Source organism: Pseudopodoces humilis, chromosome 21 (assembly GCF_049639895.1).
Source record: "Pseudopodoces humilis isolate 2021_Gansu_Grassland_sample_001 chromosome 21, ASM4963989v1, whole genome shotgun sequence".
Taxonomy (NCBI): Eukaryota; Metazoa; Chordata; class Aves; order Passeriformes; family Paridae; genus Pseudopodoces; species Pseudopodoces humilis.
In genome coordinates, this window is record NC_142220.1 from 1,157,087 (window position 1) to 1,432,793 (window position 275,707).

General features: G+C 58.1%; 8 protein-coding genes and 1 long non-coding RNA gene across 15 annotated transcripts; 6 read left to right on the top strand and 3 right to left on the bottom strand.

Annotated features, from left to right (window-relative positions):
• The first annotated feature begins 26,656 nt into the window (after positions 1 to 26,656).
• Positions 26,657 to 71,767, top strand: SDK2 (sidekick cell adhesion molecule 2). The gene is made up of 45 exons (XM_088065306.1): positions 26,657 to 26,968; positions 44,708 to 44,867; positions 52,672 to 52,778; positions 53,711 to 53,858; positions 54,531 to 54,664; positions 55,576 to 55,687; positions 55,862 to 56,052; positions 56,408 to 56,491; positions 56,561 to 56,755; positions 56,914 to 57,030; positions 57,133 to 57,300; positions 57,497 to 57,599; positions 57,788 to 57,964; positions 58,047 to 58,183; positions 58,341 to 58,488; positions 58,557 to 58,697; positions 58,773 to 58,954; positions 59,139 to 59,254; positions 59,855 to 60,050; positions 60,232 to 60,330; positions 60,628 to 60,819; positions 60,904 to 61,025; positions 61,104 to 61,213; positions 61,355 to 61,505; positions 61,612 to 61,849; positions 61,925 to 62,040; positions 62,157 to 62,346; positions 62,524 to 62,622; positions 62,822 to 63,016; positions 63,094 to 63,295; positions 63,447 to 63,550; positions 63,658 to 63,728; positions 63,830 to 63,965; positions 64,899 to 64,955; positions 65,160 to 65,261; positions 65,393 to 65,508; positions 66,774 to 66,960; positions 67,316 to 67,453; positions 67,520 to 67,681; positions 67,761 to 67,886; positions 68,540 to 68,704; positions 68,936 to 69,076; positions 69,602 to 69,740; positions 70,015 to 70,141; positions 71,324 to 71,767. Exons 1-45 carry the CDS (start codon positions 26,890 to 26,892, stop codon positions 71,678 to 71,680), a joined length of 6,537 nt encoding a protein of 2,178 aa, XP_087921432.1. The 5' UTR covers positions 26,657 to 26,889; the 3' UTR covers positions 71,681 to 71,767.
• Positions 71,768 to 77,139: 5,372 nt separating this feature from the next.
• CDC42EP4 (CDC42 effector protein 4) lies at positions 77,140 to 84,614 on the top strand. The gene is made up of 2 exons (XM_005530683.3): positions 77,140 to 77,248; positions 82,636 to 84,614. The coding sequence occupies exon 2, from the start codon at positions 82,738 to 82,740 to the stop codon at positions 83,674 to 83,676; it is 939 nt and encodes a 312-aa protein (XP_005530740.2). The 5' UTR covers positions 77,140 to 77,248; positions 82,636 to 82,737; the 3' UTR covers positions 83,677 to 84,614.
• Positions 84,615 to 86,886: 2,272 nt separating this feature from the next.
• CPSF4L (cleavage and polyadenylation specific factor 4 like) lies at positions 86,887 to 89,715 on the top strand. 2 transcript variants are annotated; one of them, XM_005530723.2, is made up of 7 exons: positions 86,887 to 87,176; positions 87,538 to 87,687; positions 87,923 to 88,018; positions 88,120 to 88,213; positions 88,456 to 88,498; positions 88,607 to 88,792; positions 89,201 to 89,715. In XM_005530723.2, the coding sequence occupies exons 1-7, from the start codon at positions 87,074 to 87,076 to the stop codon at positions 89,267 to 89,269; spliced, it is 741 nt and encodes a 246-aa protein (XP_005530780.2). In that variant the 5' UTR covers positions 86,887 to 87,073; the 3' UTR covers positions 89,270 to 89,715. The 2 variants fall into 2 exon arrangements, with proteins under 2 accessions (XP_005530780.2, XP_087921430.1); XM_088065304.1 differs by lacking the exon at positions 87,538 to 87,687.
• A 136-nt stretch (positions 89,716 to 89,851) lies between these two features.
• On the bottom strand, positions 89,852 to 92,780 carry MTNAP1 (mitochondrial nucleoid associated protein 1). 2 transcript variants are annotated; one of them, XM_014259409.2, is made up of 4 exons: positions 91,791 to 92,780; positions 91,410 to 91,517; positions 90,897 to 91,013; positions 89,852 to 90,426 (listed from the first exon to the last, which is right to left on the bottom strand). In XM_014259409.2, exons 1-4 carry the CDS (start codon positions 92,776 to 92,778, stop codon positions 90,398 to 90,400), a joined length of 1,242 nt encoding a protein of 413 aa, XP_014114884.2. In that variant the 5' UTR covers positions 92,779 to 92,780; the 3' UTR covers positions 89,852 to 90,397. The 2 variants fall into 2 exon arrangements, with proteins under 2 accessions (XP_014114884.2, XP_087921423.1); XM_088065297.1 differs by lacking the exon at positions 89,852 to 90,426 and having other exon boundaries at positions 90,435 to 91,013.
• A 1,934-nt stretch (positions 92,781 to 94,714) lies between these two features.
• Positions 94,715 to 100,640, top strand: VCF1 (VCP nuclear cofactor family member 1; the record flags this gene model as incomplete). The annotated part of the gene is made up of 3 exons (XM_005530684.3): positions 94,715 to 94,813; positions 98,502 to 98,564; positions 99,993 to 100,640. Coding segments are annotated over 3 exons (399 nt in total), but the record flags the coding sequence as incomplete, so codon positions are not given.
• Positions 100,641 to 101,155: 515 nt separating this feature from the next.
• Positions 101,156 to 109,149, bottom strand: COG1 (component of oligomeric golgi complex 1). 3 transcript variants are annotated; one of them, XM_088065290.1, is made up of 15 exons: positions 108,772 to 109,149; positions 108,352 to 108,596; positions 107,488 to 107,669; positions 107,069 to 107,239; positions 106,844 to 106,997; positions 106,467 to 106,677; positions 105,596 to 106,357; positions 105,235 to 105,381; positions 104,252 to 104,413; positions 103,883 to 104,010; positions 103,351 to 103,459; positions 102,775 to 102,884; positions 102,612 to 102,687; positions 102,221 to 102,259; positions 101,156 to 101,338 (listed from the first exon to the last, which is right to left on the bottom strand). In XM_088065290.1, the coding sequence occupies exons 1-14, from the start codon at positions 109,132 to 109,134 to the stop codon at positions 102,242 to 102,244; spliced, it is 2,838 nt and encodes a 945-aa protein (XP_087921416.1). In that variant the 5' UTR covers positions 109,135 to 109,149; the 3' UTR covers positions 101,156 to 101,338; positions 102,221 to 102,241. The 3 variants fall into 3 exon arrangements, with proteins under 3 accessions (XP_087921416.1, XP_005530781.2, XP_087921415.1); XM_005530724.3 differs by lacking the exon at positions 102,221 to 102,259; XM_088065289.1 differs by having other exon boundaries at positions 101,156 to 102,259.
• A 5,423-nt stretch (positions 109,150 to 114,572) lies between these two features.
• On the bottom strand, positions 114,573 to 116,427 carry SSTR2 (somatostatin receptor 2). The gene has a single exon (XM_005530687.3). It carries the CDS (start codon positions 116,367 to 116,369, stop codon positions 115,254 to 115,256), a length of 1,116 nt encoding a protein of 371 aa, XP_005530744.1. The 5' UTR covers positions 116,370 to 116,427; the 3' UTR covers positions 114,573 to 115,253.
• A 2,695-nt stretch (positions 116,428 to 119,122) lies between these two features.
• Positions 119,123 to 181,977, top strand: SLC39A11 (solute carrier family 39 member 11). 3 transcript variants are annotated; one of them, XM_005530688.3, is made up of 10 exons: positions 119,123 to 119,155; positions 123,304 to 123,417; positions 124,671 to 124,709; positions 128,885 to 129,043; positions 139,182 to 139,311; positions 156,412 to 156,582; positions 167,359 to 167,428; positions 178,032 to 178,130; positions 179,258 to 179,416; positions 180,698 to 181,977. In XM_005530688.3, exons 1-10 carry the CDS (start codon positions 119,147 to 119,149, stop codon positions 180,774 to 180,776), a joined length of 1,029 nt encoding a protein of 342 aa, XP_005530745.3. In that variant the 5' UTR covers positions 119,123 to 119,146; the 3' UTR covers positions 180,777 to 181,977. The 3 variants fall into 3 exon arrangements, with proteins under 3 accessions (XP_005530745.3, XP_014114910.2, XP_014114911.2); XM_014259435.2 differs by lacking the exon at positions 119,123 to 119,155 and adding an exon at positions 122,227 to 122,269; XM_014259436.2 differs by lacking the exon at positions 119,123 to 119,155 and adding an exon at positions 122,352 to 122,441.
• Positions 181,978 to 193,573: 11,596 nt separating this feature from the next.
• LOC148182685 (uncharacterized) lies at positions 193,574 to 233,001 on the top strand. Its single transcript, XR_015774339.1, has 3 exons — positions 193,574 to 193,751; positions 203,399 to 203,859; positions 232,269 to 233,001. It is a non-coding gene; the product is annotated as an uncharacterized LOC148182685 (long non-coding RNA).
• The last annotated feature ends 42,706 nt before the right edge of the window (positions 233,002 to 275,707 follow it).

Below are 275,707 nucleotides of genomic sequence, written 5' to 3' on the forward strand. Positions count from 1 at the left end.
AAGGCTCCTGAGGAATATCAAGGTTTTCCTGATTAGCGTCGCATCTGCCTTGAAGCTCTAATGAAGGGAAGTTGTGTCAGGGACAACTTTTGGGAAGAGCCGGTGGTGGTGAGGCAGCTCCTGCCGTGTGGGGATCCCTGCCCGGCCCTTCCAGCCAGGATCCATCGGGATCCTCCGGGCACTGGCACCTCCGTGCCCATCCTGGAGGTGCCCGAGGTCAGGGAGATCCATTAAACGAGGAAAAATCGTCAAAACAGCGCTCAAAGCTGCCCAGGTGCTTCCCAGCTCTTCCTGTCCCTGCACTGGGATTTCCCCTGGGTTTTGGGGGTGCGTGTGGCTGGTTTGAAATGGTTTTTGAATGGTTTGGAATGAATGAGCATTCACCCAGGGCCTGGAGAGCTGGGAGAGCTGGTTTGAAACACCTCTGGCTCCAGTTTTGGTGTTCTTGTGTGGGATGGGGATGAGGGGAGGGAGATGGAGGAGGGAGAGAGGTGGGGATGGAATGGAGAGATGGTGGAGATGTGGATGGAGGAAGGAAGGAGACAGAGGAGGGATGGAGCACAGCCTGGGACAGGATTGCTTCCAGCTCCTGCTCCTGTTCCCTGACATGTTTGAGGCTGCTCTGAGCTCAGGGGACCCTCCCCAGCTCCGAGCCCACTTACAGAGCCAGAGCAGGAGCTCAGGGCGCTGGGATGCTCCTGCCCAGCCCCTCGGGATCCCCCAAATCCTCCCTGTCCCCAGGACCCACCCGGCACATCCCGAGGCTCCGAGAGGCCGCGTGTGCAGCGCTCACACAGCCAGGGCTGATTTCCATTAAGTGCAAAGCAGAAATAAGGGGAACATCAAAGGGAAATTGGAAAGACAGAAGAAGAAGAAAAAAACAAACCCAAAAAACCCCACAAAAATAAAATAAAAAAAAAACAACCGGGGCGGAGGAACGGGAGATGGAGGAGAAGAAAGGGAAGGAGCAGCTCCGCGCCGGCGCCCGTCCTGCAAATTGGATGAGCTGCTCGGAGGTGTCCACAGGCGACCCTGCCAAATCAATTGATTTCATCTCTGGGCACAGAGGCCTTTTTTTATTTCACACCAATTTTCACGGGCAGCGTCGGATAAAAATGGCAGAGACGCCGGGAAGGGAAAGCGGCGGGGGGAGGGAAAGGATGGGGGGGACAGGAGGGACCGGCTGGTGACAAAAAGAGGCTGAGGGGAGGGAAATTCTGCTGCCAGAGCCTGCCTGGGGATGGTCTCCTGCTGTCCCCCACCGCCCACCACATCTCCAGCCCTTCCCCGCCTCCCCTGGGGACCCAGCGCTGGGCATTCGCATCCCCCTCCCCAGCTGGGACACGGGAATGAGGGCAAAGCCCCGAATCCCAGCGGTTTTCCCGAGGTGTGGTGGGAGCATCCCTGTTCCTCTCTCTCCCGCACGCAGCCAGAGACTCAGACAGAGAAAAATACCCGCTGACATCAAGGTTATGTAGTCCTGGGCTGACAAGATGGATTATCTCCCGCAATCCATCATTTCCCTGGCTCCTATTGCAGTTTTCCTTTTGCTCTTTCTCTTCCCCCTTTTTTCTTTCCTCTCCCTTTATTTTTTTTTATGAGCAGAAAACGTTTTTAGCAACCATAATAGCCACGGCTGGAGGCAGGAATGGGAATCCATCATTTATTTGGCGGGGTTGGATAATAAGTAAGCTCAGTCCTAAATCCCATGACCTTGAGAATTAAATAATAACAATAATAACACTAATGAAATCCCACGGAACTTCCCACTCACAGCAGCCCCTCTCCCGCCTTGGCAGGTGGAAAAGGACTCGGGATTATTTTTCCAGTAATGAGGGTTGTGAGAGCTCCCATGGAAACGCCGCGGATGGAGGGACGGGGGCTTTGTCCTCCCTCCCTCCCCCTGCCCTTCCCCAGCCCCCTCGGGTGGCACTGCCAGCAGCGGGGAGGCTCCGGGCTGTGGGGATGGGGCCAGTGAGACATTTCCCTCTGGAACTGCTCCGTTTTGACATTTCCCAAAGAAAATTCCCCGGCTCCTTGTCGCACACTGGCATTTTGCTTTGAAATCCGGGATCTCCAACCTGTGACAAAAACCCGGAGGTTTGGAATCAAAACGTTTTCCCTGCCTTGACGTCGCTCCCTTTCCCTGCTGCTGCACCCCCCAATCCCCCTTTTCCTCCCCTGTCCCCAGGGATTGGGGTCCCGGGGCAGCGCTGGCATCACTGGGCAGGGGCAGACCCCAAGAACCGGGCTCGCTTGATCCTCACGGGTCCCTTCCCACCGGAGCAGCTCCGTGGGGCTGTTCGCAGCCTCCCGGCACCTCCAGGGCACAGCGAGGCCAGGGCCGGACCGGCAGCGTGGAAAACCGGAGAGGGAGAGCCAGCATCGCTTAAAGATGGGGATAATTCCCGGAGCGCGGCTCTGCTGGAGCGCAGGAGGGACAGGGGTTGGTGGCACGGGACGCCCCCGGGGTGGCAGCGGTGGCACATCCCGCAGGGAATGCCTCGAGGGGCAGCTGGATGGAAAGGTGAGGGCAATTCCCGTCTTTCCCAGAGCCCAGCCCGGTGCAGGAACATTCCGGAGGGGCTGGGATGGGGACAGGAGCATGAGTGGCACAAGGGTGGCGTGGTGGCAGCACAGGGGTGGCAGTGGCAGGGTGGCTCTGGGGCCGGATGAGCTCCAGGGAACTTTCGCGGAGGAAAATGTAAATTTCGGGAATGCCGGAGTTTTCCTTCCTGCAGCGGGAGCAGCTATGGGGCACAGCCACTGCTGGGGGGTTTTTTCCATCCGCTCTCCAGGGGCGGCGTCCTCAGGGTGTCACACCAGCCCTGTGTCCCCCCGGGCTTGTGGGGGACCCTCGGCATTCCAGAGATCCGCAGCTGCTGCCGGGGGTGGCTGGACTGGCTCCTCCCGCTGCTGAAGCCATTAAAAATGTACCAAATGTGCCAAATTCATCAGGACCTTTGCACGCATCGAAGGGGCTCTGCCGGAGCACTGCGATGGAAGTGCAGCCACCGAGGCTTTGGGGCTGAGTATCCCCATTCTGGGGCTCAGCGTCCCGTCCTGGCTTGGAGAGAGACTCAGAGCCCTGGAGCGGTGCTGGGGCGCCCCAGGAGAGCCCCCAGAAGATTCCTCCAGATCCAGAGGTTTCTCTTCCCGGAGCAGGGAGCCTGGCACTTGCAGCAGCGGGGGGATCAGAGGGATTGGCCGCAGGTTTTGGGGTGCTGGGGTGGCAGCTGGACCCCCCTGGGACCATGGCTCTGTCCCCTCCCGGAGCCACCGCAGCCGCGGGGAGCCCGGAACGCTCCCCATCAATAATCCCCAGCTCCGGAGCGTTGTCACTCGCTCGGGGGCTGCAGTGACAGCGAGCCCCGGGGCTGGAGGCATCACCTCGCTCGGCTGAGCTGGCGGAGCCCCGGTGTCACCCGGGCTCACGGAGCGGGGACGGGAGCACACGCACCCGTCCTCTGCGGGGACCTGGGCTTAATTAATCTTCTGTCGAGCAGAGAAGTGGGAATGGTCCCGGAGGAAGCCGTTGAGATGATTGTGCTGGAGTGAGACAAAAGAGAACAGTTAGACTGTGACAGCTGATATTAAAATGACTACAACTCACTTCACCCCCCAGTCAATGCATTATATTCCTTATAAATAATGGGATACTCCAGGTTAACTGTCTGTTGATGCATTCCAATTGTTGATATTTAATTAGCTCTAAAATTAAAGTGCTCTTTTATTGCCCTGTCGTTAAGGCTGCCTTATTTCTAATTGATTGAGATTAAAGTGCCTCTTCTCCCTCCCTCCGGGGGCGCGGCGCTGGGGGCAGGTGTGGTGACAGCGTGTGACACCGGGAGCTGTGACAGGAGCAGAGCTCTGGGACACGTCCCCGGGCCGTGCGGTGGCTGGGCCCTGTCCCCAGCGAGGGAGGGAGTGAGGGAGGGGGACAATCTTTCCCCCAGCCCCTTCCCCACTGCAGCCGTGGGGGGACCTGGGGACATTCCCACGGCTGGATCCTGCCCCTGCAGATCCCAATTCTCACTGGGATCCCCCCAAATTCATGAGTATCTCTTTTCCCTGGCTCTTGGTGTAAATCCATCCTGGCAGCGGGCTCAGGATCCTCACCCTTGCTGCCTTTATTGAACATCACCCCAAAAACTGTTCCTGGAGCAATCCACGGAGGAATGAGGCACCAGAGCCGCAGCCTGCTCTGCCGGGCACCGCAGTGCCCAGGTGCCAGGCCAGCAGCAGCTTCCTGCTCCTCAACAACGGGAGGAATTAGGAGCCCTCTGATCACTCTGGGATCAAATTCCAGAGGCCGAGCTGGGCACCAGACGCTGCTACAAAACACCAGCAGCTCCCTCCCAGCCCAAACTGCTCTTTAAAACCCCGATGCGTGGTTTAACTGCAGCGATTTCAAGCGGGACTGTGGGAAACCCTCACCCCCACGCTGCGGGAGAACATTCCCTGCCCCCCAAATTCCGCCTCCGAAGCAGGGATCTCTTGCTGCTCCACGCATCCATCCATCACCGGAGGTGAGGGTTTTTTGGCAGGTCCGCGCTCCAAACCCAAGGAAAAACCATTGGAATGTTGTCTGCGGGTGCTCCTGGTCCTGCTCCCGCCTCATCCCGGTGCGGGATGCGGAATTTCGCGGTGCCTCTTTCATGTCAGAGCAGCGCCGAAGCGCTTGGGAGAGTTAATAATAGAATAGCAGCGGATTAAACAATGAATAATGGAGGAGGGTAATAGAGAGAATAAATAATATATTTACAGACTTGCAGTCCTGCTCCGCGGCCTGGGGCTGGCAGGGATGTCCCCGTGGCACAGCAGGGACATCCCAGCCCATGTCGGGGCTCGGCGCAGCTTGGCAAAGCCAAACTCTGCCGGAGGGTGCCAGTCCCCACCCCGGGTGACACGGGGACATAACGGGGCAGCGGCTCCCAAAGTGATGCTCCCGAGCAGGGCTTGCAGGCAGAAATCCTCTCGCTGAGCCGTCTTTTCATGCTCCCTGGCTCCTGACGAGCTCGATCTTGCTGGGCTGTAATCCCCAAACGCTTTAATGGGGGTTTGTTTTCCGAGCGGTGCCAAGGACGGCTGCTCCTCGCCCTGGGCTGGCACGGGCTCGCTGCTGGGGGACAGCGGGGTGACTCGGGGGGTCCCCCGGCTGCCAGCGGGGCAGGTGTGAGGTGCCGGAGGATGGAGATGCCCGGGATCTGCTCCCGGGCACGCTCTGCTCGCTCCCCAGCTGCTCCCGTGTCCCGGCCACCAGCTGCCGCCGGGATGTCGCTGCCGGTTGTGGCTCTCTCTGCAGCACAGGGGGGCCCCGGTGAGCAGCCCGGGCTGTGCCGGGGTCCCCCGGAGCATCCCCGGTGAGGGTCACGGTGCCCGAGCGGGGCGCAGGTGGCAGGCGGCAGAGGGAGGGTGATGATGGATGGGGCTCGGCCGGTGGCAGCGCCGGTGACACCGAGGGCTCCGCCTGATTTATCGCTCGCAGCGGTGGGCCTGGAGCTGGATAGGAGCCAGAGGCAGGGAGAGATTTCCTTGGGAGAGGGCGCGACCCCAGGGAACCACCCCAAAATATCGGGGGGGCTCTCGGGGAGGAGCTCCTTGTGCCCAGGGCTAAAACCGCTCTGAGTCCGGGATCTGGCAAAGGCCTTTGCCCCATCAAATATACCCTCAAAATATAAATATAGCCTCAAAATATAAACATACCCTCAAAATATAAATATACCCTCAAAAAATACCCCCGGGCTGGGCTCTGCTTCTCCTGCGTGTCCCCGCGTGTCCCTCCCTGGCTCCTTGTCATTAATTCACCTGTCACAGGTGAGAAATTATTGATGTGGCCATTAGGACAGCGAGGCACAGCGCCGGTGCCACCCGCACCGGGATCATCGCCACCTCTCGTCCGTGTCCTCCCCTCCGTCACCTCCCGGGACAAGTGTCCCCACCTCCCACCGCGGGTCCCTGTACCTGGGAGAGGAGGGGAAAGCACTGCGCCCTTAAAATAACACACAGCTGTTTAAGGATGTGAGATCCGTACTAAATCTCAGGGAAAAGGAGCAATTATCCTGTCAGAGAAGGTGATATAATTTTGGAGAGCTGGTTCCGCAGCTGTAATTTTTTTCCCAACCGTTTCTCCCTCAGAGGGATTTAGTGGCCAATTATCCATCAGGGAGAGGGGAGATGCTGGCTGCCAGCTCCGGGTGCCATGTGCCATGTGCTGTGTCCTGTGTGCCATGTGCCATGTGCTGTGTCCTGTGTGCCACATCCTGTGTGCCATGTGCTGTGTCCTGTGCCATGTCCTGTGTGCCATGTGCCATGTCGTGTGCCATGTGCCATGTGCCATGTGCTGCTCTGCAGGGGCTGCCCTGTGCCAGTGCAGGGTGCTGCCCTGCTGTGGCTGCTGCCTCTGTTTTGGGGACTGCTCCAGATGTGGGTGCTGGCACCGTTTTGGGCGCTGGCACTGGTTTTGGCACTGGCGCTGCTGTGGGTACTGGTTTGGCACTGCTGTGGGTACTGGTTTGGCACTGGTTTTGGCACTGGCACTGGTTTGGCACTGCTGTGGGTACCGGTTTGGCACTGGCACTGGTTTGGCACTGCTGTGGGTACCGGTTTGGCACTGGCACTGGTTTGGCACTGCTGTGGGTACCGGTTTGGCACTGGCACTGGTTTGGCACTGCTGTGGGTACTGGTTTGGCACTGGCACTGGTTTGGCACTGCTGTGGGTACCGGTTTGGCACTGGCACTGGTTCGGCACTGCTGCGGCTGCCGGTGCTGGCACGGGCAGGGGTCAGCAGGGCGAGCGCTCCCTCCGTTGGGCTGCTGGGGAACGTAATTAAGCGCAAAGTTGTCATTTTTTTAATGAAGTGCCAGCGCTGGAGTTTATAATTGCTAATGAGCCCGAATAATAATTAGCTGGTTTTTAATGAGGGCGATGATCACTGGGAGGGAGAGAGCGGCCGCGCTTTGGCCTCGTTCCCTGCCGCGCTCCTGTGCCATGTCCAGCAGCCGGGGTCACCCACCCAGCGCTGGCCGTGGCTCTGTCACCTCCGTGCCACCCCTCAGAGCAGGGTCACGGTGTCCCGGTGCCACTCTGGGGTCACGATCCCAGGAAGAGCCGTGGGAATCTGTGGATGTCTTGGAGCTGAGTGTTGAGTGTCCCCATCAGAGGGTGCCATGGCCACCAGAGGGGACCAGGACACTCCTGTCCCCCTGAGGGCCACCCTGGGGTGATGTCTGGGATCCCTCAAAGGGGATGTGGAGGGTTGGCCACCCAAACTGTCCCTGCTGGGAACACCTGGGTGCTGTGTGACCCCAAAGTGTGGCTGCAGCTGCTCCTGGGTCATCCAGTCCAGAGGGAACGCCATGAGTACCGGATCAGAGGGCAAAAATCAGCCAGCTCATTAGGTAATTGCAGGTGATTACTGTTAATGAGAGAAAGAGAGAGGTGTGAAAGGATGGGGATGTGGAGGCTGCTGGGGGATGCTGAGCTGGTTATCCCAAATGTGGAGCGTGGGACCGCTGACCACCTCAGCTCCTGCCGAGCGCCTGATCCTCACTCTGGAAAAATCTCTCTAATTGCAGCAGAAACCTTGAGAGCAGCCGATGATTGCCTCCAAAGGTTCATAAAGCAGGAAGCAAATCTGGGAGACAGCTGTGATGTTGCTTCAAAGAAAATTAAAGAAAAAAAAAAAACAGAGGGAAAAAAAGCGGGGATGGGAAAGGTAAAGGCGGCCGGGCAGCTCCGTGCTCCGTGTTTTTTCTGGAGACAAATAATTGAGCTGTGCTGGGGCACCTGCAGCACCCCCAGCACGGAGCTGCAGGGTGCCAGTGGCGTTGTTTCCTCTGGATGCTGCTGGATTCCCAGGAAAAGCGTCTAGGATGTTTCCTGGGATGGGTTTGCTGCTCTGCACGTCCCCATGCCGAGGCCAGCTCCGTTGCTGGGGTCCCCAGAGCACCGCTCAGCCCCACAGCTGCCACCCCAACCCTGAAAACCTCGCCGTGGATGTCACCCCTGCTCCACCCCGCGGGATGGGAGGAACCCGCTCCAGACAGCCCCGTTAACCCAGCGCACGCTGTTATTTCTCAAAGGTGCAATTAAATTTAATTGTCAATTACGGAGTGACAATGTGGGACCGGCACAACCCCGCCCGTCCCCCGCAGCAGGAGCGGATCCAGCTCCGGGACCCCCCCGTGCCCCCAATCCCTGATCCCCCAAGAACCAGGAGCTGCGGCTCTTCACGCTGCTCTGCTTTCTGCTTCCTCACAAGAGCTGAAATCTGACCTTTTTTAAAATACAGAGCTGCGAATCCGGAGCCGGGAGCGGCTCTGGGAGGGAGAGGTGGGACAGTGAGATGGATTCGGGGGAAGCATCGGAGGCTCCAGACAGAAGGGTGGTGTTGAGGTACCCAGCACGGGCTGCTGACAGGGATGCTCAGGGAGCATCGGGGGGATTCAGGAGCCTGTCCTGGTGTCTGTGGGATGAAGGACGGGAGGCAGAGATGGAAAAGTGCCCGTTTAAAAATCAATGGAAGTGTCACGCGCTGGGAGCGGGGCTGTGCCGGGAAATTGCAGCCGTGTGCGGCGCCGTCGCCGAGGCCCCGATAATTGTGCTTTTCTTCTCTTCCTTTCTTTCCCTTTCTCCCGCTGCGCTGCAATAATTGGGAGCTGTCGCCCGGCTCATCCGCTCGGCTCCGGGCGGCAGCGCTGCAATTATCCAGCGGCTCTGGAACGCCGCCTTCAATGGCCTCGCACGCTGCCCTCAGCCATCCCTGTCCCCTCTGTCCCTGTGCCTGTCCCCAGGACAGCCACATCCTCATCCTCAGTGCCATCCCATCCCCACCTCATCCCTTTCCAAACCCATTCCCATCTAATCCCACCACATCCCGTTCCAGCCCCATCCCCAACCCCATCCCCATCCCCACAGTATCTTCATCCCAACCCCTTTCCCATTCCTATCTCCATCTTATTCCTGTTCCCATCCTCATCCCAACCTCATACCCATTCCCATTCCCATCCCCATTCCCATTCCCATCCCCATTCCCATCCCCATTCCCATCCCATCCCATCCCATCCCATCCCATCCCATCCCATCCCATCCCATCCCATCCCATCCTCATCCCATCCTCATCCCATCCCATCCCATCCCATCCCATCCCATCCCATCCCATCCCATCCCATCCCATCCCATCCCATCCCATCCCATCCCATCCCATCCCATCCTCATCCCATCCCATCCCATCCTCATCCCATCCTCATCCCATCCCATCCCATCCTCATCCCATCCCATTCCCATCCCCATTCCCATCCCATCCCATCCCATCCTCATCCCATCCCCATCCCCATTCCCATCCCATCCCCCTTCCATCCCCACCCCAGGACATGGTTCAGCAGCTGGAGTGAATCCCAGCTCCAGGCTGCACCACGGAGGCCACAGGTCCCATCCTGACCTACTTTCCCAACAAATCCCTCTCCGTCAGCGTTCCAGAGCCAGCTCCTGCCTGGGAGCCCCGTGTGGGGCCACGACTCGCAGGAGCTTCCTGACAAACGCTCACAATAACGTAATTATGGGAGAAATAATAAATGTGTCAGTCCTGCAGGCAGGAATTCCCTGGGAGCAGGCAGCTGTGCCACCGTGGCTGCGGGCACTCCCCGTGCGTGGAATTAACTGGGAAAAACCCTCCCCAGGCCCGAGTTTGTGCATTATTGATGAAGCCCTCAGGGCAGCCATGACTTACGGGCTCTCCTGCCTTGCTTTCCCCTTGGATTCCTCCCTTGGATTGGTGGGATCCATGGCTGGATGTGGCACGATGGAGGAGAGATGGAATTTTCCACGGTGGAACACCAAGGAACAGCGTTGGGCTGGGGGCTGGTGGGCCTGGGACAGGTGTGGGGATGGGGACAGCAGTGGCTTCCCAATGAAACCCCCATCCCCAAGGTCCTCGGCTCGGCTGTGCTCCCACACAGCCCTGGCAGCCGAGGGATCTGCGTTCCCTAAAGGATTTTCTTAATTAGGAGACTTAATTAGGCTCTGTCTCCTGCACCCACTCAGCCCCACACTTCAAAGCTCTGCCCACCCCCTGTCACTGCACTGCAAGGACACCGTGGTGGCACCAGCACCACTCTGAGGAGGGGACAGGGACTCTGTCCCCAGCCCCAGGGTGGGGCTGAGCTGGGAGAAGAGGCTGGAGCTGCTCCTGCCCCTGGGATTTGTTTCTCTCTCGAGGCTGGTGCTGCGGGGATTGAGAACTTTGGTGTGGGTTTAGGATCCTCCTGAGAGGGGGATGAGCTGTCACCTTCCACCTCACGCCCAGGGTGGGTGTCTCTGCTTGGTGGCCTCGTGCCAGCATCATCCCCGGCACGTCTGGGTGAGTTTGGTTTGATTCTGGGGCTGCCCATGGGGTTGGGGATGGGCATAATGGCTGTATCTGTGCCATATCTGTGCCATATCTGTGCCATGGCCACCACACCAGTGCCATGGCCACCACACCTGTGCCATGGCCACCACACCCGTGCCATGGCCACCACACCAGTGCCATGGCCACCACACCTGTGCCATGGCCATCACACCAGTGCCATGGCCACCACACCAGTGCCATGGCCACCACACCAGTGCCATGGCCACCACACCAGTGCCATGGCCATCACACCTGTGCCATGGCCATCACACCAGTGCCATGACCACCACACCAGTGCCATGGCCACCACACCTGTGCCATGGCCACCACACCAGTGCCATGGCCACCACACCAGTGCCATGGCCATCACACCTGTGCCATGGCCACCACACCTGTGCCATGGCCACCACACCAGTGCCATGGCCACCACACCAGTGCCATGGCCACCACACCAGTGCCATGGCCACCACACCTGTGCCATGGCCACCACACCCGTGCCATGACCACCAAACCTGTGCCATGGCCACCACACCTGTGCCACAGCTGTCATGCCCCCACCCCCGAGGCAGCAGCACGTAGGCACAGGCGCATTCCCACGGCGAGGAATTGATCCCCGCTGTTCCGTTTATGAGGTGGCATAATCCCACAGAATCGTCTCCGTAATATCCCAAACTAAATCATTTCTTCTTGCCAAAAATCCAATAAAGAGCTCAGGCCTCCTCCATAGGCAGATAAAGCCCAGATTAACGGGGCTGCGGAGATCAAGGAATAAAAGAAAAAAAAGAAAAAAGAAAGAAACGAGGAGGAAACTCTGGGCAAATGAGCACGGGATGGAGAGGAGACTCCTGCCACCTTCTCCTTTCCCAAAGGCTGCTGCAGCTCAGGGTTTTATTACAAAAAGCCACCTAAGTATTACAGACTAATCCCTAAATCCCAGCCTAGTAAAATATGGAATGGATTTTGTAAATTGTGCCCTTTACAAAGCTGATTGAACTTTTTTTTTTTCCTTTTCTTCTCTTTCCCCCTCCTCCCCCAGGGGATCTTTTTTTCTTCTTGAGGACCGTGATGGCTTTTGGTGTCCATGTCCTGGCTCTGCTCTTTCTGCAGCCTGAGCCACCTGGTCCCAGTTTGGAGCTGCTGGGTGGTGGAGCAATGTGGTAGTGAGCCTGGATTATCCATTGGGATGATCCATTGGGATGGGATGGGAAAAGAGGTGTGGTGAGAGATGGGGAAGGGAAAAGGGAATGGGAATGGGCACGAGAGAGAATGGAGATGGGGAATTGGATGGGAATGGAGATAAGGATGGGAAAAGGAAAAGGGATGGCGATTTGGGATGTGCCAATGACCCTGTGGCTGGATCTATTCATCACCTGTGTTGTGGCTTGCTCCTTTCTCCATTCCATCCCCTCTGCCCGCTGGCATCCGGCCGCACCGAGGCAGGAATGAGGCTGGGAGCACCAAGCCCTGTGGAAAAAGCCCCTCCTCCTCCCCTCGGTCTTGATTTCAGGGCTTTCTGCCTTCCCTGGAGGTCCCCAGGGTGATGTGGGGCTGGTGGGGGACACAGAGGTCCCCTGGGGGCTGCTGGGTGCTGGATGGGACAAGGACAGCCACATTTCGGGGCTGGAGCCAGGGCTGGGGGAGGCTGCTGGGGTCACACAGGGACCGTGTTCTCCTTGGCTCCTCCTCGGAGCCTTGGCTGCCTGTCCAGGCAATAAATCCTGGTGTCAGCCGTGGTGGGTCAGTGTCACCTCTGCACCTCTGCAGTGTCACCAGCCCAGCCAAGCGCCCTCAGGATGCTGGGATGGTCCTTGGGGCTGTGGAACCTGGAACTGGGATTCCCTCTGGGATGAGCCCAGCATCACAGACCCTGTTTGTTCACGGGAGGGGGATAAATTTGGGCACTGCTTTTCCTCCTCTGACATGATTTCCTGATTTTTTTTTGTGTTTCTTTGTTTTTTCGTTTTGTTTTGTTTTTTTTGACTTTTTTCCTTAAATATTAAAGCAAGATGTTGCTGGAAAAACCCTCTCCCTTCCCTGTTTTTCCATCAAATTATTTTGCAGAGGAACATCTGGCAGCAGCTCACAAATGGGTTTCTCCCGCCTGTGGTGGCGGCGGTGCCGGTTCCCCACAGGGCCCGGGGCAGCTGGCAAATGCCACCTGCACCTCTGTGCCCATCACCCCGTGCCACGGGTGACACCGGGGACAGCAGGGACGGGCACCCCTCAGCATCGTGCCCCACGTAGCAAACGGGGAGCTGGGGAGAGGAGAAACATCTGCCACGTCTTTCATTTGACTCCGTTCCACCCCGAGCTGCTGTTTCCTTTGGTTTGAGGGGAACGCGGAGGCTGACGGAGACCTGGGATCAGATCCCAGCTCAGAGCAGGAGCCAAGGCTGGATCCCTGCGTGGGCTCGGATGCTGAGCAGGATTTGGGAGCGTTTTGGGGGTGATTGTGCATCAAAGCCCCCACCCCCAGCCGAGCCTGGGCTGAGCTCTCAGTGCTTCTTGCTGAGGGGCAGCCTCAGTTTCCCCCAAAAGCGAACGGCACAACCGGGAGCCATCCATCCCTTCCTTCCCTGCCACAGCCCATCCCGGCGATGCAACACCGGAATTACTGCTCGGAGCCGGTGCTGGAGGATGTTAGGTGGTAACCATGGCAACGGCCAGGTTTCTCTTTCCTTGCCCTTGCCAATCACCTTGAGATGCCACCACGTCCTGGCCACCAGCTGGGCACCTCGTGTCCCCCCACGCCGAGCTGTCCTGGTGGATGTGGCAGCAGGACACGGTGCTGGGGATCCCCACCGCGGTCCAAGGACTGGATCCAGGCATCCAGCACCCCTCAGGGATCCCCTGGCCGCGGGGGTGGAAGGAGGAGGGACCCCCACCCCGTCCCGTGCAGTGTCCCTGTGCCGGCAGCGTCCCTTCCCCGCAGCCCCGGCCGAAGGAGCCCGGCGAGGCGCTCCAAGTAACATCTGCAAGTGCTTATCCCTGCAGCCGGCCTGGCCCTTCCCGAAATAGCTCTCCGGGATGGCTGCCCATGCCAGCACTGATGTAATTTGCTTTTATTTCCCTCCCGTCTGCTCCTTCCCCGCCGAGCCACGATTCCCGTCAGGCACGCTCTGCTGCCGCAAGCCCGGCACAGCCGGGATGCTCCCAGAGCTCCCGGGTGCCACGGAGGGGCTGGGGGGGATCCCAGTGCTCCCGTGGATGTGATGCCATCGAAGGCTCCTCATGTGCCTCACAGAGCTGGGACGAGCCTCATTTCTCCAGTGTGGGGGGGAAATTAGGGAAATCCAGGTTGTCAGTGAAGGTTGGGGGACAGCAGGCGCCGAGGACAATCTTGGTGTTCCCACACCTCCAGCTGTGCCTCTGCCGCTCCAGGAGCCCTGCAGAGGGGCGATTCCCTGGTTTGTGTCTCTGGGACTGCAGGGTGTCCCTGGGATGGGCACCCTGGCCACGGGCAGCATCCCAGGGCTGGAGATGCCTTTGCTCCGCAGCTCCCGGCCCCTCTCCATGTGCGGAGGTTTAACTTGGCCACTTCCATGCAAGCGGAGACAGCCGGGCGCTGATCCAGCGTGGAGCCGGCCAGCTGGCGGCCTCCCCTCGCCTGGCTCCGGATCCAGCACAGACCTCGGGAGCAACGTGTCCGTGCAGCTCCTGCCTGCACAGCTCCATCCCATCCCATCCCACCCCATCCCATCCCATCCCACCCCATCCCATCCCATCCCATCCCATCCCATCCCATCCCATCCCATCCCATCCCATCCCATCCCATCCCATCCCATCCCATCCCATCCCATCCCATCCCATCCCATCCCATCCCATCCCATCCCATCCCATCCCATCCCATCCCATCCCATCCCATCCCATCCCATCCCATCCCATCCCATCTCATCCCCATCCCATCCCTCCCTGCCATCCCTGTGGGGTCCCACCCTGGGGTCTGACCTCTCCCTTTCACCAGAGTCATGGAGGAACAGGAATCCCAGGAAAAAATCCATGGAGACAAGACTCTTCCCCTCGGGGGATGTGTGGTGTCCTTGTCCCCTCGGCACACACGGCCTGTGCCCGCTGCCACCGCACCGCTCTGAGACTGCGGCCTCCCCGTCCTCCCCCCCTGCAGGAACACATCCTCAAATAATTGCTTCATTACGGGCTAATTACTGCAATTAGCTGAGCAGAGCTCCTGCGAGGCGAGGCACGTCCCTCCAGCCCCCAGCCCGTGGAGGAGGCACCACGCACGGCACGGGTGGACCTGTGGATGCTCCGCCTGGATCAGAGGGTTCCAGCTCGGCCCCCTCAGGGTGCTCAGTCCCTCGGGGGCTCTGACAGGAGCCCAGGGCTGGCTGTGTGGATCTGTGGCCATCTGGAGCCGCCTTGGCCACCCCCGTCCTGGCAGCAGCACTGGCATGGGACGGGCACGTGCCCGTGTCCTGTGGTGCTGGTCCCTGGCTGCTGGTGAGCTCGGGACACCTCACCTGGCACCAAGGGATTGCTGTTCCCCCGTGACCTTTTCCCATCTGCCTGGCTCCTGGCACTGCTGCAGGAGCCCCTGGTGGCTCTGTGGCTCTGCAGAGCAGGAGCAAGGCCAGGGTCACCTTCAATCCCTCTCCTGGAGCTTCTGGACACGCCAGAGATGGGGAGCAGCAGCAGCTCCAGGTCTGGGCACTCCAGAGGTCCTGGGGTGGTTCTTGCAGCACCCAGCACTGCCACCACCCAAAGCCACAGCAGGACATGGGGGGCACAGAGCCGATTGTCCCCACCTGTCCCCCAAAATGGGGAAGCTGTGAGAAGCAGGATGCACAGAGCCCTCATCCTCCCCTGTGCCCCTGGTGTTGTCACGGCTCTGGTGGCGCTGTGAGAGCCGGGAGTGCCAGGACAGCCGTGTCCCGTGCCAGCGGCCGTGCCCAGCTCTGCTGTCATTGTCACGGCTGCTCTTATGAATAAATGAAGTGCGAGCAAAGCGTCTGCCTAATGGCACGGTGACAAATGTGTACCAAAACCGGAGGGAAAAGGGAACGATTTGAGGAATTCAATTATTTAACAGAAGCTTGTTACTGCTCTTGCACCGGGGACCCTCCTCCAGCACGGCCCCGGCTGTGGTGGGGGGTGGCAGGGAGTGTCCTGGGGCGCTGTGGGGGGCGTTGGGGGCCACAGCTCCCTGGGGTTGGGGACACACAGGGTGGGAGCCCTGCAGTGGGTGGTGGCAGTGAGAGGGATTCACTGGCACCTCAGGAGATGCAGATGGACTCAAACTCTTTTGTGCTCAGCCTGATTCCTGAGGCTGCACATGGCACAGGGTGTCATCCTGCTCGCTCAGGACCTCGTGGATGCAGCCCTGGTGATGCCACGGTCTAATGTCACATGAGATGGGACTGGGACTTAAAACGGATTTAAATCAGTCCCCAGTGCCCAGGGATGTGTGTCCCCACGGACTGGCCGTGGTCACGTCAGCGTGGCACAGGGCACAAGGGGCACCAGCTGCCTGTCCCTGCTGCCTCGAGCTGGGGGCTGGAAGGGTCCATTCCTCCCTTTTGAGGTCACGGAGATCTCGAGCTCCATCCTGCACCGCAGCCAGCGCTCCCTCCCCGGGGCTGCGGGGCTGTGCCATGTCCTTGGCCGCGGGTGCCAGGAGCCGAGGCCAGCACGGATCAGTGCCCACGTCCCTCCCCAGGCAGCCGGCGGTGACGGATCCTGGCAGGGGACAGGAGCGCGTGGATGTGGGCAGGCTCTGGCAGGCGCCGCGGGCTCGGGGGGCAGCTCCCGTGCACGCCCCGCCGCTGCCTGGGGACAGCTCGCTCCGAGCTCCATATGCTGGAGGAGATGAGCTTTATCCACCTCCAGCCTCCTCTGGCAGCAGCCCAAGCTCAGGCTGGAGCCGGGATACTGAGGTCTGGCACAGCATCCCTCCATCTCTCCTTTCCCTCCCTGAGCTCCGTGCGGAGGGAGCAGACCTGGCTGAGCCCCCGTGGGACACCGGCGTCCCCTGCTTGACCCCTCGCTCACAGAATCCAACGGGAGCGTGGGACGTGCTGGGATCACCCACCGCCAGATCCTCACCAGGATCCGGCCATCCGTGCCCGGCCGCTCCTGTCAGTGACTCCAGCCCCCGGTGGTGACAGCCACCGCCCATCCCAGCGCCCAGGGGACACCGGCGAGAGCATTTCGGGCCCTTCTGCCAAAGGAGCTCCCCTCGCCTCTGCTCCAGCCCTGCCAGCAGCCTGGATCTCTCTGGAACTCTCAGCCCTGCCAGCAGCCAGAAGGAAGCTGCTGTTGGCCAGGGAGGCAGAGGCGGGCAGGGCCCGCGGGGCTGCAGGCGGTGCCACGCCGGGGAACGAGTTCCGCAGGGCGGGGGAGAGCCGCGGGCTCGGATGCCGACCCTGCTGAGCAGGACCCCGCTGCTCCTGCTGCCGAGGAGCAGGGTGCGTGCCCGGGCACCCCCTTTCCAGCACGAAGTCTACTTTCCATGGATTAGGGGCCAGCTCGGAGCCCCTCTGTCCCATCCCTCCCTCCTCGGGGTCCCTGCGGAGCCGCAGCCAGAGGGAGGCTGTTGGGAGAGGAGGAAAATCGCGGCATCAATCCCAGCGGGAGCAGGGACGGTGATTTAGGGGAGCGGTCACCGCCGGAGCTGATGATGAGCTGCGAGTCGAGGGGAGAGAAATCAGCCTGTGACACAAAGTGGCATCTGCTCGCACCGAGTCGCCCGCCCCGGGGAGAGGATAAATCCCTGTCGGCACGTTCCTGCTCTCCGCAGAGATGGATTTGGAAGGGAGGCAGAGGCTTGGGTGTGAGTTATTGGCTGAGGAGCACTTGTGCCAGCTGGCAGGGGACACCAAGGATGATGGCACTCCGGTCTGGGACATCAGGGGTGACGGGACTCTGGTGTGGGACCCTAGGGATGGCAGGATTCCATCACAGGACCTCAGGAGCCCCTGGAGATGTGGGATCTTTGCACCACGCAGTTCCTCCTCTTCCTGCCAGCCCTTCCAGCTTGTTTAACTCTCATTTCCAAGCAGGCCAAGATGAGGAAGGAGGAGGAAAAGCAGACTCTGGAGCCAGGGGCTTCATTCCTGCACATCTCTTCCCTGCGTGCCAGATGGGCAGAAGGAAATTACCCATAATTCTTTATCTGGAAGTGCTACAGTGGGGCAGAGTCACCTTCTCCTGGCGATTCCAGCTCCAGGGTGAGGGGCTGGGGACTGGGGGGTACCCCCACTCCCGGGCCTCCCATGTCCAGTCCTCTGCCTCAGAAATGGGGTCACAACCTGGGACCCTCCTCCACCCTCTCTCTCCCAAGCCACCCCTCGTCCCCGTGCCCTGTCGCTCACCTCCCCGAGCCCGACAAATGATTTACAGGGAGATGATGTACGACTCGCTAGCTCATCGAAGTTTTCCTTTAAATGAGGTTTTTTTTTTTGGAACAGCCTCACAAATCGATCCCCTGTCACCCATCCTCTGCTCCTGCCGTGGGTAGCGGCAGGGAAAGGGATCCGTGGCTCCCTGGGAGGAGCGGGGGCTCTTCCAGGAGCGTGTCCAGAGCCTCTCGGTGCACGTGTGCCGGGGCTTGTGGCACACGTGGCTGCACATCAGGATTTCGGAGTGTGCACCCTGGCTCGGGCTGTATATCTGGGTGTGCAGAGCTTTATGACAACTGAAATGGAAAAGACAATTGGATGTCAAAACCTATCCCAGGAACCCATTTATACCCACTGACTTTTATGGGATTCCCACTGATTGATTCGAGCACCACAGAACTCCCCAGAGCAGCTCCCAGCTCTCCCAGCCTCGGTTCTGTAGGGGTGGGATTGGCTCCTCTGCTTGGATCCGGCATTCCTGGGGGTGCAGCTTCTTCCCGGCTCCTTCTGGGAGAAATTCCAGATCAGGGGTGCAGCCACCTTGCCCTCCATCCCAGGAGGATGGGATGGATGGCTGAATCCTGCCCATTTTCCTTGGGAGAATCCCTCCTAAGCCTCAGTTTTCCATTCCCAGTCGCTTTTTCTCCTCTCAGAGGTGAACTTCACACTCCGCTGATGTTCTCCAAGTGACAGCCCTCCGTGGCACCAGGGCAGGGGCTGGGATGTTCCACGCTGGGGACAGTGGGACAATCCATCCCCCTGCACACACTGCCACGGCAGCTGGTGGCTCCAGGAAGCCAAAATTCCATGTGTGGACACAATTCACCACCCACAAAGCCCAGAGAGGCTCTGGAATCCTCCAGAGAACAGGACAGGAACAGAGGGCTCTGCTCACCCAAATCCTAATCAGAATTCCCCCAAACACCCTTGATTTCCACAAATCCTGACCAGACCTGCCCAATCCCCCATTTTTTCCCTTTATTCCCCCAAATCCTAAACAGGCTGCAGAAACGAAGCACTTCTGGATGGAGAGGAATGGAACGTTTCCAGTTGGAAGGGACCTACACCTCAAACTGGCCCAAGCAGAGGATGTCCAGGGAACCCGTGCCAAGCAAGGCCTTCCCTGAGCTCCCAAAAATAAAATATTTCCATGTCAGAGAGCTTTAAGAAAAGGAAATGGGAACCATAATGGGAAAGATGAGGAATAAGGAGAAGAAATTTGAATGTTAAATAGAGGAAATGTGGCACAAGGAAGGTTCTGGTGGGGGAAGGAGCGGGAAGGACGGGGAGATGTCCCCAGGGAGGGCACGACAGGGGGCTGAGCAGGTCATCGGTGTCACCAGGAGCCGTCGGTGGGCGCAGAGCTCGGCACAGCCCGCGTGTCCCGGAGGAAGGTGACGGGGAGCTCTTCCCCAGCACCCCCGGAGCCTTTGGCACGGGTGGGAGCGGCTCAGCCGCCCTCCAGCGCTCTCCTTCCCATGGCTGAGCACGCTGACCTTTCCCGGCGCTTCCCGGCTTTCCTGCTGGATGCGCTGGGAGCTGGGGGGAGGCGGCAGCCGAGCAGCCCTGGCCCCTTCCCCCTTCCCAGCACTCATCCAGCACCTCCTCACATGGATACCTCCGGGAGAGCTTGGACACAATCAGGACACGGGAATTTCAGCACAGGGACAGGCGGTGGGCGGCTGCATTGTCCCCAGTGTGTGACAGCACGGAGTGATGGTGCCGGGGGGGTGACAGGCAGAGTCCGGTCCTCCAAATCCCTGCAGAGACCGGGGGGGCACTGCCAGGACTTCCAAGGTTTGGGTTGGGAAGGTTCGGTGGAAGTTCCTGCCACGATTCCAGGGAAGGGTGTGAGGCGGTGCTGGCCGTGGGGTGCGGCTCTCGCATCGCCACGGCACCGCCGTTGTGTCACCGCTGTGTCACCACCGTGCCACCATTGCGGCCCCATTTTGTCACCGCTGCACTGCTGTGTTGGCACCATTTCATCGCCATGGTGTCACCGTTGTGTTGCCGTGGAGGACATGATCCTCCCTTTTCCATCCTCCTGTCCCTCTCCTGTCCTTCCATTCTTCTCCTGTCCCTCTCCCACCCCTCTTCTGTCCTTCTTCCATCCCTCTCCCATCTCTTTTCCATCCTTCTCCCGTTCCTCTCCCATCCCTCTCCCATCCTGCCCAGAGCGCCCCAATACACCCCAGTGTCCCCCACCCCGACGTGGCAGTTTTTTCCCCTGATACCCCAAATCCCGGTCCCTGTGGGGCTGCTCCATCCCGATCCCGAGCTGGGGAAGTCGAGGACAGCCCGGAGCGAGGCTCAGCTCCTGGAACAGCGTGTCCCGGTGTCCCGGGAAGGGCAGGCACACAGCGCTCCGTGCTCCCGCCTGTTCCCACCCCTCGGATAAAAGCGCTGCTCCTGGAATAAAGGATTTCAGAACCCGCTGTGCCTGTGTGGATAGAAACTCATTTGTTTAATAGGCAGCAGTTTGGCTTTGTCATGTTCATTTAGTTTTTAATGACGCACAGTTGTGCCAATATTGATTTTAGCTTATAGGGACTCAAAAAATTTACTATCTGGAATTATCTGAAATGTAGCTGTTTTATCCAGCGGGCAGCAAGAGGGATCTTTCCCAGCCTCGCTCCCAGCAAGGGGGTGGCAGGAATCAGCTGGGAAGGGCCCCGTGTCATCCCTGTCCCCATCTCACCCACGGTAAAGCCGGGCTGGAGCTCATCCAGGGAAACTGAGGCACCGGCGTGGTTCCCCCAAGCCTTGCCTGTGAGGCTGTGCTGGGGATCTGCTCCAGCTGTCGGGTCTTTCCCCCTGTATCCCACAGGGATGTTTGCTGAGGGAAGGAATGTGCTGGGAGAGCGGTGCCAGGGCTGGGAGCTGCCCCTCACCCCCCACCCAAACCCCGTCCTTCTCCAGTGCTCAACGAGCCAGCAGCTCTCAGGGGTGACGAGAGACAGCAGATCCCATCCGTGGCCCCTTGGAAGCAGAATTCCTCAGTGGGAGCCGGCCAGAATCCATTTCCTGAGCGTCTCCGCCCTCCCTGAGGACACGCAGGGCGATGTTCGGGGTGCGGTGACCCCAGGAACAGCCGGGGGAGCAGAGCCGAGCTGGCTGGAGCAGCGAATCCAGCAGGATGGGGACCCTCCCCTCCTGCCTGGTGCCCCCACAGCCCGATCCCAACCCAATTATGGGATCATTCACGCTGAGGTTTGGCTGCTGCTGACGAGATTGATTGAGGAGCTGGTAATTACAGGTCCCTAAAAGGCCCCTGGGGCTTTGTGGGAACACAAGTGGGGAAGGAAAAGGCTGATTTTTATGGGGGACAGGTTTGGGGAGCCCGCCAGAGCCACGTGTCCCTCTCATCGTGTCCTCACTTGTGCCCACTCCTCTCCCAGGCAGGGATCTCTCTCTGCAGCCTGAGCTCGGTGTCATCCATTATGCAGCTCTGTAAATATATTATTTACTATTTCCCCGATTTTCACTCATTATTTATCACCTGCAGGATATTTAGCCCCCAGCCAGGATCCTGCCCTGCTGGCAGGGACAGGGCTCCCCCTTCCCTCGGCAGCAGAGGAGGGAGCTGGGAAAACGCTGGGGTGGGGCTCCAGGTACCCCCTGAGCCCCGCTGGAGGATTTCAGCTGCGGGTGGGGTAAATCCCCTGCCTCAGAGCACAGCAGAGCTGGGATTACCGCCTCTGTGCAGCTCCTCTGGGATGCCCACCCTGTGCCAGGCAGGGAAATGCTGGAGCTGGCCCTTCCCAGGAGAGATGAGCCACGAGTGATTGGGGGCTGACAAGGTGGGGCTTGGGCTCTGTTGCTTTTGTAGGATTCTGCTGGCAGGAACCCCAAATTATGGGGTGTGAGAAGTGCCCGGGGTTGCTGTGGGCACCCCCAGCTCTGTGGGTGCTTCAGGTGGTGATGGCAAGGACAGGGGTGCTGGGAGAGCGAGAGCACATGGGACATCTCCTAAAAACTGATCTGGTGACCCCCCCAAGTCTTTTTGGGTCTGAATTGTCCAACAAAACCAGCTCTGCTCTGAGCTTTGGATGTGGGAATCAGGGATGGGGTCACTGCAGACGCTCTGGCTGGGTTTGAGGGGCCTCTGGCACACCCAGCCTGGCCCTGGCTGCTGGGGAAGGGGGTCAGCAGTGCAAACCTCAGCTTCTGGAAGCATGTGATTAAGTGAGAATCTTGGATGCAGCCCCCAGCAAACCTGGCTGGTCCCCAGCTGCTCTTCCCGAGGAACGCTCGGAAGGTGGCCTTTAAATGTTAAGAAATCATGTTAAAATGAGCCAGAGCCTGAGTTTAAATTTTTAATCTCCTGATTTAAAAACTCAGCCTTGAGGTCTGGGCTGTTGGTGGGGGCTGGTGCTGCTGAGTGGGTGTCTCTGTGCTGGTGGTCCTGTGGTGTGGGGTCAGCTCTGAAAATGGGGTTGCCCCTTTGCCCTCCTGCTGCTGAGAGGAGCCAGCTTTTCCCGTGGCTCATCCTGGGGCTCCTCTCGACTCTTTGCAGCCTGTAGGAAAAGGAAAACTTGGCTTTGCAGGGCAGTGGAGGAGCATTTTGGGGGGCTGGGGGTGTCCTGGTTCCATTGTTCCAGTATTAAAAATTGTTTTCCCCCCAATACCCGCAGCCTCAAAGATGCTCTGGAGGATCTGGATCTGGAGGAGGATTCACCAATGTGAGCCCCCAGTTGGGGAAGGGAGGGTCTGGAGCAGCAGGAATGGCGTTTGCCCCACCCTCAGCCCCTCTCACACCAGGATCCAGGTGAGAACCCCCAAATCCTCTTTGGTTTGGGGGGGAGAGGCCCCCCCGAGGTGGGAGCAGCTCTGGCCACGCTGCCCTGAGCTCCTGGCAAGCCTCCCGCACTGTGGGGAGGAGGATAAAAGCTTTGGATGGAGCAAAGGCGCCTGCTCTGCCCGCCTCCCTGGCTGCTGGGATTTGTGCTCTCCACCTTCCGCGGAGGGGAAGGTGAGGAGCTGTCCCGGGGTGCTCAATTAGAGCGGCTTCAGAGCAGGAGAAGGAACTTCAATGCCAGCAGCGGGGTGGGTTTGGGAGCCCGCGGTGGTGCCGCCTGTGCCAAACCCTCGTGTTTGAAGGGGAGCTGAGGGTGGTGCCCCTGGTCCCCGCATCCACCCTGGAGGGGTGGCACCCTGAACCCCCCCGTTCCAGTGGTTTGTGGATTACTTGGGCCCCTCTGAGGGGCGCAGAGGGGTGGCAGCCATGGGTGGGTCTCCCTGCAAAGCCTCTTCGTGGCTCGTTCCCAAAGCTCTCCGAGGAGGGAGCTGGATCCTGCTGGGGCAGTCCTGTCCCCAGTGCTGGTGATGCTGTTCTGCTCTTTGCCAGCTCAGAGCCCCCTCAGCACCCAGCACGGGCTTGCTGGGGGCTTGAAAGAAAACCTTAATTGGGCTGAGATGCCCCAAACAGCTGATGCTGGGACACAGCCCCAGGGCTGGGGAGAGGAGCAGCCCTGGCAGGAAGGAGAGGGCGCGCTCCTGGTGCCGCTCCTATCCTCGCTATTTTTTTATCTGATAAAAGATTTAAGATGTTTCTGTTCCCAGCTGGTTTGGAGGCTCCTTGCACAGCCAAGGGCAGCTCGGAGCCCTGCTTGATGCCCTTCAAGGAGAAGCAGCTTCAGCCCTGCCGAAAATGGGGCATTTGCCTGTGTGTGTCCTTCTCAGGGCCCAGGGAACGAGGTGGCTGTGACTCAACCCGAGCTGCAGCTCTGGGGAGAAGGGACCTGTCCTAAGCTCAGGTTTGAAGAGAGCAGTTAAACCATTGCAGAGGCTGCTCTGGCCTGCAGCACTACCCTGGATTGACTCTTCCAGCAGAGATGATGCTTCTGGAGCAAAAAGCCTCTTTCAATCTTCATTACAAAAAAAAAAAAAGGTGTTAGGGAGCCTTGCTGCAGCCAGAGCTGTCCTCCCTGTTAGAAATGTGCTGGTCTGGATCGTTCTGGCTTCTCCTCCCGCCTGTGGGAGCTTGTTACCCTGCTGTCCATGAGGCTGCCGAGCCTCCCGGATCCAATTTCTGTTCCCTGCGCCGGTGCTGACAGCCTGTGGTTACATCCACCTCCTTTCCCCTCTGCTAGCAGAGAAGGACTGAGCTCCTGGAGTCTCTCACTCACAAGCAGCGCTTCCGACCTCTCCTTGCACTTCCCAGCCCTTTCCCAGCGCAGGGAGCGTGGATGCTGCTCTCCTGCTCAAGGCACAGGGATGCTGCTGGGAGTCAGTTCCTCCTCTGAGAAAGATGAGGGATGCTGAGGACAGCTGAAGCTCTTGGCTGTTGTCCTGCAGCCTCTGGATAATGCTGATGGTCCCCAAAGCTCCTGACAACCCAGCAAAGACTTTTACATTTCAAACAAAGCCTTGATCTTTTTTTGGAACTTGCCTTGGTTTCAGACAAGAGTTTTTAATTCAAGCCCAGCGCCGTATTTTGGGCTTGACTTTGATGCGCCCTCTTCAAGCAGGAGGCAAAATAACAGCGTTCACATCCGCAAATAGCCCCGGGGCGGGTTCCTGCTGCCCGCGGCTCCGCGGCTCCGGCCCCTCCTTGCCCGGGGCTCCGGCCGCAGCTCGGGGATGCGCAGCTGCCGGTGGGGGCTGGAGACACCCGTGCAGGGGTCAGCGATGGAGAGAGGAGCTCAAAAAGCCCTTTTAGAGAAGTCTTGGAGAGGCGGTGCGGCGGGCGGTGGGCTGGGGGGATGTGCTGTCGCCATTCCTGGTGTAATTAGGAGCGGTGCTGGCCCAGGCTGTAGGCTAAGCTGGGGTTCTCAGTGCTGCTGGTGGTGGAGGGGGCCAAAACTCGTGGGAGAAGGAGAAATGCCCTGTGTGGGGCAGGGGTGACCCAGCAGCACGCGGAGGACAGAGTCTCCTACCCGGGCATCACCTGGGATGTCCCCAGGGGCACGGGTGAGTGGCAATGCGGGGCCACCCGAGCCCGCTCCGATCCCTGGGATGTGCCAGCGTTGTAGGGAGCAGCTTCGGGCTCTTCCACACGCTCCTGGAGCCAGGTGTGGCGGTACCTGCTGGAACTTGCTCCTGCTTGGAGGGATTTGGGTAGAGGAGAGCTGGCACGGGGCACGCGGGGCTGCGAAGGGGGAGCACTGATGAGAGATCCAGACTCAATCAGTCTGGGTGACCGTGGGGAACCGGGTACCTGTGCAAGTGGGTAATAAACTACTCACAGCTCGGCAAGATTAACGACAATAACCATAAATCAGTGCCGGCACCAGGGTCAGACCGGGATTTATGGCCCTGGAGACAGGAATTCCTGTTCTTCATGGAACAAAGATCCTGCAGCGGCCTGGGAGCGTGCTGGGTGTTATTGTGGCTGCAGACTGTGTGTAGGTGCCTGGGGAATGGGTCTGAACCCCCGATGGCGGCTGAGCTCACCCCTGGCAGGGCTGCCTCTCCCTTTGCTTGTTGCAGCCGGCAGCGGGAAACACCTCCCCGAGGGGTGAGCCAGGATTGCTGCCTCCCACAGCACATTGATCCCGACATCTCAGTTGAGAATGCCAGCCACGGAGCTGATTAATGCCGGGGTGGGCAAGAGCTGGGTTATTGTTCAGTCTCTCTTCAAGAGGTCGATGGGAAATTTGGCAGTAGCTCTCCAAATACGCAACGTGCACACAGGCGTTGTCCCCCCAAGGACTGTGCAGTATTTACACGTGAGTGTTACACTGCAGTGGAAATGCACACCGGGGCCCGGGCATTGTCACACGCGGCTCTGTCAATGCCTGTGGGAGAGCGTTCTCTCCGTCCCTGCCCTGGTGTGACCCCGCAGTGCCGGGGCTGGCTCCAGGCTAATCTGCTCATGCTTTCGTTTCACCCTGATCCTCGCAGGTCCCTTGGCTCAGAGGTGCCGTGTGCGCTCAGGAGGCTGATCCAGAATTCCGGATGGATATTTCCTCCTGTGCAGATGGTGCAGGTCCTTGGGTGTTAATGCTTGGTAGCAGCCGCTGAGCTGCTTTCCCCCACCTAATGCAAGGCACTGTGCTAGCAGAAAGCACAGACATCTTTGAAGGATGTGCGATCATGTTGGGAGCTCTGGGCTTGAGGAATTGCAGGATCAGGCCTGATGAGGTGGTGGGATGTCAGGGAGGTGCTGCTGGGTCATCTTTAGGGTTAAAGGTTTTGCTGGGTTTTGTTGGGTTTGTTTTCGTGAACCCTAAAACGTTTGCTTTGGTAATCCTGTGTCATTGAGTTCTGCCTTAGAGCTACCTGGGGGATGTGCTGTGTCCCCTTCGCAGGGGTCGAGCGCTGATGCTCTGAGTGCTGTCTAGGGGCCTGGGGCAGCGAGGGGTGGGTTAGGGTGGGAGCTGCAGACAGGAGCCGTTGTTTCCACAGCGGGGGCACCGGGAGCGGGGGGGGACCCGCCCGCTCCGCACGAACCGGGGGCGGCCGGTGGGGACGCGCCCGCTCCCTCCGCGGCCGCTGGGTAGCGCTCGGGGCCGCGCCGTCTCCCCGCCTCCCCGGCTCGGGCTGCCCCCGGCTCCGCCGAACCTCGCCGCCGCCGCTCACTCCGCCGCCGCACAGCGCAGGAGGAGCAGCAGCGGCCGGAGCGCCGAGAGGGGTCGGGGCGGCGCCGCTTGCCCGCCCGCCGCGCACCGCCGGCGGCTACGAGCGGGACCCCGCGCCGCCGCCCGCCGCTGCCGCACTTTCCCCCATTCCCCGCTGGGGACGATCCCCGTCTCTGTCGCCCGGAGCCGCCTAGGAGGGGATGTCCCTAGGCAAGAGCTGAGCGCTGGGGAGGGGCCGCCCCCCGCCCCCAAACTTTTCGCTTGGCCCCGGAGCGGCGGGGACCCGGCCCCCATGGAGCCCGGGCGGGCAGGAGGGGCCGGGGGCGCGGCGCCCTGCGCTTCCCGTCCCCTTCCCTGACGCGGGGCGCAGCGCTCGGGGAGGGGCTCAGCTGCCGGCTCCGCTCCGGATTTGGTGGTCCCGGCTCCGCACGTCCCCGGGGAAGCTGCCGATGGTGGAGAGCTGCCTGCGGACCGCCCCCAGCCCCACGAGGAGCCCTTCACCCCGGCGCCTTCTCCTGAGCAGCGCTGCTGCGGGGATCCCTGCGCCGGAGCCGCCCGGATTATAAAGTCGGGGAAGTTCTCCCCCCGCAACCCGCACCCCCAGCTTGTCTCGGCAGAGCCATGGCCCGGCTCCGGAGCTGGGGGCTGCTCTGCTTGGCCGTGCTCTCCCTGCACGGCCCCTCGGGAGCTGGCGGCCAAGGTAAGGGGATGCGGGGGGCGGTGGGAGATGGACCACGGAGAGATGGGGGGGTCCCCGCGCTGCACCCCTCAACCGAGCCTATTGCTACCCCGGGCTCGCTGTGCCAGCCGGGGGGCGGGAGCGAGGCGGCTCCGGAGCTCCTACCGGGGGAAGAGCAGCATCCGTGATATTCGCAAAGCCTCCCCGGAGCCAGGACTCGGGGCCCGCCGGTGCTGGGTGCAGCGCGGCGTCCGTGGTGGTTCAGGGGGACGAGCAGCATGGCTCTGCTCTGCCTCCCCCTTCCCCACAACTGCCCTCAGGCTGGGGATGGGGGGAACGTGTTGCTCTGAGCATGGGGTAGAGTCTGCTGGACCACCCTGGGGAGGGTGAGCAACTCCGAGGGGTGAGGGTCGCCCCTTCTCCCCCCACCCCCCACCCCGGGTACCCCCCGTTGTACCACAAAACCCGGGGTGCAAGTTTGGGGGATTCCCAGGGAGCAGCTCATACCCTGATGTTGGTCCCGTCGACTTCCAGCCCCTGGTACGAACTGGCAGGGGGCTGAGGGGAGCCCCTGTGGGTGTCTGGGGCTGCCACTGCACCCCAAAAACCCTTGGGGGCTGCAGGACTGACGGCCAGGCTGAGCCCCTCTCTCCTCCTCGTCCTTTGGGCTCGGGCACAGCACAGGCTGCTTTTAGCTGCTCCGCTGCTCCCCAGGGATATAAAAATAATTTGTGGCCTTTTGGGGTGCAGCTGGAGTTCAGAAAGGCCCGGGGGGACCCTGTGGTCCCCTTCCTGGCCCTGAGGGTGCCTGCGGGCCCAGACAGGAGGCTCCCGGCTGGCAGAGCTTCAGCGCGGCTGCCTCCGTCCCTGTGCTTGGACTGAGCAGATCCAGACTGGAAACGGGGGGGGCACAGCTGAGAGCAGCGCCGGGGGTCCTCACCCACGACATTTCTTGCCCTTGTTTGTGGCAGCAAGCGGAGCCAGAAGTCCCTGTGCGCTCCCGTGCTCCCGCTCCCCGAGCCTCCCCCAGCACTGCTATAATTTCTCAGTAATTAAGTTCAGAACATAACATCTAAAGCGGCAGTATATTATCCGGGCAGGCCCTGTGTGGGGAGCTCTGAAGGTCTCTTTGATTGATTCACTCCCTTGCCGAGTTTCTCTTCTCCTGGCTGGCGTCTCCGGCTGGCGGGTCCCCTGCGATCCGTTTGTTCCCTGCCTGCGGGACGGGCTCCTGGGGCCACCCCATCTCCTTCCAGTTACCCGTGGGGGCTCCGGGGGTCTCGCTGTGGGGTGGAAGGTGTGGGGCTGCCTGTACCCCAGCGCTCTGGAGGGATGGGGAAGGGGTTTCGCTCCGCTCTCCTGGAGCAGGAGCCGAGATTTGCGGCTCTGGCTCGCTGCGGCTCGTGTCACGTCCTCGCGGGCGCTGTGACATTGCTCGGTGCCCGGCCCCGGTGTGGCAGCGGCCACGAGCGAGCTGGAGGTGCCGGAGGGATCTCATTCCCAAAACCCGGCACGTGCCCGCCTCCCCTGCCGCGGGTGGCACTGGGGACGTGCCAGCGGTGTCACCTCCCTGCCGCCCTGCGCTGCGTCCCGTGGGGATGGACGGGGAGCGGGGCGATGGAGCTGGGAGCAGCCGGGCACATGGCTCCGGTTTGTCCCCCTGCGGTGGGGCACGCAGAGCTGGCAGTGAGGGCCAGCAGCGCTTTGTGCCAGGGCTATTGATTCTGGCAGCCAAGGAAAATGGGATCAATCGGGAAGGGAAGGAGGAGGCCACGGCTCGAGACCTCCCCGGCCGGGGCGCGGGGGCTGCCCGGGCACGGGGTGAGGCACTTTCATCCCCCTGCTTGGTAAAAAAAAAAATAAGCCCCTTGCTGCCCGTGCGAGAGAGGATGGAAGTTTAATTACAGCCCGTCTGCGCTGTGTAATTATTAATTATCCGTGGCAAAAAATAACTTATTGATTAGGGGCCTCGCGCTAATTACCCGGAGCCCAATGCGGAGCTGGGGGAAGGCTCAGCCGGCGGCGCTGCCCGGGTGGGAGCTGTCGCAGTGCGACCTGTACCGGGCCCGGGGGCTGTGCCAGGGCTGGGGGCACGGGCAGCCCACCCCACCGGCCCCTTGGGCTGATGAACAAGGCAATAAAGGACTCCCCAAGAGCTGGGGGGAGTCTGGGGGTCCCTCCCAGCTCACTCGTTGTAGATTTTCTGACAGCCAGAGCTGTGCTTTCCCCACATCCCATGCTGGGGGTACAGCCCGGGACCCCCCGTGCTCTCTAATGGGATTGAGGAGGCCGTGGCCAGTCCCAGGAGGGATTTGGGCAGCTTAAGGTTCCAGACGGGATTTGGGGCAGGGGCCTGCCATGGGCAGCTTCCACCAAAGAGGCTTATTAGAGGTGGCAGCAGGGGAGTTCCAGCATCTTCTGTCCCCGTGCGTGGGGCCTGGGCACATCTGCACACACGGTGGGTGGGAGGGGGGCGAGGACGAGCCCCTGCCCTTCCTGGGGACGTGATGCTGGTGCCAGCGCTTTGGTGATGGGAGCTGCTGGCTCCTCTGTGCTGGTGGCACCAGGGCAGGAGGGAACAGTTGTCCCCATCCCTGCCCAGCGCTGCCACATTCACTGGTGGCCTCGCTCAAGGCACTGGCTCAGGAAGGAGAGTGGCTTTTAGGGAGAGGAAGGGAAGATTAAAATTTGATGCTGCTTGGGAAGCCATTAGTGCCTGGGCACGGCGATGATGAAATTTTGATGACCTGATAACCGTAAGGGAGGGGGATCCGGTCCGGTCCCAGGCAGGCTGTGTCACTGTGCCTGTCCCCAAATATTTGGGGTGCCAGCTGAGGAGGAGAACAGGCAGGATGGGAGCTGCCCGTGGGATGGAAATGGGAGCTCGCACCCAGCTGCCGGCACTGGTGGGCAGGGAGAGCTGGCGGTGGCTGAGCAGCTCCTGGTGCCATCCGGGGACCAGGGTGAGTGACAACGTCGAGTGCTGCTCGTCCCTTAGTGACGGGGACTGGGCTGCGGTGGCATTTCCGCTCGGCAGGAGCACACGCAGGAGCTCCAGGAGAGCGGGAAGGAGGGAGCAGGCGGATGCTTGGCTGCTCGAGAACCTGGGAAAACGCAGATCATTAAAGCGGGAGGAGGGAGGCCGGCGGGTGCCGTGACAAGAGGTCACTCCGCCACTCCACGAGCCGTGTCCTTGTCCCCAGCCCGTGCCCGTGGCTGCTGCCTGCCTGGGGACGAGCTCCAGCCGCACACACATTACTGTAGGCCCTACACGAACTGCTTTGGGCGTGTGTTGGTGTTTGCAGCAGCAGCACGGGCAGTGCCTGGGCTGAAACGGCCCCGTGGGGCAGCTCCGTGTGGGAGCAGAACCCGCTGGGTGCTGGGCGGGTGGGCGAGCAGGGGGTGCCCTCCCCTCTGAGCCCCCCAAGCTCATTAACGAGTGGCTGGCGTGTGGCTGGGTGAGAAACGGCCGGGGAGAAATATGCTGCTGTCAGTGGTGATGTGATTGTGCTAACGAAGGGCGAGCTGAGCCCCCGCCGTGCCCGCGGTTGTGCCAGGGCTGGTGGCTCTGGTGCTCCACCCGTGCCCCCTGGCACCGGGCCCTGGACTTGCAAAGCAGCCGAGGGGATGCAGCAGCCCTGGGGAGCTGGGGTGGCTCAGGGTGGTGGCACTGGGGTGTCCTGGAGCGTGGAGCTCCTGGAGCTGCTGGAAAGGACACGGGGTCAGGATCGCTCAGATGTGGTGGTGATGCCAAGGGACCACCCTCATCCCCACGGCCTCTGCTCTGGATGAGTTCCCCCCATCCATGGAGACTCAGGATGTGTTCCCATCACTCTGCCTGGCCAGCAGGCAGGAATGTCTGGCAGCAGCTCCCTCCCTGCCATGCTGGCCGTGCTTGGCATCCCTCACACCCCCCTTGGCATCCCTCACACCCCCCTTGGCATCCCTTACACACCCCTGGCACCCCTCACACCCCCCTGGCACCCCTCACACCCCCCCTTGGCATCCCTCACACCCCCCTTGGCATCCCTCACACCCCCCTGGCATCCCTTACACACCCCCCTTGGCATCCCTCACCCCCCCCTGGCACCTCACACACCCCCCTGGCACCCCTTACACCCCCTTGGCACCCCTCACACCCCCCTTGGCACTCCTCACACCCCTCGCATGCTGGCTGTGCCGCTGGACTGGGCACTGCCCTCAGCACCCTCTGTGGGTTTGGGGATGGCTCTTGGGGGTGCATTTCCCACCCCACTGCCAGCTTTGGGGGTACATCCTGCACCCCTCTCCCAGTGCTGCCTCCCCTTGCAGCCCCTCTCCCCAGCCCGACTCCCAGCACCTGCCTGTGCCCCGGGCACACAGTGGCCCCCTTGGCGGCCCCTGCCCCACCCTCCCCTCGCCCCCAGCCCCGGGGGTGCAGGAATGCCTGCCTGGAAAGCCATGCCGGGCTCGGGTTGCCTGGGAACTGGGAAACCTGATCCCTGGGAACGGGGGCCGAGGGCAGGGGACATTCCCGGGCTGCAGCTGGTCCCCGGCCCCCTTTGTCTCCCGGCCCTGATGGGGCCCCCAGGAATGGAGGTTTGGGGCTCTCTGCTCGAGCAGGGCCATCCCTGGGGACACTGTCTGGATGCTCTGGGGTGTCACCTTCCCGTGTGGATCAGTGTCACCACCATGGGCTGGGGAAGGGGACCAAGCCCAGGTTGGACAGTGCTTGGAAAATGTCCCTGCTTGTGGCAGGGATGGGACAAGATGAGCTTGAAGCCCCTTCCAGCCCAATCCATTCCACGACTCTCTGAATCCCAGGATCAGCTGCTGCTGCTGCGTGCCAGCAGCTGGGCATCCCGGCTGGCCACAGGGATGGCACGGTGGCCATTCCAGGAATGCTGGGGTCCCCTGTGCTCCCTGCCAGCCGTCCCTGTCCGCACCACCCACCCTGACAGCCGGCAGCTCCTGAGCGTACCGGGAGCTTCCCTCCAGCCTGGGAAACTGAGGCACTGGGCGGGGACGGTGGGAAGGGGACGATGGGGCTGGCTGGTGTCCTGCTGCCTGCTGGAGCTGGGTGCAGCGGGAAGGGGACCCAGGCACACGGGAGCTGCTCCTTTGGCTCCCATCCCTCCCTCCCTGTCCGTGCCGAGGGCCCGGGCGTAGGGAAGCCTTGCTGAGTTTGACCATTAGCAGAAGAAGCCGCTGAGCTAATTTTAGCGCCGGTAGCTAATTGCTTTCTGCACTGCTGGCTGAGCCCACAACCTGCGAGTCCTCGGCTGTAACCTTGAGCCCTCCCAGCTCCGTGCACCGGGGTCCTGCCAGGGCAGGGGTTTGGGGGATCTCTGGGACATTGGGGTGTACAAAGCTGGGAGGGTAGGGGTGCCTGGCAGGGCCCTGCTGCCCGTAGCTTGGAGCGCTGTCCCTCGTGCCTGGTGTGGAACAGGGACATGTGATGTGGGAGGACTCTGGCTGAGACCACCCAGTGCTGGGTCTCCTTCAGCCTCATGAAGGGAAATGCTGGGTTTGGACCCCCTTAACTGGGAATTGTTGGATCCAGAGAGCATTTCCCCAGGGCAAGAGGCAGGCTGGGGATACACCTGCTCCCCGCTCCTGGCTGCGGGGATGGAGGAGTTCTTCCCGGGATGGCTGGAGGCACCTGTCCCCCTGTCCCCATCCTGCACATCCCCAGCTCATTGACTGGAACCTGGGGCACGGGCTGGGAGTTTCTGGGGACATTTGAGTTCCTTTGGGAGCCCGTGTCCCCCTGCAGGGAGCAATCGAGTGCTGGGTGCTGGGGGTGGCTGCCCCCATGGATCTCTGCAGGGTGGGACCCTCGGTGCTTCCCCTCCTCCTCCTCTCCTGGGCTTATCAGGGGTCAGGCTCCGAGCTCGGAGGGAGGTGACGAGGTCCTGCCTGGGTCTGGCATCCCCAGTCCATGAAGGGCTGGTTGGGGATGGAGTGGGATGTGGCCACGAGGCCGGCTCCTGGCCCAGCATGAGGCTGGGATGGATGGATGGATGGATGGATGGATGGATGGATGGATGGATGGATGGATGGATGGAGGGGGCTGGGACCAGCGGACACAAAAGCTCTGGTTTCAGCACCCCGCCTCCTGCATGCCTGAAAAACAGCTGATGGCCGTGACGGGGATGAAATGGGATTAGCTGCTGCTTCCAAAGGGAGCGCGTCCTGCCCAGCCGGACAATGCTCCCGCTGTGCCCCGCATCCCTCCACAGCCCTGCCCAGAGGGGCTCGGCGCTGTCCCCTACCCCGGCTGTCCCCGAGGGGACCTTCCGACCCTCCCGTGCTCCAGCACCGGGTGCTGCACAGACTCCCGGAGGTGCCGGAGAGCCCGGGTGGCGTTGGGTGCTGCTTCCAGCCCCGAGCAGCTCCCAGCCGAGCTGTTGGGGTGGCCGGAGCTCGGAGCTGTCCCTCCCCAAAGGGCACTGGGTGCCCCGCAGTGAAAGGGAGAAGAGAAGCTCGCTGTGGGAAGGTGCTTGGCAGGGTGGGCCCCTCTGCCCTGGCCCCCCGGTGAGTGCCGGGGGACTCGCGGGGTGTCCCGGGGCTGCCCCAGCTGCGGCGCTGCCGGGGCGTGCGGTGCCGCGCTCGCTGGAGCGAGCTGATGCTCATTTTGATAATGAGTTCTCAATGCATTCGCAAACTAATAAAATCAACTCATTAGGGTGGGATGTTTCATTCCGAGCTCTGCCGCCGTTGGGAGAGCCCTCCCCGCCGGCTGAGCACCTGGAAGCGCTCGGCACCGGCCCTGGCGGGGAGGGAGAGGATGGGCGCCTTCATCGCCTCCTTCTCTCCGCTTTCCTGGCTGGCTGGGCGGGCGGAGGGGCTGTGCAGGGCGGTGGAAGCAAAACGCGTGCGGGGAGCAGGGCACGGAGCTGCCGGAGCCCTTCCCCCGGGCTGCCGGGGGAGTCTCGCTCGCTTGGCTTCTCCCCATAAGCTTCACGTCAGGCTGGAATCGCTGGCGCGGCGTTGGCTGGAAAAGCCCCTCTGGCTGGGAGAGCCACAAGTGTGTGAATAAATGCGATGACCAGAGTTTGCTGCGCTGCCCTGGAAATTGAGGGCTGTCTGCGGGGCGGGGGGAATGCCAGGCTGCCTGTTCTCCCCCCACCCGCCAACAGGGCTGTCTGGGAGGGAAAAGCTTCGGAAAAAAAAAAGCTTTTCCAAGGAAAACTCATGTTCGCTGTCATGCTACAGCTATTTCTGTTTCAAGTGAGCAATGCAATGACTAATTAATACTTAGGGAAAAGGATGTCTGGGCAACACCCCAGTAAATGGGCGAGTGCCCGGTGCCCGCTGGCTCGGGGCCGTGCCGGGGGAGGGGGGCTCCGGCCCCCAGCGCCTTCATCCCGCCTGGCACGGGCACGGTGGGAGCTGGCACAGCCTTTTCCATCCCCCGGGGCTGGCGACTCGATTGCGTCAGTGCCCTGGGAAGGGCTGAGTGGGGTTTTTCTTGTGGTTTCTCTCTCCTGTTTTTCTTTTCCCCGCCTCGTTGGGATTCTCGGGACGAGTCTGGGAAGCGGCTGTTTGTGTTTGTCTGTCCGTCTGCTGAGCATCCTGCGGGGCCGAGGAAGGTGGGACACGGCTGTCCCCGGCAGGAGGGACATCCCGGGTGCAGCCTTGGCTCCGGCAGGGCAGGCCTGTGGTGGCTTTGCTTTCCCAGCCCTTCCTGGCCGCTGTGACCCGGCAGTTTCCACAGCGCAGGGTTGTGGTGTCCTTCCAGGAATTCCTCGAGGATCCGCTCAGCGCGTTCCGCTGGGCCAAACCCAGCCCTGAGCTGCGCTGCCCGGGGCTCGTGTGTCACTCTGTGGGGTGGGTGACAGGGGACATCCCCTGGGGTCCGGGCTCTTGGGACCTCCACCTCTCTTGGCAGCTGGGTGTGGAGCCTGCTCCTGCCCAATCCATGTGGGGAAAGCTGGGAAAGGCTGGGAAGGGCTGAGGTGGAGGGCGGGGGATGCACTTTGACCCCCTCTCCTGCCCGGGGAGCGTCCGGCTGTGGGGGTCTCGAGGGGATGTCCATCGATCCTTCCCTTCCTCAGCGCTTTGGAGCCTCTCCGGGAAAATCAGCCGCAGGATCCGGCCCCTCTAATAGCGTTGAGTCACTCTCCGGGTGTCCGTGACTCACAGCAGTGACCCAGATACGGCGGAGCTGCGTAATCGCGGGCTTCGGAGGATTTCTGCCGTCGGAAGGAGTTTGCTGGGGAAGGAATTTTGTTCAGAGCTCGTTAAACAACCCCAGCCTGGATCGGGGCTGTGTCCCCCGGGGGGACAGGCTCAGCGGGACAATGTCTGTCCGTGCCACCCGCAGCAGCTCTGGGGATGTCCCCTGGCCTGAGGCTCCTGTCCCTTGACCCCCAGGATCATCCTTTCGCTGCAGGTCCCTTCCAGCTCCTGGCAGCTCCACGCGTTTGGGTTTGGAGCTCTGGGGCCAGGATTGGGATCAGACTCCGGGGTCCGTGGGGGCTGCCCGGTGCCTCGGAGCACAAAGCTGTTCTTGTGGCTCCCCGAGCTCGGGGCTGGGCAGGCACAAGGCGGCCGTGTGTGTGTGGGACTGTTTGGGGTTTCCCGGGAGGGAAATGTTGGTTTTTCCAGCGGCAGGGATGGGCAGGCACACAGCCCCGCTCTGTTCCCAGCCCTGGGGCTCAATAAATCCCTGTTTCCCGGCCAGGGCTGCTGTTTCTCCATTGGCTCCGGGAACATTTCAAACCTCACCTTACCCACGCTGTCACCGGGGTGCACCTGGCTGTGTCCCCAGTGCAGCAGGGATGGGGACTGGGGGCTGTCCCGGGCTGGGGACCGTGGAATGCTGAGGGGATGATGCTGGCACGGCCCTGCCTCTGCTGCAGCGGGCAGAGGAGGGTCTGCCACCAGGTTTGGGACCCCTGATGGCCGGGGACGTGGGCTGGGAGCTGCTGAGGCTGGGGAAGGGATCGCCAGGACGACACTGCAGGGAAAGGTGGCTCCATCTCCAGCCCCGCTGCTGGGAGAAGGGAGATCCTGAGTTCCGTCTTGTCCCAGGGGAGCCGGGCTCGCCCCTCCCCGTGTCCCCCGTCCCTGGAGGGGTTCACCCGGCCATGGTGAGGCTGCCCATGGCCCGCTGAGCCCGCCAAGAGCCCCGGCTGTGGAAGAGGAGCTTGTTATGGAGCCATCCTGCTTTTAATTAACAAATTAAAATCCTAGTTAACAATCCAGCCCCAGGGCTGTTGGAGGCTGGGAGAAGCTGGAGCGTTTGTTATGGAAACAGCAGTTAATTAACAAATAAATAAATAAGTATGGGCCTGGAGACAGATGTGGGAGGAGGAAGGGGAGATGGCAGCGGGGTCGGGGTGTCCCACCGGCCTGGCCCGGCGGGATGCAGTGAGGGGGGAGGACATCCATCCATCCATCCGTCCATCCGTCCGTCCGTCCGTCCGTCAATCCGTCCGTTTGTCCTGGGGGCTGCCACGGTCCGGGTGGGCGTTGCCAGCTCCATTCAGAGCCACCTGAATGGCTCGTGCCGGCAGTGCCAGGACAGATCCGGCCACATTCCACGCCAGGGCCACCTTGGCTGGTCTTGGGGCTCCCGGTCTCTGCCTGGGCTTTTCCTGAGCTCCAGGAATCACCCCCCGCCCACCCCCGGCCTCTACCCCCGCCCTGACACCCAGCAAGTGCCACAACAGATCTGCAGCAGAGATGGATGAGGTGTGACACCGGCAAAAGTGCTGCGCAGCCCGCAGGTGACACCAGAGCCGAGCTGGGAAGCGCAGGAGGAGGGGACAGAGCTGGGGGGCAGAGCTCGGGGGCTGCTCCCGCATCCCTGTGCTGGCACTGCCGTGGTCCCCGTTGGTGTCACCTCTGTCCCGGCTGTGTGGAGGATCTGGGGAGTGCCGGGCGCTGCCAGGGAGGGGGTGCTGAGGCCGTGCCCCCCCCGGCCGTGCCCTGCAGTGGTCAGCTCGGATTAGGCACAAGGATGTCACCTGGAGCCCCGAGCGGTGTCTGCTGCCAGCGGGGATTGTCGCCAGGGTTGGCTGCTGGGTGCTGATGGGACCCTGCGGGGGTTTGGGGTCACTGTGCTGCTCCCCGAGGCTCTGCGGGGTCACCTGGAGCTCTCAGGGATGGCTGAGAGGGTCACCCTGGGGACACAACCCCTCTGCCAGCCCACAGCGGGGCCCTGCAGGGTTTTTGAGGGGTGAGGAACAGGCAGAGCCCACGTCCCTCCTGCGGCTTCACCTTCCCAGAGGCTTAAGGGAAGGAAATCAGTTTAAGCTCCAGCTCTGCAAATCCTGCGGTGTCACACGGGCAGGAGCCGTGCTCCGCTGAGCAGCTCCTCCAGGTTTGCATCTCCCTCAGCCTCCCCGTTAATCCAGTTACCACACCTCTGCAATCGGCTTACGGCATGTAGGGAACCCCAAATCCCCTCCGAGGGAGGCGCAGGGAGGGGGCTGGAGCTCGGGGCTCTGCCAGGTGCAGCCCGGCTCCTCACTGGGGTGGGAACGCCAGCTCCAGCTCCCCTCCTTGGCCAGCCCCCACATGTCCTTACACATGTCCTCCCCTTTATGGGAGGTGTCCCCACGTCCCCAGAGCTGGCCATGACTCAAAAAACCTTTCCCCCGTGTCAGGGAATGGCTAAAGCAGCTGCACAAGAGAGCAGGGGGTGGATGGGGATGAGCTGCCCATCTCCAGCCGTGTCCCCCCAGCCGGGCAGGAGCTGTGCCCGTGGCCAGCAGCCCCCTGGTGCCTCCCGTGCCCCTTCCCCACGGCAGAGCAGCAGCTCCCGGTGCTGTGGGCAGCTCGGTGAGGCATCGGAGCAAGGACAGATGTGATCCGGCAGCGAGGGCATGGCAGGGCACGGCTGGAGGGCGCGGGGTGCCAGTTCCTGAAGCCCCCCGGCTCTTCCTCCCTGCCATGGGCAGGACGGGCACAGCACCTGGCACCGCTCCGGGCTCTGCTGCTGGAGGTGCAGGAGAGGCTCCTGCATTCCCGAGCGCTTCCCTGCTCCACAAGGGCGCTTTTATCCCTGTGGTCCCGGTGGGATTGGAGCCGGGCAAGGGGAGTTGTCCAGGCTGCTCTGACTCGGCTGAAAACCCCCTCAGTTCCTTTCTGGGGGCTCCCACTGCCGCTCTCGGTGTCTCCTGGGCCGTGGTGCTGCGGTGGGACCCCAGCCCGAGCCCCCCGTGCCCATCTCAGGGGGCAGGGCCGCCTCTGGCGAGAAGGAAAATCACGTCCAGCAGTGTTTTCTTCATGGCAAAGGGGAGGGATGGAATCATCAGCCCCAGAAACTGCGGGGCACCGTGTCCGTGGCCCTGTCTCTGCTCTCTGGGAATTCTGAGGGATTCGGGAGCCGACACCTCAGAGGAAGGGCTGGGGAGAAGGAAAACCTGGTGGGACGGGGATGGGGGACCGGAGGGATGGCGCTCTCCAATGTTCTGCGGAAACCGGAGCACCGCGAGCTCACCGCTCCGGGGATTGACCCCCAAAAAGCCGCGCCACGGCCCCGCTGCCTTCCCACACCCCCAGCTCCGGCAGGAGGACTTCCCACCACGGCTCTCGCCACCTCGGAGCTCAGAACCCCTCCTAAATAATTCAGGAAGGCGAGTGCCGTCCGCAGGGGCTGCGGATAAACGCGGTAAATGGCTGAGAAATGGAGCGTGTCCTCCGGGAGCCACCTCCGCGCAGGGTGGCCGGGCCCCTCTCCTCCCTCCCGGCCCAGGTGGGGACTCCGGGCCCGCACAGGTACAGGAGCCGGGGAGGAGGGGACGGAGCAGAGCTGCCAAGGCCACTGGAGCATTGGGAATTGCATTTCACGGCTGGGCAAGCTGGGATACCAAGCCGGCCCAGCGCGCCGGGCGCTTGCAGAGGAGATAAGATTTGATTAAGAAGGCTGCTATTAATTTATGGCAAGTACACTCACGGCAGTGGAGAGGTTGCTTTTAATTAATAGCCAGAAGGAGAGTTTTAAAGCTCTTGGTCTCAGCTGGGGGAGAAGGGAGGGAGGGGAAAACAGGGAAGGAAGGGAACAAAGTAAGTTGGGAGGATTAATGGTCACATCTGCAATTATAAGTCTTTTTCTCAGTAAAAAGGGCAAAAAAAACCGCATCAAAAGACACGCCGTGGGTGGGGGTGTGCGGGGCAGCCGGGCTGATCCCTGGGGATGAGATGGGTGGGACTGTGCCGGGTGCCTTTGGCACCGCTCCGTGTGGGCAGAGGGGCTGCCCTGTGGCACCAACCCAGCCTGGGGGGACAGCGAGGGCCAGCTGGGTGTCCCTGCAGCTCCAGGGCCAGCTGGGTGTCCCTGTGCTCCTTCAGGGCCAGCTGGGTGTCCCTGCACTGCTCCAGAGCCAGCTGGGTGTCCCTGCATTGCTCCAGGGCCAGCTCTGCTGGGATCAGGACCGAGGGCCAGTGCTGGGATGGATCCCATGGAAGAAATTATTTAGTGTGAGGGTGGGCAGGCCCTGGCACAGGTGCCCAGAGCAGCTGTGGCTGTCCCTGGATCCCTGGCAGTGCCAGGCTGGACACTGGGGCTTGGAGCAGCCTGGGACAGTGGGAGGTGTCCCTGCCCATGGATGGGGTGGGACCGGATGGATTCTGAGGACATCCCCAACCCAAACCACTCCGGGATTCGGTGACTCTGTGACTTTGGCCGTGGTGCTGATGGCACGAGGAGGACGGAGCCGTCTTGCCCCGCTGCCACCGCTATGGGACCCCCTGGGAGGCTGCAGGGTGCGGCTCACGCTGCTCTGCACCTGCCCAGGCGGTGGGAGGAGGGCGAGCAGGACTCAGCCGAGGTTCCCAAACCACTCTGACTCATTCTTGGCTTCATCCTTGGCACCCCCAGCCCGAGCCTTGCCCCTCGGTGCCCTCCTGGCAGCAGCGTCGCGCTCCGCGGCTCCCCAGGTGCCGGCAGTGCTCTGCATTTCAATTTCGTGTTTGCTTTTTATTAAGGGGATGGAGCCGTGTCTCAGGAATGCTAATGGCTCCGGCAGCGGCGGGGAGAGCCGCTAATCCCCCCGCACCTGCCTCCCGCCACCGGGGACCGCGACAGGGCCTCACCTGGGGACACCGGGAGCAGCTGGGGCAGCGCTCCGAGCCCCCGGGGACATGGCGGTGGCTCCGTGCCCTTGGGGACACGGCTGCCACTGAATTGACCTGCTGGCTTTACCTGCGTCCACTGAAAAAAATTGATGCTTCCCCACCTGGCATCCCACAAAGCCGGGAGTGGGACTTGGCCGAGCTGCTCGGGCAGGGATTCACCTGTCCCCAGGGCCACCGTGTCCCCATCACCCCTCGGATGGCCAGGATGGGTCCCCTGGGGCCGCCTCTCCACAGCTGAGGCTGTGACCCCACCGGGGCGCTCAGGGACACCCCTGGGTGCTGTTTCTGGGGGACCCTGCTTGTTTTTTCCCCCCCTGCCCAGATGTGGGGAGGCAGCTCTGGGGAACCGCACCGTGAATATGTTCCACAAATGAATAATAAAAACAAAGGAAAATTACCCTCTTATTGAAACTCGTTTTATGAATAAAACAATTATTCTGGTAATTGAAAAAATGTGTCGTTAAATTAAATGCAGTGGTTCCTATTAAAATTTTAGTGGATTTCTTCTTCTCCTCTGTTTCTTTTTCCCCCTTTTTCCTTGCCTCCCTCCCTCCTGCCTCCGCTGGCGGCTAAAGGCTGGTAATTATAGCAGAGTGTTTCGCTTTCTCTTTATTGTTTTTTAATCTCTTCGTGCTGCGGAGCCAGCGAGAGTCTGATGCCGAGGAGATTTAGCTCCATCTCCCCGTGCTGGGGGGGCCGGGGTGGGAGCAGTGCCAGGCGGCCGTGCCACCGCTCCTGGAGGGTTGGCATCTTCCTTCCCGGGCTGGCATCGTCCTTTGCAGCCTCCGTTTTGGGTGGGGATGGGATGGGGGAGCCCTGGGAGGCTGTGGGGGGAGAAGGGACATGGCTGTGTCCCCTCTCTGTGGTCCAGGCGGGGTGTGGGCGCTTCCCAGAGCTGCACCAGCCGCGTCCTGGTGGGGCCAAAGAGGGGTTGTTGGGAAGGAGGAAGAGGATGGAGTTGCTTTCCCCGAGGTCCCTGGCGCTGGTTGGGCTCTGTCTGGTACCTGAAGCTGGGCTGGGTTCAGGACATCCCCCAGATCCCTGTCCCTTGGCGTTCCTGAATCCCGGTAATCAGCAGGAGCTGGGCTGCCGGTGGCTGAGCTGGGCAGGGATGGAGTCACTCCTGTCCCTAAGGGGAGGTGGCACCGTGCTGAGCACAAGCAGGGATGGGCACCGTGCTGTCCCCTGGACGGCGGTGCCAGGCAGGACCCGGCTGTCCCCTGGTGTCCCCAGTTCCGCTGTGGGCTTGGATCTCGTGCCCTCATCCCCACCTCGCCTCTGAGAGCGAAGGGAAAAGGAGGGGGCTGCCCCTGCGTCCCCCCCACCCCCTGCCAGCAGCTGCCAGGCACAGCCGTGCCCTTGGCAGCCATTCCGGGATTCCTCCAGGCTTAAAACTGCCCGTCCCTTCCCATCAAGAGGGATTTGGAGCCGGGGAGAGGGGAGCTTAGTTCCCAGCTCGCCCATTAGGGCCGGGAATTAGGATCCATTAGGGCTCTTTGGGGAGCCCTGCCCTACATCCGAGCCCGCTCCGGCTCTAATGCCCCGCCGGCCCTGATGTAACTAAAGTGCCGCGGCCAAGATCCTGATCCCATTAGGCGGGATTAGTGCCGTGCCAGGGCCTGGCATTAGGTTGTCACCGGCAGGGACCGTCCCTGTCGCTGTCCCCCTTCCCTTTTCGCAGCCTTTGGAATCGCATCCGGCAGCTCAGCTCAGCCCCGGGATCAGCGGTGAGGGCAGGTGGGGACAGAGGGGCTTGGTGGCACTTTCGCTTGTGGAGGGGACACTGGTGACACCGCCCGGAGTGGCAGCGGGTGGCACAGGAGCTCCGCGGTGTCCCGTGCCGCCGGCAGATGTGCAGATGTTCCCGGAGACGCCCCTCGCTGCCGACTGTGTTTGGAAAGTGATGAATTTCTGCACCAACTAATTAGCCTCTAATTAGCAAGTGGAGTGTAAACAGTCACAACAGATGGGGGAGAGGCGGAATGAGCGGTAATGACCCTTCGTTCGTGGGGGGACCAGGCTGGCATCCACCGGGAACCCTCTCCCTGGGCCCGGGGACTGGCAGCTCCCACCCATGGGAGCTCCGTGGAATTGGATTTGGTGCTGCCAGGGCCTGTCAGGGATGGTGGGAGAGCGCAGCTGTCCCCAGGGAGCAGAGCTGGGATGGCTGGTGCAGCTGGAGAGGGAAACTGAGGCCGGGGGGCGGCAGAAAGTGCTGGGGGTGAGGGGGCTGTGCTGTTCAGCATTGGGGCCCCCCACTCTCCTCCCCTCCAAAGAGCTGGTGTGGGGCATCCCCTGGGAACACCAGGAACACCCGGACTTGTCCCTGGAGGCCTCTCTGGAATCCTCGGGATTAACGAACCACGTTCCCCTCCCCGATCCCTCCTCTCCTTCAGCCACCCCTGGCACTGGGTTGGGCTCCTTGGAGAGGCTCCTGGGAGGATAAGGAGGATTCCACTCGGACTCAGTGCCACCGTCACCCCTCACAGGGGACCCCCAGGACCCCCATCCCTGCTGTGCCCTGCCGTGGTTGGGGCGGCTTGGCCTTTCAGGGGGCACGGGGGGCGCGGGGCGGCCGCTGTGACCTTCGCGGGAGGATCAGCACGGAACGATCCATGTGGAATTAGGAGCCGCCTCTCCTGCTCTGCGCCGTTTTTCACCCCTTAATGCAGAACAGATGGCTTGGGCGCTTCAAAGCGTGATGAGCCTTAGCTGCTTAAAATCAAATTAGGATGGATGCAAACGGCGGGTGGGCCCAGGGGAAGGTGCGCAGGCAGCACCCCGCTTCCCAAACACTCCCCAAATGCTCCCCAAACTCTCCCAAAGCTTCCCAAACGCTCCCCAAACACTCCCCAAATACCTCCCAAACGCTTTCCAAACGCTTCCCAAATGCTTCCAAACGCTTTCCAAACGCTCCCCAAACGCTCCCAAATGCCTCCCAAAGCTTCCCAAACGCTCCCCAAACACTCCCCAAATGCCTCCCAAACGCTTTCCAAACGCTTCCCAAATGCTTCCAAACGCTCCCCAAACACTCCCTAAATGCTCCCCAAACGCCTCCCAAATGCTCCCCAAACGCTCCCCAAGTTTCCCAAGCGCTTTCCAAATGCCTCCCAGGCACTGGGTGCTGGCTGGGTGCAGGGGGAGCACTGGGCACGCCAGTTCTCAGTCCCACTGTGCCATCGGAGTGCTCGGCTGTACGCTGGCAGCACAGCCTGGTGCTCCTGAGGGATCAGCATTCCCTGGGGACCAGCATTCCCTGGGGATCAGCCCGTTGTGCCGTGCTTGGATCCTCCCCACTGCTGCGTCGCGCCCAGCGGACCCCAGCGTGGTGCACGGCTCATTTAGCGATTTCATGCGGGAGGTGTTTGGATCCCGAGCTGCCATCTGGCTGTGCCACGTCCCCATCTGGGCACTGCCGTAATCCCAAAGTCTCCAGGGTGGCGTGGGCGAAACCCCGGCCTGGAGAGTCAAGCTCTGGTGGGGACACGTGTGGCCACCGCCGTGCACGGGTGACACAGATCCCTCATTGGGATGTTCCCGTGAGCCCTGGGGCTCCTGTGTCCCCACTCCTGGGGCTCCCGTGTCCCCTCTCCTGGGGCACCTGTGTCCCCACTCCTGGGGCTCCCACTCCGAGTGCTGCAGGGCTGCTGTGAGCTCCCCAGCCCCGGGAACACCGTGCCCATGGGTGGGGCTGGTGCCAAACCTCACAGCCGGGGCACCAAGCTGCCCCCGTGGCCCCCCGGGACACGCTGGGCTGCCACGCCCTGATGTCCCAATGTCCGGATCCATCCCGGATCTGAGGCAGGAACACCGGGATGAGTGAGGGCTGCCCCTTCCAGCCGGCACTGCTGAAGGTCGGAGAGGAAGATTAAATTACCGAGCCACAAGCTGCTCCTTCCCTTCCTAATGACTCTCCTGGCATCCAGCGCCAGGGCAAACCCGGCCTGCACAGGAGCTCCTTTGCCAGGCAGGAGGGTGTAAATCTGCTGGACATTTCCACCTGGCTGTGCAGGAGCCAGGACAGAGCAGAGGCACCCCCAGTGCAGCTCTGGGGGTGTCTCTGAGCTCCCACAAACTCCTGTCACACCGCCAGGGTGGTGGGCACTGCCTCGGGATCCACTGCACCAATTCAGCTCGAGCAGACAAGAAAGCAAAGCCCTACTCCAAAGAAAAAACCAGAGCTGTGATTGAACGTGCACTTGAAAGCTGCTGGGGAATATGAATGTGCCTTTGAAGTAAAAGGGCTTCCATTTGTTAAGCAGAAAATGGAGCTGTGTGGTTCGATTTATAGTTTTACTTAGCAAATAAAACAGGAGAGGAGTAAGTGGTTCTGCCTCGCTCCGCTCGCAGCCCCTCCACCCCTTCACCCCCCGAGTTAAAAGCTCGGAGATGCTACAAAGGGAGCCGGGAATAAAGCAAAGAAGCAGCTTAGATAAACCTGCAGCGGGCTGAGCCCTCGTGGAGGGGCTGCTGGAATGGCTCAGGGAGGGACAAGGGACAGGGAGGGGGGCTGGGTGGTTTGGCTGGGGCAGGGGATGGTGAGGTGGCCATGGGGTGATGCTGATGGAATCATGGAACACTTTGGGTTGAAAGGGACCTTAAAGATCATTTTGTTTGGGCGGTGGCGCTGAGTGTTCAGTGGGGCTGGCAGGATGGGGGCCCTGATCCCGCTCCCTCCTCTCTCCACAGACGATGTCTCCCCGTACTTCAAGACGGAGCCGGTGCGGAGCCAGGTGCACCTGGAGGGGAACAGGCTGGTGCTGACCTGCATGGCCGAGGGCAGCTGGCCCCTCGAGTTCAAGTGGCTGCACAACAGCCGGGAGCTCACCAAGTTCTCCCTGGAATACCGGTGAGTCTGGAAAGGGCGGCCAGGCAGGGGAAAGGGGCTGCCCAGGGAGGTTTGGAGTCCCCATCCCTGGAGGTGTCCAAGGAAAACTGGAGGTGGCGCTCAGAGCTCTGGGGTTGGGCACAGCTTGGACACGATGACCTTGGAGTTCTCTTCCAGCCTCAGTGACTCTGGGATTCTGAGCCTTCCCGAGCATCCCTGGCAAATCCCTCCCGTCACGCCGGTCCCAGTGCCAGGGCTGGATCCTGGGAGGCGGCAGAGGCAGCGCTTGGCAGCCCCAGAGCTGCCGGCTCTGTTTGAAGAGCAAACGGGGGGAGCTGAAGCGGGTCAACACCGGGGACGAGGTGTTTGCACAAGCGGATTAACACCTTAACACCAGGCTGAGGATCACAGCCCGCCCCTGGCTCCCTGGGAACGGTCGGGCAGGGAAGGGGCAAGGCTGGATGGTGGGAGAGTGCCCAGATCCAGCCCCGAGTGCCAACTGATCCTGGCACAGCACGACTCCAGCCCCTCAGAGATGGCCTTTAAATCAAGGCGGGCACCTCTTGTTGTCACCTCTGAGTGTGTGTGTGTGTGCGTGTGTCATCCTCTCTGTTTTAATCAATAATTCAGGTCGAGACAAGCCGTTCCCCCTTTCCAGGCATCGAATCCAAAGGCTTCGTGTTGCTGTAGCAACGCGGGGCTGCTCCGGGATGCCGGGAACGCAGAGAGAGCGGCTCGGTGATGTCGTGTGCTGTGCTGGGATCCTGGAGCCCCGGCCTTCCTTGGGGACCCTGGGGACTGTCCCCTCCTGAGCTGTGATGGCTGCAGCTCTGCAGTGCCCTGAGGCCCTGGCTGTGGGCCCTGTGGGACACCCTTGGCACGGTGTGGAAGTTCAGAGACCTGTGGAGCCCCAGAGTTCCCCCAGCTCGCTCCTGCCAGGAGTGCATCTCTTTCCCAGGCAGGAGAAAGGGCTCAGGATGCTGATCCTGGACTCTGCTGTGTACTGGGAGTGCCTTGGGGCGCCTGGGGGTCACCTCCAAACCCAGCATGGGGATTCTGACTCCTTTTCCTGGATTTCTCCTGTGTTTGACCCGTGCCTCTGTTGACCCTTCAGTAGGAAAGGGTCCAGCAGCAGTGTCTGTGCTCGGGGATGCCCGACAGCTCCACATCCCTGCATCCCAGCATCCCTGCATCCCTGCATCCCTACATCCCAGCATCCCAGCATCCCTTCATCCCTGCATCCCTGCATCCCAGCATCCCTGCATCCCTGCATCCCAGCATCCCTGCATCCCAGCATCCCAGCATCCCAGCATCCCTTCATCCCTGCATCCCTGCATCCCAGCATCCCTGCATCCCAGCATCCCAGCATCCCTGCATCCCAGCATCCCTGCATCCCTGCATCCCAGCATCCCTGCATCCCTGCATCCCAGCATCCCTGCATCCCTGCATCCCTTCATCCCTGCATCCCAGCATCCCTTCACCTCTGCATCCCTGCATCCCTGCATCCCAGCATCCCTGCATCCCAGCATCCCTGCATCCCTGCATCCCAGCATCCCTACATCCCAGCATCCCAGCATCCCTGCATCCCAGCATCCCTGCATCCCTGCATCCCTTCATCCCAGCATCCCTGCATCCCTGCATCACTTCATCCCTGCATCCCAGCATCCCTGCATCCCAGCATCCCTGCATCCCTGCATCCCTTCATCCCAGCATCCCTGCATCCCTGCATCACTTCATCCCTGCATCCCAGCATCCCTGCATCCCTTCACCTCTGCATCCCTGTATCCCTTCACCCCTGCACCCCTGCTCCAAGGTGACTCCCCTCCCCCGGAGCCCCCAGTTCCAGCATCCAGGCAGAAAGGATTAAGGAAGGAAGCGAGAAACCAAACAAACAAACACGTGGGGAAAGCCCAAACAAACCCAGCGCAGCCAAGGGAGCAGAGAAGCCGCCGTGCAAATCCCTGCTGGGCTCCCCCCGGAACCTGCCAGCGTCCCTTGGCTCTGCCCGCGGCTCCGTGGGGATTTGGAGTGTGGAGATGAGGCTTTGGCTGTCTTGCTTGGCACTGGAGGCTGCTGGTGAGAAGGCGAAGGACCAAAATTAGTTATGATGGGCAGAAATTAAATTTTAATAGAGCTGTCGGTGGCGCCGAGCCAGCCCGCTCAGGCAGTGGGAAGGTTGTAATTAAAAGTTAACGAGTTTAGAAACAGAGTAATCCTCGGAGAGGGGAGGGCTGGTGCTGCTGGCCGGGGAGGCTCGGGGATGTTCTTGGCCATGTGGGGCCGGGGATGGCTCTGGGCGCGTCGGCGCCGTGGGTGAGGGGTTTGGGGGGCACCAGTCCCTCTGGGGGGCACCAGTCCCTCCCAGCTCGGTGCTGCCGTGTGTCCCCCGGCCCAGGGACAGGAGGACGTTCCCCAGAGCCCGGCTGTGCCATGAGGGAGGCTCTGGAGAGGACAATGTGCTGCGGGGGGCTGTGTCCCGGGACTGGCCGGGCTCGGTGACATCGCCTCGTGGTTCCCAGCAAGGCCCGGTGGCCTCGCCTGGCGGTCCCCAGCCAGGTTTAGTGGCTTCACCAGGGCTGTGTCTCCAAGCATTCCATCCTCACCGCTGCTCCTCACGTCCTGTCCTGAGCAGGGAATCCCTCCGGCACCGCCGGCTGCGGTGGCCCTTGTGCGTTTGCCCCGTTTTGGGGGGCGGTGGGCTCGGCTCGCTATCCCCCTGCTCCCCTCCAGCCGCCTCGCCGGTGGTCGGAGGAGCTCACGCCGCGTTTCCAGGGAAAGAGCCGCACTCCCAGTTTGGCAGCGTTTCCATGGCGACAGCCCTTTCCTTCCCGCAGCGCTGCCGCCGCCACCGGAGCGGCTCTCGGAGCTTGCCAAGGGCCAGTGGGCAACGGGCTCGGCTTGAGCCTCGTCCCGAGCCGGGCAGGACCACGGCGGTGCCTCCGGGGGAGCTGATCCCTCCGGAGCATCCCTGAGGAGCTTCCCGGGGGATTGGGTGTGCTGAGGGACTCCGGAGGGAGCGGGGAGCAGCCTGGGGCTGTGCGCTTGTGGAATCATCCCCTCCCCGGAGCCATCCCTGGGGGCTGGGGGGGATCGGAAACCTGGCTCGGTGCGTGATCATGGACCCATCTCCCCGGAGCGTCCCTGGGAGCATCCCAGCTTGGATCCACGTGCATGCAGAGCTCTCTTCCCTCAGGAGCATCCCAGGGGATTGAGCGGGATCCCGAGGGATTGAGCAGCAGCCTGGCTCTGTGTGTGTGGAGACATCCTCCCTTGGGAGCATCCCTGGGGACTGAGGGGGGTCAGGGATCAGCCTGGCTCTGTCTGTGATCCCAGGAGCATCCCTGGTGGATGGAATGGGATCGGGGATCTGCCTTCCCCTCTCCTTGCTCCCTCCATTCCCTGCCACTGGCATGGGGTGCAGGATTCCCATGGAATCCCCTCTTTGGGGAGCCCACAGTGCCATCCTTCTGTCCCTGAGGTGTCCCTGAGGTGTCCCTGGCGTGCCCCTGGGGTGTCCCTGGGGTGTCACTGACACCACACACTCGGCTGTCCAGGCCCAGCTCTGGTTTTCCCTCTGGGATCTCTCCGGTGCTGGGCTCTCCTCGTATGAGGAATCATAACATGCAAATCAGGCAGCTCGATGTCTTTAATGAAATCCTCGGAAGGAAAGCGCTTCTCTGGTGAATTGAGGATATTTATTTCTCATACAAGAAATTTAACATGCAGATTAGTTGGGTCTGGTAATTTATCACATGAGATTGTCCTATTAAGGGCTGCATCGAGTCCTGCTGCCTTCGGAAATTACCTTACACATAGATTACCTCTGGACAGACTCCCATCCATAGGGATGCATCTTCTGGCTCCTAAATCAGCCCTCGTGTTTCTCCTCATGGCCTCCACAGCTGGTGCAGGAGTCCAGCAGCTACTGAAGGATTTCCCACCTCCTCTCAAGAGCCCAGATCAGCTTTGCTGGAGCTTGGAAAAGTGTAATTCCATCTCCAGCTCCAGCTGGCTTTGCCCCAGCTCCCCTCTGCCAAGCCGGGCTGGCACAGCTGAGCCTCCCCGTGCCACCCCATGCCAGCCCTGGGGTGGGTTTTCCAGCACGTGGTGTCTCTGATCCATCTCCATCTCCTTCCAGGAGCCTTTCTGCATGGGCTCACCGAGATTTGGGGCAGATTTGGGGATCTTTCAACCTCTGCTCGTCACTGGGCTGTTTTGGGGTGTCCCAGGAACACAACTGGACCCTGGTGTGACTTTATGGCCTAGCAAGGATCCCAAATGTTTAATGCCCGGAGCTGGTCCCCAAATTATGTAAAATACAGAGCCGGGAGCCTCTGAAAATCCCAGACCTGAGGCAAACAGGATGGATCACCCCCGGATTCCTGCTGGAATCTCAGCCCGTGCTGCTGCTCACTGGGAACCCATCCCTGCTCTGGTTGCCAGCCCAAGTGTGAAGCCCATCCCTCTGCCGTGGGGAACTAATTACCATGCGACCAGTTAATTAATGGGAGCAGAAGAACATTGGAAGGGTTGGATCCAGCAGGGCGTTCCTGGTTCTGGTGGCTCCAGCCTGGCCTGCGTCACCTTTGGCATCACCACGGGATGAGGAGCGCGGGCAGTGTGGCGTGGCTTTTCCTGGGAAAAACTTGTGCTGGGGAGGCTCCAGCCTGTCCCTGTGCCTTGTTTGGGATCGGGGGGGACGCTGGATTGTTGGCCTGAGCAGCCGTGGGCACAGCGGGGCTGGGGTGGCAGCGGGGGGAATGTCCTTGCTGGGATCATGGAGAGGCTCAGGAGGGGACAGGGAGATGCCCCCGGGGCTGGGAGCTGGCCAAGGCCGTGCTCAGCAATGCACCAAAACCCTCCGGATGCCGCAACACAGATCGAGGCTCCCTCCGTTCCCGCTCCGCAGGAAGGAGGCTGGTTAATTAATACACGGGCATTAATTATTAAACATCTCATTGTTCTGGCAGGGCCAATTGAGGCAGCGATTTACGGGGCTGCACAACTCCCGCGGCCGAGGGGAAACACTCCGGGCAGGAGGAGAGGCAGCCGCCACGTGGATGCAAACAGAGATTTTCCCGTTCCAATCGGGAGCTAATTGAGATCCAATAGCCCAGTTAAGCGGGGCTGATGGAGCTCCAGGGGGGTGCTCGCAGCCTCATCGAGCGCTGGCCCGGAGCAGGGGCCGGGACACGCGCTCGGATGCTTCGAGTCGTTAAACCTCTGCTAAGTGTGTTTTAATGCTCACTTGACATTTCATTATCCCACAGTAACTATTCAAACACACGTCCCCTCCAGAATTAATTAGTCGTTATGCGGGATATTAATCAAAGGGGATTCTGCCAGTGTGCTTCCATCCCAAATCCCATCCAGCTGTTGCTGTTACTGGGCGGCGTTGGAAGAACCTCACCGATTTCTGCACTTTTCTGGCTTTCGATTTGATGGATCAAATCCTTTGGCTGCTGCTTTTCCCGGCCTTTCTCCACCCCCTCAATCTAAGAATAATTCGGCAGCGTCAGCCCCACGTTCCTCAGCAACCCTACAAAAACAGAGGCACGGCTGGGGCTGGGGCAGGGCTGAGCCGGAGCGATGGGAACAGAGGATGGCACAGTGAGGAGCTGGGCCCTGTCCTGGGTGGATGGATGGATGGATGGATGGATGGATGGATGGATGGATGGACGGACAGGTTGTCATTCCCGGCATGCAGCCATCCATCTGTCAGACCGATCCGGTGCCAAAGCTGCCGCTGCAAACGCGCCGCTCCCCCGGCACGGGGCTGCAGCCTCGGAGCCCCCTCCTGACCCCGGGGCTGAGCGGGACGCAGCCGCTTCCTGACGGAGCAGCGCGGGTCAGCGCTCGCTGTGGAAGGGCTTTTCCCCACGGACCATGCCCTGTCAACCTCCGTCTTGGCAGAGAAGCCAAACAAACCCCTGGAACAGCGGAGTCAGCAGGCGGGGCTGTGCCAGGAGCTGCGCCAGCTTCACCTCCGTCCCGGCTGGAGCGGGGGCGGATGGACAGAGCCACCCGGCCGGGGCACCGGGATCGGTCCCAGCTGGAGGAGCTGCTTCCCTGCATGGAACAAAGGCTCTGCAACCCCTGGCCGTGAAGCTGTGGCACAAACTGGGGAGGATACATGGGGTGACATCCACCCCTCCCGCCCGCAGCACATCCCCTGTGAGGGGGTGACAGGGAGGGTGACACTGGGGGTGAAATCAATTCCCATCCCCTTCCAGCCAGGCGTGATGGGGGGAGAAAATCGAATCCTAGTGGTCTTGGATAAAAGCCTCGGTGGAAGGCGAGCGGGAGAGAACAAAGTCTGTGCTGGTTTGGTTGATGACTGCGGGCTGAGCTGCGCCGGGAATTGATTTCCTTTCTCCGGGCTATTTTCAGCTGCTGAGGTGTGTGTGGCAGTGCTGCTGCTTCAATAACTCCTCCAGCTCCCGTGTGTGGGGACCAGGCCCCTTTAATTGGATCTGCTGGAGTGTCCTGGGCTGGGGACAAGGCTCCCGGTGGAGGTGTCGTGCCCGTGGGTGCTCCCCGTGACCCGGTTTGGGTCCCTTGGGCTGTGCCAGCGCTGGTGGCTTTGCATTGTCCCTGTCCTGGAATGAGGGTCTGGAGGGGACACGGATCTGTTTGGGGACACACGTGTCCCTCTGCTTGCTGTGTGTCCGTCCAGCCGTGCGTCCATCCCCGTGCGTGTGTTCGGGAGCCACGGTGTGATTTATTAACGAGGACACGGCAAGGAGAGCGGGCCCATTATTCCTGGCGTCTGCAGCCGTTCCTGACAGCTCCGTGGAATTGAAATATCTTATTTAAAGCCTCTGGGGAGCATTTTTAAATATCAGCCGTGACACTCAAGGACTCGTTCCCAAAGGGCAGCGTCCCTCCTCCCGCGGGGACGGGTGACCCCGAGTGGGTGGGCGGCTGGGTGGGTGTCACAGCGGGATCGGTGCCGGTCCCGCCATGTCCCCCGGGCGAGGGGGGAGCCCGGTGTCCCCTGTCACCCCCTCCCGTGCGGGGAGGTGGGCGCGGGGCCCCGCTGCGCTCCCGGCACGGGCAACGCGCTCCTCAGGTCTTATGAAAGTTTAATTTACGCTCAGTTCTCAGAAGAACAAACAAAGCTCTGCCGAAAAGAGCCCGCGGCGGGTTTTAACGCAAGATTAGATTTTGGGCAAGGAGGGCTGAGCTTGCTTTATTTATTCCCTCTCTGCTTTATCTCGCAGCGCTCCTCGTCGGGGACGGCGACGCTGCAGCGCCCGCCGGGCCCCCCGAGGCTCCCCCGTCTGTTTTGAGGGGGATGAAACACGAGCTCCAGGGGTGGGCACGGCCTGGTGGCAGCAGGGTCCGACTCGGGGAGCGCGGCGATGCTCGGGGGGTGCTGGAGCGGAGATGTGGAGATTTCCTTTATCTCCTCAGCGGCTGCTGGCGCTGGCGGCTGATAAGAGCAGGCTCGGGGGTGATAAGGGGGGGCTCAGCCGGGATTCATCGGAGCCGCTCTCAGGTCCCGGCTGAGCGACACCAGCAGCGTCACTGCTCAAGACAGCGGCCGGTGGCGCTGGGTCACATCCAGCCCCCGGGCAGGTGGCGGTCACCGCCCTGTGCACGGAAACAGCTCCGGTGCGGGTGGCCGCGAGTCCCTGCGTGGCACTGAGGGACACTGGGGTGTCCCCCCGGCCAGCACGAGCATCCACGGCTGCGTATCCACATCCACCACACACCTCCAGCAGCGGCTCCTGGCACAGGAGGGTGTGCAGGACCTGCAGCCCCTCCGCGGGGCTGTGACAGTGCCACGGATGTCCCCTCAGTGCTGGTACCCCTCCCGCAGGTACATGATCACCTCGCTGGACCGCACCCACGCCGGCTTCTACCGCTGCATCGTCCGCAACCGCATGGGAGCCCTGCTGCAGCGCCAGACCGAGGTGCAGGTGGCCTGTAAGTGACCGTCCTGCTCCGTGGGGACAGCACGGGGACAGCCCCCGGAGCTGGGGGACAGCTCTGCTGTTGGTGCCACTCGTGGCCAGCACGTGCGAGCCTGCAGCATCCCTGGGCAGGGACATCGGAGTGTCCCTGGGGTGACTCTGGCAGTGACATCGGAGAGTCCCTGCGGCAATGCCAGGAGGGACGTCTGGAGCGCTGAGAATGTCCTGCGATTTAAGGAGGAGATGACAGTGCCGAGGCCAGGGATGGTGGCTCTGTCCCCCGAAGGGACCTGCCCCTCTCTGGCACCCCTTGTCTCCGGGACAGCCCCAGTTCCATCGCCTTAAACACCTCCTGAGGAGCAGTGACAAATCAGGAGGATAATGAGAAATTAATAAGGCAGCTGTGCTAACAACTAATGATAATGGCAAAGTCGTTAAAAAAGGATTCTTTACATGTTTTTAATTACAGCAATTAAGGAAGTAAATAAAAATCCCCTGTCCCACCCCCCTCTTCCATGCCCCCCCCCCGCTTCCCTTAGTCTCCCACAAGTGCTGTGTGCTCCCAGCCTGGGATTGCAGGGTGGGATGGGGCAGCTGGAGTCAGGGTCATGCTGGGATGCTCCCGGCACCGGGACACGGGATAGGGAGCGGAGCGAGGCTGGGGAGCCCCGGCACCGGGCCCTCCCTGCTGTGCCTGCAGCCTGTCTGTGGTGGGGGACACTCGGAAGGGGGTCCTGACCCAGCACAAGGGTGATGGGGCTCCAGGTCCTTCATGGGGATCCGGTGGGATCTGAGCCGCCCCAAATCCCCCACCCCGAGCCAGCCGAGGAGGGCACCGGGAGCAGCCCCATCCCCTGAGGAGCCCACCCCACAAACCCCAGACCCGGGGCTGGCTCCCTGGGCGCGTCCCCAGCCCCTGGCACGGTTCTCTCCGCTGTCCTGCAGACATGGGGAGCTTCGAGGACAGCGAGACGCAGCAAAGCGTGTCCCACGGCGAGGCGGCCGTCATCCGTGCGCCCCGCATCGCCAGCTTCCCGCAGCCCCAGGTCACCTGGTTCCGCGATGGACGGAAAATCTCCCCCAGCAGCCGCATGTGAGCACCCCCAGGATCCCCCCGGAACCCCCAGGAACCCCCCAGCATCCTGCATTTCCCCTCGTCCCCACGCTAAGGGTGTTTAACCAACACCTCGAGAGCATCGTGCTAAAACCCCGGGACACGCCCGGTGACCAATGGCTCTGTTTGCCACCAGAGAAAGGGATTCCTTAACAAAAACCGAAAACAAGAGGGAGGAAGGCTGGAGAGAGGGTGGGAGAGAGCCAAGCACGGCACACACGCGTGTGCCAGGTGTCCCCACGGAGCTGTGGCAGATCCCGGTGCTGCCGGAGTCCTGGCAGCCACAGCCTGCAGGAATTGAATTTGTAACCCCCATTATGCAGGAATTGAAGTGGTCTCCTTTCGATTTGCAAAGCGGGATTGAGGAGATAAAACTCCTTTATCTCATATTTAATGGTAAAAAAACATATTCCCCACAGCATTTTATGTTTCCAGCAGATTAGGTCGTTCCATTAAATAAAAAACGGGAAAAAAAGAGAAATCCTGGGAATCTGCACCATCCTGTGGGCTCTGCTTGGGCTCAGGGAATCCTGGGGTTGGGCAGGTGAGGGAGAGGAGGGGGTCCCGTGGGGGTGCCCCCAGGCAGGTGAGGGTGCTGGGTGGGGACTGGGGGTCCCAGCTCGATGTGACCAGCTCCCTGTGATCCCCCAGAGCCATCACGCTGGAGAACACCCTGGTCATCCTGTCCACGGTGGCCCCGGACGCGGGGCGTTACTACGTGCAGGCGGTGAATGACAAGAACGGTGACAACAAGACGAGCCAGCCCATCACCCTGAGCGTGGCCAGTGAGTGTGGGGGGCACTGCCCCCCTCCCCTGCCTCGCCCCCAGATTTCATTTGCAGTAAATCTCTTCGGAGGCTCCGGCTTCTGCTGACTTAACAGTTCAGCCGGCTCGGAATTTATTTAGGAGCTGGTGGCTGTGCTGCAGGCGCTGGTGTGTCACAGGCAGCTGCTCCAGCTGCATCCGGCCGTGCCCCGGGATGGGCTGTGGGATGGGGGGTGCGCAGAGGGGGCTGCAGTGTCACCCCATGCACACCCCACCCCTGGCCGTGCCCCCCTGTCAGCTCCCGGTGCTCTGGAGCTGCCCCTGCCTGGGGGCCACCCCTGTGGCTTCGTCCCCCCAGTCCCTTTGGGGCCTCCAGGAGCTCCGAGGCTCCCCCAGCCCATTTGGTTGGTGACAGCCCACGCCATGGGACATGCCCTGAAGTGACACCAGCCCTGTCACGCTCTCCCCCATCTCCCCTCCTGCTGCCCCACAGGGTTGGGATAGGTTATCCCTGTCTGTGGCGGGCTCTGCCTGTCTCCCATCCCCATTAATCTGTTTTTCCCGTCCCTCGGAGTCCTGGAGCTCCATAAACATCCCGGAGCCCCTGTTTATGGATTCAGCTCTATCAGCAGCTTTCGAGCCGATCACGTTTTTACAGCGCCTACATGAGGGTTTTTTATTGTTGCCATCATTTTGCTTTATGGACTCCTTGCTCCCTCCTCCCTGCTGTCACCAGCCTGGTGGCCCTGCCCGGGCGTGCTGGGGCTCCCATGGCAGGACACATCTTAGGGACACCTTGGAAGGCATCAGGTCCCTGTCACCTTTGTCTCCTCCAGGCTGAGCAGCTGGGGATTTGGGTGCCCTCCCTGGGGACACCCCAGCGTGGGCAGGGGGTGCTCATGGCTGTCCCTCTGGCCTCCTTCTTCCCAGACGTGGGTGGCCCAGCCGATCCCATCGCACCCACCATCATTGTCCCACCCAGGAACACCAGCGTGGTGGCCGGGACCTCGGAGGTGACCATGGAGTGCGTGGCCAACGCCAGGTGAGCCGTGGGGTGGGGACTGGGATGGGGATGGGGAATCTCCCCGCTGGCGCTGCCCAGCCTCGGGGCTGGCTCCCCCTAAATCTGTTCCCACCACGCTCCTGGAACCTGCGGGATGGAGGGAGGTGGGATCCTCCAGGAAAGCTGGAGCTGGCTCTTGACACGCCCCCCCAGGCCACTGATCAAGCTGCACATCATCTGGAAGAAGGACGGGGCGCCCGTGTCCAGCGGGATCAGCGACTACAGCCGCCGGCTGACCATCCTGCACCCCACCCTGAGCGACAGCGGCTTCTACGAGTGTGAGGCTGTGCTGCGCAGCAGCAGCGTCCCCGCCGTGACTGCCGGCGCCTACCTGTCCGTGCTGGGTGAGCTCCCTCCCTGTCCGTGCTGGGTGAGCTCCTTCCCTGTCCGTGCTGGGTGAGCTCCCTCCCTGTCCGTGCTGGGTGAGCTCCTTCCCTGTCCGTGCTGGGTGAGCTCCTTCCCTGTCCGTGCTGGGTGAGCTCCTTCCCTGTCCGTGCTGGGTGAGCTCCTGTCCATGGACACCTCCCTGTCCCTGCTGGATGAGCTCCTGCCCGCGAGCAGCCCAGACCACGCGTGCCATGAGCTGGGGCAGGCTCGGCCCCGGGGCTGGGATGGGAGGTGACGGGAGGGGCACTGCTCAGCCCAAGGACCCTGGAGAGAAGCTCTGTCCCCGTTCCTATTCCCTGGTTCCCTCGGCAGAGCCCCCGCAGTTCGTCAGGGAGCCGGAGAGACACATCACGGCCGAGATGGAGAAGGTGGTGGCCATCCCCTGCCAAGCCAAGGGTGAGCTGCTCCCCGGCACCCTCCGTGCGCTGCCGCCACCCCGTGCCTGACACGGCTGTACCCGTGCAGGTGTCCCCCCTCCCGAGATGGCCTGGTACAAGGACGCTGCCCTCCTGCACCTGGAGAAGCTGTCCCGCTTCCAGCTGCTGGAGGACGGCAGCCTGCAGATCAGCGGGCTGGTCCCCGATGACACCGGAATGTTTCAGTGCTTCGCCCGCAACGCGGCCGGCGAGGTGCAGACCACCACGTACCTGGCCGTGACCAGTAGGTGCCAGCCCTCCTCTGCCCTGGGAGTGGGTGATGGGTGGGATGTGCCCCTGGATCAGTCCCACAGGGGGCTCAGGGACCCCAGGAAACTCTCCTGGGTGAGGTCCAGGCCGGGAATTCAAGGGGGGGGGGCTGTGCACCTCTGTGCCCCACAGGCATCGCCCCCAACATCACGCGGGGTCCCCAGGACAGCGCGGTGATCGACGGCATGTCCGTCATCCTCAACTGCGAGACCTCGGGGGCGCCGCGCCCGGCCATCACCTGGCAGAAAGGTAAAGGGCTGGGGACAGAGCTGTCCCCCGAGAGTCGCCGTGGGGCTCGCTGAGCACAGCACCGGTGGCCGCGGCGCTGACGGGGCTCCGCCGTGTCCCCAGGGGAGCGGGTGCTGGCCAGCGGCTCCGTGCAGCTGCCGCGCTTCACCCTGCTGGAGTCGGGCAGTCTCCTGGTGGGCCCCGCGCACCTGCCCGACGCCGGCACCTACACCTGCCTGGCCACCAACTCCCGCGGCGTGGACGAGGCCTCTGCCGACCTGGTGGTGTGGGGTAAGGGACTCGCGGTGGGCCCGTGTCACCTCAGCCAGGAGAGAGGGACCCTGCCTGGCTCCCTGGGGTGGGACGGAGCTCTCCGGGGGTGGGCGCTGGGTTTGGTGGGTGCAAACGGGCACTGTCCCTGCTGCTGCCAGCTCCGGGGTTCCTTCGGTGGTGGCAGCTCCCCGGTGGTTCATTGTGTCCCCCACAGCAAGGACACGCATCACCGACCCGCCACAGGACCAGAGCGTCATCAAGGGCACCAAGGCCGTCATGAGCTGCGGGGTCACCCATGACCCCAGTGTGGATGTCAGGTGGGTGAGAAGGTTGGGGAGTCCACGGATCCCCGGCTTGCCGCCCTGGCTGCTGTCACCGCTGTCCTGAGGAGGGAGATGGGGAATCCTCCTCCTCGGCCCCGCGCTGGTGGTCCTGCAGTGCCACCTGGTGCCCTGCGACAGCTGGGGGACTGCGGGGCACAAGCGCACCTGGGTCTCCCCGGCAGGTACGTCTGGGAGAAGGACGGGGCACCGCTGGGCCCCGAGAGCGGCCCCCGGGTGCGCCTGGACGAGGTGGGCACCCTGCACATCTCCCAGACCTGGTCGGGTGACATCGGCACCTACACCTGCAAGGTGATCTCGGCCGGGGGCAACGACTCGCGCAGCGCCCACCTCCGTGTCCGGTGAGACCCCCCCTCATCCTGCCTGCTCCCCCTGCCCGGGGCTGTGCCCCTCCCTCCTTCCCTCCCTAACCCCCCTGTCCAGGCAGCTCCCCCACGCCCCCGAGAGCCCCGTGGCTGCCCTGAGCCCGCAGGAGAAACGGGCCATCAACCTCACCTGGGCCAAGCCCTTCGACGGCAACAGCCCCCTGCTCCGCTACGTCGTGGAGGTCTCCGAGAACAGTAAGCGGCTGTTCCCACCCCCCCGGGCACTGGGAGATGTCCCCAGAGTCACCCTGGTCACCTCAGGGAGCTTGGGGACCCCGGGACTCTTCAGCTGGGCAGGGGGCCCCAGTGTCCTGCAGGTCAGGTCCCCACCCTGCTGTCCCCTCCTCCTCAGATGCACCCTGGACCGTGCTGCTGGCCAGCGTGGACCCCGAGGTGACATCGGTGACAGTGCGGGGCTTGGTCCCTGCTCGCTCCTACCAGTTCCGCTTGTGTGCCATAAACGACGTGGGCAGGGGACAGTTCAGCAAGGACACGGAGAGGTGAGTCCCGGCCGGGGGTCCCGGGGGGGCTGGTGACCCTGGGTGCTCACCCTGCCCCACCCCTGCAGGGTGTCCCTGCCCGAGGAGCCGCCCTCTGCTCCCCCCCAGAACGTCATCGCCAGCGGCCGCACCAACCAGTCCATCATGATCCAGTGGCAGCCGCCCCCAGAGAGCCACCAGAACGGGGTCCTCAAGGGCTACATCATCCGGTGGGTGCCAGCCCAAGGGTCCCTAAGCTGGTGTTGGTGGGGACAGTGGCAGCTCTGACAGCTGCCGGTCCCCAGGTACTGCCTGGCCGGGCTGCCTGTGGGGTACCAGTTCAAGAACATCACCAACGCCGAGGTCAACAACCTACTCCTGGAGGATCTCATCATCTGGACCAACTACGAGATCGAGGTGGCCGCCTACAACAGCGCCGGCCTGGGGGTCTACAGCATGAAGGTGACAGAGTGGACCCTGCAGGGAGGTAGGCAGGGACGATCAGGGGTGGGCAGGGCAGGTGGGCACCCCAACATGGGAGGCAGGAGGATGGGTGTGGAGGTCCCAGGGGGACTGGGATGTGCCGGGAAGGGATGAGCCGGGGTGGGCACCCAGCTGGTGGAGGGGACCTTGTGGAGCTGTCTCTGTGAGCTGTCCCTTCATCCTGGCAGTGCCCACGGTGCCTCCAGGGAATGTGCAGGCTGAGGCCACCAACTCCACCACCATCCGCTTCACCTGGAACCCCCCCAGCCCCCAGTTCATCAACGGCATCAACCAGGGCTACAAGGTGAGGGTGATTCCCAAAAACAGAGCAGCCTGTGGGGAAAACATGGTCAACCTCCACAAACTGTCTTGGCTCCTCCTTGCGGAAATCCCAGATTTTAATTGGATCTCTCCTGACTGTTAAAATAATATTTACTGTTATTTAACACTTACATGGGCTCGGAGTCTCCCATGCTCTGTAATTAATTCCAAATTGCAATTAATTCAAATTTACATTAATGAAATTGAATTAAAACATTAAACTTGTATCTTAATCCACTCGAAAGAAGTTCGGGAATTTAATTGCCGCTGGATGAGATAACCAGCGTGAGTAGGATATTTAACATTCTTATTAAATGCCACTTAGTATTTTTGATTAGTATTTTTAGGGCCTAATTAGTGTTTAATTAAGTTGCTAGAGGCTATCTTGCACAATACCAATTAAATGCCCGGCCATCCCTCCTGGATGCGGGCAAGGGGGATCCCGTGCCGTTATCGACGGAGTTAATCACAGCTCTGTAAACAGTGCCGTTAATTGATCGTTAATCAGCACCGAATTAATAAGAGGAGGCCGGAGATGGTCACGGACATTGGGAATCTCCATGGCGGTTCCCTTCTCCCGCAGCTCATCGCCTGGGAGCCGGAGCACGAGGACGAGGCCACGGTGGTGACGGTGCGGCCCAACTTCCAGGCCAGCGTCCACGTGGGCTTCGTGGCGGGGCTGCGCAAGTTCACCGAGTACTTCACCTCGGTGCTGTGCTTCACCACGCCCGGGGACGGCCCGCGCAGCCCCCCGCAGCTGGTGCGCACCCACGAGGACGGTACGGGGAGGCTCCGACTCCCGCGGGATGGACCCTGCCCGTCCCCCCGGTTCTGTCCAGCTGCCGAGCCCCGGGATGCCCCGTCCAAGGGGAGCCCCCACCCCGCTCGCTCCTCGAGGGGGTCCCGTGGGTGCCGAGGGCTCCTGTGCTTGGGCGCTGAGTCTGGGTGTCTTTTGGGCAGTGCCTGGCCCTGTGGGACACCTCAGCTTCAGTGACATCCTGGATACATCCCTGAAGGTCAGCTGGCAGGAGCCTCTGGAGAAGAACGGGATCCTGACGGGTAAGGGAGCACCAGCAGCGGCTCCGCCATCGGTGCCTTTCCTGCCCCACAGCATCTCCCCCTTTTCCTGTCCCGTTCCCACTGTGCAGCATCTCCCCTGTGTCCCATTGCCACCCCACGGCATCACTCGCGTGTCCTTGTCCTCCCCTACAGCATCTCCCCATTGTCCTGTCTGCTTCCCACCCTGCAGCATCTCCTGCCTGTCCTGTCCCTGCACAGCCGCTGGGGTGGGTGACACGGGGGTGACACAAGGGTGACACAGGGGTGACACCGAGGTGACACGGGGGTGCATTCCAGGCTACCGGATCTCGTGGGAGGAGTACAATCGGACCAACACGCGGGTGACGCATTACCTGCCCAATGTCACCCTGGAGTACCGCGTCACCAGCCTCACCGCCCTCACCACCTACACCATCGAGGTGGCCGCCATGACCTCCAAGGGACAGGGACAGGTCTCCTCCTCTACCATCTCCTCAGGGGTCCCCCCAGGTGAGCACAGTGGTGGTTTTGGGGTGCTGTGCGCGGTGCTGGGGGCAAGCGGCCGGTGCCACCCACCCTGCCCTGTCCCCACAGAGCTCCCCGGTGCCCCCACCAACCTGGGCATCTCCAACATCGGCCCCCGCTCCGTCACCATCCAGTTTCGCCCGGGTTACGACGGCAAAACCTCCATCTCCCGCTGGCAGGTGGAGGCACAGGTATAGGGGGGCTCTGGAACAGGGGTCAGGTGGTGTTTGGGGGCAGCTGGCCCCACTCACCCCACTGCCATCCCACAGGTGGGCCAGAACGGCGAGACTGGGGCGTGGGGGCTCGTGCACCAGCTGGCCAACGAGCCCGACACCCGCTCCATGGAGGTCCCCAACCTGAAGCCCTACACCTACTACAGGCAAGTGCCAGGGCGGAGCCGCGGTGCCATCCCTGGGGGACTGGAGCCCTCTTGTCCCCCACCGCGACCTCCCCTCATTGTCCCCCCCAGGGGACCGGAGCCCCCTTGTCCCCCACCCTGACCTCCCCTCTCCTCTCTCAGTTTCCGCATGCGGCAGGTGAACATTGTGGGCACCAGCCCCCCCAGCCTGCCCTCCCGGAGGATCCAGACCCTCCAAGCCCCCCCGGACATGGCCCCTGCCAATGTCACCCTGAGGACGGCCAGCGAGACCAGCCTGTGGCTGCGCTGGATGGTGAGGGACGGCCGCGGGTCAGGGGGGTTCTGCGCCTGCATGAGCTGAAGGGGGATGGAGCTGGGGGGGCTGTGGGACACCAGGAGTGACAGCACCTGTCCCTCAGCCCCTCCTGGAGCAGGAGTACAACGGGAACCCCGACTCGGTGGGGTACAGGATCCGCTACACGCGGGCGGACGGGCGGGGGCAGCCGGCGCTCCACGTCATCCGCGACCGCGTGGAGCGGGAATTCACCATCGAGGACCTGGAGGAGTGGACGGAGTACCGGGTGCAGGTCCAGGCCTTCAACGCCATCGGCTCTGGGCCCTGGAGCCCCTCGGTGCTGGGACGCACCCGGGAGTCAGGTACCACTGCCCGCCCGGGAGTGGGCACCCACCTGGGCCAATCCGGCCACTGACCCTCTCTGTCCCCGCCTGTAGTCCCCTCCTCCGGCCCCAGCAATGTGTCGGCAGTGGCCACCTCCTCCAGCAGCCTGATGGTCCGATGGAGCGACATTCCCGAGGCTGACTGCAATGGGCTCATCCTGGGCTACAAAGTGAGCTCCTGGCCGCGGGCAGCGCAGCTTTCCCCTGCCCCCGGCTGTGCTGCCCCAGCAGCTGGTGCCCCCCAGTGCCAGCCTGGCCCAGCTGTGCCACACGGGCTGTGTTGCAGGTGCTGTACAAGGAGAAGGGCTCGGAGGTGCGCGCCCGGTTCTGGCTGGCCGAGGGCAATGCCTCCCGCAGTGCCCAGCTGGCCGGGCTGGACAAGTACACCCTGTACGAGATCCGCGTGCTGGCCTTCACCAGGATGGGCGATGGTGTCCCCAGCCGGCCTCCTGTCCTCGAGAGGACACTGGATGACGGTGGGTGACAGCAGCTGGGTGGGCTGGGGGGGTTCCCTGGGTGCCTAATCCCATCCTACCCCTGTTCTCTGGGGCGATCCCTCTCCCATTGACCAGGACACCCGGGGCTCCCGTTCCCAGGGGATGGGATCTGGCACTTCCCCCACTTCCCAGTGACTCCAGTCTCTCCCCCCGCAGTGCCTGGGCCCCCCGTGGGGCTCCTCTTTCCAGAAGTGAGGACCACCTTGGTGAGGCTCATCTGGCAGCCGCCGGCAGCACCCAACGGCATCATCCTGGGTAGGTGGGAGCATCCCGGGCACGCCGCGGGGGGATGCAGAGATCCTGTGGGAGCAGGGGTCGCCGTGGGGAGGCAGACATCCGCTCCCCGGGATCCCCTGACCATCTGGGAACCCTCAGGGGTGACGTTCCCTGCTCGGATGTCGGTCCCGGGCTGGTGTCCCCTCCCCAGCCCCAGCACTGCGCTCCCTCCCCGCAGCCTACCAGGTCAGCCACCGCCTGAACACCTCGGCGGTGACCGCGGCCGCCGTGGAGGTGCTGGAAGCCAGCGCCCGGCAGTTCACGGCCACCGGCCTCCAGCCCGAGGCCACCTACCTGTTCCGTGTCACCGCGCAGACCCGCAAGGGCTGGGGCGAGGCGGCCGAAGCCCTGGTAGTCACCACCGAGAAGAGAGGTAACGATGGGGGGCCTGGCCGGCGGCGGGGGGCTGGCGGTGTCCCCGCAGCGCTCCCAGCCCCTCGCCTCCCCCAGCCCGGCCGCAGCCCCCCGGGAAGCCGCTGGCTCAGCAGGAGGAGGTGCGGGCCCGGAGCGTGCTGCTGTCCTGGGAGCCGGGCAGCGACGGCCTCTCCCCCGTGCGCTACTACACCGTGCAGAGCCGAGAGCTGCCCGACGGGGACTGGGCTCTGCACTCCGCCCCCGTCAGCCACAACGCCACCTCCTTCGTCGTGGACAGGTGAGGGGCTGCTGGGCGATGACGCTTCGGGTGGTTTCCCCGTGCCTCAGTTTCCCCGAGTGACGAGAAGCGCTGGTACAGGGTGGGAGGGAGGAAAGATCGGGGGTGACCCGCTGGCTGCCCTGTCCCCACCGCGCTCCGCTCCCTGCAGGCTCAAACCCTTCACCTCCTACAAGTTCCGTGTGAAGGCGACGAACGACATCGGGGACAGCGAGTACAGCGAGGAGTCGGAGTCGCTCACCACCCTGCAGGCGGGTCAGCACCTCCTGGGGCAGGGCCAGCGGCCACCCCCGTGCCCAAAGGAATTCCTCCTTCGCCCTGGGCATCTCCGCAGCCTCACCACCCTCTTTCCACCCCCACAGCCCCCGAGGAGGCTCCCACCATCCTCTCCATCACTCCCCACACCACCACGTCGGTGCTCATCCGCTGGCAGGTACCGTCCCCTCTGCCCCGACCTGGCAGGTGGCACCTCGGAGTGCCAGGGAGCCCTGGGTCAGAGCAGCCTCTGAGCGCCTTCCCTGGCTCCCCTTGCAGCCCCCGGCTGAGGACAAGATCAACGGGATCCTGCTGGGGTTCCGGCTGCGCTACCGGGAGCTGGTGTACGACAGCCTGCGGGGCTTCGCCCTGCGCGGCCTCGGCCACCCCAGCGCCGGCTGGGCCGAGCTCGCCCGTGAGTCACCACGGCCCCAGCGACCCTGGGGACAGGGACTGGGGTGACCCGGGGGTGGCAGGAGGGGACCTGAGCAGCGCAGCATCCTGTGCTCCACAGCATCTCCCGGGTACCAGGGTCAGGCTGTGCCCCCTGGAGCTGTCACCAGTCATCACTAATGGACACGAAGTAGGAAATGAGGGTTCATATCACAGCAGCAGAGGTTTTATTTTCTCAGGAGGTAGAAAGTCCTTATTTCGGGGTTTTCAACCCTTTTTATGAGGTGTTCTGATACAGGTTAACCCGACTGGTGCAAGGAACAACACCTCTCTCATCCCATTGATGGGACAAGAGGAAAAACATTTCACAACATCTGTGTCATTGTTTTGAGAGCTAAAATCTTATTTACACAACAGTTTTTGAGAGACAAAAGTTACCCAAAGGACTTTCCCTTGGGAAACAGATCAGCCACCGACAGGCTGAAGCCCTCTCAGGTTCAGAAAATCTTGTCCACCACCGGTTCCCTTGTGCCACCAGCTCTGTGGTCCCCAATGTTCTCTTGTGTTGTCACTGGCTCTGTCCCACTGTGTCCCTGTAGCTGAGTTGGCTACAGATCTGAGCCAAACACGGGCTGTGTGACATCCTGCCGTGTCCAGGTGTGCTGCTGTCCTCAGCCCCTGCAGGAAACAGGGTCACATCCACTCTGGGGGTGCCAGGGACACGAGTGATGAGGGCAGAGCCCAAGACAGGACTGGCCCTGTCCCTCGTGGGGACCCCAGTGTGCAAACCCAGCTCCTGCCACTCGGGGGCTGCAGGATGGAAAGGCTTCTCGGTGCTGGGGCACCTGGGGGTGCCAGAGCCCTTCAGGGGAGCCCTGTCCCTCCCTGGGGTGGGGGGCTCAGAGGCAGGAGCCCACCCCTACCCTGCACTAACCCCTCCTGCTCTCCTGCCCAGCCGTCTATGCCGTGCACAACCTCAGCGAGGTGTCCCTCACCCAGTACGAGCTGGACAGTAAGTCATCACCCCCTGTGCCCCCCACCTCCCTCTGTGTGTCCCCCACTGCCACCCCTGTGTGTCCCCGCACTGCTGGGACCCCTCCGGCTGCTCCTTGGGGGCACCCCCTTCTTCCCAACAAGGGGGGGCTCTGCCAGGTCCCCCGGGGGGAGCGGGGCTGCCCCGGCACGGGGAGGGTCCCACTCGCCCTTTGTCCCCCAGACCTGAGCAAGCACCGGCGCTACGAGATCCGGATGAGCGTCTACAACGCCGTGGGCGAGGGACCCCCCAGCCCCCCCCAGGAGGTGTTCGTGGGGGAAGCGGGTGAGTCCTGGCAGGGCTGCCCCTCCCGGGGGCTGCAGGAGGGGGGCTCGGCTGTCCTGGAGCCCCGCACGCAGCCGAGGCAGCGCATCCCCCGCAGCGGCGCGGTGACACTGTCCCCTCCCTCGGCACAGTGCCCACCGGAGCGCCTCAGAACGTGGCTGTGCAGGCGGCCACGGCCACGCAGCTGGATGTCACCTGGGAACCGCCCCCTGTGGAGAGCCAGAACGGCGACATACAGGGCTACAAGGTACCTGCTGTCACCTGAGAGCGAGCACCCGGCCGCGGTTTGGGGACACGGGGGGCTCTGGGGAGGTGCCGAGTCCCTGGGGAACACTGGGAGTGCCTTGGGGAAGGGGCTCTGGGAAGATGCTGGAGTCCTGAGGAGATCCCGGGTGAAACATCCCGATGCCGAGCGGCGGCGGAGCAGCAGATGGCGCCGTCAGCCCTGGGATGCGGCCGGGATGCGCCGGGATAGAGCTGGGATGTGTCAGGATGCATCGGGATGCAGCCGGGATATGTTGGGATGCAGCCAGGATGTGTCGGGATGCCCCGGGACGCAGCCGGGATGTGTCGGGATGCACGGGGATAGAGCTGTGATGTGTCGGGATGTGTCGGGATGCACTGGGATAGAGCTGGGATGTGTCGGGATGTGTCGGGATGCACGGGGATAGAGCTGGGATGTGTCAGGATGCATCGGGATGCAGCCGGGATATGTTGGGATGCAGCCAGGATGTGTCGGGATGCCCCGGGACGCAGCCGGGATGTGTCGGGATGCACGGGGATAGAGCTGTGATGTGTCGGGATGTGTCGGGATGCTTCGGGATAGAGCTGGGATATGTCGTGATGCAGCCGGGATGTATCGGGATGCCCCGGGATGCACTGGGATAGAGCTGGGATGTGTCGGGATGTGTCGGGATGTGTCGGGATGCACTGGGATAGAGCTGGGATGTGTCGGGATGCAGCCGGGATGTGTCGGGATGCCCCGGGATGCAGCCGGGATGTGTCGGGATGTCCCGGGACGCAGCTGGGATGTGTCGGGATGTCCCGGGACGCAGCTGGGATGTGTCGGGATGTCCCGGGACGCAGCTGGGATGTGTCGGGATGCAGCCGGGATGACCCGGGATGCACTGGGATAAAGCTGGGATGTGTCGGGATGCAGCCAGGATGTGTCGGGATGCCCCTGCAGCATTAGGATGCAGCCGCGGTACCCAGCCCCATGCTCCAGACACTTCCTGGTCCCCATCCGTTGTGGTTCCTCCTGCTTGCCCCACCCTTCGGGAACCAGGCACGGCTCGATCACCCGGGTGATGTGAGCGGTGTCTGATGCCCAGCACCGCCTGGAGCTCTCCTGGAGGAGAGGCTGTTCCCTTCCCTCCGGAGCACCCGGAGCCGCCAGGCTGGGTCAGGGGCTCGGGAGCCCGGGCAGGGACGTTGGAGCCCAGCCGGGGGCTCGGGGAGGCTGAGCTGGGTGGGATCCGGGCCTCACTCAGCTCCCCACGGCCCTTCCCGCAGATCCACTTCTGGGAGGAGCAGCGCCAGAACGAGAGCACGCGGGTCAAGACCCTTTTCCTGCCCGAGACCGGGGTGAAGCTGAAGAACCTGACGGGCTACACCTCGTACTGGGTCAGCGTGGCCGCCTTCAACGCGGCGGGGGACGGGCCCCGCAGCCCCCCCGTGAAGGCACGGACACAGCAGGCAGGTGGGGCCCGTGGCACGGCTCCCCCAGCACCCCCGGGCTCCGTGGGGAGGTGTCTCCACGGCTCCAGGGATTCCCCCTCATCCTGCAAACCCGAGCAGAACATCCCTGGGCTCGCCCCAGCGAGTTCAATCCGAGGCTCGAGAAGGATGAAGGTCTTGGGAGGAGAGACGGGGAGTGGCAGCAGGGCTGGGGAGCAGGGGGTGTGAGTTGGTGCTCAGCAGTGGGGTGGAGGCAGGGAGAGGGGCTGGCTGGCTCTGGGGGTGTGAGTTGGTGCTCAGCAGTGGGGTGGAGGCAGGGAGAGGGGCTGGATGTCCCCTGGAGCGCTGAGCCGGCCCTGCCGCCCCGTCCCCTGCAGCCCCCAGCGCTCCCGGCTCCATCCGCTTCAGCGAGCTGACCACCACGTCAGTGAACGTGTCCTGGGAGCCACCGGCGCTGCCCAACGGGGTCCTCGAGGGCTACAGGCTGGTCTACGAGCCCTGCACGCCCGTGGATGGTGAGGGCATGGCCGGGGGGAGCAGGGAGGGCTCGGGGGGACGCAGCTCAGCCTCCGTCCCCGCAGGCGTGAGCAAGATCGTGACGGTGGACGTGAAGGGGAACAGCCCCCTGTGGATGAAGGTCAAGGACCTGGCCGAGGGTGTCACGTACCGCTTCCGAATCAGGGCCAAAACCTTCGCCTACGGGCCGGACGTGGAGGCCAACATCACCACCGGGCCCGGGGAAGGTACGGGGAGAGGGAGGAGATGGGCTGGGGGCTGGCACTGCTTTGTGCCCCCCATCTCCAGCTGCCCTCCGGTCCCCAGGTGCCCCCGGCCCCCCCGGAGAACCCTTCATCTCCCGCTATGGCTCGGCCATCACCATCCACTGGTCCAGCGGGGACCCCGGGCAAGGACCCATCACCAGATACGTCATCGAGGCTCGGCCCTCAGGTACCACAGCTCCCCATCCCCACCTCGGGGGAAACTGAGGCAGGGACAGCTGACCTGGGTTGAGGCATTAGGACCCGGTGGCTGGGGGGTTGTCCATGTGCTGATCCATGAGGGAAATGCTGAGAGGCTCCTGGAGCAGAGGCTGGGCAGAGTTAAAGGAATAAAGCAGGGATTTATTAAAAGCCCTTCCAAAGATGCACCTTGGGCAGTGCAAGAGCCCGGCTGTGGCTGCACCCAGGATGGGCCCTGGCTCAAGAGTTTCACACTTTTATGAGTTTGGGTCCGTTTCCACCTTGGGGTTAATTGTGCAGTTCAGGTGATGCTGTCCCACCCTCCCAGGCTCCTCAATTCTCTTTGAGAATTTGAGAACAGTTTTTGGGCCCGGAGCTGCAGTGGTGTCCTTGGCTGTGGGCTGGAGAAGGATTGTTGTACGTGCCTGAGCTGTGAGGAGACCCTGCTGACACTTTGTGTGGAGTTCAGGGTTACCAGCGCAGTGCAGAACCTGGGAAACACGAGAGGAAAGCTGAAGGGATCAAGTGGAGCTGATGGAAAGGGCAGAACCTGGAGGGCTGGGGGATGGAGGGACATCACCCCTTGCCCTGGGGTGTCCTGCAGGGCCAGCCCTCCCCTCCCAGCCCTGTTGTCTCTTCCAGATGAGGGGCTCTGGGACATCCTCATCAAAGACATCCCCAAGGAGGTGACTTCCTACACCTTCAGCATGGACATCCTCAAGCAGGGGGTCAGCTACGACTTCCGTGTCATTGCTGTGAATGACTATGGCTACGGGACCCCCAGCACCCCTTCCCCCTCCGTGTCAGGTGTGTTCCTGGGGGATTCCGTCCCCCTGTGCCATTGGGAGGGTCCTGGTGTCGCTCTGTTCTTGTGGCCATCACTGAACCACACTCCTGGCTCCTACAGAGTCCCAAATCCCCCTCCAGCCCTTCCCCGTGGATCCAGGCCTCACAAAGCCCCCCAAGTGACCCCTGCAGAGGGGTGTCCCCATCCAGACTGTCCCCTGTCCCCCTCTGATCCTCCCTGCTGTGCCCCAGCCCAGAAAACCAACCCGTTCTACGAGGAGTGGTGGTTCCTGGTGGTCATTGCCCTGGTGGGGCTCATCTTCATCCTCCTCCTCGTTTTCGTGCTCATCATCCGCGGGCAGAGCAAGAAATACTCCAAGAAGTCGGACTCGGGTGAGTGGGGGAGTGTGGTGGGTGGTGACAGGACCCTCCTGCCCCCGTGGGAGCCTCTTGGGGGTCTCTCCCTGTCTTTGGGCTCTGGGTGGAGTGGTGGGAGCCTCCCATCCCGCCCGCTTTGGGAGCAGCTCCCCCAGAGCCCAGCGCCACCCCAGAGCGATGCTGCGGCTTCCCGGACGCGCTGGGAGCTCGGGATGGAATGAAGGACTTGTCCCACAGACAGCTGCGGAGGCAGGGCAGCCCCGGGGGCTCGCAGAGGTCACCGGGATTAGCCAAACACAGCTCTGTTTTCTTAGCTCCATCAAGGGCTCAAATTGTGGGGAAAATCCAGACCTCCTCGTTAAGCAAACAGCCCGGAGTGGGGAGCTGGGGCAGCTGGGGCAGGGCCCGGCTGGCACCTCCTGCTGTCCCCAGGCCCCTGGTGACTCTGGAGCCAGCACAATCCCCCCGGGGCCATCCCCAGCCCCCCGAGCTGTGCTGCCTGGGGAGGGGCTGGGGGAGGCTGAGCATCCCATCCCCCAGGGAACAGCTCCAAGGCGGCCGCCCTGAGCCACGGGGAGATGGTGAGCCTGGATGAGGGCAGCTTCCCCGCCCTGGAGCTCAACAACCGCCGCCTCTCCGTCAAGAATTCCTTCTGCCGGAAGAACGGCATCTACACCCGGTAGGGACCCCTTGGCACAGCCCCCTCCCCGGGCAGGGAGAGCATTTTCGGTCACTGTGTCCATCCCTGCTCCTCCACGGGCTTGGATCCCGAGGGGGTGACCCTGCCCTGCCCAGAGCCCCCCGAAAGTCCCCGCCGGCGGGATCAGGGTTCCTGGGAAGGGGCTGGTTCGGCTGGGGGCTGTTCCCTGAGCAGAACCTGTGGCTCCGCTGGGCTCGTCCCCGCGTGGCGCAGCCCAGGGGACACACGCTGACCGCACCCGCCTGTCCCCGAGGTCCCCACCCCGGCCCAGCCCCGGCAGCCTGCACTACTCGGACGAGGACGTGACCAAGTACAACGACCTGATCCCCGCCGAGAGCAGCAGCCTGACCGAGAAACCCTCCGAGGTCTCCGACTCGCAGGTGAGCCCCGGGGCTGCGCACGGGGGGACAGGGACCTGGGGGGGGGCTGCAGGGCGCTGGGAGCCCTCCCTGAGCATCGGCCCCTTCCTCTGCCCTCCCACGTCTGGGAGCTGCGCTGCTCCTGCCCCAGCCCGCATCCCTGTGGCTCCGAGTGAAGCTGGCCCGGCCCCCGGCCCGTGCGCCGGGGATGTGACACTGTGGGAGCTCCCAGGGCTGCTGGGGACAGGGGACGGGAGCTCAGCGGGGCTGGGGGAGCTGTCCCGCTGCCCGCTCGCTGGTGGCAACATCCGCGCCTCTGCCAACTCCACAAAATGCCACCTTTGTCTTGTCCCGGGGCCACGGGCAGCTGTGGCCGGGCAGGAGCGTGGAGCCCCGGGGAGGCCACGGGACAGTCAGGGCCAGGATGGATCCTGAGAGGCTGGGAAAGGTCCTGTGGGTGCCTAGAGCCGTCCCCGAGCAGGAGGGGACCGTGCCCAGGCGCCCCCCCGGCGCTGCCCGCACCGGCTGTTTCCTTGGCAGATGCCGGCTCCTCTCCCGAGCGGGGCTCGAGTGGCTTTTGAGGAGCTGTGAAGAGCTGCGGGAGCTGGCGCTGGCGCGGGGCAGTTCCCACCGCCCTCAATGGGCCCTTTGTGCGCCGCCGGAGAAGCTGAATTCAATTACCGGCAGAGCCCAAAAACACCCTCCCCGCCAGCCCGGGGGCATCGCGGCCTCGGCAGCGCTCAGGAACCTTTTGTATGAGGTTTTATTTTGTTTTAGCAAGAGGCAGAAACCCCCCGGTGATGCTGCAGCCGTCGCAGCCTTTAAATACTTTCGGGATGCGCTGGCCAGCAATCCCAAAAGAGCGCTGGGAAAGCACCAGGAAAGCACAGGAGATCACAGGATCAATTTAGGCTGGAAAAGACCTCAGAGATCACCGACCCCAAGCTGTGCCCCATCCCCACCTCGGCACCAGCCCAGAGCCCTGAGTGCCAGAGCGCCTCCAGGGATGGGCACTCCAAACCTCCCCGGGCAGCCCCATCCCATTCCTGGCCGCCTTTTCCGTGTGGAAATTCCTCCTGCTGTCCCGAGCTCCCCGGGCACAGCTTGGGGCCGTTCTGCTGGGAGCAGAGCCCGGCCCTACAGGATTTTGGGGCTGTGGGGTGCCTTCCCCAGCTCAGCCCATCGCCCCACGCTGTTTTTCAGGGCAGTGACAGCGAGTACGAGGTGGAGCCCGGGCACCAGAAGGCGCATTCCTTTGTCAACCACTACATCAGCGACCCCACCTACTACAACTCGTGGCGGCGGCAGCAGAAGGGAATCTCCCGGGCTCAGGCTTACAGCTACACCGAGAGCGACTCGGGCGAGCCCGACCACCAGCCCCTCTCCAACAGCACCTCCACGCAGCAGGGCAGCCTGTTTCGCCCCAAAGCCAGCAGGACTCCCACCCCCCAGACCCCCGGCAACGCCCCCAGCAGCCAGCCCGGGACCCTGTACCGCCCGCCCAGCAGCCTGGCCCCCGGTTCCAGAGCCCCCATCGCTGGGTTTTCCTCTTTCGTTTGATATTTAAACAGAAGAAAAAAAGAAAACACAACCAAGGAGGGGGGGGGGGAAATTAGGAAAAAAAAGGGGAAAAAAAAGCAACGAAAGAAAAGCCCCAAGAAATTAAGAGAAAATGAAAAAGCAGCGAGGGGGAGAAGAGGAGGAGGAGGAGGAGGAGGAAGGGGAGCAGATCCAGGCTCCAGGGGTTTTCTGCCGGATGCCAAGCGCCGTCCCTGGGGCTGAGGAGCAAACCCAGGTCCCCTCCTTGGCCAAAGCTTCTGTGTCACGGACTCCTCGGACGAGGTGGGGCTGGGGGCTCGGGGGGCACCGACATCGCCCTTGGCACCCATCGGGGCTGTCCCGGACCTGCTGCTGGGCTCCGCTGGGCGCTGGGGGCTGGGCAAGGAGCTCCTGCCGTGCCAAAGCCCGGCCACAACACTCGTGGCTCCCCCAGGACGTGGGGACAAGCGGTGACACGGAGACCCCCAAACTGCGGAGGGCGGGACGAGCTCTGCTGAGCTTAAAACCTTTGGACCCCCCGCTCGGGACCCCACAGCCTTTGGGAGGAGGAGGAGGGGGAAGGATTCAAGGGGACAGTTCATTCCTCCCCTCCTGTGTGCCTGGCCCAGCACAGCCCCCCGGGAGAACCCAGGACTGAAAGCCCCGGAGAGCCTCGGTGGGGTGCAAGTGGTGCTCAACCCCCCCTGATTTTGCACCTCGGGGGCTCCGGTGAGGACTTGGAGGAGGTGACTGGAGCCCCCCCTTGGCATTTCTGGTGGTTTGGGGCTTTTTAATGGGGTTTTGTGCAGAGGCCTGAGGGCATTCGGGGGTGCTGATGCTCTGGGGGGGGTCCATGGTCCATTTTGGGGTGTCTGCACAGCACAGCCCCTGCAGTGCCTATGGGTGAGCCAGCACCAGCCCGGCAGGGCCGCGGCGCCCGGGCTGAGCCGAGGGAGATGCCAATAAACAGCCTGAGGACAAGCGTGTCCCCTCTCTGTCACCTTGCTCTGCCAGAGAAAGGAGCAGTGCCATGTGTCCGTGTGTCCTGCTGCCCCCCTGGGCTTGTGGCAGCCCTACAGCACCGGGGAAGGACCTGGGCAAGGGGTGAGAGGTGCTGGATGAGCCCAGAAGGGTGCAGGGAGCTGTGGTGGCCGTGTCCTGCACATCCCCAAGGCAGTGGGGTCTGGAGCTGCTGGGAAATGGGGCGGTGGGGCACAACACCCCACTGCCCCAGCACTGAGGGCACTGCCAGCAGCAGCCCTGGCACTGGGGACGTCTCCTGGGCTGGTTCAGCCTCCCTCTCTCGCTCTGCCCTTCAGGCCTGGCAGGAAAATCCAGGTGATGCGTTCGGGTTTCATCACCTGTCACCGGCGGGGGCTGGGGGTGGGGAGGGCTCGGTTATCGACAGCGCTGCCAAAACACCGGATCCACGCCAGGGGCTGCCAGGGCTGTGGGGTCTGCACCGTCCCTGTCCCCTGGGAGCCCCTGGGAGCCACGTCCCGGGACCCTGGGGAGGGGCAGGGGAGCGGTGTGCGTTTGGGGCTCGCTCACCCGGTGTTGCAGCTCGCCCTTGGACTGGGAGAACTGGGCTGTGGTGGTGGCCTTGCTGCAGGGCCACAGGCACCGTCTGTCCCCCGCTGGTCACGGTGTCCCCAGAGCAGCAGGCACCGCTGAGGTGACTCCTCTGACCTGCCTGGGGGCAGCGCAGCACCCAGGGGTGCCCGTCCCCCCAGCCCAGGCAGAGCGGGGAGCCCCGACACTCGTGGGGACAGTGGCGAGGGACAGAGGGGATTCTGTGCCTGGCTGGGCAGATCCCGCTGCTCGTGCACAGCCCAACTCCAGCCCCAGGCGTCCCGGCTTGTGCAAGAGGGACCTTCCTCCCAGAGGGCTGGGACACGGAGCCGTGGGGCAGAGCAGGTCTGGGGAGTCGAGCAGCACAGGTGAGTTCCCAGTGCGAGGAGCGCTCCTTGGGCAAGGGCTGCCACCGTGCAAGTGACATTCCCTGTGCCAGGGGTGCTCCCGGTGTCCCTGGGTGAGGGTGAGGGCTGTGCCAGCCCCTCGAGCAGGGAGCACCGAGCTCCCCAGACACATCTCCCACCCTGGGATGCGGGTTCCGGATCCCATCCGTGAGGGATTTGAGCGCTGGGACAAAGCAGAGCCCAGGCCCCGCTCACCTGCCCTGCCCCAGCCCGTCCCCGGCTGCCCGGGGGAGCCGGAGGGTGCAGCCACACCTGCGGCAGGTGAGCCGTGAGGTGACGCCGCCGCTGTGGCGGTGCCGGAGGCGGGAGGAGCCCTCGGAGCCCGTGGTTTCCCACGGCTGAGGAGCGGGATGCAGCGGGAAATGCCTCATCCCACCACGGCAGGGATAGAGGCTGAGCCCGGCCACCCCTCTCCCAGCTCCACTTTCCACCAGCTCTGCCCCGAACTCCCTCCCCAGCATCCCTCCAGGCAGGTGAGGGCTGCCCCTCCCCACTCCCGGTGCTCTGCAGGGCGAGCTGTCAGCACCGATCACTTCCCGAGGACCAAATCGGCCTCGACGTTTCTCCCTGGCTCGCGGTTTTCCCAAGGGCAGAGCAGCGCTGGCTGTCAGGGCTGGGAGAGCCAAAGGGGGGCACAGGGGACGTCAGACACCCCCAGATGTTGATGGGTGGATAGGGCAGCGTCGGGGCAGGAGCTGCTCCCCGCTCCAGGCGTGATGGGGAGATGCTGATGTGCCAAAAATGAGGGTTTGTGACCGACAAAGCTGACCCGAAATCTGTGATTTGTTTAATTTATTTATTTTAGAAGCAGCCCCGCAGCCTGGGCTCTCCCTGTCCTCCAGATATCTCCGGTTCCCTGCCAGCTCCTGGGACAGAGCCAAGTGTGTCACGTCCCCACCTTTCCCTGGGCCTTGGGGACAGGGACAGCCCCTGCTGCCATGCCAGGGGCCAGACGGGGCTCGGCGCATCCTCAGAGCCCCGGTGCCCCGGGCGCTGCTCCGCGCCGGGGGTGGCAGGAGAGGAGAGCGGCGGAGAGGACGGAGCCGGCTCTGTGCGCCCTGTCCCACCCTCTGGGGTCCCCGGGCCAGGGCCGGGGCTTCCCATGCAGAAGGCACACTCCAGGTGGGATCAGGGAATCACGGAATGCTTTGGGTTGGAAGGGAGTTTAAATATCAACCGGTTGCAGGCTGGAAATTCAGCTGTCCTGGGAGAGGCTGGGGTGGCTGCAGCACACGCAGGTAATGGTTTCCTGGGGGGCAGAGGGCTGGGGGAGCCATTCCCTGGCACTGCCGGCCAGGAGAGGGTTCCAGCTGGGAGAGGCTGCCTGGAGAACCTGCCCAAGGCTTGTGGTGGTGCTCACCTGGCCAAGGTGCCAGCGGGGAGGGGGCAGAGCGTCCTGCCGGGGGTCTCTGGGTACCTGCTCACCCTGGCTGAGCGCTGTGGGGAAGGGGCTGAACCCCCTGGCTCTGGGGGGTGTCTGTGGGGTTACTACCGAGGTTTCTGGCGATGGGCCCCGGGGCTTGAGAGATTTTGAGGAGGGCTGTGGGGACAGTGCTTTGTTCTGGCACCCTGGAGTGTCCGGACAGTGATCCTCAGCACGGGGGGCTCAGGGAGAGCTCCCCGCTGGCTCGGCAGCCTCGGCAGACAAAGCTGGCAGGAGCTGGCAGCAGCAGGAGGGGATGGGGCTGCCGGGAACTTCTCCCTGCTCTGCTTTTCAAAGTGCTTTTCAAGCCTTTTCTTTTTTTCTCTTCTCTGCTTTCAAAAGCTGCTGAGAAGCAGCAAAAGGAGCCGGCGATGGCTGAGGAAGGGCGGGAGCGATCCCTGCTCCAGAGCCGCCCAGCACCCCGAGCTCGCCTCCCCAGGGCCGGCTGCAGGAAAGGAAAGGGGAGGGGGCCCCTCTCTCCCAGGCAGTTTTTCAAGTCGAGTGGGTGCCTGCTCTTCCCAGCCGGAGCCAGGCCAGCCCCCGGGAGCCTTCCCGGCGGCTCCCAGCAGCCGGCTGATGTTAATCCCTCCCGACTGCGCTGTCTCAGCCATCTCCACGCTCCCATGACGGCGTCAGGTGAGGCGAGCAGCGCTGCTCCGGTGTCCCACCAGCCTCCCGGTACATGCTTTGTCTCCACGTGAGTGGGTCGAGATGCCGCTGGGGGCTGGGGTAAACCCTCCTCCTCTTCCTCACCGCACGAAAACCACTGTTGCATCCAGAGGTGGCCTCCTCTCCTCAACTGCGGGCCCGGGGCTTTGCCTCTGGCCTCAGTTTCTCCGTATGGAGAGCAGGGAAAATAAAAATTGCCAATAAAAGGGGCTGTGAAAACGGCGCCGGAGGAAGCAGCAGAGCCCAGGATGGAGACACAGGTGTGAGCAGGACGGTGCTGGACACTCGGGCTGGCGGCAGAGGCTCTGCCCTGGGTGCCAACCCCGGCATCTCCGCAGAGCCGCGCTGGCCCTCGCTGTCCGCCGGAGTTCCAGCTCCGCGCTGGCACCGCTTCCCTTCCGATGGAGGAAGTGTCAGCCCCGGATGAACCATCCCGGTGCTGCCCACCCAGAGCTGCCACAAGCGGCCCCCGACCGCTCCCTGCACCGGTGACACGAGAAACCTCCGGACCTCTGAGCGCCGTGTCCCGGCACCCGACACCCCAAGAGTGGCCAGAGCATCCCAGCACCCCGAGTGGATGGATTCCACTCGCCACCCCCCGCCTCCCTCCAGGGAGACGCCAGATTCCCAGGAATAGCAAAGAAACGCTGCATTAGGCAGGTTCGGGATAATCTCGGCTCTCCCGCCCCTTTTCTCCCACAAAGGTCTTGTCTTAATCCCCTCCAGCAGCGGCTGTGCAGCCCAGCCCAGAGCTCTCCCTTTCAGCCGGGTGTCGGTGGGGCTGGGATGATCATGGAATTCACCGCCAGTGGCCGTGGAGCCCCGCACCAGCGCCGGACACCTGGGGTGACCACGGACCCCCCGCCACCGTGTCCCGGCCACGGCCCACCCAACCCCCCCCACGGCCTGGAGGGACCCCACGGCCCAAAAGGGATCGAGCAGTGGGGCTGGCTGGGGAAGGGAGATGGGGGGATGCGGGTGCAGCCTCGTGGGTGTCGCGGTCACGAGTGGAACGGGGGCATCGCTGCTGCTCCGCGGCTGAAGCCGCCTCCTCCGGGCATCTCAGAGCGGCCCTTAATTCCCCTTAATTAATTAGCGTCGGTCACCCACCGCCACCTCAACCCTGCCGCTCTGCAAGGGGTGCGGCAGCTCCTCTCTCGGCCTGCGGGGATCCCGCCGGTGACCACGGAGGGAAGGGACCGGTGTCCCCCCACTCCCGCCGATCCCCGCATCCCTCGGGAAGGGACCGGTGTCCCCCCACCCCCGCAGGTCCCCCGGGGTTGCCGACCCCCGCTCCTGACCCCTGTCCTGTCCTGTCCCCCTCCCGCGGGCGGGGCCGGGGGTTCCACCCCCCCCCCCCACTCGGGTTTGAATGGAGGGCGTGGGACCGCCCAGTGACGTGGCGCTGTGCCATTGGTCCGGGCGGGGCGATGATGTCATCGCCGGGGGTGGGGGGGCGATCCGTTCCGGCGCGGCGCGGCCATGGACCGGCGGCGGCGGCGGGGCCCGGGCGAGCAGGTACGGGGCGGGGGGGGGACACCGGGGCTTCCGGGGGTCGCGGGGGCCCCGAGGGGCCCGGCCCCGCTTGTTCAGGTCCGGCCCGGCTCGGCTCGTCCCGGGGTGCGGGGAGCCCGCGGCGCTCAGCTCGGCTATTGTCCGGTGATCGGGCGGGGTCCCCGGCGCTGCCGCGCTCCGGTACCGGGCAGAGGGGCGGCCGGGGCCCCCCCGGTTATTCCCCGCCGGGCCGTGGGGCCGGTGCGCGGCGCGGGGGGGCGAAGGGGTTAACAGGATGCGGAGCGCTGTTTGCCCAGCGCGGGGCACCGGCCCGGCTCACCCCACCCCGCCCCAGCCGCGATCGGCTCCCGTTCGGCCGCGGCTCCGCCGAGCCCCGCGCGGGGGTGGCGGCGGCCGGAGCTGGCGGTGGTCGCGGCGGGGGCGGTGGCTGCCCGCCGCCCCCGTCTCGGGAAGGTGGATCCTCGCCGCGCTGGAGCGGGTCCAGCGGCACCCCGGGGCTGGCCGGGGCTGGGCGCAGGCGGCTGCTGAGTCAGAGCCGCCCGAAATCCCCGTCCCGCTCATATCCCGGTGGCCCTGACAGGGGTCCCGGCTGAGCGCAGCCTGCCCTCCGCCCTGCTGCCCGTCCTGGGCGGCACACGGGGGCCCCGGCGAGAGGCACTGCCCGGCTCTGGCAGCGCCGGGCACGGGACGGGCTCCCGGATCCGCTCCGGTGCCCGTAGAACTGCGGGTCCGTGGGCAGCGACCGCTCGCGGGGCGCTGGACTCGTCCCACGCCGCCCCGGTTTGACCCCGACAGCAGCAGCAGCGTGAAGTATGGATGTTTCCAAGCGCCGAATCTATGGATCAGGAAGGCTGTTTCAAGGGGAGTTGGGATCTATAGAGCAGGAGAGTTCTAAAGGGATCGTTAATGGGCTCTGGGGGGAAACTGAGGCACGGCGTGCGATGATCTCTGCACCCAGGGCAGGGCTCGCTCCCTAGCCGGGGCACGCGGTAAACAAATCTGTTTTGGACACAGCTCCCTCGGAAACCGTGGAGCGGCTCCAGCTGAGGTTTAGCACCGAGGAGGCTCAGCCAGTTTGGGTCTGGGGGTGCAGAGCGAGCCTGGCCTGAGCCCCGATCCCCGGGGCAGCCTCCCCGCTCCGTGCCCCGGGCTGAGCGGCCGCGGGGCTCCCTCCCCGGCCCCCAGCGCGTTGTGCTGACCGTGCCGGTCGCTGCCTTTGTTCGCTGGGTTTTGTCCTGAGCACAAACAGCCGCCGAGGGCCCCCCGGCTGCGGCTGCGGGCCCCGGGCAGGTAGGGAGCCGTGGCAAGTCTGCCTGCTTGCTTCCCGTCCACCCCAGCGAAACCGCAGGAATTCGGAGCCCGGCGCAGGTCGGGAGGTCTGTTCGGCCCCGGAATCCTGTCGGAGCCCGGCCAGCCCCTGTTGCGAGAGCCAGGGCCAGCGAGGAGATAACCTTTCCCCCCGGAAAAGTCCCCTCCTGGCCCTGCAGAGCCGCGGGCTGGTTCGTGGCCCCGGAGCTGGAGGATTTATGGCCCTGTGCGTGTTCTGGCGCGTCCTGCCAATAGTTCCTTGCTGAACTCTGGCTACCTCCCGGCTCTTGGCAGTCCCTCGGGGAGCACTTCTCTGCTTTTGGCACTGGCGGTGAGTTCCCAGCCTGGTGCTGATCCGTGTGCCGAGAGCTCTGGTGAGAGCCAAGCTTCTCCTCCCTCCCCGTGTGCCATCTCTCCATCCCCGGCTCTGATGCTCGCTGGCAGTGGCTTTTCCACTTCCAGAGGCTGCTCTGTGCATTCCCGGGGCTGCTCCGTGGGGTTGCTCCGTGCATCCCCAGGGTTGCTCCGTGCATCCCCAGGGTTGCTCCGTGCATCCCCAGGGTTGCTCCGTGCATCCCAGGGTTGCTCCGTGCATCCCCAGGGTTGCTCCGTGCATCCCCAGGGTTGCTCCGTGCATCCCCAGGATTGCTCCGTGCATCCCAGGATTGCTCCGTGCATCCCAGGGTTGCTCCGTGCATCCCCAGGGTTGCTCTGTGCATCCCAGGGTTGCTCCGTGCATCCCAGGGTTGCTCCGTGCATCCCCAGGGTTGCTCCGTGCATCCCCAGGGTTGCTCCGTGCATCCCCAGGGTTGCTCCGTACATGCCGGGTTGCGCTGCCGTGCCGCCCCGATGCCAGGGACAGGACCGGACCTGTCACCGCGCCGGGGTGGGGGCGGTCACTTGGGCGCCGGGGCTGCCCGCACCGACAGGACCGACTGCCCCCAGGCCCTGGGAGGACTCGCTGGGGAGCCCGGCCGAGGGTGTGACAGCGGCTGGGTCCCCTCCTGGGCCGGCGGTGGCAGGGTGTGATCCGTGCCCTGTCTCCAGCTGCTGTCTGCCAGGCTCCAACATCAAAGGATCAAAGGATCCCCGAGGGGCAGCGCACCCCAGAGCGGGGCTGAGAGCAGGCGGGGTGGCCTCCCTGTCCCGTGTGTGGGTTCTCCCTGGCCCTGGGCAGCGTGGGGGACCCGACTGGTCCAGCACAGCCCCTGCCCCAGAACCCAGCAGGGCGGGGAGAGCATCCTCTGATCTCGGGGTGCTGCCTGGGGGGCTCTGCAGAGCCGGGGAGCTCGTTTGGAGCCGGCTGGGCCGGCCAGGATGCTTTCCCAGTTTGATTTTCCCAGCCTGTAAGCGGGAAGAGCTGGGGGCAGGATGTGTGCATGGGAATGTGGCCGGACTTGGCGTTTCTCCTGTGCGCCCTCCTTCACTGGCCTCTTTCTTTGAGCCACTTTCACTCTGCTCCCCACGGGATGAGATGGAGAGGATGGAGAAGGGGGGGTCTGCACCATCAGGGCACGTGGGCCTGGCCAGGGCTGTCCCAGTTCTGTGCTGGCTGCACTGTCCTACAAGCAGACATTCATTTACAGGGACAATTGTGTCCCTGGGCACCTCAGGCTCTCACTCCTCAGAGCCCGTGGTCCCACAGGGCTGGGAGGGCAGGTGGGGAGCGGCACGGGGCTGTCAGTACAAGTTATCCCTCTTGTCCTCGACCCGTGTGCGGGTCCTGTCCCCTCCCCTTGCCCCAAAGCCCTGCTGGGGCTTGGCTCTGCTCTGGGCTCGCTGCCCCGGGATGGGCAGCGCTGCCAGGTGCCTGCGAAGTCTCTCGGGTTACCAGCAGCTTCCCCTGGTAGGTGGCTGGGAAGGCAGCGCCAGCGATGCCTCCCTGGCCTGGTTTCCTTTGTGAAAGCGCCGGCAGCGGGAATGTCACAGGATCTGCTCTCCCCGAGCGAGAGGAGAGAAAAGGGCTCTGTGTCCGGCTCCCCGGGGCCGGGCTGTGTGGGCAGTGTGTCCATCTGTCCTGCCACCGCCTCTCGGGGCGAGCTGGGAGTGAAACATCCAGGGGTGGGGGCAGATTGTGAGGAGGCTCTGTGGGCTGGGGTGTTTAGGGGAGGGGGACACGGTGCTGGTTTGGAGGACGTTGCTGGAGCACTGCTGGCCCGGCCAGGACCGCTCCAACCTCCCGGTGGCCCCTTTGCCGCAGCTTGCAAAGTATCTCACAAATGCTGAACTTGGCCCCGAAATCTAAATACAAGGGAGGGACAGTCCCCAGATGGCCTAAATCAGCAGCACGGTTGCCTGGCCCAGCTGGGGAGCTCGCCGGGAGTGTTTGTTTTATGGAAAACCAAAGGCCAGAGGAATGCTGGCCTGGAAGGAGACGTTGGAAGGGGAGAACGTTCGTGCCATGCACACGCGCCCTGCGGGAGATCCCAGAGAGGGAGCGGGGTCCAGCGAGCTGCTGATCTGTGTTGGGGTGGGCCGAGGGGGGAAGGAATTCCCCCGGCTCCTGGTTTGAGGTGTGGCTCCTTGGTGGCTTCCCCCGGCTGCTGGGGATGGATTGGGGGCTCCCCGTGTGCCATCGTCCCTCTGGGTGGCCCTGGGGGCTCAGGCTGTGCCTCCCTGGGGTGGTGGAAGGGGCTGGACAGGGTGGTGGCCGTGTGCCACCAGTGCCACTCCTGCCCTGGCACCTCGGGCCCATCCGGGAGCCGTGCACGGGAGGGTTGGGCAATGGGACTTTGCCCCAGCGTGGGGCCGGAGTCCGTCGTGCCCGGACACCGCCTGCCTGAGCTCCTGCTGCTCCTCGGGGGGACAGCGGGGTGTCACAGCCCTGCCTGAGCTCCTGCTGCTCCTCAGGGGGACAGCGGGGTGTCACAGCCCTGCCTGAGCTCCTGCTGCTCCTCCGGGGGACAGCGGGGTGTCACAGCCTGGCTGTGGGGAGGGAAGGGGGGTGGAGGGGTCCCCTCGCCGTGCTGGCACCTGTGGGGCGGCAGCTGTGGGGTGGCTCTGGGTGGTGTCCAGCCCTGGGCTATGCTGGCACCACCGCTGCCCATGGGCTGCAGGACTCGCTTCCAGCCGCACCCTGGGGCCGGCTGGGCACCGGGGGGACGCGGCCACCGCCCCACGGCTCGCTCTGAGGACACACATCCGTCCCTTCCCCGTGCGTGTCACGGGGCGCGGTGTCGCCGGCGGTGCCCACAGGGAGGAAGAGGGCGGCCACGAGCCCTTCCTCCCCGGCAGCCTCTCCCGGGACCACCTGGGGCTGCCTGGCGCCACAGCTCGCTGTCCTTGTCCCCTCCTGCGTGCCTCTGTGCTCTGGGTTGGACAGGTCGGCTGGAGGCCCCGAGGTGGCCGAGGGAAGGAGTAACGTGCCCGTTGCCATTGTGGCCAGCCAGGACCTTCGTCATTTCTGTCAGCTCTGAGTCACAGCGGTGACGATGAGCCGGAGGATGGTCATGCATGGCCTCGGCACCGAGAGTTTTGGGGGGGCTCCAGGGCAGCAGCAAAGCTGTGTCCCCACGTTCCCATCCTGCCAAGCATGAAGGGGTCCCCATGCTGGTCCCCCCCGTCCCCCTGCTCGGCTGGCGGTGCCTCCCGGGGGCTCTGCGCTCTCCTCACACACTTCCTGCCGTCTGTTTCCAATTCCTCCTGGCGTCTGCTCCTCCCTGCTTTATTCCAATTAGGGGAAAAAAAAAAAAAAATCAAAATCCCAGGCATCGTCTCAGCGTGCAGCTCGCAGAGGCTGGAGCTGCTGAGCCTCGCTCGGGAGGGCTGGGGCTGCACCAGGAGGGGACAGAGGGTGCCCCTGCTGCCCTGCGGTGCTTTTGGTGTGCCAGGGATCATCCCGAGGGATTGCTGTGCCCAGGTCTTTCTCCTGCGGTGTTCTCTGCTCCAGGGTTGGGTCTGGGGGTGTGGGGAGCTCAGGGAGATCTGAGGATGTGTCCCGTGTGGAATGATGCCCTGCGTGGAGCCGATTCCGGGGAGAGCCAAGCTGGGCACAGGGTCACGTTTTGCAGCTCGGTGGGATGAAATCCGGTGCCCGGCCACATCCTCAAAGCCTGACCGTGTCCCTCCCTCCTCTCCCCTAGGAGTGACCCATCCGTGACGCCGGTGGGATCCCGGCTGTGGAGCCCCAGCCGTGAGCAGCAGACACGGGACCCAGCGTGGCACAGCCTCCCCTGGTCGCCACCATGCCGATCCTCAAGCAGCTCGTGTCCAACTCCGCGCACTCCAAGCGCCGCTCGCGGGCTGACCTGACGGCCGAGATGATCAGCGCGCCCCTGGGGGACTTCCGCCACACCATGCACGTGGGGCGCGCCGGGGACGCTTTTGGGGACACCTCCTTCCTCACCAGCAAGGCCGGGGAGCCGGTGCCGGAGGTGGGAGAGGAGCCGGGGGCCTCCAAGCCCAGCCTGCTGTCCCGCCGCTTCCGCAGCAGCAAGCGCTCGCAGTCGGTGACGCGCGGGGACCGCAGGGACATGCTGGGCTCGCTGCGGGACTCGGCGCTCTTCGTCAAGAACGCCGTGTCCCTGCCCCAGCTCAACGAGAAGGACGTGGACAGGAGCGCGGGGCAGCTGCCCAAGAGCCTCTCCTCCAGCCCCGTGAAGAAGCTGCCCGAGGAGATGAGCCCCGAAGAGCAGCAGCGCCCGAACGGGGCGGCCGCGGGGCCGCTGAGCCCCGGCTTGGACGAGCGCGACTTCGGGGACATCACGGACCTGCCCGTGGTGGTGGCCAAGGGCGGGGCGGGCTTGAAGCACGCCGAGTCCATCATGTCCTTCCACATCGACCTGGGGCCCTCCATGCTCGGGGACGTGCTGAGCATCATGGATAAGGATCAGTGGGAGCAGGACGAAGATGCCGAGGCGGAGGAGGAGGAGGAGGAAGGGGAGGGGGAGCCTGCCCCGCCTGGCTCCCCGCTGGTGGCTGTGGCGGCCCCGCCGAGCCAGAGCCCAGCCCGTGGCGCCGGTGGCCGCAGCCCCAGGGACAGCAGTCCGGCCTCCAGCTGCACCTCGGGGCCCGAGGAGCGCAGCCCCGTCCCCCGGCCCCCGAGCCAGCGGGCAGGGCCCCCGAAACGCCCCGACAAGGAGTTCTCGTTCGCTGATGAAGACGATGATGAGATCCGGGTATAAAGGCAAGAGCCCAGCCGAGGGTCTGGTTCTCACTGCGGTTGCTTGGACACAGGGCTGAACACCCCAGCTGGTGGCACTGGGCAAGACTGGACTCCTGCCTCGTTCTCTCTCTGTGCTGCAGCAGGACAGCGCTCTGCTCCCGGGGCTGGGGGCGTTCCTGGCAGCCCCCCAACAGCTCCAGCACTTCCTGGGAGGGGGAAGCAGACTCGATTTCGGTTCTTCTGTTGGACTTTGGATACTAGCTCCTTTCTCCTGCCCCCCGGCCCGTGTAAAGCGATTTAGGATCCAACAAGACGAGCCTTTGGAGTTTTAGCCCCTTTAGTAATATATATATATTTTCCACCATGCAGTTTTTACTGTTTTCTGATTTGTACTTACCTTTCTCTACTCTCTTTTGGTCTTTACTGAGGGAAGATTTCCCATGAGGAAGAACTTGGAGCTCAGAGGTGGCCTGGGACTATGGGCAGCTCCAGCTTCCTGGGTTTCTTGGGGACTTTCTGCAGACCAGGAGCCTCCCAGTGCCGTGGCAGGTGCTTGCCTCCATCCCTCGGATGCATGGATGGATGGATGGATGATGGATGATGGATGATGGATGATGGATGGATGGATGATGGATGATGGATGGATGGATGGATGGATGGATGATGGATGATGGATGATGGATGATGGATGGATGGATGATGGATGATGGATGGATGGATGATGGATGATGGATGGATGGATGGATGGTTCCATCTCAGATGCTTGACCCTCCAACCAGCCTGGGGGTCACAGGGATGCTGATGGAAGTGTGGGTCTGTCCCCTGTGGGAGGAGCACCTGGAAGCTGCTGGAGCCAGGGAATTCCAGTGTCCCGGTGGGGCCGGGCAGTGCTGGGAGCAGGCGGAGGTTTTATACCGTGTATGTACAGATACGAGGAATAAAAGGAAATGGTAGTGACTGCTGTGGCCTGAGTTCCTGAGGGGTGACATGCAGGGGGGACCTGCTGCCCTGTGCTGCCACCAGCCCCAGCCCTGTCCTGCTGCCATCCCCGGCTGTGCTGCTGGCACCTGCCACGCCCGAGCTTTCTGTGCCCGAGGAAGCGGCAGAGCTCCTGCTGGCCGGATCTGGCTCGGGGCTGGGACCCTCGGGCCAGGCGGCTCCTGCCAAGGGCCGGCTCTGCCAGCGCTCCCCTCTGCTCCCCGCAGCCGGCCAGGGCTGGCTGTCCCTGCTCCCACGGGCTGGGGGCCAAGGGGTGCCCTGGGGGGTTCCCGGCCCCGTGGGGCTGCCGTGGCCCTGGATGATCCCGGGCAGGTCACTCCAATCCCGCAGCCAGCTTCTCACAGCTCAGCCACTGGGGAATGGGGCTCCGCCAGTGCTGGGAGTGACATTCCCTCGGATGGAGCTGGGCTGAGATGGGGCAAAGCGCCAGGAATGGCCCCACAGCCTTTCCCTGAGCACTGGCCAGGCTCTCCTCGCTGGAGAGAGGGAGTGATTTATCCCCCTAAACATCTCCCAGCTCTGGGAGGGGCTGGGTGCCCCTGTCCACCCAAATGTCGCTCCCTGGAGGAGCCAGGGGTGCGGACAAATGCTGTGCCACAGCGGGGACACAATGGGGTCCTGTCCTGTCACCCCGGGCAGGGGACATTGGGCCATTGTCTGGGACAGGGAGAACAACAGCAGCTGCAGCTGGAGGCTCTGAGCTCACCAGGCTGGCTCTGCCCTTCTCACCGTGCCCCCCTGCCCTCTGCCAGGGTCCCATGTCCCACCCCTGAGCCAATGATCCTGGTCACCGCCACCTGGGAGGTCACCAGGCTGCTGGGGGACAGCTGGCTCCTCTTGTCCCTTAGCGATGCTGTGGCTCAGAGCAGTGAGGTTTGGTCCCTGGGGTTTTCCCCCTTTGCTTCCCGGGGACGTGGGGTGGGGAGAAGCCCTGGGGTGACACTTTAGTGGCCGCCTGCCGCTGTCACTTGGCCGCCCTGATCTTTGTGACGCCTGTCAGCTCCAGGCTGGGGCTCGGCAGTGCCACACTGCCACGAGCTGATGGGGCAGAAAGTGTGTGTGAGGCTGCTGAGCACAACCGGGACACAGCCCCGCTCCACGGGACAGGGAACGGCCCGGGGACACCGCGAGGCAGCAGGGACAGGGACAGTGCCGTGTGTCCTACCGGGGAGTGACACCAGTGCCGGCCGCAGGGAGCCAGGCTGCACCCCCGGCCTCCCCAAACCCCTCGGTGGGCGTCTGTCACATCCCCGGGGTGGCACCTGGGCTGTCCCACAGGGCTGCGGGTGGGTGGTGGGTGCCCAGCACCCTGCAGCACCCAGGGGCAGCGCCCTGGCAGCGCTGCTCCAGTGCTTTGATGCCAAGTGACAGAATGGGAGCAGGGCTCCATCGGCCGTGTCAGCCCACCGCGCCCCGGGCGCCGAGCGTGGCCGCGGGAGCCGCGTGATGGAGCAGGGATGGAGAGCTGGGATAAATCCTGGGGCAGGGATGGAGAGCTGGGATAAATCCTGGGGCAGGGATGGAGAGCTGGGATGAATCCTGGGGCAGGGATGGAGAGCTGGGATGAATCCTGGGGCAGGGATGGAGAGCTGGGATGAATCCTGGGGCAGGGATGGAGAGCTGGGATAAATCCTGGGGCTCTGGGAATGCTCCGGAGCCCTGGTCATGCCCAGAATGTGCCGCTGGAGCCTGGCACCCGTGAAAGCCCCAAAGCAGGGATGGAAGGGGTTTCTGGGCAGCCCAGTAGAAGTGTCCATGCCTGGGGATGGAACAAGAAGGGTTTAAGGACCATTCCACAAGAAACCATTCTGTGATTCTGTGATTTGTTGGGATGCAAGGTGTGACCCCTTCCAGGAGCCCAGGGATGTGGGTGTGCCCTGCCAGGCCTGGGGCTGGTGCTGCTGCGCCCTGAGCGGTGCTCACAGTGCCCAGAGCACACCAAAACACACCCAGCATCCATCCCGTGCTGTTGGAATGCTCAATCCCAGCACTCTGGCCAGATTTGTCTCCATTTAAGGCCTGGAAGTGAGGGGTTAACCCAGCTCGCAGCCAGCCCCAGCCGCGTTTTCTGGAGGAGAAGCAGATGTGGGAGCGGGGAGTGAGAGGGGCTGCCTGGGGGTGAGCTCCCCAGCTGTGGCACCAGGCAATCAGGGCTGCAAATTGGGATCAGATGTGGGCAGCTTCCCCCTCTAAATGCAGCACTCCAGGGCTGCTCGGGCTGGTTCTGCTCTGCCTGGGGAGGAGAAAGAGGAGGGTATTGGAGTGCTGCTGGGTTCTGGGGTGGCTGCAGGGACCTCCGGAGCGTGGCACTCCCTTTGGAGAGAGGTGTTTTCCTTGGGGAGCTGTTCTTCCCTGCCTCTTTCCTCGCCTCCTCCCCTGCCTGTGCCGGGCTGGAGCGGGCTCTTCCCCGAGCAGGGATGATGCAGGAGCTGGTGGCTGGCGTGGAGAAGATCAGGTTTGACTCGGAGGCTGACGTGGAGGAGCTCGGAGCTCGACCCCTGCCCTTCCTGGGGGTGGACAGTAAGTTGGGGATAGGGCTGTGGGGTCTTTTGGAGTTCTCGCTGCCCTCCCACACCACCTGGGTGGTTTTATCCTGGCTCCAGGCATTCGTCCCTCAAGGATGGCAAAGCTGTCCGGGAGTGCCAGAGTCCCCAGTGTGGTCCCAGCACTGGGGGTGGCAGCTGAGGCCCTCCCCACCCTGGGGCAGAGGGGACAGGCTGTGACAGGGGTGTGCAGGGACACAGGGGACAGGCTGTGACAGGGCTGTGCAGGGACACAGGGGACAGGCTGTGACAGGGCTGTGCAGGGACACAGGGGACAGGCTGTGACAGGGGTGTGCAGGGACACAGGGGACAGGCTGGCTGTGACAGGGCTGTCCCAGGTGTCCAGGGCCACCCCCAGCCCGGCGGGGCCAAGCCCACGGTGTGCAAGCACTGGCTGCGAGGGCTCTGCAAGAGGGGCGACGGCTGCGGCTTCCTGCACGACTCGGATGCCAGCAGGATGCCCGAGTGCTGTTTGTACTCCAAGTTCGGTAGGTGCGGGGCTGGGCATCCCAGGGAGCCTCTTCCCACCCCTCTTGTGTCCCTCGGGCCTGGCCTGGAGCAAGCGGCTGGTGCCACCTCCTGACTGCGCCAAGAAGTGTCACTGTCACGCAGCCAGGGTCCCCCCAAACCTGGCAGTTCCCAGGGCACCCCAATTCCTTCCATCCAGCCCTTCCTTGAGCGATTCCCGCGTTGTCCCAAACACCCCACACCTTGCTCCGACAGGTGAGTGCAGCAACAAGGACTGTCCCTTCCTGCACCTCGATGCCACCGCCAGCACCGTGGGCTGTCCCTGGTACGACCGAGGCTTCTGCAGGCACGGTGAGCTGGGAGGGGGCAGGGGCTGGAGCCCCGGGGAGGATTCGTGGTGCCCAGTCCCGGGGTGATGCCGTGTCCCTCTGAGCGTCCCCTCTGCCTGGCAGGTCCCCTGTGCAAGTACAAGCACACCAGGAGGGTGATGTGTGCCAACTACCTGGTGGGCTTCTGCCCCGAGGGACCCAAGTGCAAATTCGTGCAGTACGTACTGGGCAGGCTGGGGGGGACTGGAACGTGGCTGGGGGGAGGAAATCCCCTCCCTGAGGTGGCTGTGACCCTTGCAGGGTCAGGGACAAGGACACAAAGGGTCTGAATTAAACAAACCCCACACCCAAGCTGTGCTGCTGGCAGCGGTGGGTGGCTAGGGGACAGCTCCAGGGCACCCCTGAGGGGCTGTGGGGGCACCTCAGGGAGTAACTGCCTGTCCTCTGTGTCCCCTCCAGCCTCAAGGCCGGGCTGATGACGAGCAGCACAGACCCAGCCAAGGTGAAGCTGTTTCCCCTGTGCCCACGGGGGTGATGCCCCAGCTGTCCCCCAACTCCTGTGGGGCAGCAGTTGCCAACTGCCCCTCCTGGCCCCTTTTTGCCCCCCCAGGAAGCTGGATATCCATGGGAGCTGGTACAGCGGGATCTGGCTGCTGCAGAGGAGATGGGAGGTGAGGATGTGCCACCCAAGGAGCCACCTCCACGTGGCACCCAGCACCTGGCAGCTCCTCTGTGGGACACCAGCCGCTGCCCCCAGAGCCCACAGAGCCTGCTGGAAGGAGGAACCTGCTCCAAGGTGAGAGATTTTGGGGAATGGGAGGGCTGGGAGCAGCGGTTTCACCTTGGAGGGGGAGGATGAGGGGCAGCAGGTGCTGTGGGGATTCCCAAAACAGCCTCTTTGACTGGAAATGTCTTTTCCCTGTGTTATTTGGCCCTTGGAGCTGGGGTGGGAACCAGCAGGGGAAGGGGTTTTGGTGAGAACCCTGGGAACAACAAATCCTTCTGGGTCAGAGGTTGGGGGAACAACAAATCCTTCTGGGTCAGAGGTTGGGGGAACAACAAATCCTTCTGGGTCAGAGGTCTGGTGTTGGAGGTCTCAGAGCTGTTTCCATGATCCCATTCCATTGGAAATGGGGTCAGAACACACGTGTGGCAGTGGCTGATCCAGCACAAACCGTTCCCAAACCATTCCCTGTGCCCCCAGAGCGGATCAGGCAGTCCCTGTGCCAGTGAGAGCGGGAGGACTCGGCTGGGAATGCTGCTGGGAGAGTGACTCCAGCGCTGCCACACCGCTCAGGGAAGGAGGACACCACGGAACACGATGGACACGGCACCGGGGCAGCGGCTGGACTAGAAAAGGCAGCAGGGTTTGGCCAGCACCAGCTCGCAGTTGGCACAGGCAGCACAGAAATCACTCCATGCCACGGCAGTCACAGCTGGCTGCTCCCCCTGGCACTGCTGGCTGTGGGCAGGCTGGGGCAGCTGCAGCATTCCCGAGGTTTTCAGGGGTGCAGGACTGGCTGGTGCCAGGATCCTGGGCACAGGGGTGAGGATGTGCTCACCCCTTGGGAAAGGGGCACACAGCACCACGTTTCACGGCACAACCCAAGCAGGAAAGGAAAATCCACACAGGTTTTTATCGCTGGTGAGAGTTTTTGGTGCAACACCTCTGTCCACAGCACTACTGCACTCTGCAGAATAAAGAGCTCAGACTTTTAATTCTTGGCTTTTTGCCCTTCGTGCCTGCAACATGACCAACCCTTTCCCAGACATGTCTGGGGATGGCAGGCTCCAACTAGCACTCCTGACTGTCCTGGTTTGTCTGCTGCAGGCACGGGTTTGCCCTCTGGGCACAACAGCTCATCCCTTGGAGTTTTCTTCCCCAGAATTAGGGCGCTGTGGCCTGAGCTGCTGCTCCAGCGCCTTCACACAGGTCCTGGCCAGCCCCACCAGTACCAGGGGTGAGTACAAACTGGGCTGGGCGAGGCACAGCTCTGAATTTAAAGGGAATGAGTCCTGGGGTTGAAGCCCACTCTGCTACAACACTCAGCTACAGCAGAATTGTCAAATTATCTCTAATGACAGCTCATGAGCTGTTGTCCCATGTCCCAGAGAAGGGATCTGGGACTCTGCAGCCTCCAGGAGCCCTCCTGGAGATCTCTCAGGGTGCCTCTAATGCTTCTTCATTTCACTACTCAAAGCTGCCTGACGCATGGAGAGGTGACCACAGGCCGTCCCTGTCACCTCCCTGCTACACCAGCTGACCTGCAACGCAGCCCCTCCTCAGCTCCAGCCCCAGCCAGGCCCCTGCTGCTGGCAATTCCTGCTGGGATCCTGGTCCTGGCTGCTCTGCAGCCTCCCAAAGAGCTCTGGCTGTTCCCTGGGTGCTGCTCCAGCTCCTTCAGTGATATTTTCGCCAGCGGTGCTGCTCTGGAAAAACGAGGAGAAAACCATTGCAGTGTCAGCAGAGGGATCTCTTTGGGGGCTCCAGCTGGGGTGAGGAGCCCAACTGCAGCTTCTCTGTTCATGTGCTGCAAGGGGGAACCACCCAAACACCAGCAAATCCCTTGCCATTTGTCAGGAAATGCAGGGAACAGGAGCTCCTGTTGGAATATCTCCTCCCTCTGCAGGCTTTTCCCAGTGCTCCTGCCACTCCTGGAGCTCTCCAGGGAAAAGCTGTGAGTCAGCAACTGCTATCAGCACTTTTGTTAACTAAATTCCTCTCCCCACCTCGGGAATCCTGCTCTCTGAGCTCTGGTATTAGTCTTGAGAGAGGAGTATTTAAATAATTTAATTATTTAAATTATTCCCGAGCTTTAATTAACAGCAACGCCAAACAGGCTTTCCAAGTGCTGCAAAAGGAAGGAGTCCTGAAACAGGAGATTCCAAGGAATTCTTACTGAGGTGCTGATAGTTCCAGCCATAGCTGAGCAGGCAGTACCCAGCCAGGAGCATGGAGATTCCAGCAGGTCCCCCCTGCCTCACGTGGATGTATTTGGCACAGTAACTTCTCCAGGCTGTTGGGAGAGAAAGGAAAGGGATAAACCAAAGGCTGGTCTTGGGGATTTGCTGTTTCCACGCAGCTTTACAAAGCTAAAATGTTGGGGGTGTTTGTTTGTTCCCAGAGGGCAGGGATAGGTGGGAAGGAGTTCCTTGTGAGGAGGGTGAGGCCCTGGCACAGAATTCCCAGAGAAGCTGTGGTTGCTCCTGGATCCCTGGAAGTGTCCAAAGCCAGGCAGGACAGGGTTTGGAGCAACCTGGGACAGTGGAAGGTGTCTGGATCATCTTTATGGTCCCTCCCAAACCATTCCATGATCTTTGCTTTGTAAAGATCTGGACTGGTTACCTGGATCAATAAAGTAAATCAGGGAAGTGGGATGGATGGATCTGCCCCAAGAGCCAGGAATTCTCACCTCTCTGCACTGCTCCCAGCAGCCCCTGGGGAGACAAGTTGCAGGTGCTGATCCAGGTGTGCAGCTCCCCCAGCCTCACCTCCATCAGGGGTCTCTCCCAGAGGGGACCTGTGGGGTGACAAGTCACAGTGGTCACAGCAGGGGAGCTGCTGTGTGGTGTGGAATTTGGGATTGGAAAAGGAGAGGGAATCACCTCTCCCACAAAGTTTGGTCTCTGTCAGCTCCAGCCTCCATGAAAACATCATCCATGAGCTTTGCAGGCTGGAGGAGGCCCAGTTAAACCTCCTTGGATTCTCCTGGATCCTTCCCTGGGCAAGCCCAGCGTGTTCCCTACCCCTCCTCTCCCATTCCAGCAAATGCCAGCAGGGAGACTTTCATTACCTTGCTGGCCCTGTGTGAAAGCACCCTGGGGTACCTCAGCAGCGATCCTCACATCCTCGTGGAAACGCTTCCCTGGCAAAATCCTCAGCCCTTCATAATCAGGATACAGCTCTGGAAACCACTCCAAGCCAGAGGCCCGGGCTGAACGGCGGGGCTGGATTTTGGGGGTGTGGAGCAGAGCCAGCTCCGGGGCTGTGCCCAGGTTCACGATGGGCTGGGAGGCTCCCTGCAGCTGCTCCCCGCTGTCCCGCGGCCTCTGCAGGCTGCTGAGCTCATTTCTGGATGTTCCCTGGCCGTGACCTCCCAAAGCCTCTGTCAGTGACAGACGGAGGAGGTTCCTGGGATGCGAAGCAGACACGGGGGGTTCAGATCCCACCCCAACTTCCAGGTGCCCCCGCTCCTCTCCCGCCGTGGATTTGTCTCTTCCCCCCCGCTGGCCCAGGTCACCGAGGCCATTTCTGCTCTCGGGGGGCTCTGCAGGTGCCTTTGTTGCCTTTAAACCGCTTTTCTGTCCCTTGGAGCTCCCGCTCCCCACGGCTCCCTGGCTCGGAGTCTCCTTGCTCTTGGATTTTTGGGCGGTTTTGCGGCGCTGCGGGTGAGGAGCGGGGCCGGGCTCCGTCCCTTCCCCGCTGCTCCCCGCTGCTCCTGCCCTGCCCCGCGGCTCCTTCTCCCGGAGCACCCTGGCGCGGTTCTTGTGGATCACCACCTTCACCCCCTTCTGCAGCTTCCCGGGCACGTCCCGCACCTCCTCGGGGTGCAGATCCAGGCTCCGGGCCACGTCCCGCACGGCGCGGGAGGCGCTGCCGGTGGCGGGGCTGGGCTGGCGGCTCCTTCCCTTGGCCGATGGCGGTGCGGGGGGCGGGCGGGCGGCTGAAGCTGGTCCCGGTTCCGGTGTCGGTGGCGGTGCTGCCCTGCAGTGCGGGAGGTGCGCGCGGAGCCGCTTGAAGGGCCGCTGGCAGTGCGGGCACAGCTCCGGCCCCGCCGCCATTACCGCGCGTACTCCCGCCCCTCACCCGGGTGACGTCACAATGGCGCAAGCGCCGTATCGCCCGCCCGCGCGGCGCTCGCTGTGACGTCACAAAGGCGCAGCCCCGCCCGCGCGGGCGCACGCCCTGACGGCACGGGGGCGAGGCGGCGGCGGCGGAAGCGGCGCTCGGGGCCGGGCAGGGCCGCCCTTCCGCCCCTCACCGCGGCCTCCGGCCCTCACCGCAGCCTCCGGCCCCTCCGCGCCGCCTTCCGCCCGCCCCGCCGCGCTCCGACCCGCCATGAGCTGCCGGCAGGCGCCGCCGAGCGAGCGGGGGGCGAGACAGAGGTGGGCGAGGGCAGCGCGGCCTGAGGGAGGGCGGGAAGGAGGGGCCGCGCTGAGGGGAGGGGGCTCGGCCGCTCGGAGCGGCCCCGGGGGCGCCGCGCGGGGAGGGCTGGGGAAGGGGAGAGCGGCCCCCCGAGCGGTGGCAGGGCTTAAAGGGGTCGGCGCGGAGGTTGGGTGCCTCCGGGAGGGCGAAGGGACGTGGGGGATGCGGAGGATTCGGGGGAGATTCTCGGCGTGCTGGGGGAGGAAGCAGAGGGATCGTGGAGTGGCTGGGAGCTGGGTGGAGGTGAGGGATTGTGGAGACAGGGAATGGGGTGAAAGCCTTTCCCATTCCAGCCCTGCCGTGGCAGGGACGCCTTCCACAGCCCAGGGTGCTCCAAGCCCTGTCCGAGCTGTCGAGGTCACTGCAGGTGTGGAGGAAAGGAAGGATCCAGAGGCAAAGGGAGGAATATCCCTTCCCCAGAGCGTGTTCCAGGACAGATGGACAGCGTTTGGTGCTGTGATCCCAGGGATGGGGAGCAGGGAGGCAGCTCCAGGCTGTAGGCGTGGGCCAAATCCTGGCAGCTGAGGCTGCTGCACAGCCTGGCTGGAAGAAAGGAGCCAGTTATAAATACCTCCCTCGAGTCTGTTTTGACTCATTCGAGCACGGATTAATTTTAGGCACACCAAAACAGCTCCATCGTGTGTTGTTTTTTGTTGTTTTTTTTTTTTTGAGGCTGATGAGATCGTGGCTGACTTGTCACGTTTGTACGGTGGGGAGAATCGTTTGATGTTTGTGTAGGAGTTCTGGGATGCTGCTGGGGATCAGCTGCTGTGGTGGTGTCACAGAATCACACAGTGGTTTGGCTTGGAAGTGACCTTCAGTGTCATCCAGGGCCACCCCCTGCCATGGGCAGGGACACCTTCCAGTGTCCCAGGGTGTTCCAAGTCTTGTCCAACCTGGTCTTTGAGGTCTTCCCTTCATCTCCTCTAATCTGGGAATATTAGCACCACCCCCACCCCATCATCCTCCTCCAGACTCTGCTTTGCCTTGATGCCTGCAAAGATTTGGATAAAAATTAGGTTAAAACCTGTACCCCAGGTGTCATGAGAGAGTGGTAAATACATCAGAAATGGAGAGGAGCTTGTTTTCCACGAGATGTTTCCTGACAAAACCTTATTTCCACAGGGGAAATGCGATTGTTTTGGAATGTGACTCCATTCCAAGCACTGTCAGAGTGGAGAGACTAAAGAGTCGTTGTGGGGTGATGTGAGAGGTGAATAATGGGAAATGTGGTCACTGCCACTCATCCCAGTGCTGTCCCCAGCCTGTCAGGTGTCACTCCGAGCCCAGGGATTATTTTTAGATGTGCAAGGCTGACAATTGTTAGATGAGTTTATTTGGAAGGATGGATTTAATGTGAGTCCCTCAAACTGATAGGAGACATCTTGTGAGTAACAGGATCCTTTCCTCTGTGCCCCAGGCAGCAGCTGAACGGGGAACGTGAGAGTCCCCGGCACCTCAGGGGTCTGGAGACATCCTGCATTCATTTATCAGGTGTTGCTGCTTTTTTGGGTGCCTGCAGAGGACAAAGCAGAAGGTAGATCAGTGAGCTGATCATTTATATTCTCCTGCAGGAAGAGGAGAAGGAATGGCAATGAAGATGATGGTCACGTTCCCCAGACCAAACGTAGCACCAGGAACACTGTCCTCCAGGACTCGTGGGACACTGAGGTGAGAGCCTTCCCAGGAAAATCCAGCCTCCTTCCATGCTGCATTTCAGCAGCAGTTGGAATATCCTGTGCATTTCTTTCATTTTTGTTTCATGGCTTTGTGTTTGAGGTCGTGAGGTTTGACTTGGTGACATCAGAGATTGAAATCAGGATTGAATCAGTTTGGAAATCAGCATTTCCAGTGAGCCTGGTTATCCCTGGCCTGAAGATTTCTGGGAAGAAATTCCAAATCCTGCTCTGCAGCACCCAGGGAAATAATTTCCTGCTGTTTCTGGTTTTGCTGTGTGGGATGAGCTGTGACCAGAGCTGGGGAGATGCTGAGGGTGGATGTGACCCTGTGCTCACTCTGCCTGACCATCAACTTTGCCTTTCCTTACAGTCAGGTGATTTTCTGTGGGAGAAAGACAAAACACATTCCAGGCAGGCCTTATCTGATGTGGAAAAAAATGCTCTCGTAGTGCTGGTCAGTTTAAGCAAGACTTGTTCACAGCTAAAACACTCAAACTCAAAACTCTTTGTGTTTTTTCTCATATTTTCCATGATTTTTTTCTGTATGTGGAATAAACTCTCTTATTTTCTTACCCCTCACCAAACAGGTGTTCCCTCTGTGCAATTTGAGATTTTTTTTTCTTAAAAAAAAAAAGAAATTGCTGATTTCCCAACTGCTGCCAGATTTCCTGAGATGTCACCTGGGTGAATCACCTGAAAATTCACTGTGAGCAACGTCCTTGTGTTGCAAAACATTCATGGAAAAGAGGGTGCAGAGCAGAGACTCCCTCTCTGAAGCTAATGAAATGAATTAAATTAATTTCTTTGAAAGTTTTGGAAATATCCTTGGCTTTTTAGAGCCTCCTGACTTTGAGGGTGGATTGTAATGAGCAATTACAGTCTGAATTATTACAGAACTAACCCAAACATTCAACTATTAATTGTACTTGGGAGAAAATATTTAGTTGCTGTGTAACTTTGAGCTCTTTTATAATCTGGAAACAGTTTCCAATGGATATTTCTACGTTTCTGTTGCGAGGGAGACTCTCTCTTAACCTGTACAAGTAGATTATGTGTTAGGACACTGCTGGAAGTGCTCTAAGAGCTGCTGTCCATCATGAAGGAATTCTCTGGGATGACAACTGCCCCGTGCTGCTGTGTTTTCAGGAGGGAGAACTTTGCATTTTGGGGTTGTGCTGGGGAGAAGCAGCCCCGGTTTGTTGCCATCTGACACTGAATCACTTGTCCAACAGGTCAAACCCCTCCGTGTGTGTAGAGTAGTTAAAGGCTAAAGCAGCTTTGTGGCGGGAGGAGGACGGATTTAGTGTGGAACAAGGGATTGAAGTAGGAGTAATGAAATTAAGGATATCAGGAAAACCCCCTGATGGTGAGTGGCAGAAGCACCTTTGCTTGTCGTGTAAACACCTGGTGTTTGGGCAGAGCCACTAAAAGCAGGACTGGCAGCGGGCTTGTGGCCACACAGGAGGGGTGGCCTCAAGCTGGCCTGGTTTCCTGCAGGGGAACAGCACGGGCAAGGTCACTGCTCAGCCTAACAGAGACACTGCTTCTTGCATGCACTTGCCTGGTGAAAGTCTGGTTTTAACACATCAAACCCTGCTGTGAGGCAGGGAGGAGCTCTCAGTGCTGAGGAACGTGGACAAAGCTCCTCAAACGGCCCCATTCTCCAGCAAACAGAATTCCCAATGTTTTCTCCTGATGAATAGAGCTTTTTCTTTTTGGGGTTTTTTTTTTTTTTTTTTTGGCTTGTTTTCTTGTTGGATCCCTGAACTGAGCATGCTCAGAAATTCAAGCCACGAGATTAAATCTGTATTATTCCAACATTTGGTTAAGGACTTCCTGTGCCAAAGGGAGAAATCCTCGTGCTCACCGTGCACAAGTGTTTCAAATTGGTGCCGCTTGGAAAGTCTCAGCCAGTTTGGAACACTTGGATTTAGTTTCCTGATATTTTGCTGTGTGCAAAGACACCTCTTGCTGGTTCAAAATCCCCACTGGTTTTGGGATATTCCCTGGGAAAGGGGGAATGGGAGCAATTTGTGACTTCCAAGAGCACGTGAGAGTCTCTTTTCATCGCAGGGCGTCTCACACCTGCTTTTTGTGAAACATTACCTAAAGTCCTGATTCCTCTGGCCTGTTTTGGTTCAGACTGGCTGTTCCCTCTTGCAGAGCGAGGCTTCTTTGAGAACACAACCTCAGGATGGCAGCTGCATTTTAAACAGGACTTGGCTTTTGGCAGGATCTCTTCCCACTTTTTTTTGTCTTGCACGTTTTGCTCTGGAGAACAAGGTGAAGGGAGGTTTTTCCTTATTGGCAGTTCAGAACTGGGCTGTTCTGTGATCCCTCACTTTGAGTCCCACTGCTTATCCAAATCACATCCAATTCCAAAGGATTTGCTGTTTTGTCCCTCTGGATTGTCCTTTCACCCAGGACAGGCAGCACCCCAGCTTTCACAGGATGGAAACAGATTCTCTTCAGTCTCCATCAGTGCTGCTTTTTGGCCAGTTGCTGTAAGGATTTGCCATTCCTGCTGCTCCTGGAGGAGCCACTCCCAGGTTACAGCCACCCTGAGGGTGACAGAAACCTCTGCTCTGGGCTCAGTCCATGGACAGGCACAGACACGGGGCTGGAGCCACAGCCAGCGTTAAACATTAGCGAGGCAGAGCCTTTGCCACGGAATTTCGCTTCCTGTTCAGCCTGTGCTCTCTTTTCCAGGAGCTCAGCTGGGTTGTTTGCCCTGTGCTTGGTTAGAAATCCATTGCTGGTTCCTCAATCAAGCCAGGAGAGGTTGGAGTGGATCCTCCAAGGGGATCCTGCTCATGGGAATGCTGAGATTCCCAGCTGTGCTCTGCAGCCTGGGGAATCACCACTGCAAACCGTTTGCTCTCATTTTCTGAGGGAAGGAAGCGAGTCTGAGTGTTCTGGCTGACCCTTTCCTTCCTGAACAACTGCTGCAAACCCAAATTTCTTGTAGTTCCTCTTTGTTCTGGCCTGGATTGAAACATCACCGGGTTCTTGGCAGGGATAAGATCTAAGTTCTTGTCCCCCAGTGTCCAGGGAAGGGCTGCTCTTCAGTTCCCACTAAAACCAGATCGTGGCTCTGTTCAACTCATCTTGGAAGATGTTGAGAGCAGCAGGGGCTGAGTGGCTCTTTCTCCAGTTCCTGTCACGAGGGATTGTCTCAGATCTGCACATTTAACAGAACATTTGTTTGTTTTAAAACTTTTAAAGTGTGATGTTAAAGGTTAAAGAGCCCAGTAAACCTTGAAGATGCCCTCTCGATAGTTAAAATATTCATAAATGTCACTGGGCTGCTTTCCTTTGCCCCTGTGAAGCTTTGTTGATGCCTGTTTTGCTGACTTGATGACTTTAAGGATTCTTTTCTTGTCTGATTGTAGTCCAAATGCGTTACAGAACGTGCACCACAGCCTGGGGACATGGTAGGTGTTCCGTGGGATGTGGGCAGTGCTGAAGGGGTGCCAGTGCTAGTGAATCTTTGCCTTAGAGAACTGGAAATCAAGAGGGTCTGACAAACCCCATCTGTCCCAGGACACGCTGCCAGCTTCACAAACCTCCCAGATGCACAAAATAATCACTACTAACAGCTGGAAAATGCCTGTTGAGATGTGAAACGTGAGCAGCAAGCGAGGCCAGGTTCTCATTTGGATTTTTACCTTGATTTGCAGAAGGTGACTGTAACGAAGCTCACTAAGGAGCGCAGACTAAAAGGAAACAAAGTGTCCTGTGCGGTGGGTTTCTCTCCGAGGCTGCTGTGACCCCTTCCAGCATCGCGTGTGACTCTTTGTGCTGCTCTGCAACAGCAGCTGCGCTGCCCAGCACCACCCCCAGCTCCTCCCTGTCCTCCCGGGGCTCTCTCCCTCTCTAGATTTAGGAAGAGGAGCTGGTTGCTCCCGTAGTTCCATCTGCGCTCCCTCGGGAATGACCCCGCTGTGTGTTTCTCTCTCCTCGCAGCCCGGGGCCCTTGGCTTGGCTTGCTGTGCTCCCACAGAGCTGAAGCATTTTTGGTGCTTAGCGAAACAAAGGAATTTGTCAGGGTTGGATGGTCAGGATCGATGGTGGATCAGAGCTGGGGGGGAGGGTTGTGTTCCACCCCAAACATCCGCAGTGCCTCCCTGGGCCCTGCAGCACTGCTGGGTGCAGTTTGTACCACTCCTGATTTACTCCAGGTGAGGCCCTTCTGGAAGTGGTGCTGACTGGTAAATCCCTGAGGGTCCTGTGAAATTTGTCCTCTTCTGCTGTGGCCACAAAGCTGTGACTTCTGTGGCTAAATTCTTACAAAAATGTCTATTTTTTTAGCTGCTGTCACTTGTATGAATCATTTATGGGGTGGCAGAGTAGCCACTTGCTGATTGACTCACCCAAATATTTGCAGATCACACAAACTAAAATATTCCATCTGGAGCTAATGGAACCTTTCCTTAGCAACCCCTGAAATGGTGTTTTCTGTCTTTGAATCCCTTATGATGATGGCAAACGCTCTTCCAGCCATTCCCATGAAATGTGGTTGTCCTAAATGCTGGCAAATGAGCCCTGGCCTCTTATTCCAATCAAATGCTGAGTTCTTTTTGCTGCATGAGGAATTCCTTGGTGCCTGTTGCTCTTTCACAGCCACGTCAAGTAAATTGGTGTGGAATTGCTATGGAACACTTCCAGTTAACCCTGCCACAGAGAACTGGGAGTACTTGATGTTAGGGTGTTCAAAGACTTAAAACTGGGTGTTGTGTGCATTTCTTTCTCACAACCTCTTGCTTTGGATGCTTCAGATCTCATTTGAGGATTGCCTTGTAGGAAAATGCTTTGCATGGTGCCTCCCTCAAACCTCTGCCCTGCCTGCCTGGGAATGTCATTTTCCAATTCTCGGATCACTGCAGCAAACTTCACTAGTGCAAACGTGGGGTTGGGGGCAGAGCTGGAGGGTTTAACTGGGAAGGATTGAAATGCTGGAACATCCTGGAGGTCACTGAACTCTGGGTGAAGGCTTTGTCCCTTCAGCTCTGTGACACTGGTGTGGGCAACAACAACCTCTCCGTGCCAAGGTGGATTTATTCAGTCCATCAGGCTGGGAATGTGGAAGGGAGGGATTTATCCTAAAGGTTTGTTTCTGTGGGGTGACGAAGAGGTGTCTGATGTTGCTGTTCACCCTCTGTGTGTCCCAGTCCTCCAGCAGTGACAGTGGGAGCAGCAGCAGCAGCAGCTGTAGCAGCAGCAGCATCAACAGCCCCGACAGAGCAGAGTCCAGCCTCAACCCCAGGATTGCAGGATCCAGCCCTGTCTCTTCCCAGCCCTTCCACGAGCAGTCTGCACTAAGCCAAGGTCCTTACTTCCACATCAACCAGATCCTGAAGGAAGCCCACTTCCACAGCCTACAGAGCCGGGGACGCCTCCCTACATGATGACCCAGCAGCTCCCTGCCTTCTGTGAAGGGACAGCACTGTGTAGATTTGATATTTCAACTTCAAAGTTTGTTAAAATGGAATTGCACAAAATTGCCTGTTGCCTTTTCAGTCTATATTTGAAATAACAGGTTAACAGGAGATTGTTTACTTGTGGTTTGCTGCACTATTGCAATGCAAAAGGGGCTTTGGAGCAATTTTTATAGGATTCTTTTTGGGGTGGTTCTAAAGTACGTGGCAAGAGGAGACTGAGGAGTCCACATGTGTGTTATAGGATTGCAAACTGTCCAATTCCAATTGACTGCCTAATCTGTTTGTTAGCAAGTTGTTGCTTTCTGTAAAGTTCTCTTAAGCGTTCCTCTTCAGTTTTATAAGTCTTTTTTTAATTTCAATAAACTAGTTAAAAAATGATTTGGCAACATAATTTTTTGAGCATTTAGAGTTAGTGAGAATAGGAGCAGCGAGTGCAGGTCCTTTAGGCCTGGGAGCTCCCACCCAGCTTGGGATGAGTTCTCTCATGAGCTTCACTGCTGCAGGACTGGAAGGGAAATGTGAAATTAGAGCCAGGACAGGTCGGGCAGGTGCTGCAGGGGCCACTCAGAGCAGAGTGGTGGTGCCTGGAGGATACAGGTGTCCTACCCTGCTCCAGCACCCCTTTCCAGCTCTGAAATGTTTTCTCTTAGTGTGTAGGTTGTTTTGGCTGGGTTTTTTTTATTTTTTTATTTTTTTTATTTCTTTAATTTGATTTCAACAATGTAAGGATAGGAGGTGAAAAAGCAGCTCCACCTCTGTTCCAGCAGCCAGGGGACAAGGACAATCCAAGCTGTGCCTGCTTGCCGTGACACGCCCTGCTCTGCCTGAGGATGGGAAGCCCTGACAATCCCGGAGGTGTCACCGCTCCTGCCAAGGGGACAGAGAGATCTCAGTGAAGACAAACACCCCGAGCAGGTTTATTGTTTGCTGCCTCACTTGGTCATGCCCGAGAGCCAGCCCAGCTTGAAGAGGGACGGTGCCGCCGCGTCCTCGTCGTCGGTGATGAGCTGCCGGAACAGGGAGCCCGGGCGCGCCGCCTCGTCCTCTCTGGGCAGCACAGCGGCTGCAGCCTGGCCCTTTGGGGACACAAAAGTGACTCTGACCACCACAGCACCCCCGGGGCTCCCTCTGTCCCCTCAGCAACACGAGCTGCCAGCCGGAGCCGCAGCCGGAGCGGTGGCGCTGCTGGGTTAGTGACAGACACGCACGGGGCCACCTCTGGGGGCTGCTGGTGGCAACAGGCACTTGGCAGATGTCACTCAATGCTCACAAAACCCCTGAACACTCATCAAAAACCTCTGAGCAGCAGGGCAGGGGCTGCTGCTCTCACAGCAAGGGATCACAGCGTAGTAGAAGCACAGCTGGTGCCCTTGCAGGAGCTTTTTTTGGAGAAGTGCAGATTTTAACCTCTCCAGAGGAGTTTTAGCATTGAAGGAGCAAGCATCTGTCAGGGATCCTGGGATGTGGCTAGCACAGGACACGGGTGTGCTGAGCACAGCACAGCAGCTGAGGGGAGTGACAGAACGAGCCAGACATCACTGCACACTTCTATGCTCTAGTCCAGGTGAGCTGTGAGAGGTAAGGAATACCTTCACTGGGAAGTTCTGGGCTTTCAAACACCCCTTCTGCTGGGTCTGGCCCTTAATGGCTCTGAGTAATGGAGAGTTGCAAATTGAACATCATCTCAAATGACACTGGTAAAAAACCAGGCTTTTGACAAGACTCAACAACTTGTCCCAGTTGCCAAGACCACAAGAGATAGACTGGGCTGGTAATAAGTAAAGGAAATATTAATTGCTGCTTCCCACAGCAGTGAGGTATTCCTTGGCTCTCACCCAGCACACAGAGCTCCATCTAAGCAGATGTTTTAAACTGGGGGAAACGGAGCAACAGAGAGATTGGCTGCTACAGCTCAGCAGCAGGAGAGCAGCAGGACACTCCTCACACAGCTGGGGTACCTGGCCAGGCCTCCTCGGGGGTTACAGGGCAGCATCCCACTGGAAAGGAGTCCAAGCATTAGCTACTGTCCTTCAGCCTTTCCTGCAGCCCTATTTAATGAGCTGTCTCTGATGCATTGCCCTCAGCCATGTAAACCCTCACTGCCTGCTCTGCCACAGAGCACTGGCCCCAAACCCACGGTTTTGGGCAAAGGGGGGGGTTTTGGAGGGTCCTGGAGAAATCCCCCCCATCCCCTGCTGTGCTGCCATAATGATTCCTTTCACTGAAAATAAAAAATCAGGTGAAATAATGTTTGGCTCTTTTCTTCTTTCCCCACAAAGTCGAGTGCTGGGGGGGACAATGAATACTGGGAAAATATTCCTATTTTTACAGTTCAATTCAAACACCAACCTGGACTCTTTCTGTGCTCCTGGCACTGGACTTGCTCTTCCGTGAGCTCGACATGCTCAGTGGCAACAGTCCAAACCTTAAGGAATGGAAGAAAGAAATGTGGGAAATGTGGGAAGCAGCTTCCCAGAGGCAGGAGAGCGCCTGGAAGAGGCGGGTGCCTCACCTGATCTGGCTGGATGCTAAGGGCAGGATGTTGTGGAGCTCCTGCGAGCTCAGAGCGCTGCCCCTGCTCGTGTACTGGTTCTCTGTCCCAGTCAGCAGGCCAAAGAGAACCTGGAAGGCACCAGAAGCTGCTTGGATTTGGGGAAGAGATGCTGGAAGACACCAGGAGCTGTTTGGATTTGGGGTTCCTGCAGAGTTGACCCCACAGTACGTGGCGAGTCCACTGGCACACCATCAGCACTGAGCTTGACCATGAAGTGTCTCCCTTCCCCCTCCTAACTCTTGTGTTTAATTGTTCCCACAGCTGAGTCCCAGACCTGTTTCAGCACTCCTTAACCCGATTAGTGTTGCACAGGCTGCAGTGAATCCTGTTAGATAAAGTTCAGCCAGCCCCACACGCGGGGCCGTGCAGCCGGCTCAGCCAGCTCCTCTTATCTGCAGCTGGCACTGAACGCTCTTCCCCCTTCCAAGGAAGTGCCCGTGCTTATCTTGAGGCATTCAACAGTTTAAAGGCACCTCCAGCTGCCCTGCTGGAGGCATTTGCAGCCCTGCTCCCTGCTCCAGCCCTGCTCCCTACCGAGGTTCTCTGCACCAGGCGGTTCAGGTTGCTGTTCAGGTGTGGGGTGAAGACATCCAGGTCGAAGGGATCGATGTGTCCCTCCAGGAAGTCGATGACCTTCTCAATGCTGCAGGCAGAGCAGAGGGCTCCTGTCAGGGGTGGCATCCTGGTGATGCCAGCTCTGAAGCAGCCAAGGATTTCCTGTCTGGGGTGACTGAGCAGAACAGGAATCACTTGGCAGAACAGCAGCTGCCCCAAGGGCTTCCAGCTCCTACAGGAACCTGCTCCCCATGGTACCCCCAAGGCTGGAGCTAACACAAGGCTTTAACTCTTGGCTGGAAGCTTAACTGCTTTAACTGCTTTCTCCAGGGGCATCCTCTGAGGGTATCCTACGGACACGAGGAGCGGGACCAGCCCACTGCCTCAGCCCCTGGCCACAGAATCCCACCCCTCCTGTGTTCTGAGGATGAGCTCGGTGTTTGTGCAGCTTGCGCTGTTTTAGAGCCCCCCAAGCACTGCTGGAGGATGTGAACCCCAGAACGTGCCATACCCAGAGTCCTGCTTGATCCTGCTGGGTTTTGTGTCCTCGCTCTTGGCTGTCAGGATGATGCTGAGGTACCTCAGGTCGTAGAGTAACTGCAGAGCTCTGCTCTGGGTCAGGGGGAAGCTGTCCGGCCTCTGCAAACGGGACAGGCAGAAATGGGGCTCCCCCTCGGCCCAAGGGGGAATATTTGAGAACACCAACCCCAAGGCACAACCAGAGTGTGAAACCTGGTGTCTGCTCCCCTTCTGCCTCAGTTCTGGGGGAGGCAGGGTGGGTGTAAGGGTGTCCCCTTCCCAGCTGGCACGGACAGGTATTTTCCGTTCCAGGAGCTGGATGTGTCCCTGCATTCCCAGCTCCCATCCCACACCCAGGTACCTTCTCCTGCTTCTGCTCCACCAGCTTTTCATAGGCAGCCAGCACCTCTGCCATGCAGCTCCTCAGCAGCTCCTGCAGCGTCACCTTGGGCAGGGTGTGCCCACCCACCCTGTTCACCTCCTGGCACAGGCTGAACAGGAGGCACTGCGCGTGCCACGAGGGCTGCGCGGGAGAACAGAGGTTATTTGCAGTTGCTCTGCACGCTCCATTCCCTCCCACATCCCTTCAGGTGGGTGGTGGGAGTGTCCCACTTCCTCAGCAGCCACAAAGCTCTGCCCCACAGCTTGTATCTCACAGGGTCTGGTTTACTGACACCCCAGATTTTGGGTTACAGCAGCTCCCAAAGTCCCAGGACTTTACCAGACACTGAGTGCAGTGAGAACTCCTTGTGCATCTTCTGCCAGCACAGACCCTGCTCAGCCTACCCACTCCCTGGGGCTGTTCCTCCCTTGTCTCCTGGGCCTCCTGAATTCTCATCCAGCTGCTTTTGCCCTCAGATAATAAAATTTACTGGATAAATTTCACTGCATTTCCATGTCCAGCCCCTCCTGTGCTGTGCAAACACAGAACTCACTCCAGGCCTGGCCCTCCTCCCTCCTGCCACCTGCTCTGTCCCTCTGAGCTCCTTCCTGTGCCACCACCACACCCTTGGGAAGCCACACGACTTCCCTGAGGATTCCACAGTCCCACTGCTCCAACTGTCCTGCAGTGCTTTCAGCTTCCATGGAATCTCTCCCCTGGGACCTCAGTGTTTAAATCAGGCCTAAGTCCTCCTCTGGCTCAGTTTTAGGGGATCTGGGCCAACCTTACTCACAGAGATAAACAGCGACAATGACCCATTTCCTTCCCCTGACCTCTGTCCTCACGAGGTGAGTATCTCAAAGAGCACCAGAGAGTGTTTGTCCTGTGCTTGTGACACCAACCACCCTCCCCAGCAGCTCAGCGAGTGCTCCTGGAGCGCCGTGCTGGGCTGTTCCTCATACCTGCACAGGCAGCCGGATCTTTGACGTCACGCTGCTCCCAGACTCGGTTTCCTCCTGGATTTCAATCTCATCCCAGTTGGTGGCCGTGGCCAGGACAGACCCAGCTGTGTCGAGCAGCAAAGTGTGGGTGAAGCACTGAACCAGACCCTGGAGCACAAAAACGAAATCCCCGATCACAGGATGGTTCTGCCAGGCCCAAAGCCAGCCAGCCCACCCTGCCTGTGACCTGCTGCATCCCTGCAGCTCCCAAAGTCAATCTTCCAGACACCATCCCACTGGAGCCACCCCTCTCTGCCCAGGGAGCCCCAGCAAGGGAACCCTTCCCCAAAACGCATCTCTGAGGAGGAAAACCGCTCCTTACTTTGGTGACAGCCGAGCTCCAGAGCTGATAAGCCAGCAGGCTCTGCTGCAGGAGCTCTGCCTTCACCCCCTGCCACTTGGCCAGCTCGGGGGACACTTCCTGGGCTTTGCCCTTGCCCAGTTTCTTGGCAGAGCGCGGCTCCTTGGGCGCCGAGGCGGCGCCGCCCGCCTGGCCCAGCACACAGCGCTGCAGGTGAGGGCACAGCTCGGGCAGGGCCTGGCACAGCCTCGCCATGAAGAGCACGGCGTTGAGCTTGGCGTCCCCAGGGGTGTCCAGCCGGCTCTGGAGCTGCTCCCGGACGCAGCCCAGGAGGTGCTGGGTGCAGGCGACGCAGCGCTCACGGAGCAGCCCCTGCACGGTGCCGGCGTCGGCGAAGCGGTCGAAGGCGGGGCGCGCCGGCACCGCCGGCTCCTTGGGGACAGAGTCGTCCCCGGGGAGGTAGGACAGGACATCCTCCAGCCTGGCCTTCAGCTTGGAGTCCAGCGTGGAGCAGAAGCTCTGCACGCACGGGGTGAGCGCCTGAGCCTTCATGGCCAGCCCGCTCCGGGCGAAGGGCCCGCGCTGCCCCACGCTGACCCACGCCGCGTCCCCGGGCAGGTCCCCGGGGCTCTCTGACCACAGGAACAGGGCCACGTTGTGTTCCAGCTGCATCTGCTTGCTCAGGGCACTGCTGCCGGCTTTCACCTCCAGTTCCTGCAAGGCTACAGCCAGCAGCTCCTTGGAGCTGCCTGAAATGGAGTCAAAGCCTTCTTTGGTCAGAGTCTGCAACAGAACCAGGAGAGAAAACGTCAATGTGCCACTTAAACACAGCCTCAGCACGCTGTGGGCTGGGTGACACAACAGCTGGGAGTGCCCACAGCACAGCACCCACCTGCAGCCTGTCCAGGAAGAGCTGCTGCAGCAGCTCCTCCCAGAAGGACACGGGCCTGTCCAGCAGGCGCCGGCACACGGCCTCCCAGTTGTGGCGGCTGGAGTCGCTGGACAGCAGCTCCCACACGGCGTCACGGATCCCTGCCAGCCCCTTCATGCTCTTCACGTACACCAGCAGGGTCCTGACCCCTGTCCTGATGTCATCACTGCACCTGGAGGTGAAGTTTCACCTCGGTGAGGGGGGCGAGGCCCTGGCACGGGTGCCCGGCTGCTGGCTGTGCTGTGCTGCCTCTGGCTGCTCAAAGGAGGGGGAAGGAAGAGGAGGATGAGGGGATGAGGAGGAAGTCAGCCAGGCTGGGATTGCCCTGGCCCACTCACATGTTGATCCACTGCTGCAGGGTCTCCCTGAGGTACTCCTGGCTGATGGGGTGTGCCAGGGTCCGCAGGGCCGGCTGGAATTCCACCACGGACTCGGGCAGGTACTTGAACCAGCTGCTCAGCTTCAGATCCTCCTCCAGCACCCCTCCTTTCCCTGGAATCCCAGTCAGGGATCAGCCCAGGATCAGCCTCCTGCCTGCACACCTGGGCAGGGGCAGGGCTCACCTGCGGGGTTCTGGCCCGTGGTGCTCTCCAGGGTGGAGAAGAGCAATCCACAGGGCAGGGCTGGGTCTGGGGCCATCCCCTCGGGCACGGTGTAGAAGAGAGCGTGGGCCTGGTACAGCGTGGTGGTGAGCAGCTCCATCAGGGAACACACCTGAGCTTTGATACCTGCACCTGCAGAGAGGTGACTTTGAGCCGAGGCAGCCCTTCAGCACAGGTCAGTGGCACCAAGAGAAGGGCTGGAGGGCAAAAGGACTCAGCCTCATGCCCCACCTGCTTCCCCATTACAGCTGGGCTTGCCCTAAGCCCTTGAGAACTGTTAAAAATTGTTCATTTATCTGTTAATTGTGCTATTTGGCAGTGTCCCTGCCACCATGAGATTCACAGGAACCACCCATCCCTGCTCCCCCCGTGGCACTGACCGTGGTGGGGCTGGTTGAGCAGCTGCTGGATGGCCAGTTTCCTGGCCAGCAGGAAGTCAGCCAGGGCCTGCCGTGGGGAGCTGTCCTCCAGCAGCATGATGGCACACAGAGCTTCTGCCACCGCCTGGTCCGAGCCCGTCCGGCAGCGCAGCAGCGCCTTGCTCTCCTGCAGGATGGTGGATCTGCCACGGGAATCAGCTGGGAGTCACTGCCTGAGCCACGCACTCGGCTGGGCTTGTGTGCTGACTGCCAAAGTGCTCCTTCTTCCAGACTGTCCCAGTCTGGAAAGTGCCAAAGTGCTCCTTTTTCCAGACTGTCATATGGATATTACAGGACCCCCGAGATGGTTTTTGTCCCAGCCTCGTGGAATGGTTTGGGTTGGAAGGGGTTTCTCTAAATCCCTGTCATTCCTGTCCCGTCACCTGATGGAATCCTCAGGATGTGCTTCCCTCACATCCCTCTTTCCCTGCCTGCCGGCCCCCAAGGGCATTCCCAGAGCTCCCGGCTTTGACACCTGCCCCAGCCCCGGGATCCTGCCTGGGGCTGTCCAGGGGCTCCAGCTGCAGCTGCCTCTTGGGACAGGTTGAGAATTCTCCCACCTTGCTGCAGCCGATTTCTGTCCTGCCTTCCCTGGGCTGCGTCTGAGCGAGTGCCTCGGGCAGGGAACGGTTTGGGCTGGGAGGGAACTTTAGGATCAAGCAGCTCCAAATCCCTAGAGCAGGCTGCCCCAAGTCTCATCCAGCTCGCGGGACGAGGCGCTGGGACACTTCCAGGGATGGGACAGCCAAAACTCCTCCGGGTAACCTGTGCCAGGACCTCACCCCCTCCTCACCCAGCCCTTCCCACGCCCCGTTCCCGGCGCACCTGAGGTGGCTGGCAGCCGCCACTTGCCGCAGCAGGATGGGGAAGCGGGCGAGGATGGGGCTGGAGCGGGCTCGGGGGGTGTCCAGCTGCAGCTGCCGGCGCAGGTGAGCCCCGAGCAGGTGGAGCCGGGCCGCGGGCAGGTAGCGGCCCCCTTCCACAGCCCCCCACACCTGCTCGGGAACCTCCAGCAGCAGCTTCAGCTGCGCCGCAGCCCCGTAAAAACTCTGCTGAGCTGGGGGGTGAACCTGCAGAGAGCACACGGGGTCACAGCGAACACAGAGCGGAGAGGAGGAGAAGGTGGGAAAAGCGGCCAGAGGGGGAGAAGGGACCAAGGAGGGAGATGGAGTGCGGGAAAAAGAATGGATAGAAGCGGGGAAGGAATGCAGGAGGGACTGTGCGGGTACCCCCGGTGCTCCTCACCGTGCCGGCGGGGCCGGGCCGGGCCGAGCCGCGCTGCAGCCCCCGCACGGCGCCCAGCAGGCGCTCGGCGCTCCGCCGCATCTCGGCGATGGTGTCGGCAGCCTCGATGAGGTCGCGGTAGCGCTCGCCCACCATCTGCCGCAGCTCCTCCCGCTTCTGCTCGATACCGGCGCGGAGCCGCCGCTCCACCGCCCGCAGCTCCGCCGCCGTGTGCGCCTCGAACAGCGCCTCGGCCTCGGCCCCGCGCGCCGCCGCACCGGCACCCACCGCACCGGCACCCACCGCACCGGCACCCACCGCACCGGCACCCACCGCACCGGCACCCACAGCGGGCCGCACCCCCGGGGCCGCCATGGCCGCCATCTCGGCACGGGAAGGGGATGGCGCTTCCGGGCGTCACCCGCGGGGCGCCGCCTCCATCTTTGTGTCGGGCACAGCCGCACCACAGCGCCGTTGTCATGGCAGCGCCTCCATCTTTGTGTCGGGCACAGCCACATCTGGGGCTCGTTGTCATGGCAGCGCCTCCATCTTTGTGTCGGGCACAGCCGCACCACAGTGCCGTTGTCATGGCAGCGCCTCCATCTTTGTGTCGGGCACAGCCGCACCACAGTGCCGTTGTCATGGCAGCGCCTCCATCTTTGTGCCGGGCAGAGCTGCGTTGCCACAGCGACACGGCCAGAGGGAGAAAACGCTGCTTTATTTATTTTACTTAGTTTGTTTATTTATTTAATTGCGTTTTCTTTTACTTCCCCGTTTCCCGGGTAACAGGTCGGGCTCCGCGGCCTGCGGGTGCCGCTGTCACTCCAGACACGATAATAAACTCTGCTCCCAGGGATGGAACGAGAGGAAAGCGCCTCAGGTAGTGCCAAGGGAAGGTCAGGGTGGACATCAGGAGGAATTTCTTCATGGAAAGGGCTGGAAGTGCCCAGGGCAGGGGTTTAAAGTGCCCAAGGAGGGATTTAAAGCTGTGTGGATGTGGCACTTGGGGACATGGTCAGTGGTGGCCTTGGCAGTGCCAAGGTTGGACTCGGTGATCTTCAGGGGGTTTCCAACCTGAACAATTCTGGGATGCTCTCCCAGGGAGGTGTCCAAGCCTGGCTCGTCTCCCTCTGCTCCCCACCCCAGCTCCAACACACACAAACAACCAGAAACTGGAGGAAAACTCTTTTATTTCCCTCCCTTCCCATCCACAGCCCGCTCCCCGTGGCACAGACCGTGGCGGTCGGGAGCCTTTGCTGCTGTGGAAAGGCTCAGTCCCACACCGAGGAACGATTTGGGCTGGGAGCAGGGACACGCCCTGGGCACGTCCTGGTCACAAGGGATCCACTGCCAGAGCACAGCTACGGGCACGGGGGATGCACGGTGCTGCTGGGGGGCCCTGCATCTGTGCACGGAGTGGAGAGACCTCACTTCACCTCCTTTGCCCTGCAGAAGTCACCTGGCAGAGTGGCAGCAGCCTCCGTGGTCCCTCCCAGCTCGGGCACGGTGCCACCAACACCCCCCGGCACACGGAGAGGGCGAGGGGGAGCCAAGGGCCCCCTGTGGGGCTGTGTCAGTGAACGGAAAACCCCTCTGGGTACACCCTATATACAATTTACACATATTTACAATCAGCCATCCCGTCCCTCCTGCCAGCCACAGCATGGGGTGGATGGATGGATGATGGATGATGGATGGATGGATGATGGATGGATGATGGATGGATGATGGATGGATGATGGATGGATGATGGATGGATGATGGATGATGGATGATGGATGGATGGATGGATGATGGATGGATGATGGATGATGGATGATGGATGGATGATGGATGGATGGATGATAGATGGATGATGGATGGATGGATGATGGATGGATGATGGATGATGGATGATGGATGGATGATGGATGGATGGATGGATGATGGATGGATGGATGATGGATGGATAATGGATGGATGGATGATGGATGGATGGATGATGGATGATGGATGGATGATGGATGGATGGATGGATGGATGGATGATGGATGGATGGATGATGGATGGATAATGGATGGATGGATGATGGATGGATGGATGATGGATGATGGATGGATGATGGATGATGGATGGATGATGGATGGATGGATGATGGATGATGGATGATGGATGGATGATGGATGATGGATGGATGATGGATGGATGGATGGATGGATGGATGGATGGATGGATGAATGGCCAGGCTTTGCATCCCTCAGTGTCTCCTGGTCAGAACACGGTTGGATGAGGATCCTCCCAGTCTGGCTCTCCTTTCCTGGCTTTCCACAGTCCAGGTCCTGGAGCAGGCAGGGAGTGGAGCTGGAATCCCTCAGGATAGGCAGGTGCCAGGCCGGGTGTCAGAGACGCCCTGGGGCTGGGAAGCAGCAGGTCCCATTCCAGACTCAGCAGCAGGAAGGACGCTTTGGGATCTGCTGTGTCCTTTGCTCGTGCCTCGCTGGTGATTCCCCCTTGGAGCGGCCGCAGGGAGGGGATGGAGACTCTCCCTGAGCAGTCTGGAATCGGCTCATTCACAGCGAGGGCTCTAAGCTTGGAGCTCTCCAGTTCTGGGAGGGAAGGGACCTCTCCGTGGAGCCTCCCATGCAGACAGGGCTCTTCCCATCGTGGCAGGGTGCGGAAGCCCCCCGGAGACACGGCAGTGCAGTTCAGGAGGAGATCATTTCAGTCCAGGGCAGCGCTGGAGCCGACACGAGCAGCTGCAGAGACGCTCCAGGAAGGCTCCAAGTCCAGCCCCAGCCTCTCCTGCCCACCCGAGCAGGATTTGGCTCTGGAGCACAGCGGGGCACTGGCCACAGTGCCCGGAGCCAGGCTGGGTCCCAGGGGGACACCAGGGGATGCCCAGGCACAGCCCTGGCTCCGCACACGAGGGCTGAGGGACAGCAGGGATGTCTCCATGGAGAGATCCCGTGGGATCAGGGAGCTCTGGGGCTGCCCCTCAGCCTCACTGGGGGAACCAGTGGTGAGGAGGAAAAGGGGAATTGCTTCCCACAGGCTTTGGGGAGGCCACACTGGGGCTGGGAGGCTCGTGGAGGAGTGACCCAGATCCCTGCTCCCGGCGTCCCGGGGAGATTGTGGCACACCCCGATCTGTGCTTCCCATCACCTCAGATTTGGAAAAACGCTCTTCCTGCCTCTCCAGGCAGGAGCTGTCACTAATCCCTGCTGCCCAGGGCCAGCCTGTGTGTGAAGCCCTTGCAGGCTCAGTCTCTTGGCTCTGCAATCACCGGCAGAGATTTCTCATCCTGCCACCAGCAGCCCTGCGAGGCTTTGCAGAGCAGATCCAATCCGAGGTCAAGTTCCCACTAAAATCAAGTGGCTGGGAAGGAAAACTTCGTTACTGGCAGCAGCAGCAGCGGTGCTGATGTTTATTAGTCAGCAATGAACAGCAGAAGGTTTTATTTTGCTGGTTTTACAGCCGCTGTTGCAGCTCCCTCCCAGCTGCACTCCAAGGCAGCACATTTTGCTTTCCTGCCCTTTTTCCTCGATGGGAAGGTGGCCAACTAGAGCCCTGGCAGCCCCCAGGAGCCGCCTCGTGTCCCTGCCCTGTCACATCCCATCCTGGTGGCTCTTTGGGATGTTGGTGGCAGCTCATTCCTCACCTGCAGCCCCGTTATCCCCATCCCAGCAGAGCCCCTGGTTCAAAGCAGGGACACAGATCACAGCTCTGAGCACCCAGAAGTGTCCCTGGCCTTGCCAGGACAAAGCTGACCTGGGCACGGGTCCTTCCCAGGGCTGGGAATTCCCAGGATTTCTGTATTTCCACATCAAAAGGGAGAGTGCTCCCAGCTGGAGGCTCCTGCTGGGGATACTCTTGGGAACAGGTGTTCTCCCCCTCATCCATCGGGATTTTGGTGGCAGGGCTTGCACGGACAAGGCTGGGATGGAGTCCCCCGCCGGCAAATCCGGCTTTGGCCTGGCTGCAGGTGAGTGCTGGGGGCTCCACACATCCCCCTCCCCACCGCTCTCCACGCAGACACCTCCTCCACGGAGTGCCCACGGCTGCACTGACGCATCGCTGCGGCTCTGCCAGCCTTATCCCAGCCCAGCTCTGCTCCCATCCTGGGCTGTGCCAGGCTCAGCTCAGCCCTGCTCCCATCCTGGGCTGTGCCAGCCTCATCCCAGCTCAGCCCTGCTCCCATCCTGGGCTGTGCCAGCCTCATCCCAGCCCATCTCTGCTCCCATCCTGGGCTGTGCCGGGCTCAGCTCAGCCCTGCTCCCATCCTGGGCTGTGCCAGCCTCATCCCAGCTCAGCCCTGCTCCCATCCTGGGCTGTGCCGGGCTCAGCTCAGCCCTGCTCCCATCCTGGGCTGTGCCAGCCTCATCCCATCCCATCCCTGCTCCCATCCTGGGCTCTGCCAGCCTCATCCCAGCTCAGCCCTGCTCCCATCCTGGGCTGTGCCAGCCCCATCCCATCCCTGCTCCCAGCCTGGGCTGTGGCAGCCCCATCCCAGTCCTGCTCCCAGCTCTCCCCAGGCAGCGTTTCACCGTGCCCTGCCTGACCTGCAGCGTCAGCAGCATCAGCTCTGAGCCCGGGCTCAGCTTCACTCGCCACACCAGGGCTGTGCCCACCGCCCAGCCAGGGCACAGGGAGGTGCCACACGAGCACTGATCGCTGTCACCGCTCCTCGGAGGGGCAGGAAAGAGTTAAAAGCAAACAATTGCTGGCATGGCTCTGCTTTGTCTTGCAGGAAATGCCTGAGCCGTGTCCCACAGAGCCAGGAGCAGGTACCCAGCCTGGCACTCAGCCCTTTTTGGGGAGCTGGCAGGATGGGATGCCCCAGGCCGGGATTTGCTGCAGGAGCTGGGCAGAGCCATGGGAGAGCTTCTGCCAGAGCTGGTGCTGAGGGAGCATCGCCTGGGGGTGCGTGGCTGAGCAGGAGGGACCCCAGGGCAGGTGGCAGCTCAGCCTCGCCTCCCACACTGGCTGTGCTGCCAGGTGAGGGCTCCGTGGCTGCTGGTGACACCGGGGTGGGCTGGGACAGCGCAGGGTGACCGAGCCCCGGCTGTTTTCTCCACCGAACCCCCCCGCGTTCCCACGGCTCAGCTCAGGAACGGGGGCTGTGAACAGATCCGGCCGCTCGGGTGCTCGGGCAGGAAACCGGCACTTCTCCCTCTCCCCTGGGCTTTCCCTGGAGCTCCCTGGAGCCCTGACCCTCAGCCCCGGGGTTCTGCTGAGCTGGCAGGGCAGACAGGGACAGGGACAGGGACAGGGACAGGGACAGGGACAGGGACAGGGACAGGGACAGGGACAGGGACAGAGCCGAGCGCTTCGGAACAGTCTTGAGAATCCAAATAGAGCGGATGTGGGGCCAGCCCTGCCACCCCTCCCACAGTGCAGGATCCAGGGGGATGGATTCCTGCTGCCTTTCCTCATACCGAGCTGCAGGGAGCCCTGAGCTCTGCTCTGCCCGCTCCCTTCGGCTCGGACAAGGGTGGGCACCGAGCCCCCGGCACCCCCGTTCCTGTTCCCGTCCTCTCCATGGGCCCTGCCTCCAGCGTGACTTGCCTGGAAGGCGCAGGGAGGAGTCACCCCAGCGATCCTCGCAGCCGTGGCCGGACAAACCCCGAGCTCAGGCGGGCGCAGGAGCCGCTGGCAGCGCCAGGTGCCCGTGCCAGGTTTCTCCAGCGAGTCACCGCTGCTCGAACGCTTCCAAGGATTTCCCAGCAGGAAGCAGAGCGCTGGTGCCGCGGGTGCCCGGAGCAGCGGTCCCGGCTGCCGGCGCACCGTGGGACCGGGAGATGCGGGCGGCGGGAGGGGCGGCGGCTGCCGGGGAGGGAAAAAGGGGGAAATTCTCCATCCGAGGAGAAAATCTGCGGGCAGGTGACGCCGCTGCAGGAGCAGGGCGAGGGCTCTGCAGCAGCGGGACACGGCAGGGCTGGAGGAGGCAGGCTGAGGTCAGAGGGGCTGCTGCGGGGGCAGAGCTGCCTCCCGCGGGGAAGTCACCCCCGTGCTGGCGTGTCCCCTCCGGGCGGGGCGGCTGCGGCAGTCACGCAGCACGGGGAGTCTGCGGGGTACGCGGCGGAGCGAGGAACATCCCAGGGAAAATGCAGTCCCAAATAATCCCGGTGTCCTCGGCAGGGAGATCCCACCAGGTCGGCGCGTCCCCTGTTGTCACACACCTGCGGCTCCTCCTGAGGTCCCCCTGCGTGTCCAGGTGCACCCACCCGCCGGCCCCGAGGGTGGCACGGGGGACCCGGCAGAGCCCCCCCGGCCCAGCCGTGCCCACGGTGGCACTTCGGTGTCCAAATGCGCCGCGCCGCCCTGAGTCGTCTTTGTTTTCCTGGCGAGGCAGCTCCTCCTGACCCGTATCCTTCCCAGCACTCAGACAGGAGCCAGCAGAGGATCCCCGAGGCCACCGGGTGCTCCCAGCCGTCCCCTCGGGTGCCATTCCTGCCCTGACCCCGCAGTGCCACCCCCGTGCTGCAGCCGGGAGCCAGCGGGGAGAGGAGGGGCCCGCTGGCCCCTCAGATGCTCGTCTGCAGGTCACCGTTGAGCAGGGTCCTCTGCGTCTCCGTGGTCTCGTTGAGCCGGGATTTGTCCTGCTTGCTGTCGCTGCGGTCGGCCTCGTCCATGCCACTGACCTTCACCAGGCACAGCACGTTCTGAAAGCTCTTCTTGAAGTTGTCGGACAGGAAGGCGTAGAGGATGGGGTTGGCACAGCTGTTGGCGTAGCTGAGGACCACCACGAAGTCGAACATGCCCTTGAGGACGGGCGTGGGCACGATCATGACGGACACGGAGGAGACGTTGAAGATGTAGAAGGGGAGCCAGCAGAAGATGAAGACGGCGACCACGATGGACACCATCCTGGTGACTTTCTTCTCCGACTTTTTCCTCTTGGAGGAGCCCACCCTGATGCCAGAGGACTTGACTTTGATGATGATGAACAGGTAGCAAAGGCAGATAATGGTGAGAGGCACCAGGAAGCCCAGGATGAAGGCGTAGATGATGAATCCCGTGTACCAGGCGCCCGACTCTCCCGGCCAGATGATGGTGCAGCTACTCCTGCCGTGGTTGTGCTGCACCCCAGCGTAAATCATGATGGGCATGATCACCAGCAGGGAGACGCCCCAAACGGCCACGTTGATCATTTTGGCTGTCCTGGGCCGCCTCCACTTGGCAGATTTGATGGGATGGACGACAGCCAGGTACCGGTCAACGCTCATAACCGTCAGGCAAAAGATGCTGGTGAACTGGTTGATGCCATCCACCGTCATGACGATCCTGCAGAGGGCTTTGCCGAAGGGCCAGTGCACCAGGGCCACCTGCATGGCCAGGAAGGGCAGCCCGAGCATGAAGAGCTCGTCTGCGATGGCCAGGTTGAGGATGTAGATGTTGGTGATGGTTTTCATCTTGGCGTAGCGGAGGATGACGTAGATGACCAGCGTGTTGCCGCACAGGCCGATGATGCACACCACGAAGTAGATGAAGGTGAGGATGGCGTTGCTGGTCAGGTCGAAGTGCTGGCCCGTGGCGTTCTGGGAGGTGTTGGTGGGCGCCTCCAGGGAGAAGTTGTCGAAGGGGGACGCCGGGGAGAACCAGAAGGCGGTGGCATTGGGAAGCTCGAACTCCAGCTCCATGGTTCTGCCGCTCCCTGGGCACTGCAGGCTCAGAGGAGCCGAGATGTCATCTTCCCTGGCTCTGGGGAGAGAGGAGAAGATTCTAGAAATCAGGGAGTAAATAGCAATGAAGGGATTCCTGCGGAGGATGTGTCCATCCTGCTCCCAAGCCCAGCGGGAGAGAGGCTCCCTGCAAGGGGTGTTCCCACCCCACCTCCCCGCGTCCCCTCCTGGAGCAGCCTGCCCGAACACACCACAGCTCCTCCTGGCTCTGCCGATCCCGGAGCCTTTACGACTCCACAAATCCAATCCGTGCGTCCCGGTGGGTGCGACTGATGCCCGGGAGCACCGAGGGAAAAAAAACCTCCTCCTCTCTCGGCCGCTGGGCGGGTGCAGCCTCTTCCCCCCCCCCCCGGCACCGGCACACCGAGCCCGGGCGGCTCCGGTGGGCGATGAACTCGCTGCGCGGAGCCCCCCCATCCCCGGTGCCGTGTGTCCGCTGCAGAGGGCACCGGGCGGTGCTGCCCCGCCGCTCCCCTGCTCCCGCCGCCCGGCCCAGCCCGGCCCGGCCCGGCCCGGCCCGGCGGGCACCGGGGAGGCTCCGGCAGCGCCGGTTCCCCGCTGAGCTCCGCTGGGTTCCGCTCCGCACGGCTCCGCACGGCTCCGCGCACCCGCTCCCGGCGCGGCCCCGCCGCTGGACCAGCGCACCGGCTGCGCCCCGCCCCGCACGGGGCGCCTCTGCGGGGCCGGGGCGGGGACAGCCCGCAGCTCCCGGAGCTGCCCACCCTGTCCTGCCCACCTTCCCCTCAATGCCCACCCTGTCCTGCCCACCTTCCCCTCACTGCCCACCCTGTCCTGCCCACCTTCCCCTCACTGCCCACCCTGTCCTGCCCACCTTCCCCTCACTGCCCACCCTGCAGTGCCCACCCTGCCCGCTCTGCACACCGACCCCGCTGCTGTCCCACCCTGCGCTGCCCACCCTGCAATGCCCACCCTGCAGTGCCCACTTTCCCCTCACTGCCCACCCTACTCTGCCCACCCTGCCTGCGTTCCCTCTCCTGCCGTGCCCACCCCGCTGTCCGGCAGCGTTTTGGGTGCAGCCGTGGCTTCTCCAGAGCCACCAGGAGATGGGCAGGGAGGTGGCAGCGTGGTGGCCACGCTGTGACCCCGCAGGAGGGTGACCCAAGAGGCTTCTGAGAGCCCCAAAGTCTCCCGGGAGCGCTGGAAATGCCTTGGCCCCAGGAGTTTGCATCTCGCCTCCACAGCCAAGCCGGGGCAGGTCCTTGCTGGTCCTCCCATCTGGGAGAGGCTGGAAGGTGATGCCGAAATATTTGGGGTCTCTGGGGACTTGTGCAGTACAGGTGGCTCCTGCCACAGCCTCTCCCTGCAGGGTAAAAACGAGAGGTTTGCGGCAGATAACCTCTGCTCTGGTTTGTTTGGGATCTTGAGAGCAATTAAATTATCTCCATTCCTGCCCCTCTTTCCATCCCTTGTCCAGGAGACAATAGAGAGCAGGAAATTAAGAGTGACTGTGAACAAAGAGCCCCGCGCTGACGCCGCTGAGTGCGGCGGGAGCTTCTCGTTTTCACTTCGCCATCCACTTCCCAAGGCGGATCTAAAGACATCAGGTCCTGGAGCAGCGGCAGAGTCGTTATCAGCCTCATTAATCTTTAGGAGGCAGGAAAAAGCTGCTTCTGCTGAAGCTGATGTGGGAATTAATGTCCCGGGAATGGAGGGAGGGGGTGAAGGAGATGCTGCCGGGAGCGAGGATCGGATCTCCGGGCTGCTGCCTTTGGGCTGTCCCGAGGAAGGGAAATCCCTGGCACCGGCCCCCCGTGCACTGGAGGAGGGAGAACAGCCCAGGAGAGGGGTTTGGTGCCTTGTGACCTCTCCAGAGCTGTTTTATCCCCTCCTGGCTGGTTCCTGTGGCCAGGAGCGATGTGCACGGAGCAGCTACTCCCAGCGCTGCCTCCTTGAGTTTCCCCTTGGAACGGGGGACGCTGCCACGTCCCTGCCTTGGGATCCTCGGCCACCAAGCCCTGGCACCGAGAGCACCCCAGGCCGGGCTGGCAGGGGCCTCTCCCGGCCTGAGAGGATCCAGAGGGCTGGAGCAGTGAGGCAGGGCGAGCACGGGGGGATCCCAGGGTGCTTCCAGCTGGCTGGAGCTGCCTGTGGAGCATCAGGGCTCCAGCCTCTCCCTGCCTTTCACTTCCACCTCATCGGGAAGCCGGGGCCAGGGAGCTGGGGGAATCCAGCCAGTTCAGCCTGGCTGAACCCAGATCTGATCTTCATTAAAAACCCCATAAAATTAATGAAACAACGGCCCGGTGGGTATTGAGGAGCTGATCTCCAACCAGGAGGAGGGCAGCAGCAGCTGGCTGAGTCAGGAAGCCATCCTTGAGCCTTTTGAGGGGATTCTTTTCATTTTTTTCCTCATTCTGCCTAGATTTGGGGCTGAATTAAAGCCTAGTGCAGAGTCTGCTCTGCGTCCCTGGGTGGTCCCTGGTTCGGAGGGATGCTGTACCAGCAGCTGGTTTGGTGCTGGCAGATAAACTCCTCTTTGTCCTTTTGCCTGGGAAGCATCCACTGCGCTGAAAAGCAATTTACTGGCAGGGCTGGAGAGAGGAGGAACACCCAGCCCCTTCCCACACAGCCGAAATAACCCCTGGGAGAGGAGCACGGGGGTTACGTGACCACAGAGAGGCTTTAAAAGCCCTTCCAAGTTTTCTGCCATTTCCATTCCCAGCCGTTCCTGGGAGTCCCTGTGGAAAACGGCGCCGTCGACCCCTGTCCTGGAAATGAGTGTTGTAAGGAGCTGGGGCTGGGATGCCAACGGAGGGGTAGGGTGAGCTGGCCTTTCTCCTGGATCCGTGGGCTGCAGGCGGGAGATCTCCGGCACTTTGCAGGAATGAGGGAGGCTGTGTTGGGCTGGGCTGTGGGGGGGTGCAGCTGCTGCTCCCCGGCTGGCAGGAGGGGGAGGATTTGCTCCTGCGTGCAGCCAGCCCGAGGATCCCTGAGGATCTGCCCTCAGAGGGACCCGGTGGCCCCAGTGGCCGTGGGGACAAGGCCAGCACAGGCAGGGATGACCGCGATGTTTCTGCCCCGGGGGCACTTGGGCTGGCGCTGCCCTTTCCCTGCCTTTTCCCTTCCCAGCTCCAGCCCCGGTGGCTCTGCTGGTTCCTGCCTGGAGGCGGCCTGGCCGCGTTTCAGGGATGCCCGGGCTGGGGGGAGGATTCGCTTTCTGCTAATTAGCCAGACAAACAGTCTGGGCCATGTCCCCGCACCCCGAGGCGCGGCAGGACCCGGCTGGTGGCTGCCAGATCTAATCGGGAGCGTCTGCAGCGCTGAAGGATGGCGAGGGAGAGGCGCCCGCGCCTTCACCTGCGCCCGCAGCAGCATCCAGAGCTGCCGGGATCCAGGGCAGCATCCACACCCAGGGATCCAGGGCAGGATCCAGAGCTGCCGGGATCCAGGGCAGGATCCAGAGCTGCCGGGATCCAGGGCAGGATCCAGAGCTGCCGGGATCCAGGGCAGGATCCAGAGCTGCCGGGATCCAGGGCAGCATCCACACCCAGGGATGCAGGGCAGCATCCCCATCCCGGGATCCAGGGCAGCATCCCCATCCTGGGATCCAGGGCAGCATCCCCATCCCGGGATTCAGAGCAGGATCCCCATCCAGGGCAGCATCCCCACCCCTCAATCCAGCGCTCTCCGCACCCCCGGGGGTCTCCCCTCCACACCCCGCTCCAGCTCCTGCTCCTTCCAGACCTCCCCACGGGCTGTTCCTCCCTCCTCTCCCTCCCTCCGCTTCTCGCCCCGCCGTTATTTGCCTCTCTAATTGGTTTATTGATCTCTGGAGGGGCCGGGGCAGCTCGTGTTCGCTGTGAATCATATCCCGGGCACTAATGAGCCTCTGGCAGCCTCGGCCCGAGATCCCGGCTGCTGCCTGCGCTCGTCCCCGCTGTGCCCGGCTCCTCGGAGGCTCCTGCGCATTAAATCGGGGCTGAGCAGGCTGGCTGTGGCAGCCGGGCTTTGTTCCAGCTGGAAATGTCGCGGCTGGTGACAGCACGCTCTGATCCGCTCCGCTCGGAGCAGCTGCTGGAGCTCCCCCAGCCCCGAGGAGGGTCCCTCGAGTCCCCCCCGAGGGCAGGGGACAGGGATGAGAGCGTCCCTTCGTGCCCTGTGACAAACAGGTGACCTTAGCCCGCGGCATGGGGCCGTGACCCCGGCTGGCCCTGGCTCTGCCCTGTCCTTGGGGACATCCTTGATGTCCTCATTGCCCGTCTCGCCGTCCAGGCTGGCCCCAGCCTGACACAGATGGATTCGGGTTGGGAAAGAGCCCGGCCGTGAGCCCAGCCTGCACGGAGGGGACACTGCAGGGACACACCGCCTGCTCCCAGGGACGTCTGCAGCCCTGCGCGGGATGTGCCTCTCTGCCCCAGACGGTTTTGTGGAAAAGAATCCCAAAGGATTTGGGTCCCGGCTGCCCCGGGGGTCCCTGGAGCTGCCCCTTGTAAGGTCTCGGTCACCTCGATGGGAGGTGGCACCGGGTTTGTGTCACTTTTGGTGTTTAAAGTGAGTTTTTGGGGCTCTGGGTCTCCTCCTTCCCTGCTGCAACAGACAGGGCCCGGGGGGGAGCTGCCAGTGCTCCTGTGCAGGGCTGTGACACTGCGGGGACACGGCTGTGACACTGCGGGGACAGGGGTGTGACACTGCGGGGACAGGGCTGTGACACTGCAGGGACACGGCTGTGACACCAGGACAGACAGGGCTGTGACACTGCAGGGACACAGCTGTGACACTGCAAGGACAGGGCTGTGACACTGCAGGGACAGGGCTGTGACACTGCAGGGACAGGGCTGTGACACTGCGGGGACAGGGCTGTGACACTGCGGGGACAGGGCTGTGACACTGCGGGGACAGGGCTGTGACACTGCAGGGACAGGGCTGTGACACTGTGGGGACAGGGCTGTGACACCAGGACAGACAGGGCTGTGACACTGCGGGGACAGGGCTGTGACACTGTGGGGACAGGGCTGTGACACTGCGGGGACAGGGCTGTGACACCAGGACAGACAGGGCTGTGACACTGCGGGGACAGGGCTGTGACACTGCAGGGACAGGGCTGTGACACTGTGGGGACAGGGCTGTGACACTGCAGGGACAGGGCTGTGACACTGCGGGGACAGGGCTGTGACACTGTGGGGACACGGCTGTGACACTGCGGGGACAGACACAGCTGTGACACTGAAGTGTCCCTGCACACAGAGGTGACACTGGGGTCGGGAGGTGGGAGTTGATTTTGCTGACGCTCCTGCATCACCGTGTCTGTCCCCAACGCCACCCACATGTCCCCAGGCAGGGCCATCGCTGCCAGCCGTGTCCCCAGGGCCAGCCCTGCCGTGTCCCCAGCTGTCCCCCGCTGTCCTCAGCCCTCCCAGCACCGCCGGCCGGGGGTCCCCGGGGTGAGCTCGGTGTGTCTGTCCCCGTGTCCCTCCCAGCTGGCACCTGCATCTGGCCCTGGCAGCTAATGAGCGCCGCCGCAATTACAGCGCCAGGCTGATTAAATACTAAATGAGGGAGGTTCCAAGCGGCCCTGACCTCTCCCAGCTGGGGCAGCGGGGGCTGATCAAAGGCTGTGTCACATAAACTCATAAAGACGTGTCCTTCTGCCACCCCCTGCTCCTTCTGGCGCGGCACAGGAGGGGACAGTGACGGTGACAGTGACAGCGCCACCTTGTCGCGCCCGCCCGCGCCGCCCGCCCGCCTCGCTTTGTGGCCGGCGCGCCAACGCCAACCGCAGAGCCGCGGGCGGCCCGCCCCCGCCGCGCTCCCATTGGCTGAGCGCCCCAGGGGGCGGGGCCAGCCCGCAGACACGTGTGCGCACCCGGAAGTGGCGGCGGGACCGGCCCGGGGCTGCGGTACGGGGAGAACTGGGACTGGGACTGGGACTGGGACTGGGACTGGGACTGGGACTGGGACTGGGACTGGGACTGGGACTGGGACTGGGACTGGGACTGGGACTGGGACTGGGACTGTTCTGGCACCGGCCACGGCCTCCAGCTGTGAGGGGGCACCGCTCCCGAGCTCCAGGTTTGCGGATTGCGGGGGTCGTGGAACCGGCCAGGGCATCTTGGGGGGGAACGCTTGGGGGGTTTGGGGGTCCTGGGATGGGTTAGAGGCTCCGAGGATCCAGGTTTGGGGAGTTCAGGGCTCCTGGGATATGTCAGGAGCTCCGGGGATCCGGGTTTGGGGGTTCAGAGCTCCTGGGACAGGCCAGGGGTTCAGGATTGCGGGGTCCGGGGGTCCTGGGGCTGGCCCTGGGGTCCGGGTTTGGGGGGTTCGGGGGTCCGGCGGCCTCAGGTGAGGGCGGTTTGGGGATCCTGGCACCGGCCGGGGGTTCCAGGTTTGGAGGATTCTGTGGTCCTGGGCCCGGGGGTGTGGAGCTGCCGGTGTAGGGTTGGGGGGGATCTGAGGGGTGCGTTTATTTCTGCTATTCCATATTCATATTTCATACTCCACTTCCATATGAATCTATAGATCCCCGTGTGTGATTTATTTACACACAAACCTGTCGGTGCAGGGATGTGTTCTCGGTTCACCCATCCCTGTTTCCCTGGCAGTGCTGCTCCCTGGGTCATTCCCAGTGCTCATTCCCTGTCGCTGGGGTCTGCTCCCCTTTCCCGAGCTGCAGGGGATGGCAGGATCTTCCACAGCAGCAAAACCGGGCTGGGGGCACAAAAAAGGGGTCTGGGCGGGGTCTGAGCCCCGAAATCCTGCTGGGGTTGTGCTGGGTCCCGGTGAGCTCGGCTTGGATTGCAGAGCCTCGCCTAAGGGGGGAGAGAGGAGTTTAGGGGGGGATGGTGGAGCTGGTTCTGATCCCTGTGCTGCAGAGGGGTTTAGGTGGGATTTGGGCTTCTCTGGCTCTTCTCCTGAGGCTGCTCCTGTCCCCTAGGTCAGCATGATCCCGGGATTTGGGCCGGTGCCGCAGGCGGTGCTGGGGACGTTGCTCACCTGGGGGCTGACGGCGGCAGGGTCAGCGCTGGTGTTCGTGTTCTCCAGTGGGCAGGTGAGCCCTGGGATGGGCTCCTGAGCCCTGGGGATCCTGTGCTGAGCCCTGGGGATCCTCTCCCGAGCCCTGGGGATCCTGTGCTGAGCCCTGGGGATCCTGTGCTGAGCCCTGGGGATCCTGTGCTGAGCCCTGGGATCCTCTCCTGAGCCCTGGGATCCTCTCCTGAGCCCTGGGATCCTGTGCTGAGCCCTGGGGATCCTCTCCCGAGCCCTGGGGATCCTCTCCCGAGCCCTGGGGATCCTGTGCTGAGCCCTGGGGATCCTGTGCTGAGCTCTGGGGATCCTGTGCTGAGCCCTGGGGATCCTGTGCTGAGCCCTGGGATCCTCTCCTGAGCCCTGGGATCCTCTCCTGAGCCCTGGGATCCTGTGCTGAGCCCTGGGATGGGCTCCCGAGCCCTGGGATCCTCTCCCGAGCCCTGGGATCCTCTCCCGAGCCCTGGGATCCTCTCCTGAGCCCTGGGATCCTCTCCCGAGCCCTGGGATCCTCTCCCGAGCCCTGGGATCCTCTCCCGAGCCCTGGGATCCTCTCCTGAGCCCTGGGATCCTCTCCCGAGCCCTGGGATCCCACAGGATCCAGACCCGAGGGCTGTGCCCTGCTCATGGCTGGGTTTGGCTGCCTGCTCCCAGCACTGAGGAGATGAAAATCCGGCTCCTTTCCCAACACACAGGAGGGGAAGGAAATCAAATTGCTGAGCCTGGGCTGTGGAATGCGCTCCTGGGGCTCTGTGCTGGGAGCAGCAGCTCCCCTGCTCTAACCTGGTTTTGCTGCCGCGTTTCCAGGGCAGGATTTGGGTCAGTCCGTGCTCAGAACGAGCAAAGTGCTGAGCTTTAAGTCATCCTGCATCCAAAATTAGAGAGCCCCCCTCGCCTGGGTGTTCCAAATTGCCCAGATGGATTTATTATTTATGCCTTGGTCTTGTGATGATTTATTCAGGGGGTGGCTGCGAAGTGAAGCTCCCTTGGGAGGGGTAAAAATCCTGCCCTGGGATGGGCAGGGGCAGCTCCCGCTGTCCCAGGCTGCTCCAAACCCATCCAGCCTGGCCTTGGGCACTGCCAGGGATCCAGGGCCAGCCCCAGCTGCTCTGGGCACCCGCCAGGTGGAATTCCTTCCCAAAATCCCACCTGACCCCGTCCTCTGGCAGTGGGAAGCCATTCCCTCTTGTCCAAAATCCCTCTCCAGCCTGGTGACCCCTCTCCCATCAGTGGTTTCACCAGGAGTTCAAGGTGTTTGTGTTTGTTTCTCTCTTCCAGAGGCGGATCCTGGATGGGAGCTTGGGCTTTGCCGCGGGGGTGAGTGCATCGTCCTCCTCCTCCTCCTCCTCCTCCTCCCCCCGCTGTGTTCTCTGCGCCTCCACGCCCGGTTTGGCTGCCCAGTGGAGTCAGAATCCCTTGGATAATTCCCCGAGGCCAGGGAAGGGCTCTGGCTCAGTCTGCTCCTGCCCTGGTTCCTCCTGGCTGAGGATGGAGGTGGCAGCAGCAGCGTCACCAGGCCCCCGAGCTGCCCACGCCTCTCTGGGGTGAAACTCCCCTCGTTCCTCGCGATTCTGAGCAGGTCCTGGAGCGATGGAGCGATGGAGATGGGCTGGGGGCTGTGCTGGGGGCTGCTGGGCCTCGCTGCCTTTGTGCTTCCCCATGGATGCTTTCAGCCCCGGGGAGGAGAGGGAAGAGAGAGCTGCAGCTGCACTGGAAATCTGGGACACGAGGCAGCTTCTCCTGAAGGAAAACCTGGAAATGTGGGGCCTGGGATTGTGTGGGGGCTTGGGAATGTGCATTGGGCAGGTGGGGCCTCATCCAGACTCCTTAAATCACCTTTGTTTTCCTCCTTGAAGACTGAATCCATCCTTCGAGTCCATTATTATTTTTTTATTATTATATTTTTTGCCCCAGCCATTCCCTGCAGGTGCTGGGGGTGTGCTCTGGAGGGAGCTGCCCCTTCCCACCTGTGCTGGGACCCCTGGGCTGTGTCCTGGCGGTGACAGGAGCTGGGTTTGCTCCCTGATTGCTCAGCCCTGGGGATCCTCGGGCTGTGTTTTCTGCAGGAACCCCAGCGGGATCAGGATTTGCTGTCCTTGCTGTGGCCACCACGTCACCCTGCCAGCAGCTCTGAGTCACCCCTGCCTGGCCCAGGTGTGGCTCAGCAAGCAGAACTCCTGCAAACATTTGCTTTTCCCTGGGCTCTCTCAGCTGGCAGCTGAGGAGGGAATTGTTCCTGGGGTGCCTGGAGGGGACAGCGAGGGATCCCCCTGAGTTTGAGTTTCCCCAGCTGGCTCTCCATCTTTTCTCTGCCTGAGAGGATTTAACAACAAATTTAAATGATTTAATTTAAGGAGCCTTTTCCTCCCCTCTTTTTCCCGGTGTTTGGTGGCTTCACAAGAAGTCCCTGGAGGAGAAATCACCTCCTGCCCCAGCCCTGTGGGGAGAGGGATGGTGGGAACTGCCCTCACCTGCGTGCTGCTGGAGCTGGGCTGGCTCTTCAGCCTCCTGCCAAACATTTCCCTGCTCTGGGAGCTGCAGAAATCCGGGATGAATTCCAAAAGTCTGTGCCACGGCTGAGGGGATGCGCAGGGGACCTCAGGGAGGGTGGCCTGGGCTGCAGAGCGTGGTTTTGGGACCCTGGGAGCTGATCTGGGCTGAGCTGGGAGCATCCTGATGGATCCTGCTGTCCCTGCCCATCCTGGCTTTGCCTTTTCCCTGCCTCAGTTCCCTCTCTGGAACTCCCAGATAATCCAGGCTTTTGCATGCAGGAGGCTCCGAGGTGATGTGTTTCCATAGAGACAAAGCTTTGCTTGCTGGGGCATCTGATGTGAAATTCTGCTTTTTCTCTTAAATCTTGATATCCTTAAATGAGATTTTTTTTTATTATTATTACTATTTTTTTTCCCAGCAGTTCCCTGTGGTGCTGCAGGGCTGGGCTCAGACACCAGCAGGAACAAACACCTGCAGCCCCATTCCCCTGCAGCTTTTCCTCTGGCTGAGCTGGAGTTTGGATTTCCAGATCAGGAAATCACCTCAACCCTCCCCAGGCACACTGGGATGGAATGTTCCCAGAAATATAATAGAAATAAATAATATAATATATAATATATATAATATATAATATATAATATATAATACATATAATATAATATATAATATATAATATATAATATATTATATATAATATATAATATATAATATATAATATATAATATATAATATATTATATATTATATAATATATAATATATTATAATACTTTATATATAATAATATAATATAAATATAATATAATATATAATAATGTATATTTATAATATATATATTATAAATATAATATAATATAGTATTATAAATATAATAGCATAGTATAACATAATATATAATATAATATATATTATATATATTATATATTGTATAGTATATTATCATATAATATTATATAATATAATAATATATTTATAATATATATAATATATATAATAAATGTAATTATTGTATAATTATTATATAATTATATTATATTAAATATAATTAATTATATATTATATATTATATATTATATATTATATATTATATATTATATATTATATATTATGTATTATGTATTATATATTATATATTATGTATTATATATTATATAAATAAAGAATATAAATATATATATAACATAAATAAATAATATAAATAAAAATAAAATCAACCAGGAATCCACAGGGCTCTGCTGAGCCTGCTCCTCATTGCTGGAGCCTTGATGAAGCCACGTGAAGAAGTTTGGCAAGGAAAGAGCCCTGCCAGTGTCTCACCTTTCCCATCCCCTTTTCCCAGATTTCTGCTCCCCGTTCTCATCCCGGGGATCCCACAGGAACCTTCCTGCTTTAATGAGGGATTGGGTGGGAGGATTTATTCTGGATTTGCAGAGGAAAGCTCCTGTGTGGGGCTGAGCTGGGGCACTGCTGCATCCCTGGGTTTGGAGGGAGCTGAGGAGAGTTTGGAGCCCAGGCTTTTGGGGATTCCTGCAGTGAATCCCTGTGGGAGGAGATGCCCAGCCCTGGGAGAGGTGTCTGGAGGGATTCCCAGCGGAGTGAGGGCACGGAGCTGGATTCGTTTCCCTTGATTGGTTTTTTTGTCCCACTGCTGCAGCCCGGGGAAGGTTTTGGGCTCCCCCAGTGCTGCTTTGGCTGATTCAGCTTAGCTGGGTTCACTTTCTGCTCCCACCCCCCTGTGTTTTCCCACTGCTGCTGGATTTGTGGCATTGGTGCCCCTTTGGAGCACAAAGGCTGTGAAAAACCCCAAATCCCCAGCAGGAGCAGGGGGTCCCTGGCTCAGTGGGGCTGGAGCGAGGGGAAGGGTGGAAAATCCTTTATTGATTTGGCTTTATTGATCCAGGGGCTTTTCCTCTTTCATTCCTGTCACCAGGGTCCTCCTCCCTGCCTGGGCCATCCCAGAGCTTCGGGATCTGTGTGAATTTGCCATTAAATGGGGTTGTTGGCAGAGCTGCTCCAGTTTTGTCTCTGGTGGGAGCTCTGGGAGCTCTGACACCGCCCTGAGCTCGCTGTTCCCGGCAATCCCGCACCCCTAAATCCCACCCGAGCTCAGGGATGGGCTGGGGGGAAGCTGAAGGCTCCTGGTGGGTCCCTTGCAGCTTGGAATGTTCTGTCAATCCATGACAACGACTCCCAGCACCTGGGTTTAGGGATTAAAGCTGGAATAAATGGCTTTTCCTTCACCTTGGGCTGGCTCAGAGCTGTGGCATCACCTCCCCTGGATCCTGTGCCTTGGGTGCTGCCAGGATCTGGAGGCTGAGCTCTGTCAGGGCTCTGTTTGCCGTGGGGAAAATGATATCTTAACATGAGCTGACAACATAATTCTCCAGAGCCTTTCCCTGTTGCCTGTGTTTCCACGTTGGGGTGTGTGGTTGTTTTTTAAAGGAGGTGGCATTTGAAATATGAGGTTTGACAGCCGTGCTTAAGCCTGACATGACAAGCCTCGTTCCTCTTACTCACAGCGAGCTCAGATTTACACAGCCCCCCAGGGACCGGTGTCTGCAGCACAGGCAGCTCCTTCCTCCCCTCCTGAGCACGGGCTGGGGATGGCAGAGGCTGCTCCGAGCCCTCGTGCTGGGCAGCAGCTCCTCCTCTGTGCCTTTGGCTGGGAGAGAGGAGGTTTGGCTTGGAAATTGGGAAGGAATTGTTCTCTGGAAGTGTCCCAGGTTGGATGGGATAGAGGAAGGTGTCCCTGCCCATGGTGGCACTGGATGAGCTTTAAGGTCTTTTCCAGCCCAAGCCATTCTGGGATTCTAAATGAATTCCCTGCAAGGGGAACTTCCTGAGAGTTGTGGGCACCTTTCCCACAGCATCCCCCTGCAGGAGCCCAGATCCTTACCTGGCATCGCTTCGCTCCTTCCCACTGGGTCCTGCTCCTGCATCCTTTGGAATTTCAGCTTCCCTTGTGTCCCCTGGGGTCTCACCACTCCCCTTCTGTCCCCAGGTCATGCTGGCAGCGTCCTACTGGTCCCTGCTGGCCCCAGCCATCGAGCTGGCCGAGGAGTCCGGCACCTTCGGAGCCTTCTCCTTCTTCCCGGTGGCTGCGGGCTTTGCCCTGGGAGCAGCGTTCGTGTACGGGGCTGACCTGCTCATGCCAGTGCTGGTGAGTGGGAATTCCAGCCTGGGAGCTCATCCCAGTGCTGCTGAGTGGGAATTCCAGCCTGGGAGCTCATCCCAGTGCTGCTGAGTGGGAATTCCAGCCTGGGAGCTCATCCCAGTGCTGCTGAGTGGGAATTCCACGTGGAGCTCGGGGAGGGGATTTTACCCCAAAATAGTGCAGCTGCTGTGTTTTCCTCCTGGAAAAGGAGCTGTCCCTGTGCTGGGGTTCATTTCCATGTGGATAACCACCCTGCCAGGGCCTGTTTGATCCAAACCCTGCTTTTCCTCCCCCTGGAGACCTTGGGAAGGGTCAGGAGAGCTGGCAGAGGGTGGTGGGGCCGTGCTCAGGAGCAGGAACAGCTCCTGGAGCTGGGCAGTGCCTTCAGGATGGGATTTTTTGGGAAGAGAGCAGAGGTCACGGGGGATGCTGTGAGGGGAACACGGGCAGAGGTTGAAGCTGAATGTGCCAAAGTGAAAAACAAAGTTTGGAGAGGCTTGAGCCATGCCTGGGCTGAATGTGGCTCTGGAGCCCTCTCCCTTCCTCGGGAGCCCAGAGCGAGGTTTTGGGAATCCCTCCCATCCCGGCTTGTGGACGCTCCTGGAGCAGCAGGAGGGAGCCTTGGAGCTGCTCAGGGATCATTCCCAGCCTGGCACAGCTCCAGGCTGGATAACAGAGACCTCTAAAAGCTTTTATGGACTCCTCATCCTGCTCCAGCAGCAGCGGGAAGGGTTTTCCAGCTGGAGCATCCCGGGGTTTGCTGGTGGCAGAGGGAGGGTTAATGATGCCGAGCAGCTGGAGCATTACATTCCTCACCAAAGGCAGATCTCATCTCTGACATCTTCATCTTGGCCTTTTCCCCGTGTTTGTTCATCCTCCAGCTGAGGAGGAGATCCTGGAGGGCAGAACCAGATCCCAGGGTTTGTTTTGCCGAATCTCCTGGCACGGAGCCTCCTGTTCAACCTGATTTTTTTCCTTAAATTAATTTTTTTTTTCCTTTTTTCCTTTCAGCTGGTGTTTGAGGAGGGTTTGGGTGCAGCTGATGGGGCTGTGTGAGCCTTTCCTAAAAAGGGTCGTGGCTCGGTGCCTTCACTGCCAAACCCAAATCCTCCGAGGGAAAGTTTACTTAAAAATTCAGAGCAGCAGGTCCCTGATGGCTCAGGAGCTATTTTGGGTCTACTGAAAGGCATAAGAACGCTGGAATTAAGTGTTATTATTCCCATCCCTCAAATCTGTCGTGCAGCTCTGCTGACTTGGCCGGGTTTTGTTGGTTTTCTGGTGTTTTGGTGTTTTCCTGCTCTGGTCTCCCCCTTCCCAGAGCAGTGTCCCAGAGGATTCCTCCAGGCCTTTGGATTCCTCCAGGCCTTTCAGGCAGTCCCTGGCTGCTTTTGCTCCTGGATTTTTGTGTGCAGGGGGAAAGTGGAAGCGTTGGGAGCGTGGTGGAGTCCCCATCCCTGCGTTGTGTGCGTGTGGCACTCGGGGACACGGGGGCCTGGTGGCACTCGGTGCTCTCAGGGGCCTTTCCCACCCTCAGTTCCCTGGGAGCTGCCCTTGTCTCAGAGCTGCCGAATTCCCAGGAGCTGTCCGGGTGTTCCTGTGGAATTCTGAGGGTTTGGGGGGTGCTTTGGCTGCTTCCAGGAGCTCCCTGGCTCCTGCTTTTTGCTTTGAGGCAGGAATTCCCTGCTGGGACTGGGGCAGGAGCAGGGACAGGGAAGAATCCTGGTGGGAGCTGCCCCAGCCCCACCTCAGCTCCTGCTCTTCCCACTCCTCTGCCTGACTGTGCTGCCATCGTTACTGAATAGGATAATGAGGCTTAATGAGCCTCATCCCCTCTCCCTCCAGGCTGGATTCTCCTCAGGAATCTCTGTCTGTGCAGGGAGGAGCTCCATCCATCCATCATCCATCATCCATCCATTATCCATCCATTATCCATCCATCATCCATCCATCCATCCATCATCCATCCATCATCCATCCATCATCCATCATCCATCCATCCATCCTCCATCCATCATCCATCCATCCATCATCCATCATCCATCCATCATCCATCCATCATCCATCCATCATCCATCCATCATCCATCCATCATCCATCCATCCATCCATCCATCATCCATCCATCATCCATCCATCATCCATCCATCATCCATCCATCCATCCATCCATCCTCCATCCATCATCCATCCATCATCCATCATCCATCCATCCATCCATCATCCATCATCCATCCATCCATCCATCCATCCATCATCCATCCATCCATCCATCATCCATCCATCCATCCATCCATCCATCCATCATCCATCATCCATCATCCATCCATCCATCCATCCATCCATCATCCATCCATCCATCCATCCATCCATCCATCCATCATCCATCCATCATCCATCCATCCATCCATCCATCATCCATCCATCCATCCATCCATCATCCATCCATCCATCATCCATCCATCATCCATCCATCCATCCATCCATCATCCATCCATCCATCATCCATCCATCCATCCATCCATCCATCCATCCATCCATCCATCCATCCATCATCCATCCATCCATCATCCATCCATCCATCCATCCATCCATCCATCCATCATCCATCCATCCATCATCCATCCATCCATCCATCATCCATCCATCCATCCATCCATCCATCCATCCATCATCCATCCATCCATCCATCCATCCATCCATCATCCATCCATCCATCCATCCATCCATCCATCATCCATCCATCCATCCATCATCCATCCATCATCCATCCATCATCCATCCATCCATCCATCATCCATCCATCATCCATCCATCCATCCATCATCCATCCATCATCCATCCATCATCCATCCATCATCCATCCATCCATCCATCCATCATCCATCCATCCATCATCCATCATCCATCCATCCATCATCCCTCCCCTCTGGGATCCCGTGTTTGCTGGGGTCCGTGGGCTCTCCCCTGGGAGCAGGGAGAGGCTGCAGGAGCAGCAGGAGTTAATGAATAATCCATGGAAAGAGCTGCTGGGCCATCACTCAGCTCTCAGCAGGAGCCTGCCAATACTTGGGGTGTAAAAGATGATGGGGGAGGGAGCGTGTGGAGCCAGGGCTGCAATTCCAGCCTGGAAATACCATCTCCATTGGATTTGATATTTTTTTTCCTTGTCTGCTGGGTACAGCTTTGGTGGTTTTTTTTGCTCCTGAGTGCAGAGGAAATCAATAAAGCCTCGTGTGATGGGCAGAGCATTCCTTGGATTTAAACAAACAGTGGCTAAAGTGCCTTTTAAAAGCCTTTGGTGGGGTTGGTGTTTATTCCTCTCCCCAAAGAACCAGCACAGCCAAAATCCCTCTTTGGGATGTGTCTCCCACCTGTCCTGGGAATAATTTGGGCTCTGAGCTTTCCTCGAGCAGGGTGAGGATCTGCAGCTCCTCAGGACGCTCCTGGTGGGAGCTGCATCCCCTTCACCCCTCCAAACAGAATCCCTCGGTGCTCCTGCCCTTTTCTGGCTGTGCAGGTCACGGCTGGAGGGCTCTTTGGAGATGTGGTTTGGGACTGGATGCTTTGCACGGTGAATTTTGGGCTATTTTGGGCAAGAGCTCTTGGGAGGGCTTTGAGAGCTCGATAAACAGCCCCGAGGATCCTCTCCTGTCCGGTGATGAATGTGCCTTCAGGATGAATATTTTGCATTCTAAATCCATGCAAGTCCCTTTTTGGGAGGGAAAGCTGGGAATTGTGCATGGCTGAGGCTGCAGGAGGAGGAGGAGGAGGAGGAGGAGGAGGAGGAAGGACCATCAAGGTGTAGCTGCACACTGTTTAAAATAGCAATTTTTTCCCTCAGGGCTAAGCTGGATTGGACCATGGGGAGCATCTTTTGTTTTTGGGGGAGAGGGAGCACTAGGAAGTGATTCCTGGTAAATTCCTGCATTTTAGGAGGAATTTCTTCCTGGAAAGGGCGTCAGGCACTGGAGGGGGCTGGGGTGCCCATCCCTGGAGGTGCCCAAGGACAGCTGGAGGTGGCACTCAGAGCTCTGGGCTGGGAATCGGGCACAGCTGGGACTCTGCGGTCTTGGAGGGCTTTCCCAGCCTCAGTAACTCCGGGATTTTGGGATTCTCCACCTGGAGGGACGAGGCAGGTGGTTGGGTACTGATCCCTGGGATCCTCCTGTCCATGCTCCCACCTCCAGAGCTGGGGAGCTGTTCCTGCCTGTCCCCCTCCTGCTTTGTAGGGAGCTGGATTGGATGGATTCACCCTTCCAGAGGGCTGGATTGGATGGATTCATCCTTCCAGAGGACAGAATTGGATGGATTCATCCTTCCAGAGGGCTGGATTGGATGGATTCATCCTTCCAGAGGGCTGGATTGGATGGATTCATCCTTCCAGAGGACAGAATTGGATGGATTCATCCTTCCAGAGGGCAGGATTGGATGGATTCATCCTTCCAGGGGGCAGAATTGGATGGATTCATCCTTCCAGAGGGCTGGATTGGATGGATTCATCCTTCCAGAGGACAGAATTGGATGGATTCATCCTTCCAGAGGACAGAATTGGATGGATTCATCCTTCCAGAGGGCTGGATTGGATGGATTCATCCTTCCAGGGGGCAGAATTGGATGGATTCATCCTTCCAGGGGGCAGGAAGAACGTGGAGAACGTGCTGGGCACCGATAATTTATCACCAGCTCCAGATTGCTCCGATGCAATTTTCCCATTCCTGCGGGATGTGCCCGGCTCGTTCCCATTTTAATGCGCTTTTTCCTGTTCTGCTGGGACTCCTGGGAAGTTAATTAGCTGCACATCCTCATTGTCGGGGCAGGTGGAGGGCTCTCAGCCCAGGGCTTGTGGATTTTCTGCTTTGTTAAGTCCTGGAGTGGTGCTGCAGGAGCTTTTCCCTCCTGGAGGGGGAGGATGGAGCTCCCAGCCTGGCTCCTGCATTCCTGCTCTGCTCGGATTTCCTCTGCTCAGGGCAGAATAAACAGCAGCCCTCGTGTTTGTTTGGTTTTGTGGAGCCCTGGCCCTTCTCCACAGGCTCGGGGAGGAAGGAGGGATCCGGCTCTGAGGATCAAGGAAGAGAAACTCGGTTTTTTTGGGAATGTGGCAACGCCTTCCATTGGGAGCCGTCATTCCCTTCCACCTCTGAGCAAACCAGAGTTAGCTGGGATTTTATTAATTTATCAATTAACCCCAGCCCAGGGATCCACGTGGGATAGATCCCTGTCTCCTGTCCCAGGTGGGAGTTCAGCCATGAAAATCCCTGCTGCTGAGCACCAACCCCACCCATGGCATCCTCTGAAAGGCTCAGAAACCCCAAAGGTTTCTTTCCAATCTCTTTCTCCGTGGGATCCATGGAAAACCTGGCTGCTTCCCACTCCTGCCCTGCCCCCATGCAGCACTTTGGTGCTTGAAATCTGCTGGGATAGGTTGGAATTATTTGTCAAAAAATAAAAAAAAAACCCCACAGAAATCCTAATTATCCTAATTTCTACCAAAGCATTTCATTTTATTAATGGAGGTAAAGGCTTATTTACTGCCACAGTGCAATTTGTCAGCTGCTCTTAATTAGAAATCTCTCTCATTAATGCACCAAGCATTCCATAAAAACATAATTTGGGAAGGCCCAAAGCTGGAGCTGCAGAGCTCCTTGGTCCTGAGGAGGGGGTTAAATACCCTCCCACCCTGCTCAGGTTTAGGGGATCTGGGGGAAACAAAAATCCCTCTGGGAAAAAAAGCAGGAGAAAAGCTGGATTCATCCTTCATCCCACGAGCTCCTGCTCTGGACTGAGCTCCCTCCATCACTCCCTTCCCCATCCTGAACCTCTTTCCCCCCCGGAGCAGGAATTGCTGGGAAGGCTCCTGATATTCCATGGGCTTTTCCCTGCTCCTGGCTCAGCCTGTGCTGCCTGCAGGTCGGTTTGTGTTTGGGGCTGGCTCAGAAGTGTAAAAGAGGAGAAGTTTCCCACGAGGAAGAGCACAGGAGGATCTCCTCCCTCCCCTCCTCTGCCTCCTGCCCCCGTCCCTGTTTATCCGGGTGCTCCGGGTGCTCCCCCAGATGTTCTCTGATCTCGGAACGTGCCTTTGAATTTGCTCAAAGCACAACCCCAAATTAATTCCTCCACGGTGAAAAGCAAACCTGCCATTAAAATGTCAGGGAAAAAGCAGCAGGAGAGGTTTGGCTGGGGGAGGGCAGGGAGAGGGGAGCTGGGAAACCATCCCCATGGCTCTGGAGCTGCAGGATAAACTCCGTGTGCTCCCAGGGAGGGCATTCCCCAGGGAATCAGCATTCCCAAGGGAGGATTCAGCATTCCCAGGGGATGCTGAGCAGCTGCTCTTGGCTCCTGGCTGCTGCTCGGGGCTGTAAACCAGCTTGGCTTTTAATCCAGTGGGATTTTGATTTATTTTGTTTTCCCTCTTGTGCCTTTTAACGGCTTGAGGAGCTGCTGGAGAGGAAAACACTGCTGGGAAGTTTGGAGGGGGGGAAAAAAGGAATTTCCTCCCCGCTGAGGCTGTGGATGAGGCTCCTCTGGGTGGGAGCCCAGGGGTGTCTGTCTGTCCTTTGTCCCCCAGGGGACACGAGGCTGGGCTGGCCTGGCTGTGTCCTCTGGGCTCTCAGGGTGGGAAAAGCCCTGAGCTGGGCTTTGCTGTCCCCCCAGGCTGCTCTGGTTGTCACCAGGGTGGCACTGCTGGCACCTGGGTCTGCTGGCTCCCCCTGGATGAGTCTCCTCTTGGACCTGGGGTGGCTCCCAAAGGAAAGGATCTCATCCCTGGAAGTGTCCAGGGCCAGCTGGGACAGGAGCTGCTCCTCTGGAAGGTGCCATGAGCTTTAAGGTCCTTCCACCCCGAAGCATTCCATGATTCCGTGGGTTTGGCTTCTCCTTTCTGCCGATGGGGAATTTCCTCGTCCCCTCTGTAACGAGGGACGGCATTAATTGCGCTCGGGGAGGAGAAGGAAGGGCAGATCCTGTGGATTTGTTGGGAAAAGCCGGTGTCTCCAGGGATTTTGGTGCTCTTTGGTTCATTTTGGGCTGTGCAGGACGTGGAGAGGGGCAAAATCCCAGAAAATGCATCCTTGGGCTGGGATGTGGGAGAAGGGGCTGGAGCTGCTCGCCCAGGGATCGCTGAGGATCCAGAGGAAGCCGTGTGTTAAAATAATGGAATTACAGGCGCTGCTGGCACGGTGTTGGCTCTTCATTTGAGGGCTGATGGATGCGGGGCTGAGCCCTGCTGCATCCTGCCAGAGCTCCCAAAGCTCGCCCTTCCCCAGCAATTCCCTCGGCAAAATCCTTCCCGAGGGAATTCCGGGCAGGAAGGGGCTGGTGATTAAAGGTTTGCTTTTCCTCTCACCTTCTCTTTTCACCCTGTGGAAAATCCACGTGGGAAGGGGGCAGGGAGTGGGAGAAGGGGTGGAAGTGCTCCCACTCAGGGTTTAATAAATGTGTGCAGAACGGCTGCTGTCGATCCCATCCGATTGCAAACAATTAAAATCTCAAATTAAAACCCCGGCGTTAACGCTGTGGGGCTGGCACAAAGCTCAGTGCCACGTCCTGAGGAGAACACTGAGGGGAGAATCAACACCCCTCCAGGGCTGGAGCAGCCAAATCTCCTCCCAGCAAACAACTGGGAGCGGATCTCCATCCAAACTGGTTTTACCGAGCTCAAATTCCCCTCTCGGAGCAGTGAACCCGCTGAAAAAGGAATTTGCTGGCTGTGGTTTTTTCCAGGATTCCTGGTGGGAAGGAGGTTGGTGACAGGAAACTCCTGATGCTGCAGGGATGGGGTTTGTTTGCTGAAGAAATTGGTTTTTTTTTGGTTTATTTTGGAAAAAAGCAGGGAAAACATTCCTGTGCTTTTGTTTTTGTCGTGGCAGAGGTTATGTGCAGGATATTTTTTCCCCCTCATTTGCTTTTCCACGCAGGGTCAGGCCAACCCCACAACTCACGAGCAGAGGAGTGCAGTGGGAGCTCCCACATCCCAGAATAGTTTTCCTCCAAGTTCTTCCTGCCCAAATCTCTCCCTGCCTCTCGCTTATTTTTATTTTTATTTTTTTTTTTTGCAATAATCAACCCCCGTGGTTATTTCGGCTGACGCTAATTACTGCCGTGAACTAATTAATGCCACTTTCCTCTCCTCGATGTTTTTTAACCCACTGACACATTCCAATTAAGGAACTCCTGCAGGCTCCGGGCTGGGATGACTCAGAGCGGTTTTGGGATGGCTCCTGTGCTCTCCTCAAGGTCACCAATGTCCCAAATTGTCCCTGCTGCCAGGGAGGGCACCTGGCCAGGAATTGTCCCCACCTCGGAGCAGCTTTGTGCTGTTTTGGGATGCTGCTGCTTTTCCAGAGGGGAAAATCCGTGTGGACTGAGGATGGGAAGAGGCTTGGGATGGAGGGACAGGACACAGGGAATGGCTCCCAGTGCCAGAGGGCAGGGCTGGATGGGATCTTGGGGAGAAATCCTTCCCTGGGAGGGTGGGGAAGGCCTGGGATGGGATTCCCAGAGCAGCTGGGGCTGTTCCTGGATCCCTGGCAGTGCCCCAGGCCAGGCTGGACGGGGCTGGGAGCTCCTGGGACAGTGGGAGCTGTCCCTGCCATGGCAGGGCTGGGATGGGATGGCCTTCAAGGTCCTTCCCACCCAAACCACTCCAGGATTCTGTGACAGGATTCCATGGCTCTGTCCTGTTCAGGGACACCACCCTGCAGCAGGATGAGCCCCTGAGCTGCCATTCCCACTCCCTCCATTCCTCATCCAAGCAAAATTCCCCGTTTCCTCTCCGGTGTCTCAGCATCCAGGTTCTGCTGGGAAGCTCCTCCGGCCCTGGCTGCTGTCCCAGCTGCTGCAGGTGATCCCAGCAGCTCCCACATCCCACAGGGATTTAATCCCCAGCTCCTCTGCCTCGAGTCGCTGGGTTAGTGGAGGTGAGAGCTCCTGGCTGAACTGCAGATATGTGATTAGTATTAATAGCCCTGCTCAGACTCATTATGCAAATGAGGCGAGAGGAGCCAATTGAGTTATTCATCTTTAACCTTTATTTTGGGTTGGTGTGACCCCCCCAGGCAGGCTCCTGTTACTGCTCTGCCTCGGGGGTGCTGGGTGCTTCTGCTGCCCTCGCCCCAACAGCTCCCTCCTGCTCCTGGGGGGATTCCAGGTGATCCCACCTGCACAGCTCTCCTGGGGATGATTCCAGGTGATCCCACCTGCACAGCTCTCCTGGGGATGATTCCAGGTGATCCCACCTGCACAGCTCTCCTGGGGATGATTCCAGGTGATCCCACCTGCACAGCTCTCCTGGGGATGATTCCAGGTGATCCCACCTGCACAGCTCTCTTGGGAATGATTTCAGGTGATCCCACCTGCACAGCTCTCCTGGGGATGATTCCAGGTGATCCCACCTGCACAGCTCTCCAGGGAATGATCCTGGGGATGATTCCAGGTGATCCCACCTGCACAGCTCTCTTGGGAATGATTTCAGGTGATCCCACCTGCTCTCCTGCTCCTGGGGATGATCCCACCTGCTCTCCTGCTCCTGGGGATGATCCCACCTGCTCTCCTGCTCCTGGGGGTGATCCCACCTGCTCTCCTGCTCCTGGGGGTGATTCCCAGCCCCGCAGGGAGGAGGGGGCTCAGGGTGACACATTTGTGACACCAGGTCACAAATCACTGCCGTGGGACGTGTTCCCTTCTGCCAGCTCCGGTGCCTCTAATCCCGTGGTTCCTCCAGGTGGGGTTGAGGAACCTGAGGACACCCACAAACACCGACCCTGGATTCCTTTTTATTATTATTTATTATTCCTTAGGAACTGTAGTGGCAGGAAATAGGGAACAGCTTCCTGCTGCCAGAGGGCAGGATTGGATGGGATGTTGGGAAGGGATTCTTCCCTGGTGTGGAATTCCCAGAGAAGCTGTGGCTGCCCCATGTGTCCCCAGTCAGGTGGGACAGGGCTTGGAGCACCTGGGACAGTGAAGGGGGTGGCCCTGGCTGGACTCTCAGGTCCCTTCCAGGCCCGAATGGCCCCTCTTGGTGCAGCGGTGAGGAGCTGCTGTGACACCTCCTGATGGATCCCGATGGATCCCAAACCCCGGAGCACGGGGCCTGGAGGAGGCTGAGGGCAGCTCTGGGATGTCCTGACGTGTCTGTGTTGCCTTGCAGGGGTTCTCTGGCCCTTCCCACGCTGCCCTGGCGCTGAGCTGTGAGCAGCGAGCCCTGAAGGAGAAGCAGGAATGTCGGGATGTCGGGAGCGAGCTGTCCATCAGGATAGGCAGAGCTGGGCTGCAGCCAGGCAAGCACCCTGTCCCCTTCCATCCACACCATCCTGTCCCTGTCCCCTTCCATCCACACCATCCTGTCCCTGTCCTCTTCCATCCACACCATCCTGTCCCTGTCCCCTTCCATCCACACCATCCTGTCCCTGTCCCCTTCCAGCCACACCATCCTGTCCCTGTCCCCTTCCAGCCACACCATCCTGTCCCTGTCCCTGTCCCATTCCAGCCACACTCTGTCCCTGTCCCTTGGCACCAGGGCCGGGGTTCAAACCCCAGGGCTTTACCTGTGCCCAGGGCTCCTTCCCCTTCCCCTTCCCCTTCCCCTTCCCCTTCCCCTTCCCCTTCCCCTTCCCCTGTCCCTTCCCCTTCCCCTTCCCCTTCCCCTTCCCCTTCCCCTTCCCCTTCCCCTTCCCCTTCCCCTTCCCCTTCCCCTTCCCCTTCCCATCCCCTCCCCATCCCTCTCCTCTCCGTGTCTCTCCCTGCTGTTCCTGCTGTTTCTCCTGCGGCTCCCAAAGCCACTTGCTCTGTCAGGGCTGTGAATTATTGATCAGGAGCTCTCTGCTGTGCTGCAGGACTGAAACCCTCGGGTTTTTTCCAGCCCTGACCCTGCCCAGTTCTGCCTCGTGGCCTCCCCAGGCCGAGCTGGGGCTTGGCTGTCCCTCCTCATTCCGGGGCTGAATCCAGTCCTGGCTCCCAGAGGCTGCAACACAAGGTCCTGCTGGCAGCTCTTTCCTCCTCAAACATTTTACATTTTATTTTTTTTAATTTTTAAATTTTCATTTTCTATTTTTTATTTTTTTTAATTTTTAATTTTTAAATTTTAATTTTCTATCTTTTATTTTTTATTTTTTTTAATTTTTAATTTTTTTAATTTTTATTTTTTAATTTTAAATTTTTTAATTTTTAATTTTTTAGATTTTTTTTAGATTTTTAGTTTTTAAATTTTTAAATTTTAAAATTTTTTTAATTTTTAGATTTTTATTTTTTAATTTTTAATTTTTTAATTTTTAAATTTTAAAGCAGGAATTTTAGGTGCCTCCTTGGCCTTCCCCAGCCCCCCAGGGTGTGTTTGGGGTGGGTGCTGACCCACGGCCCCACAATTGGCTCCTCCTCCACTCAGCAGCTTTCCAGGAGACGAAGCAAACCTGATTTAGTGCATTAATTTTATTTCCCCTGTGATTATTTGGTCGGAATTGTGGTTTTAAAACATCACCAGTGCAACCGGGAGCAGATTGATTTGAAGGAGTGCTCCTTCCTTTTGCCAGGAGTGGCTCCCCTCTTAAATCAGCCTCTTTTATTTAACCACATTGCTTCATTTTTTAAAATTAAAATAATAAATAATAAATAATAAATAATAAATAATAAATAATAAATAATAAATAATAAATAATAAATAATAAATAATAAATAATAAATAAATAATAATAAATAAATAATAATAAATAAATAAATAATAAGAAAAAATAAATAATAAAGAAATAATAAAACCTTTTCTAAAATGCTGCAAATCCTCAGGATGTGAAACAGCAGCCTGGCTTTTTCCAGAGGGACAGGAGGGTTTTTCCTGCTCCATGCAGTGAGTTTTGTATCCTCAGAGTTCTCCACAGGCAGCTGCAGAGGAGGGGCCGATGTTTTTGGCAGGTGGAAACTTCCCCGTCTCAGGTGCAGCTTCATTTTATTCTTGGAGGGAAAGCAGAAATGCTCAGCCCTCCACTTCTGAGGGTTTTTTTTTTTTATGTTTCCATCTCCTTTTATTTGCAGACAATAACAGTGCAAATGGTTTTGGGAGTAGAAAATTTCCATTAGGCTTATGTTGGTTTTTTTTTCCCCCTCTCTCTGGGGGAAATGGCATTAAGAACCTACAACACATTCATTCTTTTATTGTCTTTTCCTTTTCTATTCCCCCTTTTCTTTTCTACTGAAATAAACTCGGTGTTTTCACCCCAGCCTTCCAAGAAAGCTGCTTTCCCCAGGGCTGGGTATGCCTGCCTGGGCCCTGGGGAAGCTCTGGGAACATAATGGGTGTTTTCAAAGTCTAATGGGTACTAAGTGGAATATTTCAGGCTTAATCACTGTTGAATCATTGACCCTTCCTTCATATTTACATCTTTTTAAATCGCTAAAGCTGTGAAAACAAAGGAAAATCCCAAAGCAGCAGCTGCCTGGTTCTGCCTCGGTGCCTGGGGGATGGATGGGGGTGAGGAGCTGGGATGGGAATGGCTGGGAAATGTGGAATTCTGCACCTCTTCTGTGGAGCTGGGATGGGAAATGAGGAATTCTGCACCTCCTCTGTGGAGCTGGGATGGGAAATGAGGAATTCTGCACCTCTTCTGTGGAGCTGGGATGGGAAATGAGGAATTCTGCACCTCTGATGTGCCTCGTGTGGAGCTGGGATGGGAAATGTGGAATTCTGCACCTCTGATGTGGAGCTGGGATGGGAAATGAGGAATTCTGCACCTCTGCTGTGGAGCTGGGATGGGAATGGCTGGGAAATGAGGAATCCTGCTCCTCTCCTGTGCCTCATGTGGAGCTGGGGATGAATTCCTGGCCTGGCTGGGCGAGGCTCTGGGCTGTGCTCACACCCAGAGCCAGGACCCTGCGAGCTCCCCCTGATCCAGGAGCTTTCCTTCAGACCTCGGGGAGGGAGCTGGAGGGAAGGTGAGGGTTCCACCTGTCCCTCACCTGCTCCGGGATGAGGAAAAAAAGCCTCATTTTGCCTTTTTTCCCCTCAATCAGCAGCGTTTTGGAGCAGCCTGGGCTGGTGGAGGGTGTCCCTTGGCAGGGGTTTAAGCCCCCTCCCAACCCAAACCATTCCGTGGCTGTTCTTCCCCATCATCCCAAATCCTTGGGGTTTCCATCACTTGTGTGTGCCTGGGCTCTGCTCCAGCCCCTCTCCAGCCTGTCCTGGCTAGAAATGAGACTTTTTGGGAGTTGCTAAAAGCTGGCTGTGCCTGGTGGGTGCCTGGAGGAAGGAGTGTGTATCCCTGGGGAATGGAGGATGGGTGGATTCGCCCTGAATCGCACTGAAAAGTCTGTCTAGACTGTGTTTGATGAGTGGGATAATCACCAGGCTTTAATTACTCCAAGGGAGAGGGAATCCAGCCCTGTCTCTGATGCTCCAGGCAAGGGCTGCAGTTGGAATTTCTGTGCTTGGGAGCAGGTGAGAATGGATGATGGATGGATGATGGATGGATGATGGATGGATGGATGGATGATGGATGGATGGATGATGGATGATGGATGGATGGATGATGGATGGATGGATGATGGATGGATGGATGATGGATGGATGGATGGATGGATGATGGATGATGGATGATGGATGGATGATGGATGATGGATGGATGGATGATGGATGGATGATGGATGGATGATGGATGATGGATGGATGATGGATGGATGATGGATGGATGATGGATGGATGGATGGATGGATGGATGGATGATGGATGGATGGATGGATAATGGATGGATGGATGATGGATGGATGATGGATGGATGGATGGATGGATGGATGGATGGATGGATGGATGGATGATGGATGGATGATGGATGATGGATGGATGATGGATGATGGATGATGGATGGATGATGGATGGATGATGGATGAATGATGGATGGATGGATGGATGGATGGATGGATGGATGGATGATAGATGGATGATGGATGATGGATGGATGATGGATGATGATGGCTGGATGGAAGATGGATGGATGGATGATGGATGGATGGATGGATGATGGATGGATGGATGGATGATGGATGGATGATGGATGATGGATGGATGATGGATGATGGATGATGGATGGATGATGGATGATGGATGATGGATGGATGGATGATGGATGGATGATGGATGATGGATGGATGGATGGATGATGGATGATGGATGGATGGATGATGGATGGATGGATGATGGATGGATGGATGATGGATGGATGGATGGATGATGGATGGATGGATGGATGGATGATGGATGGATGGATGATGGATGATGGATGATGGATGGATGGATGGATGATGGATGGATGATGGATGGATGGATGATGGATGGATGGATGATGGATGGATGGATGATGGATGGATGATGGATGGATGATGGATGGATGATGGATGGATGATGGATGATGGATGATGGATGGATGATGGATGATGGATGGATGGATGGATGATGGATGGATGGATGATGGATGGATGGATGATGGATGGATGGAGGGATGGATGGATGGATGGAGCTCAGGGGGTTTGTTCCCAGCTGGTGGAGCTCTCTGGGGTCCCAGGAGTGCCCTGGGTGGGCTGTGCCCCCCTGCCCTGATCCCAAACCCCTCTGGGCAGCCCGGGGCAGGGTCCAGCCCATCCTGCTGCGTTTTCCAGGTGCTGGATCCAGGGGAAATCGAGGCAGGGTCAGCGTGGGCTGGAGGCCAGGCCTGACCCCGCTGTGTTCTGGGGCAGTTCCCAGAAAGGATTTCCAGGCAGCAGAGCACCTGGAAACCTGAGCTGTGACTCAGGACAGCTGGATATGGAACAGCTGCAGCCTCCTGCTGCTGATTCAGATCCCGATCCCGTTCTGGAGCCGAGTGGGAGATGCTGTTCCCAGCAGCCTCCTCCTGGAACATCCCCCGGCTCCAGGGCAGCTCGGGGAGCGCTGGGGCAGAGCAGGGCACGGCAGTGTGGCTGTGAAACTGCACAAAATCCCAAATATCCCTTTGGTGCCCGGCCAGGAGCGGCCTCGGTGCCCGGCACGGCTCCAGGGAGGGAATTTCTGTGCTGGCTGCTGAGCTGAACTCCAAATGCAGCGTCTCTGCTGCTCATCCCCAGCCCAGGGCCAGGGAAGAGTGTCTGTGTGGAGTGACAGGACCAGGAGGAACAGCTTCCAGCCGACTGGGAGTGCCGATTTCTGGGAGAAATTCCCTCCTGGGAGGACAAAATCCTTCCCTGTGAGGGTGGGGAGGGGCTGGGATGGAATTCCCAGGGAAGCCGTGGCTGCTCCATCCTGGGAAGTGTCCATGGCCAGGCTGGAGCCACCTGGGCTGGTGGAGGGTGTCCCTGCCCGTGGATCCACTGGAACGTTTTTAATTTCCCTTCCCTGGTGGTGTCTGTTGTGCCTCTGGCCGCAGGAGTGTGAAGTCACCGATGTTATTGAAGGCAATCAGCGCTTGCTGGAATGACTCAGTTGGCTTTTGCTGGGCTGTGATTTAGGAAATGGTGCCCTGGCATCCCTGCCTGGCTGCTCAGGGAGCAAATCCAGATGGATTTCATAGCTGGAAAAACGGCCCCGTGTTCGCAGCAGCGTCTGTAAGAAATGAAATTTTGTTTTCAACTCATTACTTAAATGAGCCAGGAGCTCTGGGGGCACCACACAGAAACCTCATCATGTAGGAATTGTGCTTTTTTCCCCTTAAATTGGAGCTGCTGCATCAGATCTGAGGCTGGGGTGGGGATTTGGCAGGGGAAGCCCTGGAGCAGGGGTGGCTGGGCTGGGGACACTCCAGGGCCAGCCCTGCTGTGGTGCCAGGGCCTGCTGGGCCCCTTTCAGCGCCATCTCCCCCTTCCCAAGCTCATCCTTCCCATTTTTTTGCCGTGTTTTTCCCTTCCAGAGGAAATTTCCATGCACCAGGGCTGCCCAGGACAGGAAGCTTCTCTTTTTATCAGTGAGCTGGGGAGAGGAGACAAAAACCCCTGGGGAACAAACACAGAGGGGGAGCAGAGCTGAATTTTGGGCTTGGTGCTGATGCTCGAGGCAGCACATCCATGGGGCTTGTCCTTAGAGCCAAAAATTTCCCTTTTTTCCCTGTTTCTCCTGGATGCACCACCTGGTTTGAGAAAGCCCAGCTCTTTTTGTTTTGCCCTGATCTGTGCTGAGGGGAAAAGCTGCCCAGCGATGCTCAGTTCCCCTGGCAGGAGCAAGGGCAGCTTCCCTGCGGATTTTCTCCTCATTCCCTCCCTCCCTGAGCAGGAGCAGCGGCCGTGAGGGGGAAATGATGGATCCAAACCCTGGGGATTGATCGGGGGCATTCAGCCAGAGCTTCCTGTGTGCATCCAAAAGGTTCATTAAGCCCTTGGAGCTTACATAACAGGAAAATCCTGCTTGAAAACTGCTCCTTGGTTTTTGGGGATCCCAGCTCTGTCTGTGATAATTTCCACACCCTCACACCGTGCTCCTGTCACAAAAGTGTCTCTTCCACGAGCCATCAATTCCTTTGGAGGCTCCAGAGCCAGCCTGGGTGATAAATGCCCGTGGCAGCGTCTGTATTGATTAAAAAACATCCTCCTGCCCCTTTCTGAAGCGTTTCAAATGGTTATTGACCATCCCCTGGGCTCCGTGCTTGGCTTCTGTAGTCCGGGATAAATGTGGATTTATGGAATGGGGGCACACAATTCCTGCTGCAGTGAGGAAATGCCTGCTTTGAGATCTGTGCTCCCAGTGTTCCCAGGCCCTGCCTTGCTCCTGGAATTGGGAATTTGGGATTAATTTTGCAAAGCCAGAGCCCATCCCTGCCCTCCTGCCTGCTGCTCACCGAAACCAGCCCCGAATAAACACCAAATAATAAACAAATAACAGTGAAATAACAGACAAAGGAATAAATAACAATACCATAAATAACAAAGAAACAAATAAATAAATAACAATACCATAAACAACAAATAAATAAATAAATAACAACACAATAAATAGCAAATAAATAAATAAATAACAATACCATAATAAATAAATAAACAAATAACAATACCATAAATAACAAAGAAACAAACAAATAAATAACAATACCATAAACAACAAATAAATAAACAAACAAACAAATAACAATACCATAAACAACAAATAAATAAATAAATAACAACACAATAAATAGCAAATAAATAAATAAATAACAATACCATAATAAATAAATAAATAACAATACCATAATAAATAAATAAATAAATAACAATACCATAAATAACAAAGAAATAAATAACAATTAAAAATAACACTAAAATAATGAATAAGTAAATAACAAAGAAATAAATAACAAAGAAATAAAGAAATAATAAATAAATAAAATAATAATTAAATAAATAAATAAAATTAAATTTTAAAAAATAAATAAATAATAGAATAACAAAGAAATAAATAACAAATAAATAAATAAAAACTAAATAAAAACTAAATAATAAAATAACAAAGAAATAAATAACAAATAAATAAATAACAATAAAATAACACAGAAATAAGTATCAAGTAAATAAATAATAAAATAAATAAATAGATAACAATAAAATAATAAATGAATAAATAACAAATAAATAAATAATAAAATGCCAAAGAAATAACCAACCAATAAATAAATAACAGCAAATTAACAAAGAAATAGCAATTAAATAACAAATAGACGAATAACAAATAAATAATAAAATAACGAAGACATACCAAATAAATAACAATAAAAAATAAAGAACAGATAAATCAATAAATAACAAATAAATAAATAACAGATAAATAAATAACACAACTCCGACCCCAGGGGCCTCTGGAGAGGAGAAGCTGAGCTGGGATTGTTTCCCTTCAAAGGCCTGGGATGGCTCGGTGGCAGCAGATGGTGAGAGCTGCCTGAAAGTCGGGATGAGGCAGCGCTGAATTCCCAATTAAGTGCAATTAAAACCGGGCTCATTTATTTATTTGGCTTCCCTTTGAACTGCTGCTGCTCCCCGGAGCTGGGAGGGAATTCCTGGCATCTACAGGAGACGCTGGGATTTCAGATCCAGCCTGGAAGTGTTTGTGGGGATCTTTTCCAGCCTGGAATCCCTCTCCAGGGTGGGAATGGGGGCACTTTGGGGAATTCCTGGTTTTTGTTTGAAATGGAGCTCGCAGCAACCTGGGATAGGGAAAAATTCCCTGGGGACAGGGATATTATAGGGATAAAATAGGGGAAAATTCCCTGCCCGTGGCTGTGGGGTGGGACTGGATGAGCTTAAAGGTCTCTTCCAACCTTTATCCCATCCTTTTCCAGGTGGATCTCAGCAGCTTTCCCAGAGGGCAGCGAGGTGGCTCAGGGCTTGTGCCCAGGGTACCAAATATCCACAATATCCATCATTTCCTGCTCCCTGTCAGCGTTTTCCTGCTTTGGGATTGTCAGGCACGTCCGAATCCCGTGTGCAGGGGTCAGGGAGGGAAGCAGGAGCAGCCTGGGGCGCTGAGTCCCGAGGGTTTTTCCGTGGAAAGGCGGCTGAGAGGTGTTTGAAATGATCCTTTATGGAAAAACACGAGGCAAATGGAAAAAGGAGGATTTTTTTTTTTTTCCCATGTGTGCTTCCCAGCTGAGTTCCCTCCCCGCTCAGCTCCGGCTGAGTCATCCCTGCGCTCCCACCTCGGGCTCAGGGCCATCCATTTGCTTTGGATTCTGAGGAGGAAAAAGAACCCAGCTTCTCCTGCCAGAAACCCCAGGGATGCTCCAGATCCCGCTTTTTTATGGAATGGAGTTGGGGTGCTGTTTGCTGCCCTCCCCCAGCTCTGTGCCCGGAGCAGCTGCTGGGATTTGGGGTTATTTGGGATTTGGGGTTATTTGGGATTTGGGGTTATTTGGGATTTGGGATTATTTAGGATTTGGGATTATTTGGGATTTGTGGTTATTTGGGATTTGGGATTATTTAGGATTTGGGATTATTTGGGATTTGTGGTTATTTGGGATTTGGGATTATTTAGGATTTGGGATTATTTGGGATTTGAGGTTATTTGGGATTTGGGGTTATTTGGGATTTGGGGTTATTTGGGATTTGGGTTTATTTGGGATTTGGGGTTATTTGGGATTTGGGGTTGGTGTGAGGATGATGCTGGGCATGGTTGGTGTCCCCTCTGTGGGGACAGATGTTGTCCCAGCCCTGGGAAGCGCCGTGTCCTTCCTGCAGGGCTGGAGCGAGGGAATCCCGCCGGAGCCATCCTGGATTTCTGGGCTGGAGCCACAGGCTGCTCCTGCCAGAGACAGGAGTTCTCATTTCGGAGCTCCTCATCCCACATCCATAAATCAGAGTTTATGGAAGGAAAAATCCCAGGCCCTGAGCCCGAGCTTCCCCAATCCTCCCCTTGGCCACGTCACCGCCAGCCCAGCTTTGCCTCGCTGCTTTTATCCCAAAAACGGGAGCAGGGAACATTGGGCAGGGCTGGAGAGAGCTGCACTTGGAATAAAACCGGGATCCTGTCAGGAATGTGGGAAGAGTCTCCTGCTCAGCCAGCAGGGCCCCCTTCAGATCCATTTCTTTTCCTGCTGCAGGTTTTTCCTGCTCCTCTGAAGTGGGAGATGGGCAATCCTGCTCTCCTCCCTGTGGGATTTGTTGGGATCCAGCTCCTCTGGGGGGGTTCAGGCGGTTAAAATCCCACGGGAGGGATGTGGTGGGATCCCTCTCCAGGCTGTCCTGGTCTCTTCCCATCCCACAATCCCTCTGAAATCCTGTCGTTCTGCTGGAATTCGATCCCCCGTGGATGAAGGGGGTGTGTGGGATTCCTTCAGGGCCGTGTGGTACCACCAGCGTATCCCGCTCCCAATCCCACCTGCCTGGATGATGGATTGTGCTCCTGGAAGCAGCCTCCTGCTTTGCTTATTCCTGGAGAACGGGCAGAAATCCAATCTGTTTGTCCCTCCAGAGGGAGCTGGGATTGATTTTGTGAGTCCAAGGGCTGAGAACAAAGGAGCACTTTATTTATTTTCCTCAGAAATCAATTCCTTATTTTATTTTCCCAGCTCTGAGAGGGGCCCCTTCTCCCAGCTGTGTGCTCGGCCCTGGCAGCCCCGGACTGGGGAATTGGTGCAGTTTCCCTGTGCTGGGTGGGAGATGAGGATGGGAATTCCAGATGTGGGTTTATCCCAGAGCACTGGGAGCTGCTGAGCAGCCTGGGACCGGAGGAATTCCTTCTAGGAATTGGCTTGGAAGGAGCTGGTGTGCAGGGAGGAGTTCTGAACTGCCAGAGGGCAGGGACAGGTGGGATATTGGGAATTCCTGGCTGAGAGGGTGGGGATGGCATTCCCAGAGAAGCTGTGGCTGCCCCTGGGATCCCTGGAAGTGCCCCAGGACAGGGCTTGGAGCAGCCTGGGACAGTGGGAGGTGTCCCTGTGGAACTGGATGGGCTTTGAATTCCCACCCAAATGGTTCCATAATTATGGGCACCGCTCCATTGGGCACTTCCATCTCTACTCAACCCTCTGGGATCTAATGCTTTTATGAATTTATTTTCATTTCTAAATTCATTTAATTAATGTGCACGGAGAGTTTTTCCAGCTGAAGCCACCGTGTCCTTTCGGAATATCCCACTTTTGGATAGTGGGAATGCCAGGAGGAAAGAATGAGAGGAATCACGGAGAACGGGAATTGAGCTGCTCATCCTGTCCCTGGTTTGGAAGTGCTGAAATCCAAGTGGGAATAAGCACGGTCCTGTTCTGGGATTGCAGCACCTGGGGTGTGTGGCTGGGTTTGTCCTGATGGCTGCTCCTGGAGCCTGCGCCAGCCCCAATTCCCGCTCCGTGGATTTCCATGAATAAACACAGGGAAGGCGAGCTGGGAATAACGTGGCAAAAAATGGAATAAATCAGGTGTGTGTGGGACAATGCCGGAGCCTCCCTGGGCAGGGGGCACAGCTGGGATGTGTGCAGGTGTTCCTGGGGGTGCTGGGAGGGTGGCAGGATCCTGTGGGAATGGCAGGATCCTGTGGGAATGGCAGGATCCTTGGGGAATGGCAGGATCCTTGGGAATGGCAGGATCCTTCGGGAATGGCAGGATCCTTGGGAATGGCAGGATCCTTGGGAATGGCAGGATCCTTCGGGAATGGCAGGATCCTGTGGGAATGGCAGGATCCTTGGGAATGGCAGGATCCTGTGGGAATGGCAGGATCCTGTGGGAATGGCAGGATCCTTGGGAATGGCAGGATCCTTGGGAATGGCAGGATCCTGTGGGAATGGCAGGATCCTTGGGAATGGCAGGATCCTGTGGGAATGGCAGGAATGGCAGGATCCTGTGGGAATGGCAGGATCCTTGGGAATGGCAGGATCCCGTGGGAATGGCAGGATCCCGTGGGAATGGCAGGAATGGCAGGATCCCGTGGGAATGGCAGGATCCCATGGGAATGGCAGGATCCCGTGGGAATGGCAGGAATGGCAGGATCCTGTGGGAATGGCAGGTTCCCGTGGGAATGGCAGGATCCCGTGGGAATGGCAGGATCCCGTGGGAATGGCAGGAATGGCAGGATCCCGTGGGAGTGGCGGGATCCCATGGGAATGGCAGCAGAAAGCTCTCCAACCCCATCCCCATTGTCATCCCAGCCTGGTGCTGCCTGGTTCCTTAAGAGCTCCTGATGAAATCCCGCTTTTCTTTCCGAGTGGGGATGAGGCCGTGGTTTTTCCTGTGTCTGATCCCGCTCCCATCAGAAGCCGCTCCCTGCCAAGGCTGGGAGACGCGAGCGTGGCTCAGCTCTCGGAAATGAAGTGATTAAATTAACTGGGATGTGTAAAATTTCAGCATCAAATGATTCAGCCGAGCACTTCATCTGCTGGGAGCTCTTTCAGGAGCTCTTGGAAAGGAGCAGGAATTAGTGAAAGGAGCTGGTGCGTGGAACGCCGCCGGCCGCGGTGCCGCCGCTCCTGCCCGGGGAATTAATCCTTAACCACGGAGCTGTGAGGTCGGGGAAGGTTTGGGAATTATTTCCTGTGTGCTGCCAGCCCGTGGCACCCCAGGGACCGGCGGTGTCACCTCGTGCTCTGCCACCTCTGGGTTTTGCTCCTTCATGGGAGCGGCCCTGGTGGCACCGGCACCGTGAGCTCCTGTGTTCCTGGCCAGGGAGATCTCCCCCATCCAGTGGGGAATTGTGGAGGGTGCCAGGAGCTCCTGGGGCTCTTTTTGGGCTGGATCGTTTCTGGAGTGATGTTTGGGGTGGGATTTGGGTGTTCTGTGGGTGATGTTTGAGGAGGAATTTGGGTGTTGGGCTCTGGTTGATGTTTGAGGATTGATTTGGGTGTTCTCTGGGTGATGTTTGGGGTGGGATTTGGATGTTCTCTGGATGATTTTTTGAGGTGGGATTTGGGTGTTCTCTGGGTGATGTTTGGGGTGGGATTTGGGTGTTGTGCCCCGAGTGCCATTCAGGAGGAATTTGGATGTTGTTCTCTGGATGATTTTTTGAGGAGGAATTTGGGTGTTCTCTGTGATTTTTTTGAGGTGGGATTTGGGTGTTGTGTAGGTGATGTTTGGGGTGGGATTTGGGTGTTCTGTGGGTGATGTTTGGGGTGGGATTTGGGTGTTCTGTGGGTGATGTTTGGGGATTGATTTGGGTGTTCTGTGGGTGATGTTTGGGGTGGGATTTGGGTGTTGTGCTCCGAGTGCCATTCAGGAGGAATGTGGGTGTTGAACTCCCTGTGTTTGGTGACTGGGACCCCAGTTTGGGAGCTGATGTGATGCAGGCACAGCCCCAGCACCCCTCTGGATCCAGCCAGATCCCAGGAATAACCCATGGGAACAAGGGGAGGCAGATCCAGCCAGATCCAGCCAGATCCCAGGAATAACCCATGGGAGCTGAGCCTTTTCCAAGGGCTCCTGTGCACCCCGGGGTGGATGAAGGCTCCCAACAAACCCCGACTCTCTGTTTCTGTTCCTCTGAAGGCCTCAGCACGGGCAGGCACCTCTTGGATCTGCCAAAAACGCTGGGAAATGGGTTTGTTCCGTGTGGGGGCCGGCAGGATGGGGCTGCAGTCACACACCCTGCACGGGGGGCTCCTGGCCCATTCCCACCGAATCCCAAGGCTCTGGAGCATGGGAAGCCTGTGCTCTCTGCTCAAGCACCCTGAGCCTTCCTAGCAATAAATAAAAGCTATTTTTAAAAAGAAACCCTTATTTTGACCATAGTTGGGCAGCTCCACGGAGCCTCTTTTCCAGCATTTTTGTTGCCTGAGCGTAAACTTCCCAAGAATTGGCTTTGCCCAGCTTCGGGGGCTCATTCCCAGCATTTCCCTGGCTGGAAAATTCCTTCTTGCCAGCTGGGCTGGGATCCGTGCCCTCAGAGCTGCCAGAGGTGTGGATCCCGGGATTTCTCCTGGCTGGGAGCCCGTGGGATGCAGCTTTCCCTGTACCTGTCTGCGAGGGGCTGGCAGCCGTCCCCCCAAGACGTGCTGCGCTTAATTAGCGGCACTAATTAAAACCTCTTCTGGAGGTGGGAGATAAGAGCAGCGTTCCCTGCGTGGCAGCAGATGCTCCCTGACGCCCCATCTGCTCCCCGGCATCCAGAACCTTCTGTGCTCCCTGGAATTCCTCCTGCACTGGGAACGGGATGAGGGAGGGGATGTGGGGAGGTTTGGAGGGGGAGATGCCAGCGGGGAATGGCTTTGGATGCTGAGGGGCACTGCTGGATTCAGCCCCGAGAGAGGACAGAATTCCTTGGGAAAAACCTTGAAAAACAGGGAAAACTGAGGGAAGACATGGGGGGAATCCTTGGAAAAAGCCCTTAAAAAGGGAAAACTGAGGGAAGACATGGGGGAATCCTTGGAAAAAGCCCTTAAAAAGGGAAAACTGAGGGAAGACATGGCTGGAAACCTTGGAAAAAGCCCTTAAAAAGGGAAAACTGAGGGAAGACATGGGGGGAATCCTTGGAAAAAGCCCTTAAAAAGGGAAAGCTGAGGGAAGACATGGCTGGAAACGTTGGGAAAAGCCTTTAAACCAGGAAAAGCTGAGGGAAGACATGGCTGGAAACGTTGGGAAAAGCCTTTAAACCAGGAAAAGCTGAGGGAAGACATGAGGGAATTGTTGGAAAAAGCCCTTAAAAAGGGAAAACTGAGGGAAGACATGGCTGGAAACGTTGGGAAAAGCCTTTAAACCAGGAAAAGCTGAGGGAAGACATGAGGGAATTGTTGGAAAAAGCCTTTAAATCAGGGAAAGCTGAGGGAAGACATGGCTGGAAACCTTGGAAAAAGCCCTTAAAAAGGGAAAACTGAGGGAAGACATGGCTGGAAACGTTGGGAAAAGCCTTTAAACCAGGAAAAGCTGAGGGAAGACATGGCTGGAAATGTTGGGAAAAGCCTTTAAACCAGGAAAAGCTGAGGGAAGACATGAGGGAATTGTTGGAAAAAGCCTTTAAATCAGGGAAAGCTGAGGGAAGACATGGCTGGAATCGTTGGATAAACCTTTAAACCAGGAAAAGCTGAGGGAAGACATGGCTGGAAATGTTGGGAAAAGCCTTTAAAAAGGGAAAACTGAGGGAAGACATGGGGGAATCCTTACAAAAAGCCCTTAAAAAGGGAAAGCTGAGGAAAGACATGGGGTAATTGTTGGAAAAAGCCTTTAAACCAGGGAAAGCTGAGGGAAGACATGGGGGGAATCCTTGGAAAAAGCCTTTAAAAAGGGAAAGCTGAGGGAAAACATGGCTGGAATCCTTAGAAAAAGCCCTTAAAAAGGGAAAGCTGAGGGAAGACACGGCTGGAATCCCAAGCTGTTCAAGTCTCCTGCTTTTCCTGGGGCAGCACTAAGGCAGAATTCCAGCTGCAGGGAATGAGGAGGCTGAGGGGGTGCTGTGAGGCTGGGAGAGGAATTTGGAGCAGCTTTTTTGCTGCTCTGCTGCTCCCTCCAGGTGTTGGCCGAGCTTGGAGCAGCCGCTCCGGCAGAATCAGAATTACACAACAGAAGAAACATCTGAGGCTTTCCTGCCTTTCCCATATTCATCAACGGCAAATAATTCCCACAAACAGCCAGCGAGCAGCAGCTAATTAGGGATTTTAATAAGCTTGGAGCTGCTTCTCCTCCCCTTCTCCCACACCTCAGAGATGGGAGCTGACAGATCTGACCAGGGGAAGCAGCTCAGCCCTTGGAAGTTCGGCTGAAGGAAGAATTCCCAGATTCCCCAGGCCTGGAGGTCTCTCCAGAGCTTTTCCTTGTTGGAAGGATTGGATGGGGGAAAGGTGGAGAGGAGGGGTTTGGAGCTGGGGATGGTTTTCCTTGCAGCATCTCCAGCTCCAGGTTGGCCTCGGTGGGTTTGTGCCGGCGTGGGGAGAGGAGATGTTGGGCTGCCTCTTCCTCTTTGGAGAAGGAGCCTGTGCCAGAGGGGACCAGCCCCTCCTGTCCCCCGGGCTGTCTGCAGGGGTTCTGCAGCTAAGCCAGGACTAAAACAGCTCCTAAACCCGCTCAGAGGGGCTGCCTGGGCTCCAAAGCCATCCCCACAGCTCAGAGCACTCTGAACTCCAGGGCTTAGGAGAGGTTAAAGCCAGGCCTAAGTGGGGAGGAGGAGGAGGAGGAGAAGGGCTCTGGAGCGGGTGTGGAAAACTGGAGAGCTCCATGGGTTTGGATTTGGGAGCTGAGGGAGGGCAGGAGCAGGGTTTGGAGTCAACAGAGCCTCGGTCTGTTTGAGCACCAAAGCTGAGCTCACGGCTAATGCAAACAGTTTTCATTAAGAAATAATCAAAAATAAAAAGCCATTTCACATGCTGATAAGGAGCCAGTCGGTTTTTTCACTTCAGCAGCAGTTTAAGCCACGCTCAAAGCCATTTATCTTTTCTCCAGCTCTGGCTGCAGAGGATATGAAAAATGCAGCAGGCTGCATGTATGTAATTAAACTTTTGGCAGAATCTTTGCCCCGCAGCTTTGCTAAGAAATTCAATAATGATAAATCGAGTGGAATATCTAAAGGACTTTTTGTGAACAAGATTTAAAATAATGTCTGTGGCACGGGGAGTTATTTGCCACCTAATTGTCTTGGCAGGCTCTGGGAGCAGCCTGTCTGTGGTGTCAGCTCTTCTTTACAGCCCAGCCCTTGTTCTGCTCTTATCTCCACTCCAATTTGCCATTGAGGCTTTCCTGATTCCCAGCCAAGCCCGTGCTTATCCCTAATGACTGTTTTGTTCCCCCAGCCCGGCGTTTCCAGCTGGGAATGCTCCTGTCCCGCTCCCTCCCGAGCTGGCAGTGGTGCCATCGCTGCTCTGTAATTATCCTTTCCTTTTTATCCTCTTTTCCAGCAGGACTGGGAAGCAGAGCCCGTCCCTTGAGCAGGCTCTGTGTGACACTCCTCTGAAAGCGATGCCGGGATTGTCTCCCTGCTTTTGGTGTTGCTGCCTTTATCCCCGGCTAATCCAGGGATCGTTTACAGGAGAGGCGATTTTCTGTTCAAACTGTCCCTCCAACCCCCTCCTCTGCACTTTCCCTGGGAAAACCACACCAATTCCTTTTCATTTCCACAGCTTTTCCCTGTTTTCCTCGCCCCCGTGGCATCCCCCCCCAGCCTTTGTCACCCCTGGCCTTGGAGGGGCTTGGGGTCTCCTCGGAAAAGGGGATTTTTCATCATTTCCCCCCCCAACAGGACCAAGCAGACTAATTAAAATTAAGATATATTATATAAAAGAACAGTTAACGAGGTATCTGATGGAAATGAGCTGGACCTGAGCACCTGAGGAGGTGGCAGTGACAGAGCCGGGGTTGGTTTTGGTCTTGTTGATTGGCCTCAAACTGAAAGAGAGGAGGATTAGATGGGATATTGGGAAGGAATTCCTGGCTGGGACGCCCTGGAAAAGAATTCCCAGAGAAGCTGTGGCTGCCCCTGGATCCCTGGAAGCGTCCAAGGCCAGCTTGGAGCACTCTGGGGCAGGGGAAGGTCCGTGGAGGAGGAGCAGGCAGAGCCTGGGGGTCTCCCTGGGCTGCCCAGCTGTGCCTTCCTTGGCTCACACCAGAGTTTCCTCTCCCCACTTTTCCTCATCCCAATGTTTTCTATTCCACCATGGCTCATCCCAATATTTTCTGTCCCACTTTTCCTCACCCCGATGTTTTCTGTCCCACCATGGCTCACCCCGATGTTTTCTATCCCACTTTTCCTCACCCCAATATTTTCTGTCCCCACTTTTCCTCACCCCAATATTTTCTGTCCCCACTTTTCCTCACCCCAATATTTTCTGTCCCCACTTTTCCTCACCCCAATATTTTCTATCCCACTTTTCCTCACCCAGTATTTTCTGTCCCGATGTTTTCTATCCCCACCATGGCTCACCCCAATATTTTCTGTCCCACTTTTCCTCACCCCGATGTTTTCTATCCCACTTTTCCTCACCCCGGTGTTTTCTGTCCCACTTTTCCTCACCCCAATATTTTCTGTCCCCACTTTTCCTCACCCCGGTGTTTTCTGTCCCCAGACAAGGCTGAGAACGGGGAGCCGTACCAGCGGAGGAGGGGAGTGGGGTCCCCCCTTGCCGAGGACCCCCCGGCATTCCCGGCTCCCCGGGCTGGAGCCGCCCTGGCCGGGAGCAGCAGCTGGAGGAGGATCACGCTGATGATCCTGGCTATCACCATCCACAACATCCCCGGTGAGTCCACGGCCAGGCTCCCGGCTCCCAGCCCAGCTCTCCAGCGCAGATGGCGCTCGCAGAGTGGGCGCCTTTGGCCAGGATCCCATTGCAGATCCCGTGGGGCTGAGCCACGGGAGGCTTTGGCAGCAGAACCCCGCTGGGGAGGGGGCTCGGGGGGAGCCTGCAGCAGCTGCAGCCCCGCTCCTGCCAGCCCGGCCTGGGTGCAATCGCAATTCCCCGGGGTGTATGGGGAAAGGTGACAAATCCCGCTCCCTCTTGGCCTCTCCGTGTCTGTGAGCGGGCAGGGATGGGTTTCAGGGCGCTGGGTCTCTGCAGGGGAATGTGCACTGGGGTTTGTTTCCTCGGCCCGGGCGTGGGTTTGGACAAGGGGTGGAAAATCACAGAGCTGCAGGTTCTGGAGGGCTGGGTCCTGCCAGGCCGGGCTGTGTGGAGAACAGAGGATGGTGAGATCAGTTTGGGACAGCTCAGGATGTTTGGCTGCTCCGCAGTTCTTGGGGATGGTTAAAGTAAAATAAGGCAGCTTTTCCAGGTTTTTTTTTTCCTGGTTTCTTCCCTCCTCCTCCTCTCCTTGCCTTTCCTTTCTCCCTTCTTTGCTCTGTGCCTGGCTGGGTGGATCTGTAAATCAGGACATCCATCCCCAGTTCCAGCAGGGGAATTGCCAGGGGAAGGCTCCGTTGTGGATGTGGAATCCCAGCTCCTGCCTTTCCCTGGGAGCCACAAAACCCGAGGGGACACACACAGAGCTCCTGGCCTTTCCCTCCTCCGGCTCCTCCAGCTTCCTGCTGCTCCTGGGCTGGGAATTGTCTCCTTCCAGCAGCTGCTGGGCACCCCTGGCTGCTCCTGGGCTGGGAATTGTCTCCTTCCAGCTGCTGCTGGGCACCCCTGGCTGCTCCTGGGCTGGGAATTGTCTCCTTCCAGCTGCTGCTGGGCACCCCTGGCTGCTCCTGGGCTTGGGTTATGCTGATAAGGAGCTGGGAGTTAATGATTTGCTGCTCTCGTTGCATCAGCAGCACGAGCTGGGCATTAACCTGCTCCAGGCTGTCAGCAGCAGCAAAACATTTCTCCCTCCTCATCCCTCTTTTTTTAATTAATCCCAGGGGGATAAGTTGGGTGCTGTAGTTCAGCTCCAGGTGTTGCTGGGAGAGGAAGGTGCCTGGCAGGAAGGGCCAGGAAGGAGATTTAAATGAGCCACAGACAATAAAATAAAATAAAACAAACATATAAAATAAAATAAAATAAAATAAAATAAAATAAAATAAAATAAAATAAAATAAAATATAAAATAATAAAATAAAAATAAAAATAAAAATATAAAATAAAGATATATAAAATAATATAAAAATAAAATAAAATATAAAATAAAATAATAAAATAAAAATAAAAATATAATATAATATAAAATAAAGATATATAAAATAATATAAAAATAAAATAAATAAAATAAAATAAAATAAAATAAACATAAAATAAAAATATAAAATAAAATAAAAATGTAAAATAAAATAAAAATGTAAAATAAAATAAAATAAATAAAATAAAATAAAATAAACATAAAATAAAATAAAGATATAAAATAAAAATATAAAATAAAATAAAGATATAAAATAAAATAAAAATATAAAATAAAATAAAAATATAAAATAAAATAAAGATATAAAATAAAATAAAAATATAAAATAAAATAAAGATATAAAATAAAATAAAGATATAAAATAAAAAAAAAAATAAAATAAAATAATGAAATATGAAATGTCTGCAGTGAGTGAAGTGTAACTGGATTTCATCCCTCAGAGAAGGTGGCACCTCCCTGATTCCCACCTGGCAGCAGCAGAAGGGGAAGGTTCTGCAGAGGAGTGGCCCAGGTGTCACCCGTGGCAGGAGGTTGGTGCTGCCCTGTCCCTGCTCCTCAGGAGCACAAAGCCACCTCTGGATGCTGAAAATTCTCCCCTGCTGGGAGAATTCAAGAATTTTATCTTAAATAAACCTGGGATATCTTAAATCTGGGATTAATATCTTATTTAAATATCTTAAATGTGGGATTAAAGCTTCATCCCCGGAGAGGTGTGAGGCTGGGGCTCGGTGCTGGCCCTGTCCCTGCTGAGTTTTGATCCCCAATCCCCCTCCTGCTCCTTCCCAGAGGCTTTTCAGTGACCCTGGGGCCTCTCAGCAGTGACAGAGCCCTGCCCTGCCTCCTTGCCCTGGGGATTTGTCCAAAGTCACCCCTTGCCAGGGGCTCTGTGCCCTGAGGAAGAATTCGGGCTGGGGATAAATAATTCAGGCTGTGATGAAATCAGGTGAGCAGCAATCCGGGGCTCTGAATTCCTTCTGCTTTCCCAGGGTTTGGAAACACGGGAATCTCTGCCTCAATTAGCAGCCCTGCCAGAGGAGAGGCTGGCACGGGCTTTAATTAAGTTTAATTTCATTTAAATTACCACGGGCTCCTGCAGGGTGAGCACTCCTCGTGCTGGGCAGGGCAGGAGGTGCTGGGGATGATCCAAGCCCTGGGAAAATCATGGAATGCTCCTCAGGGAGCCGTGGAATGGTTTGGGTGGGAAAGGACCCCAAAGCTCCTGCAGCGCCACCTCCCACTGGCCCTGGGTGCTCCAAGCTGGCCTTGGACACTTCCAGGGATGGAGCAGCTGCTCTGGGAAATCCATTCAGCCTCGCATTGATTCCCAACATTCCATGGGAATCTTCCCTCTTTCCCTTTCAAGCCATCCCCCCTGTCCTGTCACCTGTGTGAAAAGCCGCTCTCCGTCTTTATTTTACCGGCTCTTCTAAGGATGGTTGGCTTTTGTGCTTCAAAAGTACTGCGAAGGCTCCACGGGCTCTCTCCAGAGCCTGCTGTTCTCCTTCCAGCTTCCTCTGGCAGCTCCCTCTCCTCCCCTGGGAGCCCTCGGCACTCCCACGGAGGTGCCCAGCTCATTCCCAAGGCTTTTCCGTCCTTCCCGTGCCCCCAGAGCTGCTCACACGGCTCCACAGCCCTGGGAGGGGCTGGGACACTGCGGGAGGGGGATCCACACTCACCTCCCTGGGGCTCTGAGCCCTCACTGCCAGCCCAAACCCTGCCTCAGTTTCCCCTGGCTGGCAGCCCAAGCTCCATCCCCGCTCTCCTCCCGTGCTGCTGGGGGATGAGCTCCCCTTTTGCTGCCAACAGGGAATCGTTGGAGGACCTTGAGCGTCCTTTAGGGCTGAGCTGGCTGCTCCTGGCAGTGCCTCTGGCTCTGTTTCCAGGCTGGGAGCAGCTTCTCGTGGAGGGGAGAGAGCAGAACCCCCAGCCCAGCCTCCCACAGCCTCTCCCTGTTGGTGGAGGAAAGGTTGGATAATTTGTTCCAAAGCTGGGAATGCCAATGGAAAGGATAAATTGATAATGACAGGAGATGCCAAACTGCAGACTCTTCCTGCTAATTAATATTCATCTATGCCGGCTTTAGCAGAACATTAATTATGTATTTAATCAAGCCCTGTTTATTCTGGTTTAGCTTTGTACCTTGGGTGGCTGTTATGCTGAAGGCTTCAGATTAATTAAAATGTTACTGGTGTATCACAAATAACAATTAGCGAGGTGTGAGCTGCTCAGCCCTTCCCTCTGTGCTGCCCTGGGAGGGGAGGGCAGGCTGGGGCCCCGGATCCTGGGATGCTCCTGGGATGCTCCTGGGATGCTCCAGGGATGCTCCAGGGATGCTCCAGGGATGGCTCTGCTGCCGGATTTTGGGGTTCCCCCAGCGGGGAGGTGCTGCAGGAGCCCCTCATGCTCCGGGAGAGGCCCAGGGCCCGTTCTGCTCATCTTCACTGCCCTGGGGCTCTCCCTGGAGCCTCAGAATTCCAGAGACATTGAGGCTGGAAAAGGCTCCGGGGATGGATCCGAGCTGTGCCCGAAGCCCTGAGTGCCCTGAGTGCCTCCCCCAGCCCATTCCAAGGCCTGACCGCCCTTCCCAAGGGAATTCTTCCACCCTGAGCTCCCCTGGCCCAGCCTGGGGCTGTTCCCTCTCCTCCTGTCCCTGTTCCCAGAGCAGGTCCTGGCAGGGAGTTGTGCAGAGCCAGAAGTTCCCCCTGAGCCTCCTTTTCTCCAGGCTGAGCCCCCTTCCCAAATCCCTGATCCTGTCCTGGTGCTCCAGCCCCTTCCCAAATCCCTGGTCCTCTTCTGATGTTCCAGCCCCTTTCCCAAATCCCCCAGCTGCCCTCAGAGGAATCTCAGGGATCTTGTGGGGTTTTTGGTGGCTCAGCAAGGACCGAGTCCCTCCCCGTGGGTGTCCAGGTGGGGCAGGGAGGAGCTGCAGGTGTTGGTGCTGACAATTCCCTGCCTTGGGAAATTCCTGACAATTCCCTGGCTCTCGGGAAATGCGTGTTCCCCATCCTCAGAATCGGCTCAGGACAGCCGGGCCCTGCCCCATCCCTGGATCATCCTCCAGGAGAGGCAGCGGGGCTGCTCCGATGCTTCCAACCCCCAGAACGTTGCCAAGGAAACCTGAAATTCCCGGTTTTTTTCCCCCTTTGTGCTGTGCCAGACCGAGCCTATCCCGGGATCATCCCTTTCCCTGCAGGGGGAAACCTGCAGCAGGAATCCTGTCCCCTCTCCTCCACACCAGCCCCAGTGATCCCCGTTCCAGGCACCGCTCACAGCCCACCCCGCAGCTTTTTGGGGTGAATCTCCCCCTCCTGGGTCCCCAAAATGCCACCAGGGCAGCGCCAAGCCAGGGCACCTCCTCTCGCTGCCACCTCCAAGCGCAATCCCAAGGGGACAGGACTTGTCTGGTGTCACCTGGGCGAGCAGGATCGTTCCCCCCAGCCCGGAGCGGTCTCAGCCACCCTTCCCACAGCTGGCACCACCTCAGGGTGTCTCCTTCTCACCTTTTGTGCCACCTCCCCGCCTGGGGTTTGTTCCCAATCCGGCTCACACGCTCTGCCCTGCTCCTCCCCTGGCTCCTGCTCATTAAAAATTAATCAATCCCAGCTCGTTAATGGCTTTCTGGCACTGGGAGCTGGAGAGGAAGCCTCGGGTGGAGCTCTGGGAGGTTTGGGGGGCTCTGCCATGTCCCTTTACCCCTTCCCAGAGCCCCCTGCTCAAAGAGGCGGAAACTCGGGAGCAAAACCGGGGGGCTTGGGCTGGAGGCAGAGAAGGGAGCTCTCCAGGGAGGGTTTGGATGTGACCTGTGGGGTTTGGCACCCCCAGGTGAGCTCCCTCAGCACCCAGAGAGGGTTTGGATGTGACCTGTGGGGTTTGACACCCCCAGGTGAGCTCCCTCTCTCCAGGGAGGGTTTTGGACCTGATCTCTGGGGTTTGACAGCCCCAGGTGAGCTCCCTCAGCAGTGGTGCCCCTGTGGTTGATCCATGCTGTTGCCAGGTGGAATTCTGGATAAATTCTGAGCTTTTTAACCCTCAAACCAGCCCTGAGCTTTTTAACCCTCCGAGCAGCCCCACGGGGGTCGGGCAGAGCTCACCCCTTGTGCCGAGAGCTGCTCCTGGGATGGAGGTGGATTTGAGGACGGGAAGGGCTGGGGGCTGTGCAGGCAGCAGAGGTTCCGTGCTGTGCAGGCAGATTGGAGTTCCTGGGAAGGGAGGTGATTTCCAGGCTGGCTGCTTTTGTCATTAGCAAAAATTGATTGGATTGATCCTCCCGGGACAGGCGCTCCCGTGCGCTCGGCCTCCCGGGGGAAGGGCAATGAGCGCCAGATTGCATCTCAATTATCAACAGCGCTGATTATTTATATGAATATTCTCCCAGATCCATTAAAAGGCTGGGAACATTCTGGCTTTTTGGGTTTCTATTTTCCGTGGGGCTGTTGGAATGGAGGCCTGTTTTCCAATTGTTGGTTTTAATGAGGCTTTGGGAACCCACTGGGGCTCAGCAGAGCGTGAGGACTGGAGCTGCACCCATTAATCTGTGCCTCGTCTGGGTGATGCCTCTTCCAGGAATTCCAACATTCCCCCTGCCCTGCCTGTTCCTGGCTCTTCCTGGGCACTTGGAGCACCCTCCATTCCTGCTGGGAGGGGTTGTTTTTAGGAAGGAAAAGGAGGAAAAGACTTCCCCACAGCATTGCATTCCAAGGAGGATGCAGGTACGGGAAGGTTGGTGGGCGCAGGGAGCACATGGGGCAGCAATTCCATGGAATTTCAGGGAATTGGAGCGGTGGGGAGCACATGGGGCAGCAATTCCATGGAATTTCAGGGAATTGGAGCGGTGGGGAGCACATGGGGCAGCAATTCCATGGAATTTCAGGGAATTGGAGCGGTGGGGAGCACATGGGGCAGCAATTCCATGGAATTTCAGGGAATTGGAGCGGAGTGCTGGCCCTGAGGCTCGCTCAGAGGGATGGGAAGGTGCACCTTGGGACAGCCAGGAATTTTTCACAGCATTTCTGCCCTGGAGAGAAAACCCAGCTGGGGTTGGCTCCCAAGGCACCTCCGGGATAATTCCAGAGGGAGCAGGGATGAGCAGGGACTGCTGGCCACGGAGCTGGGACGTGCTGGGCAGCCAGGGAGAGGAGAGAGGTGGGAGGGGATGGGGACAGAGCCGGGAGCTCGGCTCCATCCGGAACGTTCCGGCAGCACCGGGATCAGGGATCACCTCACCGGGATCAGCCCGAGCCTGGCTGCTCTGGGAAAGGTGCCCTTGACCTTTCCTTAATTAATCCTTAATTGTCACCTCCTCAGCACGGGCTGGGACATTCCCATCTCCTGAGCTCCACTGGAGTCCTTGGGAGAAGCTGCAGGGAGCTGGGAAGGGCGGGAGAGGCAGCGGGTGAGGGACACAGGTGACATCCCCAGGGCTCAGGTGACATCCCCAGGGCTCAGGTGACATCCCCAGGGCTCAGGTGACATCTCTAGCAGTGGGTGATGCCCTCAGGGAAGGACACAGGTGACATTTTCCCATGAAGGACACAGGTGACATCCCCAGGGGAAGGACACAGGTGACATCCCCAGGGGAAGGACACAGGTGACATCCCCAGGGCTCAGGTGACATCCCCAGGGCTCAGGTGACACCCCACCTGTGGCTGCTCCTCTCAGGCTGTTTTTGGCTCTGTTGTCTCCGGCTCAGCTCCCTCAGGACTCCCCCTGCTCCTCCCAGGCAGCTGGAGGCAATTCCATGTTTTCCAGGGTGGGAAGTTCTCCTCCCAGGCTCACACTGTCTGGAGGGGACCCTGATGTCCCCCTGCCACCAGCTCATCTGTCACAAACTCATTTGGAGGCAGCCAGCAGATAACACATCGGTGTTTTGTCAGCAGCAACAGCCACAAAGGTGACAAAAGCCAATTAAATCCAGGATTTTCACCAGCTGGAATGAAATATTCCACTGAAATATTCATGTGGGAGCTGCTTTCCTGCCTTGTCCCCATCAGATCTCAGCTCTGTCACATTAAACCTCACTGAGCAGTGGCCTGAGAAAGCGTTTACGTGCTGGGAATGAAACTTTAAATATCTCTGATGGATTCAGGTGCTGTGGGGTCAGGAGAGCCCAGTTCCAGCTGGGTCAGTCCCTGCTTTTAGCTCAGTTCTGCTTTGGTAACTTGGGAAGGAGTTTTCCGCTCCCAGAGAAGCGTTTCCAGGCTGGAGGGGTTTGGGGATGTTGGAGTTGATTTAATTCTTCCAAACCAGCTGGAATTCTTTCAAATCAGGTGGAGGTTGAGTTGTCAGCTCCTGTTCAGCAGCTCCGTGGAGCTGAACTGAGGATTGAAATGAGGATTTGCTTTTGTGGGAGGAGGAGAAGAGAGCAAAGGGTGGGATGAGGATGGGCCGGCTCCTGCCGGGGTTAAACCAGGATTTGGAATTAGCAGGATTTGCTCCTGCCTCCCAAATTCCACCCGAAAGCCCACAAACCCTCAAGTGGTGGGGACCTACAAACTGGAAAATCCCTGGAATCTGCTAATCCTTGAGCAATAATGGCAAAACGGTGATTCCTGGAGGGAGCTGGGCTTCAGTCTGCAGGGAAAAATCTCTGAGTGGCAGTGCTTAAACTCTCCGAGAAATCCAAACCTCATTATGGCAAGATTAATTTCCCACTAGGAACTTAACAGCTCTTCCAAGAGCGGGATGAATAATGGATGAGACCTTGGCAGCTGGAGAACCTTCCTGGAGGAAGCCTCTCCATGTGCTGAGCCAGGAGAATCGGCTCCAGGATCCGTCTGGGAGGGGACAGCGGAGCTCCCAGCTCTGCCCCGGGGGTCCCAGTGCTGTGGGATGTGCGGATCCTGCGGGATCTGGCATCGCTGAGCGGGATTTGGGAAGTGTTGGTGCTTTGTTTAATCACAGGGATGAGTTTTTTGGGATGAGCTCTGTGCTGCTCCATCCCACAATTTCTGCTCCATCCCCTGATCCCTGCTCCATCCTGTGATCCCTGCTCCATCCCAGGATCCCTGCTCCATCCCTCAATCCCTGCTCCATCCCCTGATCCCTGCTCCATCCCCTGATCCCTGCTCCATCCCCTGATCCCTGCTCCATCCCTCAATCCCTGCTCCATCCCCTGATCCCTGCTCCATCCCCTGATCCCTGCTCCATCCCCTGATCCCTGCTCCATCCCAGGATCCCTGCTCCATCCCCTGATCCCTGCTCCATCCCCTGATCCCTGCTCCATCCCCTGATCCCTGCTCCATCCCTCAATCCCTGCTCCATCCCCTGATCCCTGCTCCATCCCCTGATCCCTGCTCCATCCCTCAATCCCTGCTCCATCCCCTGATCCCTGCTCCATCCCCTGATCCCTGCTCCATCCCCTGATCCCTGCTCCATCCCAGGATCCCTGCTCCATCCCAGGATCCCTGCTCCATCCCAGGATCCCTGCTCCATCCCAGGATCCCTGCTCCATCCCCTGATCCCTGCTCCATCCCAGGATCCCTGCTCCATCCCAGGATCCCTGCTCCATCCCAGGATCCCTGCTCCATCCCAGGATCCCTGCTCCATCCCAGGATCCCTGCTCCATCCCTCAATCCCTGCTCCATCCCTCAATCCCTGCTCCATCCCTCAATCCCTGCTCCATCCCAGGATCCCTGCTCCATCCCAGGATCCCTGCTCCATCCCCTGATCCCTGCTCCATCCCCTGATCCCTGCTCCATCCCCTGATCCCTGCTCCATCCCAGGATCCCTGCTCCATCCCAGGATCCATAGGATCGGAGGTTTTCCAGGTGCTGGGATGTACCTGCTGTGCCTGGGCCACCCACACCTGGCTGATTTGGGATCCGTGTCCTGTCCTGGGATGTGGGGCCACTCCTCCTCCTCCTCCTCCTCCTCCTCCTCCTCCTCCTCCTCCTCCCTCCTCCTCCTCCTCCTCCTCCTCCTCCTCCTCCCTGTGGGATTCCTGCTCTGCAGCAGGGGAAGAGAAAGAAATTCACCCCCAAAACCCCCCAAATCAGCCTAAAAATCACCTGAAATCGCCCCAATATCAGCTTTGGCACCCCCCAAAACCCCAAAATCACCAAAAAAAATCACCCCAAACCACTCAAAATCACCCTGAAAATCTAAAAACCCTAAAAATTTTGGATCCCAGGTCAGGATTTTGGATCCCAGGTCAGGATTTTGGATCCCAGGTCAGGATTTTGGATCCCAGGTCAGGATTTTGGATCCCCAGGTCAGGATTTCGGATCCCAGGTCAGGATTTCGGATCCCAGGTCAGGATTTTGGATCCCAGGCCAGGATTTTGGATCCCCAGGTCAGGATTTTGGATCCCAGGCCAGGATTTTGGATCCCAGGTCAGGATTTTGGATCCCAGGTCAGGATTTCGGATCCCATTTGGGCTCTTTTCCCTCCAGCTCTGTTTTAGGGCTGGTTCTGCTCTGATTTTCCCCCTGTCCTTGGCTCCAGGCTCTGAGTGTTCCAGTTCTGGGCTCAGGGAATGGGAATGTTGTGATTTATCCCGGTTTTTCCCGCTGTTTCCAAGGCAACTGGGAACTCACAGGGCCACAAACACACACACACACGGTGCCCTGCTCCTGAGAGCTCCTCCTCTGGGATGCTTGGAAATGCTCCAGGGACTTTTCCCACCTGTTGGAATGCTCACCTGTAAAATCCCTCCCGTTTTGGTTCTGAACATTCCCCCCAACCTTTGCTGGAAGGCTGCAAAAAAAAAAAACAAACCAAAAAAACCCCCAAAACCAACCCAAAAAAGAGGATTTTCAAATTTAAAAATTAATTTTAAATATTAAAATTAATTTTAAAAATTTAGAAAAAGGGGGAATTTAAAAAAATTTTAATTTTAAATTAAAAAAAAGGGGGGAGGGGGAAAGAAAATTGAGGGTTTGATGCTTTCTGAAAATCAGGGTTTTTTTTTTCCTGGGAAGGCTTTTCAGCTGTTTTTCTTGGGGTTTATGGGGTTAGCTGCATTTAAAATGATGGGATTTGCTGTACCAGGCAATCTGCAGGAATTTTCCGGTGGAATTTGGGTTTCCTGGTGCTTTGGAGCCTGGCTGTGCTGGTTTTGTGCCGGTTTTGGGGCACACAAAGAGGGGAGGGGCCGGTGATGGGAGCCTGATCCTGGTTTAGCTCCTGGGGGATCCACGGGAGACGCTGGGATTTGGGATTCTTCAGGAATCCACCGGGGTTTGCTGAGGTTTTGGAACAGCTTTGGTGCTTGACTCCTTGGAAAAATCCCATTCCAGCTGGTGGGGATTGGGATCTTTTCCCCCTTCTTGGCTCTCCTCAACCCAGAACCTTCTCTCCGTGCTGGCTTTCCCGGGAGCAGCCGCTTTGGGCAGTGCTGGGTTGGATTCTCCTGGATTCAGAGGAGCTGGATGCTCCTGGGCTGGGCTGGGGCTGCCCCTGACTGCTTTTTCCTGCTGTTTCAGAGGGCCTGGCGGTGGGAGTTGGGTTCGGGGCCGTTGGAAAATCCGCATCCGCCACATTCCAAAGCGCCAGGTAAGACCCGACCCTGCTTTTTGTGTTTGCCTTTGGAGCTTGGCTGTCCCACCTTGTCCCGTGCCAGGAGGGCTGGGGATCCGTGGGTCGGCGAAATTCCCCTGGAAGCACAAGGGTGGCAAAGGGAGCGGAAGAAATTCCCGGCGCTGCTGCGTTTTCCTCACTCTGCGCTCGCCAGACGGGAGGAAAGGTTCCTGCTGTTGTTTCCCTGGTGTTTTCCCCTCTCTGGGATCACTGGAGCTGGGGAGGAGGCAGCTGAGTGTCCCCGTGGGGGCTGCACCTCTCAGGGGGTGCCCACGGGGATTTTGGGGAGTTTATCCCGCTCCCCTCTCCCAGTTAAACATCCCTGAGGATGCTCGGCTGCTCTGCTGAGGGCGGGGAAAAGGGACAAGGCTGGAAGGTGGGGATGTGGGAATGGGCTGGGGATGGGAAAAGGGACAAGGCTGGAAGGTGGGGATGTGGGAATGGGCTGGGGATGGCTGGAATCCCAGCCAGGTGAGTCCCTTTCCCTGGAGCTGGCAGCAGGAATGGTGGAATCTCCACTCTGCTCTTCCCAGTGCCCTGCCCGCTGTCTCCGTGGCTCCCTGCAGGATTCCTTCATCTCCTCCTCCTCCTGTCTCACCTGAGCTGGGAGCAGCCCTGGCTCTGCTCCCCATGGATCCATGGAAATGCTGGGATTTTCCCTAAAAGCAGCGTTCCCAACATGTGGGAGCAGCTGCTGGGGAGCATCTGGTGCCTTTGTCTCCCATTCCTGCCAGGCAGGGCCGCGGGGTTCTGGAATTGGTGGCAGGGAAGGATCTCACTCCTCTCTGCATCCCTGAGTCCCTGAGTCCCTGAATCCCTGAATCCCTGAATCCCTGAGTCCCTGAATCCCTGAGTCCCTGAATCCCTGAATCCCTGAATCCCTGAATCCCTGAGTCCCTGAATCCCTGAATCCCTGAGTCCCTGAATCCCTGAATCCCTGAGTCCCTGAATCCCTGAATCCCTGAATCCCTGAGTCCCTGAGTCCTGGCATTCCTGCTCCTGCTGCTGCTGGCAGTGCTCCTAGGAAAACCCTTCTGTGCCTCTCGGGGGGATCACCCAGCTCCTCCAAACCCTGGGATTTCGGGATGTTTCCTGCTCCTCCCAGCAGAGCCCGGGGGACAGCGCCCATCCCAGCCCATCCAGGATCCCGGGATTCCCCATCCTGCCCATCCCAGCCCATCCAGGATCCCGGGATTCTCCATCCTGCCCATCCCAGCCCATCCAGGATCCCGGGATTCCCCATCCTGCCCATCCCAGCCCATCCTGTATCCCAGGATTCTCCATCCTGCCCATCCCAGCCCATCCTGTATCCCGGGATTCCCCATCCTTCCCATTCCCAGCCCATCCAGGATCCCGGGATTCCCCATCCTGCCCATCCCAGCCCATCCTGTATCCCGGGATTCCCCATCCTGCCCATCCCAGCCCATCCAGGATCCCGGGATTCCCCATCCTGCCCATCCCAGCCCATCCAGGATCCCGGGATTCTCCATCCTGCCCATCCCAGCCCATCCAGAGCTGGAGCTGGGCTGGAGAAACAGGAGCGAGGGAGAACTCCGGAGCGGAGCTGGAGCAGCTGCCGAGGCTTTGGGAGAGCCGCTGGCACCTCTCGGTGGCCGCCGGGCAAACCGCACCTCCCTGCCCGGGCTCTCCGTGCGCTTCGCTTTTCCTTGGAATTCGCACCTGCTGCCATGGCCCAGACACTTTGTTCCTAAGGAGAACGGGATCAGATTGGATTTTAGGGAGAAATTCCTCCCTGTGAGGGCGGGGAGGCCCCTGGATCCCCCTGCATCCCCCTGGATCCCCCTGGGTCCCCCTGGGTCCCTGAGGTGTCCCAGGCCAGGTTGGAGCAGCCTGGGATAGCGGAAGGATGAGTTCCTCATCTCCATCAACCCATGGCAGGGGTGATCTTCGAGGTCCCAACCCAAACCATTCCATGATTCCTGCTGAAGGATCTGTGAGGTCCCAGGACTGGTTTAGGATCCCTCCAGCCTGGTTTAGGATCCCTCCAGCCTGGTTTAGGATCCCTCCAGCCTGGTTTAGGATCCCTCCAGCCTGGTTTAGGATCCCTCCAGCCTGGTTTAGGATCCCTCCAGCCTGGTTTAGGATCCCTCCAGGCTGGTTTTGGACCTCTCCAGGTTGTCCAGCCCCTCCTCTGGCCAGGCACAAGCTGTGTCCCACAAGCACCCATCCCAAACCTTCCATTCCCAATTCCCTGTCACATCCCTGGCTGTCCCAGACGCTTGGATTGCCGCAGATCCCGGTGAGGAAATCAGGATCCTCCAGCTTTACCCACTGTGTTTCCCTGCCCTTTGGAAATAAAAGGCTCCTCACAAAGGCAGGGGAGGCTCTGGAGGTGCGGGAACAAAAGGAGATTTTCCCCCCTCAGCTGCTCCGGGGAAGCTGAGGAGGCAGAGGCAGCTGGTGCTTTCTCTGGATTTCCAAGGGCATTCATCATGGGAGATGAAAGGTGGCATCTGGAGCAGGAAAATCCCAATGCAAATTCAGTCAGCTGCAGAGGGGACATGGAGAATTCCTGGGAGGGTCCTGCCTTTGCTGTGTGCTGCAGGATCCCGGGATTCTCCATCCTGCCCATCCCAGCCCATCCTGTATCCCGGGATTCCCCATCCTGCCCATCTCCCGGCCCATCCCGTTCTCCTGCGCGTTTCTTTGCTGCCACCGGGTGTGCAGGCTCTGTTCCTGCGGCCTGGCTCCTCCGGGATCCTCCGGGATCCTCCGGGCTCCTCCGGGATCCTCCGGGAGCTGGATCGGAGCCCCTGGCCTGGCCGGGATTCTCACGGGTGGGGAGAACCCAGGGAGAGGCTGTGGCAGGGAATGGGAACGGGAATGGGAATGGGAACGGGAATGGGAATGGGAATGGGAACAGGAATGGGAATGGGAACGGGAATGGCTCCCTACTGCCAGAGGATATTGGGAAGGAATGGATCCCTGTGAGGATTTGGGATGGAATTCCCAGAGAAGCTGTGGAAGTGTCCAGAGGAAGCTTGGCTGGGGTTTGGAGCAGTCTGGGATGGTGGCAGTGCCCCTTTCGGGGTGTTTTCCGTGGGGGCTGAGCTGATCCTCGTCCCACGCTCTGGGAGCAGAGTGATCCTGAGGGATGATTGGGATACAGGAGCCTCCCAAATCCTGAATCTGCACCTCCTAAATCCTGAATCTGCACCTCCTAAATCTGCACCTCCAAATCCTGAGTCTGCACCTCCTAAATCTGCACCTCCAAATCCTGAGTCTGCACCTCCTAAATCTGCACCTCCAAATCCTGAATCTGCACCTCCTAAATCTGCACCTCCAAATCCTGAATCTGCACCTCCTAAATCTGCACCTCCAAATCCTGAGTCTGCACCTCCCAAATCCTGAATCTGCACCTCCCAAATCCTGAATCTGCACCTCCCAAATCCTGAATCTGCACCTCCTAAATCTGCACCTCCAAATCCTGAATCTGCACCTCCCAAATCCTGAATCTGCCCCTCCCAAACCCCTCAGGAGCTGTTTGCTGTCTGCAGGAGCTCATCCCCGTGCTGGAGGCGAGCACACAAAAGCCAAATCCATTTTCTTATGGAGCTGCTTCCTGAGGATTTTTTTTTTCTGTCAAGGAGAAATTTGCCATAAAATGAATTTCCTCGGGCAGGGTTGCAGGAGCTCGGGAGCGTGCCTGGGTTGTGCTGCAGAGGAAACAGAAAACTGCTGGAAAAAAAGAAAAACCTTGTGCCAAGGAATTTGCTTTTAACAGGAGAAAGGTTTGGGAGTGTGCAGACGGACCTTGGCTGGCTGATTGGGGCAGGAAAAGGGAATCTGCTGCGGAATTATCTTGGAACCGGCTGGATTTCTCTGGCAATCCCTGGCTGGATGATTTCCTCTCCAGCAGGAATCACAGCTCTGTGTTTCCAGCAGGTGGGATGGATGTTCCCTGCACACCCTTGGCTGATTCCTCTGGCTGCCAGTCGTGGTTTTGCTCTGGCTGAGCTGTTTTCCAGCTGGGATGTGAAGGCTGTGCTCCAGGGATGCTGTTCCAGTGGGAATATCTCCCTGTGGGTGCAGCTCCCAGTGCCCCATCCCGCAGCCTCAGGGTTATTTTAGAATCACTTTTGGGTCTAATTTGAAATACCTGATCAAAGGTTGTTGTTAAAGCTGGAAAATGGAGCCTGGGGAATGCCAAAACCAGGATTTTCCCTGCATTTTTTTGCTTGGATCTTGGGAAGCTCAAGTGGCATTGGCACTCCAGGATCCTGGGGCACCTTCCCTGCGCTCCTGGCAGGGACAGGGCACTGCTGCTTCTCCATTCCCATCCCAAATAAATCTGGGTCAGGGCCTGGCTGATCCAGGGAATAACGTGGCTGCTTGCAGGCAAAAAAATCCCTGCAAGTCTGGCTCGGACTGAAAGATTGGGATGGATTTCCTGCACTCTCCCTGCACAAAAACCCACGGAGTTATTTCCCAGGCCATCCCTGTCCCTGTGATGGAATGCAGATCTGGCTGGGATGACAATTCCCATCCCAGTGCTCATCCCACAAATTTGGGATTGGTGCCTGGTCTCACAGGGGCCAACAGCATTCCCAGATGTGCCTTTTTCCCTGGAAAAGCTCCTGCCAGGGGGCTGCTCTTCCCCTGGGAAGGTTCAAATAAGTGAAGCCAGGCTGGAGTTAAATGCCCTGAATTCCTTGGAGCAGATGAGATACAAAGGGCTGGAAGTTTGGGAAGCAAAGGGAGGTGTTTTGTTAAGCCACGGGTGGTCTGGGCACCAGATCCCCGCTGGATACAGAGAATTTGGGGAGCTTCAAAGCCCTGGAGGCAAATTTTTGGCAGAGCCCTGCCTTAGGATGAGGCTGAGTGGGGATTTTTTGGGGTGTGGGGTGTTGGCAGAGGGGTTTGGGGGGGCTTTGCCCCTGGGGTTCCTCTGTCCCCGGGCTGGGATCTTCCCAGAAAAGGGGGATCAGCACCTGCTGAGCTGTTCTTCCCTAAACCCCGAGCTCCTGGGGGCAGGGATGGATCCCTGCTCCCTGCTCCGGGTCTGATCCTGGCTCCCCGTGCATGCAGGGAAGGAGAAGATGGAGTTTTACAGCGTGTTTAATTCAGGGGTGCCCAGCTCAGCCTGCCCTGGGTTCCCATGGACCATCCCATCCCCACCCTCAACTTCCTCCGTGAAATCTCCTCTTGGGACAGGCGGGGAAGGAGCAGGAGTGAGCAGGGGAGTGATGGAAACAGAAATATCTCCCCCCACACCCCCCCGGATGATGCTGGGGGTGTTTCCTCCAGCACAGCACAATGCTTCCCATTCATCCGCCCTTTTGCTGGGAATGCCGGCCTTGTTTGGATCTGCTGTGCCCGCGGATTGTTTCCTGTCCAGCTTTGGTGGAACAGACAGCGCAGAGGCTTCGGGCTGACAGGCAGACTTTGAGGAAGGCTTGGAAAATATTATTCCATGGGACAGCCCGTGCCTCCCACGCTGTGTCTCTCAGGCTGGGGGGGAGGAAGGGGGAAAATAAAAATAAAACAAGGGGGAAAAAAAGTTTTATTAATGTAAGGAGATTGGAAACCAGGCAGAAATCTTCTCCTGTGTTTTCTCGGGATGAATGGGAATCCTTGTGGTCTGGGAGCCAGCTGAAGACACGGTGGGAATTTCTCTCTGGCAGGATCTGGCTCCTGCTGGGGAATGGATCCCAGTGCAGCTCAGAGGGAGGAGGGATCCAAAGGTGGATCCCGACCTCCATCAGATCCTCGTGGAAGAAGGTGTGGGAAAGAACCCAGCCAGGGCTGAGGCAAGGGGAATTCCCACCTTTCCCTGGATCCAGGAGAAATGGGAGCAGACAAAGCCTGGGGCTGCCCCTGGGTACAAAACAGAGGGGGAAGATGCTCATTAAACACCTTTAATTAGCCTGGCCGGAGGGGGATGTTTATTAGGGAGCTGGGGGGGTTCCTGCAGGCTTTTCTTTGGGAAGGGTGGGGATGGAGGCTGGGGTGGCCCCGGCTCTGGGGGTTTGGAGAGCCCCAAAGCAGGACTGAGGCTCCGGAGCTGCCGCGTTTCCCTCAGGGCTGAGCCCAGCAGCGATGGATGAAGGGATGGCCCCAGTTCCTGTGGGATGGAGCTCTCCAGGACCTCCCCACGAAGGTTTCTCCTGCCCTGCTTTGCTCTCCAAAGCGCTCCCTTTGCTTCCTGAGCACCTTCAAATGAAAGGGAGAAAAGCAGAGCAAGTCAAAGCCGTTTTCACCCATTTTCTTACCCAGGTGATGCCAAACAAAATCTGCTTTAAAGCCAGCTCCAGGGCCCCGCTCCTCCCTCTTTGCTTTACAAACAGCCCCTCGGAGAAGGGATGGATTGGAATGAGGACATTGCTCAGGAAATGGTTCAGTTCCAGGTTTGCAGGTTTTGGGTCCGTTTCCACCTTGGGGTTAATTGTGCAGTTCAGGTGATGCTGTCCCACCCTCCCAGGCTCCTCAATTCTCTTTGAGAATTTGAGAACAGTTTTTGGGCCCGGAGCTGCAGCGGTGTCCTTGGCTGTGGGCTGGAGAAGGATTGTTGTGCGTGCCTGAGCTGTGAGGAGACCCTGCTGACACTTTGTGTGGAGTTCAGGGTTACCAGCGCAGTGCAGAACCTGGGAAACACGAGAGGAAAGCTGAAGGCACCAGGGGTGGCCTGGGGGACATCTGGGGGACATCGGGGCTGGTTTTTCCGCACTCCTGCCGCGCGAGACGGCGGAGCAGAGGGCAGGAGCGGCTGGAACAGGGTTGAACAGGTAGGGCAGGTCTGGGGAAAGGGCCCCGTGAGCTCCTTCCCACCTGCGAGCCCTGATCAAACACCTCTGCGGGCGGCCCGGGGGCAGCCGTGATGTAATCGCGGCAACCCCAAACAATCGGGCCTTTCACGGCGGCCCCGATAACAATCCCAACAGTATGGAAGGGCTGCCATGCAAGAATACACATGCACATTCTCCACTGCGGGGGAACTGAAAGCCCGAGTGAAAAGGGGCTTGTTAAGAATATGTAGCCTGCTTTCATAATCACTCCATCAAAGAATGGGCCCTTGAAAACAAGGCTTTAGGCTTATAGAAGGCTTTCTGTGCCTTGACCTTGCAAATATGCACAGATGCCAACTTTTTTTTTTTTGCAAGTGAACTTGGAGTCTCCCAGCGTGGTGCCGGAGCGGTTGGCAGGCGAGGGGGGCAGGAGGTCCGGCCGTCCCGGGGGACACGGAGCCAGGAGGGCACGGATTTACCTTTTCCTCCTGCGAACCGCGCTCTGCGGCCGCGGAGGGCGAGGCAGGGCCGGGGCAGAGCTGGCCTGGGGGTGTGCTGGGGGTTCTGTGCCCAGGTCAGGGCGGTTCTGGAGGATGTGGCTGTCCCTTGGCTGCCATCAGCCCTGTTTTACACACGGGGAGGTTGAGGCACAGCTGGGAGCGGTGACACACCCGCTGTGTGTCGGTTCCGTGATGCTTCCGAGGATCCACCTGGAGGAGTCACCCGGCTGACGTTTCCGGAGCCACCGATGGGACACGCGCGTCCCCAGGCAGAGCCTGGTGGGATTTTCCCTGGATGTGCCTCCCTTGGAGCAACTCACGTTCCTAGGCTGGGGATGAGCCACAGCTCGGGACACATCCACAGAATCCCAGGAAAAGATCTCCAAGATCCAATCCGTGCCTGATCCCCTCCTTGTCGGCCCAGAGCACCGAGTGCCGCATCCTTGGACTCCTCCAGGGGCTGGAAAATCCGACCGGACGGGATCTGATCCCACCACTTACCCCACCTTCCTTTTCCTCTCTTTAGAGACCCCAAACCCTTCACCCCACGGATTTTCCCTCTGGCCACATTGGCTCATCCCCGTTTCCGTGTCCCCCGTGTCCCTGTGCCACCTGGGGCCGGGCCGTGTGTCCGTGCCTGTTTTCCAATGTATTCCCTGGCAGCCGGGGGAAGCCTTCCAAGAATCCCCACCTATTTCCGTCAAAAGGCGCCTTTGTTCCCCTCGGACACAATGCGGCTTTGATTCCCTCCTCCTCAGCCCGGAGCTGCGGGAAGGTGTGAGCTGTGCACAGCCGGGAGGGACGGGAAATCCCCAGGATGGGATATCCTCGGGATGGGATATCCTCGGGATGGGATATCCTTGGGATGGGATATCCTTTGGGATATCCTTGGGATGGGATATCCTTGGGATGGGATATCCTTGGGATGGGATATCCTTTGGGATGGGATATCCTTGGGATGGGATATCCCTTGGGATGGGATATCCTTTGGGATATCCTTGGGATGGGATATCCTCGGGATGGGATATCCTTGGGATGGGATATCCTTGGGATGGGATATCCCTTGGGATGGGATATCCTCGGGATGGGATATCCTCGGGATGGGATATCCTCGGGATGGGATATCCTCGGGATGGGATATCCTCGGGATGGGATATCCTTGGGATGGGATATCCTCGGGATGGGATATCCTTGGGATGGGATATCCTTGGGATGGGATATCCTTTGGGATATCCTTGGGATGGGATATCCTCGGGATGGGATATCCTTGGGATGGGATATCCTTGGGATGGGATATCCTCGGGATGGGATATCCTCGGGATGGGATATCCTCGGGATGGGTTTTTTGGAGCTCTGGAGGTGAATCCCGTCCTTCTCCCGGGGTGCTGCAGGGAACAGGGGTGGCCTCACCCTCGGTGAGCCGGGCAAGGCGAACAGGGAGGCCTCGGTGTTCCTCACGGAGTTATCCCAGCGGGATCAGCGTCCCTGGGAAGAGCTCACCTGGCCCCACAGGCTGTGGGGCGTCGGTGGCGGGAGGAGTGCGCGCTCCGCGGGGAACGGGAGCGGATCTTTGGGAAGCACAGGGCAGGAGATGCCCTGGGGACGTTCTGAGCGTGGTGTGGAGGCCACAGGGAAGGAGAAGCTCCACGTGCAGGGACAGCGGTGGCCCCTGGTGGCCTCTGTCCCTGTCCTGACTGGAGCACCATGGGGACACCCACGTTTCCTGGGAAAAGGGATCCAGTCCTGCCCTGGCCTGGGGCATTCCTTGCAGCCCCAACTGTAGGGCTGGACTGGGTCCTGGTTTTAGGAAGCCCAGATGGATTTTCCTGGGGATATTCCTGGTTTTGGGAGTCCCAGATGGATTTTCCTGGGGATATTCCTGGTTTTGGGAGTCCCGGATGGATTGTGCTGGGGGTGTGTGGGAAGGAGAGCAGGAACAAGCCCCCGATGGGTTTCTCCTGGATCTCCCCCCAGTCCCATCCCCTCCTCCTGCCCCGTGGGGGTCCCTATTCCCGGTGGGATGGGGATGGGGGTGTCTCCCCCCGTTCCCACACAGACCCCTCCATTCACAGCTCTGTCCCCGTTAATTTGTTGTGGCCAGGAGCAGCAATAGCCGCTTTGTGCCGGGCGAGGGAAGGAGGGAAAAAAACCCCGGCCCAGACAGCGGCTCCAGTGTTTTCCAGCCTGGGATGGTTTTCCCCCTCCGTCCTCCCTCTCTTTGCCTGGAATAATGTTTGTGATTGTAATGGCCCGTCCTGCCCAGGGGAACACGGAGCCTCTCCCCCTTCCCTCCCCTCCTCTCCAAACCCTGGGAGAAGTTTAAACAACACCGAGAGGTTTTTCTCACCGGGCTTATTTTACTCATAGGAAACGAGGGGGTGAGAGGAGGGAGCTGGGAGCTGTTGGCAGAGGGGGAGCTGAGCCTGGGAGAGGCGCTGGGATCCCTCTGGATCCCTCTGGAGATCCCTCGGAGCCTGGAGCCCCCCAGGATGGTCCCGCTCCTGGTGCCGCCAACACAGCCCAGCAAACGCTCCAGGTGTGGAGCAGGGATGTGTGCGGAGCCCAAGGAGCCCCAAACCTGAGCCCTGTTTGGTGCCTGGAACATTCCCAGAAATCCCAAACTCCTGCCAGATGGAAGGGAGGGAGGTGGATGTGCCAGCTCCAGCGGGGACCCAACCGCAGCTTCTCAGGGAAGGAATTCTTCCCTGTGAGGACAAAATCCTTCCCTGGGAGAGTGGGAATTCCCAGAGCAGCTGTGGCTGCCCCTCCTGCATCCCTGGAAGTGTCCAAGGCCAGGTTGGATGAGGTTTGGAGCTACCTGGGACAGTGGGAGCTGTCCCTGCCCATGGCAGGGGTGGGATGAGCTTTAAAATCCCACCCAAAGCATTCCAGGGTTCTGTGATTCCATGGCTGAGGGACAGCCCCGCTCTCCCCTCCGCTGGTTTTCACCCTGCAAGTCCGGGTGTTCCCTTTCCATGGGATGAGAGAGGGGGAAAAGAGGGAAAGCAAAATCTGGAGTGAGGAACCTCAACCCTCACTCAAACCTGGGCTGCTCCCGATGCCGAGCTCTGGGAATGCCGCTGCTCCCGGGAATCCTTGGGCTGGAATCGCCTCAGGGGCCTCCCAGGGTCTCTTCTCCTCCCTCTGGTCCCTGCTGCTCCATGGGCTGGTGCTGGAGGATGGAATTTGCTGGGATCCTGTTAAATTTGAGCCCTGGGGCCAGGAGAACTTCCGTTGAATCCTTAATCCCCCTTTTCCCTGCTCCCAGCAGCCTGTCCTGGGCTGAGCTGTGCCCCTAACAGAAATCAAAGGATGTATTTGTGCTTTTTTTAGGAACTTAGCCATTGGGATTGGGATCCAGAACTTCCCGGAGGGCCTGGCTGTCAGCCTGCCTCTGCGTGGCGCGGGATTTTCCACCTGGAAATCCTTCTGGTGAGCTCTTCCCCCTGCTCCCGGGAAAACGAGCCCTTCTGCACCTCCTGCCCGCTGCTTCCCTCCCGTATCCGTGGGCTGCTCCATCGGGGAGCCGGGATGGGCTTGTTCTGGAGCTGCTGCGTTCCCTCTGGAGTCACGGGGAGCTGCTGGGAGCGCTGCGGCTCTCCAGCTCCTTCCACACCCTCCAAGCTCAGATCCGAGCCCCTGGATCCCATGGGATGCATCCCTGATCCCAACTATCCCCACATCCCACGGGATGAATCCCTGATCCCAACAATCCCCACATCCCAAGGGATGAATCCCTGATCCCAACAATCCCCACATCCCAAGGGATGAATCCCTGATCCCAACAATCCCCACATCCCAGGAGTGCATCCCTGATCCCAACAATCCCCACATCCCATGGGATGAATCCCTGATCCCAACTATCCCCACATCCCATTTCAGCGCCTGTGCTGAGCTCCCAGATCCCGCACTGCCATTTATTATTAATATTTAATTAATATTTATTATAATTATTTTCAACTTTATGTCACTTCATTTTTCTTTCCCTTCAGGCTGGATTTTAACCCCACTTCTATTTTTATTCCCCTTTTCCCTGAGGCGCAGGAGCCAGGGGCACAAACCCAGGGAGCGGGAGCCGCGTTCCTGCCCTGAGTGATGGATGGAGGGCAGGGGGAGCCTCCCAAACTGCTCCAAAGTTTTGTTTTCCTTTCCTCCCACCCAGCTCAGAAGTGCTGCAGGATTCCTGCTGCAGGGAAGGGAATTCCCATGGTCCAGAGAGTTGGGAACAATCCTAAAGGGAAAGACAAGGAGCGGGAAGGACGTGGCTTTATCCTACTTGAGGCTGTGGCTCAATCCTCTTTGGGATTGAGCTGTGCTGCTTGGAAAGGTTTCCTCTGCCTGGGAGAGCTGGATCCCCAAATCCCACGGAGCTGTTGGGGGCAGGAATTAGATCCTGCCTGGAAAATCCGGCTGGATTAGGTCAAATTGCCTGTTACCATAACCCAGTGCCCGGTGTCCGAGCTCCTGCTGGGGATGCGGGAGCCCCGTTATCCCTTTGGGATGGCTGTGGCAGCTCCTCTCCAGGTCTCCAGGGATTTTTCCGGCCGTTTCTCCGGCAGGTACGGCCAGCTGAGCGGGATGGTGGAGCCCCTGGCCGGCGTGCTGGGCGCCTGGGCCGTGGCGCTGGCGGAGCCGCTGCTGCCCTACGCGCTGGGATTCGCGGCCGGAGCCATGGTGTACGTGGTGATGGACGACATCATCCCCGAGGCACACACCAGGTGAGACCCCCGCTCCTGGGGACACCACCCGCCACCCCCGGAACAGGAGTGTCCCTGGAAACGGGAATCTGGGAGCAGAGGGAAGATAAACGGCCCGGGATGTGGAGATGGGCTCTGCTGGGAATCCTCCAGGGAAGGGAGAGGTTGTCCCGGGGCTGGAGATGGGGTTTGGTGTAAAAATATTTACAGGAAAAACGGACTAAATGAGCCAGCCTAACCTTCTAAAACTAAATAAAATCATCTTTGTAAGTTAAGATAAATAAATCAATAAAATATATAATAAATAATAAATAATATGTAATTTATAAAATATAATATATTAAATATAATATATAATATATTAAATATAATGTATAATATATAATATATAATGTATAATGTATAATATATAATGTATAACATATAACATATAACATAAAATATATAACATATAATATATAATATACAATATGCAATATACAATATACAATATATAATATATAACATACAATATACAATATACAATATACAATATATAATATATAATATATAATATATAATATATAATATATAATATATAATATATAATATATAATATATAATATATAATGTATAATATTTAATATATTATGTATAATATTTAATAATTAATATATAATATTATATGCTATGTGTCATGTATAATATATAATATATAATGATTAATAATTAATAATTAATAATTAATAATTAATCAGGAATAATTAATAATTAATAATTAATAATTAATCAGGAATAATAAATAATATACCATAAATAATAAATAATAATATATTAGAAATAATAAATAAAAAACTAATGTTACAAGAAGGAAGAAGAAACAAAAACGTTGCTGACAGACAAAGAGGCATCAAACCGAGTATGATGACACTTCAAACTTTTACCAATAAAATTAAGAAAGCCTCAAAAACAAAATAAGCCCACCAAGTTTTTTGCAAAAGCAAAAAACACATAATTTTTCAATTAAATTATAAAATTTAATATATTCAATTTTAATTTAAAATTGAAAGCAAAAACCACCAATTAAACAAGGCGTGACTGCCCAAACCAAAACGAAAAATAAATATAAACAGTGGTTCAAAGCACATTGAACAGCTTTTACTGAATCCACACTAAATCACCCCAAATCCTTTATCTCCTTGGTTTGGGATGCTGGGAGGGTCAGGATGGAGCCGAGGGGCCCCGTGAATCCCGGGAATGGGACAGGGTGGGACACGGCGGCGTTCCCTCCTCCAGCACTCCCCTCTCCCCTCTCTCCTGCAGCGGTAACGGGAAGCTGGCGTCCTGGAGCTCCATGCTGGGATTTGTGGTGATGATGTCCCTGGATGTGGGGCTGGGATAGGGCAGCGCCGCGTTCCCGGAGGAGCCGTCAGAGCCCCGCGTGCCGCGGGATTGGGACCGGCCGCGCCTCGGCCCGGGACTGGATCTGTACATAGATTTTTTGGGATCTGGTTTGGTGTTGATTCCCTCTGATTTTGTATCTCCCCCTCCCCTCCGAGTTCCCGAGGTGGGTGGGTCCTCCCAGATCCTGCTTTGGTTTTCCTCTTGGAAGCGGTGTTGGATGGCGCTGGGCTGGATTCTCCAAGGAAAGGCACTCGGGGTTTTGATCGGAGCTTGGGAATTCCCTGTCCCGTGTGGAGGAGGTGATAAACCGTGGGATCACAGCTCTGCCACGTCCTGCTGCTCCTCGGGAATTGGTTTGGATGGATGGAGACAGTCCAGGCAAATAAAGATGAAATTCCTTGGGATCTCTGCAAGAGGGAAATGTCATTTTTTTTCCTAAATGTGTCTCCAACGGGCTGTGTCCAATGATCCGGGGTTTTCTATGGGGGAAAATCCAGCAGGAAAGGAGGATTTGAGTGTTTTCCAGCACGTGACGGGGCTCCACACTGGCCCTGCCTGGATGCAATTCCATGTGGGGCTCTCCAGCCTTCCCAAGGGATTCAGAATTCCCTGAAGAGCCAAGCCAGGGTTATCCCGGTCACCCCACACCCGCAGGAAGAGCCGAGCCAGCACCGGAGCGTTCCAGGATGAGCGAGTGAATCCCTTGGGATGAATTAATTATCCCACCCGGAGAGCCAGGAACACACACGGGGGTCTCTGCCTCTTCTCCTGCTGCTTCCCAAGCGTTTCTCATGGAACGGCTCTTCCTGGGAGCTGAGGATTGATCCCGGCTGAGCAGCGAGTCCCCCGGCCAGGAGGGAATTGCCGGGATTGGAAGGATGCTGCAAATCCCAGCTCCCATCTCCAGCACAAAGGGCTTCCCTGAGCCCTCCCGTGGGAATAACTGGATCTCCTGGCTGCCTCCTGCTGCTCAGCCCCTCTGGAAGCGGGGCTGGGATATCCCGGATCCGCCTTCGGTCCTGCCGGGGCCAAAAGTTGGAATAAACTGAGCTGGAGCTGGCCCTTTTTGTATGATCCTTGTTTTTCCATTGGATTTCCTTTCTGTGTCCCCCTGGATGATCCAAAGCTCCTGTTTGCCCATGGATTTGACCTTTTAACTGTGATTGCTTTCAATAAATGGGAAATGGAGTTTGCACGGAGTTGTTTCCATGCTGTAAATCCGTGGATTTGCTCCTCCTCCTTCCACTCCGCTGCCTTTCCTTTCTCCAGCCTCCTTGTTCCTGGCTTTCCCCTCGGCTGGGAAAGCAGCTCCCTCGGGGATGGGAAAAGGGGGAAAAGCCAAGGAAAGGCAGTTCCACCCTGGCCGTGCATCCCTGGGAGGTGCGAGCTGAGCCGGGCCCCTCCAGGCACGGCGGGAATTTGGGAATTGAGCCTTTAGCAGGATAAACAGGGGCTGCCAGGCCCTTCCCTTTCCAAGGTGAGAGCTGTCCCTGCATCCCAGGGCAGGAGAGGGAAGGGATCAGCCACAGCCGGGAATCGGAGCCCTTCCAGCATCCCATTCCCAGGGCTGGAGCATCTCCCACTGCTCTCCCTAATCCCGCCCGCACTGAAGGCTCTGGAAAGCTTGGAGCCCTCTGTTTCCAACCCAAAGCCTTAAAAACCTCCCAATCCTCCGGGATGTCCACGGCTTGGGATTCTCCAGCCTGCCAGGGATGTTTCCTGGTTTAATTCCTGGCATGTGGTGGGGAAAAAAACCCGTTAGAGAGTTAAGGGCAGCCTTGTAATCAGATTTCTGGGAGATGATGCCACAAGAAGGATTTAATCCCTCTGGGATGCAGCCAGGCCAGATGAGGGTGGAGCCCTAGGGAAGGAGCAGGGAGGGAGGGAGGGATGCAGAAATCCCAGAGGAAAATCCCTTTTTTTCCTGTTTTCCTGTTTTTCTGTTTGGAGGGGAATGGAATTAACTCCCTGTTCCTGAGGGCAGAACGTTCCACAGGCCTGAAATGACCAGACAAGGAAATGTCCATGGAAAAGTGGAATTTGGGAGCAGAGGGAATGTGAACAGCCAGCCAAGGCCTGGAACACGGAGATGCTCCTTGGCTGGAGGGAAGAGTTATCCCACGGGATCCTGGGGATCAGGATGCAGCCGAGGGATTGCTGTGCTCCCTCCCCATCCCTGGGAATGGCCCATCCCCTGTCCCTGCCTCTGGAAAACGGGGACAGACCCCTGGATCACAGCCCCACGCTCCTGCTGAGCACAGGGAAGGTTCATCCCTCTCTTTCCATCCTTTCCCTGGGAATACCAAGCCTTTGGAGGGGTTTGAAATGTCCTGTGGGCTTCCTGCGAGCAAAACACCAAATCTGAGCTGGGCATTTCTCCCTCCCCTCCACTCATTTTTCAATAAAACCTTCAGATTCTTGAGTTTGGTCTTAAAATCCTAATAAACTTTAGCTCTGCTTGGAGGGAAACTTCAGCTCTGAACTCTCCCCGTTAAAACTTCAACGCCCTCAAATAAATGTGTTTTTCTTTCAGTGGGGTTTAAAAACACCCAGCCTGTGTTTGTGGCCTCTTTGCTGCTGCTTTTGTGGGAGTTTTGGGGTTTTCCAAGCCCTGCTGATGAGGGGAGTGACCCGAGAATGGGAAAAGAATGGGAAAAGAATGGGAAAAGAGTGGGAAAGGAAAGGGAAAATCCCCCAATTCCTCCCAGCCCTGGAGGTGTCTGTGCCTGGCACTGGAGGTGCCCTGGTGCTGCCTGTGCACGAGCTGCTGCTCCCAGGGCTTGGCCGAGCACTGTGCCGATGGAAAAGCCCAGGAATGCGGGGCTGGGTGGATTTTCCTGCTTTTATTGTGGTTTGGTGTTTTTTTGGGGGGTTGGTTTGTTTGTTTTTGGTGTGTTTCAGAGGCCAAACCGTGGAGGCAGCATGGGTGAGTGGTGAGGAGATGGTGGAGGAATCCCCAGGGAAGCTCCTCAGGAGCCAGGAAGGATGAGCTGGGGTTCTCAGATCTCCAGGAGGGGATGGAGGTGGCTGGTGGCTGGGAGAGGGCACTGGCCCTGCGTTTATCCAGGGATTAGGGCTCTGGAACGGGGATTAATGGGGTGTGGAATGCTCAGCTCTGGGCTTCTCCTCCCTTTCCTCCAGCTCACGGCCCCAAGGTGAAGGAGAGCGGGTTTAGATGGGCCATTGGGAAGGAATTCCTGGTTGGGAGGGTGGGGAGGTTCCCAGAGGAGCTGGGGATGCTCCTGGAACCCTGGAAGTGTCCAAGGCCAGCCTGGGGCAGTGGAAGGGATTCCCTTCCCAGAAAAGGGGAATTTCCTCCTGAGGGGCGGTGGAGGGGCAGGAACTGCTCAGGACAGGGAATTCCGGAGCTGTGTCGGGGGATTGGGATGGATTTTAGGGAAAGGCTCTTCCCCAGAGGGTGCTGGGGGCTGCCAGGGGAGCATGAAAGGTTCTGGGGGATGCAGGACCGGCTCTGGGAGATGCAGGAAGGGCTCTGGGGGATGCAAGAAAGGTTCTAGGAGATGTAGGAGCTCAGAACCGGCTCTGGGGGATGCAGGAAGGGTTCTGGGGGATGCAGGAAGGGTTCTGGGGGATGCAGGAAGGGTTCTGGGGGATGCAGGACCGGCTCTGGGGGATGCAGGAAGGGCTCTGGGGGATGCAGGAAGGGTTCTGGGGGATGCAGGAAGGGCTCTGGGGGATGCAGGAAGGACTCTGGGGGATGCAGGAAGGGCTCTGGGGGATGCAGGAAGGACTCTGGGGGATGCAGGAAGGGCTCTGGGGGATGCAGGAAGGGCTCTGGGGGATGCAGGAAGGGTTCTGGGGAATGCAGGAAGGGTTCTGGGGCTGCAGGAGCTCAGGACCGGCTCTGGGGGATGCAGGAAGGGTTCTGGGGCTGCAGGAGCTCAGGACCGGCTCTCTCGGCGGGGCCGGGGGAGGCTCTGGCGGCTGCGGTTCTCAGGGCGGGGCCAGCAGCCCCAGCGGAGGCTTTGCACGCAATAAAGAACAATAATCCCATTATGAGCCCCGCGGGCAGCGCGGCTGGAGCCGCTCGCGGTGCGAGATGCGCGCCCGGGGCGGATCGCGGCACCTGAGTCACCTGGGCCGGGAAAAGGGATGGATTTCACCTCCCGCCCCTCCCCTGGGCACGGCCACAGCCCGCGGCTGGTGAATAGAATGACTTCTGTTCTTCCTGAGCCTCTTTGTTGGGCTTGGCAGCCGCGCCGCAATTAAAGCCGAGCCGCTGCTGCATCGCCTCCCGCTGCTCCCCTGCCCCCGCCCAGCGCTCCTGGGAGCCCAAATCCCAGCCTGGAGGAGCCCAGTCCCAGCCTGGATAAACCCAAATCCCAGCCTGGAGGAGCCCGGTCCCAGCCTGGATAAACCCAAATCCCAGCCTGGAGGAGCCCGGTCCCAGCCTGGATAAACCCAAATCCCAGCCTGGAGGAGCCCAGTCCCAGTCTGGATGTTGCTGGTGATAACTGGAAAGCTTTGGTGTCCAGGGCTGGTTCCTGAGGGGAATTGTTCCCAGCTCTGCCTGGTGCCTCTCGTGTTCCTGCAGGAACAGGGAAAACGCTCCTGAGCGGAGCTGGCCTCACACCATCCCTGTGCTGCTCCTGGAGCAGAAACAAACCCGGCTGGACACGGGCTGGGGGAAGAAGAGAAGCCTGGATCTGCTTTCCTTTGGCTGCACAATCATTTCCCTGCCATAAAATCATAAAATCGCCGGCGGGAGCCGGGGGAAGATGAGGTCATAGGGAAAAATGCAGCTCGGGAAACAATGGAGGGAGGTGCTGCCAACGGCTGGGGTGGGGATGTCCCACAGCCAGGGGTGTCCCGGGCACCCCCGGATCCCACAGGGACCCATTGGGATCACCTTCTCTTCCAGGATCCCACCTGGGACCCTCAGCTCCTCCAGAACCTTCACCTCCACCAGGATCCCAACTCCACTGGAACTACCATCTCCCCCAGGATCCCATCTCCCCCAGGATCCCATCTCCCCCAGGATCCCATCTCCCCCAGGATCCCATCTCCCCCAGGATCCCATCTCCCCCAGGATCCCATCTCCCCCAGGATCCCATCTCCTGAAGGATCCCATCTCCCCCAGGATCCCATCTCCTGAAGGATCCCACCTCTGCCAGGACCCCCAGCTTCTCCACGATCCCATCTCCTGCAGGATCCCAACTCCTCAGGGATATCAGCCTCCAGTGGGCCCCATCTCCTCCAGGATCCCAATCCCACTGCAATCTCCCATCCCACCATTCCCAATCCCACTGCAATCTCCCATCCCACCATTCCCAATCCCACTGCAATCTCCCATCTCACCATTCCCAATCCCACTGCAATCTCCCATCCCACCATTCCCAATCCCACTGCAATCTCCCATCCCACCATTCCCAATCCCACTGCAATCTCCCATCCCACCATTCCCAATCCCACTGCAATCTCCCATCCCACCATTCCCAATCCCCAGAGCTGCTCCCCCAGCTCTGTGCAGGACAAGCCATCAGCATTCCCAACCTTTTTCCTTCCCCTTTCTTTCCCAAGCTCTAAACTCCGGTCAGGGCTGGAGCATCCTGGTTTTTCCCGCCCTGATGTTCCAGGCCAGGCTGGCAGGAGCGAGGTTGGATTTGAAACACAAATCACATCTCACAGCACATTTCCCTTTCTCCTTTCCTTTTCCAGGCCGGGATTTATCCCAGCTCTGCTGGTGGATGGACAGGAATCCAGGGGGATCTGCAGCTCCTTTTCCTGAATCCAGCATTCCCGCTGCGTCCCTGGAGGTCAGAGAACGCCGGGAATTTGGGGGAAATTTCCTAAATCTTGTCTTGGTGGTGATTTCACCAAATCCCTCCAGTTCTGGGCGGAGAGAAAATCCTTTGAAGAGCGGGGAGCTGACACGCAGGAACCCCCGGGGCTCCCGGGTCATTAAACAAATTAAATCTCAACAGGAGGAGGCCGCGGTGCTGGGTGTGAAACCCTCGGGCTCCGGAATTGCTCGGCAGCTCCGGTGGGTGGAAGAGACAAAGGGATGTGGGGGGATTTGGGGGGATTTTGGGAGACTTTGGGGGATTTTTTCCTCCCCTGATACAGCCGGTGGCAACTCCGATCCTTTTTGGATTCGCGGAGATTTGTCTGTGCTGGAGCAGAGCCTGGGATGGGCTGGGGTGGACTGGGATGGGCTGGGATGGGCTGGGATGAGCTGGGATGGACTGGGATGGACTGGGATGAGCTGGGATGGACTGGGATGGACTGGGATGGACTGGGATGAATTCCCTGTTCCCGAGGTGAGAGCTCCCGGTCCTGCCCGGTGGGCTCCAGCTCTTTCCATGGAATCATGAAATCAGGAATCTCCACAATCCGTGGCCTCTGCCTCCGCTCCCGCCGGGCTCCAAAGGAATATTTCACACGGAAAGCTTTTCCCTGGAGCAGGGTGAGCGGAGCCCTCAAACACCTCGGGCAATCCCGAGCTCCGGAGGGAGGAGGAGCAGGATCTTCCCTTCGGCCAAGGAGAGGTGTGAATTCCCGATCTCCGGTTTCCAAGGATTTCTGTGTGAATTCCCGATCTCCTGTTTCCAGGGATTTCTGTGTGAATTCCCGATCTCCGGTTTCCAGGGATTTCTGTGTGAATTCCCGATCTCCGGTTTCCAGGGATTTCTGTGTGAATTCCCGATCTCCGGTTTCCAAGGATTTCTGTGTGAATTCCCGATCTCCTGTTTCCAGGGATTTCTGTGTGAATTCCCGATCTCCGGTTTCCAGGGATTTCTGTGCTCCGGCGGGATGACAGCAGGAGCATCGGGGTCTCCTTGGATTTGCGGGAGCCTGCACGGGAATCTTCAGCTCCGGTTTTCCCAAGCTCCCCGTGCCCGGGATATTCCCTCGGGATCCCTTCCAGCCCCTCTCATTCCCAGCTGCTCAGCGCTTCCCAGCCCGGGATAGCTGATAATCCCAGAGGGAATTACCCAGCCGGGAGGGGACGATGCCCCTTCCAGAGCCCCACTGAATCCAAAGGATTCCATTTGAGGATTTGGTGCAGCCAGGACCAGCTCCAGGGCGCTGCTATCCCAGCCTGGGCACGGCGGGGCTGGAGGGAGGGATTCCCATCGGGAAAGGGACGTGGAGACCCCCGGGGGCCGCGCAGGGGGAGCCTGAGATTCCTTCTCCAGCGGGGGTGGTTCCCTGCTCCTTCCCCCTTTCCCTCCCCCTCTTCCCCACGCTGTCCCAAACAAGTGCTGCTTCCTGGCCCGGCCTTTCCCAGCCGCACAAAGAGCTCCTTGTGCCGAGCTCCAGATGTTCCACATCCCACAAAACCCCCAGCACGAGGTACCTGTTCCCCCGGAGCACCGGCTGGCCCGGCAGGGAGGGAGGGAGAGGAGTTCCTTCCCATTTCTTGGTCCCAGAAAGACCAAGGAGCTTTTTGTTCTGGCTCGGGATCTCACAGAATTCCCTCTGTGGGAAGGGCAGGCTCCCGGCTGGGAGAGGGTTTGGGGAAAAGGCTGGATCCATCCTTTCCGTGCCCTGCAGGTGAACCCAGGAGCTCCACAAATCCAGCTGGGGGTCGGGCTCTTGTGCCGGGTGACAAATGATGGGACACCGGGAAACAGCCTCAAGCTGCAGCAGTGAAACTCCATGGAAAAATTCCATGGAAAAACTTCATGGAAAAACTTCCTGGAGAAACTTCCTGGAAAAACTTCCTGGAAAAACTTCCTGGAAGGGTTGTCCAGCCCTGGCACGGGTGGTGGGGACCCCATCCCTGGAGGGATTTAGGGCCATGTGGATGTGGCACCTGGGGACAGGGTCAGTGTGGCCTCGGCAATGCTGAGGGAAGCGGGACTGGATGGTTTTAGGGGGATTTCCCGACCTATCCTGTAATTCCTGGGGTGCCTTTCTCCCCAGAATCCGGGGAAGGTGAGGATTGAAGGCACACCTTTGCCATGGAAGGGGATGGTGGAGGAGCGAGTTTAGGACTTGGTGACAGCCAGGGCAGCGCCTGAATCCCGCCGGGGCTGGAGGAGCCCCTGATCTTTGGGATCAGGGTGGGAATCCCGGGAGCAGCTCCATCCCCTCCTGCCGGGACAGAACACCTGGAAAACGCTCCCGGCAGCTCCTGATTCTCATGGAAACCGCTCCGGGAGCCGGGAATGGCCCCGGCTGGGGAGTGGAGCCCGCCCCAGGCGCGGGCACAGAAACCTCTCCGAGGAGCACAAGCGCCTCTCTGTCCCCTCTTTCTCCCCTTCCCTTTAATAATCGTCCCCTTTTGTCCCCACGCGTTCCCCCCCGTGCCATTGTCCCTCTGTTCCCTCAGCCCATCCCAGCCCTGGAGCTGCTCCCGGGACCACCTGCCTTCTTTATCTGGTTTTATTTTATTTTCTTCCACGTCCTTTTCCAGGACACCTGATATATTTATTTTCATTGCCTGTTTATTTTCTTTTTTAATATATTTTTTTAAATTTTTTTTTTCTTTTTTTCCCTGGATTTTTAATATTTTTTTTTTTTAAAGGCTCTGTTAAGCTGATTCCTCCTTCCCGTGCCCCGGGAGCCGCGGTTAATGAGTAACCACAGCCTCACACAAACCGAGCGAGACTTTTTTGGAGCTGCATAAGGGAACGTTTGTTCTGCAGCCTCTCAATGGATCCTTGTGCAGGAGGCGAGGAGCGCGGGCACAGAAAGAGGGAGACACTAAATCACCGCCCTCCTCCTCCCAGGAGAGCCCGGCCCCTCTGCTCTCGCTGCTTTTCCTCAGAGATGGGGGCTCAGAGGATGAGTTCATCCCCCCAGCCCAGCACACAACGCCTTTTTGCCTTCCTTTTAAACGTTTTGGGGATCAAACACTCAGCCCGTGCAGCGGATTTGGGATTTTCTGTGTCCCTGTCCCAGCTTTGGCTCTTGGGGTTCATCATTTTTCCCGTCCCCTCCCCCTGCTTGGGGTTGGTGGTGATTTTGGGGTTTTTTCGCTCTTTGCCGTGGGGTTTGGGGCTGTTTCCCTCCCCAGGTGTCCCGTGTGACCTTGGCATTTAAAGCTGGGTGTCCTGCCGTGTCACTGAGCAAACAGGTGACACCGCGCCGCTGTCCTCCTCCTGGAGCCTGCCTGGCACTCGGGAGCAGCCAGGGAATTCCGGTCCCAACCCGGCTCTTCCTGTGGCTCTACAATAAAGAATTCCAGGACCACCAAATCCAAACCCCTGCGATGGAGAAGAGCCAGCTCAGCTCCTTTTTGAGGGATGGGGACTCCCCCTCTGCCCTGGGCAGCCCCTTCCAGCTCTTCCCTCTCCTGCAGGGAAGGAATTTTCCTTCACCCTGATCCTCCCTGGCACATCTCCAGGCTTTTCCCGATCCCTGGGAGCTGATCCCACCTCAGATCAGCTCAGGGTTGGAGGGGCTCAGACCCTGGATCCTCCCGGTGTTCCTGGGGCCATCCCGAGCCCGTGTCCCTCTGTGGGGTGTGGAGGGGCCAGGAGTGTCCCCAAGGGTTCCCCATCCCTGCTCCAGCTCCTTCCCAGCAGGATTCCCAGTGCTCCTTCCCAGGCTGGGATCCAGCACCAGAGCTGAAAACACGGAACCACATTTCCCTCCTCCTTTACCAACCTCAGCCTTGAGGCTTGGTTCTATTTTCATTATTTTATTTCTAATTTTATCTTTAATTTGGGGATTGGATGCAGTTTTGGGGAAGGACTGGGGCTGTTTGTGTTTTACCTGCCACAGCTCCCTGGAGCAGCAGCTCTTTATTGGCTCCTGCAGCACTTGGCACTCTCAGCACTGGAAAGAAAAAGCTTTTTGTTCCCATATTTCCATATATTTATATGGATTTAACGGGGCTGGGAGGGTATTTGAAGGTCAGAGGACTTGCAGAGGTTACTGTGCTGGCCAGGCCCTGGGGACAGGGAACATTCATCCTGTGGGAACTCATTCCCAGCTCACCCTTCCCTGTCTCTTTATTTTCCCAAAGCTGCCCATCACCAAACACTTTTATTTTCATGTTTTTTCTGGGGAAAACCACCAGCAAATTCCACGGTGTGGATTTATGGATGTGCCATTCCCAAGCTGGGCTGGGAAAAGCAACACGAGCTGGGGCTGTGACCCCAAATTTCTCCTCAGAGCATCGGTACCAGCACAGCTTTGACAGGATAAAAGCATTTTCCTGGCTCCCCCTTCCCGGGGCTTCCCAGAGCTTTCCCTGTTTTCCTGGAGGAGTCAAAACCCCGGCTCTTCCTCCCTGGCAATTCCTGGGAGCTCCGTAGCTTGGGGATATTCTGGAGAAGAGCAAATCCATCCTCCTTGGGAGCCCCAAAACCATCCCTGGAGTGAGGGATGAGTGTTCCCTTCCCAGCAAAACCAGGAAAACCCTTTTTCCAGGAAAATCCTTTTTCTAGGAAAACCCTTTATCCAGGAAAACCCTTTTTCCCAGGAAATCCCTCTTCCCTGTCCAGCAGAGCCCTCCTCCCTCGGCCGTTGCACCGAGGATTTCCTCCCCCCAAAGCTCAGATCCAGCAGATCCAGTGGCAGCATTCCCACGCTGGATTTGATGATCTCGGGGGTCTTTTCCAGCCTGGCTGATCCTGGGATTCTGTGCTCCTCCAGGGAGCTGCGGATCCCTGGGGGATAAAGGATGATTCCAGGCTGCTCCCAGTGGATTTTTCACACCTTGGGAACATCTGGCTGTCGTCCTCCCACGCCAGGCTCCTCATTCCCCGATCTCCTGCTCCTTCCCCGCCCACCCCAGCATTCCAGGGCTTTTCCCTGTGGCTCAGGAATGCGGGGCAGGAATGCTGCGCTCTCCAAGGAGCCGGGGAGGGGCACGGCCGGCACATCCCAGGAATGTCGGGGTGTTTGCAGGGCCGGGAATGCTGCCCCACCTGGAGCTGGATCCAAATCCGGCACCTCCCGACACCTTCCACCATCAGGGCAGCCTCTGGAGCAGCCAGGGCTGGGAGCATCCCAGGAATCAGCGTCAGGCTCCTCTGGGAGGGAATCCTGCAGCTTTCCATGGGAATTCCCTCTCCTCTGGGCAGGGCAGAGGGGCGGGAGCAGCACCCAGGGGCTGTCCTGGTCCCTCACACCCCTCGGGGGGTGACACAAAAGCTGTGGCAGAGCCCTGCAGAGCTCCAGGGTTTTTTTCTGCTCAGTGGGCTCTTGGCTCTGAAGGAAACGCCACTGATAAAAATAGGGAGTAAAAGTTGGGAATTGAATGACAAAAAGGGGAATTTGCCTTTGGAAACCCCGACATCCAATCCCACGGCTCTGTGAGCCCACAGGAGCCCTCAGCACAGCCAGCTCAGGTGGTGCTGGATCAGTGACACTTCCCAGGCTGCTCCAGCCCATCCCGGGACACTTCCAGGGACCCAGGGGCAGGATAAGCTCCATCACTCGGAGCCTTTTCCCAGCTCCTTCCTCGCTGCGAGCCCCGTTCCGCCTCTTGCCAAACAGGTTTGAATTTCCAGACCGTGGCTATGAAAACGCAGCTCAGCCCCCTCCTGCACAGCGCTAAAATATGGCTTTTCCCCCTTTTTAATATCCCCTAAACGATGACCTTTTCCCTCCTTCAGCAGGCAGCCAACACAAGCACAACAATGTGATTTGTGCAGTGTTTCAGCTGCGGTTTCTTCAAGAAATTCATCTGCTCTCCAAGCAATTATGGGCAGGGAAGCATTTCCACTCCGGCTTCGGGCCCTGAAAAGCTGCCAGGAGGGATTTTTTCCTTCCCCTCTGCTCTCCCTCTTGCTCCCTCAGCCTCCCTTGCCCTAGGAAAGTTCTGTGGTTTCGCCTCGGCGGCGATTCTGGGGGTGTAGGATGGTGAATCCCAGCCTGGGGCGGGTGGGAAGGGCTGGATCCGTGTCCCTGCTGGGATAGGAACAGCTGGATCCGTGTCCCTGCTGGGGTGGGAACAGCTGGATCCGTGTCCCTGCTGGGGTAGGAACAGCTGGATCCGTGTCCCTGCTGGGGTGGGAACAGCTGGATCCGTGTCCCTGCTGGGATGGGAACAGCTGGATCCGTGTCCCTGCTGGGGTGGGAACAGCTGGATTCTTGTCCCTGCTGGGGTGGGACATTTCCCACCTGGCCTGGGTTTGTGCAGGATCATCCCACCCTCTGCCAGAGCTCCTGAAAGGGACACGGGGCACGGTGCCACCCCCTGCTCGTGCCTGCTGTGCCCTTCAGGACCCTCCCCAAAGCACGGGGGGCTCGGGGGGACACGGCTCCGTCCCCCTGGGTGACCCTGCCAGCACCCAGGGCTTGGCACAGCCGGCCGTAAACGAGCCCCGAAGCCAACAGCACGGTTAATCGCTCATTCATTCCTCGGGTGGGTTAATAATTAAGTTAAATTAATAATTGGGAGAATAATTAAACGCAAGGAGAGCCGTTCACAAAGGGATGGAAGCGCTCACTGTTGGTGCCGGCCTTTTGGGGTTACTCATTCACTTTAGGGCGTCGGGCTGGCTGTGCCGGGGATGCGGAATCCCGGAATCCCGTGAAAAAACCGGACTTTTCCAGGCGAAACCATCGGCTCTTCCCTCCCCGCGGGGAGCGGCGGGGTCCGGGTGAGGAGCGGAACCGCCCCGACCTCCGGATCCTCCCGAGCCGCGGAGCCACGGCCGGACAGACGGACAGAGGGACGGAGGGAGGGAAAGAGGGACAGAGGGACGGAGGGAGGGACAGAAGGACGGAGGGAGGCGGCTCTAGGCCGGGGGGGAGGAACTACAAGTCCCGTGAAGCCGCGCCGCCCGCCCGCCGCCGCGGGGCTATAAAAGGGGGAATGGCCCGGCAGCCGCGCTCGGAGCATCCCCGGCAGCGGCGGAGCCTCTCCCGCTGCCCATCCCGGGCTCCTGCCCGCAGCAATTCCCCCCGGGAGACGGGAGGGAGCCGTATCCAGAGCCCCCCGAGCGCGCTGAGGCTCGGCAGGAGGAGGATGAGGAGGATGAGGATGAGGAAGATGCCGCCGGGCGCACCCGGAGAGCCGCAGCCCCCGCGGGGTCCGGAGGTGGAGGTGGGTGCCCCGCGGGGCTCGGGGGGTGCGGGGGTCGGCACGGGGCTCCTCCGACCCCCGCTTGCTCGGGGGGGGCTGCGCCGGGCACCGCGGGTCCCCTCGGTGCTGTCGCCTTTCCCCCGGTGCCATCCCCTTTGTGTCCCCCCTGCCCCGGGATGCTCCTGCTGGAATTTCCCCCTTCTCTCCAAGGAAAAGCGCGGAGCTGCTGTTTTCCTTCCTTCTTTGCGGTATTTTTTGGCGTTTTTTAAAGTTTTTTTTGCTTTGTTTTGTTTTGTTTTGTTTTTTGGTTTATTTTTAGGGACCCACACGCGGCTTTGCCCTTCCCTGCCGTGGGAATTCCTTCCCCAAAAAGTCTCGCCCCGGGGCAGGTGCAGCCCCTCCGAGCCCCCTCCCCTCCCCACCGGAGTATCCCCAGCTCCGGGGCTGGACATCCGCTGGATCTGGGATGCACAAATCCCGGAAAAAAAAAGAAAAAAAAAGAAAAAAAATCACACACACATATATATAAATATATATATACGTGAATTACTCCCTTCTTTTGCTGCCTACAACAAAAAGACCACACCAGTCTAGACCTGCAGAGACACAAATTATCCCTGTCTGCTCCCGGGAACCCGGCGTGTCCAGGGAAACTCCAGCCCGGGATCCCTCCGGAGGGCCCGGGATGCTCCTTTGGGGAAAGGATGTTTGAGGTCGCTTTGATAGGAACAAGAGGAGCTTTTATTGCCCGGACATTGTTGGTGCCGCTCGCTGCCGGCTCGGAATTTCCTCCGAAGGCTTTGGAGGCTGCGGGAATTGCTCAGCTCTTGTTAATTGAGACATCTTTTTATAATCACGGGCGCAGCCGCGGGGAGGGAAGTGGGGGCAGAGCCTCGCTGACTCAGGCCTTGGGAAGGGTTTTGCTTCGCTCGGGGTTGTGGAGGGGAGATTCCAGCTGGGAAATTGGAGCAGGGCTGCCCGGGACAGCGGCCCTCTCTGCTGGCAGGCAGGGGATGCTTTCGGGATGTCGAATTTCTCGTTTCCCTGGAAAACCGGGGGTAGGAATCTGCCCCAATCCTTCCCCCAGGTGTGGGATCTGCCATGGGAGGGGAGCTGGAGCTCCTGAGATGGAGACAATCACGTTGTGCTCTCATTTTCCAAGGATTTGCTGCAAAACCAGCTGGATCTGCCCTACCAAGTTTGGTTTTGTTTTTTTTTAAGGTGCTTTCCATGTTCAGGTGTCCCAAAACAAAGGTTTGGGAGCTCTGGCACCCCTCAAACTCCATTTGGGGAGGCTGTGGGAGCATCAATCCTTTGGGAAGAGGCTCCCAGCTGAGGGGGGAAGGAGCTTTGTGGAGTGTGAAAAAACCCCAAATCCCGTTTTTGTAGGGTCAGGAGGAGGCAAAATCCCCCCGTGGGCAGCAGTGGTGACACCTGTGAGGAGTTTCCTGAGGCAGGAGGGATTTTGGGGAAGGCTGAGGAGTTTCCCGAAGAAGGAGGGATTTTGGGGAAGGGTGAGGAGTTTCCTGAGGCAGGAGGGATTTTGGGGAAGGCTGAGGAGTTTCCTGAGGCAGGAGGGATTTTGGGGAAGGCTGAGGAGTTTCCTGAGGCAGGAGGGATTTTGGGGAAGGGTTTGGGAAAGGGAACCTGTTCTGCTGTGCCAGATTCAGTCTCAGGAGGTGCAGGTTCTTGTGGTGCCCAAGGGATTTGGGAGCAGGAGAGTCCCTGCTCTGCTGAGCCAGGAATTCAGGGCTGTGGGGTCCAGCAGGATCCTCCCGCCTGCAGAGCCACGGAAAAAATCCCAAACGGGCTCATCCTGCTCTCTGGGAGCTTGGCAGGACCCGGTCTGGAGGTGCTGAGCTGGGGCTGCTCCCCTTGGCTGAGGGATCCCCCAGATCCCTCTGGAATGGCTGTGCTGGGATTTGCTGGATTCAGCCCTAAAGGCTGGAAAATGAGGGATGTCCTGGGAAAGGTGGATTTGCAGCGTTTGAGGGGCAGCTCGGAGTTCAAGGGGATTTTGGGGGGCTCAGGGGTCTCTAAGCTCAGGTGCCACCTCCCCTGCACCTGGCTGAGCTGGGGTCGGGGTCACAGGTGCAGAGAGGCCTCGGGGAATGTCGGGACCTGACTTTTTGTGGGATCTGGGACATCTGGAAGCTCCCGGCTCTGACCTGGCTCTTCCAACGCTGAACATTTTTTTTCCCCATTCCCGTCCTGCCTGGTTTAAATAGATTCAATCCGGCAGCATCCCTTCTCCCTGGAGGTTTTTAGCAGCAGCTGGCTCGGATTTGGACGGTTTTGGACGCCAGCTCCTCCATCTGGGATTTCTCCTGGATAGGGAATGATCAGAGCGCCTTAAATATTCCCAGATCAAAAGTTCTGGGCCACACCCGGCCCCTCCCAGGGACAGAGGGGGGAGCACAGAGAGGATTCCTGGGGGATTTGGGGGCTTTTTAACTTGGAACAGAAACGCAGAAGAACAAAAGGGAGGGCGAGGAGAGCGCTGGGCTCTGCCAGTGATCGAGACTCTGCTTTCCAAAGGGCTCAGCCGGGCTGATTCCACCGGGAAAGGTGGAAAAACGGGAACGAGGGGGTTAAAAAGTGCCCCGTGTTGGTGTAAAGGGGGCATGGAAAGGCTTTGATCGCCTCCCTAAGAAACTCTGCTCCTTCCCGAGGGAAGCAGCACCAGGGTCCCGGGATCTCCGGGATCTCCGGGATCTCTCCTGCTCCCAGCCGGATTTTGGAGCTTCCCCCTCTCTCCCGCAGCGCTGGAGCCGCAGGAAGCGCTTTCCTGCTCTGGAAAAGCGCACTGAGGGCGGGCAGGGTTTGTTCTCACCTCGGCTCCCTCCTGGCTGGGATTTTCTCCCCCCGGAGCTGATGAGGTGCGAAGCCCTCGGCCCCGGGCTTGTGCTGCTGCCGTGCCCTCTGAAAGGAACATTTTATTTTTTTCCCCCCAAATTCAATTGGCTGCTCTTTCTGCCAAACCACAGATGTTTTTTTGAGGGCTAAAACCTAAGCCTTTAAATAAATGTGTTTGATCCCTGGGTGGTTGTGCAGCTTTCCCGAGGAGGAGAAAAAAAAATAAAATAAATAAAAAGACCTCGGAATGGGTTTTGTATCGGGAGCAAACGTCGCCTGCTCAAGCCGATTCCCCTGGGGTTTTATTCCTGCTTTTTCTCCCTGGCAGGGGATCAGAGCTGCAGGAAAAGCTCGCGAGCTCTCTGGAAGGAGCAGGGGGGTAAAGCCCAGCCTAAGGCAGGCTCGAGCTTTGCTGGGAGCAGCCTGGCTGAGGTTTGTGGCTCGGTGTCACCTTGTCCCCAACCCGGGCTGTCCCTGCTGCCAGCGGATCCCGCAGGGATCTAAACCCGAACCGAGAGCTTTAGATCCGCTAATCTGAGGTTTTCTGGTCTGAATGTTGCGGCGGGTTCGGCGCTGGCTGAAGCTCTCGGTGTTTGTTTATGTTTTGCTGTGGGATGTGGATTGGCAGGAGGGTAAAACAGGTTTCAGCGCCTTTAAACTGCGCTCCCAGCCCAAAGCCTGAGCATTTCTGGAAGTTCTTCCGAAGTTTGGAAGAGCAAAGACGCGATTTTAAGGGGGTGGGCTGGAGGTGCAGCTGGGAGAGGAGGGGCAGCACTCAGGGAGCTCCTGTGGCACCGGCCCTGTCCATCCTCACTGTCCCCCTGTCCATCCTCACTGTCCCCCTGTCCATCCTCACTGTCCCCCTGTCCATCCTCACTGTCCCTGTCCATCCTCACTGTCCCTGTCCATCCTCACTGTCCCCTTGTCCATCCTCACTGTCCCTGTCCATCCTCACTGTCCCTGTCCATCCTCACTGTCCCCTTGTCCATCCTCACTGTCCCTGTCCATCCTCACTGTCCCTGTCCATCCTCATTGTCCCTGTCCATCCTCACTGTCCCTGTCCATCCTCACTGTCCCTGTCCATCCTCACTGTCCCCTTGTCCATCCTCACTGTCCCTGTCCCTCCTCACTGTCCCTGTCCATCCTCACTGTCCCCCTGTCCATCCTCACTGTCCCTGTCCCTCCTCACTGTCCCTGTCCATCCTCACTGTCCCCCTGTCCATCCTCACTGTCCCTGTCCATCCTCACTGTCCCTGTCCATCCTCATTGTCCCTGTCCATCCTCACTGTCCCCTTGTCCATCCTCACTGTCCCTGTCCATCCTCACTGTCCCTGTCCATCCTCACTGTCCCCTTGTCCATCCTCACTGTCCCTGTCCATCCTCACTGTCCCTGTCCATCCTCACTGTCCCCTTGTCCATCCTCACTGTCCCTGTCCATCCTCACTGTCCCTGTCCATCCTCACTGTCCCTGTCCATCCTCACTGTCCCTGTCCATCCTCACTGTCCCCTTGTCCATCCTCACTGTCCCTGTCCATCCTCACTGTCCCTGTCCATCCTCACTGTCCCCCTGTCCCTCCTCACTGTCCCTGTCCATCCTCACTGTCCCTGTCCATCCTCACTGTCCCTGTCCATCCTCACTGTCCCCCTGTCCATCCTCACTGTCCCTGTCCATCCTCACTGTCCCTGTCCATCCTCACTGTCCCTGTCCATCCTCACTGTCCCCCTGTCCATCCTCACTGTCCCTGTCCATCCTCACTGTCCCTGTCCATCCTCACTGTCCCCCTGTCCATCCTCACTGTCCCTGTCCATCCTCACTGTCCCTGTCCATCCTCACTGTCCCTGTCCATCCTCACTGTCCCCTTGTCCATCCTCACTGTCCCTGTCCATCCTCACTGTCCCTGTCCATCCTCACTGTCCCCCTGTCCCTCCTCACTGTCCCTGTCCATCCTCACTGTCCCTGTCCATCCTCACTGTCCCCCTGTCCATCCTCACTGTCCCCCTGTCCATCCTCACTGTCCCTGTCCATCCTCACTGTCCCTGTCCATCCACACTGTCCCCCTGTCCCTCCTCACTGTCCCCCTGTCCATCCTCACTGTCCCTGTCCATCCTCACTGTCCCCCTGTCCCTCCTCACTGTCCCCCTGTCCATCCTCACTGTCCCTGTCCATCCTCACTGTCCCCCTGTCCCTCCTCACTGTCCCTGTCCATCCTCACTGTCCCTGTCCATCCTCACTGTCCCCCTGTCCCTCCTCACTGTCCCTGTCCATCCTCACTGTCCCCCTGTCCATCCTCACTGTCCCTGTCCATCCTCACTGTCCCCTTGTCCATCCTCACTGTCCCTGTCCATCCTCACTGTCCCTGTCCATCCTCACTGTCCCCCTGTCCCTCCTCACTGTCCCTGTCCATCCTCACTGTCCCTGTCCATCCTCACTGTCCCCCTGTCCATCCTCACTGTCCCTGTCCATCCTCACTGTCCCCCTGTCCATCCTCACTGTCCCTGTCCATCCTCACTGTCCCCTTGTCCATCCTCACTGTCCCTGTCCATCCTCACTGTCCCCCTGTCCATCCTCACTGTCCCTGTCCATCCTCACTGTCCCCTTGTCCATCCTCACTGTCCCTGTCCATCCTCACTGTCCCTGTCCATCCTCACTGTCCCTGTCCATCCTCACTGTCCCTGTCCATCCTCACTGTCCCCCTGTCCATCCTCACTGTCCCTGTCCATCCTCACTGTCCCTGTCCATCCTCACTGTCCCCCTGTCCATCCTCACTGTCCCTGCCCCGTGCCCTGCAGGGCCCTGGGAACTCCGGGAATTCCAGCTGCAATTCCAGCCCCTGGGAGCAGCTCCCTGCCCTGCTGGGGGTGTTGGGATGAGCTCCAGCTTTATTCCAAATAAAATAAAAAAGGTGTTTTTTCACGGTCTTCAAAAGTAATGAAAATGTGTGGCAGAAAGGCAATTTAAATTATATTAATTTTATATTAATTTTATAATATACACGTTATAATGTATATAATATATTTATATATATAATTATATAATTTATGGTTATATAATATAAATATTATGAATACTATAAATGATATTAGTATCGGGAATAAAATTATAAGTAATTTTTAAACGGTAATAAATATTACTATTATAAAAAATTATATTAAATATTCTAATATTGATATTATAGATATAAATACTATTGATATTATAAATAATAAATTAATATATTTTAAATGTATAGAATATCATATTATTACTGATAAATATTATTGATATACCATAATATAAATATAAGTAAATATATTATATAGCTATTATTTAAATAATAGCTAAGTATAAATTATAATTATAAATAACATAAATAATTTAATATATTTAACCCTATTATAACTAATATAATAAATAATTAAATAGTCGTTATTAATATTTAATATTTATATTTTAATGTTAATTATGACATGTCAGCCTTACAGCTGTGACATACAACTTTCAAGAGGATTGAAAATTCATTTTTCAATAGCAAAACAAAATTACTCAAAGATTTTTGTTTGGTTTTTTTTTTCCCATAAATTTCTTTTGGAATAAAAAGATAAAGCTGATAATTATTGGAGACTTAAAAGAAAAACTCAACAAAATTAAAAGCTTTTTTTTGCTGTTTTTTAAAATAAGTCCCTAAAGACTTTCAAGACTTGTTCCAGCATTTCCTGAGCGATGGGAAGGGCAGAGGGAATGAGGAATGTCCTGGGGAGCAGCAGGGATCCCTTTGGGGTCCTGTGGGGCTGGGGGATCCCCCAGTGGTCCCTGGGAGGGGCTGGGAGCTGAATCCATCCCTGCAGGAGGCTGGGATTGGGACTGGAGCTGAACCCTTCCCTGGCTGGGATTGGGACTGGAGCTGAACCCTTCCCTGGCTGGGATCGGGACTGGAGCTGAACCCTTCCCTGGCTGGGATTGGAGCTGAACCCTTCCCTGGCTGGGATTGGGACTGGAGCTGAACCCTTCCCTGGCTGGGATTGGAGCTGAACTCTTCCCTGGCTGGGATCGGGACTGGAGCTGAACCCTTCCCTGGCTGGGACTGGGACTGGAGCTGAACCCTTCCCTGGCTGGGATCGGGACTGGAGCTGAACTCTTCCCAGGCTGGGACTGGGACTGGAGCTGAACCCTTCCCAGGCTGGGACTGGGACTGGAGCTGAACCCTTCCCTGGCTGGGATCGGGACTGGAGCTGAACCCTTCCCAGGCTGGGACTGGGACTGGAGCTGAACCCTTCCCTGGCTGGGATCGGGACTGGAGCTGAACTCTTCCCTGGCTGGGATTGTGACTGGAGCTGAACTCTTCCCTGGCTGGGATTGGAGCTGAGCTCTTCCCAGGCTGGGATCAGGGCTGGAGCTGAACCCTTCCCTGGCTGGGATCGGGACTGGAGCTGAACTCTTCCCTGGCTGGGATTGGAGCTGAGCTCTTCCCAGGCTGGGATCAGGGCTGGAGCTGAACTCTTCCCTGGCTGGGATTGGGACTGGGACTGGAGCTGAACTCTTCCCTGGCTGGGATTGGAGCTGAGCTCTTCCCAGGCTGGGATCAGGGCTGGAGCTGAACTCTTCCTGGGCTGGGTGAGACCGAGGGCGCAATGAACTCCCCGAGAGCAGGACAGGAGGAGCTGCACACCTGGCAGGGCCCTCTCCAGCTGTTTTCCATGGAAATTCCATCCTCTGGCCGCAGGGATGGGCACTGGGGACAGCAGTTCCCACAGCCCTGGAGCAGTCTGGGGGGATTTAATCCCCAGTTCCTGGGATAATCCCTTTTTCCTGCCCAGGCAGAAGGAGCCCGAGGCAGGAAAAGGTGGCTCTGGCTGTGGGAGGGAGGACAAGGACCAGGACCCTCATCCCACCCCTCCGCTGGTCCCAGTGGGATCTGTGGGATGTGCCCAGCCCAGGGCTCGGAGGGGGAGGGAGGGAGAAGCTTCCCAGCCCAGCGGCCTGGATGGCGAATAATGCTCCCCTTTTTATGGCTTCTTCAATTGTTCCTGAAAATCCTTTTTCAAAGGAGGAAAGTTCCTTCCTTCCTTTCAGCTCCCGGTATCTTGAAGAATTCGCTCCATTGTGAGGCCAGGACAGAGACCCTTCTATGAGGGCTCTCCTCGAGGCCCCCTCCCCGCGCCCCCTCCCACCCCATCCCAACAAGCCCCCATTCTCCTCTGAAGAGGGTCCCTCTGTCTAACGCCAAGTAACTCTTAAGGGCAGCATTTATCCCGGGCCACTCAGCTCACAAAGAGTGCTGGAGTGTCAAATAAACTCCCCGCAGCCTGCAAAGAGCAGAGGAAGAAAAACACAAAACCCCCTTTCTTTCCACCCCTGCGGGGAAACAAATACGGACTTTGTGCCGGCGGCGGCGGCGCCCTAACGAGCCCGAGCGGGGCTGCCGCGAGCCCGGGTGGCCACGTGAGGGGCTCCGGGGGGACCTGGCACACGGAAAAGGCTCCAAAACACCCCCAAAAACTGCTGGATGTCCCCGCTGCCGTGGGGAGGAGCCGCTCCTGGGCTGGGGCTGTCACCAGGGATGAGGATGTGTCCGGCCACATCCTCGGCAGCGCCGCTGAGACCCTCAGAGGGCTCAGCTCCTGTTCCCCTGTGGGAATTCCCCTTGGGAATTGTCAGCTCTGTGAGCTGGGGCTGTCTGCTGTGCGCTGCTCCCTGCGAGGAATCGGTGCTGGAACCTGTGCCATGGATGGATGATGGATGGATGATGGATGATGGATGATGGATGGATGATGGATGATGGATGGATGATGGATGATGGATGATGGATGGATGGATGGATGATGGATGGATGATGGATGGATGGATGGATGATGGATGGATGGATGGATGGATGGATGGATGATGGATGATGGATGATGGATGGATGATGGATGGATGATGGATGATGGATGGATGGATGATGGATGGATGATGGATGGATGGATGGATGATGGATGGATGATGGATGATGGATGGATGGATGATGGATGGATGATGGATGATGGATGATGGATGATGGATGGATGATGGATGATGGATGGATGATGGATGGATGGATGGATGATGGATGGATGGATGGATGATGGATGATGGATGGATGGATGATGGATGGATGATGGATGATGGATGATGGATGGATGGATGATGGATGGATGGATGATGGATGGATGGATGATGGATGGATCGATGGATGGATGATGATGATGGATGATGGATGGTGGATGAGGGATGGAGGGATGGATGAAGGATGGATGGATGATGGATGATGGATGGATGATGGATGGATGGATGATGGATGATGGATGGATGGATGGATGGATGGATGATGGATGGATGGATGATGGATGATGGATGGATGATGGATGGATGGATGGATGGATGATGGATGATGGATGGATGGATGATGGATGGATGGATGGATGGATGGATGATGGATGATGGATGATGGATGGATGGATGATGGATGGATGGATGATGGATGGATGATGGATGGATGGATGATGGATAATGGATGATGGATGATGGATGGATGGATGGATGGATGGATGATGGATGGATGGATGGATGGATGGATGGACGGATGGATGCAAACTGGGATGCCACGTGCCAGGAGCCGGTGGGAGCAGTCCCGAGCCAGGAATTGTCCAGGCCAGCTCCTCTGCTCAGCAGCTGCTGGGAAGATCCCGCTCACTCCCTAAATCTGGATGCTGAATTTGGGGATCCGTGCCCAGGTGCCCTGAGGAGAACAAGGACTGCACACAAGGTGGTGCCGAGGTCATTCCTGCCCCTCATTCTGACCTCGGTTTCCCCACAGGTTTTGCCATTCCTGGAGGGAAGGAATTCCATCGGCGGTGGGAGCTGCTGGAATCTCCTCGTGCCGGCGCTGAGGACACCAGGCCGTGCCCAGGGCTGGCACTCGTCCCCTCGGCCAGGAAACGGCTCTCGAGGCAGGATTTGTCCCTGGATGTCTCCTCTGCACCGGGACCCCGAGCCCTGAGCCTCGGCTGGGATTTGGATGCTCCCTCCCTTCTGCAGCTGGGAACGGCACGGCTGGGAGGCTGCAGGCACCTGCTCCTCCCAAATCCCGTGGATTTACTGCTTCTGGCACCTTCCTGCTGCGACTGGCTCCGTCCCAGGGAATCTCCCGAGGGACAGATGTGGGAAAGCAGCACTTAGAGGTTACAATTCCTTCTTTTTCTGCGCTGCTCCTGAATCCTGGCTCTGGAGGAGGAAGGATCCCATGCACTCCTGGAGGACGAATCCTGCTGCTCCGAGGTGAGTCAAGAAAATATATTTTTCCTTTATTTTTTTTTTTCCTTAAAAGCACCTTGGACTTCTTGGAAAATTATATTTTCCCTGTCTTGAGGAAAAAAAAATGCCCAATGCAGGGAGCTGCTGTGAGGGGATGAGGGAACAGACAGGTATGTTCTGACAGCTGGGCTGGCTGCTTTAATCAAATTAATTTAATCAAATCAAATTGAATCAAAATCAAATCAATTTAATCAAAATGAAATTTTTAGTACCGTCCCAGCTTGAAATCCCCAACAGGAGTTTTCTTCCTGGAATTTTATTGCTGAGTAATGGATAAAAGGTTAAAGGCTGCAGATTCCCAGGAGGTTTTCCTTTCTTTCCCTCAGGAGGGGAATCCTGATGGTTTTCCACTCTCCTGAGCCAGAGGTGGCTGCAGGGGGACCCTTGTCAGGGGCACTGGGGACATCCTGAGGGGCTCCTGGTGGCTCCAGGGGAGGAGCTGAAAGGCTCCCTCCAGCCTGTGAACCTCCTTGGGATGGAGAATCCCAAATTTCCTGCGAGAAAACGAAGCCAGATTTGGGATTTTGATCTTTGTCATCTGTGTGTGACACGGGACAAGAGGAGCTGCTGGGAACAGCAGGGGATTGGGGCTGTGTGGCCTGCGAGGAGGAGGAGGATGGAATGGGATGTCTTGGATGGGGAATGAGCTGCTGTTGACCACAAATCCAGGAGGGTCTGGCGCTTCCCAGAGGGGGCAGAGGCAGAGCTGGAGCTCGGAGTGGCTGGATCAGCTCTTGATTTCAGTCCTGCACCTGCTGGAATGGAGCTGGGGAGCTTCATTTTCCTCTCTGCCAGTTCTGAGTGGTGCTGGTGCAGCCCAGCCGCTTCCCAATCCCTCGGGATTGTGGTTTTGATGATCCCATGGATTGTGGTTTTCCCCTTGATGATCCCACAAACGGACCTCATCCCTTTCCAACAGGAGTCTCCCTGTGCTCCCCTGCCTCTGGAACGCAGGGAGGAGGAGGAGGGATGGGATTTGTGCCCATGACCTCTCTGTAGTTCCACATTTTCCAGCTGAGCTCCTGGGGCTGAGTTGGATTTGATCACTGCCCTGCTGGGAAACAGCCCCTGTGATGTGGGGCCGGGCTGATTTTGGGGTTTGCTTTGGGTTTTTTGCGTTTCCCCCTTTTTCTCCGGGATGTCCTGTGGTTTCTGGGTGTGAGGTGCAGATCTCGGTGCTCGTGGTGGCCGTGTCCTGTCCTGGTGCTGATCTTATTCCTGGAATGGTTTGGATTTGGAATCTTAGAGTTGATCTCGTCCCAACCCTGCCGTGATCAGGGACACAGAGAGCAGGTTCCTGTCCGAGCTGGCCCTGCAGTCCTGCGGGGAGGGTGGATCCAGTGCAGATCCTCACCTGGAGCTGCAGGCCGGCTTTGTCAGGATCCTTTCCAATCCCTTTCCAAACCCTGCCTGTGAAATCTTCCTTGTCCCGGGCACTTTGGCAGCGGCAGCTCCTCGGGGGTGCCCCAGGCGCTCCAGAGCAGGAGCTGGCCCTGAGGGAAGCTCCAGGGAAGCCCGGGGCTGCTGGGGGCACCTGAGATTTGGCCTCAGGGGAATCCACGTGCAAAAAAAATTTGGGGACTCAACCCCTGCGGCATCCCATGGGATGGCAGAATCATCCTGGAAAAGCCCTCAAAGGCTGCGGAGTCCGGCCATTCCCACAGCGCCGCCACCGCCCATCCCCAGGGCCATGGGTTCCCTTGGGAAGGGCAATTTCCCATGGATCGGGAGCCGCCGGGGGTCGGGAGCTCATCCCAGGATCGAGATGCCGGATCCCGGTGGGGAGGGCTTGGGAGCACATCCCGGGTGGGAGATTCCAGAGGGATTCCAGAGAGATTCCAGAGAGATTCCAGAGGGATTCCAGAGGGATTCCAGAGGGATTCCAGAGAGATTCCAGAGAGATTCCAGAGGGATTCCAGAGAGATTCCAGAGGGATTCCAGAGGGATTCCAGAGAGATTCCAGAGATTCCAGAGGGATTCCAGAGAGATTCCAGAGATTCCAGAGGGATTCCAGAGAGATTCCAGAGATTCCAGAGGGATTCCAGAGGGATTCCAGCGGGCTCGCGCTGACCCCTGGCGGCAGCAGAGGCAGCGCCTGCAGTGCCCGGCGGGGCCCGCAGGGGGCGCGGGGGGCTCCGGGATTCTCTGGGATTTTCTGGGATGGGATGGGATGGGATGGGATGGGATGGGATGGGATGGGATGGGATGGGATGGGATGGGATGGGATGGGATGGGATGGGATGGGATGGGATCTTAACGCCCATCCCGTGCCAACCCTGCCATGAGCAGGGCCACCTTCCTCTATCCCAGAGTAGTCCAAGCCCCGTCCAACCTGGCCTGGGACACTTCCAGGGATGGGGCAGCCAAGGATTCCTTTCCAATATCCCATCTCTCCCTGCCCTCGGGCAGTGCGAGGCCATTCCCTGTGTCCTGTCGCTCCATCCCTTCTCCAAATCCCCTCGTCAGCTCCTCTGGAGCCTTTTCAGGCACTGGAAGGAGGATTTTAAATTTTCCCCGGAGGTTGAACATTCCCAGCTTTCCCAGCCTGGCTCCAGAGCAGCTCTTTGAGCTGAAAAGGCTGGAAAAACCCATGGAGAGACCAAGCTCTTTGGGAGCAGCAGTTAAACACGGCAGGGCTGCTCCAGCCCGGCTGGGATATCGGGGAAAAGCCCACCCGGGAGCGGTTCGCTGTCTCGGAGGTCGCACGGGAGGTGACAGCGGCTCCCAGAGAACCCACGGGCGCTGCTGGAGCCGCGTCCCGCGGCCACTGGATGGCAGCGGAGCTCCGCGGCATTCCCGTTCCGAGCCGTTCCCGTTCCGAGCCATTCCCTTTCCAAGGCATTCCCTCTCCCGGTGCTGTCTCCATGCCCCGCTCCATGCCTGTTCCATGCCTGTTCCATCCCTGCTCCATCCCAGCTCCATCCCTGCTCCATCCCAGCTCCATCCCTGCTCCATCCCTGCTCCATCCCTGCTCCATCCCTGCTCCATCCCTACTCCATCCCTGCTCCATCCCAGCTCCATCCCAGCTCCATCCCTGCTCCATCCCAGCTCCATTCCTGCTCCATCCCAGCTCCATCCCAGCTCCATCCCTGCTCCATCCCAGCTCCATCCCAGCTCCATCCCAGCTCCATCCCCGCTCCATCCCTGCTCCATCCCAGCTCCATCCCAGCTCCATCCCTGCTCCATCCCAGCTCCATCCCAGCTCCATGCCGGCTCCATCCCTGCTCCATCCCAGCTCCATCCCAGCTCCATGCCGGCTCCATCCCTGCTCCATCCCAGCTCCATCCCTGCTCCATCCCAGCTCCATCCCAGCTCCATCCCTGCTCCATCCCAGCTCCATCCCAGCTCCATCCCAGCTCCATCCCAGCTCCATCCCATTTCCATCCCCGCTCCTGCTCCACTGGTGGTTCCATCCCCGCAGTGGGTGCTGCTCCCAGGGAAGGGCAATTCCCGACCTCCCGGGACGCCCATGGAAACACAGACCCCAAAGCCAGGGAGTTATTCGGGAGCTGGACTCGATCCCTGTGGGTCGCTTCCAGCTCTGGATATTCCATGAACCTGGAGAAGCCCAGTCTGGCTCTTGGCTCTCCGGGAGCAGAGTGCCGAGGGAATGAGGGGAGAGGATGAGGAGGGAGCGGATCTGAGGTGATAAATGTCACTTCCATGGATCTACCTTTAGGCGCTTGGGACAGCTTAAACTGTGTCTGGAATGCTGCGGATCCGTGAGCTGGGAATTTGGGGAGTGCGCACACAGGGTGAGGATTGCCTCGCGATGTCCCCAGCATTCCCGGAGCTGTGCTCCTCATGGGATGGCTCCCTTCTCCCAAAGAAAAGCTTGGAAAGCTCCTGCTCTGCCTCTCCCGTTCCCTTTTGCTTTCCCCTCCCTGCCCCGGGGTCGGGAGCCGGGTCTGGCTGGGAACGGGTGAATTATTGCGGGATAATCCCGCGTCTTTGGCTGCTTTGGGAGCGCTTCCCGAGCAGTCCCAGACTCCTGGGCTGGCACTTCCCGAGCTGAAAGGTTTCCCTGTCCGGGCTCCTCCCGAGCCGCAGCCAAGGGCGAATTCCAACGGCGATACCAGCCCCGGGCTGGGTTTCCATGGTGAAGGCATTTGGGGTTTGCTCCGAAAAGCCGGGATTTTGGGAAGTTTTCAGCCGGGACTGGCAGGGTTTGTCCATCCCCAGGCTGCTCCCTGTGGGGGAAGAGCTTTGAAATGTTCCTGAGAGCCCCGGGGCCAGCCCGAGCTCAGTTCTCCCCCTGCTCCTCGCACCCCTCTGGGATGCTGGGATTTGTCCTGGGATCTGCTTTTCCTCCCCCAGGAACTGTCCCAGCTCCTCCTCCTGCTCTTACAGCCCGCACCAAACCCGATTTATTTCATTTGCCGAGGTGCTGCTGCAGGCCCTCCCACGTGAAAACCAAAGGGAAATGTTCATCCAGGGATTTTGCACCCGAGGAGCCGCGAGTTTCACCTCCGAGTAAAAGAAGTTTGTGCGACCTCGTCCCTTCCCAGCCTCGTGTGCATCCTTGGGAGGCAAAAATCTGGTTAAAAACTCAGTTTAGGCTTTTAATTTAACTTAATTTAAGCTTTTAAATTGAAGCCCGACTGTTGCTCACCTGCCTTTCTAACAGAAAGGAGTTTTTGAGGTGATATTTTTGCCCTTCCTGGGGTGCATCTGCCCAGCCAGGACATCTCCCGTGCCCTGGGAGCTGCGCTGTGCCCTTGGCCTCTGGAATGCTCTTTTCATTGATATTTTCTGGGAACAAAAAATGCCGGCTTTGTATCCACTGCCCCTTTCTTTGCCCACGCAGAAGGGGAGGGAGAGGGGGGGGAAAAAAACGACTCAAATATTTTCTTGTAACAAAAGGCTGCGGGTGAATCTGGATCAGCCTCTCTGCTCCGTCTCAGGCCAAATCTCCAGGGTTTTTCAGCGGAGAAATTAAAACACTGGAGCTTTCTCTTTTCTCCCGCAGAACAAACAGGAGCGGTTCCCACTTCCTCCCGCTCATAAACAAAACCAGCCCGACGTCTCCAGGAGAAACCCTGCCAGGAGACTTTCCTTCCTAATTGTTGGATATTTTTTCAGCTCTGATTAGTATTCGGGAGTGCCTGGCACGGGGGCTGCGAGTTTCAGGAACAGGCTCCGGAGCAAATCCTTCTCCCTGCTTCCATCCCCGCCTGTCCGGCCCCTTCACCTTCTCTCTCCCTCCCTCTCCCTTTTCCTTTGTTTCCCGTCCTTTTTCCCGGGTTGCTGGTGGATTTTGGCCACCAAATGCGTGGCAGGGGCTTGGAACTGGGTGATCCCTGAGGTTCCTTGTGAGCCAAACCATTCCACGATCCTTTGGAGCTTTTCCCTTGGAAGTTTTGGTGTCCCGAGGCTCTCAGGGCTTTCCGTGTCCTGCTCTGCTGCAGTTCCTTCTCTTCCCGGCTTTTCCCTGCCCTTGGGAAGGAGCCTGGCCTGGCCTGGCTGCAGAGGGATTCTCTTTTCCATGAGGAAAGGGCAGGATCGGATTTGGGAACTCTCCAAAGGAATAAAGGGTGCAAAGGATTGGTCTGGAATGGAATTTATCCCGCACAGGGAGATCTCCTCCTTCTGTCTCCGTTAGTCCAGGACTATTCTATTAATAGTTCTATTATAATAGAATTATAATAATACAATACCTATTCTAGTAATCATTTATTATAATAGAATAATAACAATACAATAAATATTCTATCAATAGTTATGTCACAACATTAATGTATTCACCATGATTTTATTATTACAAATATCAATACACTATATTATTATAAATAATGTAATATTAATATACAATCATAATATTTTATGATTGTATATTTATTAATATATCATTATTATTGATTATAACAAATAACATCATAGTCATAATTGGTTTTATTCCAATTTACCAATATTTTAAACAGTACATTTAATTTTAACTTTCAAATTACAATTTTAAAATTGAAACTCCAGCTTTTTCCTCCATTCCCATATTTTATTTATTTTATTTTTGATTTCCTGATCCAGAGGGACCCGGGAGGAGCCACGGGCTGGGGGTGATAAACAAATCCTGGAAAACAAATTTCAGGCAAATCCCTGGGCAGGTGGAGAGCAGCTCCCTCTGGGTGGGAACCAGGAGGGGAAGGAGCAGCTCGGGATTTGGGAGATTTGGGGGATTTGGGGGGAGGCATTTCTTGTTCTCTTGGAGCTGTTGCTCAGCTCCTCTCTCCAGGTTTGAATTCTGTGGGGAAATGCCCCTTTTCCATGGGGAAATTCCCCTTTTCCATGGGGAAATGCCCTTTTCCAAATGCCAAATGTCAAACCCCAAAAGTCCTCTGGATGTCCTAAACCCGGCTGTCTCCAAATCCCAAGGGTGTTCCTAGACCTGTCTGTCTCCAAATTCCAAAGCTCCTCTGGATGTTCCTAATCTCCAAATCCCAAATCTCTGGATGTTCCCAAACCCGGCAGTCTCCAAACCCCAGGAGCCCTTCCTGGAGGATTTGGCTGGATGGGAGGTGTTGGAATTTGCGCAGGGAGCAGTGCCTGGGGCTGGGGAAGCCCTCGCCTGCTCCTCCCCTCCAGCCCTGCTCCCCCAGCCCCAGGTGCTCCATGGGGCTCTCAGCTCCAATTCCCTGGAAAACGAGGAATTTTGGAAATGTATCCAACAAAAGCCGCTCCTTGCTCCTCAAACTGAGCCCTGCTGGGAGCCTCAGGTGGGGAGAGGCTGGGCTGGGCTCTGCCAGCCCAGGGCCAGGAGCAGCTGCTGGGAAGGAGCTGGGAGACCCCAAAAATTCCATCCTGGTGTGGGAATGTCCAGGTCGGGATCAGGGATTTCAGCAGGAATCCCCCTTGGAGCAGGACCCCCCTTTGCTCCATCCCCAGCCGGGAGCGGGAGCACCTTGACACCAGAGGAATTCCTTCGTTTTCCTCCGTTTAGTTTTGAGCCGATCGCCTCCAGTCTGATCCCAAAGCGGCTCGGGCCAGGTGAGGATTGGGAATTTTGTGCTCCAGGTTTTCCTGGCCAGGTGTTTGTGCAGCTCCGCGGGAGCCCCGGCTCGTAAAGCGGCGCTCGCAGAGGATTAAGAGGGAATCGCCGCTTCCCGGCGGGTTATAAACAAGTGCCCGGCTCTTTAACACCTTCCCTGATGTGCTCCCGGCGCATTCCTGGCTCTGGGATGCAGCCTCGGGAATGCGCTGGGATGGAGCTGCTGGGCCAGGGGTTCCAGAGCCCTCCGGACAGCGCCGAGGGGGCTCTGCTGGGGCTGAACCCTCCCCGTGCCCTTCCCGGGGCTGCAGGAAAAGCCGGGAGAGGCTTTAGGGGATCACCCAACACCTCCAAGGGTGGGGAAGGTTTTGGGGATCCGGTGCTGGATATTCCTGCATCCATCAAGTTGGTGTAGAAGCAGTCCCTGCTCCAGCTGGGAATTCCCAACTCCCAGGAGAAGGGAATTCCTCACACAAGAGGGGGGAAACATCCTGGGATTGGGGCATTTGGGACACGGAGCCCTTCCTGCTGGCTGAGCAGATCCCTGGACATTCCCAGGCTGGAATTTGGGATATTCTCTGAACCTTCCCTGCTGGCTGAGCAGGTCCCTGGGACATTCCCAGGCTGGAATTTGGGATACTCTCTGAACCTTCCCTGCTGGCTGAGCACGTCCCTGGGACATTCCCAGGCTGGAATTTGGGATACTCTCTGAACCTTCCCTGCTGGCTGAGCAGGTCCCTGGACATTCCCAGGCTGGAATTTGGGATACTCTCTGAACCTTCCCTGCTGGCTGAGCAGGTCCCTGGGACATTCCCAGGCTGGAATTTGGGATACTCTCTGAACCTTCCCTGCTGGCTGAGCACGTCCCTGGGACATTCCCAGGCTGTTTACCCGCTGTTTTTCCAGCTCTGTTTCATCTCCCGTTGTGGAATTCCCCTGCAGTTCCCACCTACCCCTGGCTGCCCCTTCCCACGAGGGTCGGGGTAATGAAACATCGGGGTAATTAAACATTGGGGTAATTAAACATCGGGGTAACTAAACACCGGGGTAATGAAACACTGTCCGGGCCGGGCACGGCGCGACCCCGCTGTTTGCCCAGGAGATAAGGGCCGGGCGATAAGGACGTGTTTGCTGCCAGCCCAAGGACAGGACCAGCCCGTGCCCGGGCAGGACAGGTCCCCCGGGCCGCGGTGACACCTGCGGGGACATCGGCCGGGGCTGGCACCGCTCTGCCCCGGGCACAGCCGCCACCTGCGGCCGGAGCTTGAAAGGGAAAAATGAGGAGCGACCTCTGCACTTGGGATGTGCCCGGCTGTGCCTCAGATCCCTCCCGTTCAAATCCCTCCTGTGCCCTGCCCTCGGGGAATTTGGGAAAAGGTTCCACCCGCCGTGTTTTTCCCTGGATTTTCCTGTCCCCACGGCCACATCTTTCCTCTGGGAATGGTGCCGGGGCTCTCGTTGCTGGAATGTCATCCCAAAATCCCTCGGGATGGGGCAGCCCGGTTCCTTTTGCTCCCAAGGGATGGATGCCAGGGAATAAAAAATTCCCAAGGTCTCCAGAGGCCCCAAAGCCCACCCTGCTGGGTTTTCCCCCAGTCTGGGCCAGGTTTGAGGCGAGATGAAAGGGCCCCTCCCCACCTGGGGCACACCTGGAGCACACCTGGAGCACAGCTGTCACCTCCCGGCCCTTTATGGCCCTTTGTGGTGCCGCGGGCTGATAAGGGCTCACCTGGGGGTGCTTGATAAGGACTCACCTGAGGGAAGGTGAAGGGAGGGGGGAAATTGGTCCCTTCCCTGTCCCCGGGGCTGCTCCAGGCACTCCTGGCTCTGCTCTGACCTTGGGAACATCACCCTGGAAGCAGGGCCAGCCCTAGGGACCCGCTCCTAAGCAAAGATCCAAGCGAGGGTGGGAATCCCCGGCGTTCCCAGCTCCAGTGGGGGGAGTTTCCTTTGCCAAAGGGATTTTTGGGATCCTCTGGGACGATGAAGCCGTGTGTCAGTGTGGGATTTAATCCTTGTTTAAGGCCGTGTGGGAAAGCTGCCTTTGGCAAGGCTGCAGTTGTCTGTGGGAAGCTCAGGAGGAAGAGAACTCCCAAACTGTGATTTCTGGATCGCCTTTAATTTCAGGGATTAGGAGCCCAGTTCCTGCCTTTCTCCAGGCTGCCATGAGCGGGTTATAAATTCAAATTGCTGCAGGGGGAACGCTGCTGCCAGAGCTCTGGGTGCTGTCCTGGCCTCACCTCCCCACAATCCAGGGAACAAACTGTTCCTCTTGGCTAAGGACAGGAGCAGGAGCAGGAGAATCCCGAGCGGGTGCTCCCTGAAATCCATCCCAGCCGGGCCCTGCTCTGCTCCCTCTGGATGGGCTTGGCCAGAGGAGCCGGAGCTGGGACCTCTCCTGGCTCTAGAGCTGCGGTTTTGCTTAAAATTGGAGATTTTTGGTGTCGGCTGACTCGTTTTTCTTTTTTATTAAGCAACTTTGCAGGTTTCTGTTTGTAAATCAGTTTGACAACACAGCCCCGAAGTCTGAAAAGCCAGGAAGGAAAAAGGAAAAGGAACAGCATCAGAATTTTCTCTGTGGTCAAATCTCGGGATTTATTTCCTTTGGAATAATCCCGATTTTCAAAGCTTGAGGAGTGATCCAATTACCAGGAGCCGGTGCCATCCTGCAGTGCCTGGGGAATCCTGCAGTTGATGTGGGGTTAACCCGGAGATCCCTAATTAAGATTAGCTCAACTCAGAACTCTCAACTTGGCAGTGCAGGAATTTCCCTTTCCAACAGCACCAGCCCCAAAGCTCTCGGGAAGGACTTTAGGGAATGTGACAGAGCTGCTGCAGGTTTTGGGGTCCAGCAGAGTGGCTGCAGCCTCTCCCCCACCCCAAAAAGTTCCTCTTGGAGCCGGGTCAGCACTGCAGGACCCAGCTTTGCTCCAGCCTAATCCTGCCCTTTCTCCAGCAGATTTTAGGATGTTTTCCCTGTTTTTTATTTTTTTGCGCAGCCCTGGATCCCGTCTGGGGCTGTTTGAGAGGATTAAGGCCCCCGAGTGCTGCGAGCTCACCTCATTCCTGGGGACACGTGAGCGGCCTGGCTGGCACTGCCGGCTCCCTTCGGCTCCTCAGGACAAATCCCGGATTAGCAGAGCCAGCGGCCGGGCTGGCAGCGGAGCCCTGCTAATTAGGTTTATGTAACCGGGCTCCCTAATCGGGGATGGCTGCCCTGCTTAATTGGGAAGCTCCAGGTGGCCGCTGGAGCTGCTGCAAATTCCCAAAAAAGTGATTAAAAATAGCAGTGCAGAGCGTTGTTCCCAGCAGGATCCAGCATCCCGCTGCTTTCCACTTGCGGCTGGGATGGGAGGTGTTGGAGCATCCCAGAATATCCCGGCTTGGAAGGGACTCACAAGGTGCATCCGACTCTTGGCGCTCTGCAGGGTTTTCCAAAGGATCCCGGCGTTTCCCGAGGCCTTTGGGGCGGAGGCCGAGGCTCCCAGGAATTGTCTGCACTGGGAGGGATTGGGCTGATCCAGCGCCAGAGGGGTTTGTCCCTCCAGGAGCGAGGGCTGGGTTTTCCCAGGCCCAGATGTGGACAGATCCCATGGGAATTCCATTTCCCAGCCCGGAGCCGGTGCCTGACAAACGCCAGGAAAAACAGCTGGAGTGGCCAAAGGCTGGAACACCCCAGGGAAGGGATTTCTGTTGGGATCCAGGGCCCTCCTGAGCCTTCCCCACAGGAATTCCGATGGCTCATCCATGGCATTCCCATCCTTGGGGCCAGCCCGAAGTGCTCCAGCATCCTGGAATGACAATCCCTGTGGCAGTGCCATGCCAGGAGGGGCTGTTCCCTCTGGACAGGCTTTTCCTGCACATCCCAGCTCTCAGATCCCTGTGTCCGGCCCACCACCGACGGTGCTGCCGAGCTTTGATCTGCTCCCAGTGATTAAATTCCTATCATCCAGACTGACAGCTTAATATTCCTTAATATTCCTCAGCCAGGCTGCGCTAAATTAGTTGTGTCTGTCTTGCCAAAGCTGCAGAAATCTTTCTGACAGCTCCAGGCACTTGATACCTTTCTTTTTCCCCATTTTTTCTCCCTATTTTTTCCTTTTTCTCAGAGTACTGGAGGAGTTGTCTTTGCTCTGTTCAGGGAATCCTTTCCTGAGTTTCCCACGAGCTGCTCCGGAGTCACTCTGTGCCTGTGGAGTGGGAACAGCTGCCCTGGAGTGTCCCATCCCCTGGGATTGGGATCTGCACGGGACCAGGCTGGGGCTTCCGTAAGAAATCATGTCCTCATGTTTTTGGAACGATTTCCTCGCTAAGTCTCATTTAGGTTGAATTGTTCCTGTTTTGTAACTGCGGGCCTTGGGCTTTTGGGGTTCCTTGGAGCAGCTGATCCCTTTCATGTCCCTGCTGGATCCCCTGTTGGATCCCAGCCGTTTTGGGGTGAAATATGTCACTCTGGGGGCTCCTGAGGCAGAGGAGGAGGAGGAGGAGGAGGAGGAGCAGATTTTGGTGAGGATCTGTTGGCAGCAAATCCATCCCAAATCTTCTCCCAGGACTGGGACAGCTTCTCCTTTCCTGTCCCCACGAGCCAGCAGCGCCTTTGGCTGTCTGGGTGCCACCAGAGCAGGGTGAGGGACGGGACAAGGGACAATCCCTTGGCTCGATGGGACATGGGACATCCCAGGGGCTGGATGTGACATCCCAGGGGCTGGATGTGACATCCCAGGGGCTCGATGTGACATCCCAGGGTCTGGATGTGACACAGGACATCCCAGGGGCTCGATGGGACACAGGACATCCCAGGGTCTGGATGTGACATCCCAGGGGCTGGATGTGACATCCCAGGGTCTGGATGTGACACAGGACATCCCACCGGCTCCAGGGCTCGGCTCCGAGAGGAGAAGCAACACGAGATCCACCTCGACCCTTCCCAGCCAGCTCAGAGAAAGTTCTCTCCTTGCCAAGAGCTTAGAGACAGGGAAAAAAGCCCAGCCCACCGCCAGCTCTCCTAATTGCCACACCGAGAGGAAGGAATTCTAAATCCAGAGTTAATCTCTGGCGAGGATTAGCGGAGCATGCGGCGTCTTGTCAGATGTGGGAGCAGCGGCCGAGGCCGTAATTTTTCCAGACAAGAGGAAAGTTTCTGCTGGAGCCCGGCCCTGCCACGCGCTGCCCCAGTGACCCACTGAAGGCCGGGCTGGGCTGCTGCAAATTCCAGCAAAAAACTTATTAAAAACAGCAGCGCAAAGCATCGCTCCTGGCAGGATGGAGCATCCCGCTGCTTCCCGCTCGTGGCTGGGACGGGAGGTGTCGGAGCATCCCGGAATATCCCGGCTCGGGACTCACATTTGACTCTCGGTGCTCTCCGGGACATCCCAAAGGATCCCAGATTTTCCCGAGGCCCTTGGAGCAGAGGCTGAGGCTCCAGGAGGGCAAGCAGCGCCAAACCTGCCCATCCCAGAGCCTCCAGCTCCCTGTGGGATTCCTTTATTTTGGCAGGGAATTCCTCATCCAGGAGGCCGGGATGCTGCTCTTGGGGCTGGAATCTTCGGTCTCTTGGAGCAGGAGGTGGCTGCAGCATCCTGGGATCCCCGGGAGGAGCTTCCCGGTGCCCCTGGCTTTGGGAGGTGCTGCCTTTGGCAGCTCTGAGCAGCCCAGCTGGGCTTTGGCAGGCCCCGAGCACACGGAGTTAATTAGTGGCTGTTAATTGCGCTGGGAGGTTGGGAATTGGACACCTTCGGAATTCGGAGTTGCTGTTTCCAAAGCGCGGCAGCTCCGGTGGAACTCCTGCTGCAGCTCTGGGAAAGGGGAATGCCACGTTTGGCCCAGGGAAAAAGCAGCACCTCTGTGGCTTTGGTTCCTTTTTATTTTTATTTTTTCTCCTTTCCTTCCTGGATTTGTTTGGAGTTTGCCCATTATCTGCCCCATCTTTCCTCCCTCACTGACAATATGCAAAGCCCGGGCTTGGCTTTGGAAACAGGGATGCAAATCCTGGATAATGTGGAGATGCTGTGGAGCCTGGCATCCCAGGAACTGCAGGCCCTGGGGCTGGTGCTGGGAGGCTCCCACAGGGACAGGATGTTTTCCATCACTTGACATTGCATTCCAGCTGGGACAGGAACAGCTTTCCTGTTATCACGGGATTATGGAATGGTTTGGCTTGGAAAGGACCTTAAATCCCATGCAGGCCATGGATCCATCCCCCTGCCATGGCAGGACACCTCCCACTGCTCCAGCCTGGCCTGGGACGCTTCCAGGGATCCAGGAGCAGCCACAGCTTCTCTGGGAATTCCATTCCAGGGCCTCCCCACCCTCACAGGCAGGAATTGCTTCCCAGTATCCCCCCTCTCCCTGCCCTGGCAGTGGGAAGCCATTCCCTGTGTCCCTGTGGCACAGCCCTGGCTCTCCAGCTGCTCCATGGCTCTGCTTTCCCTGGTTTTCCTAAGCTCCCTTCAGGCCCTGGAAGGGGCTCTGAGCTCTCCCTGGAGCTTTCCCATCTCCAGGTGAACATTCCCAACTCTCCCAGTCCGCAGAGCTGCTCCATCTCTCGCGGCATCTCCGTGGCCCTGGGGCTTTCCTCACATTTAATTACAATTATTTACTGCTCCTGGCAGCTGCTCCCTGAGCTGACAAGGCTGGGAGAGGCTGGAATGGCTCAGCCCCCACGGCTGAACCCTGGGGACACTGGGGGGACACTGGGGGGACACTGGGGGGACACTGGGGGGACACTGGGGGGACACTTTTTCTTCTGGGCCTTCCCACCTGAGCCTGACCCAGCTGGGAGGAGTTTCTGTGCCTGCAAGAGGTTAAAACTTTGCCCCTGTGTTTACTTTCTTGGCTGCCTCAGTGCATAAAAAGCTGTCAGCACCTCAGGTGGGGATTTATTTGGGCATTAAAAAGGGCCCGGGGCGGGCGGATGCAGACACTCGGCAGCTCCCTGGAAAATGTGCCTGCAGCACAAACCCAGCCTCTGCACATAGCTCACCCTTTAATAAGTGCATTTAATTAAAGTCATATAACTTTTTCTTTTTTTTTTATTTTATTTTATTATTATTATTATTAAAAAGGAGGGAGAGGAGGGGAGGGATAATAAAAAAATAAAAAAAAAAAAGAAAAGAAAGAAAAGTGGGGCCTGCTGCAAGCAAAGGATGGGATACAAGGAGGGGGGTTTAGAGCGTGGCTTTAATGGAAAAGCCATCAGCAATGTGTTGTGTTGTGTTGCTCCTTATTTCCCAGCCCTGCTTGGGGCTGGGGAGAGGATTTCAAGGCATTTCTGAATTTCCAGGCTGCCTTTTCCCTCATCTCCCCATCCACTTCCCCACTGCTGAAATTTTGCAGAATTATGAATTTTTCCAAACCCCGTTGCCAAACGCTGTTGCTGTTGGATGGAGCCACCGTGGCTTTCTCTGCTTGTTTAACCTTTCCTTTCTTTTCCTTGGATCTGGGGGCATCCTGAAGCCCCCACGTTTGTTGGGATCCTTTATCCGTGTGCTGATCCCTGCTGGGGCTGGGGGGAGCAGGGACAGCCCTGTGGGGTCATGGTGGCCCCAGGTGTGCCCACCTCGAGCTGCTGCTCATCCCTGGGCCTTGCCTCACCCTCGACCAAGCGCTTAAGCCGGGTTTAACCCTCCATGCCAGACAGGTCGGGGCTGCTTCATCCCTGGAAGTGCCCAAGGCCAGGTTGGACAGGGCTTGGAGCGAGCTGGGGCAGTGGAACCATGGCAGGGGGTGGCACTGGGTGAGCTTTGAAGCCTCTCCCATCCCAAACCATTCCGTGTTTCCACAAAAGGCAGTTCTGTGAGGTTTGGGTGCTGCTGGTTTACGGTGCACTGCTCCCTCTGCCTCCCTGAAGGTTGGGTTTCTATTACTGAAGGTTGAATCTGGCGGATTTGAAATGTGAGGAAGGGGTGTGGGTGCTGCTGGAGGCTGTCCTTGGCGCTGGAGGAGGAGCAGCAGCTCTGTGGCCTCTTCCAAAAACGCTCCATCCAGGGAAAGGATGGATTTCCCCAGTGGGAATAAACCAGCAGAGATTTTATGGATGCAGGAATCAGGGAGAGCCTCTTGGAGCACCACGGGGTGGGTCTGGGCTGGCTCTCATCTTTCCTTCTGGAAAATAAAACCGGCTGGGAGATGCTTTTTGCCTTCCCTTTGCGGTGGGACAGGCTCTGGAGCGTGTCCCTCGGCGCTGGGGCTGGCAGGGAGCCCTGGGCCTGCAGGGACAGAGCCAGGCTCTCTCCTGGGAGCCCAGGAGCTGCCAGGGACCTCTGGACCCCCCCATTCCCTGGGGACCAGCAGGAGCGGGATGCAGGCTGGGATCGATGCTTTTGGAGGACGGCACCGAGCGCTCTGTGCTCCTCCAGACCTCATCCCAATCCCAAAGCCAGGGCATCCCAATCCTCGTTTTCCTTCTCCTCCCCCTCCCGGAGCCTGCTCCATCCACGGCTGTTCCGAGCGGCTGGATCCGCTGTGGAGGAGCCTCACGCTGCTCTGGATAATCTTGGGCGAGCAGGGCCTGGCTGCAGCCTCGCAATTCAGCCGAGTTCCTCTTCCCTTTCATTCCCTGTGCCCTGGCATCCCAACTGGGAGAGCTGGGGCAGGACACGGCGCCCTTGGAGTGGTGCTCAGGCAGTGCCCAGGGGGGGATTTGCCCCTGGAATTCCGAGTGGAGCTCAATCCCTCCCCTCCCTGCTTGCTCCGTTTTGTTTTCACTCTGGCTAGGGGGACAAATTTCCTTCTGCACGGAATTGAATTAATTCAGCCTCTCCACAGAGCGTCCCTTTTGTTTTCCTCTCTCCAGCTCATTCCTGGGCTGCAGGAATGGGAATTTTCCCCCTGAGGCGCAGAGGTGGCCGGGGAGAGCCGGGAACAGGGATGTGCATCCCATCGGCTGCCCCTTATCTCCCCGTTCCATTTCCCTGCAGCAGCCAAATGAGCTCGGCGAGGAAATGCCTCGTTCCTCACGGTGTCCAAACCTTCCTTTGGATTCCCTGGGAACCAGATCCAGCTCTCCGTGCCCATCCCTGGTTCTGCTCCGTGTCCGTGGGATGAGGGTGAGGATGGGGATGATGTCTGGGACTGCCCCGATGCTCCTCGGCACCGCAGCTCATCCCTGCCAGCGGTCGTGGCAATGAGGAAATTGTGGATATCCCATCCCTGGAATGCCCAAGGCCAGCCTGGGGTAGTGGAAGGTGTCCCTGCCCATGGCAGGGGTGGAATGGAATTGTCCTGCTCCGAGGGAGAGCTTTTCCCACCTTGCAGAGCGCCAGGATAGGACAGCAGGAGCTGTCGCTTCCCAGATTTCCCCTGGAATGCCGGCAGAGCCTCCTGCTGTGGCTGCTGAGCGCTCAGGAGGGATTAGCGGTGTTTTACAGGCTCCCTTTCCCAAATCCTCTGCTCCATCCCAGCCCCGCATTCCCAGCTGGATCCTCCCTGCCTGCCCCTTGTCAGGATCACGGTGCTGCTCCTACTTCTCCTAATTTCCCTCGGGATTTGGGAATACGCTGCTCACACATCCCCGTGCGCTCCTCCTCTCCCGCCCCTCCAGGCGTTCCACGGAACGCTGGCTTTGACATTCCCAATTTATTCACTTCCCGGAGGGGATTTGCTGGGGACGAAACATTCCAGCTCCTGCGGGAGCCGCAGCGGTGCTGGGGAGGCTCCGCTGCCTTTTCCAGCCGCGCTGGGTGTGGGATGTGGGATGGGATATGGGATTTGTGGGATGCGCTGCAGGTACGGACACGCAGCTGGGGCGAGGGAGGTTGCAGATGTTCCTGGAATTCCCAAGCCGGATCGGAACAGGATGCGTCTGTCGGGGGGTGGGGACGGCGCTTGCCAAGAGCCTGACATCAGGACAGGATCGTTTTCTGCCTTTCCGACGGCTCTGGGAATGTCGGGGCTGGGAGAGCGCTGCTGGAATGGCTGCGGGATGAGCCCAGCAGATCCCAGCTCTGCTCCCGAGGCTCATCCCCAGCCCCACCTCTCCAAAGCTCCGCTCCCTTATCCCTGCACAGCTTCTCCAGTGGTTTTCAGGCTGTTTTCCCAGGAAAATCGGCTGTGCTCATGCAAACAAGTCAGCCTTGTTCCGGAACTCTTCTCCTCTCATCATTCCCATGGTTCCTAAATCCTCGTGGCCTGGAGCAGTGAGGGAATGTCGTCTCCACGCCCGTGCCTCTTTCCAAGGTTTTTTTCCTTGGATTTTCCGTACTGCTGAGGTGTGGGATGGATTTCATCCCTGCAGGTGATGCTCTGGCTCTGGCTCATCCCTGCTCGTGTGGGGCCAGGACCAAATTCACTGGAAAGCCAAGTGCAGGAATTGGGAATCCCGTGGATGGGAGGATTTGTCCTGCCTCACCCCGGGGTGTTGCTCCCGTGCTCGGCGTTCCTTGTGTGGATCCCTGTGGGCACAGGGAGGTGTCCCTGCACTCCCCAGACTTTTCCTGAGTTCCTCAGGGAGCCCATGCGAGGTTCCCACCAGGAATCCAACATCTGCGCAATTCCTCAGCAGGAAATGTTACAATCCACGCGAGTTCCCAGAGGTGAGGAGGGAAAGGGATCTGTGGATCCATCCCTGCCCTGTCCCTGGAGCAGGACTGAAGTCCCTCAGCCAGGGGGACAGGGGACAGCGGCACCTCCGGGTGATTTCTGCCTTGTGACCGGGACTTTTCCTACATTTCCAGTGGTGCCAAGGTATTCCAAGGTATTCCAGTGCCTGAAGGGTGGCAAATCCTGCTGGAATCAGCAGCTCAGAGCACAGGAGGGGCTCCAGAAGGGATGGGAGGTGGCTTTGCCTTGATCCCCCTGGACACAGGGGATGGCTGTTCCTGCATGGACTGATCCCTGTTTTCCCACTGCCAGCTCCAGAGCCCAGAGCTGGGCAATTCCCAGGCTGGAATGGGGATCATGGACTGATCCTTGTTTTCCCACTGCCAGCTCCAGAGCCCAGAGCTGGGCAATTCCCAGGCTGGAATGGGGCTCTCCCTGCTGCTCCCCAGCAAACAGCCCCTGGGTTCGTCACCTGCTGCCACTCCGGGTGTCCACAGGCAGGGAAAGCCACCTGGCTCCCAGGCAGGCGGGCTGGGATGGCATCCTGGGCTCCGTGTGCCCGTTTCCTGGGATTCCCGGGATTCCAGGAGCTCAGCCAGGCTCTTCCCAGCAGCTGCAGCTTCTTCCAGAACCCCCGTGCTCCAGCCCTGAGGCTTTTGGCCAGGAGGGGCTCCTGGGTGTTGCAAAGCAGATGTTCCAGCACCGCAGTTTGTCCCCTCTGTCCTCTCAAACTTCCTGCTTGGATCAGAGACTCCAAATGGAAAAAGCAGCTTGGGGCTGTTGTTATCTTGGAATGAAATATTCCCTGGATCCCAGCGCAGTTTGGGAGAGGGGGTGTTGTTCCTTGGCTGATCCCACGGGGGATCTGGGATAACCATCCTGATCCCGCTCCTGCTCCTGGCCAGGGATTTGTGTCAGCGGCAAAATTCCTGCCCAGGACAAAAATAACGGGAAGAACCGGCTGGACAGAAGGTGCTGAGGGAGCAGCAGGAATCGCTGCAGCAGCTAATTAATTAATTACTGGTTCATTATTATTGCTGTCGTGCAGGGGATGAGGTGAAGCCTCAGGAGAGCTCTGCCCGTGGGAACTGGGGAGGAACAGATCCAACATCCCGGCAGCCCTTCCCTCGGGATGGGAGGGAGGGGTGAGCCATGGGCTCCACACCTTTCTGGATTTAGGGAAATCCTCTGGATTTGGTCACTTCCCCGTGCCCCTGTGACACGGCCAGTGATGGAAAGCGGGAAAGGGAGGGGGGGGTTTTATCCTTGTGCAACCAAAAATCTGGGAATTCAGCGGCAGTGGAGGAAGGCACAAAGGAATAAAACTGGAGTGGATATTTGGGAAGGAAAGGAACCCGTGGGTGAGAGGGGAGGCTCTGCTGAGGGCTTCTCCAGCACGAATTAACAGTGACAGTAAAATCCTGAGGGGTTTTGCCATCCCTGGGCTGCTCCCAGCAGTTCCAGGTGCTGTCCCTCATCCGGGCTGATCCCAGGATGTCCCAGCTCCTTGTCACCGCTGTGGCTGCAGGGGACACAAAATTCCTCCAGGAGCCTGGGGGCAGCTCAATCCCAGAGAGGAGGGGAAAACCCCCAGGAGGTTTTGGGGAGGTGAGCAGGGGACCTCGCTGTCCCCAAGGCACCCGGGTGGGGTGACGGAGCTGTTTGGGCTGTCCCCCCTCTCGTGGCGAGCTGGGAGTGAAGGGACAGTGTCCCCTTTGTCCCTCTCCTGGCCCGGAGCGGGGATGTGAGCAGGGAAAGGCCCCATCCAGGAAAAATCCTCTTCCCGTGGCCGGACCGCAGGGAACTCGCTGAACTCGTGCCTTGGATGGAGCACAGGAGCTGTGGCTTTGCCTCCTTTGCCCCTCTGCCGCCTGCCCAGCCCCCCTGGCCGGGGTTTTGGGCACACCGAGCTCAGCGTCCCCACCTGGGGTTTGGGGGGACTGGAGCCTCCCTGTTCCCGGCTCCTTTGAAGGGTTTTTGTGGCTGCCCACGAGGACCTGGCCGTGCTTGGGCTGAGATCCTCTGGCCGCTTTTTCTGGGACCACCAGCGAGCTCAGGGACGGGGCTGTGGCCACCTTTTGATATCAAAAGATATCCCAAAGGCAAATATCGGGAAATATCCGGGTGGAGGGAGGCGGGCTGGGATTTTGGAGCTCTGGGAGCTCCCGGCTGCAGCCAGGGAGAAATGCTTGGTGTGTTCCCGTGGGTGGCACATGAAAGGTGGGGCCAGGTCATTAATCTGGGGGGGCTGGAGCTCTGGGAGACCACCAGAGCTCTGTGGGGTGTTTGGACAGAGCAGCTCGGATTCATCCTCCCCCTTCATCCTTAAATACCTTAAACACCACCCCACAGAGCGCAGGGTAAAATAAATCCGCTTCAAACGGCCCCGTTCGGTGGTGCCTGCAGCACTATTTATACTTTTATTGCTCCCCTGGGTTTAGGGAAGAGCTTTTTTCATGGAAACACGGGTGTGGGGTGGGATTAATGCAGCCACCGTCCTCAGAGAGCCACTTTGGAGCTGGGGAGAGGCGTGGGCAGACCCCAGGTGATCCCAGATCCAGGTGATCCAAATCCCTTCAGAGCTAATGCAGTTCTCAGGCTGTGCTGGAGGTCCCAAGCTTGGTTGGGAGAGTTCTTCCCTCCTGGAAGCCCCACAAAATCCCAGGAAAACGCATTTCTCAGGGAGAAATGAGTCCAATGTCCAGACCAGACCCAATTCCAGCCCAGCAGGTTTTTGCCTGTAGTTTTTAGGGATGGAAGGCGGACTTTGGGGTTGCGCCAGGGCTAATCCCAGCTCTCTTCTGGCTCTCCCATTCCCCATGGAAAATGATCCCAATCTCCCAACTTCCCGCTGGAAGCTTGAGGTGTTTCATGGGAGGCCAAATAACCTGGAGATGTTTTCCTTCCTCTTCCCAGCAGGAGCATCCAGGTGTTCCCTGGATCTCTCTGGAATGCTGGGCCCGGAGCTGGTGTGAGATTTAAACCTTTGTCACAACAATGACCTTGAACAAACCCCTGCCTCGTGCCAGGTGACGTCCAGCAGCTCCCAAACCTCCTCCTCCGGATTTTTCCTGGGCTCTCAGGAGGAATGGCCATAAAATGGTGACATTTTGGGACAAACCAGGAGGTTCTTCACCGCATCAGCACCTTGAGCCACACTCAGGGCCACGTTTGGGGTTTTAATGTTCATCTTCCTCCCTGTGGAATCTCCCATTCCGTAAAAAACCACCCAGAGGCTCTCGGGGCGGGAATTCCTTCACTCCCAGCTCCAAACCTGCGGCAGAGCTGGGGTCACCTCCCTGGCAGCCGGGAGGGGTGGGCAGAGCCCCGAGCCCGGCGCTGCTCCTCCGGATCCCTGCACATGGAGCAGCTCCAGGGTGTTTGTCTTGGAGATTAAATCTGGAGAGCCTCCGGTCTCCCAGTCCATGCCGGGAAAGAGGGGCAGGAGGGAGGGAAAGGAGCCCAGCCCTGCGGGAGAACACACCTGTTAACCCTCTGGAAGCTGGAAAAGCAAGGGATGGAGGGAGAGGGAGAAAGGAGAGGGGGAAATGGGGCTGGGAAATCCCTTGGGAGAGGTTGGCACAGCTGGATTTTGTTGGAATCTTTTCCGTGCTCCTTGGACACAATGGAGCGTTCCCGTGGGGAGCAGGATAGTTCATGTTGGAAACGCTGATCATGGAATCCTGGATTGGTTTGGGTTGGGAAGGACCTTAAAGCTCATCCAGTGCCACCCCTGCCGTGGGCAGGGACATCTCCCACCATCCCAGGCTGCTCCAAGCTGGCTTTGGGCACTTCCAGCGATCCAGGGGCAGCCGCAGCTTCTCTGGGAATTCTATTCCAGGGCCTCCCCACCTTCCCAGGGAAGATTTTCCTAAGAACCAGCCTAGCCCTGCTGTGTCAGTGTGAATCCCTCCTCAGCCCTGGTGCAGGGTCAGGGTGTGAGACCCTAATCCTGAACTTCCTCTGGCTCAGGGCTTTTCCTGCAGCTGTTTGTGCCCGTCCCCAGGGCTGGATCCCCCTCTGCATCCCAGCCCTGCCTCTCCTCCCTGCCCAGCATCGTTTGTGCCTCCCTCAGAGGCGTGAGGGACACGGGGACATCTCCACCTGCCTGTCCTGGACCCCCAGGTGGCTCAGACCATCCTCCTCCTCCTCCTCCTCCTCCTCCCAAGCCTCCTGCTGGGCTTTGCCTTTAAATCCCCAGTAAATGCCGAGCCTGGCGGGCAGGAGGGAGGGAGGGAGAGCATCTCCCGGTGCCCCAGTGTTCCCAAACACTTCACCCCGTGCACGGAGCGCTCTCCGTGTTCCCTCAGCACAGGGCTGGGTTTGCAGGGATGTTTATCCAAAGGGATCGTGCCTCCGAGCCTCTGGCACCTCCGAGGCCAGGCGGGCTGTGTTTATCCTGGGCTGGAGCTGGGGCTCAGCCAGGCCGAGGCTCCTCCGAGATGGAGAGGATTTCTGAAAGCCCTGATTGTGAGAGGCCAAGCCCAGGGCAAACGCGGCTCCCAGTGCTCGTACCCAGGCTGAACTGGGGGAACTGGGCCCGAGGGAGCTGGGGGAGCACCCCCTCCTCTGCCAGGGCTGGTTTGGCATCCCCACCTTCAGTGGGATGGGTTAACTGGGGGGCTTTGGGCTGGAATGGCTGGGGCTGCTCCGTGTCCAATTTCCACCCTTGTTTTTGTTGCTTTTAGCCTTCGGTGGAGTCGGGATTTCTCTCCTGGATGATCCCAGTTTGGGATTGGGGATAATTTGTAGGAGCCCACAAAGCTGGGAATCCCCAGGGGCTGTGGTTCCTTCCACAGGATCCTTCCCTCAGCACCCCAGTGCTGGGGCTGCCACAGCTGGGGTGCCCTGGCTGAGCTGGGCTGCACATCCTGAGTTTTCACCCATCCTCTCCGTAATCCAGAGGTCTCCAGCTCCTCTGTGGATGTGGAGCCTCCCTCTCCTCCAGCTCCTGCATCCAGCCTGGAAGGGAAAACCCATTGGGCTCTGGGCTTGGTGCTCCAGCGCTGCAGCCTGGGCTGGGCACAGCCCTCTCCTTAATCCCAGAGGAACAATTTAATTAAGGGAGATGCAGATCTCATCCGCTGGGAGTTCTCCCTGCAGGCTCCGGGCCCTGGATCCTGCCCAAGGGAGAGGAGGAGGAGGAGGAGGAAGGCTGGGCACTGCTGGGATCCTCTCCCCGGGCTCCAGCACTGGCCAGGTCTCCCCCTCTCCAGGAGGGGCTGGGATGGAGCTGTTCATCCCTTGGGATTCCCCTTCCAAATCCCAAATCCCACTTCCCACTGAAGTTTTATGGCTTTATCCATAAACCAGCACAGGCAGGAGGAAGGAGGGAGCAGGGAAGTGGGTGTAGCTTGGAAAAATCAGGTTTCGTGCCTGCAGTCCTTGTGAAAATATCTCCCTTGGAATCTTGCTCTGCAGTAGAGTGGCTTTTGTTTTGGGAATGTTGGGAGCAGGGAGCGGGAAGGTGTTGGGAAGTGGGACAAGCAGGGCTGGGGATGGAGGGTGCAGCAGAATCCAGCAGGAGCTTTCCCTCCTCCTCAAATCCAAGGGATGATGTTGGGAACGAAGTCTCTGGACATGGCAGGACCCCCTCAAATCCCTGCCCCGCAGGAAACCCCCTGGCTCCGGCAGGGAGAGCCCATTAAAAGGGAATGGGCCGATCCATAAATCAAAGCAGCTGGAAAATGAAACCAGGGGGTTGGGAGAGGAGTTTTGCTTTTTTCCAAGTTCGTTTTTTTTTTTTCCCTCCCCACTCAATTAAAGCAAACAAAACTCCCAGCGCAGGCGGGTGCTGAGCTCGGGGTGCCGGGGAAACGAGCTCCGTAAATTACGGCTGGGATGTGTGGAAGTGTTGAAAAGGGATCAGCTGTTCCCCAGCTCGGCGGGGGAGAGCCCTGGGAGCGCCCAGTTCTTCAGGAAGGTGGGATTTTCTCCCAAAAATCCATCCCAAAGGAGATTCCTGCCCTCGGGAAGTGTGGCTGGATGCTGCCAGGGTGGCTTTGGCCGCATCTCCAGGACCGACAATTCCCGTTGCACCGGGAAGCGATGCCGGTGCTGATGGGGCTCACCATGACCTGCTGGGATGGAAAGATTTCCTTCCCTCAGGAATATCAGATCCTTTGGGATCTGATATGTTTTATCCATATTTTAGCTGTGGTTTATCCATGTTTCATCCCAGTTTTCCGTTCCACTTTAAGGGCAGTAATTCCAAAGGAGTCATTTATAAAATTCCCCATGTTTAGGCCTCATCAGTGATTCCGTCCCTCAACCCCTGCCCTGCTCCATCCTTTGGGATCAGGGTTGTGGTGGTTGGGAACTCCGTAGGAAGTTGGGATCCCGTCAGGCTGGGGGAGCATCTCTGCTCCCAGCTCTGCCTAGGCACATTCCACCGGGATTTTATTCCCTCTTTTTCCACGGAAAGAAGGAAGGGAGGGAGGGGAGAAGTGGGGGGGCACAGAGAATTAATCAGCTTAGGGTCACCGCAGGAAAAAACGCAGCTTAAACTGGTAATCCCCGGGCTGGAGATCAGCTCAGAGCTGTGAAATCAACGTGGGCTTTCCTCCTTCCCCCTCTCCCACCTCCGAGCACGGGGCAGGACCCCGGCGTGGCCTTTGCACCCTGGTTTGGTGTCACTCCCTGATCCAAAGCTTTCCAGGGAACACCTTGAGCCAGATGTGTGGGTTTGGGACGTCCCCGGGCCGTGGGGAGCAGAGCTGGGCTGGGATCCTGCGGGATGAGACCATCAGCACCTCCCTGGGGACAGGCACGGAGGGTTTGCAGCACTTTTCCCACCCTGTGAACAGTTTATTCCACCCTGGAATGGGAGACAGGTGTGGGAATGAGGAGGGGACCCCCTGGAATCCCTTTTATCCCGGGGATCCGGCCTTTGCACGCCTCTGTGGGAGCAGGAGGTGCCTCAGAGCGTCCCCTCCCCTGCAGCAAATCCAGATCAGCTCCTTTGGAAGATCCAGGGATCACAGGGATCACCAGGATCTGGAAACCAAGGGGAGCTGCTCAGCTCCTGCCTGCCCACAGCGAGGGGCTCCGGAGTTCCAGCAGGAAAAACCGGGAATTAAGAATTCCCTGGTGCTCAGGGAATGGCTCAGGCCCATCCCTCAGCCTGGTTTGTCACTCTGGGGACACTTCAATCAATGACCCAGAGCTGTCACGGCTGCCAGAGCCTTCCCGAAACCCAGGGCTGGCCCAGCCTGATGTCACCCCGTGCTCGTCACCCTGCTGCAAAAATGAAGGAGAATGGGACTTTCTTCATTCCTTGCCCTGCCTGTCATTTTTTCAGGATTTAGAACAAGTGACACACGGATTTCAAGAACCAGGGTGGCCTTTTCCTGCGGGGAAGGAGGGGAAAATTGCTCGAAAGAGCGGGAGGCAGAACAGGTTGGAGTGTGTGAACGAGAAAGTGCTCAGGGGTGTGGCGGGGGGGGTGAGATGCTCTATTTTTAGGCTTCCACCTGTGCTCAGGTTCGGGGGGTTTGGTCAGGGCTGGAATTTGAGGAGGGAGCTGCAGATGGAGCTGGGAGCTGCGTGCATCCCTCTGGGAATGAGCCTCTGGCAGGACTCACCTGTGGCATCCCTGGATGTCCCCTGGGATGCAGCCAGAGCCATCCCCTTCCAGATCTGGGGGTGCTCTGCGGTGCCCTGGGCTCCTTCCTGCAGCTCCTCCTGCCCCTCAGCTCCGAGGGGTTTGTGCTGTCACATCTTTGGGGAGCTCTCCCCCAGCCTGGGCTATTTTGGGGTTACAGAGGCAGGGTTTGGGGGGTCCCATCCTGGCACTGAGCATCCCCCCTGCCCCAGGGGGCTCGGGCCGGGTGTCTGTGAGTCAGAGCCGGGCTCTCGGTGACTCAGGGAGCCGCCAGCGCCTGTCTGGGCCGGGTTATTCATTAACACCTTCCCAGCAAGGGAACAAAGCGCTCCTCCCGCCCAGGAGCTGCGGTGACACCTCTGCCCTGCCCGCCCGGGATTTTGGCAGGGTTTGGGGATAATCCCTTGGGACAGGCTCTGGGAATTCGGCTGTGGCTGTGCAGGGGGCTGCCCCGAGCCTGGCTGATCCCTCCAGGCTGGTTTAGATCCTCCAGGAGTGAGGCAGCTGCTCCAGCCCTGGCACTGAGCTCACGCAGGAACCCACGGAGAAGCTGTGGCTGCTCCATCCCTGGAAGTCAGGCCAGGCTTGGAGCAGCTGGGACAGTGGGACGTGGCAGGGGGTGAAACTGGATGAATTTTAAAGTCCCTTTTCCCCTAAACATTTCCATGGCTCCGTAGTGCAGCACATCCCGCAGTGCTGGTGATGCAGGAGGCAGCGTGGCGAGGGGTCCTTCCCAAGGATCCCAAATTCCCAGCCCAGGGTGGGCTCTGGGTGTGAGCTGGCCCGGCCTGGGGGTTCTGCCTGTGGGAGAGCAGGGAGGAAGGAGCTGGAAGGATTCCCTGGTGAGATGGGACGCGTGGGGAAGGATGGACACAGACATGCCAGGACTTCCCTTCCCCTTCTCCAGGATTTTGGGGCCAGGCTGAGCCTGCCTGGGTGTGGGTGCAGGGCCAGGGCACGAGGTGCTGGGCAGCTCTGCTGGGACCAGCTCCTGCAATCGGGCTGTGGCTCTCCAGCTGCGTTTTTCTTAATCCAGCCCTTTGGATGGGGAAGAATTCCGGCAATAAAAGCGGAATTGGGGCAAGTCTGAGCAGGGCCAGGGGTCTGAGGGAGCAGCAGGGAGGTGGGAGCTGCCAGAATCCTGTCCCTGCCTCTTGGATCCCTTTCCCGTTTGGCTTTGCTGCGCACACAGTTCGTGCTCTGGCTGTCTGGGGATGCTGCCACCCTCCACACAATTCCCGTTCCGTTCCCGTGCCTTGCCCTGCTCCTGGAGAACGGCTTTGGGCAGGGCAGGAGGCAGATCCCCATCCCAAAACGTGCAGGGCCTCGCTCCTGCTGCAGCTCACCCCTCCTCTGCTGGCTCGGGGTGGATCCTCCCCTCTTGCCGGTGCTGATCCCGTTCCATCCCTGCTCTCCGGGGATGCTCTGGGGGCTCCTGGAGAGGACCAAAACCCCGGCACTGGTGTCCTCTCCCCGAGGGAGGCAGATGATCCCTCCTGGAGATCGCGGGAGGCACCTGGAACGTGTCGGGCTGTGAGGGGTCAGTTCACACTCAGGACGTGCCGATGTCCCCAGGACGGGCAGGGAACGCGGCTCCCCCTGGGAATTGCAGGCACAGAAAGCTCCCAAGGTCCTGTAAATGCAAGCTCAGACACAGGGCTTGATTTAAGACCTTGGAGAAGGCTTCCGGATCTAGAATCATAAATTAGAATGTGAGCTTAAATAGAAAGACACGAAGTTAGGCTGTAGGAAGTTTTAAGGCTTTGAAGTTAAGATATAGTAGTTATAAAGGCAATAAGAAGTTTAAGGTATAACAAGTAGCTTTGTGTGTCAGTGCATGATTGGTTAAGAATCTCACTGCAGCAGAGATGTATAAAACACATTAATTAACTACTGGTGTGAAAGTAGAATCATTCTTTTGTGGCATTAATTTATTGGTTAATTAATCTTTAAAAACTCTTGTGACCTGTAGCCTTGTGACCACTGACCAAGAGCATCTGCTGAATAAGGTGAAGACGTCCTCACTCCTTCATAGAAAAAGAATAATAAAATAATAATTCATGTTTTAACACATCTCCCTGTGGTCCTGTCTCTCTCAAAATCCTGATATCTCCTGGTGCCTCCATCCCTGAGCCTGTGCTGGTGTCCCCAGCAGGGACAGGGGACACAGCTCCATCCCTGAGCCTGTGCTGGTGTCCCCAACACGGGCAGGGCACCATCCCCGGTGCCTCTCCCCGCCTCTCCCCGCGGATCCCCGCGGATCCCCGGCCGCATCCCGAGCTCCCCGAGCGCTGCCCCGGGCTGGAGGCGGCAGGAAGCGCCTTTGATGTGCGGGTGTTTCCCCGCGTTCAAACCCGGGTCCGGCCCGAGATAACAGATCAGAGCAGCGCCCGGGGCTGCGCTATCGCTGCCAGCGCCTCTGATCGCTCCCGGCCGCGGCTCCTTCAAACGCGGGGCCGGGCGGGCACGGCCGGGGCTGGCTGCGCCCTCCGGGCCTGATTCACCCCGGGCTTTGCTGCGGTTTCGGGGGGCCCTGGGGGGCTGTGAGCTGCCAGAGGTGCGGTTGGAGGCTCCGGGTGTTCTCCTCTGGGATGGCAGCACCGTCCCTGGCTGTGCCGCACCCGCACGGGTGTCCAGAGCCCGGGGATTTGGGGTTGGTGCCCAGAGATGCTCGGGAGGGATCTCTGGGGTGTCACCACCGATGTCTGAGCTCGCTGCTCATCATCCCAGATCCCGCTGTTCTCTGCTCCCAGAGCCCGGGGATTTGGGGTGGATGCCCTGCAAATCCCAGTGATGCTCATGAGAGGACTCTGGACCTTCTCGGGGGGCACTGGGTGTCTCTGGGGTGCCACCACCGATGTCTGAGCCCTCTGGCTGTCCCAGATCCCGCTGTTCTCTGCTCCCAGAGCCCAGGGATTTGGGGTTGGTGCTTTACAAACCCCAGTGATGCTCGTGAGAGACCTCTGGGGTGCCACCACTGATGTCTGAGCTCCATCTGCAGGGACCCCCAGCCCCCGGGAATTTGGGGTGGGTGCCCTGCAGAGCCCCACCGTGCCCGAGAGGAGAACAGGAGCATCTGCAGCTGCTCTCAGCTGTGGGAGTGCACAGGAGAGGTTGGGAAAAGGAGGTTAAAAAGGCTCCGGGGCTGCTGCTCCCTCTCCTCTTTCCCCCATCTCTCCAAACACGGGATTTGGTGCTGAGGAAGGAGCAGCCCCGCTCCAGCCCACTAACGCTGTTTTTCCTTCGCAGGGCCCGTGCTGAAAGCTCGGGGTGAGGGACAGAGGGGACAGCCAGGACACGCAGGAGCAGCTCCCGAGGCTGCAGCTGCAGCTCAGGGACAGCGATGGAACCTCAGGGCTGGGAGAGGTTCTTCCCTTGCCTCCAGCCCCAGCTCCACACCTGGAACCTGCCCGGGCTCCATCCCCTCCCCGTGAGGAGGATCCCACCAGGAGCTCAGCTCCTGCCACACGGAACTGACAGGAAAAAGCTCCATTTTCTGCTGGCCTTTGGGAATTGTCCTCTTGGATCCTGGTGATGGATGGATGGATGGATGGATGGATGGATGGATGGATGGATGGTGAAGAGCTCCTGGCTCAAGCAGCAGCTCAGTGCTTTCCTCTGGCAAGGACCAAGCGCTTGCCCAGTTTCCAGTGGATTTTTTTTGTCTTTATTTTTACCCCTCTGCTCATTTTTTTTTTTTTTTTTAATTTTTGCTGTTTTTTGGGGGTTTGGGTGTTTCCTGTGGATACCGGAGCTGCAGTGGATCCCGTGGTGGGAACTGGAGCCTTTGGAAGAGCAGGAGCTGAGCTGGTGCTGGGCTTTCCAGCACCCTGAGCTGGGTGGCCTCGGGAGGGTCCTTCTGCCACACCTGGAACATCCCAGTGGATCCCAGTCCAGGTGGGAGCGGGAAGCAGGCGCAGGAATGGGGGAAAAGCCGAACCTCAGCGAGGGGAATGTCCCAATGAGAGCAAAGTCACCCAGAGACAATTAAACGACATTTAATAAACCCCTCTGGCTCCGTGAGTGCTGGATGTTGTTTTCCATTTGCCACATTTCCAGGGGATTTTGGGGATGCCTTGGATTGTCCAGGAAACCTTGAGAAACTCCTGTCCCAACAAAGCCAGCCCAGGAATTTAACACTTTTATTTTGCAGGAAAGCTCTTCCCTGTCCTTTCCCTTTTCCCTTTCCAGCCTTTAACCACCACTGCCATCCCTCCTGCTCCAGAAGCCACTGAAATGCAAATTATTTGCCCTAGAATCCTGTTGTTAATTATCCCTGGATTCTGTTCCCTCCTAGCCTGTAAGCACCGGAAGGTGCCGTGTGGAAATTGAACGTAAAAGGGATATTTATGGAGTGGAAATGTTTATGATAATTAATGTTTTAGGATTTTAAACGTTATTTAACCAAAAAAAAAGGGGTCCTGTCGTGTAAAAAGCACAGTGGCCTCGTGAGCATGGACTCCAAATAATTATTTGGGAGCAGCCAGGAAGTTTTTCCCAGGGTCATTTAGGCTGGAAAAGGTTTCCAAGACCTAGTCCCACCTTGTCCATAGACCAGAGCTCCCACTGTGCCATCCTTTCCCAACACAATTCCAGCACAAAATCCCACCTGGATCCATTGATTTCAACCCCAGGGACAGAGCCAGGGATGGCCTGGGGGGATCCCAGTGCTTGGATATGGAAGTTTTGGAGTTCCTAAGGAATATTTCCCTCAAAGGACGGCCCAGCTCCGACCTGCTCCGAGCAAACACGGCCGGGGAAGGGTGGGACCTTCCTGGGTGAGCAGCTGGAGAACCAGCCCGGCTTTCCTCCCAGGAATCCCAGAGTGGCTGCACGGAGAAATCCGCGGGATTTATGAGTTTGCTTTCCCAAATGCAAATATTAACCCTGGCCGGCCGGGCCCGGGGCAGGAATTCTGGAGTCCTGCAAGGAATTCCCTGTTCCTCCTCCAGGCTGGGAGAGCTTTGGGAAGCTGCTCCTGGTGCTCTCTGCTTGAGCCCCTCTCTGAGGAAGGGCTGGGCTGGAGCCCTGATCCCCCAGGAATGGGAATTACCCCAAAGCCGCTCCCAGCCAAGCTCCTTTTCCCGTTTTCCATCCTTTGGTCTCCCTCAAGGAGAGGAAATTGTGCTGGCAGAGAGCTCTGCTCCTTTCCAACAGGGATTTCTTGGAGCGGGATGAGCCTCCCCCAGTTCCAGCTCTGGGAGCGCTGCTCCTGCTCCCGCTGATGTTTTCCGGGTGCTTGGAATGGCAAAACCTTCCCCGAGCGTGGTCTGACGTCCTCCCCCTCTCCAAATTAAGCGCCAGCCCTGCCTCAGCCTAATTAAAACCAGCAAAGAGGACTGGGCCAGGCTGTAAAATTCTAGGACAGTTTTATGTGGGGCAATTAAAAGGAAGGTAAAAAAAAAATTGTTGAGAAATTAAACACTAATTACTTTTTTTGTTTTGTTTTGTTTTGGTTTTTTTTCCCGTTTTTTGGCCAGCTGAGCTGTTTTGGCAGTGGGGGCTGTGAGGGGGATGCAAAAGCTGGGATGGTCGGTTCCCCGCTGCCATAAATCTGCTGGATCAAATGTTCCCCTGCTTTTGAGCCCTGTAATTCATCTGCTGCCAATTAACGTAAATCACATTTTTTCAATTAAAATTCGAGGCCTGGTGGCAGAGCCCGGTGGGGAGGGGGCGGCAGGGGCAGAGCCTGGGTGTGGAAGCGAGGTGGAAATGTCTGTTTTAAAGGGTGTGATGCCATTTTAGTGCTTTCCACATAAAATAGGATGTAAATGCCCGGGCTCTGGGGAGCCGTGAGAGCCCAGCGAGGATCCCTGGCCTGAGGGATTAACAGGGAATCCCACCTGGGAAGCCTGGAGTGATGGCAACTCCCTGACGCCAGGAAAACTCCTCTGGGATGGAATTTTCTTGCCGTGATTCCATCTTTGGGATGGGCTTTTCCAGGCTGGGACTGCCCGAGGTGTCCCCGGAGCTCCGGGGAAGGTGGATCCCGGTGTTTGGGATGGGAATGGGAGCCTTGCGTAACACCTGGAATAATTGGCCTTGGATGGGGAAGGAAGCCGCTGCTTCCTCTCTCTGTGTCTGGTCTTGCACCTGAGCGTTTTCTCTCGTGCTTGGAAAAGGAAAACAGGCAGTGAAGTGTTGGGAAAGAGGGGAGGAAAGGCAGGGCTTGGAGCCAAAGGCTCCTTTTATCCCTGCAACCACCCTGCCCTAAAAAACCCCGTAAAGGCGGATAAAACCTTCCCAGGCTGGACAGGGAGCATGAGGAGCAGCTCCCGGCCCCAGGAGGAGGAAATATTCCATCTCCCTGCACTCCTCCTGGATCTTGGTCCAGGTTATGTTGGGAATGGGTGGCCCTTAAATCCTGGAAAATCCCCCTGGATAATTCCGTGCTGGAAAACGGAGCTTCACCTTCCCGGTTCCAGGCTCTGCAGGATCTTCCTGGCATGGAGAGGACACTCCCGCTCTTTCCACCTCTCCCCGCACCAGGAGGTGCTTCCAAGACCTCTGGAGACCCCACGGCCTCATCCTGTAATTTCAATTATTTCCCCACCCACCCCCAAAAACCGCCCGGGGCTCCTCGTTCCTCCAACAAGCCCCTGCAGGTTTTCCTGTTGGGAAAGCCGGGCTGGTTTATTAATATCCACAAGGTTAATTGCTGTAATTGGGAGGCTGGCTGCCCGCTGCCGGGGATGTGGGTGTGGAAAGCGAAGGAATGTTCTCCCGTGGTTATTGTGGTGATGGGCTTGTGGCTCTGGGCTCAGGTGCTGAAAGAACAATGAGAAACCCAAATGGATCTCCTCGGTTTTGGCTAAAAATACACCCGAGCCGGGGGTTGAAATGTTAATTAGCGCTAATTAACCAGCTCCCCAGGCAAAGGCGGTGATCCTCATGGCTTTGGACTGAACCCTCCCTCAGGGGTCACCCCAAAGGAGCCCCAGGGATGTCCAGGGCTGGCACCAGCCCCGCTGTGAGCCCCAGCCTGGCAACGCCAGTCCCGGACCCCGCCGAGGATTTTTGGCTGCAGGGGAGGATTATTCCAAGTGGAGAATGAAGCATTTCCCGATTTCCCTCCTCTCAGTGACGAGAACAGCCCTTCCCCTTGCCCAGCCAGTAGAATTCCTGTTGGGAAAGGGCAGGGAGCGAGGGGAGGGGGGCAGTAAATCTGATTTAATCGCGGTGACACAACGGAGCCCGGGGGGATTAATCTGCCCTGGCACGGGCACATGACGGGTTTAGGGCAGTGCCAGGCACGGGCATTCCCCAGCCAGGGAGTCTCGGGATGGGAAAGGGAAAACTCAGCTCTACTCCCAGTTTTTGGGAGGGCTCGACTTCCCCCTGGAGATGCTGGGAGCGGGGCAAGGGGAGGGTTTGGTTGGAATGCCCATCCCTGGAAGCGCTCAAGGCTGGAGTGGAAGTGTCCCTGGCCATGGAAGCAGCTGAGCTTCAAGGTCACCCAAGCCAAACCATTCCATGATCTCGTGTCTCCCGTATGGATCCTGGTGGAGAAACCTCTTTCCTCCTCTCCTGAGGAATATCCACCTCCCTCATGCCACTTTTGCTGCTGGCCCCTGAATGTTTCCCTCTCTGCTTCCCACATTTCCATGCTCCAGAGTTTCCATGCTGCTGGCACCTTGGGATTATTTTGTTCTTCCCCCAAATCCCCTGAAGGAAACTCCCCGAGGGTGTCTGGGGCTGTCATTCCATACCCAAGTCCTGAGTCAAAATGTGGGATGATGTTCTGGAGCATAACCCCGGTTTCTGTGGCTCCTCTCCTGCCCTGCCAACACCCGAGCCTGAGATGGTTATCTGCGGTTATTTTTAGAAATTCCTGATCGATGCTGGGAGGAGGTGACTCACGGGCGGGGAAGGAGCTGCGGCTCTTCCCGAAGTGTTTTGGAGAACGGAGCTGAGCTCCAGGGAAAGCAGCAGCAGGGAAGAGACATCCCGGGGGTGCTGGGAGTGCTGGGAGGGCAGCCTGACCCCTTGGATCGGGGTTTTTTGGGACAGGCTGGCTTCTCATGGAGGAGGAGGTGACAGCTCTGAGGGTTTTCCCGAAGTTCAAGTTCCAGCCCTGGCGCAGTGATCCGTGTCCTGGCGGATCAGGAGAGGATGGTGGGGAGGGCTGGGCAGGGCCAGCTGAGCCCCTCCTGGAGCTCTCTGTGCTCGTGGTCACAGCCCCTGGGGCCACCAGAATTTCCCATTTGGATGGAGCGATGAATCCATGGATTGTCCTCCCTTCCTGGTCCCCAAAGCCCCCGGGTGCTGCTGCTGGGACCCCTGGACAGCTCCGAGTGGCCACAGAGGCTTTTCCCCTTTTTTCTTTTTACGGGCGACCCGCAGGCGAGCTGGGCAATTTGGAATTCCGCCCATTTATCCTCTCCCCTTCCTTTAATATCACCCCGCACCCCGGGCAGGGAAAGAAATGGGGAATTTGATGTGTCCGTGAGGGAGCTGCGGCTGCTGTGCCGAGAGGGGAGCGCTCGCGGGTGATTTATCCTGACATTTCCAGGGAGCACCAGGCTTCCCCCATTCATAAATCCGACCCGGGGAGTGTCGGGCTGCCCCGGCTGAGCTCTGGAGCTGCCCGAACGCTTTTGCAGCCGATCGCAATCGCTGCCGGCCGTGCCCCGCTGCGCCCGGGGGGTTCTCGGCAGCGGGAACCATGTGGGACAGCAGAGCAAACCTGTCGGGCAGGGCTGGAGCTGCCAAATCCTCTCCCTGCCTCGGCTTTGTGAATGACAGGCGAGGGAGGAGCCGCTCCCCGTGCTCCGGGGATGGCGAGCGAGGCTTTGTGCGCAGGAGAAGCCGCTTTGGAGAGGGGTTTGTGCAGGATGGGGATGGGGCAGGAGGGAGGGTCTGGCTCCAGGCTCGGGGCACAGAGAGCTGCCCGGACAGTGGCTGTCCTCTCTGGGGTGCTCTTGGCAGAGAGCCAGAGGTGTTGGGTTATCCTAAAACCCACCCTGAGTTTTTGTGATCGTGTCATGTCGTGACTCACCTGTGATTTTTGTGGCTGTACCAAACAGTGACTTTTCAATCATAATGGATTTTGAGCCTGGGTTTTTGTGGCTGACCAGCCACGGTATCATGAGCCTTGTCATCCTCAACATCCCTCTAATCCAACCCCAAATCTCATCCCAAACTGGCAAGTGAAGGCCTGGAGGTCTCCATCCGATTCCAGCTCCAATCCCTGGTGCTGGAAGCAGCCCTGGGGTGGCCGTGTCAGGGCTGGGCAGTGGCAGGGAAGGAAAGGTGATCCCTGAAGAGCCCTCCCGGCGTTTCCCAAGGCTCTGGGACGCTGAACTGCAGGGACAGGGACTTGTGACAGCTGGCAGGGAGATCTGGGGCTGTGCTGGGAGCAGGACAGGTTCTGCAGCTGAGGACTCTGAGCCATCGGCTGCCTGATTCCCAAACTCCCATTTCTAAAGGGATTTTCCCCTCTGCTGCCAGAAATAAATGCCAGACTTGGGACAGGTTTGATATCTGCTGCTTTTCCATCCGTGGCTGCCTGGAACTGCAGAGCCTGGGAAAACGGAGCCGTGCTGTCCTGGAGCTCAGAGAGAAACTCTGGTTCTGGCTCAGCCGGGCGGACAAAGCCCAGCAGTCAAACCCCCCCTCCCTAAGCCAGAGCCGGGTGGGACCCGCCCGTGCCGTGCTGGCCAGGCCGGGTGTTTGATAAACAGGGGCTGAGGAGGAGAAACCTGCCTGGAACTGTCCCCAGGTGATAAAATTCCTGCTCTGCTGATGCCCCGATTAGCGGCTCTTGCTGGGGGGCGATGCTGGGCTCGGCTATGGGGCTCTGCCTCCCCTCAGCATCTCCTCTGAGCACCTTCCCGACCGTGCCCACCTGGAATTCCAGCGGGAAATGGCTCCAGGTGCCCCCCCAGGGTGGCTGAAGGGGCTGGCTGGCACCAGCCACCCCTTGTGCCCGGCCAGGTTTTCCTGCTCTCCCTCGGGAGCGGCCGAGCCGCAGTTTTGGCAACAGCGTGGGGCGGGCAGTGACGCGCGGGGTGTTTGAGCAGGTGAGCCGGGCAAGGACAGCCGTGACACCGCTGCTGGCACCGTGTCAGGGCCACCCGGGGCCGCAGGGCTCCCGAGCCCGCAGCGGGGCGCGGGGGCCTCCCTGGAAGGGCTTTTGGGAGCTCGGGTTAATCTAAAGCCCGATTGAACGGAGCTGGCTGAGCGGGGTGAGTCAGCCTTTGAGTCAGCCGTGTCCCTGGCCAGGCAGGGGAGCGGAGAGGGGACACTGCTGTCACCCGACTGAGTGATCCAGAGCCCCCCTGGCACCGCTGAGCTCCTTCCCAGCTGCCTGGCCGTGTCTCTGCCCTCCCTGCTCGTTTCCCAGCCCTGCTCCGCCGCTGTGACCGAGCTGCGGGGCCTCGTGCAGACCCTCGTGTCCCTCCCGGTGCCACCGGGCCCTGTCCCGTGTCTCGTTCCAAGCGGTGGCTCCTGACCCGAGCCAGCCTGGGGCCACCCTGGGACGCTCTGTCCGAGCTCGGGGTAAAATCTCAGTAAAGAGGGAAAAGAAACATTCGGGCAAAAATCTCCGAAGCCCTGAGGGTGCAGAGTCAAGGTGGGATGAGGTGAGGCTGTCCCCGGGGCTGTCCCCTAGTGTCCCCCAGTGTCCCCCAGTGTCCCCGGGGCTGTCCCTCAGTGTCCCCCGGTGTCCCCCAGTGTCCCCGGGGCTGTCCCTCAGTGTCCCCCGGTGTCCCCCAGTGTCCCCGGGGCTGTCCCTCAGTGTCCCCCGGTGTCCCCCAGTGTTCCCCCGGTGTCCCCCGGTGTCGCTGCCGGGGCTGTCCCCTGCCGGTGCCACCCGCGCGGGGCCCGGGGGTCGCTCCCGCCGGGCGGGGCCGGGGGGGCGAGGCTATGACATCACCTCGGCGGCCTCCCATTGGCTGCGTGGCCGATGACGCCATCGCTCCCATCCCGGCGGGATGCGGGGTTGCCATGGGAACGGGATGCGCGCTCTGCCCGCGGCCGCGGGGAGCGTGGGACCGGCGGGGATCCGATCCCGCAATTCCGATGGAATCTGGGATGCGCTGGCAGCCGGGACAGGGTGGGGGAGGCTCCTCTGGAGCTCAGACCCCCAGCCCACACTTTCAGCAGCCCCTGCCCTGCTCGCTGCGAGCCTTTCCCATGCTCAGCGTCCTTTGGGAGTCTGAGTCCAGCTCCTCCAGCACGGCTTAATCTTTCCCCAACCCCCAGATAATACTTCTTAAATCCCCGGGCGCTGAAGGAGAAAGCTGAAAAGAAACTTTCAAGCGTTACAAAAGAAACAGTTTAGCAAAAACCCCGCAGTTTTCAAGGGTGAGGCTGGAAATGTCGGTGGGAGTGAAAAGCAGCTGGTTCTCGGAGCAGGGGCTGCGGCTCTGCCTCCTCCAGCCCACGGCCCCGACCTGGTCCCGGCTGCCGCTGCTCACACGCGATTCCCAAGGACAAAACAAAGCCCTTTACCCCAGGCTTCAACTCTGACCTTGCCGTGGCAGGATTAAAATCCTCTGGAGATGGACAGCGCGGTGGCAAAGAGTTAATTCCCCCTCCTTCCCTCCCTCCCTCCGTCCTTCCCTCCCCCTCCCCTCTGTTTTTTACTCCTTTTCTTTCCAACTGGCCTGGTTTGCTGTGGAAAAATTGGGAAAACAAGCAGCCAATGGAGTTGGGGGGTGCTGGAGGGGCTGCAGGAGCCACAGCTGGGGCTTTATCTTCTCCCCACTTCGGGGCTCCCCCCTCGGCTGTTGGGGTTCACCCCCTGTTTTCGGAGCAGGAGGCTGTGGAAGAACCTTTAACCCTCATTTTCTCAGGAGAGAGAGACTTTTCCTGATATAATCTCTTCTGCTTTCCCTATATAAAAAAAATCTTATCAGGTTTTTATTCAAATCCGGGTTTAGAAACAGTTTGGGTGAAGAGCTGAGTTGGGCACAAGCTAAGTTTGCTTTGTTTTATCTTTTTCTTTTATTTTTAATGAAAAACACCCCCACTTCCCAAAATTCCAAGCAACTTGAAAGACAACTTTGTAACATTCTCTGGTCCTTTCTGGAACTTTGTGCAGTTTCCTTGGCTGATTTCCCTGGAGTGGGAATATCGATAAAATGCAAATTTCCTGGTGAGCTCAGAGCTCTGCTGCTCCTGCAGAAACCTGGGAAAAATGGAGCGAGGGAGGGGGGAAAGGTGGGATCAGGGGATGCTCTGGACACCTCTGGAGAGGGAGGAAAACTCGGAGACTGAAATAAGTGTGAGCCTGCTTTGATCTCCTCAGACCTCGCCTGTACCACGAGCAGGGGATAAACGGGGCTGAAAATTAATCTTGCATTATCTGTGTGCACCCTTCCTTACTCTTTCTTTTGTGTTCTATTACTTTTTAATTTTCTTTTTTGTTTTATTACCCTTGCTGTTCGTTTTTCTCGCCCTCTCTGCTCACTGGGGAAAAAGAGCAATTACAAAATCCTGTGCATTTTTTATGTTTTCTTGTTATGGAAAGATTTAATTATTGGAAATGAATGATTTCCCCACATTGCCTGGTGGAAAGGGAAGCAGTTCACCGACAATACAATAAATCCTTTTTTTTTTCTGAGAATTTTTTTCTTTTCAAAATTTTCAAATTCAAAAAAATTCAACATTTTTTGGGGGGGAAAAAAATCTCTTTTTTTTTTTTTCTTTTTTTTGCTGCCGGAGCTGAGCTTTGCTGCCTCCCTGGCGGTGCCCCCGTGGGCGCTGGCATTTCTCATCGATTATATAACGGAGTGTGACCGGCAGGGCCAGCCAGGAGCTGGAACAAACCCTTCCCCAAAAAGCTCCCCCGAGCTTCCTGAGGCAGCCGGGCACCGTGCCAGCCCTTTGCCAATCCCGGGCTGCTCCTGCCGGGAGAGGGGCTGGTGCTGGGTGCCCAGGGGGATTTTTGGAGTGCTGGAGGGGCTGGAAGCAGCTGTGGGGTCTCCCGGAGCCGCTCAGGCTCGGGGGACGCTCTGAAGTTGGGGCCAGCTGGATTGTGGCGCCGAGCTCCTTTTGAATCAGTGGGATCGGGGCTTTGGGAGCGCAGGCTGTGCCAGCCCGGCCCTGGAAGGCTCCTGACCCGTTTCAGGCTGGGATCAGGAGGATTGTTTGCTCCTCACAGGTTGCCAGGAGCCCTCGGGGCCGCGGCGCCGGCGTTTGGGCTCTCCTCGTGGGCACCGCTGGGAGCTCACGGTGCGGAGGGGCCTCGGTGTGGGACCAGGAGCATCTCCGTGTCCTGCCGAGCTCCCAGAGCTGCTGGAACCATCCTGGGATTGAATGAGGGCAGGCACAGGGAGTTTCTCTGGCTGTTTGCAGCAGGCTCGTGCCAAGCGCTGTTTCTGCGGGCGCAGCGCCCTCGGTGACCCCCTCACCTGGCTGAGGGTGACACTGGAGGATGCTCAGGGACGCTGGGATGGCTCCAGCATTCCCAGCTCGTGCTCTTCCTTCGTCCCCCACCCTGGCTGCTGTCCCAGCTCATCCTCCCCGGTGCGGGGTGGGGGATGCAGGGAGGAGGAGCCGCTCCACGGGGATGGGAAGGGTTTGGTGTGGTGGCTGTGCCGGGGGCTGGGGTGGGGCGAGGGACCCCAGGGACAGGGAGGGCACGGCCATGAGCGAGCTCCAGCCCCTGGGTGAGGGGCAGCAGATCCACAGCAGGGCTGGAGCAGGGCCAGGGCTTCGGTGGGAGATAAACCCACCGGATTTGGGCACTCAGCATCACAAACTTTTGGGAACGTCCTCAGGAGCAAGGGGAGATGGGCAGAGCATCTTCACACAAACCCAAATCACCAGGAGCAAAACTCGACCTCGGGCTGGAGTAACTGTGCTGCAAATCAGCTCTGCCTGCCCTGAGATTCCAATTCCTTTTGAATTTCCTCACTAAACCCCGTGCCATCCTCTGCAGGCTGTGGAGGACAAACCCCCCGGTTTGCAGCCTGGCATTACCAAGCAACCATGTCCTAAAATTCACAGCCCAACGGAGAGAACTTTGTTTACCAGGAAGAAAACCCTTGAAAAGGGGAATCTTTGGCGGAAGCATGACGGGATTAACGCCGGGGGTTTCTTTAGGCACCGCTGTTGTTTTTCAGGGCCTGACCTCGCTGCTCTGATTCGCTTTTGCCAAGCCACTCTTTCCCTGCCTAATTTAGAGCAGGGCTTTGTGCTGGGCTGGGAAGGGGGAGGCGGCAGGGCCAGGTTTGGCAGCGCAGACGGGAGCTGGGATGATCTGCTTTGGAGCAGAGGAGTCGGTCATTAGATGCTGTGCTGCCGCAAATCCTGCCGTAATTAATTTTCTCCTGAATTAATTAGAGGAATTGTGACGGCAGGCTGGGCCGGGAGGGTGCGGGGGAAGTTTTTCCAGGGTGATCTATGGGCTGTTGGCAGAGCAGGAATTAAATCTCCTTCCTCTGCCTTCCTGGGCTGGATGCTGGAGCCGCTCTCAGCCACGGCTGGGGTGGGCAGGGTGAAGCTCCTGGGCACAGCGTGTCCCTGGGGCAGCTGTCCCAAATCCCAAATGCTGCTTCCGGGCATTTCCCCTCTTTTTTGGGAGTTTTGGCGCTGGCACCGGAGGAGGTGGGACACACAACCCTGAGGCTGAGCAGTGCTGGGCTCCTCACCGTGTGGGGGAGGAAATTCAGCCTCAACTCCAGGCTCCAGGAGAGAAGGGGATTTAGGGAATGTTGGTTTGTTCTTGTCCTTCACCTCACTGGCAGCTCCATGAGCTGCTGGGCAGGTGGGACTAAACATTCCCGGGAAGGAGGAGGAGAATTCCTGCCGTGCTGGCCCTGGCTGTGCAGCATCCCTCGGGAGCTCACCTGCTCCAGGTGAGCCGAGCCCAGGGCTCTGCCAGCCCCTTCCTGCTCCTTCCCGGTGCTCTGGGGGCTGTGGGAAGGGAGGGCAGGAATGTGGAGCCTTTGCAGCCGGAATTATCGGCCTCAGTGCTGAGCAGGGGAGCGAGATGGGAGCCGGGAGCCAGGGGAAAACCCACGGGGAAAGCAAATTCCTCCTCCTCCTCCTCCCTCGCCACGGAAAGGAGCAGCTGGGGTTGAGGGGAGGGATGGAAGGGATGACATTTCCTGGAGAATCCTCAATTCCCGTGCCAGGGATGAAGGGGATGCTGGATCAGCTGATCCCGAGGGATGAGTGCCGAGCCAGTGCCTTGGAGTCAGGGACCCCCGCTGGCTCCCGACCCCCTCTGGCCCCTCGTCACCTGTTTAATTAACCCCAATTAGCGCCGGTGCCTCGGGGGGCACAGGTTGAGGGGAGCTGGTGGCACCAGGAGCTCCTCGAGTGACACAAGCCATGGGTCTGAGCTGCAAACACGCCCAAAGCCCAGCTGGAAGCGGGGTCTGTGTCTGTGTGCCAGCTGGGGACAGGCACCAGAGGAACTGTGACACAGGAATTAGAAGAAATCAGCCCGGGATCTGCAGATCCTTCAGTTCTTTCGGGATCTGGCTGCATTTTTGCTGCTGGAAATGCAGATTTCTCTGCTCTTTGCCCCAGGTTCTCTGTGTTTATCACCTGCCACTTCTCCCAGCCCGGCCTCACCTTCCCCATCCACTATCAAATGTCTCTTCCCCTTCGACTTCCTCAGAACTTTTATTATCAGGGATTTGGTACATCCTTCCTGCCAGATTCCCGGGGCAGGAATGCTTCCAGCTTTAATCCCACCTCGGACAAGCCGTGGCACATCCTTTGGCTCTGGCTCCATCCTCCCCAGCACCCAAAGTGTGGGATCACAGCTCCCACCTGGAGCAGCCAGCTCTGGGTGCACTCATTCCCCCCCAAATCTAGGAGATTTGTAAAGCTGAGTCCAGCTCACACTTCCAGAGCTGCCGTGGATCCTCGGTTTTCCAGCCTTCCCGGTCCTTTCTGTGCCCTGCTGCAGGTGCAGGACCTGCTCCTCTCCCTGCCGGAGCCTTTGGGGCTCCAGAGCTGAGGGAAATCAAAGCCCCGAGGTCCCTGTGCCCCTCTGAAAGGGAGCTTTGTCTCGGCAGAAAAGGCCTTGAAAGCGATCTGGGGGAAGGCGATTGTTATCTGCAGGCTCCTGAACTGTTTGGATCCTGACTTTGTCAGAGATCTGGTAATTTAAACTTCAACCTGCTTATTAGAAATTTGAGAGAATAGTTTAATAATAAAAAGCAGATTTCCCCCCCCCCCCCTCCTCCCACCCCTTTGTTCCTGTGTTCCTGTGCTCCTCTTTCTCTGGGCTGCTGGGGATATTTAATCGTCTGATACCCCCCAGTCTCCACCTCCCCCTTGGCTTTTAGTTGTTTAAAGAATGGGATAAAATGGCAAGAGGGTTCTTTTTGAGGGCTGCCAAGCAGGGCTGTCCCTGTGGTCCCTGAGCTTTTGGGAACAGGGGGAGCTGAAAGGAGCTGGAGGGAACGTCAGCTTCCCAGTTGTCCTTGTTTTCGTGAGCTCTGGAAATCCATCCGGGTGCAGGAGGCCCCTCCAAGCAGGACCCTCCTGGCTCTGCTTGTTGGAAATGCTACAAAGTTTAATTTTTTTATTTTTTTTTTTAATTTATTTTTTTTTTTCTCCTACAGAAGCTGCATTCAGTTATATACAAAGCTCTGCTGCTGTAGATTCCAGGGGAAAAGGGGAGCAGATTCTATGTCCTGGACAGTCCCAGGGGAAAAGTGGAACAGATTTGACATCCTGGACAGTCCCAGGGGAGCAGATTCCATGTCCTGGACAGTCCATGTGAAAAAAGGAGTGGATTCCATGTCCTGGACAGTCCATGCAGAAAAAGGGAGCAGATTTCTTGTGAAAGGGAGTTCTGGGGGGGAAAGAACTTCTATTCCAGGTGAAGGGGAGCAGATTCCAGGTCCTGGCCATCCCTGGGGGGAAGGGGAGCTCCATTCCCTGCACGTGGAGAGGCTCCTGAGGAGATTTCCTGCTGGGCCTGGGTTATGTTGGTTCACTTTGGCTCCTGCCCTGGATGCCACTTCCATGACATCACTTGGCCGTGGCAGCATGGAGGAGGTGAGACACTTGTGAGCGATTATCTCGTGCAAATAGCCCTGGGTAAACAGGCTCGGGGCACTATTGACATTGAGACTGTTTCTCTTCCCAGTTTCCTGCTGGGGGGACTTTGCCAAGTGGCCAAAAATGGGGCTGGGGGGGGGGTGGGAACCCAAACCCTTCCACCCAAAACTTCCAGTTTCAAGTCAGGGCATGGAGCTGCTGTCATGCAGGTAATTGAATCCGCAGCTCCTGGCACAGGTGGGAGCTTGGTCTGGGAGGAATTTTGGGAACTGGGTGTCTTTAGGCTGTTTGGATCATCCTGCTGGATGGTGCCTTGAGGGTCTCACCTTGACACTGCCTGGATGGAGCTGCTTTTCCTGGGATAAATTCTGCTGGAGAGACACTAGAATAGCGCTGCTGATGTGACTTTTGCCAGGATGGCCGAGGAGCTGAGGAGGGATGTGCCTGATCCCTGGGGATTGCTGCAAATCCTGCAAAGCAGGAGTTTTCCCAGCTGGCAGTGCCAGCTCTGCCCTGGCAGCCCCATGGATCAGGAGCTCCATCCCAGGGTGAGCAGATCCTCACCGGGGCTGGCAAACTTTAACCACCAGAGCCCGTTTTTTATTAACCTGAATTTCCTCCTGCTTCCCCCATTACCTCTGCAGAAAAGAATCTGACCCCGAGCTCTCAGCATCACCTTCAGGGTTTGGGTTTTTTTTTTTTGTTTTTCCCACATTTTCCTCCCCTTCTCCCCGCTGCTGCTTCGTGCTTTGGGTGAAACTCTGCAAACCCTTGTCCCTGCTCCCTCCTGCCTTTGTCAGGCTCCTGGGAGCGCTTTGGGGCTGGCACAGCAGAGGCTTTAAGCCCGTCAGAGGAGCCTCTTAATTAAATTTGAAAAGTGCTGGGCTAAGAGGGTTTGCTGGGGCAGTCAGGTGCTGGGCCATGGGCCTGAAGCACTGCCACAGGCTTGCACTACCTCCCACAGCCCTGATCCCCGGGCCATGTGCCCAGATTAGGGAGAAATCCCTCAGCAAACGGGGGCTTTTAACTCCTTCCAGCTCCGGGGGTTCTCCAGGTGCTGCTTGGAGGGGGGACAGGGACAGCACCTGTCCTGCACCCTCCTGAGAGCCACACCTCAGCTCTTCCTCAGGGTGTGGGATGGGGCAGGAGGAGGAACATCCCCCAGGGAAAAGAGGGGGGTCAGGGTTGCTTTTGGGTGGAGGAGAGTTCCCCAATCTCCTGTGAGGAAAGGGATGATTTCCTTTCTCCTTGTTTCATCCCAGCCCATCCGTGTCCAGCTTCCCGGAGAGCTGGGCCTGCCCAGCCTGCAAAATGTTCCCTGGGAAATGCCAAATGCAGGAATAAATAACCAGGGCCAAATTCAGGAATAAATAACCAGGGCCAAATTCAGGAATAAATAACCAGGGCCAAATTCAGGAATAAATAACCAGGGCCAAATGCAGGAATAAATAACCAGGGCCAAATGCAGGAGTAAATAACCAGGGCCAAATGCAGGAGTAAATAACCAGGGCCAAATTCAGGAATAAATAACCAGGGCCAAATGCAGGAATAAATAACCAGGGCCAAATTCAGGAATAAATAACCAGGGCCAAATGCAGGAATAAATAACCAGGGCCAAATGCAGGAATAAATAACCACGGCTGTGCTTGGAGGCCTCCTGGGCCAGGCCTGGCTCCAGCCTGGAGCTGTTTCTGGCTCAGTTTTGGGAATCCCCTCCTCCAATCCTTGTTGGAGCTGCCCACACAATGTCTGGAGCTTTATGGCTTCTAAAATAAGGGAAATTTTCTCCATACCCACTTGGAGGGTTAAAAAATCCCACCCAAATCTGAGCAGCCCAGTGCCCGGCCTTGAGGCCTCTGGATTCTGTCTGGGAGTTTTTACAGGGAGATTTTCCCAAATGCTGGATCCTGGAGGTGTTCCCAAGGTTTTCCCTTTGCTTTCTGAAACTCTGGGGTTTTCTGGGCTGGGGGAGAGCTGGAAAGAGCCAGGCAGGGCTGCACACACAAAATGTGGGGCTGCACCAGCAGCACCAGTGGCTCTGTCCCAGCTCCCAGCTCCTGCCTGGAGCTTTGGCTGATGGATTGGGGCAGGATTGGAACAGGATTCCAAAGAAAACGCAGCTTGGGGAAGGCTGCTGGTGCCTCCTTCCCGCCTGGAGCAGGGCTGGAGTCAGGATTTTTGGGTCTCCTGGTAAATCCCACGTTCCCAAGGAGCCTGGGAGCCTGCAGCACGTTCCAGAGCCGGGCCAAAGCCAACAATGCTCTCCAGTTTCAGGAAATTGGGAGCTGTGGTTTAACAGGATGGGTGACACGGGTGACACGGGTGACAGCCAAGGCCAGCCCTGGCTGGTGGTGACAGCCACCTGGGCAGGTGCTGTGGGATTGCTCAAGGTGGCTTCAGGGTGCTGGGGCAGGGATTTGGGACTTTCTGGGCTCCTGGACTTGCAGCCAGCCCTGCTCGTAGGTGAACTTCCCACCTTGGCTCCGGGGAATTCTCTTTCCTCCAGGGATTTCTGTTTCCTCCAGGGATTTCTGTTTCCTCCAGAGAATTTTTTTCCCTCAAGGATTTCTGTTTCCCCCAGGGATTTCTGTTTCCCCCAAGGAATTCTGTTTCTCCCTGGCTCAGTCATTCCCCCAGGCAGAGGGGAAATCACCCCATTGCTTCCCACAAAGGAATGGGGGAGAAGTTTTCCTGGGCTGTTCCCAGTTCTGCACCTTTAGGTGAGGGCTGGGGGAACACTTTATGTGCTGGAACTTGCACTTCCATGTTTTCCTGGAAATCTCCAGGCTCTGGATGCCCCTCTGGAAGCAGCCCAGTGCCCACCCCATTTCATTCTGATCCCAGCTCCTGTTTTCCCCCAGCTGTGGTGGTTTTGGGCTCCCAGGGAGAGCAGGGGATTGTCCTGGCTCCTGCTGGCAGCCCCTGGGAGATGTTTGGCGCGTCTGCAGGGCTGGCAGTGCCAGTGTCCCTCGCTCAGGAGATCCCAGGAGCTCCTCCCCTGATGCAGGAGGGAAGGAAGGATGTGTTTTATCAAAGTCAGTCCCTGCTGTTTGAGTTCCTGCTCTGGAGCTTGATATCATCTCAAAACCAACACGGGAGGTAAACAATGACTCTGCTTTGCTCTGAGTCCTTTCTCTTTCTCCTCTTATTAAACTTTTCAATTACTCCAACTGTGGCTGGGGCTGGGAGTCCCAGCAGATGTGAGGATGTGTTTGCGGGAGGCTCCGCTGCCTCCTGGAATTCCGCAGAAGCCGAAGAGAGCAGGAAATCTTTTCCTACGGCAGCCGAAAGGACTCCTCCTTTAATAATAACCCAAGGTGTGAAAAACCCCTCTGGTATTTATGAGCAGATGTGATTCAGGACTAATAAAGACCTGGGAACCTGTCAGGAGGTCACGGGGAATCAATGAATCATCTGCCAGACATGGTGGAGTTATCAAGCCGGGTTCCTGGCGAGCTGAAACCGATGCTGGGTTTATGGTGGTGCCTGGTGGCAGTGAGGACACTGAAGGGGTCCCAGGTGTCCCCAGGAGGAGCAGAGACCTGCCTGCCACCGAGGGACTTCACCGGGAAGGAAACCTGAGTTGCCAGGAGCCGGGGCTGCAGCTTTGAGGAGGAAATGGATATTTCTGTTGAGCCGTGCAGAGAAAACAAATCTCACCCCCAGGAGCCGCCTTCAAAGGGGAAAAAACTTCCTGTCCTGGGAGCTGCCAAGGGCTCAGCGTTAACGTGGCACCCAGGGGCCTGGGAGAGCCTGGAGGGAGCCAGGGAATGGTTTGGGAAGGACCTCGACGCTCATCCAGTTCCACCTCCCACTATCCCAACTGCTCCAAGCCCTCTCCAACCTGGCCTTGGACACTCCTGGGGGCAGCCACAGCTTCTCTGGTAATTCCATTCCAGGGCCTCCCCACACTCACTGGGGAGAATTCCTTCCCATTATCCATCTAAATCCAACCTAAATCCTTGTCCTGTGTCACCAGAGCCCCCCTGAGATGATGTTCCCCGGTCTCTCTTCATTTTGAAAAAGTCTCCTGTTGCTTTTACCAAACCCTTTCCTGCTGCTTGTCTTCCTTCCCATGGTTTTCCTCCTCTGCTTTCTCCCTCTCCTCTCCCACTCTGCCTCGCTTGAAATCCAGGGAAAAAATGTGCAGCCTCCCCGAGAGAACATCTTGGCAGAGTCATGACTTGTTAAGCGCCGTAATTAAAATATTTCTCATTAACTTGGAAATGATGTTTCTTCCTGAATTATACCAGAGATATTTTTTTTTTTCCCCCCCTCACTAATTAAATTGCCAGTTTCAACAAAACTGCTTCAGATCCACGGGATCCCAGGCTGATGGAGGGACAGCAGAGCAGGAAAATCCTTCTCCAAAGGGCCCTGTCCTTCTCTGCCACGTGGAGCATCCTCCTAAAGCAGCAGCAGGACCCAAATGTCCCCAGCTCCTGGGAATTGCAGGAAAAGGAGGAATATTTTCCCGTGGCTCTGGAGATTTCCCTGCAGGTGTGCAAGGTCCTGAGAGGGAGGTTTTCCATAGGAGCCAGGTCCTGGAAGTGCAGTTTGGCATCAGGAACGGTGCAGGTCTGGTTGTGTCCTGGTGGTTTTCCCAGCCTGTTCCTGGAGATTTGTCCTTTCTCAGGGAAGGCTGGACAGGGGAGCTCAGCCGGGTGATATTCGAGCATCTGCTGGACTTGGTCCTCGGGATTCCTTGGATTTGGTCCTCGGGATTCCTTGGATTTGGTCCTCGGGATTCCTTGGATTTGGTCCTCGGGATTCCTTGGATTTGGTCCTTGGGATTCCTTGGATTTGGTCCTCGGGATTCCTTGGAACGTTGTCCCAAACTCATCCCACCATGGCTGGGGGAGCTCTGAGAGTGACGCCCCCTCAAACTCATCTCGCCCAGGGGACCCCTCCCCACCTCCGAGAGTTTCAATCTCCTTGTTAGAAAATCTTTGACCCCCTCCTGGATCCCTTCCCTGCCCATTCCCGTGTTCTCCCAGTTCCCAGCTGCTCCCACACTGGGAGGGTTTGGGCTCTGCTGCTCTGGCTGTCCCACCTGCTCATTTTTCCCGTGTTTTCAGCATTCCCGGTGGCATGAGGGGGAGCAGGACTCACGGGGTGTCCCTGGGACCTCTCAGCTCTCGACCTCCCAAACTCTGGCTGTGCTTCCCATTCCCATTCCCAGTCCCATTTCCATTCTTGTTCTCAGTCACATTCCTGGCATTGCAGCTGGATGTTCCTGCTGGGCTGGGGGTGTGGTTCAGAGCCTGCAATTCCTATTCCCATTCCCGTTCCCATTCCCACTCCCATTCCCATTCCCATTCCCATTCCCATTCCCATTCCCATTCTCATTCCCACTCCCAGGATCACATCCAGGTGCTCCTGCCAGCCTGGGGGTGCGTTTCAGAGCCAGGACAGCCCCGTGTTCTCATCACCCCTGCAACATTCAGCTAAAAATCCCTTTCAGAAGCACCGGCTGCACATCATGGGCTGTTCCCTTTCCTCCCAGCGTTCCCCACACCAGCCCCAGCTCAGGGAACCCCAGCCTGCCTTCATCACCCCAAAATCTCCACCTCACGCCGGCTTCTTCTGAAACCATGGCATCTCTTTCTTTGTAATTTTATTTTCCTGGGTTCCTCGCACCCCTGAGGTCTCCCAGGGGCGTGGGCAGGGTGGACCCGGCTTGGGCTGACTCAGAGCGCCTCGGGGCTCTGGGTGGCCCCGGGATTTAGGAGTGCATCAGCGGGGTTAATCCAGCGGCTGCGCGGGGCTGCCGGGACGCGGCCGGGGCCAAAGCTGTCACAAGGGATTTAGGCAGCGAGGAGTGAGGGAGCTGAGCCCAGTGGATAAGCCAAGGCACCAGGCTGGACCTTTATTTTAGGATGGATGTGGGCTGCCAGCTCCCCTCGGGATCCCAGGGAAGGTGACGCCGCTGCCTGGGGACATCCTGGGGACTCTCCTCGGCACATGGGTGGCATTTATTTCTCTGCTCATAATCCTCATTTTTGATGAGGCTTTGGAAGAGCAAAGCCCTGTGAAGAGCAGGGTTTAAAAGCCCCCTTGAAAGATCCATTTTTAAAGGGGCTTTTCAAGCCCAGGGTGGACGGAGCTTGGAGCAGGCTGGGATGGTGGAAGGTGTTCCCTCTCATGGCAGGGGTGGAATGCGATGGGATTTAAGGTCCTTGCAAACCTAAACCAGTCTGGGATTCTGTGATTTCAGACCTAGGGGGTGACGGGTCCTGAGTGGGTTCCTGAATGAGCTCATGGCTCACCCAGTCGGGCTAAAAAAGGCGTTTTACCGACCTGAATCCCTCTGGGAATTCTCAGGTGGTTTCCTTAAACTCTAACCTAAGTGTGATGAGGGGATGATGAACTTCGGGGATTTTGTGCAGCTTGCTCAGGTGAATCTCAGCTTGGAAACATTCTGGGGCTTCTCTCTTCCAAAACACGATGCTGTGCCCTGGAATGCCGAGACTCCTGACTTTTGCTGCTGGAGGTCTCCAGGACACCCGGGCTCATCCCCTTTGCTCTCTCTATCCCTGTTTTCCCAATGCAGAACTGGAATTTTGCCTCCCTCCCTCCAGAGCATTGCAAAGGGGGTTTGATGTCACCTCTCCTGTTGGGAAAGGAGTGAATCTGGGAAAGGAATAAATTTAGGAAACAGTGAATTTGGGAAGGGAGGGAATCTGGGAAAGGAATAAATTTAGGAAAGGAATAAATCTGGGAAAGGAGTGAATCTTGGAAAAGAATAAATCTGGGAAAGGAATAAATCTGAAAAAAGAGTGAATAAATCCCCCTGAGCCTTTGCGTTGCTGTTGTCCGGGCCACTTGGAACAGGGATTTTTCCAAGGAGCTGCTTGGCAGCATCCAGAGCCACCACAAAGAGGGAACAGCGTGTCCAGTCTTGTCCCTGCAGGGTGTTTGCTCCCTGCTGCAGCCCTGGCAGGGAGCAGCGTGCCCAGGGCCACCGGGCACCCCGGGGCTCCTGGCCCGGGCATGCAGGCATGGCCCAGGGCTTGTCGTGCCTTGCCACTCCTGGCCACATTCCCGCCTCTCCAGGGACAGGTGCTGCTCAAATCAGACTTTTCCCGTTGCAAAGAGGCCGGATTTTGGAGGATAGCCATGAAATCATCTCCCCAGCTGGGGCTGGTCCAGCTGCACCCACCAGCAGCGGGGTGGTGTGGCAGTGCCAGCTCAGCTGATGGAATTTGTTGGCTCCGCCGGAGCCTTTTTTGGGGCGAGATGTTTTTGCACCCAGGATTTCATCACAAGCCCTGCTGTCAGTCACCTGTAGGCGAATGACTCTCCAAAACCCAGCCCTAGATTGGAGGAGATGATAAGCAGCTCTTCTTGTCCTAAAACCCTGCTTTTTTTTTGCTCTCTTTATTTAATAGAACACTGGGTAAATAATTATTGGCCTCCCATGGCGCGGCGTGGGCGTGGAGAGGCAGAAAGTGGCCAGGGAATGGTTTCAGGTCAGCGTTTGGTGCAAAGCCAGAGGTTTCCATGGCCAGCCAGGACTGCCCCTGCCACATTCCATCAGCTGGGGGTGCCCAGGGGGTTCCCAAAGGTGAAAATTCCCTTGGGCTGCTCCGGGAGAGGTGCTGGGATGGGAATTCCTGTCCCCTCCACACCTCCAGCTGGTGATGGACAGACCCCACCGAGGCTCCCATCCTTCAGGAAACACAGCTGGGCTTCCCCCCTGGCTGCCCACAGGGAATGGCTCTGATTTCCAGCTGGAATTGTGGAACAGGATGGATTTCTCTGCAGCAGCAGGGACCGAGCGTGAGCCGCAGCCTGGGAGCGGCTCCTGGCTGGAGACTGAGCCTTTAATTGGGCACAATTGGGGCTTAAACCCCGATTTCCAGAGCTGCCACAGGGCTGGCAGATATTTGAGGGGTTGGCTCAGCTCCGAGGCAGCAGCTGAGCAGGGGGAGTGCTCAGGGGTGAGGTGATGCCCCTTTCCAAGGAGGTGTTGGATGCACCAACACTCCCAGAGACTCCCAGCGGCCAAATTCCCTCCGGGAAGGGAAGCGTGGGGGGTTTACTTTGGATTTCAAACGCTGTGAAGAGGGACTGAGTAAATTCTCCATCCCTTGGAGCCTTTAACGGGAGCAGGCAGCTCCCTGAAATCCCTGCTGTCGCTGTCGGTGGAGCTGATCCACACACGACACCTCCCAGCCCTCCTGGCCACGGGAATTCCTGGAAAAGCAGCCCCAGGGAGGCTGGGGTCCATCCTGGGGACAAATCCTCCCATTCTGTGCCTTTCCCTGGGGCTGGCTCTCCAGGAACAGCTTCCTTTCCCCACCCCCGTGCTCCAACCGCTGTCGCTTCTCTCCCTTTCTCCCCCAGCTCCTTTCCAAGTGTTTTCTCCGACAGTTGCTTGTTATAATTGGGATTTTTTTTTTCTTTGTTTTTTATCTCCCTTCCCTCCCTGGCTGTTGTTACCTGTCCCAGCCCTCAGGCAGCGAGCTCGGAAATGCATTCGCTGGGGTTTGCCCTGGCCTGTCCCACACATCACCCAGAGGATGGTGCGTGCATCTGTTTGGCATCCAGGGATCGTTGCAGCTTGACGGGAGCTTCCTCCCGCTCCTCCTGCCTTCTTTTCCAAAATTATCCGCTTGAAACAGCAGAGGAATGAGTGGGGGGCGATGTTCTCCGTGCCCTCGCGGGGACTTCTTGGGGGCACACCCTAAAACCCCCGGCTGGAGTCTCCGCCTGCGGGGTGCGCAGGGCTGCGGGTGGGGTTTGTGTGACGCTGGATGTTTGTCCTTATTTATCAGCTGAAAATCAGCCCCAAACTACCCCGGGACAGGTTCAGGTTGGACATCAGGAGGAATTGCTTTCCACGGAAAGGATTTTCAAGCGTTGGAAGGGGCTGCCCAGGGAGGTTTGGGGTCCCCATCCCCGGAGGTGTCCAAGGAAGGACTGGATTTGTCACTTGGCTCTGGGGACGAGGTGGGGAGAGCTCAGAGGCTGAAATCGATGATCTTGGAAGCCTTTCACAACACATTCAGTGGTTAAATGGAGAATTCCCACCTTTTCCCTGGGAATATTTAGCTCTCAGCCAGCTCAGGGCAGAAAGATTTGTTCTCAGTGCCGCGGATTTTTCCATCTCCACCTACTAACATCTTTAGCTGTGTGTAATTAACTGGGGAGTGATAGGCTTGTAATTAGCCCGGGAGAAGGAGTGGGCTTATCTTTATCTCGGGAACTTTATTAACCAGGACGTTCTGGACCATTTTGGGATGTGTTGAAATGTCTGAAGCGGTCCTGGAGCCCTGCAGGAGCAGATGAGCCCAGGGACAAATCCACCCCTCTCATCCTTCCTCAAAACTCTTGGGTTCTCCCAGTTTTTTGTGTTTTTAGGAGGCACTGGAGAGGTGGGAAGGAGGAAATCCAACTCGTGGTGGCTGTGCCGTGTAGGAAAGAGGCTCCAAAACCACCCCTGAGATGGGAAACAACTGCTCAGCCCTGAAAATTGATAGTTGAGGCTTTTCCTGCTTGGATGCGATGGAACCATCCCAAATTTGGGGGGTCTGTTGTGCATTCTGGAAGAATATTTTAGAAATGAGAGGTTTGGCTCATGGGGCAACAAATTCAGATGTTCTGGGATTTTTGCTGCTCGATTCTCACCAGTTTGTCTTTATTATTCCTCTGACTGGGAAATGTGAGTTGAATTGGTCAAAGGGAGACAACTCAGAGCCTTTTTCAGATGTTTTGAGGCAAATCAAACCCTACAAGGTGCCCTTGGGGGTTATGGGCTGGATTGAAGGCAGAGGTTGTTATTTGAGCCATTCCTGCCCTCATTTTGCTCTCAGCATCCCTTGGAGCAGCGTTTCCCTTTGAGCTGGGAGACGGGACACACCTTGGAAAACAGAATTACTGAATTTCCCGCTCGGGGATTTGCTTGAGGCGGATCTTGGGGATCATTTGGAGTTGTCCTGGTGGTTTGAAATGGGAAACGTTGGACACAGGCGTGTTGGGTTTTGTGTCTGAATCCAGGACTTTTTGGAGACTTGTGCTGCTCTGGAAGGCTCCTGGGCAGGTTGGCTGCAGGATTGTGGTGTAGGATGAGGTGAGAATTCAAGCTGGGCCACGGGATTTAGCTGGGAATGAGGTGAGGATTCAGGCTGGATGCAGGATTGGCTGGAATTGAGGTGAGAATTTCCCTCCAGGTCCCGCTGATGTGTCACCCACAGATGTCCTGGGGACACCTGGGACATCCCAAACCTTGGAACAACGAGGTGGTGCCCAGCTTAATAAATGGGAAGGTAATTGGTGAAGGAGGAAAAAAAAAAGCCAGGCAGGTTAAATAATTTATCTGGTAATTAATTATTTTTGCCCTGTCGTTGGAGGCGTTAAGGGAGGAAGAATGGGTCATTGACTGGGGCACTGCTCTGGGAAAGGAGCTTGGGCTCTTCCCTGGCTTGGAGAAATCTGGGAAAGTCATTCCATCTCCTCACGCTCCTGCTCTTCTGAGGCTAATTAGAATAAATGATAATGATGTAATTATAATAAATGATAATGATGTAATTATAATAAATTCACTAACGAGTGTGTCATGGGGAAGAAAATACCTTGTTAAACTCCACCTTGAACATTGATCACATTAGGAGTCAGTTTGGAGCAGGAAAAATGCTGGCTCCAGGGAAATCATGGAATTAGAGACTATCCTGCATTGAGGGGACACAAAAGGTTCAGTTTAAATGGGTTTTAGGACAGTTTAAGACACTTCCAGCTTGAGTTCAGTCATTTGTGGTGCTGCAGGTGGAGAGGGCCAGGCTGGGAACACAAACCCTCCTGGGATACCCCAAAGGATCCTAATGAGCCTTAACAGCTCAAATTTATCAACACTGGCAAGTTCAGCACGTGTTTTTATCAGTTTTATCAGTTTTTATCACAATGATGACCCTGAGGAATGGAATCATTGTCTTTTCCAGCTTTTGATGTCTCCCAATCCAGCCTGGGACCATCTTTGTGCTCAGACCTGGTTGTTGGGCTCATTGAGGGATGCTGACCTTGAAGAAATGAAAGGAGCTGCTAAAGGCAGGATAAATTGCACTCCCTGCCTGAGGGAAAACCACGTGAAAAGGAGATTTTTACTGCTGAAACCACGGGGCTCCACAATGGCCCCGAGTCTGTGGCCACAACAGTGCCCTGGAAGGTACCAGAGCTTTCCAAACCCCGGGGCTTTTCCTCCTCCCAAATCCGGACGCTCGGGGTTCCGAGACCTTCTGGCTCTGCCGCAATTCCACATTTCAGAGCAAACCGAGCACTTTAGGATGAAATTCCAGCAGGAGCCTTTTTGTTATTTTTACTTTTGGAGGGGCAAACTCCTCCCCTTGTGCCCCCTTTGATTTTTTCCCCCTCCTCTGAGCCCTGGGGCCGCCAGGAGTTTGGCAGCTGTGGGTGAATCCTGTGCCACCTCCAGGCCTGGCTGTCCCCTGCCTGCTCCCGGTGCTGGCAGGTCCCAGCCTACGTGCTGAGCCGGGGAGTTAAAAAGGTAAAATGTGAAACCTGATCCCCCGGTGACCTGTCTAATCCTGCTCCCCGGCACAGCCAGAGCTGAAATTCTCGTCCTGCCAAACAATGACTGGAGGAGACGACAGGAGGAAGATGAGAATCTGCAGGGATTTCTTTTTATTATTTTTTCTTTTTTTTTTTTTCTTTTTCCCACTCCATCCTCTGTCTTTTTTCGGGGCTGAAGGCAGGGGAGGCGAGGAGGAGTTTGGGGTTGGATCCCTCTTGGTGGGAGAGTTGGGAAGAGTTTTAGGCACCCCAACCTAAACCTCATCCTGGAGGTGAACAGCTCCGGTATGAGTGAAACACTTCCACAGAATCTGCTGCTTGTTGTGGGTTTAAACCTGGGCAGCTCCCAACAACTCCCAAATATTTCCATGCTGGGCTGGGAAGGAGTTTTGGGTGTTTTGGGCTGTGCTAGGAGAGGCTGAGCTTTGGAGGCTGCTCTGGGACAGCAGCTCTGACCCTGCCTGGGTCAATCCTGGAGTTCCCAGGCTGCTGCTGCCTTTTTGGGAAGGAAAGGTCCCTTCCTTCCCCTGGATCTTGTGCTGGATCCGGGGATTTCTTGGGATTGTGCAGGGCTGGGAGCTGGACAATGGGATGGGTTGGGTTTGAAGGGACATTAAAGATCATCCCAAGGAGGTGATCCCGGCGAGTCCCTTCCAGCTCAGGGTGTTCCTCAGGCTGACCCTTCCACCTCGGGGCATTCCATGAGGAATTCCGTGTCCATATCCAGGGCTGTGGGATTTTCCTGTATCCATGTGCAAAATCCTTCACGGACGTTTTTGGGCACCCCAGGGAGATTTTTTTCCTCTAGCTTGGCGTTGAGGGGAAACTTCCCTGTCCCCAGCCTTGACACAGGTCCCACCAAACCCACCTGCAACGGGATACTTTGGAAAAGCAAAGGATCATTTGGAAGAGCAGCCTCTTCAATGGGAATTTGATTCCGGGGGTTCTGCCCTGTTGGAATTCTGGATTAGAGGGAGAGAGCCATTCCCACAGCCTGTGTTGTCCTCGCTCCTGGACACTTCCCCGCTGTTGGGGCTCTGCTTTTCCCTGTTCCAGAACCTCCAGCTTTGCTGCTCCATGGAATTGAACCAAACCTTGAGCAATTCCCAGCTCCGTTCCTCAAACTGAACCTTTTGGCTGGATCCCACGATTCCCTTCCTTGTTTTTTTAGGCACGGCACCCTCCAATCCCTCTGGTCCTGTCAATCCTCTTGGTGCAGGTGCCACAGGAGGAGAGGGAAGGCTTGGAGAAATATGGAATTAATCCAAGGTCAATTCTGAGCTGCTGGCGGAGGTGACTCGGGGTGTCCTCTGGAGCAGCAGCTGAAGGGTGGAGGCTCTTTGGGGTTTGGAGGCTGTTTTAGGGTTTGGAAGGTGTTTGGGGTTTGGAGGCTCTTTGGGGTTTGGAGTGGGTTTTAGGAGGGTCTTTGGGATTTGGAGGTTCTTTGGGGTTTAGAGGCTGTTTAGGTTCTTGGAGGCTCTTTGGGATTTGGAGGTTCTTTGGGATTTGGAGGTTCTTTGGGATTTGGAGGCTGTTTGGGATTTGGAGGCTGTTTGGGGTTGGGAAGCTCTGTCTGGAGCTCTCCCCTGTGCCAGCCGCATCCAGCAGCAGACGTTTCTCATGGGATTCCTGCAGCTCCGTGATGGAAAATGAGCCCCACCTTGGACGCTCGGGGATTACTCACGGGTGCAATGCTGGTAATTAGGAGAGTTAAACCCGGCTTTATTGCCTGTCACTTATCTCCCAGCCACCGGAATATCTGAGGGATTCATCAGAGGCCGGACGTGCCGGCTTCCCACCTGAGGGGAGCGAGCTCACCTGCCTTTCCCGGGATCCAATGGCTCTTGCCCACTTTAAATAGAATTTTGCTCCAAAAAGTTTTGGTTTTGGCAGCGCTGAGCTGCCAGGGTATGAGGTGAAACCCTGCAGTGAGATGAGACGTGGAATCTCTGGTGGTTTCATCACCATTTTGGTCCCTGTAGAACCTTCCAGCACCTCCTGGTTGCTTCTGCCACCAGAAATGTTCCCAGGCTTCACCCTGCTCCAAAGAAACGGCGAGGAGGTGCTGGATTCCCGCTCCTCGCTGCCAGCCTGCAGGGAAGGCTCTGCTGACTGTGGGATTCGCTGATTCAGCTGCTTAAAAGGGAATTTTCGGGCATCCAGGGAACAGGGTTACAACACCTGGGCTGGAATTTGCAAATCAGCTTTGAGCTGAGGTTCCAGTCTTGTTCTTCACTTCAGTCTCTGCCCTTAAATCTCCTCTTCAAGATAGGTTCTATTTCTTCCTTAATTTTCTCCTCTTCAAGATGGGTCTTATTTCTTCCTTATTTTGGAGTCTGAGGTGCTGTTGAGGCACCAGGGTGGGTTCAAATGCTCAGAGAATTCCAAGGCGTGGGAACTCAACACCAACTTCATTGTTGAAGAAATAAGGAAAAATCAAAGTGTTTGGGACCTAAAAGAGCACACGGCTCTGATGCATCCCAGGAAAATTGTGATTTCTGGGTTTCCAGGGATGTTTTTAGTGCAGAAAAGCCCCAGGGAATGGGTTCGGTTTTGCCTTTCCCCAAACCTGCAATAACTCACCTGGGGGAGAACTGGACAGGGATGGGGCTGGAGTGGGATGAGATTTAACGTCCCTTCCAACCCAAAGCATTCCATGATCCTGCTGTGGGAGGGAGATCACTCTCCCTCTGGATTGGGATGCTGAAGGAAAGGGAGATGCTCTTTCCAGGCAGGAATTTTCCCCAGATTTGTTCCCCAGAGCAGCCCGTGTGCCAGCCAGAGCCTGGGCTGTGTGAAACCACGACCGAGGGCTGAGCAGTGCCAGAGGAATTTTGGGAATGGGGTTCCCCGTGGTCTGTGAGAGGCTCTGAAAGGTAATCAGTGATTTACAGAAATGCATTAAAAAAGGGAAATATGGCTGAATTCCTTTTCCAAGCTGTTTGTGTCCGTCCCAGCCGAGTCTGGAGCAGCCGGGGAGGTTCCTGCCCTGCCGGCAGCGCTGTGCTGACACCCCAATCCCTCCGGCAGCATTCCCAGCCGCCCATCCTTCCCCTCCACCGGGGAAGCGAAATTCCTGCGGATTCCAAGATTCCCAGCTAGATTCCCAGCTAGATTCCCATCCCCCTGGCCCCGCTCCCCCCCAGCCCTGGCCTTTTGTGGAGATTTATAGAGCCGAGTGGGCTGGGAACAAACCGCAGACAGCGCGGGGATGTGCCGTGCATACTAATGACAGGATAGTGCCCCTGGCCCAGGGGTCAGCCCGGGGGCTGCCAGCATCACCCTGCTGATCCTCACACCCCTCACACCCACCAGCCCGGACACAGGCCTGGGGAGGTGCCCGGCAGGAAATTTGGGGTGTTTTCTTGGAAATAAGGCGCTGCTCCTCTCCCTGGTTCTGCTTCTCTTTCTTGAGGAGATTAAAAAGGAAAAAACCCACAAAAAATCCCTTTTTTTGCCATGGCTGGTTTGTGAGTGGGGAGAGGGAGGTGGGATGGAGAGGGAGGAGAGGTGACAGGAGTGTTGTGGGGTTTATCCAAACCTTGAGGAGCTGACCCTCCTTGTCAGGAGGGCAGGGGAGAAGAAAAGTTTCCCCAGAGCTTTGGGAGGGCAGGAGCCCATTCCTGGCTCTGCCACGGATCCCTCTGGCCTGGCACAGACAAATCCCTTTGCCTACAGCACTCAGAGACCCATTTTGGTCCATTTTTGGTCCCATTTGGCCAAATTTCTGCTGCAGTTTGGCCGTGGTTGGGGCCGCAGGGAGGCGGCTCTGGTTTGGGCGAGGCGCAGAGGTGGGCGGTGATTTATGCCCACGGCAGAGAGGTTCCAAAACATCCCGCTTTTATGGCATCCCCTCTGGCCTGCAGCCCGTTTCCTCCTCATGTTACATCTTGTCTGCTGCCTTTGGAAGAGTTCTGGGGGCAGGGATTGCCGTTCTCTCTTGTCCTGGGCTGCTTTCCGCCTTGCCCCTGCGCTCGGAGCCGTGAAACACACGGGCAACACAAAGAGTTTGGAGCAGGAGACGGGAGCAGAGCAGGATTAGTCCCTGTGCTGTTCCCAGAGCCTCCCTGGAGAACCCCAGCCCGGCTGGTGCTGCTGGGATCCAAACCAAGCATTCCCTCAGTGGCACTTGGATGTGATGAGCTCCTTCTGAGGATAAAGTGTTAATTAACGCGTCACTGATGGCCTCTGATTGCTGGGGATGGGGAAGGGCCGGAAGTGGTCACTGGAGCTGGAGCAGTGGTGGATGTGGTCACCTGGATCTGGGGATGGGCTGGTTGTGGTCACTGGAGCTGGAAGTGGTCACTGGGGATGGGCTGGAAGAGGTCACTGGAGCTTGGGAATGGTTGGAGGTGGTCACTGGAGCTGGTTGGGGTCTCTGGAGATGGGGAAGGGCTGGAAGTGGTCACTGGAGCTCAGGAATAGCTGGATGTGGTCACTGGAGCTCAGGAATGGCTGGATGTGGTCACTGGAGCTGGCTGTGGTCACTGGAGATGGGGAAGGGCTGGAAGTGACCCGATCAAGGCAGGGTCAGCTGGGCTGGACGAGGCTTTGTGCTCCCATCCCCTCTCTGCTCCTTCCACCTCCATCCAACGCCCCCTGAGGGTACCCAGCTCTAGGACGCGGCTCCGAGCTGGGATCTGCTCCTGGATAAGCCTGGCTGGGCCAAAGCCGAGCCCAGCAGGCAGGGAGAGCTCTCTGTGCCTCTGCACTGAGAAATTCCAGCAGTGCCCACGCTCAGCATCCAGCCCAGCTCCGTTCCTCCTCATCCCTGAGCCTCAGAGCCCGTTTAGGTTGGGATGGGGCTTATAGGGAACAAACGGGGAGGAGGAGGAAGGAAAAATCAAACAGAAAACCCCCGAACAGCACAAAAGAACCACTAAACACCCCCAGCCCTTCTCCTTTGTGTTCCCTGGCCAGAAACCCCCAGCCCCTCCCTGGGGGAAGCCGGGCCAGCCCCGCTGCTGCCGTGCCGGCCACTCGGAGCTCTAGTTGGGGTGGCCTTGATTTCCCAGGCCCTGTGGCTTGGCAGGGGCTGCAGATGACCCCGAGGTGCTGGAGCAGGCCGGGATTCATGCAGGCAGAGCACTCCTGGCTCCCTCAGCCAGAGGGAACAGCCCAGCCATCCGTGCGGGAGGGCAGAGCGGCGTGGAAGGAAACAACCCTCGGAAGGGTGTGCCCTGCTTTTTTTGGGGTTTTATTGTTGTTATGGAGGGGAAAGGTGCTGGGCTGGTGAGGATTCCTAATGAGATTTGCTCTAGGAAATCCCTTCTCTGGCACTGAATCCAGAAAAGCCCTTGCTTGATAAAAATCCGTTTGTGTTTGTATCATGTTGTGCATTGCTCCGGCACTCCTGCTCCTTCCAGCACCGCTTCCAGGGATGGCCTTTGGTCTCCAGCTGCATTTCTGGAGAGCTCTGTGCCCTCTTCATTCCCAGCCTGCTCCTGCCCACCCCTTCTCCAGCAGAAAACGATTTTAGAGCTGGAATCAAGGTTATAAAGTGAGAAATGAGCTGGAATCTCTGCGCTGAGCGTTGCTCACCTTCCCCACCCTGTCCTTTGAAAGATTTCCCGACCCCCTCCCACAGAAACCAGACAGGATTGGAGTGGATGTGCCCCTTATTTTTGTAACTCCATTGGTTTTCTTGTAAAAACAAGAGAATTTTTCTTGTAAAAACAAGAGGTGTTTTATAAATATATATTTATAAATATATCTGTAGATCTCTAGATCTATATCTCTTTAAATATTTATTATATTTCTATAAATATAGCTAGATATCTCTTTAAATATTTATTACAGATCTATAAATATAGATAATATAGATCTTATATAATAGGATCTGGGAGATAAATATATATATAAAAATATATAGATATATATATAAATATACATATATAAAAAGAAATAGGGGATATATATAATATCCTATAGATATTATAAATATCCCCTCTTGTTTTTGTACCCCCACTTATTTTTATATATATATTTTTATATATATATTTTTATATATATTTTTTTATATATATATTTTTATATATATATATTTTTATATATACTTATATTTTGTGTATATATATATATATTTATATTTTTTAAATAAAGATAGGTTTATATTTTTTATTTATGTATTTTTATATAATGTATCAAGGGAACTCTGGGAGGTCTCTGAGGGGCTCTTTTGCCCCCAAACTCCAGTCCTGAGCTCCATCCCTGTGGAATTTCCGACAAATTCCCTCATCCCTGCAGGGCTGCTGGGACCGGGGCGCTTCCCACTTAGACCTGGGGGTGTCGGAGGTTGTGGGGAGAGGGTTGGAGAGGAGGGGGAGCTCAGCAATCCCTGCCCTGTCCCTGCTCCTCGGGAGAGCCTCAGCAATCCCTGCCTGGCATTTCCAGCTCGCCTCTCCCCGCTCTTGGCTCGGAGCCTGCCGCAGCTCCTGTTTTTTGAGCACAAAGCTGTGTTTGCAGGTGAAACCCAACCCCGGAGCCTCCCCTCCCTCCTTGGCCGGCCCAGGGCTGGCGCTCGGGGAGCGGATGTGGGAGTTTCCTCCTCCTCCTGCCCTTCAGGTAACTCACCCACCTGCGGAGTTAAACCCAAACCTGTTTTTGCAGCAGGGGAAAAAAATAAATAAATAAAAAAATAAAAAAAAAATAAAAAAAATACAAATTGTGCGGAACTGGGCTGGGTTTGCAGGAGCCACTTTGCAGCAAATCCTTCATGGAAAGCTCCCGGTGCCCCCTCCCGGGGGCTGCGCTGGGATGGGGATGGCTGAGCATGGATTAACCCTTCCCTCTCTGCAGCTTTAGGGATCCTCGCCCTGCGCCCCGCAGCTTTTGGGTCGCACACCGGGAGAGGGGGATGTGCCAGCAGGGTGAAACTCCTCATGGAGAGGGAATTTTTCCGCTTTGTTGCCGGATTGAGCCTCCCAGCCCCACCGAAGGCAGCTTTTAGATGCAAATGCACTTTGCCTCCTGCTTTTTAATGTTTTACTTCTCCTAATTGCCGAGACCGGTTGTAATTTTGGGACGTGGCTGGCTTGTCGAAATCAGCTTCCCCTGGAAAGCGCTTCCCACTGCCGGGGAGATTGGTCATTTCTGATTTCTGCCCTCTCCCTCTTTGGGTTTGTTTCTTCTTGTTTTTTTGGCGTCTCAGGTTGAAGGAAGCAAAGAAGCCGCCCTGGCTCACGGAAAGTCCTGAGGCACAGGGGTGAAAAATAACACGTGTTAACCTTTGAGGGCTGTGTTTGATTTTGTTGTGTTTTTAGGCCGACTTTGCTGGGAAACAATCACCATTTGGGGCCAGAAGGCAGCGGCGGCTGCGTCAGCCCCTGGAGCGGCTCCAGGCTGCTCCTGCCCCTCCTGGGTGCCTGCAGGACACGCCACCGCCTCTCCATGGCTCTCCTTGCAGGGATGAGCTTTCCAAAACCCAGCTCTTAACCCTGGGCCTGGATTGCAACACCGCAGCTGCCCCCCAAAGCGGGGAGAGCTCGGTTGGGCCAAGCTGTGGAGATTTTATCGTGGCTGTTGCACAACGAGTTATTCCACAGGGCTTTCCTGGGGAAGCGGGGTTTGGGACGTGCTGTCCATCCATCCTCCGGCTGTGCCACCAGCAGGACACCTTAAAGCCTCAAGGAAAGGAGCTGAGGTGTCAGAGGTGTCAAAGCCACCCAATTCCAGCCAGGTGTGAGTGGAGGGATGGAGGGAGAGGAGCAGCTTCTGTTTAAACTCTGGCTGAGCCCCGTTTCAGCTCAGGCCTCTTGGACAGCGGAGAATCTGAGCGTGAATTGCCACACTCAGCCAACCCCGCGCTCCCCTTCTCTCGTTTTCTCCCTGAAACTCTGGCCCCCGAGCATCGGGGAGCTCAGCTTTCATCCCGAGCCCAGCCGTGACTCCGGAGGCTGCGGAGGGAAGCACAAAACGCCGCTCTCCGAGGAGTCGACGCTTGCAAAACTCAGCGAGGCTTGCGGGGGGTTTGGCTGGGGCTGGGCTCTGGCAGCCAGGCAGGAGCGGTGTGGTCTGTCAGGAAATCCTGCCCGTGAGCACTTTGGGTGTCCTTGAGGAGCTCGGGACAGGACGGGCACTGTGGGAAACCAGAGCCATCGGGCCAGGGGCCACACAGGGAGGGTGGAATAATTCTGGTGATGGAAATCTCCTCACCTAAGGGGGGGTTTGGAGCTCCTGGCAGAGGGGCTGAGGCTCCTCCAGCCCCTTCCCCAACAAACAAACTCTGATGTGATGGTGCCGGCCCTGAGGAGCCCAGCGAGGACCGAGAGGGATGGGCAGAGGTGAAGGGACACCAAGGGACGCTGTTGCCGTCACTCTGCTGCTCTGGGGCAGAGCTGGAGGAGGATCCAGGACTCCGAGGGGTTGTAGGTGCTTGAACTCTGGCTGTGGCACCGATTTCCTCCTCCTCGCAGTTACTGGCTGCTCCATCTGCACGCTGACCTTGCTCTTGTTTAACTTGGCTTTGGCCGGGGCTGCCGCCTGCTCCTAGGGATGGATTTTTTACCTTCGTGCCAGTTGCTTTGGGGGAAAGGACACAACTTCCCTGACTTGTTTGGGTTGTGGGTCTCCTAACACCCCGAGAAAAAATATCCCAGAGTGCTCTCACCCTATAAAACACTCCCTGGCAGAGACGTTCTGTCTGCTCTCTCCTCATGGCAGCGTTCAGCCAGGGCGCCCAAATGAGTGCTTTTCCTTTTTGCTGGAGGTACCTCCAAGGCATCAAAACCCGGAGTGGTCTGGGGTCCCTTTGGAGCTGCTGGTCCCTGAGGGATGACATTCCTTCAGCTGAGACAGCAGCTCCCTGTGAGGGATGTAGGGATTGCTTTTCCAGCAAGGAGAAGGTTTGGAAGCGTCCGTGACCCCCGGGCTCTGCTGCTGCGGGGGTCCCAAGGGGGCGGCTTTGCTGGCACCAGAGCTCCAGAGGCATTCCAGCAGGTGGGACCACCAGATCCAGGCTCCCTGAGCTCCCTGAGCTCCCTGAGCTCGCTGAGCCCTTTGGTGCAGTGGGGATGGAGGGAAAGCAGCGGCCGGATCTGCCGGGATGCTGTGGAGGGGCTGGGAGGGCAGAGCTGCCGTGGCCAGGGTGGCTCGGGCACAGGGACAGCTCCAAGGGTCGCTGCTCGCTGCTCCAGCCCCTCTGGAGCCCAGCTGGGAGCCAGGCTCAGCTGCCAACACCCAACAGCTCCCAGATGAGAGCGGCTCTTTGAGCCGGTGTGGCAGCGAGCGGGGACATCCCGGCTCCCAAGGGAAGGGTGTCCCCGGCATCCTGCCGGCCCCGCTCGCAGTGTCCCCGCGTGTCCCCAGGTGCCTCCCCGCCACCTCCACCCCTCGGCGGCCGTTTGAACTTGTTTCCTCCGCCGCCAGGAAACATGACTTTTCCCATTGATGGAATTCAGCGGCGACAATGGCGAGTGACACAATTTCCCCCTCCGAGCATGCCATCGCCCCGCGGCCGGGCCGGGGAGCCCTTCGGGGACCATCTGCATGACAATGCGGCGGGCTGTGCTACCATTAGCTGCCCTTTTGCTATTAGTACCTAATGAAAATGTAACCATATTTAACCCCCCACAGTCCGAGATTAGCGAGAAAGGGGCCTAAGTGGATTTAATTCTTTTGTATGGCGAGCATCAAACTCTCCATTTTGATTGCCCTGTCCCCTCTTCCCCTCTCCAGCGGGAGAGGGAGGCAGGAAAGCTGGGGAAGGCTAACTCTATCCTCTCAGCTGTCCCCGGCACAATGGGCAAAGTATCTTTTGTGGCATTAACGGCTTTGGCTGGGGGCTGGGGGGAGCCGGCCGGGAGAACAATGTGTGAGAAGCTGAGCCTGTGGGTTTCCCACACGGCCCAATATGTGTCCCCACACCCCCCTCTGGGACAGGCAGACCTGCAGCAGCCCTGCCCACAGCTGATCCCGGCTTGATTGGCTTTTTTTTTTCTTTTTCTTTTTTTTTTTTTTCTCTCTTCTCTCTCTCTCTCTCTATTTTTTTTTTTTTCCTCTTTCTTTCCTCCTTCCTTCCCCCTCTCATTGTGCTCTTGAGAGATGAAAATCCTTTCCTGGCGTGAAAGGAGAGGCGTGCCTTAAATCCCCTCCCTCGGCCGGGCCGGGCATGTCATATGACGGCCAAATCCCCGGGATTAGTGTGTGTGTGTCTGCTGCGTGTCCCGCGGGGGCTGCGGGCGGGGGGATCCCGATATCTATATTCCTGCCCTTCCCCCGCCTCTCCCGAGGGATTTCTCCCGGGATATTTATTCATTGCACCTGCTGGCTGCCGGCCTCCCGCTGCCGGCTTGAAGATGCAACCTTGGGGCAAGGGCAGAACAGTAAATTCCAGATTTTTTATCCAATCCCCCCAACCTCGTCTCGCCGGTGTTTTCCCAAATCCCAAGCGAGGTGGGAGAAAGGCGCCGTGGTTTTGGCTCTGGAGGGATCCCGGGAAGGGAGACTGGGGCTTTCTAAGGAAGTTCTGGCTGGGGTTTGGGATGAGGGCACAGGTGTGGGGTTTGGGATGCTCCCCCAGTGAGGACAAGCCCAGCCCCACCGTGTTTGTCACGGTGGGAACCGCGGTCTTGAGGATTTGAGGGTCACCTCCTCCTCCTCCTCCTCCTCCTCCTCCTCCTCCTCCTCCTCCTCCTCCTTTCCGCCTGGGAAGAGCCGAGGATGGGAGCTCTCAATCGGCACAGCCATCACCAGGGAATTCCTGCCTCTGGGGGTTCTAATGTCCCAAATTCACCACCGGCTGGCTTCCCCCGAAGTTTTTCTGCCTCGTGCAGCGTCATTTTTGTGCTGGGATTGCTGATTTTTCCAAGGAAAGGGTTTTTACAGCCCCCAGCAGCCAAAGCAGCATCTCCCTCCTGCTCAGAGCCTGAGAACTTGAGGGGGGGATAAACCCAGAGATGAGTTTAGCCCTGGGATCTGGTTCTGGTTTCTTGCTTAGCAGGAACAAAACCCTCCGTGGGGCCAGGACAGGGATGAGGGTGCTGGTGATGCTCGGGCTCAGTGTGGGGGAATCCAGAACCCCCCAAAAAAGAAGGGGCAGCTGTGCCCCAGGCCCAGGTGTGAGGGAGGTGAGAAAGCCTCGCTGCAGCTGAGGTTTGCTCTCCGTGTGGGTGAGTTTGAGGTGTGGAGAGCCCCTCAGTTCCACAGCGAAATCCATCTCTGCAGCACTGCCCAGCTGGGCCGTGCCCACCTCGTCCCCGAGGGTGGCTGCTCATCCCTGGGTGGGCTCAGGGAAGGGCTGTGGGGGCAAGAGGCCGCAGTGGCCACCAGTGCCGTGGTTGGTGGCCCAGGAGAGGTCAGTGGGATGCTGTTCAGCCCGTGGGGAAGGTGCCCCAGCCCCCTGCAGGGAAGATGCCAGCAGGATGCAGTGCCTGGCATTGCCTCCTCCATCCCCAAAGGGGCACCTGGAACAGGGCTGGTGCCTCCTGGGGCAGGAGAGGTCCCCCCGAGGAGGTGTCCCATTGTGGTGGCTTCAAAAATGTCCCAAATGAGGGGGGGAGCCAGGCCTGGGCAGCAGGAACTGTGTCCTGAGGGATGTGGAGGGGATGGGGATGGAGAGCCGGGCTCAGGAGCAGCAGGAGTTGTGCCCTGAGGGATGTGGAGGGGATGGGGATGGAGAGCCGGGCTCAGGAGCAGCAGGAGTTGTGCCCTGAGGGATGTGGAAGGGATGGGGATGGAGAGCCGGGCTCAGGAGCAGCAGGAGCCGTTCCCAGTGGGATGTGGAAGGGATGGGGATGGAGATTCAGGCTCTGGAGCAGCAGGAGCTGTGCCACCGGCTGTGCTCTCCAGCGGGATGTGGAGCTGAAGTGCCGCAGGCTCGGGCGGGAGGAGAAGCGTGCGAGGGGGTGGGGAGGGCGGCGGGGGGGACGGAGGGGCTGCCGCTTGTGTGAATGTGCCCCCGCTCATTGTTCCGCGGCTTTATTCGGTGGCCTCGATGGGACGGATTTAGAAATCCTAATCAGGGAGCAGTCTCTGCGCCTCCCGAGTGTGACACAACTTGAGCTGCTCCGGGGCGCCTTTGTTCCCTAATGACAGCTGACTTCATGCAGCAGTGGGAACAGTTTGAGCATAACTCCGCACCGCCGGGCTGGCAGCTGCAGCCTTAACTCCTTCTTGCCCACCTGCACGGTCCAGAGCCGCGGGGCCAGCGGGGGCCCGGCAGGAGCCCGGGCAGGGATGCTCTGGCACCGCTCCCGGGGGCACCGAGAAGGTGAAGGTGGTGGGTACGGCTCTGTCCGCTGGCAGCAAAGTTCCGCTGGCATCTGCTCTCTGCCCGTTTTTAGACTCGTTAAGGTTAGGGGGAAAAAATAAAATCTCCCGGTTCCTCAAGTCCAACTTTTGACCGAATCCCGCCGTGCCCGGTAAAGCAGGGGAGCGAGTGAGGCGCCGCTGGTATCCCTCGGGAAGCAGCTGGGATTATCCCGGCCTTTGGCGATGTTCGTGGCTGCAGTGGAGGAGGGAGGCCGAGGTTTGGCCGCTGCCCCAGCTCGGAGCGCCGGAGGACGCCCGCAGCCCCGGCTGGAGGCGAAGCGCTCTCACGGCGGCTGCGGGGCATTGACATCACCCGCATTGAAAGTAAAAGGCATTGAGTCATTCCAAGATGTTCCCGGAAGAGCCTCCCGGCCCTGCCAGCGCCGGGCTCGGCAGCCAGCGTCATCCTCCCTCCGCTGGCCTCCGTTCCTCCCCCGGCAAAGCCGGGCTTGTGCTCCGCGTCCGGCCCCGAGCCGCGCTGGGAGCCCCGGGCTGCGCTCGGGATGGGGCTCGCAATAGTTAAACCCTTCCTTTCCCCTTTCTGTTTGTTGTCAAACCGCTGCCGTGACCTGGGAAAATACTTGTGGAAAATTACCCCTATTAGCGGGGGGGCGGCCGGGGCGAGGCAGAGCTGGCCGGGCCGGACGGGCCGCGGTCCTGGGGCGCTCCCCGGGGCTGGGGCAGCTCTGCCCGCTCACCCCCGGCCGCTCCCACGGGCAGAGGGGCCCGGCCCGGCTTTCCCAGCACCTGTGTCCCCTCTGCCATCCCGGATCGCGGCCGCCCATGCTTGGCCAGGGTCTCCCTGGCGACGGGGCCACGGGATGCTGTGCAGTCCATTTGTCACCAATTGTCACTGTTTTGTTCTGCCTTGTATGCGCACTCGATTGTGTCACGGGGGAGGTGAGGAGGAGCAATCAGGCCTTGTCTAATGGGCTGCGGGCTCCTGCTGGGGGGAAAAGCTCTGCCTCTGCCCAGGGAAGGGGGAAAGGCTGGAGCTGTACCTGCCACAGCATCCCAGGATCCCGGAGGGATGGATCCCGGAGGGATGGATCACAGAGGGATGGATGCTTGGAGGGATGGATCCCTGGAGGGATGGATCACAGAGGGATGGATCACAGAGGGATGGGTCCTGGAGGGATGGATCCTTCAGGGTGTCAGGGCCACACCGGGCACGCAAAGCCAGGGTTAGGCAGGAATTTGGGTCAGCTGGGCTCTGCAGGGCGGCTGCATCCCAGGAAAAGGGGGAGTGAAGGGAATGTCGGCACTCCCACTCCTTAGCCCCCGTCCTCTCTCTCCCACAGTGGCATTCGCCCCCTGCCACCCTCGTCCCTGGCCGTGGCACGGAGTCTGTTCCCCCTCAGCCTGAGGAGGGTGGATTTCCTGCAGGACGGGCACATCCAGGAGGATCCTGACCCCAGGGAACGCTGGATTAACACCTCCTTCCTGGCCAGCTCCTGAGCAGCCCTGCTCCCTCCGGAGCGCTGCTGAAAAGGATTCAATGCACTGTGGATTTTGGTAGAACTCTGTCAGCATCTGTCGGGTTTTGGCTGGAGATCTGTCAGCTTTTGGAACCTCACACTAAATGATATATATATATTTATACATTTATTTTTTCCCCAGTGCCACGATTCACATTTCCCTCCTTCACCAGCCCTTTTTTTTTATTTTTCCTTTACTCTTCCAGCTCCAAGAGCCACCAGGGCTAAAGTGGAGCTCTGGCCAAGCCCAAGGCTCAGCACCCACACTCAGGTTTTGCTGTAAACCCTCAGCCCAGCCCAGGCTGGCCAAGACATTTACGGGAAGGCAGGGAAGGAGGTGGGGAGAGCTGGAGCGCTCAGCCCCAAAGCTGGCAGGCTGAGGCGGCTCCGCTTTGGCTCCCAGAGCTGAAACCCCACGGAGGGAAGGGGGATGAGAGTGTCCCTGGCAAGGCAGGCAGGATCCACAGAGCTTTTCCAGCATGTGGGATTTGGCAGGTTCCTTTCCTTATTCCCTCCTGGACATCAATGCTGGTGTCCAAACTTGATCCCGCTCCTTTGGGGTGCGGGATGGGGGAGCCTCAGGGTGGCTGTGCCGTGGCACCACCCTGAGGTTGGGATTTGGGGGGTTTTGGGGGGTTTTGGGTGCTGTGCCTGTTGCCCACCCAGATTTTCCCGTCTCTGAGCCTGGCAGGAAACTGGATGGAGGCTGGATCCAGCTGAAACGGGGCCAGGAGAGCAGGTTCTGGCCTGGAAAATTGGTGTTGAGGGAGAAGATAAAGCAGGGAAGAGCAGGAGGGCGAGGTGAAGGATTGGGGGAGCTTCGGGAGCTTCTCAGTGATGGCTCCAACCAGCCGCCAGCACCAGGCAGGGTTTTGGGAGAGCCCCACAGGGCAGCTCCTCATTCCCAGAGATCCCTGATGGGATCCCAGGAAGGTCCCAAATTTCCAGAAGCTTCTCCAGAAAAGGAGAATTTTCTCTGTCACGTTGTAACTGCTCAACACAGCAGAGAGAACAAGGGAAGGACAGGAAGCAGGCAAGGAGGACCCCAAACAAAGCTGCATTTCCTCAGTCTTTGGGGGTTTTTTTTCCCCTTAAAAGAAGGAGATGAAATTGCTCCTGAGCCATGCTGGGAGCAGAATTTAATTCTCCCAGGGAGCTGCTCCCTTCACCCTCCTGGATGTGATGGAAGGAGGAGCACGTAACCCCGGCCTGGGGGGAATAACCCCGGCCTGGGGTGGGTTTTATCTCCCTTCCCAGCGAGGTGTGGGGCAGCACAAAGCCAGGCTCCAGCCAGCTCCTATCGCAGCCATCACTGAACAGAAAATCCAGCTGGAAGGTGTCACCTGCCACAGAGAGCTCCAGGGTGCGTGAAAGGAAACCAGATCACCCAGTTCAGCCTCGTACTAATCCCTCCTCTGGGGTGTCCTCCGCTTCCCCAGCTTGGAAGGACCTTCTCCTTCCTCTGGCACTGCAGTGGAACTTGGGATCGGGGTTTTTTTGGGAAGTTTTGGGTTGGAGGCACATCCACCGTGTGTATTTGGGCCTCAGGGGCTGGCTCTGTGCCCAGGGATGGTTTTGGGGTGTTTGGGGCTGGTTGTGGGGTCTCGGTGTCAAGGTGAAAGAGGGGCTGCAGCAGTGGGGGGAGAGAAAATGGAATTTTAGCTGCGATTGAGGGAGGAAATGGGGTTTGTATGGGCAGGGTGCTGATGCTGAGCAGGACCAGCCTGGCAGCCCAAATTCCAGCAGGCAGCTCTCCTTCCTCATCCCCGTTTTCCACCAGCTGCTTTTCCTGAGCCAAGCTATTCCCACCCCACTGCTGCCAACCGGGCTCCTCACAGCTTTCCATGATCCCAAAATCCCTGGGAGCTCCCTGTCCCTCTTCCTCCATCCCTCTGTGCTCCCTGCTGCTTTCCAGGATCCCAAAAATCCCTGGGATCTCCCTGTCCCTCTTCCTCCATCCCTCTGTGCTCCTCACAGCTTTCCAGGATCCCAAAAATCCCTGGGATCTCCCTGTCCCTCTTCCTCCATCCCTCTGTGCTCCCTGTTTTTGCCAAAGCCTCTCCAATCCCTGCCCGGGCGGATCCTCGCCCGCCCGAGAGAGGAAGGGAAGAGCCGGGGATGATGCAAATGGGTTTTGTCAAAATATTTTTGGAGGGAATAAAAATAGCTCCGGGATCCAAATCTATTTCTGTTCCTGGGAAGGAGAGGGCTTGTCCGGGCTGTTTGCTCCAGGTGCTGCCGGAGCAGGGCTGGGAGCGGGAAGGGCTGGGTTTGGATGGGAATCCGCTGGTTTCCCACAGCGCTGGAGGATGAGGTTGGTGTCTCTCTGCTTTCCTGGCTCCTGGATGCTCCTGTCCAGCCTCATTCCTCCATCCCAGCCTGCAAAACTCGGCCTGGCTCCCATTCAAATCCGCTCCTGGCAGGATAATGGGAACACATCCATCCCCGCAGACAGAGGGGAATTCCTGCATCCGGGATATCCCAGCCCGGGCTGGGGATGCCCTTCCTGCTCCAGCCTGGAGCCTGAGGGGGCCTCCCTGGAGAAGCCCTGGAGCTGTTGATAAAAAGGGATTTTGGTGGGGAATTTTTAACCGTTTTTTGTTGGGTTTTCCCAATATTTTGTCAGCTCTGTTTTCCCAGGACAGGCACCGGGATATTGTCCCTGGGGGATGTCAGGAGCATTCCTGGCTCCACCTCTGTGACCAAATCAGTCCATGCCGAGGTTCAGACAAATTCCATCAGTGCTGTCTGCATCCCAGCTTTCCCTTTCCCAGCTGTTTTCCACTTGTTTTTATCCTGCCTGGGAATTTTTCCGTGCAGGCTCTCAGCAGAGACAGATCCAGGGGGAGTTGAAGCTCTGGGATGGAATTCCCAGCTCTGGGATGGAATTCCCAGATTTGGGATGGAATTCCCAGATTTGGGATGGAATCCCCAGCTCTGGGATGGAATTCCCAGCTCTGGGATGGAATTCCCAGCTCTGTGCCATCTTGGATGGAGGCTGGAATGTTCCTTTGGGAGAGCTGCACATGGAGCTCCCTGGAGAAGCGATGGGCAATGGCTTGGCCAGAGGTTTCATTCCACAAATGCGTTATCCTGAGTTTTGTCGAACCTTGGGATGGGTTTAGCCAAGGGGAAGGAAAATCTTTGAGCTTGGGGAGCTCACAGCAGATTGTGCTGAAATTCCAGGCACCAGTAATTCCATGAGGGGCTCCAGGGGCAGAGGGAGGTGATGATTTTAAATTGATCTTCTTGGGAATTCTCCAACCAAAGCTTCACCCTTTCTCTCCCAAAATCTTAACGAATTCCTCTTCCCAGAAAAAAAGTTTGGCTTTGAATTTTAGGATTTTTTCCACTTCTAAAACGGTTTCTCCTCCATCTTTCCCCCCTTCCTTGCATTTTCCCTTTTCTTCATTACTTTTGTATTTTCCTTCTCTTGTCTGAGTGAAGCGAAAAACGGGAAAAACAATTCCAAGCAGAAATCGAGAACCTGGAAAAGTCAGGACGTTTTCATTTGGTTCCTTATTGAAAATGAGAACAATTCCTTTGTTTGAGGGGCTCGATTCCCATCCAGAACCACCCTGACCTGCTGGAGACTCCTTGGAATTGGGTGGTGACCGCTCCAGCCTTGTCCAGGCGCAGCCAGAACGGAGCAGGGATAGGAAATGGAGAAGGGAAAGCTTTCCTCGCTCCTTTTTCCGCGGTGTTTTCCTGCCTGGCGCCCTGGATGAGCAGAGGAGCTGTTGGCCCATCTGTTTCCAGCACCATTAAAGACCTCTGACTGCATGTGGCCCTCAGAAATAAAATAAAAATAAGACCCTTTGGTCTGAAAATGTCAAAGGCTCTTTGATCCTGGCCGCCCCCCAGCTGGGCCCACATCCTCCCAAAGCCGAGCAGGAGCTGTGGGTTCCCACCAGAGCAAAGGCCTCTCCCCCCTTCCCGCCCCGTTTTTTTGGGAAAAGAAGGAAGTTGAGCGCTCGGGGTTGGTGACCTCTGGGCGCCGCTCCCCTGGAATTCTCCTCCGTCCCCTTGGCCGAGGCTCAGGAGGGAAGAGGTTAAAGCTGTTGAAGGAGGGCTGGGGAGGCTCTGCCAGGCTTTGGGGCAGAGCTGGGGAGGGCTGGGCCAGCAGGATGCAATTAATGAATTAATGAGCGCCGAGATTGCTCCAAGATGCGCTGGATGCTCCTCCTGGGAGCCCCGGAGCTCCATCCCGCTGATCCTGATCCTGATCCTGATCCTGATCCCAATCCCAATCCCATCCTGATCCTGATCCCATCCCAAAATTCCAGCAGGGGCTGGGGGCACTCACCTGTCCCAGGTTTGTCCCTGGAGGAGGGAAGGGCTCGGGGGTGACTCCATGGCAGCACTGTGGGTGTGTGGGGTGACTCCGACCCACAGAGGGTTTGGGGCTCTCCCAAAGCCAGGACAGGAAGATTTGGGGGCTCAGGAGATCCCCAGTCC

Excerpts from the sequence above, each read along its gene's own strand:
- SDK2 (XM_088065306.1), top strand. The coding sequence starts at position 26,890 with ATGGCCCGGCTCCGGAGCTGGGGGCTGCTCTGCTTGGCCGTGCTCTCC. Across the intron at positions 58,184-58,340 it reads CGTGGAGGTCTCCGAGAACA|ATGCACCCTGGACCGTGCTG; the intron begins GTAAGCGGCTGT and ends CCTCCTCCTCAG. Across the intron at positions 65,509-66,773 it reads GCGACATACAGGGCTACAAG|ATCCACTTCTGGGAGGAGCA; the intron begins GTACCTGCTGTC and ends CCCTTCCCGCAG.
- SLC39A11 (XM_005530688.3), top strand. Across the intron at positions 124,710-128,884 it reads GCTTGGGCTTTGCCGCGGGG|GTCATGCTGGCAGCGTCCTA; the intron begins GTGAGTGCATCG and ends TTCTGTCCCCAG. Across the intron at positions 179,417-180,697 it reads ATCCCCGAGGCACACACCAG|CGGTAACGGGAAGCTGGCGT; the intron begins GTGAGACCCCCG and ends TCTCTCCTGCAG.
- CPSF4L (XM_005530723.2), top strand. The coding sequence starts at position 87,074 with ATGATGCAGGAGCTGGTGGCTGGCGTGGAGAAGATCAGGTTTGACTCG. Across the intron at positions 88,214-88,455 it reads CCCAAGTGCAAATTCGTGCA|CCTCAAGGCCGGGCTGATGA; the intron begins GTACGTACTGGG and ends TGTCCCCTCCAG. Across the intron at positions 88,499-88,606 it reads GCAGCACAGACCCAGCCAAG|GAAGCTGGATATCCATGGGA; the intron begins GTGAAGCTGTTT and ends TTGCCCCCCCAG.
- SSTR2 (XM_005530687.3), bottom strand. The coding sequence starts at position 116,369 with ATGGAGCTGGAGTTCGAGCTTCCCAATGCCACCGCCTTCTGGTTCTCC.
- MTNAP1 (XM_088065297.1), bottom strand. The coding sequence starts at position 92,778 with ATGGCGGCGGGGCCGGAGCTGTGCCCGCACTGCCAGCGGCCCTTCAAG. Across the intron at positions 91,518-91,790 it reads TTTCACACAGGGCCAGCAAG|GTCCCCTCTGGGAGAGACCC; the intron begins GTAATGAAAGTC and ends GTCACCCCACAG. Across the intron at positions 91,014-91,409 it reads GCTGGGAGCAGTGCAGAGAG|CCTGGAGAAGTTACTGTGCC; the intron begins GTGAGAATTCCT and ends CTCTCCCAACAG.
- CDC42EP4 (XM_005530683.3), top strand. The coding sequence starts at position 82,738 with ATGCCGATCCTCAAGCAGCTCGTGTCCAACTCCGCGCACTCCAAGCGC.
- COG1 (XM_005530724.3), bottom strand. The coding sequence starts at position 109,134 with ATGGCGGCCATGGCGGCCCCGGGGGTGCGGCCCGCTGTGGGTGCCGGT. Across the intron at positions 108,597-108,771 it reads GGCCCGGCCCCGCCGGCACG|GTTCACCCCCCAGCTCAGCA; the intron begins GTGAGGAGCACC and ends TGCTCTCTGCAG. Across the intron at positions 107,240-107,487 it reads GCTCAACCAGCCCCACCACG|GTGCAGGTATCAAAGCTCAG; the intron begins GTCAGTGCCACG and ends ACCTCTCTGCAG.